Source organism: Anser cygnoides, unplaced genomic scaffold, assembly GCF_040182565.1.
Source record: "Anser cygnoides isolate HZ-2024a breed goose unplaced genomic scaffold, Taihu_goose_T2T_genome scaffold_51_1, whole genome shotgun sequence".
Lineage (NCBI taxonomy): Eukaryota > Metazoa > Chordata > Aves > Anseriformes > Anatidae > Anser > Anser cygnoides.
The window spans coordinates 585546-873903 of record NW_027103074.1 but is presented as its reverse complement, the minus strand read 5'-3'; the positions used below and the strand labels follow the sequence as shown (position 1 = coordinate 873903).

General features: G+C 43.7%; 1 protein-coding gene and 2 long non-coding RNA genes across 3 annotated transcripts; all 3 read right to left on the bottom strand.

Moving 5' to 3' along the window:
* Positions 1–50818: 50818 nt before the first annotated feature.
* LOC136789487 (uncharacterized) lies at positions 50819–181604 on the bottom strand. The gene is made up of 2 exons (XR_010828216.1): positions 179113–181604; positions 50819–52315 (listed from the first exon to the last, which is right to left on the bottom strand). It is a non-coding gene; the product is annotated as an uncharacterized lncRNA (long non-coding RNA).
* Positions 181605–194160: 12556 nt separating this feature from the next.
* On the bottom strand, positions 194161–217868 carry LOC136789494 (uncharacterized). The gene is made up of 3 exons (XR_010828222.1): positions 217551–217868; positions 208758–208899; positions 194161–208670 (listed from the first exon to the last, which is right to left on the bottom strand). It is a non-coding gene; the product is annotated as an uncharacterized lncRNA (long non-coding RNA).
* An 18123-nt stretch (positions 217869–235991) lies between these two features.
* On the bottom strand, positions 235992–266603 carry LOC136789496 (transportin-1-like). The gene is made up of 16 exons (XM_066989535.1): positions 266535–266603; positions 265653–265775; positions 257015–257133; positions 254521–254581; positions 253146–253311; positions 248390–248542; positions 245836–246061; positions 244119–244290; positions 242503–242589; positions 241686–241793; positions 241316–241474; positions 241134–241221; positions 240415–240513; positions 240126–240221; positions 236849–236924; positions 235992–236082 (listed from the first exon to the last, which is right to left on the bottom strand). Exons 1-13 carry the CDS (start codon positions 266559–266561, stop codon positions 240431–240433), a joined length of 1572 nt encoding a protein of 523 aa, XP_066845636.1. The 5' UTR covers positions 266562–266603; the 3' UTR covers positions 235992–236082; positions 236849–236924; positions 240126–240221; positions 240415–240430.
* Between the last annotated feature and the right edge of the window lie 21755 nt (positions 266604–288358).

Sequence of the window (288358 nt, the reverse complement as noted above, 5' to 3'; positions counted from 1 at the left end):
CTATGCCAAGGATGCACAGAGCCTCTGTGCCAGTCACAGTGGGGCGCTTTTACCGCTCATTCCCAGAGAGGCTCACTTCAGCCTCCAATACAGTTAACTGTTGGGATCCCCCGTCCATCCATAAATACAGATGGGTTCTGCCCCTCCGTAGCCTGATGGTATTAGGGTACACTGCATGCTGGTGTCCACTATAGCCTTGTACACCTGCAGGTCCAATGTGCCAGGCCATCGGATCCACACTGTCCAGTAAATCTGGTTGTCTCCTTAATCTGCCTGACCAGAGGCAGGGACCCTCCAGTCCTGCTTTCAGTAAACATCACTTAATAACTGAAAATGCGAAGAATAGGTCTCTTCATCAGGTTCAGGAGTACCCCGATGTTGTGGTTTAACCCGGCCGGCAGATAAGCACTACACAGCCATTCGCTCACCCTCCCCCCTCCCTCTCTGGGATGAGGGAGAGAATCAGGAAATTGAAGGCTGTGGGTTGAGATAGAGACAGTTTATTAGGACAGAAAAGAAAGCGAAATAATAATAATAATAGTACTACTACTAATAATATGTACAAAACAAGTGATGCACAATGCAATTGCTCACCACCCACTGACCGATGCCCAGGCTATCCCTGAGCAGCCTGTCCCCCGACCCTGGCCAGCCCCCCCATATTAATTGTTCAGCATGACGTCAGATGGTATGGAATACCCCTTTGGCCAGTTTGGGTCAGCTGTCCTGGGTCTGTCCCCTCCCAGCTCCTGCTGCACCCCTAGCCTGCTCGCTGGCAGGACAGAGCGAGAAGCCGAAAAGTCCTTGGCCTGGTGTAAACACTGCTCTGCAACAATTAAAACATCAGCATGTTATCAGCGCTCTTCTCATCCTAATCCAAAACATAGCACCCTACCAGCTACTAGGAGGAAAATTAACTCTGTCCTAGCTGAAACCAGGACATATATCCACCCCTTATTCCACACCATTTATGTCATGCTCAGGTTACACCTTTTCCAATACATTCCAATTAGTCACCACCTTCATTTATGGTATACAGAATGTCCACTGAGTTTGCATAGTCCGTGACTGACTTCGGGCTCCATCTGTCACAGCAGTCTTTCAGGGCAGAAGAGATGTTGTGTGATGTTGGATTGTCACACGTTGAAGCCCGTTCTCCTTCCATCACCTCTCTGTGCTTGCCCATTTCTATCAAAATTCATTCATTATTATCTGCGTGGCTGTTACTGTGATACCATTAATAGGACATTGACATATAGCAAACATGGTAGTGATGACATACAGTATTATATAATAATTAATATAATTCAACTCATGGGCTATTCTCATGCAATATTAAATCCCCTTGAGGTACACACCGGACCTCCCCATTCTTTTGCATTACCCACCAAGTGCATCCAATTCCCTGAGCAAAAGCAATTCCACGAATGGGTTTGCCTTTTCCTGAGGCAGGAGTAGCCCAGACTGTCTTACCCAGCATGTTTCTTACGTGCACTACAGGAACTTTATCCCCTTCTACAGTGCGTAACAGTTTTGATTGGGCAGGTCCAGCTCGGTTGGCAGATCCCCTGGTGTTGACTAACCAGGTGGCCTTTGCCAAATGTGCATCCCAGTTTTTGAATGTCCCAGCACCCATTGCTTTCAGTGTAGTCTTTAACAGTCCTTTGTATTGTTCAACTTTCCCGGAGGCTGGTGCATGATAGGGGATGTGATACACCCACTCAGTACCATGCTCTTTGGCCCAAGTGTCTATAAGGTTGTTTCGGAAATGAGTCCCATTGTCTGACTCAATTCTTTCTGGGGTGCCATGTCGTCACAGGACTTGCTTTTCAAGGCCCAGGAGAGTGTTCCGGGCGGTGGCATGGGGCACAGGATATGTTTCCAGCCATCCGGTGGTTGCTTCCACCATTGTAAGTACATGGCGCTTGCCGCTGCGGGTTTGAGGGAGTGTGATGTAATCAATCTGCCAGGCCTCTCCATATTTATATTTCAGCCATCGTCCTCCATACCAAAGAGGCTTTGACCATTTGGCTTGCTTGATTGCAGCACATGTTTCACAATCATGAATAACCTGTGCTATAGTGTCCATGGCCAGGTCCACCCCTCGATCACGAGCCCACCTGTATGTTGCATCTCTGCCTTGATCGCCTGAGGTGTCATGGACCCATCGGGCTATAAATAATTCACCTTTATGTTGCCAGTCCAGGTCCACCTGAGCCACTTCAATCTTAGCAGCCTGATCCACCTGCTGGTTGTTTTGATGTTCTTCAGTAGCCCGATTCTTGGGCACATGAGCATCTACATGGCGTACCTTTACAACCAGGTTCTCTACCCGGGCAGCAATATCTTGCCACAATGCAGCAGCCCAGATGGGTTTTCCTCTGCGCTGCCAGTTGTTCTGCTTCCATTGCTGCAACCACCCCCACAGGGCATTTGCTACCATCCATGAATCAGTATAGAGATAGAGAACTGGCCACTTTTCTCGTTCAGCAATATCTAAAGCCAGCTGAATGGCTTTCACTTCTGCAAACTGACTCGATTCACCTTCTCCCTCAGCAGCTTCTGCAACTCGTCGTGTAGGACTCCATACAGCTGCCTTCCACCTCCGATGCTTTCCCACAATTCGACAGGACCCGTCAGTGAACAAGGCATATTTCTTCTCATTTTCCGGTAGCTTGTTGTACAGTGGGGCTTCTTCAGCACGGACCACCTCCTCCTCTGATGATATCCCAAAGTATTTGCCTTCTGGCCAGTCCATAATCACTTCCAGGATTCCTGGGCGACTGGGGTTTCCTATCTGAGCCCGCTGAGTAATCAGTGCAACCCACTTGCTCCATGTAGCATCAGTTGCATGATGTGTAGAGGGGGCCCTTCCTTTGAACATCCAGCCTAGTACCGGCAGTCGGGGTGCCAGGAGGAGCTGTGCTTCAGTACCGACCACTTCCGAAGCAGATCGAACTCCCTCATATGCTGCCAATATCTCCTTTCGGTTGGAGTGTAGTGGGCCTCAGATCCTCTGTATCCCCGACTCCAAAACCCTAGGGGTTGACTTCGAGTTTCCCCAGGCTCTTTCTGCCAGAGGCTCCAGGTGGGGCCATTCTCCCCGGCTGCGGTGTAGAGCACATTCTTTACATCTGGTCCCGTTCAGACTGGCCCAAGGGCTACTGCATGAACTATTTCCTGCTTAATTTGTTCAAAGGCTTGTTGTTGCTCAGGGCCCCATTCAAAAGCATTCTTCTTACGGGTTACTTGGTAGAGCGGGCTTACAATCAGACTGTAATTTGGAATGTGTAATTCTCCAAAACCCCACGACACCTAGGAAAATTTGTGTTTCTTTTTTGCTAGTTGGTAGAGACATAACTGTTATTTTGTTGATCACATCCATTGGGATTTGATGACGTCCATCTTGCCATTTTATTCCTAAAAACTGGATCTCTTGTACAGGTCCTTTGATTTTATTTTGTTTTATGGCAAAACCAGCTGATCAGCCCTTCTACTCCCTCTGGGGGACTGCCCAACAGGAACCAGAGCAGTAATTTTCCTTGGAGACACCATTTTGGCTGCTGTATTTCCTTGCATTTCACGTACCCGAGCTACTAGTGTCAAGGTAGGTTCCTCATGTCTTCCCCGTGATCATGGAGATAAAACCATAGCGTGCCATGTGCTGTGTGTCCATGGTGCTCTCTCCCTCGAGCAGGAAAATGCCGACACTTAATGGCTGAGATACTGCTTCATCTGGGTGAGTAGGAAGATATATGTTCTTCAAGGTGGTGAACCTGTTGGGACAATTTCTCCACAGCCAAAATGCAGGCCCGTAGTGAGACAGAGAGTTTTTCTTCATATTGCTGAAGCTGGCTGGACATGACATCCACTGTTGGTCCCATCCTATCTCTCCAATTCATCTCTGCCAGCATGCTATCGTGTGATGATGGTGCACTCTGTATAAACTTCTGCCACATGGACAGTGTGCACTGGACTTCATCAGAATCTTTGGGTGTCTGGTCACTGTCCAAATCAGTATAAACCATCTCCAGCACGACTAATTCCCTAAGGTGCTGGAAACATTTCTCCGTGGTGGTCCACTTGCCTAGTTGATATACAATGTCTTCCTTGAAGGGATACCTTTCCTTCACACCTGACAGGAGTCGCCTCCAGAGGCTGAGAACCTGCGCCTCTGTCCCAATCTCTCTGTCAATGACCCTTTCCCTAGAGAGGGATTCCAGCTGCTTGGCTTCCTTGCCTTCTAATTCCTGGCTATTGGCCCCAGTGTCCCAGCATCGAAGCAGCCAGGTGAGGATGTGCTCGCCTGGGTGAAGAGTGAAGAGTGAAATCCCTTTGTATATCTCACAACTCACTCAGGGATAGGGATTGGGTGGTTTCTGACTCGTTTATGATTTCTGACTCTTCCTGCTGTTTTTGTGATGGCTCTGCTTTAGAGTTGCCTGCCTCTTCCACTTTTCCCTCCTTGCACTTTTTAGAAGGAGCTTCTTCCCTTACTGAACGAGCTCACTTCCCCTTCCATTGTTTTGTCTTGACTATGGGGGCGAATGTTACCATTGACAGTTGGCCCTCTGGGTTAGCCAAAGTGTGTGTTATCTGGTCATCGGATTCAGAGACCTCCTCCTCCATTTGAGGGTGCTGGGTAGTGTTAACTGCCGTTTGATAGGTGCAGGCCAGGTCCCAGCACAGTGCAGCAAGCTGGAATTCTCCAGCATTGTGAGGGTCAGGGCATACATCTTTCAATCATTCTATCATTTTTTTAGGATTTCGCACTTGTTCAGGGGTGAAGTTCAAAACCATCGGAGGAGACAACTGTGACAGGTACCTGCCCATATCCTCCCACCCACCTTGCCACCCACCACCATGCTGCCTCGGGGTAGAATCCTGGGTGGTATTCTTCACTAATTGTTCACTCCATCCACTACTGCTCTCTGGGGCCATCTGTCCATACAGTTTTTAACCCAGCAAAGGGTGTACCTGTCTCTTAATATGCTTTAAATTTTGGTTAGCCCTGAAGTGGTCAGGCAGTTGGACTAGATGATCTTTGGACGTCTCTTCCAACTGAACTATTCTATTCTATTGCATGAACCACATAAAACAGGATCACATAGTACAATCACAGAATCACAGAATGGCCGAGGTTGGAAGGGACCTCTAAAGATCATAGAATCATAGAATGGCCTGAGTTGGAAAGGACCACAAAGATCATCTAGTTCCAACCACCCTGCCATAGGCAGGGACACCATCCACTAGATCAGGTTGCTCAGGGCCTCATCTAACCTGGTCTTGAACACCTCGAGGGATGGGGCATCCACAACCTCTCTGTGCAACCTGTTCCAGTGCCTCACCACCCTCTGAGCGAAGAACTTCCTCCCAGCCTCTAATCTAAATCTCCCCTCTTTTAGTTTAAAACCATTCCCCCTTGTCCTGTCATTATCTGATTGAACAAAGAGTCACTCTCCATCTTTTTTATAAGTCCCCTTGAAGTACTGAAAGGTTGCAGTGAGGTCACCCCAGAGCCTTCTCTTTTGTAGGCTGAACAGCCCCAGCTCTCTCAGCCTTTCTTCATAGGAGAGGTGCTCCAGCCCCTTGATCATCTTTGTGGCCCTCCTCTGGATCTGCTCTAACAGCTCCACATCCTTCTTGTGCTGGGAGCTCCAGACTTGGACGCAGTACTCCAAGTGGGGCCTCACAAGGGCTGAGTAGAAGGGGACAATCACCTCCCTCGACCTGCTGGCCACTCCTCTTTTAATGCAGCCCAGGATGCAGTTGGCCTTCTGGGCTGCAAGCACGCACTGCCAACTCACATCGAGCTTTTCATCCGTCAGAAAAAATCACAGAATCACAGAACGGATGAGGTTGGAAGGGACCTCTGAAGACCATCTAGTCCAACCCCCCTGCCGAGCAGGATCACCTAGAGCACGTTGCACAGGATGGCATCCAGGTGGATTTTGAATATCTCCAAAGAAGGAGACTCCACAACCTCTCTGGGCAACCTGTTCCAGTGCTCTTTCACCCTCACAGTAAAGAAGTGCCCTCTCATATTCAGCCAGAACTTCCTGTGATTCAGTTTGTGCCTGTCACCTCTCGTCCTGTCGCTGGGCACAACTGAAAAGAGACTGCCTCCACCCTCTTGACACCCTCCTCTCAGATATTTATACACATTGATGAGGTCTCCCCTCAGTCTTCTCTTTTCCAGGATAAACAGGCCCAGCTCTCAGCCTGTCCTCGTACAACAGGTGCTCCAGTCCCCTAACCATCTTCGTAGCCCTCTTCTGGACTCGCTTCAGTAGTTCCACGTCCCTCTTGTACTGGGGAGCCCAGAACTGGACACAATACTCTAGGTGAGGCCTCACCAGGGCTGAGTAGAGGGACAGGATCACCTCCCTTGACCTACTGGCAACACTCTTCCTAATGCACCCCGGGATACCGTTGGCCTTCTGGGCCACAAGGGCGCATTGCTGACTCGTGGTCAGCCTGCTGTCCACCAGGACTCCCAGGCTCCTCTGCAGAGCTGCTCTCCAGCAGGTCAGCCCTCAGCCTGTACTAGTGCTTGGGGTTATTCCTCCCTAGGTGCAGGACCCTGCACTTGCCCTTGTTGAACTTCATGAGGTTCCTCTCGGCCCAACCCTCCAGCCTGTCAAGGTCCCTCTGAATGGCAGCACAGCCCTCTGGAGTATCAGCCACTCTTCCGACCTTTGTGTTGTCAGCAAACTTGCTGAGGGTGCACTCCCGTTCCATCATCCATGTCGTTGTTGAATAAGTTGAACAAGACTGGACCCAGTACTGACCCCTGGGGGACACCGCTAGCTACAGGCCTCCAACTAGACTCAGCACCACTGAGCACAACCCTCTGAGCTCTGCCATCCAGCCAATTATCCATCCACCTCACTGTCCACTCATCCATCCCACACTTCCTGAGCTTGTCTATGAGGATGTTATGGGAGACAGTGTCAAAAGCCTTGCTGAAGTCAAGGTAGACCACATCCACTTCTCTCCCCTCATCTACCCAGCTAGTCATCTCATCATAGAAAGCTATCAAATTGGTTAAGCATGATTTCCCCTTGGTGACTCCATGCTGACTACTCCTGATCACCTTATCCTCCACATGCTTGGAGATGATCTCCAGGATGAGCATCGCCTTTCCAGGGATGGACGTGAGGCTGACTGGCCTGTAGTTGCCTGGGTCCTCCTTCTTGCCCTTTTTGAAGACTGGCGTGATATTGACTCTCTTCCAGTCCTCAGGCACCTCCCCTGTTCTCCATGACCTTTCAAAGATGATGGAGAGTGGCCTAGCAATAACATTGGCCAGCTCCCTCAGCACCCATGGGTGCGTTCCATTGGGGCCTGTGGATTTGCGGATGTCAAGTTTGCTTAGATGATCCTCTTCGACCGAGGGAAATCCTCCTTTCTCTGGACTTCCTCTCTTGTCTCCAGAGTCTGAGATTCCTGAGGGCTTATCTTAGCAGTAAAGACTGACGCAAAAAAGCCATTCAGCAACTCTGCCTTCTCTATATCCTTTGTCACCAGGGCACCCGCCCCATTCAGCAGCAGGCCAACATTTTCCCCAGTCTTCCTTTTTCTACTGATGTATTTAAAGAAGCCCTTCTTGTTGTCCTTGACATCCCTTGCTAGATTTAATTCCAAATGGGCCTTAGCCTTCCTTGTCGCATCTCTGCATACGCTGACAGTGTCCCTATATTCCTCCCAAGTGGTCTGTCCCTTTTTCCACATGCTGTAAACTTCCTTCTTCTGTCTGAGCTTCACCAGGAGCTCCCTGTTCATCCATGCAGGTCTCCTGCAGTGCAGCAAGCTGGAATTCTCCAGCACTGTGAAGGTCAGGGCATACGTCTTCCAAACATTCTATCAGTTTTTTAGGATTTTGCACTTGTTCAGGGGTGAAGTTCAAAACCATCGGAGGAGACAACTGTGACAGGTACCTGCCCATATCCTCCCACATACCTTGCCACCCACAACCACACTGTCTTGGGGCAGATTCCTGGGTGGTATTCTTAACTAATTGCTTAACCTTAGGGAGAAAGAGAAACACATTGTGCAGACCTAGCAATAGGAGTATGTTGGTTACCCATGGGTATTCAAAGTACTCAAAAGCTGCTGCAAGTAGTCCATGGGGAAAGAAGGAGGAGGTACCATTCCTGATATTATTCATAAACTGACTTCCAGATCAGGAAAGGAAGACAGTGTAATTTTGAATATTCCCAAAAAGATAATTTCCAGGAGACCAAAATGATAACAATGCAGGGCCTGAATACCAGATTATACTCAAGGCCAGTGCTTTACAACACAGCAAATTAAAAAAGAAAACAAACAAAAACGAACACAGATTTTAGCACATTCTCCGAACGGATATAGAGGAGAAGGGAGAACATGGCACAGATTATATAAGACAGGATCACATTAAAATAATAACAGCAAGCTGAACATGGTGACTAGTAAGTAAGTGTGTTAGTCGTAAGCGTTTTAATCAGTTCTACTGTTATCTCAACTCTTTGCGCCCCACATTGGGTGCCAAAAATGACTGTGGTGGTTTTATTCAGATGGGCAGCAGAGCTCCACCACAACTGCTCTCTCACTCCCCCTCCTCAGAGGGAAAGGGGGAGAAAATACGATGAAGAGGGCTCAAGGGTTGAGATAAGGACAGGGAGATCACTTAACAATTATCGTCATGGGAAAAACAGACTCAGCATAGGGAGATTCATGTCATTTATTGCCTATTACTAACAAACTAGAGCAGTCAGAAAGAAAGAAAAACAAACTAAACACATCTTCCCCCCATCCGCCCTCTTCTACCTCCTCCCCCCAAGTGGCGCAGTGGAATTGGGGAATGGGGGTTGCAGTCAGCCTATAGCACGTTGTCTCTGCCGCTCCTTCACAGTCACTCTCTTCCCCCGCTCCAATGTGGGGTCCCTCCCATGGGATACAGTCCTTCCCAAACTGATCCTACATGGGCTTCCCACAGGCAGCAGCTCCTCAAGAACTGCTCCAAATATGGGTCCGTATCACGGGGTCCATCCATCAGGAGCAAACTGCTCCAATATGGGTCCCCCACGGGCAGCAGCTCCTTTCAGGTCACCTGCTCTTGCATGCGCTCCTCTCCACAGGCTACAGATCTGGCCCAGAGTCTGCTCCGGCAGGTGTTCTCCACAGGCCACAGCCTCCTTTAGGTCAGATCCACCTGCTCCACTGTGGGTTCCTCCACGGGTTGCAGCGTGGAAATCTGCTCTGCCATGGTACACCATGGGCTGCAGGGGGACAACCTGGTCCACCACGGTCCTTTCCACAGGCCGCAGGGGAACTTCAGGTCCAGCGCCTGGAGCACCTCCTCCCCCTCCTTCTTCACTGACCTTGGTGTCTGCTGGGCTGTTCCTCACACCTCACCCAGCTGCTGTTGCGCAGCAATGTTTTTCCCTTTCTTAAATATGCTCTCATAGAGGCACAAACATCGCTTATTGGCTCGGCTCTGGGCAGCGGCAGGTCCCTTTGGATTTGGCTGAAACTGGCCTTTATCTAACATGGGGCAGCTTCTGGAGTCTTCTCGCAGAGGCCACCCCCTGCAGTCCCCCACTACCAAAACCTTGCCACATAAATCCACTACAAGATGACACCAAGCTGAGTGATGCAGCTGATACTTCAGAGGGAAGAGATGACATCCAGAAGGACCTGGACAGTCTTGAGAAGTGGGCTCATGTGAACCTCGTGAAATTCAGCAAGGCCAAGGGCAAGGTCTTAAATCTGGGCTGGGGCAATCCCAAACATCAGTACAGACTGGGGGATGAATGGATTGAGAGCAGCCCTGAAGAGAAGGAAATTAGAAAAGTCATTAGCTCACTCTTTTTTTACAATGAACAAAATTTTCCGTGTCAGGCAATCCGCTTACAAATTAGCAATCAGCTCTGCTGTAGAGATATCAGAGCAAATCAAGTATACACACATATTCTCTCTCTCTCTCAGCACAGCCTTGACAAAGCCTTGGCTCTGGGAATTACTACATTAATCAATACAGAAGGATAAATTAAGTATGAGCATAGTCTTATAGATATAGGAACGAAAGGAATCGTTTATTGAGGATATTCCAGACAAAAAATGATTTAAAAGGCATTAACATACAGGTTGAGATGACAAGGTCAGTAATATTTCTAATGATGCCAGAAGGCCCATCAGATTCGGTTGTGGTGATGATGGGGGCAAGATTGCAGAGCAACACAGCTTCTCTCTCATGTCACATGGTGAGCATGTGCAGCACTGATGGGATCACCAGCCTGCCTCCTCCATAAATCTCCTGCACCCTTTTATGCAACACAGGCCCAAAGCCCACAAAGACTGCTCAGCTTTCTGCATGGTGATAATCGTCACTGGAGCCTGATATATGAGTTCCCGATAATTGTGAGATTAGACCCAACAGACTCCTCAGAGTGGGCAAAATGAAACACAGTAGTAAACCTCTGAAGAACTGAAATTTCAGACTATGAATGATGAGGAACACAGGCCAAGGAAATGGGTTTACAAATGTTCAAATGTAGCAGCAACTGCTTGAGTTAGAGCCTTGGAGGTGTGCACTTAATTCTCAGAACAGGATTCAGATAATACAGAAAAATATTCATATATATATTCAGATGGTATAGAAAAAGAGCATGTTCAGACCTCAGTGATGCAAAACATCACTACAGAAGAAAAGTTCTGAGAACCAAAGAGAGTGCAAACAGCGTGTTCAACAAGAAGAGAACAGTTGCATATGGGTGTGTTATAAATGACTGAGTCCCAAATAGGTTTACAATCAAAGTTTACAATTTATTAAACGAATAGAGGCAAGCAAACAGCGCTGGGTGCGCCAGGAGTCTCTGCTCCACCAGGACGCACACCTGTTACGTAAGGCGGCTGGTTTTTATGCTCCTAGGCTAATACATATTCATTACTACTTCTAGAAGAGGCAGGGTTATTATAATTGGTTTCCCGAATCCAAAGTCCTCCCAGGTGCGCCTGCTTATCAGTCTCTGTTAGTCTCTCGGGGGCCGCTCGGACAGGGAGGCTCATATTCTTCTTCCTTATCTAGTGGTCTCTTGGTCGGCTGTCAGAAGTTACTGCACGTCCGTGCAGAGTCAGCAGTTTTTCTCTGAAGAAATCCCTTTGTTCTCTTCTCACCTAAACCCAGGCCTCAATGTTAACCCTTCAAATCCCCTAGTGGCACGAATTGCTGGAGCATTCCTTACAGGTGATTGATAACATAAAAGAGGATGCAGAGTCAAAGCAAAAGAACTAGGATGGAAGAATTGTAAAAGGAAATGAATCACCATATAGGCTGTGGTTACACACAGCCTTGAAAAAAAGTCTACGTGGTTTGATTTTGGTGATGAAGGACTGGCTTTGTGCCTGGAAGGCCACATTGCAGCAGCTGTTTAGTGCAGCATTGCCCCAGATGGATCACTGAAAGAAAAAAAAAAGGGGGGGGAGGCAGGGTCGAAAGAAGAAAAAACATGGATACAGGAACATAAACATGACGAAAGTACTACATCTAAATGTGTTTTTTTTTGTTTGTTTTGTTTTTTTTTTTTCTTTTCGTTTTTTTGGAAGTGAAGGGGAAGGTCTCCTGCCCCTTTGCTTGCCTTCTTGCTCATAGGGATGCACCAATCTTGAGCTTGGAGGAAGGGCAACAACCAACACAACTCCAAACCTTGTGACGGACCCTGCAGCCACTCCAACCCCTGCGATGGGCCCTGTGGCCACTCCAACCCCTGTGACAGTCCCTGCAGCAACCCCAACCCCTGCGATGGGCCCCATGGCTCCGCCAGAGAACCAACCTGTGCCGGTATCAGTCGCCCCTATATGCAAGACAAAACAGTGCATGTGAAAGTCAGTTCAGGAGGCCTGTGCACCTGAAAGCTGAGATTGTCTTTGCAGGAGAGGGAAGGAACCTGAACTGAGAAGTGTTTGTTCCATCTTTCCTTCCATAGGAGTGCTGACAGAGTTGCTTATAAATAGCGGCAATCTAGGGTCAATCTAGAAAAAAGTTAATTAAAAGGTAACTGAATCAGATTTGAATGTGAACTCGATTTCAGAAGTTACTTGGGATATGAGGTATGAAAGTCACATGAAAAGAGGTACCGTGGTGTTAGGGGCAGAAAGATGCATTTGTCTGTTTTGCTTTCACTTCCTAGGAGGAGGGAACTGCAATAGCTTGTCTTTCCTAGCGTATCTGCTACACTTAAATTGGGTAAAGCCCCAGCCCATGAGAAAATAAAATACAAGCTTTACCTAGTCAGATCAAAGTCTATATAGTTTCATATCTTTTAACAGGTGTCAAGGATAGGAGAACAAGGCAATACTTCTGTGTGAAACACCTGCCATTGGATATTTGTGGAGGACCTAATGGGAGCCAAACTGCTCTGTGAGACACTCAGCTAGGTAGCTCACCTGCCAGACTACATTCAGGTATGACCACAGCTCACCCTATGTTCAAAGGAGCCTGTCTCTACGGTCTTTACAATTAGTCACAAGTTTTGTAGTTGCTTTAGACCTTTCCTTTCTCCACTGCTGTGGGTCCCTTGGTCACTGGGAGCCTCAGCCATGCTGTTCAGGAGCCTCTGCATGGTCCCTGAGCTGCCTGGCCTCTTCAGGTTGCCCATATTAATGTGAGCCCAAACTCCCAGTATTCTAAGGACCACCGGTTGGGTTTCACACACTACTATTTCCAGTTTCAATCATGTTTTAATTCGTTTAATGAATGCGGTTCAGTGAAAAAGTTAATAAGCAATCAGGCAGTTAAGGGCTTTATCATAATACATTCAAGGGGCAGTGTTAAGGTTGTGTGCACATTTTGCAATTGGGAGTCCTAGGGTTAGAAACATGACTACATTCTAGCATGACTACGCTATTCATTAACACTGGGTCCTTTCTCTTATTTACTGTATGAGACACCATGGAATCCATTGTCTGTAATACTAAGAAAGTTGGAAAAAGGAGGCTTCATCATAATATTTTCCCCTTCCTTTTTCTGAACTGCTTTCCCAAAACTATGATTTTAAGAGTGGAAGTTGTTTCTTGTGGGATTCTAATAGCAAGCATGTGCACAGTAAGAAAGGCATGGAAAAAAATAACCTGCCTCCAGCACAACCATCTTCAGCTGTTCAGTATTTTACTCAGTATGGTTTCCACAGCGTCAGAAGAGCTGACAGAAATGAGAAACCCCCTGCACAAGATCTAATAATTTTACATATGACTTTTGACTGAACTTGCCTGACTAATGTGCTTTAAAATAAAACCACATGCTTAACAAATCCAACTTGGAATATTTTCTTTGGCTTCCAGTTCCCTGGCATTCAAGCACTGCTGCTTAATCATCACACTAAAAAAAAATGATTAATTCTAACTTGCAGCAGTTCCAGGCTTCCAGTGACAACATTGTTTTGCATTGTTTATATTTCTGAAAGACTGTTTCTCTAGGACATATTGAGGCCAAACACTTCTATGGATTCAGTCAGTACAGCATCACTGAATCCAGTGAATGCAGAGCTAGTTTTCCTCAGATGTTAATCTGGCATATTTATATTCCTGTCTATTTGTTATGGGATTAAAGCAGCTCTAGCTGCGCAGGTTATTTTTGAATGCCTGTAGTTGCCAAGCCAATTGACCACAACACTCTAGGTCCTAAGGAACTAATTTGGGTATCTTCAGAGTTGCTGTGCAGAGATGAGGAGACAGGACCTGGGCACAGGTGTCAAGGCACATTTTGTTGAGTGGAGATAGCTCATTGAGATGAGGCCCTGTGCAAGACCAAGGGAGACACAGGTACTAGCACCAGAAATATGCAGTGGAGTGAAAACTGCCGAGGTCAAAGCTGAGCCCATGCAAAGGAAGTGGAAGTGGAGGCAAGAAGGAGACCAAGGAAAAAAAAAAAAAAGAAGGCCATGTACTGCTGAAGAGAAAGGGTAACTGCCAAATAGTCTGAATGTGGTCTGAAAAGCTAATAATTTTCTTCCTCTTCCATAAAATTGTTTTTGTGGGGAAAACAATTTTACTAAACATTACTAAACAAGGGAAATAAGAGTGATCATAGAATCATAGAATGGCCTGAGTTGGAAAGGACCTCAAAGATCATCTAGTTCCAACCCCCCCTGCCATAGGCAAGGGCACCACTCACTAGATCAGGTTGCTCAGGGCCTCATCTAACCTGGTCTTGAACACCTCGAGGGATGGGGCATCCACAACCTCTCTGGGCAACCTAACCTGTTCCAGTGCCTCACCACCCTCTGAGCGAAGAACTTCCTCCTAGCCTCTAATCTAAATCTCCCTAGTCACTACTGGGTGGCTGGAAACATACCCCGTAAACCATGCCACAGCCTGAAACACCATCTTGGGCCTGGAAAGGCAAGTGTTGTGGCATCATGGTACACCAGAAGCAATCGAGTCCGACAATGGGAGTCACTTCTGAAACAATCTTGGAGCTAAAGTGGGAGGAGCTAAAGTCCTTGTAGTGCATGTAGGGAAGTGGATGGTGAAGGTGGTGTGGGTTGCTCCTGCCTCGGGAAAAGGCAAACCCACTTGTGGGATTTTCGCCCAAGGACCGGGGTATACCTGATGGATCATGCAAAAGAATGGGGATATCAGGTGTGTGATAAAAGGAGATTTAACCTTGGGAGAAAACTAATCTGTAATCTAAGTTATGTGTTGTAGGAAGTCACTGCAGGATCAATGACAGGTCAACTTTGCAAGGAAGCGGGCAAGTGCATCAATGACTCAAGCTAAGCCGGTGCTGGCATCCAGAAATCCAACTCTGCTTGTCCTGAGTGACTACTTTGTCAGATGAAGACTAAATCATCAACAATTCTTATGAACATTTTGGGGATAGGTCTATAGAATGAAAAGAAGTACCTATCTATCAAGCTGTGAAAAGACAGGGAACAGTGGTGATGAGAATACCTATATACTAAAGTATGTGGGATCTGAGTGTGACACAAATGTTATGGAATAAGTGGTGGAGGTTGTACTGGGTCTGTCTGGGAGGGAGTTAATCTTCCCTGCAAGAGCCCAAACAGTGTTGTGCTTTTCACTTGTAGGTAGAACAGCATTGATATCACACCAGTGTTTTGTCTAGTGCTCACTGAGCACGCGCTCTGAATTTCTCGGAGCCTATACCTTTAAACGAAGGCAAGAAAACTTTTCACCAATCATAACTAAGATATGCTTGACTAGAGTCACTCAAGTTCCACCTAAAAGATAGAAAATAATATAAATTGGCTTAAGAGAGAGGGGATGTTAGGGAAGATACCATCGTCAGGGGAGATACCATCATGAGGGAATATACCATCACGAGGATCTCCTGACTTCTGGGATCAGTCGACAGGCTCAGCATCTCTTCCCCCCCACACTGGGCCTCCTTTGGGTCAGATTTGAACACTTGGTTATACTGGGTGCCTCCGCAGAAACTTAGAAATCTCTAGAGTCTTTGTGCCTTTTAACACGTTAATAGCCAGGCTGTGCACCTGTGTATTTCATGCATGCTAGCTTGCTTTTGCAGACAGTAAATTATCGCCGGCAATCCAAAGAACCTGTGTACCTGTTGCTGTAATAAATTGCACTTAATTGCATTGTTCCTAGCCATGATAGTTCTCATTGAACGCGACTAGAGTGAGGGCGTGTTACGTTGTTGATGAATCCGTGACTGTGATAGTTCAGTACCCTGAATCTGACCGGACCCATACTGGTTAATCGGCTACACTCCTTAGCGTGACACAATCCTTGTTGCCCTTCTCTGGACACTCTCCAATAGTTTCACATCCTTTTTGTACTGTGGTGCCCAGAACTGCACACAGTACTTGAGGTAAGGCCGCACCAGCGCAGAGTAGAGTGGGACGATCACTTCCCTCGACCGACTAGCAATGCTGTACTTGATGCACCCCAGGATACAGTTGGCCCTCTTGGCTGCCAGGGCACACTGATGGCTCATATTCAGCTTGCTATCAACCAAAACCCCTAGAACCGTCTCTGCAGGGCTGCTCTCCAGCGTCTCATCCCCCAGTCTGTACATATAGCCAGGGTTGCCCCGTCCCAGGTGCAGGACCTGGCACTTGCTCTTGTTAAACTTCATGCGGTTGGTGACTGCCCAGCTCTCCAATCTGTCCAGATCTCTCTGCAAGGCCTTTCCACCCTCATCAGAGTCCACAACTCCTCCAAGTTTAATATCATAAGCAACTTTGCTCAAAACACCTTCTAGTCCTACATCCAAATCTTTTATAAAAACATTGAAGAGAACTGGCCCTAAAATGGAGCCTTGGGGGACCCCACTATTGGTCAGCCACCAGCCTGATGCAGACCCATTTACCACAACCCTTGGAGCCCTGCCTGTCATCCAACTATTCACCCATTGCATGATGTTTTTATCTAGCTGTATGCTGGAAATTTTGTCCAGTAGGATCCTATGGGAAACTATGTCAAAAGCTTTACTGAAATCCCAAAAGATCACATCAGCTGGTTTCCCTTGATCGACCAGGTGGGTGATCTTATCATAAAAGGAAATCAAGTTAGTCAAACAGGACCTACCCCTCGTGAACCTATGTTGTCTGGGACCAATGACTGCATTGTCCACCAAGGTGCACTTCAATAACTTCAAGGAAAATCTTCTCCATAATTTTACCAGTCACTGACATGAGACTGACAGGCCTGTAGTTTCCAGGGTTCTCTTTCCTGCCCTTCTTGAAAATTGGTACAACATTTGCCAGCTTCCAGTCTACTGGGACCTCTCCAGATTCCCAAGACCATTGAAAAATAATTGAGAGAGGTCCCACAGTGACATTAGCCAGCTCTTTAAGCACCCTGGGATGAATCCCATCCAGACCCATGGACTTGTATGGATCGAGGTGAAGCAGCAAATCCTGCACACATTCAGAGTCGGTTGGAAGTTTATAATTCCCGCCGTCATGGTCCTCCAGCTCAGGGCACCCGGGCATGCACCAGTCTCTGGGAAAATAGAACGATACAAGGGATTGTTAAGGACTACACTGAAAGCAATGGGTGCTAGGACATTCAAACTTTGGGATACACATTTAGTAAAGGCCACCTGGTTAGTCAACACTAGGGGATCTGCCAACTGAGCTGGACCTGCCCAATCAAACCTGTTACGTACTGTAGAAGGGGATAGAGTCCCCATAGTGCACATAAAAAACGTGATGGGGAAGACATTTTGGTTTATTCCTGCCCAGGGAAAAGGCAAACCCATCCATGGGATTGCTTTTGCTCAGGGACATGGGTAGACTTGGTGAGTATTGCAGAAGAATGGGGAGGTCCGATGTGTACCTCAAGGGGGTTTAATATTCCGTGGGAATAGCCCATGAGTTGAATTGTATTATGCTAGTTGCTATATAATACTGTATGTCACCATTACTATGGTTCCTGTATGTCCTACAGTATCACAGTGATAGTCACCCAGATAATTATGAATTAATCTTGATAGAACTGGACAAGCACAGTGGTGTGATGGAACCAGAATGGGCTTCAGCATGTGACGATCCAACACCACACACCATTTCTTCTGCCCTGAAAGGCAGTTGTGACAGATGGAGACCAAAGTCAGTCACACTCTAAACAAAATCAGTGGACATTTTATATAGATGTATGAAAAGCAGTGATTAATTGGAATGTATTGGAAAAGGTGGGACCTGAGCATGACATAAATAGCATGGAATAAGGGACATAAATGGTATGGAATAAGGGGTGGATATTGTCCTGGTTTCAGTTAGGATAGAGATAATTTTCCTCCTAGTACCTGGTATGGTGCTCTGTTTTGGATATAGGATGAGAATAATGTTGATAATACGCTGATGTTTTAATTGTTAGAGAGCAGTGCTTACACCTGCCAGTGAGGAGGCTGAGGGTGCACGAAAAGCTGGGAGGGAATAGAACCAGGACAGCTGACCCAAACTGGCCAAAGGGATATTCCATACCATCTGACGTCATGCTGAACAATTAATATGGGTTGGCTGGCTGGGGTAGGGGGACTGCTGCTCAGGGATGGGTTGGGCATCGGTCAGTGGGTGGTGAGCAATTGTGTTATGCATCAGTTGTTTTGTACACATTATTATTATTACTATTATAATAATTATTATTTTTCTTTCTTTCTTTTCTGTCCTAATTAACTGTCTTTTCTCAACACAAGAGCTTTTACTTTTTTTTCTGATTTTCTCCCCCATCCCACTGTGGGGGCAGGGTGAGCTGCCGGCTGGGTTAAATCACAACAAATGAATACTAGAAGGACTGAGCAGAGTTGTACCCTTTTACATCCCTAACCAATAACTGAGGGTCCTGGGTGAGTAGAAAGAAAATGGCTTGTGAGCTCTCCTTCCACCATCTGTTCTTCTGACACTGCTGAAGCTGAAGTTCTGGGATATATGGTCCATTTGGTTTGGCCATAGGGTACTTAGAATCATAGAATCATTTAGGTTGGAAAAGACCCATATAATCATCAAGTCCAAGCAACATCCTAACACTACGAAGTCAGCCACTAAAGCATGTCCCTAAGCACCACATCTACACGTCTCTTAAATACCTCCAGGGATGGCAACTCCACCCCCACCCCCCACCCCCCGCCCCAAGCAGCCCATTCCAATGCTTAACCACTGTCTCCATGAAGAAATTCTTCCTAATATCCAATCTAAACATCACCTGGCACAACTTGAGGCTTTTTGCATCCTATCATTTGTCACCTGAGAAAAGAGACCAACACCCACCTCGCTACAGCCTCTTTTCAGGTAGTTGTAGAGAGTGATGAGGTCTCCCCTCAGCTTCCTTTTCTCCAGATTAAACAGCCCCAGTTCCCTCAGCCGCTCCTCATATGTTTTCTTTTCTAGTCCCTTCACCAGCTTTATTTCTCTTCTCTGAACATGTTCCAGCAACTCAGTATCTTTCTTGTAGTGAGGGGTCCAAAACCGAACACAGTACTTGAGGTGCGGGCTCACCAAAGCCAAGTACAGAGGGACAATCACTTCCCTAGTCCTGTTGGCCCCACTATTTCTGATACAAGCCAGGATGGTATTGGCTTTCTTGGCCACCTAGGCACACTGCGGGCTCATGTTCAGCCAGCTGTTGACCAGCACCCTCAGGTCCTTTTCTGCTGGGCAACTTTCCAGATACTCTTCCCCAAGTCTATACCACTGCATTGGGTTGTTATGACCAAAGTGCAGCAGCATGTGGCACTTAGCCTTCTTGAATGCCATACAATTGGACATGGCCCATCATTCTAGACTATCTAGATCCTTCTGCAGAGACTTTCTACCCTCAAGGAGATCAACACTCCTGCCCAACTTACTGCAAACTTACTGAGGGTGCATTTGATCCCCTCATCAAGATTGCTGATAAAATTTTAAACAAAACTGGCCCCAATACTACATTCTTCATTCTACTTGCATTCTTCATTTCTGCCTTATAGCATAAGATAAGAATCAAACACTTGGACTTCTACTTTCCATCATGACAAGAATGGTACTTATTGAAAAGCTATCCATCCAGATGAGAAAGTCAATAAGTCATTACTTATTAAATTATAGAGACTGGAATTAGTGGAAAAGAAACAAATTCAAATATATTTGTTCAGCTTCAACTTTTGTTTCTATGCTAGCAGCTTGAAAGGACTGTTCTCAGACTGGAGAAGTAGTATTTAAATCACCTATTGTTTTGGACTGGTGGAACATAAAAAAAATCAGAAATAATTACTTTAATCTTTCCACTGTTTTTTTTTTCTTCCTGTGCATTCAACAAAATATATGCTTATTAAGGAAGTTAGGGGATGTATAGCATTTGATAGCACTGTTTAGGGAAAGCAGCTAAAAGTTGGTTCATGTCTACAACGGCAAGATTTTTCTGATAAATGTCACAGAATCACAGAATCACAGAATTGTAGGGGTTGGAAGGGACCTCGAAAGATCATCGGGTCCAACCCCCCTGGCAAAGCAGGTTCCTTAGAGCAGGCTGCCCAGGTAGGCATCCAGACGGGCCTTGAATATCTCCAGAGGAGGAAAGATATCTGCAGTTTTGCCTAATCTGATATTAGTTAAGCATACCAATTTAGTAAAGGCACAAGTAATTGTAAACACCTTCCCAAGCATTCCAGTTTAGTAAAGGTGCAGCTCTTTGCAGAAGCCATCTTTCTACCCACCTACTCTGTGGTGTCTTTTAAATATAGAAAAAAGTTCATAAATATTTCTACCACTTATCACATACAAATCAATTAAGATTTTAAAATATTTGATACAAGCATGGTTTTGTTCTATTATCACAGCTTGGAAGTGCTGTGGGAATAATTGCAAAAGTATCATCAATATAAAGCAGTATTTAAATTACATATTACATGTTTATTATGGGTGTATTTTTTTAAATTTTCATATTATGAAAAATCAGATGTATTTAAAATTTTTGTAAGATAAATTGTGTGCTCTAATTTACAGTTTGATGTAGTAATAATCCATAAAAGTTCAGGTCCTTTAGAGTTGTGTTTGCAAATTAATTTTCTTAGGAAGCAGCTACAAAGGATATTGCTGTTTACACAAACAAGAACCAGCTTGCTACATTTTTTTTTCATCAGATAGCTAAATGCACTTTTTATGTTGTTTCAGAGTTTTGTTTTTTTTAAAAAGTTTATATAGAAATTTATATGTGTTGTGGTTTAATCCTGCCGGCAGCTAAGCACCACACAGCTGTTCGCTCACCGTCCCCCCTCCCTCTCTGGGATGGGGGAGAGAATCAGGAAAATGAAGCCTGTGGGTTGAGATAGAGACAGTTTATTAGGACAGAAAAGAAAAGGAAAATAATAATAATAATGATAATAGTACTACTAATAATAATGTGTACAAACAAGTGATGCACAATGCAATTGGTCACCACCTGATGACCGATGCCCAGCCTATCCCCGAGCAGCCGGCCCCCCACCCCGGCCAGCCACCCCTATATATTGTTTAGCATGACGTCAGATGGTATGGAATACCCCTTTGGCCAGTTTGGGTCAGCTGTCCTGGGTCTGTCCCCTCCCAGCTCCTGCTGCACCCCTAGCCTGCCCGCTGGCAGGACAGAGCGAGAAGCCGAAAAGTCCTTGGCCTGGTGTAAACACTGCTCTGCAACAATTAAAACATCAGCATGTTATCAGCGCTCTTCTCACCCTAAATCCAAAACATAGCACCCTACCAGCTACTAGGAGGAAAATTAACTCTGTACTAGCTGAAACCAGGATAATATGGCTTCAAAATTGTAACCTGCACCCAATGCAAATGTACATATAATCACCTGAATGAAGGCTAGTTTAAAAGTGCTGAAACATAGCTACTTCATTTAGCTTAGAAACGAAAGTAGTGGCCGATTAAAAAATGTAATACAGTTTGGGGTTTTCATTAATAAAATATTGTAATGTTAAATAGTTTGGTTGCAAAGCAGATTACAATTAAGATTCCAGTAAAAAAGACTGTACCATTTCTTGAGTTAGAAATTCACCATTCAGTAAGATTAGCAAATTAAGAGCCAAATATAATCTTCTAATCAAATCTACAGTACAGGATGTACTTAGTGCTAATTAGTATTTATACAGTATCTACAAAGCTTAATTTATTATAAAGCTTTAGCAGTCAAATTCATTACTGATTTTACACAAATTAGTTCAAGCATGTTTTATCGTTTTAACAGAGAATTTGAACTATATATTGTTATTCATAATGGTCATATAAAATTCCCACCTGCATGTTACTAAATAATTTTGCTCTAACACTTTTGGTTGCTGCGTTGAAAAAACACTTGATAATGCAAACACATAAAAGATTTTCTAAATTATTGACTTACTTTGACACATTGTTACTAACGTGTTACTTCCCTGTGCTTAGGCTGTGGCAAACAGACTAGATGATGACTATTAAAAGTGGTGGTTATGGATAAAATTTAAACTAATAAAAATGGCAGTAATTGTCATCCTGCTCTTATAAAATGCCCTTCTAAAATTCTATTCCTCCCAAAGTACTATGTTTACATCCATATCACATAATTCCAGAAGACTTGCAGTCAAAGTGAAAGGAAATGCTCCTTGATTTAGAAGTTTGCTTTTACTGTCTTCAGTGATTTTTTTTTAGGATTTGCATCTTTGGTGACATTAAAGTTACCATATCAAAGTTTCAAAGTCCTGCATGATGCATCTCCCTTTACCATGGTTGCATTTATTGTAATTACCCCATGAAGAATTAATACGTTATTTTAAACCTCTTTTAAAACAATCTCTAGTTTTTGCAAATCTCCCTTCTAAATCTCAGTTAAAGGAATTTTTATAAAGTTGTATGTATTATACCAATGCCATGCTTTCTTTATGAAGAACAAAACACTGAAAAAGGAAGTGAGGCACTTCACTAACAAATTGGATAAGCACAGCTCTTTTTAAAGGCACAAATGTTATGCAATTCATATAAAAATAAATTAAATCTACAGCATTAATTCAAACAATCACAATGCCCATAAAATTTACTAACTGCAGAAGTAAACTCTTCTGTCTTTTGCAATTTTGTAACACATTGCACTTAGGAAAATAAAAAACTATATATAACAACTTACATGTTAATAATATATGATAAATGGGCATCAAATTACATTTTTTATGCATCTCTAACTCAACTGTTTTTATGGCATGAGTGGATGGAAGAACTACATGAGACTTTGCCTCTGTTTTCTTTACAAACTAGCAATTAAAGAAGCTGAAAAATGAATATTAATTACAGAAAGCTCAAATATTTCTTACTTGCTTTTCTACTTGTTCAGGTTTAATATAATGGTATAACATATAATTTCATATTTTCATTACTGATTACTATTTTGACTTTATCTATATAAATTTACTAAAATTTTAATACATTTTCCCAAATATTGCAGTTGATCATTTACAGACAGTGTTGAAGTTAACTTCAGTGCTACTGTGAAATAATAAAAAGTTTGCAAAATTACTTTTAAAAGTGCATTTTCTGTTCTGTAGTTCAGCCTCAAAGTAGGTTAACATTTAAAAAAAAAAGAAAGCATGTTAAAATAGTGTTTGAAAAGTAGAGAAGGCTGAGTGAGCTTCTTGCACTTCTTTGATCCAATGACTTTTATGGGTTCATCAGCAGTCTGCCATATACAGTCCTGAAAAATAAAGGTAGTTTTTGCAGTCAGTAGACAAAACAGATTCTGTCACTGTTTTCCTGGGAACAGTTTGACTAACTATGGAAAAACAAAAAAATGTGAAATATTTTAGCCATATTTTAAATAAAGGTAACTATTTATGCATCATTAATCATTTCATAATTTTATAATTTAGCACTACAGAATATATATCATATTAATTTGAATATGTAAGGATATCAGTGTCTTACCAGTGGCAAATTTCTTCTTAAGAAGGGAAAGACAATAACCAGTGCCTACTAGCTCTACATCTACACTTGAAAGGGTGCTTCCTTCACCAATGAATTGCACTGCAAGTATTGATGGTTTACTGGGTCCTTCTGAAAGTTCAAATTTTGCCGTGAGAGCTCCAGAACCTAAAAATAACAGAACTGAAAGGCTGGTTGTTTTGCAAGAACAAGACAATCTCCCAAATGTTTTAGTAGTAAGAAGTAAAAATAACATGACGCTCTTTAAGATCTATTCCTAGAGGCTGTCCTATATAAATTTTTATAAGAGATGAGAGTACAAATCTGTTTTTGCAATAATCTGTTTAAGAAGATGACTAGTGAATGATTTAGAGATAAGTAACATGCATTTGTATGAGATTATATTCAGAAGAATTTGTATACCTGTGGGGGTTTTATCCAGCTGGGCAGCTGAGCTCTGCCACAACCACTCTCTCACTCCCCCTCTTCAAAGGGAAAGGGGGAGAAAATACGTTGGAAAGGGTTCAGGGGTTGAGATAAGGACAGGGAGATCACTCAACAGTTATTGTCATGGGCAACACAGAGTCGGCCTAGGGAAATCAATGTAATTTACTAGCTATTACTAACAGACTAGAACAGTGAGAAACTAAAATCAAACTAAAAACACCTTCTCTCCTTCTTCTACCTCCTCCCCCTTGAGCAGCACATGGGAACAGGGAATGGGGGCTGCAGTCAGTCCATAACACTTTGTCTCCACTGCTCCTTCACGGTCACTCTCTTCCCCTGCTCTGACATGGGGTCCCTCCCACAGGATGCTGTCCTTCCCAAACTGATTCTACATGGACTTCCCACAGACAGCTCTTCAAGAACTGCTCTAATATGGGTCTGTACCACGGGGTCCATCCATCAGGAGCAAAATGCTCCAACATGGATCCCCCATGGATGGAAGGTCCTGCCAGCCCACCTGCTCTGGGGTGGGCTCCTCTCCACTGGCTAGAGGTCTGGCCCAGAGTCTGCTCCTGCTGGAGCTCTCCATGGGCTGCAGCCTTCTTCAAGTCAGATCCACCTGCTCCACCGTGGGCTCCTCCACGGGCTGCAGCGTGGAAATCTGCTCTGCCGTGGTACACGTGGCTTCAGGGGGACAACCTGCTCCACCATGATCCATGAAATTTGTGCTTTCATAATGGCCTTTCCATTACACCACAATTCTATTTCTCTACGGTGGCTTTGTGGATGAGATGCTTCCCTTTGGCCCCTGCTTTTCTACTTCAGAAAAAACATTGCATCTGTAAAAGCTGCAAGGGCTGTGACAACAAAAGGACCTCAGGGAAAGGCAGCTGGGCTGAGAATAACTATTGGCACCCTACCATATGCTATATAAATTAACACTCTGAGCAGATATGCAGAGATTCATTTTTTTTCCTGGAGTCACATATGGTCAAAACAAAGACCTTCAAAATGTTGGTTAAGTTAAATGTTATCTATAGTTGAGCCTATCTCAGTACAGGATTTTTTTTCCAGTTCTTCCACTTACCTCTTCCTACTTTATCTCAATTTTCAGTGTGTGGAAAAACAGAACACATATTAAATGTATTTTTATTTGAATAACTGCTCATTTTCAAATAGCATTGATGTAATAATTTCCTTACCGAGTCTAAGCTCCATTTTAGCGCTACTAATTGCTTTCAAAGGTTTTCACTATTTTTCCTTTTATAATTCATTAATAAATTTATATTTTGACATCTCACTGTTAACAGAATCTCTCAAGAGGAATTTCACTGAGAAGGTGAACTGGTAAACGATACAGCATGAGAAGAAATGTAAACAGGCATGAGGATGTAGAGGTCGAAATGATCACATTTTACTCTTACCATATTTATGTCAAAGAAAACAAAACAAAACAGTTCAACTTGCCTCCATTATCAGAGTTCTCTGAAATGCTAGATATTTTCCAATAAGCATTCATCTGTTCTGCATTCCTGTAAAAGAAAGGTAGTTTATAGTTACAAGCACCAATTTTTAGAGTATTATTTCCCTAAATTTACACTGGTACCTTACAGACCATGTATGTATAACCTACATCTCTAAATGGAAGTTTATAGAAAATCTTGGTCATTAAAATTATCATTAAAACTTAATTGTGTGGAAAACTATACAAAGCAAACAGGTTCAGTGCATCTGATCCTTCATCAGAGCTCAGAGGTACACACCGCCTTTTTATATAATTAACACTGTCCTATGCCCAGGTTATGGCTCCACTTCGAAAACCTTTGTGGTCTCAAAGGCAGCACTGGACAGGCAGCACTGGAAACAGTTTGAAAGCTGGGTCTTTATGCTTCGTGATGATGGTGTGAGGGGAAGCAATGCTGATTGCTCTCACCTATGTGAGACTCCTGGCTGTATGAATTTTATTCCATTTCCATTCTAGTAGAGCTAGTTGACATAAGTGACACACAGTTTAACTTCTGACTCTGCAAAGGAGCAGAAAATAAAAAGGCACCAAGAACCAGAAGCTCTGTGATAGGGCATTTTAACTCTTCGAGCACTTTGCAGCTGTTCCGTCAAAGGAAAGTGAGCAACTTAAAGCTGTTAGTGGCATGAAGTGCTGATAGGCCTGAAACTGTCTTTGGCATTGGTGTAGCAGGAGCGAAATGGTCACACAAGCAACACAGATGATAGTGGTCACTTGCATAAGGTAGAATTATAAAAAAAACAAATTCTTAAAACAAAAACCCACCACGCAACCCACTAGACCAAACATGTAGCACAGCACAAATACTAGAGCTGCCTGGGACACGACTGTATTTTTTTGGTCACCTTTAAGGCTCAAAATTCTAGCCTTTGGTGGTTGTCTAGGTGAAAGGCAGAATACCCAGGCTTGAATCCCTTACTCCAATGACTCCACAATGAAACTGTCACTAAGTTTTGAGTTTTCCTAGCTAACACTAGGTGTTCTTGAGAGGATGTTCCTGCTTTCACTCAGGTTTCATTACTGAAAGGTTTGTAGAAGAGGGAGAGGGGAGACTGGTTTCACCAAAAGTTCTGGTCATGTTGTATAGGTGGGATGGTGAATCTGCCCTTTCTGCAGTGGAATAAGATTAAGATGATCTGGTTAAATGTATTTCTTCCTTGAAATACCAGGTCAAGAAAGATTCAGTCTCTTGTCCACTTAAAAAGATACTGTATTACCACCTTGTCCAATGAACAATGAACATTTAAGTGGATTGCCTCCAGAAACATCAGAACCTACCTAATAAATGCATCAGGTTTATTTTTCTTCTGAACCTTGCTTTATAAGGTAAACTGATGTATAAATGAGAAGGTTAACAAAATCTGACTTCCCTTGGCTTGGTATTCTTGGCTCTCTTAACCTTCATGTCCTCCTCAGCTAAAAAGACCCTCCTGATCCACTTAGGAAAAAAAAAAAAAAGGTCCAGAAATTAAGTTACAGCTGGGTAAGCACATACATACCTCCAAACTATAGGTGGTGGAATTCTGCTCACCTTTTTCTCCAGGGATCGTAGAATGGCTTGGGTTGGAAGGGACCTCAAAGATCATCTAGTTCCAACCCCCCCTGCCATGGGCAGGGATGCCACCTACTAGAACAGGTTGCTCAGGGCCTCATCTAACCTGGTCTTGAACACCTCCAGGGATGGGGCATCCACAACCTCTCTGGGCAACCTCTTCCAGTGCCTCACCACCTTCTGAGTGAAGAATTTCCTCCTAACCTCTAATCTAACTCTCTGTTCTTTTAGTTTAAAACCGTTCCTTCTTGTCCTGTCATTATCTGACTGAACAAAGAGTCACTCTCCATCTGTTTTATAAGTCCCCTTGAAGTACTGAAAGGTTGCAATGAGGTCACCCCGGAGTCTTCTCTTTTGTAGGCTGAACAGCCTCAGCTCTCTCAGCCTTTCTTTGTAGGAGAGGAGCTCGAGCCCCTTGATCATATTTGTGGCTTTCCTCTAACATCTGCTCTAACAGCTCCTTCTTGTGCCTGGGGCCCAGACCTGGACGCAGTACTCCAAGTGGGGCCTCACGAGGGCAGAGTAGAGGGGGACAATCACCTCCCTCGACCTGCTGGCCACTCTTCTTTTGATGCAGCCTGGGATGCAGTTGGCCTTCTGGCCTTCTGGGCTGCAAGCGCGCACTGCCGGCTCATGTCAAGGATCTTTTGTAGCTCAACTTCAGTGAAGCTTGTCACGTGGTATTACATGAGAAATTATCAGTTTATGTGGAGAAGATACAGAAACTAGCATAAGATCAACAAGACAGCCAAAGGAGTTATAGTGAAAGGGGAAATGTCTGGCTGGAAGGAGGTTACCGAGAGAGCTCTTCAAGGGCTGATCTTGCACTACACTTCTTTAAGCATTTCATTAATGACAATAATAATGACTTGGTATGAAGCATGGGAATGTGCTAATGACACTTGTTATCAACACGGAAGAAGGGGGTATTCTCAAAATGGTGGAGAGCCAGAATATATGACAAGAAAAAAAGAATTAGTTTAGGATTGAAGCAATAGAAATAGGATAAGAGTCATTAGTAGAAATTGCAAGACCATGGTAAATAACAGGGATTTCATAATAAACTTTAAGCTTGTCAATTGAAAATAACAGGAACAGAGAAAAGATATAGCCATAATATAGTAAAGAATAATTAAAGTGTGATTATAGTATATATCAGAAGAGGCATTTACAGTAGATAAAAAGGGACTGATGCCGATCTCTCAGGTGCCGGTGAAGCCCCTGAAAAAAATGTACAGTTCTGTGCACCTGTGTTTCAGGAAGAATTCGAATGGGAACAGAGACAAAGAAGGGCTGCTTGGGAATGTATTTAGAGGAACAGAGAACTGATCTCACAAGAGAAAACTAGAATTGCTCAGCATGCTTAGCCCAGCAAAACAAAGGTTGAGAGACAATCTGCTTGCTGCTTATAAATCTACCACAAGGACTGACGTATTGTCCTGGTTTCGGCTAGGATAGAGTTAATTTTCCTCCTAGTAGCTGGTATGGTGTTCCGTTTTGGATATAGGATGAGAATAATGCTGATAACACACTGAAGTTTTAGTTGTTACTGAGCAGCGCTTACACTAAGACAAGGACTTTACAGCTTCTCATACTGCCCTGCCAGCAAGGAGGCTGGGAGTGCACAAGAAGCTGGGAGGGAACAGAACGAGGACAGCTGACCCAAACTGGCCAAAGGGGTATTCCGTACCATACAACGTCAGGATGAACAATTAATACACAGTACTCCAAGTGGGGCTTCACAAGGGCAGAGGAGAGGGGGACAATCACCTCCCTCGACCTGCTGGCCTCTCCTCTGTTGATGCAGCCCAGGACGCAGTTGGCCTTCTGGGCTGCAAGCGTGCACTGCTGGCTCATGTTGAGCCTTTTGTCCACCAGAACCCCCAAGTCCTTCTCTGCAGGGCTGCTCTCAATGTGTTCTTCCCAGTCTGTACTCCTGTCTGGGATTGCCCTGACCCAGGTGCAGCACCTTGCACTTAGACTTGTTGAACCTCATTAGGATCACATTGGCCCACTTCTCAAGCTTGTTCAGGTCCCTTTGGATGGCATCCTTTCCTTCTGTTGTATCAACCGCACCACTCAGCTTGGTGTCATCTGCAAACTTGCTGAGGGTGCACTCAATCCCACTGTCTATGTCGCTGATAAAGATATTAAACGGTACTGCTCCCAGGACAAACCCCTGAGGGCCACCACTTGTCACTGGCCTCCACCTGGACCCTTGACCACAACTTCATCAGTATATTATTTCTAGTGAATGTTTTAGTGCTGAACATCTGTAATGTTAATGCTCAAATATTTGTTAAGCAGCTTTTCGGTTCTGAAAACTATGAGATATATGGAAAATATGGTGGCAAAGGTGAAGTAATGCATTATAAAAGGTAGATGGTGTTGACTGTCAGATGTGTGTAGTAAGACAATCTCTGCAATTTAAATAGAGAAGGTAGATGGTGAGTAAGATGGGACACCAGAGCACAGAGAGGTGAACAGATCTCCCTAAGATCATGCAGCAGCTCAGTGCTGCCTTCCATTATGGGTTTTCCTTTATTTTCCCTCACAGTAAAACCCTGTTTTTTCACGTGAAAGCCATAAAGAACTGTTTAAGTGGTGCAGCACAAGAGATAGCAATGCATGACTTTTACAGCTGTCTTAATGGATGCAGGAGCAAAGGTAGCTCATTAGACAGCTGCAAATACCATCTACTGTGAGGGCATGCCAGTGCCTTGAACACTGTGTTTCATATATGTGACACCAATCTGTAGTGTAACTACGTTTATACAAAATATCTATGCACATTGATACTGTGATTTCTTGTATAGTATTTTGTTAGATGAAGGCTTTATCTATTTGTGTAAACAAATGCACATTCATAAATACATAATGGATTGGCAACTACATGGAAAGTGTGCTGCTGTAGTTCCCCCAAACTTCTCTGAGTTGTAACACTCAGAGAGATGTTTTGGGGAGGTGGAATTAAAGGATAAACAGTTGTTTCTGGGTATTTTCCATTAACCAGGTAAGAAATGAGTGGATTGTGAGAAAGACAATGGCAGTACCATGTTTGGAGGTGTTAGTGTCATTGAGATATTATTTGATTTTCCTAGGATGTAGCCAGGTAAAATCCTTATTGTGTAAGAAATACTCCGAATGCATTTTTTGTTTCCTTTTTTTGTATGCACCACAGTGGTATATTAACTGTCTTACACATAATCTGCGCTCCTATAATGCAACATCGGTATTCTGATCACGTTTTAAAAAATCCCTGAACTTTCAGAAAAGCACTGTCAGTACAGATGTGGATCTAGGTGGTCCAGAAATCTGGTAAGTAATTTCAACTGCTGTTTACAAGTTTTGATTTGCTTTATACTAGCAATTTTACAAAAATGGTGCTGATTTGAACCAGCATTTTGTGGTATATCTCACTGGTGTTTTCCTATCGGTGCTAGAATGCTAAGTGCTTATCGGTGCTAAGAGTTCAGGCTCTGCACTGTTATCATTTGGCTCTCATGGAAACTATCTTTTAGAGAATATTCAGAATTACACTGCCTTCCTTTCCTCATCTGGAAGTCAGTTTGTGAATAATATCAGGAATGGTACCTCCTCCTTCTTTCACAGTGGGATAATTACAACAGTTTTTGAGTACTTTGAATATCCATGTGTAACCAATATACTCCTATTGCTAAGTCTGCATAATGTGTTTCCTCTTCTCTCTAAGGTTAATCAATCAGTTAGAAATCTCACCCAGGAATTTGCCCCGAGACAGTGTGGTGGCGGGTGCCAAGATGTGTGGGAGGATATGGATCTGTCACAGTTGACTCCTACGATAGTTTTGAACTTCACCCCTGAACAAGTGCAAAATCCGAAAAACCTGATAGAATATTTGAGAGTCGTATGCCCTGACCCTGACAATGCCAGAGAACGACAGCTTGCTGCACTGTGCTGGGTCCTGGCTTACGCATATCAAACAGTAATTAACACTACCCAGCACCCTCAAGGGAGGGAGGAAGTCTCTGAATCTGATGACCAGATAACACATGCTGTGGCTGACCCAGAGGACCAACTGACTATGGTATCAGTCACCCCCACAGTCAATGGGCAAAACAATGGAAACAGAAGTCAGCTCGCTTAGTAAGGGAAGAAGCCTCTCCTAAGAAGAAGGGAGAAGGAGAAAAGGCAGACAGCTCTAAAGCAGAGCCATCACAGAAACATCAGGAAGAAGATATGGAAATCATAAACGAATCAGAAACCACCCGATCCCTATCCTTGAGTGAGTTGCGAGAAATATGAAAGGATTTCAGTCAACACCCAGGTGAACACATCCTCACCTGGCTGCTTTGATGCTGGAACACTGGGGCCAATACCCAACAATTAGAATGCAAGGAATCCAAGCAGCTGGGATCCCTCTCTAGAGAAAGGGTCATTGACAGAGTAATTGGGAGAGACACACAGGCTCTCAGCCTCAGGAGGCAACTCCTGGCAGCTGTGAAAGAAAGGCATCCCCACAAGGAAGATATTGTATATTGTATACCAGCTAGGCAAGTGGACCACCATGGATAAAGGTCTCCAGCACCTAAGGGAATTAACTGTGCTTGAGATTTTTTATAGTGATTTGGACAGTGACCAGACACCTAATGATCCCAATGAAGTCCATATGGTGTAAGTTTGTGTGGGGTGCACCATCATCACATGCCAGTATGCTGGTAGCAATTAATTGGGATGAAGGGATGGGACCAACAGTGGATGCTCTGTCCAGCCAGCGTCAAAAATATGAAGAAATCTCTCTGTTCCACTATGGGCCTGCATCTCGTCTGTGGAGAAACTGTCCCAAACGCTCCACCACCTCATAGAACGAGCATATCCCTCCTCACCCAGATGGAGTGATATTTCAGTCATTATGAATCAGTATTTTCCTGCTCGAGGGAGACAGTACCCGGGACGCACACCACGTGGCACCTTGTGGTTTTATCTGCGTGACTACAGGGAAGATATGAGGAAGTGGGATGGTGAACCTACCTCGACCCTAGCTGCTCGAGTATGTGAACTGCAAGGAAATACAGCAGCAAGAAGAGAGTCTCCTGGAAAAAAATGTTTCTCCGGTTTCTGTTGGGCAGTTCCCCAGAGGCAGTAGAAGGGCTGATGTTATTCTTGACCCTGATGAAGGGACATCTGCTTCTCATTTGCAAGAATTAAGTGACAGATATTCCAACCAGGACTAGAGGGGCCCTGCCTCTGGCCAGGTAGAGGAGAGGGATAACCGGATTTATAGGACTGTGTGGATCCGATGGCCTGGCACATTGGAACCACAGGAATACAAAGCTCTAGAGGACACTGGTGCACAGTGTACCTTAATGCCATCAGGCTACCAAGGGACAGAACTCATCTGTATCTCTGGAGTGACAGGGGGATCCCAACAGCTAACTGCTGTTAGCTGTTCCACCCAGGGGTGGAAACACAGCCCTACCATTTGCCATGGACTGATCCAGACTGCACTGGAACAGGGGGGAGCTCCTGAACACTTGCAGTACATGGATGATATTGTGTGGGCAACACAAGAGAAGACAGAAAGCAGTATGTGTTGTTCACTGGTGGATTCTATTGCATGGTAGGGAGCTGTCAGAAATGGAAAGCTGCTGTGTGGAGTTCCACACAACGTGCTGTGGCTGCCATGAAAGGGGAGGGTGAGTTGAGTCAGTATGCAGAAGTGAAAGCCATCCAACTGGCCCTAGAGATTGCCGAAAGAGAAAAATGGCCAGTACTGTATCTCTACACTGATTCATGGATGGTGGCAAATCTTCTGTGGGGGTGGTTAGAGCAAGGGAAACAGAGCAACTGGTAGCGCAGATGTAAACCTGTCTGGGCTCCTATACGGTGGCAGGATATTGCTGCCTGGGTAGAAAACCTGGATGTAAAAGTACGTTACATAGATGCTCACATGACCAAGAGTCGCGCCACCGAAGAAAATCAGAATAACGCAGAGGTGGACCAAGATTTGAAAACTGAAGTGGATCAGGTGGACCTGGACTGGGGATGTATGGGTGACCTGTCTGTAGCTCAATGGGCCCATGAAACATCAGGACATCAGGGGAGGGATACCACATACAGATGGGCTCGTGATCGAGGGATGGACCTGACCATTGAGACCATCACACAGGTTACCCATGAGTGTGCGACCTGTGCTGCAATTAAGAGAGCCATGAAAGTAAAATCTCCCTGGAACAGGGGGAGGTGGCTAGGGTTTCAATATGGTGAGGCCTGGCAAATTGACTATATCGGACCACTCCCACAAACCCGCTAAGGCAAACGGTACATACTCACCATGGTAGAAGCAACTACTGGGTGGCTGGAAACATACCCCGTAAACCATGCCACGGCCCGAAACACTAGCTTCAGCCTGCAAAAGGCAAGTGCTATGGCATCATGGTATACCAGAAAGAATTGACTCCGACAATGGGTGTCATTTCTGAAAAAATCTTGTCACCTCCTGGGCCAAGAGGCATGGCATTGAGTGGCTGTATCACATCCCCTATCACCCACAATCCTCTGGAAAGGTTGAGAGGTAGAAAGGACTGTTAAAGACCATGTTATGTGCATTGGGTGCTGTGAAGTGGAAACACTGGGACATAAATCTACCAGAAGCCACTTGGCTAGTTAACAACAGGGAGTCCGACAACCATTCCTGTCGAAACAAAACCCCTACACACGGTGAAAGGAGCTAAAGTCCCCGTAGTGCATGTAGGGAAGTGGATGGTGAAGGCAGTGTGGGTTGCTCCTGCCTCGGGAAAAGGCAAACCCACTCCTGGGATTGTCTTCGCCCAAGGACCGGGGTATACCTGGTGGGTAATGCAAAAGAATGGGGATATCAAGTGCATGCCTCAAGGAGATTTAACCTTGAGCGAAAACTAATCTGTAATCTAAGTTATATGTTGTAGGAAGACGCTGCAGGATCAACGACAGGTCAGCTTTCCAAGGAACCGGGCAAGTGCAGCAACTACTCGAGCTAAGCTGGTGCTGATGCCCAGAAATCCAACTCCGCCTGTCCTGAGTGACCACGTTAGAAGATGAAGCTTAAATCATAACCACTTCTTATGAACATTTTTTGAGAAAGGCCTATAAAATGATTAGAAGTACCTACCTATCAATCTGTTAAAGGATAATGAACAATGGTGATGAGAATACTTATATACTGAAGACTATGGAACCTGAGTATGACACAAATGTTATGGAATAAGGGGTGGAGGTTGTAATGGGTCTGTCTGGGAGGGAGTTAACTTTGCCTGCAGCAGCCCATTCAGTGCCGTGCTCTGCACTTGTAGCTAGAACAGCACTCATATCACACCAGTGCTGTGTCTATTGCTGAGCAATACTGGCACAGCATCAGGACTCCCTCCAACCCCCGAAGAGCCAGCAGGATGGGGGTGGGCAAGAGGTGAGGAAGGAACATCACTAGGGCAGCTGACCTAAACCAACCAAAGGGATATTCCATAACACCTGATGTCACACTCAGCAATAAAAGCTGGAAAAAGGAAGGAGAGGGGAGAGGTAGGCTCTCGTTAAGGAAATGTCTGTCTTCACAGAATCACAGAATCACAGAATCGTCTAGGTTGGAAGAGACCTCCAAGATCATCTAGTCCAACCTCAGCCCTAACACTAACAAGTCCTACACTAAACCATATCACTAAGGGCTACATCTAAACGTCTTTTAAAGACCTCCAGGGATGGTGACTCAACCACTTCCCTGGGCAGCCCATTCCAATGCCTAACAACCCTTTTGGTAAAGAAGTTTTTCCTAATATCCAACCTAAACCTCCCCTGGCGCAACTTTAGCCCATTCCCCCTCATCCTGTCACCAGGCACGTGGGAGAATAGACCAATCCCCACCTCGCTACAGCCTCCTTTAAGGTAACTGTAGAGAGCGATAAGGTCGCCCCCGAGCCTCTCCTCTTCTCCAGGCTAAACAACCCCAGCTCCCTCAGCCGATCCTCGTAAGACTTATCCTCACCAGCTCCAACTTGTTCTCCCTCACCAGCCTCATTGCCCTTCTCTGGACTTGCTCGAGCACCTCGATGTCCTTCCTGTAGTGAGGGGCCCAAAAGTGAACACAGTACTCGAGGTGCGGCCTCACCAGAGCCAAGTATAGGGGGACAATCTCTTCCCTAGTCCTGCTGGCCACACTGTTTCTGATACAAGCCAGGATGCTATTGGCCTTCTTGGCCACCTGGGCACACTGCTGGCTCATATTCAGCCGACTATCAACCAATACTCCCAGGTCCTTCTCTGCCAGGCAGCTTTCCAGCCACTCATCTCCCAGCCTGTAGCTCTGCTTGGGGTTGTTGTGCCCCAGGTGCAGGACCCGGCACTTGGCCTTGTTGAACTTCATGCAGTTGACCTCAGCCCATCGGTCCAGCCTATCCAGATCCTCCTGCAGAGCCTTCCTACCCTCGAGCAGATCGACACACACACCTAACTTGGTGTCGTCTGCAAACTTACTGAGGGTGCACTCAGTCCCCTCATCCAGATCATCGATAAAGATATTAAAGAGAACTGGCCCTAGTACTGAGCCCTGGGGGACTCCACTAGTGACCGGCCTCCAACTGGACTTAACTCCATTCACCAGGACTCTTTGGGTTCGGCCATCCAGACAGTTTTTAACCCAACAAAGCGTACGCCAGTCCAAGCCATGAGCAGCCAGTTTCTTCAGGAGAATGCTGAGGGAAAAGGTGTCAAAAGCCGTACTGAAATCAAGGTAGACCACATCCACAGACTTTTCTTTGTCCACTAAGCGTGTCACTTTGTCATAGAAGGAGATCAGGTGAGTCAAGCAGGACCTGCCTTTCATAAACCCATGCTGACTGGACCTGATCGCCTGCTTGCCCTGCAAGTGCCGCATGATGACAGTCAAGATAATCTGCTCCATGAGCTTCCCTGGCACCTAGGTCAGACTGACAGGCCTATAGTTTCCTGGATCCTCCTTCCAGCCCTTCTTGTAGATGGGCGTCACGTTTGCTAGCCACCAGTTGACTGGGACCTCCCCTGATAGCCAGGACTGCTGATAAATGATGGAAAGCGGCTTGGTCGGCTCCTCCACCAGTTCTCTCAGTCCCTTTAGGTGGATCCCGTCCGGCCCCATCAACTTGCGTACATCCAAGCTCCGTAGCAGGTCGCCAACCACTTCCTCGTGGATTATGAGGGCCACATGCTGCTCCCCATCCCCTTCCACCAGCTCAAGGCACTGGGTATCCAGAGAACAACCGGTATTGCCGCTAAAGACTGAGGCAAAGGCGGCATTAAGCACCTCAGCCTTTTCCTCATCCTTAGTAACTAGGTTTCCCCTCGCATCCAGTAAAGGATGGAGATTCTCCTTAGTCTTCCTTTTCGTGTTTATGTATTTATAAAACCATTTTCTTTTATCTTTAACAGAAGTAGCCAGATTGAGCTCCAGATGAGCTTTGGCCTTTCTAATTTTGTCCCTGCAAACCCTTACAACATCTTTATAGTCCTCCTGAGTGGCCCACCCTCTTTTCCAAAGATCATAAACCCTCTTTTTTTTCCTATGCTCTAGCCACAGCTCTCTGTTGAGCCAGGTCGGTCTTCTTCTGCGTCAGCTCATCTTTGGGCACGTGGGGGGGGACAGACCGCTTCTGAGCCTTTAAGATTTCCTCCTTGAAGAGTGCCCAGCCTTCCTGGACTCCTCTGCCTTTCAGAACTACCTCCCAAGGGACTCTGCCAACCAGTGTCCTGAACAGCTCAAAGTCTGCCCTCTGCAAGTCCAAGACAGCAGTTTTAATGTTCCCCTTCTTGACTTCGCCAAGAATAGAGAACTTCCCGAACAACGGCTACGTGCGTTGAGGCCCTGCTTCAAGGACGTAGTCAAGCATCACTAGGTGAGAAGCAGAGAGTAATTTGTTTCCTCTGAGCTTCCACGTGGTCTTTGCTTTTTTGTTTGTTTGTATTTTCCCTTTTCCCCTTTCCCTTTTGCCTTTAGTTAAATTATTTAATTAATAATAATATTCCCTTAATAATTATTTTTCCTTTAATTAAATTATCCTTATCTCATCCCGTGAGTTTCTTCCCTTTTCTTCTTTCCCTCCTCTTCTGAGGAGGGGGAGTGAGAGAGAGAGCAGTTGTGGTGGAGTTCAGCTGCCTAGCATGGTAAAACCACCACAAACCTCATGAAGTTCAACAAGGCCAAGTGGAAGGTCCTGCACCTGGCTCGGGGCAATCCCAAGCACAAATACAGATTGGGTGGAGAATGAATTGAGAGCAGCCCCCAGAAGAAATAGACTTGGGGGTGTTGGTTGACGAGAAGCCTGTGTGCTTGCAGCCCAGAAAGCCAACCAACTGTATTCTGAGCTGCATCAAAAGAAGTGTGGGTGACCAGCAGGTCAAGGGAGGCAATTCTCCTTTTACTCTGCTCTTGTGAGACCCCACCCAGAGTACTACATTCAGCTCTGGGGCCCCCAGTACAAGAAGGACATGGAAGTATTAGAAGGGCCACGAGGACGATCGAAGGGCTGGAACAGCTCTCCTATTAGAACAGGCTGAGGGAGTTGGGGTTGTTCAGCCTGAAGAAGAGAAGCCTCCGGGGAGACCTTATAGTTGCCTTCCAGTACCTGAAGGGGGTTTATAAGAAAGTTGGAGAGGGACTCTTTATCAGGAACTTTAGAGATAGGATAAGGGTAATGTTTTTAAGCTGAAAGAGGGTATATTTAGATTAGATATTCAGAAGAAATTTTTTACTGTGAGGGTGGTAAGGCACTGGAGCAGGTTGCCTGGAGAACTTGTGGATACCCCATCCCTGGAAGTGTTTAAGGCCAGGTTGGTTGGGGCTTTGAGCAACCTGATCTAGTGGGAGGTGTCCCTGACCATGGCAGGGGGATTGCAACTTCATGATTCCATTGCAGCGCTCCAGTCATGCAAGCCATCCCACCGGTTTTTTGTGATGGCATCTATGTCAGTCTTCCTGCTGCACAGTGGCTTCCAGCTAACCTCTTTAGATTCACGTGGGCTTACTTTTCTAGGTTGTCCAAGTCCCTTTGGATGGCATCCCTTCCTTCTCTTGTATCAGCTGCACCACTCAGCTTGGTGTCATCTGCAAACTTGATGAGGGTGCACTTGATCCCATTGTCTATGTCACTGATAAAGATTAATAACAGTACCGGTCCCAGGACAGACCCCTGAGGTGCACCAATCGTCACCTGCCTCCGCCTGAACATAGAGCCCTTGACCACCACTCTCTGGATGCCAAGTCCTTATCCACTGAATGGTCCACCCTTCAAATTCCATCTCTCTCCAATTTGGAGATCGGGATGTCAGGTGGGACCATGTCAAAGGCCTTGCAGAAGTCCTGGTAGATGACATCGGTCAGTCTTTGTTGACTGATGCAGTCACTCCATCATAGAAGGCCACCAGATTGGTCAGGCACGATTTGCCCTTGGTGAAGTCATGTTGTCTGTCTTGGATCACCTCTTTGTCTTGCATGTGCCTCAGTATTGCTTCCAGGAGGATCTTTTCTATGACCTTGCCAGGCACAGATGTGAGGCTCACCGGTCTGTAGTTCTGTAGGTCCTCCTTTCTACCTTTTTTAAAATGGGAGTTATGTTTCCCTTTTTCCAGTCACCAGGCGCTTTGCCTGACTGCCAGGACTTTTCAAATATGATGGAGAGAGGCTTGGCCAGTTCATCAGCCAGTTCCCTCAGGACCCTGGGATGCATTTCATCAAGCCCCATAGACTTGTACCTGTTCACTTTAATCAGGTGGTCTCAAACCTGCTCTTTGCTTACACTGGGAGGGACTTTGCTCCCCCAGCCCTCATGTACAGGGTCAGGGAAATGAGAGATGTGGGAAACCTGACAGGCAGTGAAGACTGATGCAAAGAAGTTGTTGAGTACCTCAGCCTTTTCCATGTCTGCTGTTACCAGTTCTCCCTTCTCGTTTATCGGAGGGGGTACACTCTCCTTGGCCTTAGTCATATGGTCTGAATTTTTGGGTAGACTTGTGTGGTGCCAGGAGTTGGACTCGATGATCCTTATGGATCCCTTCCAACTCAGGATATTCTATGATTCTATGATTCTATGATTCTACTCTTCCCAGGCCACATGTCCCTGCTTCTACTGCCTGTGTATTTCCTTCTTGCACCTCAATTTGACCAACAGGTCCTTGCTAAGCCATGCCAGTTTTCTGCCCTCCCTGCCCTCTTTCTTACACAGGGGGATGGAGAGTTCTTGTGGTCTAAGGAAAACATCCTTAAAGAGTTGCCAGCTCTGTTCAGCTCCTTTGTTCCTGAGGACAGTGTTCCAGGTGATCCCATCCGCTAGGTCTTTAAAAAGCTGGAAGAATAGGCACTGCTCTGCCTATTCCCAGTACTTTCTGCTTGTTTTCACAAACTTGTACAAACATAGTTATCTGAGAATCACTTCCAAGTACTGCTGTAAATGGCCTGAAGGCCAAGGTAGTGGCAGGTAGTTGCAAGTCACATAATAACCAGCACAATGCTTGAATTGCAGGATAGTGCTACCCGGCTTATAAAGAGCTCCTCATCTACTGAGTTTTTTTTAAAAGAATTTCAATTAGAATCTAATTTTTAAGTTAGAATAATCATCTTTTTAAGAACTGCATTTATCCTGCTCTCTTCTCAAAGCTCATCTGGAGCTCAATCTGGCTACTGCCGTTAAAGATAACAAAAAACGTTTTTACAAATACATCAACACAAAAAGGAGGACTAAGGAGAATCTCCATCCTTTACTGGATGCGGGTGGAAACTTAGTTACAAAAGATGAGGAAAAGGCTGAGGTGCTCAATGCTTTCTTTGCCTCAGGCTTTAGCGGCAAGACCGGTTGTTCTCTGGATACCTGGTACCCTGAGCTGGTGGAAGGGGATGGGAAGCAGGATGTGGCCCTCGCTATCCATGAGGAAATGGTTGGCGACCTGCTACAACACTTGGATGTACGCAAGTCGATGGGGCCGGATGGGATCCACCCGAGGGTACTGAGAGAACTGGCGGAGGAGCCGGCCAAGCCGCTTTCCATTATTTATCGGCAGTCCTGGCTATCAGGGGAGGTCCCAGTCGACTGGCAGCTAGCAAACGTGACGCCCATCTACAAGAAGGGCTGGAAGGAGGATCCAGGAAACTATAGGCCTGTCAGTCTGACCTCAGTGCCAGGGAAGCTCATGGAGCAGATTATCTTGAGGGTCATCACGCGGCACTTGCAGGGCAAGCAGGCGATCAGGCCCAGTCAGCATGGGTTTATGAAAGGCAGGTCCTGCTTGACTCACCTGATCTCCTTCTATGACAAAGTGACACGCTTAGTGGACAAAGAAAAGTCTGTGGATGTGGTCTACCTTGACTTCAGTAAGGCTTTTGACACCATTCCCCACAACATTCTCCTCAAGAAACTGGCTGCTCATGGCTTGGACTGGCGTATGCTTTGTTGGGTTAAAAACTGTCTGGATGGCCGAACCCAAAGAGTCCTGGTGAATGGAGTTAAGTCCAGTTGGAGGCCGGTCACTAGTGGAGTCCCCCAGGGCTCAGTACTAGGGCCGGTCCTCTTTAATATCTTTATTGATGATCTGGATGAGGGGATCGAGTGCACCCTCAGTAAGTTTGCAGATGACACCAAGTTAGGTGCATGTGTCGATCTGCTCGAGGGAAGGAAGGCTCTGCAGGAGGATCTGGATAGGCTGGACCGATGGGCTGAGGTCAACTGCATCAAGTTCAACAAGGCCAAGTGCCGGGTCCTGCACCTGGGGCACAACAACCCCAAGCAGAGCTACAGGCTGGGAGATGAGTGGCTGGAAAGCTGCCTGGCAGAGAAGGACCTGGGAGGACTGGTTGATAGTTGGCTGAATATGAGCCAGCAGTGTGCTCAGGTGGCCAAGAAGGCCAACAGCATCCTGGCTTGTATCAGAAGCAGTGTGGCCAGCAGGTCTAAGGAGCTGATTGTCCCCCTGTACTCGGCTCTGGTGAGGCCGCACCTCGAGTACTGTGTTCAGTTTTGGGCCCCTCGCTACAGGAAGGACATGGACGTGCTCGAGCGAGTCCAGAGAAGGGCGACCAAGCTTGTGAGGGGTCTGGAGAACAAGTCTTACGAGGAGCGGCTGAGGGAGCTGGGCTTGTTTAGCCTCGAGAATAGGAGGCTCAGGGGAGACCTCATCGCTCTCTATAGGTACCTTAAAGGAGGCTGTAGAGAGGTGGGGGTTGGTCTATTCTCCCACGTGCCTGGTGACAGGACAAGGGGGAATGGGCTAAAGTTGCGACAGGGGAGGTTTAGGTTGGATGTTAGGAAGAAATTCTTTACTGAAAGGGTTGTTAGGCATTGGAATGGACTGCCCAGGGAGGTGGTTGAGTCACCATCCCTGGAGGTCGTTAAAAGATGTTTAGATGTAGCCCTTAGTGATATGGTTTAGCGTAGGACTTGTTAGTGTTAGGGCTGAGGTTGGACTAGATGATCTTGGAGGTCTCTTCCAACCTAGACGATTCTGTGATTCTGTGATTCTGTGATTCTCTTTATATAATCCATATGTATTTATACACACATACACGTTTTTTAACCGTTAAGAGATTTTGGTTTCAAATCACATTATTAAAAATTTATTAAAAATTATTTAAAATTTCTATACTGTCTATTGTCTAAAAGAAAGCAAAAGTAAATTTCATAAAGGCTTGTATTATTATACAGTTGGAATAGGTGAATGTAGTCTGTACTGGGTCGGACTGGGATGTTAACTTTCCCTGCAGCAGCCCATACAGTGCTGTGCTCTGCACTTGTAGCTAGAACAGCACTCATATCACACCAGTGTTGTGTCTGCTGCTGAGCAGTGCTGGCACAGCATCAGGACTCTCTCTAACCCTCCTAGGGGTAGGCAAAAATGTGAGAAAAGAAACATCACCAGGGCAGCTGACCTAAACCAACCAAAGGGATATTCCATACCATATGATGTCACACTCAGCAATAAAAGGTGGAAAAAGGAGGAAGAGAGGAGGGGTGGGCTCTCGTTGTGAAAACGTCTGTCCTCCTCCCGAACACCGGCTACGTGCGTTGAGGCCCTGCTTCAAGAACGTGGTCAAGCATCGCTCATTTGTGGGAAGTAGAGAGTAATTTCTTTCCTCTGCACTTCCACATAGCCTTTACTTGTTTTGTTTAGTTTTCCCTTTTCCCCCTCCCTTTTCCCCTTTCCTTTTTTTCCCCTTTAGTTAAATTGTTAATTGTTTAGTTAAATTGTTTAATTAATAATAATCTTTCCTTAATAATTCTTTTTTTTTCCTTTAATTAAATCATCCTTATCTCAACCTGTGAGTTGTTCTTTCCTTTACTTCTTCCCCTCCTCATCTAAGGAGGGGGAGTGAGAGAGAGGTTGTGCTGTTCAGCTGCCTAGCATGGTAAAAACCACCACAAAGGCCCACCAAAAGGGTGATCATGATATAATAATAGGGAACAGGAAAGCTGATTTAGCAGACAAAGAAGCAGCTAGAAGGGCACCAGAAGACCTACAAGGCATGTTAGTCCCCTGTGCAAAGACTTTACTTAATCCGCCACAACACTCTGCTAAATAGATGCAGTTAGCAGAAAAGCTACAATACATGAAGCGAAAGGATGGGTGGTGGGAGACCCCACCACCAAGTGATGTTAGTGAAACAAGATATAGATAATATACAGTATTTCTTCAGATAATATACAGTATTTCTTCAAATTCATAGAAATGGACAAGAACTATGCAGTGAGAACTATGAAGCCTAAAAGTGAGGTTCATAGTCTTAAAGGGGGGAAACTGTAGTCCCAAAGCTGGGAAAAAACAAGAAGACCTTGAAGAAAATAGGGAGGCCTGTAGCTTGTGTAGTCTTTCTATAGCTCGTGTAGCCTTTTAGCTGAGAAAATAAGGGAAGAAAGAGACAGGATCGACTGTGGAGCAGACGCCCCTAGGTGCACCCCGAGCATTTTCCTCGGAGGGGTCTCCACTCTCAGCCGCTCACCGCGGGAGTAGACAAGGACCTCCTGAAGCCGCGGACAAATTATTTTAAGTGATATTTTCTTGTGGTATGAATGAGAAGTGCAAGAGGCCTCTTTGCATGATTGTGTGATTGTGCTGTGCGAGTGAGAAGCAGCATCGCTGCGAAGCAACATCCCTAGCGCTTAGTGGCTTGTTGACTGATGTAGATTCTAGTAGGCATGCTACTTTACAATCGTAATTCTGCTTGTGATTTTCTCCCTGTTGCTTATTGTACCTTGCTTATTGCAATGTCTGCGGTGATTGATAGAAAAATCTATAGAAAGCGTTTGGTTGGTTGAAAATAAAAAAGGGGGAATTGTGGGAAAGGAATTTGCAGGTGGCTTCGCGCTGTTTCACACATCCCTGAATTAAAGATAATGAGGAAACAAGTGGTAGAACCAAAAACTTGAGCAAGGTCGAGATAAAGTAAATTGGCTACAGTGTTAAAGATGAGCTTTGGGTAGTGGCCAATTGCTGGCTGGCTTGAGGCGCATGTCTGAGGGTCTCTAACCAGTTGTATGACAGATTCGGGTGCATGGACAGTGTGTGGGGCTACAGGGAAAGTATATGTAGTAGTGAAAAATTTCAATAAAGGTCTCCTGTTCAAGAGCCATCAGGAGTCCGTGTCTTGCATCCCTTCAGGAAGGGACCTCTGAAGATCATCTAGTCCAACTCCCTTGCCGAGCAGGATCACCTAGAGCACATTGTGCAGGATGGCATCCAGGTGGGTTTTGAATATCTCCAGAGAAGGAGTTTCCACAACCTCTCTGGGCAACCTGTTCCAGTGCTCTGTTACTCGCACAGTAAAGAAGTGCCCTCTCATATTCAGCCAGAACTCACTGTGCTTCAGTTTGTGCCTGTTGCCTCTTGTCCTGTTGCCAAAAGAGTCTCGCCCCATCCTCTTGACACACCCTCCCTTCAGATATTTGTATATGTTGATAAGATCCCCTCTCAGTCTTCTCTTCTCTAAGCTAAACAGGCCCAGCTCTCTCAGCCTCTTCTCGTATGAGAGATGCTCCACTCCCCTTATCATTTTCGTAGCCCTCCGCTGCACTCACTCCAAGAGCTCCATGCCCCTCTTGTACTGGGGAACCCAGAACTGGACATAGTACTCCAGGTGAGGCCTCACCAGGGCTGAGTAGAGGGGAAGGATCACCTCCCTCAACCTGCTGGCAACACTCTTCCGAATGCACCCAGGATACCATTGGCATTCTTAGACACAAGGGCACATTGTTGGCTCATGGTTAACCTGCTGTCCACCAGGACTCCCAGGTCCTTCTCTGCAGAGCTGCTTTCCAGCAGATGAGCCCCCAGCCTGTACTGGTACATGGGGTTATTCCTCCCCAGGTGCAGGACCCTGCACTTGCCTTTGTTGAACTTCATGAGGTTCCTCACCACCCAGTGCTCCAGCACATCCAGGTGTCTCTGAATGGCAGCACAGCCCTCTGGTGTACATCCACCAATCAGTTCCTCTGTGTTTTGTTAACAGCACCAGGTATGGTCTTTTCCACTTTTCAGCTAGGGGTCTTCCCTCCAGGTTTGCCAGTAAACTTGATCTCCAGGAGGAATCACCCTTAATAGTACATATCTGTGGATAAGACTCAAAGTTTTTGCTAAAGAGAAAAAATAACATGTAAGGGCTTGATTCCCAGTTACATTCGTCTGACTGGATTTTCCAGTTAAATTTACTGCATATGATTTTCCATATAGTATTTCAAACGGGCTTACTTTTTCCCAAGCCCTTGGAGTTATCCAAATTCTTAGCAATGCTATTGGAAATACCTTGGTCCATATTAACTGCGTTTCTTGGCACAATTTTCTTGTAGTCCCAAAGCTGGGAAAAAACAAGAAAACCTTGAAGAAAATAGGGAGGCCTGTAGCTTGTGTAGTCTTTCTATAGCTCGTGTAGCCTTTTAGCTGAGAAAATAAGGGAAGAAAGAGACAGGTAGCCTTGAGCTAGCAGAAGCAAGGAAGATAAGGGATAAAAGGTAAAAAACAAGAAGGAGAAAAACAGCTCCAGGCTGACCTGTAGTAACCTTTTGCTCATTAATGGCCATTAACATATTAAAAATCACACCTATCAAAACGCTAATGTATGCAAATGTGGGATTTGGTCATGTGTCATCCATCCCCCCTGCACACACACTGTTCCTCTGTAATGCGCAAACTCGGTAGAGATAAGTTAGGTGAGCTGTAATAGCCAATCAAAAGTAGCCAAAGAGATAGTTTTCACAAGTTTGCTGTGTATAAGTTATGGTGATTCAAGTCAGAGGTGTGCTTGCTTTGCGAAAGATCGCCAAGCACCTGACTCTGCAGAGTTATATAACTAATTATTTAATTAAAAGACCTTCGTGTGGATTCCAACTCTGTGCGCTTATTGGCGCGGCGCACCGGGCACAAACCTACAGACAACATCCTTATTTGTCCCTTCAGCATTTGGTTCATTCTATCTACGTGGCCACTAGATTGTGGCCTCCATGGGGTGGTATTTAAGTGCCATTTTGTATTCAATATTCTAGCCATTTCTTTAATAACCATTGTCACAAAATGTGGTCCCCTATCAGAAGACATTCCCTCCGGCACTCCAAATCTCTGTGTTGTGGTTTAACCTGGCCGGCAGCCAAACACCACACAGCCGTTCGCTTACCCTCCCCCCTCCCTCTCTGGGATGGGGAAGAGAATCAAGAAAATGAAGCCTGTGGGTTGAGATAAAGACAGTTTATTAGGGCAGAAAAGAAAGGAAAACAATAATAATAATGATAATAGTACTACTAATAGTAATGTGTACAAAACAAGTGATGCACAATGCAATTGCTCACCACCCGCTGACCGATGCCCAGCCTATCCCCGAGCAGCCGGCCCCCCCACCCCGGCTAGCCCCCCCATATTAATTGTTCAGCATGACGTCAGATGGTATGGAATACCCCTTTGGCCACTTTGGGTCAGCTGTCCTGGGTCTGTCCCCTCCCAGCTCCTGCTGCACCCCTAGCCTGCCCGCTGGCAGGACAGAGCGAGAAGCTGAAAAGTCCTTGTCTTGGTGTAAGCACTGCTCTGCAACAATTAAAACATCAGTGTGTCATCAACATTATTCTCATCCTAAATCCCAAACACAGCACCCTACCAGCTACTAGCAGAAAAATTAACTCTATTCTAGCTGAAACTAGGATGCGACACTTGGGATTATTTCTTTCAACAGACATTTCTCTACTTCCCTAGCCTGATTGCTTCAACACAGGGAACCTTCTGACCAACCAGAAAAGGGATCCACAAACACAAGTAAATACTTATATTGATTACACCTAGGTAATTCAGAAAAATTGACTTGCCAGCACTTACGTGGATTGATTCCATTTTTTTTACCTCTCCAGGAGGAGGTTTTACCTTTATTTTAGGATTGTTTTTAAGGCACAGCTCACACTTTTGAGTTATACTTTTTACAGTCAATACCATCTTAGCTCCAATAGAATATCTTTTGACACTCTTTACCAGAGCCTCAGCTCCCATATGGGTTTCTCGATGGACCTGGGTCATCAGTTGTCTTATCATTAATGGTGTAACAATGCATTGTCCATGGGCAGTTATCCACCATCCATTTGAGTCTTTCACACATTTTAATAGCTCAGCCAGCTTTACTTCTTTTCTCTATAGTCAGGAATTGTTATCAGTATTTCTCTAGTTGGTAATAGGAGATTTATAGTTCGCCTGATGTCTGCTTGTTTGGCAACTTCATCTGCCTTTTGGTTTCCCTTAATAATAGCGGAGTTGCCACTTTGATAAGCTTTGTAGTGTATTACCGCCACCTCTTTAGTTTTCTGAACTGTCTCGAGTAGTTTCAGGATTTCACTTCCATGTTTAATTGGAGTACCTTTTGATGGCAGTAGTCCCCTTTCCTTCCATATAGCGCCATGAGCATGTATGTACATCCAAATGCATATTTTGAATGTGTATTCAAACATTATAAACATGTATACATATTAACTCACTTTCCTTCAGCTAGCTCCAGGGCTCTTGTTAGTGCTATTAATTCCGCTTTCTGTGCTGAGGCGTTAGATGGTAATACTCCTACCTGCTTTTCTTTGTTTAATGTCATCTGGGTTTTCAGGAAGCATGTCCTTTAGATCTGGTCGGCTGGCATACACTTGCTCAATAGCCTGTGTGCAGTTATGGTTAATTTCTTCTCCTTGATCAAGGCACTACTCATTTTTAACTGAACATCATCTTGTTCCATTAGCAAGGCATGGTATTGTACCAGGCGGCAGGGTGATAACCAGTGGTGTCCTTTTTGTTCTAATACTGCCGCTGCCACATGCGGTATATATACTGTTATTTTTGTCTCATTGTCAACTTCCAAGATTCCTGTATCAACAAAACCGTTGCAGCTACTGCTCTTAAACATCCAGGCCACCCCGAGCTCACTTTATCCAGCTGTTTTGAGAAATAAGCTACAAGTCTTCTCCAGTCTCCTAAATATTGTGTTAGTACTCCCAATGCTACATGCGCCTTTTCAAGGATAAACAGTTCAAATGGTTTGGTTAGGTTAGGAATTCCCAAGGCAGGGGCTTCCATTAAAGCTCTTTTGATGATATCAAATCCTTGTCTGCATTCCGAGGTCCATTCTAACAGTTCCTCTAGAGCTTTAACAGCTTCATATAGGGGTCTAGCCATCAACCCATAATTCGGAATCCACAACCCAGAATTCCCCCAAACCCCCTTAGTGTCTTGAAAATTGGGATATTATATTCAGACTGGCATTCTTTTAATAATCCATATTGTAAGAAGTTATCGATCACTGGCTCCAATCTTTTTTCCTTCTTACGGGTCTTGTTCCCATTTGGAGTTGTACCTTCACCGGTTCTGCTGATCTCACTTGCCCAGGTTTCTCCGTTGCCCACACAAACAGCACTACCACATACTTGATTTCAGATGGTACTTGACTCAATCCTTCTCCCGGAGCATGTTCGAAATTCCCCTATAACAAATATACTTGTGCCTGACAGGCATTATTTTCAGGAATATGTACTTGGATTTTTCCTTTATGAAGGTTATCTGAGCACAGTTTATTTAATAGGTCTCATTCTAACGGAGGCAAAGGACATTCCGGCAAGTATAAAAATTCATGAGTCGATACTCATTTCCCAATTTCACATTTAATTAGTTGCAAAAAGGGTTCAGTCTCTTGCTTTCCTGTGGCCCCAATCAATGGATAATACATAATGCTAATTCTACATTCTTACAATCCAGATTATGGAACAGTGACTAGACCTAATGATAGTTGCCCTAGTCCCATTTGTGGATTTGTTAGTGCAGCCGCTAGCATCTTAAACTTCTGAGATTACACGGGATGAAGGGCCCTAAAGAAATTTGAATTAAACAAAAAAAGTTAGGATTAAAAAAAAATGCTTTAGAATTTTAAATGTTTCACATAATTTGTTGTAAGATAATGCTGTTTTCATGACTGGTGTTTCCCTTTATTGCAGTAAAGCAAGGGGGGGAGACAGCATGTGGGGAGAAGGGACTTCTATATTAACTGCCCATTTTGGGAAAGCGTAAAATAATCTAGTAGGTGTGATTAAGAAGAAAATATATTTAAAATCTCCAAGTTAACTTCATAGATCTCAGTGAAAAGTGGGACCTGCTTGCTGAAATTTGCTGCACAACTTCCATCTCTTTATTGGCTTGAAGGTCACACTCAAAGAGTGGTGGTCAATGGCTCTATGTCCAGGTGGAGGCTAGTGATGAGTGGTGACCCTCAAGGGTCTGTCCTGGGACTGGTACTGTTTAATATCTTTATCAGCGATATAGACAGTGGGATCAACTGTACCCTCAGCATGTTGGCAGATGACACCAAGCTGAGTGGTTCAGTTAATAGAACAGAAGGATGGGATGCCATCCAAAAGGACCTGGACAAGCTTGAGAAGTGGGCCCACATGAACCTAATGAGGTTCAACAAGTCCAAGTGCAAGGTGCTGCACCTGGGCCGGGGCAACTCCGGACAAGAGTACAGACATGGAGAAGAACTCATTGAGAGCAGCCCTGCAGAGAAGGACTTGGGGGTTCTGGTGGACGAAAAGCTTGACATGAGCCAGCAGTGCATGCTTGCAGCCCAGAAGGCCAACTGCATCTTGGGCTGCATTAAAAGAGGAATGGCCAGCAGGTCGAGGGAGGTGATTGTCCCCCCTCTACTCTGCCCTCGTGAGGCCCCACTTGGGAGTACTGCATCCAGGTCTGGGGCCCCCAGTACAAGAAGGCTGTTGATCTGTTAGAGCGGGTCCAGAGGAGGGCCACAAAGTTGATCAGAGGGCTGGAGCACCTCTCCTATGAAGAAAGGCCGAGAGAGAGGGGGATGTTCAGCCTGAAGAAGGGAAGGCTCTGGGGTGACCTTACTGCAGCCTTTCAAAACTTAAAGGGGTCTTATAAAAAGGATGGATGTAAGAAATGGTCCAGCAATTCGTGCCACTAAGGGGTTTTGAAGGGTTAACATTGAGGCCTGGGTTTGGGCGAGAAAAGAACAAAGGGATTTCTTCGGAGAAAAACTGCTGACTTTGCACGGATGTGCAGTAACTTCTGATAGCCGGCCAAGAGACCACTAGATAAGGAGGAAGAATAAGAGCCTTCCTGTCTCCCTGTCTCCCTGGACCACTAGATAAGGAGGAAAATATGAGCCTCCCTGTCTCCCTGTTCGAGCGGCCCCTGAGAAAGTAACAGAGACTGATAAGCAGGCGACATCGGATTTGGGAAACCAATTATAATAACCCTGCCTCTTCTAGAAGTAGTAATGAATATGTATTAGCCTAGGAGTATAAAAACCAGCTGCCTTACGTAACAGGTGTGCGTCCCGGTGGAGCAGAGACTCCCGGCGCACCCAGCGCTGTTTGCTTGCCTCTATTCGTTTAATAAATTGTAAACTCTGATTGTAATCCTATTTGGGACTCAGTCATTTATAACAATTGGGGGCTCGTCCGGGATGGTCTTGGTTCCTGAATTCTGACTTGATCTAGGAGGGGCGCCCCCACCATTTGGTGGCTCCTGTTCGAGTCAGGTCGGGGCTAACACCATCCTGAACCTGAATAAGGGCAAGCAAAGATTTAGATTTTTTTATGAGCTCCCTTTGCCGGCTGCAGCACTATATTTTGCCCGTAATTCTGCGCGCGAAGATCCGAACGAAGACGACGGAGTCGTAAGTATTTAATGTGTATACCGTTCGGTTGGGTGGGATTCGGTTGCCTGTGTGTGTGAGAGTGTGATTGAGACGGAACGTAGTTCCGAAGCGATTGTGGAGGTCTTCTAACCGCGGTTCCAATCTCCCGCGAGGGACTTGGCCGGTGAAGGACCGAAGCGATTCCTATAGGATTCGTGGGTGGGTGATAGGTCCTAAACCCCCTGCAAGACACTCTCACTAAGGCAACCAAGGGCTGTAGGAATTGCCACAGTAAAATTCCTAGATGGGTCAGACAAAATTGAAGACCCGGGACCAGAGAAAAGGGAGCAAATTACCAGACATACCACCAGAAAGTCCATTAGGGATAATGATTAGAAATTGGAACGATAGGGGCCCCAGAAAAGGGAAAAAGTAAATTAAAAATGGTTCAGTATTGTATGACAGAATGGCCAAAGGAGCCTTTAAGACCACATGTCTTTTGGCCCGTTTTCGGATCCTTTGAAGACTGGGTTTGCCAGGCCTTAAATATACATGTTAATTCAAAGGAACCTTTTAGCCAGGAGGAAAGTGATTATGCAGGATTATGGATCAGGATCTCACGTCCTTTTCCAGCCTCAATATTTACACTAAAAGCAGACGAGAAGTTTGACGACGAAGAGAACAAAAAAATAAAAAAAGAAAAAAAAAAGGAAAAAGAAAAAGATGATGAATGGGAGTCATTGGATAACCTACCACCTCTATATCCTAACAATCCACCCCCGGTGGTGCATCTTGTAATCCTGTTTTGTTCTTAAATGTTTTGACTGTGTCAAGGAGGAAGGTGGGAGCATTATCTAAGTAACAGTTTAGAAGTTTGTGTATATTCGCGGTGGTGTTCGGTCAGTTTCCCAAGTATCGGGGGAGCGGGGCTGACTGATTATCAAAGTGGTAGAACGGAGAGTCACTTCTTTGGTGGTTCGGGCCTGAGCTCTGGGAATTTGGTAAGAAGGGGGAGAGCGAATTTATTTAGGCCTCAATACCTTTTTAAACCCCCATCTTGACGGATACACAGGAGTGATTCCTTGTTTTGTGTAGGCTTACTAACAAAGTGCATGAGAAAAATTAGCATTTGGCTTGAAATTCGGTCTTATTGAAATGTAAATTTTGTGGAAAAGGTGTTATTGTTTGTCTAGAAGACAGAAGGCTGAGTGCTTCAGGTGTTTTTCCGAAGTCCTGCGGATTTATGATTGGAATGGGGCTCATTAATAATCTGAAATAGTAAAGTTTGTATGTGGAAAGAAGAGTTTAATCCCAGAGAATTGGGACATTTGGGAAGAAGATTAGGAAAAGATAGTAAAAACCTGCAATAAAAAGGTTTGCGTGGAAATTGAAACAAGGGACAGTAACTAATATAAATAAATAAAAGGGAATGGGAAATCAAGGAAAAGGGGAAAATCCAAAAAAAAAGGCGTCCTAAAAAAAAAAAAAAAAAGAAAAGCCTCCTTGGGTGCATAGTGGCACATTGGAAGGATATTGTTAGAAATGGGGGCACAGAAAGCAAGAGGACTTTCACTAAGTATTGCAATCAATGGTGGCCACTATATAAACTAAATGGCCACTTTATGGGTCAATCGACTATAACAGTGTCTTGCAATTAATGTTTTTGAGGAGAGAAGGAAAATAGGATGAAATGTTGTATAGTGATATGTTGTTTCAGCATGTTGGAGGGAAAAGGTTTGGAATTAAGTTGGCCCCTGACTGAGCCTTTGGTGTTGGCATTAGAAAAGTACGGGCTGGAGAAAGATAAAGGAAGTGTTAAAAGGGTTGTTGAAGGTGTTAAAGGCTGTGTGGCATGTAGTATTTAACAGAGCTGTTTGATGCTGAATGAGCAGGGAAAGAGGATGTAGGAATGTTAATAGTTCCGCCTCAACCCGAGGCTGAGATCTCTAAATCGCGGGTGTGAACCCTCTGGGGCAGGGGGACCGTGATCGGTCCGAGAGAGTTGTCGTGGAAACAGAAAAGCAGCTAACTCTTGAAACAACCTGAGTTCATGTGTGAGCTCAGGTTGCCAATGGGACCGCTCAGGGAACTTTCAACGATTGCATTCCCCTGACCGACCCCCTCACTGAGACCCTAATCACCCCGGAAATTATGTAAATACTAAAATCTGGTTAAATTGGCTATTGGGAATTGAGAATCTGTTCCAACAAGGTCCAAAAGAAACCCCTATGGAATTTATGGAATTTTTGAATTTCTGGACCAACTTTGAAATGCAATGAAAAAAAAAAAAATGGACCTGGCTTAAAAAAAAAAAAAAAAAAAAAAAAAGAGAGAGAGAGAGGCAACTGGCTAGCCTCTTTCCAGGGCAATCAGCCCCTGATATCAGAAAGAAATTGTCTTAGGCTGCAGGACAAACTTACAACAGTCAGGAATGATGGGGACCTGGGGCATCTACCCTAGCAGGTCCACTAGTTGAAATAAAGCTAGGAAACGAAGACAGAGGCTTGAATTTTTTGTTGGTTATGGGAGCTTCTTTCTCTGTGTTAATTAGGCTGTAAATGTAATAGGAGCAACATATTCAGTGTTAAATAGTTTAAAAGGACGATTAGGAACTAAGACAACTACAATAATTGGAGCCACAGGGAAAGAGGAGGAATGGTCATTCTTACAACCCCTTGATTTGCGTTTTGGGGGTAAGGAACTAACCCATGAATTTTAGTATGTACCAGAATGCCCGATGCCACTCTTGGGACGGGATCTATTAGCCAAATTAGATGCAACAATAACCTTTGAGGATGGAGAATTAATAATGAAGGTACCTGAGTCCAAAGTAGGCCAAATCCTAATGATCAAAGATAAACCCTTTGTTAATATTCCAAGAGAAGTAGAAAATGCAGTTATAGCAACAGTACGGGAAACAGATGTACCAGGGAAGTCGAAACTGGCACAACTGGTAAAGGTGGAATTAAAGGAAGGAGCCAAACCTGTTTGAATCAAACAATATCCACTTAAGATAGAAGCTAGGCACAGGAATGGTGAAAATTATTGACAAATTTCTCAAATATCAGATTCTGGAAGAATGTAAATCGGAATACAATACTCCAATTTTTCCAGTAAAGAAGCCGAATGGCGAGTATAGATTTGTACAAGATCTTAGAGCAATAAATGAAATAACAAAGGATATTCACCCGGTAGTAGCTAATCCTTACACATTGTTAACATCTGTGAAAGGGAAATATAAATGGTTTACCGTGATAGATTTAAAGGATGCCTTCTTTTGCATACCTCTTGATAAAGATAGTAGAAAATTTTTTTGCCTTCAAATGGGAAAACATATTGAAGTTTTTGGACCACATATGGTAACAACCGTTTTGGAACAAAGGGGGGGGGGGCACTGGTTATCACCCAGCTGGATGATGAAATATCAGGCAATCCTAATTGAACAAGATGACACAACCTTGAAAACGACTAACCTGTTATATCCAGCAGTATTTCTAGGAACTGTTCCAGAAGAAGGACCGTTGGAACACAGTTGTGTGCAAATAATCGAACATACGCCAGCCACAAAGATTTGAAGGATGTACCCCTTGAAAGGTATTCAGTGGGAATACCACACTCCGTGGCACCCACAAAGCTCAGGGAAAGTAGAAAGGATGAATCAAACAATAAAACAACAATTGGCTAAGTTAATGATCGAGACACAGCTGCCCTGGACGAAAATGCTTACCATTGGCACTTTTAAACATAAGAACTAAACCACACAGTGAGACTGGATTATCATCATATGAAATGTTATATGGTATGCCTTATTCTCAAGGGATGCCCCTAGGGAACAATGTAGTTGAGGATCATAGTATCCAGAAATACATAATTACCATTGGAAGGAGATTACAGGAGATAAGAGAAATTGGGATGATGACTCAGACACCACCTTTAGGATTTGCTATTCATAAAATACAACCAGGAGACAAGGTCTTAATAAAAACCTGGAGAGAAGAATCATTGAACCCCCGATGGGAGGGACTGTACCTTGTTTTACTAACTACTGAAACAGCTGTGAGAACAGCAGAAAGGGGTTGGACCCACGCATCCAGAATAAAAGGACCAATAACTACCGAAGCCTGGAGGGTTGAGTCCACTCCTGGGGAACTGAAACTGAGACTAAAGAGGAACTGATATCCCAGCAATGAGGTTCTGCATGAATTAAGGGCACTGGATAAAGAGGACAAGGCTGAAGGGAGGAAAGGGAGAAGGCAAGACCGGGGTAGGACCCTCCACTGCGGCGTGTATGGTCTACCGAGGGAGGCAACCCCTATGGGTATTGACCGCCGAGTGAGAGTGCCTCGACCGGACTTCTCCCACACCAAGATCAGTTTGTCCTGAGAAAAATAACATGAGAACCTTTTAAACCCATAATAAAATTGTGATTAGTTTTTCCAGGAGCTGGATCACCCTGAAGGGCTGAATGGTAACACAAGCTCTGAAAGCGGGCCCAACCCCATGATTGAAGGCGCTTCCCACACTCTCAAGATTGGACGGCGAAAAAGGCTTATAATATGACAGGTCGCCAAAGAGAACTGAATTGTGACTGTAAGTGGAAACCCAACGTGGGAGCTTGGAAGCGTGCATATACGAGTACAAACGGGGCAGACATTGTAACAGGACCACTCGGTAACAAGGACACTCTGTATTATCACGCCCAAAAGGGTAAAGATGGATGGGATGGTCATTTTCCAAACGGGACGTGGGCCCTAAAGAGACATTATTGGGTGTGTGGCAAACATGCTTACAAGAGGCTACCTGGAAACTGGTCGGGAATATGCTATGGGGGGTACATAAGACCCTTGTTCTTTTTATTGTCACAAACACAAGGAAATCATTTAGGAATAAGATTATATGATGACCTGAACAGAGTAAAACGATCTATTGATACTTCCTTAGCCGGGGATAGTGCCCAAAAATGGGGAAAGGATGAATGGCCTCCTGAAAGAATCATACAGCATTATGGGCCAGCTACCTGGAACCCGAATGAGTTGGTATCAGGAGCCCGAGAACCTATTTATAATTTGAACCGAATAATTAGGTTGCAAGCTATCCTCGAAGTTGTAACAAATCAAACAGCGACAGCCTTGGATCTTTTGGCTGACCAATCCACTCAAATGAGAAATGCTATATTCCAACATAGAATGGTCTTAGACTATTTACTAGCAGAAGAAGGGGGAGTATGTGGAAAACTGAACGATTCTAATTGTTGTCTACAGATTGATGATAATGGAAAAGTGGTTAAGCAGATAACAAAAGAAATTAAAAAGCTAGCCCACGTCCCAGTACAAACTTGGAAGGGTATGGATTGGGATTTCTTTTCATGGTTGCCCGGTGGACCATGGGTTAAAAGGATGCTGTTTTTATTTTTATGTGGTGTAATGACATTATTGTTTATACCTTGTATGATACCTTGCTTTACGTTGTTGATACGGCGAGTAATAAATAGCACCCAATTTGTGATGACTTCAGTGGAGAGAAAAGGTGACGTGTCGATAATGATGCTTAAGAAGTGGACACCCCGAGAACTGACTGATGAAATCCAATTGTTACTGACAAAGGTTGAAGGAGAGACACGAATTGATGATTAAAAAAAAAAAAAAAAGGGAGGAATTGTAAGAAATGGTCCAGCAATTCGTGCCACTAAGGGGTTTTGAAGGGTTAACATTGAGGCCTGGGTTTGGGCGAGAAAAGAACAAAGGGATTTCTTCGGAGAAAAACTGCTGACTTTGCACGGATGTGCAGTAACTTCTGATAGCCGGCCAAGAGACCACTAGATAAGGAGGAAGAATAAGAGCCTTCCTGTCTCCCTGTCTCCCTGGACCACTAGATAAGGAGGAAAATATGAGCCTCCCTGTCTCCCTGTTCGAGCGGCCCCTGAGAAAGTAACAGAGACTGATAAGCAGGCGACATCGGATTTGGGAAACCAATTATAATAACCCTGCCTCTTCTAGAAGTAGTAATGAATATGTATTAGCCTAGGAGTATAAAAACCAGCTGCCTTACGTAACAGGTGTGCGTCCCGGTGGAGCAGAGACTCCCGGCGCACCCAGCGCTGTTTGCTTGCCTCTATTCGTTTAATAAATTGTAAACTCTGATTGTAATCCTATTTGGGACTCAGTCATTTATAACAATGGAGAAGGACTCTTTACTCAGGTAGAAAATGATAGGATAGGAGCGAATGGTTTTAAACTAAAAGAGGGGAGTTTTAGACTAGAGGTTAGGAGGAAATTCTTCACTCAGAGGGTGGTGAGGAACTGCAACAGGTTGCCCAGAGAAACTGGGGATGCCCCATCCCTGGAGGTGTTCAAGACCAGGTTGGACGAAGCCTTGGCCAACCTGGTATAGTGGGTGGCATCTCTGCCCATGGCAGGGGAGTTGGAACTGGATGATCTTTAAGGTCCCTTCCAACCCAAACTGTTCTATGATGATGATTCTCTCTGGCAATTCTTAAGTAACCTAGAGTTTATCAGACTGTGTTTTACAGTCTTCCCTATCAGAGAAGAACACATTGTTGAAACAGTGAGGTGAATTTTGGGGGCGGGGGGGTAGCTGGCCTCTGTTAAAATGAAAATGTTAATCTGATCTTCATATCGGTGTGCGTTTTGGTACTAAGCATGAGTGTCTCTTGAAATAAATTTCTTTTCCAAAAAAAAAACAAAAAAAAACTTCAAAGACAAATGTTAGGCAAGAGTAATGGACAAAATATAAATACTTTGATGTGTTGTTAAAGAAAAATCTTTGCTTTCTGCTTGTGTTAGAAGTGAAAGTTAAAGATATTGACCTGAAGTAAGTATGAGTTTTACCTGATCCTTGAATATTTATATATTTTAATCATTAATGTAAGTCTTAAAAATCTTTGGATCACTCTTAGTAGCTGGGAAGGATAAAGAAAAAAGATGGAATTCTGAAAAAGCTTTAGTATTGTTTTTCTCTAAAACTACGTTTGTCTGTTTTTTAAAAGTTTTCTTTCCTCTGTTTTTCTTTTGGCGATGAGTGTTTGTGGTTGGTTTGGCTTGTATTTTTTTCCTGGCCAAATGGCAATATGTATAGAAGGAAGAAACAGAAGTAGTTGCTTGAAACCTTAGCAAACTCATGAAAAATGTATTGTCATAAGTGTAGTGTTGAATAAGTAATAGATTTATTCTTCAGCTTCTATGTTTTATGGTATTTTTCTGAATTTCTTGCTCAATATATTTCAACAGTAGCATTTAAATACCTAAAATAAAATGTTAATGAAATCACTGTAGGGATGTGGACATTCTCTGACTCAGTTTTTCTGGGTTTTGGTGGTGGTGTTTTTTGTTCTGTGAGTGTGGTGGTTTAACAACTGATGGGTAGCTAAGCGCCACCATGCCACTCTCTCACTCCTCCCCCTCAGAAGGACGGGGGAGAAAATATGATTAAAAGAAGGAAAAGCTTGTGGGTTGAGATAAGGAGCAGTTTAATGAAAACAAACAAACAAAAAACGCAAAGGCCATGTAGAAGCAAAAGGAGGAAAATTATTCTCTATTTCCTATTAGCAAGTGGTGTTCATCCACTTCTTGCGAAACAGGACCTCAATATGCATAGCTGTTGCTTGGGAAGACAAACACTTTCATAGTGAGAGTCCCCCCCCCATTCTTCTATTGTTGAGCATGACGTCATATGGTATGGAATATCCCTTTGGTCAGTTTATGTCAGCTGATTTGTCCCCTCCCCACCTCTTGCCCACCCCCAACCTACTGGCCTTTGTGGGATGGGCAGGGGAGTTGGAGAGACAGCCTTGATGCTGTGCCAGCACTGCTCTGCAATACCCAAAACATCAGTGCCATATCAACTAGCTACAAGTGCAAAGCACAGCACTATATGGGCTGCTGTGGGGAAAGTTAACTCTATCCTAGTGTGGGAATAGAAATGTTGTTTTTGCAGTGTTACATTGTATAGAAGGAAGGAATGTGGTATTGAGATATGCTTACGGTGATAAGAAAGCTCAGCAGGTGACCTCCTAAAATGCAGACAACCAGACTCCTTAGAGCAATCAGGTGAAAATCACTATGTTAAGTCAAGCCAGATAAGGGGAGAAAACATTACCATCTCAAAAACAGGCCGGCAACTGAAGGCCAGGCATTGTCTGTGAAGCATCAGATAGATTGTGAACCTGGATTACCCACTCCAGTGGGGAAACAGGGGAGGGTCCTGTCATCAAAAAGTATATAAACTGTGTTTTGGAACTAGTAGGTGCGCTCTCCTGCTTGTGGGGCGCCCGCCATTGCAATCGCGAATAAATTACTACTTCACTGAGATCCTCGCCTGAGCCTAAGTTATTGGCTACGGAGTGTTTCTCACACTAGCCAGATCCAGTACAGTGAGATACCTGTATTTTCTGATTTGTGGAGCACACTGAAACAAAACCTGAAGCGCATTCAGGAGACATAACAACAAGAGCAGGCTGGTCTGAGTATCCCAAGGATATTCAACATCTCGGAGAACCACCGTAACTAGCTCGGGGGATAAGAGGGCGGTGAAGGAGAAAGGGAGAGTGAACAGGTAGGGAAACATGTCTTCCCCTGTCCCCTTCACAGATTGGCTCCCTAAAGAAAACAGGCAATAGGTGTAATTGCTAATAGTTTCCGAGATATGGTTTCCAAAGTACAGAGTCGACGTCAGTGCTGAGTACAAATACCAGGTTAGAGTCGTGACCAGATATTTCATCATTTCATAAGCCACTGTTACACCGCACAGTACCATAACAATCTTATACCAGGGCCCGGAAAGGATAAACAGTGCAACAGGGAGCACATACAGAAGGTAACGTGCTATAAAACTCGATTTGGAAAACAGGCACAGCAGACTGGAGATTAAGGCAATCAACATCGTGACTAGCAACTATTAAGCAGGTCCAATACTTATACCAATTTTAGTTGAACACACTCTGGTCAATTTTGTCGATATCTCAACCCTTCGAGCCCCACGTTGGGCGCCAAAAGGACCGTTGTGGTTTAACCCGGCTGGCAGCTAAACACCACACAGCCGTTCGCTCACCCTCCCCCCTCCCTCTCTGGGATGGGGGAGAGAAACGGGAAAGTGAAGCCGGTGAGTTGAGAGAAAGACAGTTTATTAAGACAGGAATATAATAATAACAATAATAATAATAATAGTGATAATGATAATAGTATTAATAATAATAATGTGTAAGAAAACAAGTGATGCACAATGCAATTGCTCACCACCCGCTGACCAATGCCCAGCCTATCCCCGAGCAGCCGGCCCCCCACCCCGGCCAGCCACCCCTATATATTGTTTAGCATGACGTCAGATGGTATGGAATACCCCTTTGGCCAGTTTGGGTCAGCTGTCCTGGGTCTGTCCCCTCCCAGCTCCTGCTGCACCCCCAGCCTGCTCACTGGCAGGACAGAGCGAGAAGCCGAAAAGTCCTTGGCCTGGTGTAAACACTGCTCTGCAACAATTAAAACATCAGCATGTTATCAGCGCTCTTCTCATCCTAATCCAAAACATAGCACCCTACCAGCTACTATGAGGAAAAATTAACTCTGTCCTAACTGGAACCAGGACACTTTGTTTTATTGCGAATTTAATGGAGAGCAAAGGAGAAGGGATTGAAGAGCAGCTTAAATTGTCCATGTATTTATAATATATTTCAGAATGAGAGTTGTTCAGAATTTGTATTTTGCCTTGTCATATTGAATAATTTGAAGTTATTTAATAATTTAAATTTAAAGGGCAGTTAAGACTGCCATTTGAAATTGGCCTTTTAATATTCTGTTCTGAAAAGCTTCACTTGGAAGCCAAATAATTACATTATGATAAATGGGATATTAATGGGTTCTAGACCTAGATTTTCATCCTGCTGTTGGTTTTACAAGCACCCGTTTTGTTTGTTTGTTTTATTTTACCAGAAGGGAAAATTTTGCAGATGTGGTCTTAATTACAATAAATACAAGTCATTATTTTGAGCAAATCTTTTTAAAAAAACAAAACATTAGAGGCCAGCAAGATTTAAAAAAAATATCTGGTAGATTTTATCTACTATGTCTAAAATAATTCAATTCGCTTGACATCAATTAGTATGGAGTTGCAACATCACTTTCTCAATTGCCTTATTGTTTGATGTAAGCATAACTTTTCATTTGCAGTTTTGAGAAATGCTATCAAAATGTAGTTTATACTGAGTTGAATGCCATTTTACACTGCAAGAGTTAAATATACATTGTAGAGGTTACATTGCACATATAACCATTTGAGGTACTTAACTGCATAAATCAATTACAAATTAATTCCATTTGGGTAATTCACAATGCTAATTCACAGCCGAATTATTTTTTACTTTCATTGTGGCATCTCTAATTGCAGCACAATGATTTGCTATGTTGTACTATATAAAAACAAACTGAAGCTTGTTGTCTCCATGTTTCTTGTATCTAAGTTCTGTTTGTATCAGATACTTACTTTAAGACTATGAGTATGACATTCATTTTGAAAAGAGTACAAGTGAAAACACTGGAAAATGCTTACTTGTACACTTTTTATTTGATGAAAAAACACCCTTGCACAGCTCTTGCTTTTATGGTGGATGTTCAAGAACAAACATAATTTCATAATAAAGATAAATCAGAGTATGTACTAGCACATGTTTTGGGGCAATAGTGGAAGTAGTTTCTGCATTTGAAGTTTCCACAGTCACTTTACTTCCAGTCGTTTAACTGAAATTTTCCAAGATTTCAATCTTTCACTTGAAGTAGTTGCATAACTCCAGTGAGAGGGGAGGGGTGAAAAAGTTTGGCTGTCTTACAGAATTGGGAACAGTTTTTTTTCCCCTCCCCCTATCTTATCTGTAATGTGTGCATGCATGAACTTGTGTGTATTCCCTCAAAATGATTACATAGAGATGAGTGACAGCGTGTGACAGCGTTAACATGCTAAACATGTTTACTTTTGTGGATACAGTTGCAAGCTACTGTTTTAAACATGGGTCAAGTGTTACCGTAAAAGCCGGTCGAAGAAACTCTCCAAGACTCAATTTGGAGTTTCATAAAGCAGGCAGTCTTTATTGCGGCACCGGGCACACAGGGGATCACTCCACCTAGTGTGTATGCCGAATTGGTCAAGCTACAAGGGTTATATGCAATCAAAATATACATATGAATCAGATTTTCAAGAAATAATTAACATATTCATACTATTTCCCGGAGCTCATTAAATATGTAAACGTCACTGACATTTAATGTGTAAATGTCCCTGACATTAAATATGCACATGTCCCTGCGCATTTGTTTCTACTGGTGGTCTTTCCGGGTCTTCTGGTGGTCGTAGATAGTCTTCCTCACTGTGCTTGCTGTTTGAACCCAGTTCTTCCACATGCTCAGACCATCTCATTCTTTCTTCTCTTATTATTTCAGTTTAGGCATGCATACTAAGCTTAGTCGTTTACACATCGAAAGACATGCATACCATGAGTTCCTCACCTAATATCCCCTCCCCCCTCAAACATCTTATCCTCGCTTTGAGATACAAGTCTGTATTTTCTTAAAAATAAGCTGGCTAATTATTAACCTAAGGTAACAAAGGGGCCAATTCTTAGTTGGGGCTGAAAGTAATGGCACCTTTCTGCGTGTTCTCTCTGCTTTCATGGAGTCATAGAATCAGAGAATGGCTTGGGTTGGAAGGGACATTAAAGATCATCTAACTCCAACCCCCCCCGCCATAGGCAGGGATGCCACCCACTAGATCAGGGTGCCCAGGGCCTCATCCAACCTGGTCTTTTACACCTCCAGGGATGGGGCATCCACAACTTCCCTGGGCAAAAGTCCTCACCTAATCTTTCTTTGCACTTGCACAAATGCTGGTGTGATTCTGCCATTTTTAACTCCCTGCACAAGATCTTATGGAAAACCACTGTTTTGGTTTTTTTGTGTTGTTTTTTTTTTTTCCCTGCAAGTTTAGCTCCCTAAAATGGATCATAGTGTGGGGTTAAACAAATTCTAGACCTAGCCAGATTGAAGGAATTAAAGTTAGGACTGCCCTTTGCAATGACAACTGACTGTTACCTTGTGTCAACTATAATAGGAAGCCATAATAATGAATTTATTTACATACTGCACTTAAACAATGCTGTTTGCTTTTTTTGTCTTGTTTAGTCTTAATGAGCTTTTTAAAGTTCTTTTATCTTCTTTGTTGTTCTATGTTCTGCATCTCACTTTTAACTGCCTAGGTTATTGGCTATGAAGAGAAAACAGAGGAACTAACAATACAGTTAGCGAAAGTGTGAAGCTATGCTTTTTTCATTTTAAATTTTTCTTTACATAGCTCTTTCAAGAAAATAAGATAAATCTAAATCTTTGCACTGATGTATGCAATTTTAAATGAGAAGAGGAAACAAAGTAGAAATGCTTCATGTAGTTGTAATGATTTGTGAAAATCAGACTCTATAACGTCGAGATAGTTATAAAGCAGGTATGTTTATTCGGCGCTGCGCACCCACGCCAGGCGCAAGGGGGATAGATCGACCTAACTTGCGCACCAAGGGTTACTGGCAGTGTGCTTATATTAGTGGGACAAATACATATTCATTTCATTTAATTTCCCGTAAGTCTCTTGTATATTCATCAGGTCTCCAAAGAATCATTAACGTAGGTTCCCGTCTCTATTCATATGCGTACTGGAGTCCTTGGGTGGTCACCCAGGGTGCTCTGTTGGTCTTTTGCTGAAGGCCAGAAGTCTTCCCTGCTGCTAATCTTCTGGCCTTTCCTGTCTTGGACAGACTTCAGCAGTCAAGCCAGTTCTTGCTGGTACCATTATCTATGCATAGTCTTTTATTCTCTTATCTTTGGGTCGTTAACAGACAACTGTGCTAGCTAAGACCTAGGAATCAACATCCTTTATCATGTTCCCTGTCTCAGTAATAACAGGCAATTAAATTGTATTTGGAGAGTGTGCACTAGTATTTTACGTTTTCAGTATGAAAGTGAAAATATTTAATGATTTGCTGTACACATGAGTTTGCAATCTGTTTGACCATTGACAGGGCAATCGTTTTCAGTTACCACCAACATTTTAAATTAGATTATCTAGTATTTTCAGGAAATATTAATAGTGGTTAAAATATCTTAGGGTTTGACCTTCATTTGAGATTAAATTTAACATAATATTTAACCTAATAACTTCACTGTCGTTTCTTTAAGGCTTTATTGAATTTGAAGAATGTAAAACATCCAGCGCACTTGAAGGTGAGTTGTTGTAGCATAGTTATTTACAGAACAGCATAGTGGATAGGACCTGAAACTGAGCAGTGAAGTGTATTCAGCATGTAAATTTGTAAAACTTGAAAGTATTCCAATAGACTAAAATGCAGTTGTTCTTTTGAGAAACAAACTTCTACAAAAATAAGACCTACAGTGATTTATAAGCCTAATGCACAACTGCCAGGGAATTTTAATGATTCTTATAATTATACTTTGGCTAAGCCTCTGAATTTGCGATGGTTTGGGTTTGGTTCACTAATGACTGTGTAACTTAAATGACAAATGTCAAAATATGGCTCAGGCTTTTCCCATTTTTGCCATACTACTTAAACCAATTCTAATGCAGTATTGCGGTCACAAAGGCTTCCTATGTTGTTGTAATTTATTTTGTTTAGGGGATTGTTTTAAGTGTTTTTTTTGTTGTTTGTTTGTTTTTGTGAGAAACACTCCGTAGCCAATAACTTAGGCTCAGGCGAGGATCTCAGTGAAGTAGTAATTTATTCGCGATTGCAATGGCGGGCGTCCCACAAGCAGGAGCGCACCTACTGGTTCCAAAACACAGTTTATATACTTTTTGATGACAGGACCCTCCCCTGTTTCCCCACTGAGTGGGTAATCCAGGTTCACAATCTATCTGATGCTTCACAGACAATGCATGGCCTTCAGTTGCCGGCCTGTTAAATTTCAGATTTCTTTTGACTTTTTTACTGTTTGAAGTGGTAATGTTTCTTCACTTATCTGACTTGACTTAACACCGTGATTTTCACCTAATTGTTCTAAGGAGTCTGGTTGTCTGCATTTTACAAGGTCACCTGCTAAGTTTTCTTATCGCTGCAAGCATATCTCAATACCCTATTCCTTACCTTTAAACAATGTAACTCTGCAAAAACATTTTTATTCCCACCATTCCCCCCTTTTCTTTTTTTTTGTTGTCCTGGTTCCAGTTAGGACAGAGTTAAGTAGCTCATAGTAGCTGGTAGGGTGCTATGTTTTGGATTAGGATGAGAAGAGCGCTGATAACATGCTGATGTTTTAATTGTTGCAGAGCAGTGTTTACACCAGGCCAAGGACTTTTCGGCTTCTTGCTCTGTCCTGCCAGCGAGCAGGCTGGGGGTGCAGCAGGAGCTGGGAGGGGACAGACCCAGGACAGCTGACCCAAACTGGCCAAAGGGGTATTCCATACCATCTGACGTCATGCTAAACAATATATAGGGGTGGCTGGCCGGGGTGGGGGGGCCGGCTGCTCGGGAATAGGCTGGGCATCGGTCAGCGGGTGGTGAGCAATTGCATTGTGCATCACTTGTTTTCTTACACATTATTATTGTTAATACTATTACCATTATCACTATTATTATTATTATTGTTATTATTATTTTCCTGTCTTAATAAACTGTCGTTATCTCAACTCACAGGCTTCACTTTCCCGTTTCTCTCCCCCATCCCAGAGAGGGAGGGGGGAGGGTGAGCGAACGGCTGTGTGGTGTTTAGCTGCCAGCCGGGTTAAACCACAACAGTCCTTTTGGCGCCCAACGTGGGGCCCGAAGGGTTGAGATATCGACAAATCTGACCAGAGTGTGTTAAACTAAAATTGGTATAAGTATTGGACCTGCTTAATAGTTGCTAGTCACGATGTTGATTGCCTTAATCTCCAGTCTGCTGTACCTGTATTCCAAATTGAGTTTTATGGTGCGTTACTTTCTGTATGTGCTCCCTGTTGGACTGTTTATCCTTTCCGGGCCCTGGTTTAAGATTGTTATGGTACTGTGCGGTGTAGCAATGGCTTATGAAATGATGAAATATCTGGTCACGACTTTAACCTGGTATTTGTACTCAGCACTGACGTCGACTCTATACTTTGGAACCCATATCTCGGAAACTATTAGCAATTACACCTATTGCCTGTTTTCGTTCGGGAGCCAATCTGTGAAGGGGACAGGGGAAGACATGTTTCCCTACCTGTTCACTCTCCCTTTCTCCTTCACCACCACCCTCTTATCCCCCGAGTTAGTTACGGTGGTTCTCCGAGATGTTGAATATCCTTGGGATACTCAGACCAGCCTGCTCTTGTTGTTATGTCTCCTGAATGCGCTTCAGATTTTGTGGAGGGTTAAACAACTACTTAGGAATCTCATCCGGAGATCTGTCTTGAGGCGGGATAGTTGCGAGTGGCAGGGAGTGTGGGAGGATATGGGCAGGTTTCTAGAGCAGTGGTCACCTCCAGTGTTTTGGACATTCACCCCTGAACAACTGCAAAATCCTAAAAAGCTGGCAGAATGCTTGAAAAAAAGGTGTCATGACTCTGGCAGTTCCAAAGTGACACAAATCACTGTAGCGTGCTGGGGTCTGGCTTGTGCCTATCGAGCTGCAATTGATGCTACTAGCAACCTAGCTCCAGCTCCTGCAGCCGTTCCAGCTCCAGCTCCTGCAGCCACTCCAGCTGCAGCTCCTGCAGCCGCTCCAGCTGCAGCTCCTGCAGCCGCTCCAGCTCCTGCAGCCGCTCCAGCTCCAGCTCCTGCAGCCGCTCCAGCTCCAGCTCCTGCAGCCGTTCCAGTTCCAGCTCCTGCAGCCGCTCCAGCTCCTGCAGCCGCTCCAGTTCCAGCTCCTGCAGCTACTCCAGCTCCAGCTCCTGCAGCCGCTCCAGCTCCTGCAGCCGTTCCGGCTCCTGCAGCCGCTCCAGCTCCAGCCCCTGCAGCCACTCCAGCTCCAGCTCCTGCAGCCGCTCCAGCTCCTGCAGCTACTCCAGCTCCAGCTCCTGCAGCCGTTCCGGCTCCTGCAGCCGTTCCGGCTCCAGCTCCTGCAGCCGCTCCAGCTCCAGCTCCTGCAGCCGTTCCGACTCCTGCAGCCGCTCCAGCTCCAGCTCCTGCAGCCGCTCCAGCTCCAGCCCCTGCAGCTGCTCCAGCTCCTGCAGCTGCCCCAGCTCGTGCAGCTGCTCCCACTCCTGTGGCTGGGTCAGAGAAACGAGCTGTAGCAGTGCAAGTTGACCCCGCAGAGGGTATTCCAACCCCTGTGGCAGACCCTGTGTCTGGGTTAGAGAAACGAGCTGTAGCAGTGCAAGTTGCCCCTGTAGACAAGGTGAAAAAATGGTATAGAGACTCAGGTCGTTTAGAACGCAGACAGTCTTCTGCTAGGTCTGGGTATAGAGAAGATGAGGCTGGGCCATCAAAGGTGCAGGAGGATGAAGATGAGGATGAGGATGTCGAAAAATCAACAGTAACTACCCGAACCCTATACCAGCGTGAGCTACGAGATTTGCGAAAAGATTTTGGTCGCTGCATAGGTGAGCAGCTTGTCACCTGGCTGCTTTGGTGCTGGGACACCGGAGCCAATTGTGTGGAATTAGAGGGCAGGGAAGCCAGGCAGCTGGGATCCCTTGCTAGGGACGCATGTATTGACAAAGCAATTGGAGATGGAGCACGATCTCGCAGCCTCTGGAGGTGTCTCCTATCAGCTGTGCAGGAAAGGTATCCCTTCAAGGAAGAACTTGTATGTCTACCAGGCAAATGGACCACCATGGAGAAGGGAATTCAGTACCTGAGGGAATTAGCAGTACGAGAAGTAATTGATAAGGACCTAGACGACGCACAAACATCCACTTGTTTCATACACATTATTATTATTAATACTATTATCATTATCACTATTATTATTATTGTTATTATTATATTCCTGTCTTAATAAACTGTCTTTATCTCAACTCACAGGCTTCACTTTCCTGTTTCTCTCCCCCATCCCAGAGAGGGAGGGGGGAGGGTGAGCGAACGGCTGTGTGGTGTTTAGTTGCCAGCCGGGTTAAACCACAACAAATTGTAAACTTTTATCCCGCTCAGCGTCCACTATGAGATTTTTCTCTTCGATTTCAGTTTCCAACAAGTCTTCTGTAGGAACAGCTTCCTAGGTACTAGGGTCGACGGATGCCTTCACTCGAGTATAGTGAGTCCAACCTTTTTCCGCAGTTCCTATGGCTTTTTCAGTGGTTAGTAGTACTTGGAAGTGTCCTTCCCATTCAGGCCGGAGTTGATCCTTTCCAGGTGTGAATCAGGACCCAATTTCCCACGGGTCCTGAGAGATGACAAAGAAGAGGACAACCCCAGAATACAGTTCTTAAGAATACTCTCATTTCGAATTGCGGTATCTCATCCCTTCTGCCCAGATAGGGTAATCCAAACAGCATCTCATACGGTGAAATTCCTATATCCTTTCTTGGTGCTGTTTGAACCTGGAGGAGTGCTAAAGGTAAGCATTTTACCCAAGGAAGTTCAGTTTCTAACACTAATTTAGTTAATTGCTTCTTTAATGTCTGGTTCATTCATTTTACCTTCCCAGAAGAGGAGGGGTGCCAGGGGGTGTAAAAATCCCACTCAATCTCTAAGGCCTGCATTAACCCTTGCAGTACTTGTGAAGTGAAATGTCTTCCTTGATCTGAATCAATGTTTTCAGCTATCCCATATCTAGGGACTATTTGCTCCGGTGATACCTTAGACACCGTGTTTGCAGTGGCAGATACAGAGGGGAAAGCTTACACCCATCCAATCACGTGGTCAATTAGGACAAACAAGTACTTAAGTCTCTCTGCTTTAGGTAACTCAGTAAAGTCTACCTGTATACTTTGTAAAGGTCGAATCCCTGGCTCCCGTCCCCCTCTAGGTGAGTTACAGATGACCTTTTTATTTGCCTTTTGACATATGGTACATCCTCTGCATATTTGCTTCACTGAAGTGTATATTCCTACACAGACATACTTTCTTAGCACAGCATCACACATTGCTTGCATCTCCCAATGACTCTCTTGATGTAAAACATCATATTTGCCTCATTGGTGCTTTATTCAGCATTTCTCTCCCATCAGGGAGTATCCATTTTCCCTCAGGCTTCGTGGCTCCTGATTCCTTAAAAAAATCTTTCTCTTAAAACTTTTTAGTTCTTTCTTAGTTTTCAACAATTCCCTGAATCCTCTCTGGATTTATTCTCCATTTTCCCTCAGACATTAGATGCCTTAAATACCTGACTTCTCTTTCTACGTATTGTAATTTATTTTTCAATACTCCCAAGCCCTGCTTTCCCAGAAAGTTGAATAGCTTGTTAGTAGCTTCCTTCACAACTGTTTTCTCCTGTCCTGACAATAAACGATCATACACATACTTGTAACAGTAACACCTCCTTGGGAGGTTGGAATTGCTCCAAAATCTGTTCTAGAACTTTGCCCAAATAAATTGGTGGCCCTGTAAACCCCTGAGGTAAAACTGTCCATATGTATTGTTGCTTCCGCCCCCACTTCTGAGTGTTTCCAGTCAGAGGTGAATATATCTTTGCTCTCAGGGCCTGAGAGCACTCCATTAATACCACTGTTATTCCAGTCTAACAATTTACTATTTGAATGCCCAATTTCATCATCAAATCCCTTCCCAACAAGTTAGTCCCTGCCTTGGGCACATACAATAATTGCCCAGAGATCATTTTATCCCCTAGTCTCAGCTTGGTATCCCCCAAAGGTGGCACTGTTATCCCAGCCCCTTCTACCCCCATCACTTGTTAGGGTTTCATTAGTTAATTTAATCCCTGATACTTTACAGGCCAGTAATGACCTAGCTGCCCCTGTGTATTGTGTTTGATGGCAAGGTTTGGGAGGGGGCTGCAGTGGCAGCCCCCACGAGGAGAATCCAGAAACCACCCCGTGGCAGATAAGGGACAATTTCATCCGGCCCCAGAGGGGCCCACCGCTGCCCAGAGCCAAGCCATGAGCAACACAGTCCGTGCCTCTGTGAGAGCACATCCACGAAAACAAACAAACGAACAAACAAAAACCTGCTGCTCAACAGCAGCTGGGAGAGCGAGGAGTGAGAAACCTCCCCGCAGACACCAAAGTCAGCACAGAAGGAGGGGGTGGAGGCGCTCCAGGCGCCGGAGCCAAAGCCCCCTGTGGCCTGTGGAGAGGCCCCTGGTGGAGCATGCTGCCCCCCCTGTCCCGCCCCTCCCTGATACTTGGGAAACTGACCAAACACCACAGCAAATATACCAAAACTTCTAGACTGTTACTTAGATAGTGCCTACATCCTCCTTCCCTGCTCATTCAACTTTCCCAACTCATTCAAAAAACAGCTCTGTCAAACATTACATACCACACCTTTAACACCTTCAATAACCCTTTTTAACACTTCTTCTTATCTTTCTCCAGCCTGTACTTTCACCAAAGTCTCAGTCATTAGCCAACTTAATTCCATACCTTTCTCCCTCATCCCATTTTCCTTCTCTCCTCCTTCTTCCACTCCGGATATTCCTACCTGAAGTGGCCAGCCTGCCCACACTTAAAACATCCCATCAAAGCCTGTCCCTGCTAAGATTCAGGCCACAACACGGGTAGCTTTCCTTGCCTGCCATTCCTTCATCTCTCTTCCTCTCTTTTCCATCCTGGCCCTGACTCCCCTGAAGATTTTCTTCCTCTTTCTCCAACCCTCTGCCTGACTACCTGCTACACTGTCAATACCATTAGTTTCACTCTCTGCTTTTCCTTCTCATCTCCCCTCTTGACACACACGTTCAGGGCCTCCCACAGGAGGGCCCCCCAGTGACTGTTCACTACATCCCCCCCACCTTCTGGAGCATTTTCTGTGCATCTTGCCAGGCTTCAATCACAAAATGAACTTTCAAGAGCCCTTGGGATACCGGGTCCTCAGGATTCATCCCCAAGTACTTTCTCATTCTGACCCCAAGTCTCTCATATGATTTCTGTGTTGCACACTATTATTCTTCCAGCCAGGATCGGCAAGTGGTTATTTCTGCCCTGCCGGTATTACCCCTGGTCCTGGAGGATGAGTTCTTTCCCATTTTTGTATAGCAGCTCTCCTCCTGATCATTCCCATTTCTTTCCCTGTAAACAACATATTTATATACATAATTCCCCCTCCCCAAGAGTATAAGTTAGGTCCTAGGAAACTCCTAACCTCTCTGCTGGTAAGGAGGGGGGGAAGTTCACTTAAGAGGATACACAGTTAGTGTTAGTGCTGTTAGTATCAGGGAAGGCAAAATTCTCAGTACCTCTTCTACCTTGTTCTAATTCTTGCCAGAGCCTAGAGTACGCTCTTCTCTAGGGACAGTGTTAATTGCAGTCCCTGTCTCCTTTCCTGGAGCGACTGCTGCTGCCTCCGGTGCAATATTAGGATTATAGGGAGCATAACTTGGCTCCTCCTCCAAAAAAAAAAAAGGAATCTTATTGTTTACACATAAATTTCAAGCCTGAATTTTCATCAGGCCCGTATTTTGGCCAAAATACTGCTGTTTCCTTAATTGGTTCTTTTGTCCAGACTAATACACAATATTTAACCATATTTATTTATTTATTTATTTTACCATCTCCTCCAATTTTGAGATTATTTTTCCAATTTCTTATAATTCTTCAGGAAGAACTTTTGGTAGGCACTCCCCCAGGGATATCTCCCTGTCCCCTGGAACTCATATTTCCCATTTTTCCTATTCTGGAAAATGGGGGTGTACTGCCAAGCACTTCCCCGTGCAAGGGCTACCGCACACCTATGAGTTTACCATATTCCCTGGTGTACTTCCGAGCACTACCCTGTGCAAGGATTACCGCACACCAAATTTCCCTGGTGTACTTCCGAGCACTTCCCCGTGCAAGGCTTACCGCACACCAAATTTCCCTGGTGTACTGCCAAGCACTTCCCCGTGCAAGGCTTACCGCACACCAAATTTCCCTGGTGTATTGCCAAGCACTTCCCAGTGCAAGGGCTTACCATACACCAAATTTCCCGAGACTCTTCCTTTCTCTCCCTTATCTCACGCTTCGTCCGTCTCCGTCCGCGCCCCTCACGGAGCTACGGAACCGCGGATCAGGACTCCACACTCGCTTCGTACAAAAGTACGTCTCAATCACACATCACACATCACACAGAGTCTCACCCGACCCCCAAAGCAATACTTAATATTTCTTACCTTGGTCTGTGCACAGAGTTACCGGATCAATTCTTAAAACCCTGAGTGCCTACCTTCTTCCTTTTCCCCACTACTTCATGGATCCTGCCTCTTTAATCAGTCTCGGGCCCTCTGTCAGCTCTCCGCAGAACCGCCACCGTCGATGCACAGGACCGCTGAAATCAGCGGGGCATGCCTTCCTGCTGCTGCGGCGGTGGGGCTCCCCGGTAGGTGACTGGATCCCGGACGAGCCCCCAGATTGTGAGAAACACTCCGTAGCCAATAACTTAGGCTCAGGCGAGGATCTCAGTGAAGTAGTAATTTATTCGCGATTGCAATGGCGGGCGCCCCACAAGCAGGAGAGCGCGCCCACTAGTTCCAAAAACACAGTTTATATACTTTTTGATGACAGGACCCTCCCCTGTTTCCCCACTGGAGTGGGTAATCCAGGTTCACAATCTATCTGATGCTTCACAGACAATGCCTGGCCTTCAGTTGCTGGCCTGTTAAATTTCAAGCTTCTTTTGACTTTTTTACTGTTTGAAGTGGTAATGTTTCATCACTTATCTGATTTGACTTGACACCGTGATTTTCACCTAATTGCTCTAAGGAGTCCGGCTGTCTGCATTTTACAAGGTTTTCTGTTAAGCTTTCTTATCACTGTAAGCATATTTCAATACCACATTCCTTCCTTCTATACAATGTAACACTGCAAAAACAACATTTCCATTCCCACATACTCATAATGTGTATGAAACAAGTGATGCACAATGCAATTGCTCACCACCCGCTGACTGATGCCCAGCCTATCCCCGAGCAGCCGTCCCCCCACCCCGGCCAGCCACCCCTATATATTGTTTAGCATGACGTCAGATGGTATGGAATACCCCTTTGGCCAGTTTGGGTCAGCTGTCCTGGGTCTGTCCCCTCCCAGCTCCTGCTGCACCCCTAGCCTGCCCGCTGGCAGGACAGAGCGAGAAGCTGAAAAGTCCTTGGCTTGGTGTAAGCACTGCTCTGCAACAATTAAAACATCAGCATGTTATCAGCGCTCTTCTCACCCTAAATCCAAAACATAGCACCCTACCACCTACTAGGAGGAAAATTAACTCTATCCTAGCTGAAACCAGGACATATATCCACCCCTTATTCCATACCATTCATGTCATGCTCAGGTCACACCCTTTCCAATACATTCCAATTAATCACCATTTTCATCTATGGTATATAGAATGTCCACTGAGTTTGCATAGTCCGTGACTGACTTCGGGCTCCATCTGTCACAGCAGTCTTTCAGGGCAGAAGAGATGTTGTGTGATGTTGGATTGTCACACGTTGAAGCCCGTTCTCCTTCCATCACCTCTCTGTGCTTGTCCATTTCTATCAGAATTCGTTCATTATTATCTGCGTGGCTGTTACTGTGATACCATTAATAGGACATTGACATATAGCAAACATGGTAGTGATGACATACAGCATTATATAATAATTAACATAATATAATTCAACTCATGGGCTATTCTCATGCAATATTAAATCCCCTTGAGGTACACATCGGACCTCCCCATTCTTTTGCATTCCCCACCAAGTGCATCCAGGTCCCTGAGCAAAAGCAGTTCCACGAATGGGTTTGCCTTTTCCTGAGGCAGGAGTAGCCCAGACTGTTTTACCCAGCATGTTTCTTACGTGCACTACAGGAACTTTATCCCCTTCTACAGTGCGTAACAGGTTTGATTGGGCAGGTCCAGCTCGGTTGGCAGATCCCCTGGTATTGACTAACCAGGTGGCCTTTGCCAAATGTGCATCCCAATTTTTGAATGTCCCAGCACCCATTGCTTTCAGTGTAGTCTTTAACAGTCCATTGTATCATTCAGCTTTCCCGGAGGCTGGAGCATGATAGGGGATGTGATACACCCACTCAATACCATGTTCTTTGGCCCAAGTGTCTATAAGGTTGTTTCGGAAATGAGTCCCGTTGTCTGACTCAATTCTCTCTGGGGTGCCATGTCGCCATAGGACTTGCTTTTCAAGGCCCAGGATAGTGTTCCGGGCGGTGGCATGGGGCACAGGATATGTTTCCAGCCATCCGGTGGTTGCTTCCACCATTGTAAGTACGTGGCGCTTGCCGTTGCGGGTTTGAGGGAGTGTGATGTAATCAATCTGGCAGGCCTCTCCATATTTATATTTCAGCCATCGTCCTCCATACCAAAGAGGCTTTGACCGTTTGGCTTGCTTGATTGCAGCACATGTTTCACAGTCATGAATAACCTGTGCTATAGTGTCCATGGTCAGGTCCACCCCTCGATCACGAGCCCATCTGTATGTTGCATCTCTACCTTGATGGCCTGAGGTGTCATGGGCCCATCGGGCTATAAATAACTCACCTTTATGTTGCCAGTCCAGGTCCACCTGAGCCACTTCAATCTTAGCAGCCTGATCCACCTGCTGGTTGTTTTGATGTTCTTCAGTAGCCCGATTCTTGGGCACATGAGCATCTACATGGCGTACCTTTGCAACCAGGTTCTCTACCCGGGCAGCAATATCATGCCACAATGCAGCAGCCCAGATGGGTTTGCCCCTGCGCTGCCAGTTGTTCTGCTTCCATTGCTGTAACCACCCCCACAGGGCATTTGCTACCATCCATGAATCAGTATAGAGATAGAGAACTGGCCACTTTTCTCGTTCAGCAATATCTAAAGCCAGCTGAATGGCTTTCACTTCTGCAAATTGGCTCGATTCACCTTCTCCCTCAGCAGCTTCTGCAACTCGTCGTGTAGGACTCCATACAGCTGCCTTCCACCTCCGATGCTTTCCCACAATACGACAGGACCCATCAGTGAACAGTGTATATTGCTTCTCATTTTCTGGTAGCTTGTTGTACAGTGGGGCTTCTTCAGCACGGGCCACCTCCTCCTCTGATGATATCCCAAAGTATTTGCCTTCTGGCCAGTCCATAATCACCTCCAAGATTCCTGGGCGACTGGGGTTTCCTATTCGAGCCCGCTGAGTAATCAGTGCAACCCACTTGCTCCATGTAGCATCAGTTGCATGATGTGTGGACGGGACCCTTCCTTTGAACATCCAGCCTAGTATCCCCCGGCAATCGGGGTGCTAGGAGGAGCTGTGCTTCAGTACCGACTACTTCCGAAGCAGATCGAACCCCTTCCTATGCTGCCAAGATCTCTTTTTCCGTTGGAGTGTAGTGGGCCTCAGATCCTCTGTATCCCCAACTCGAAAACCCTAGGGGTCGACCTCGAGTTTCCCCAGGTTCTTCCTGCCAGAGGCTCCAGGTGGGGCCATTCTCCCCAGCTGCAGTGCAGAGCACATTCTTTACATCTGGTCCTGTTCGGACTGGCCCGAGGGCTACTGCATGAACTATTTTCTGCTTAATTTGTTCAAAGGCTTGTTGTTGCTCAGAGCCCCATGTGAAATCTTTCTTCTTACGGGTTACTTGGTAGAGCGGGTTTACAATCATACTGTAATTTGGAATGTGTAATTCTCCAAAACCCCACGACACCTAGGAAAGTTTGTGTTTATTTTTTGCTAGTTGGTGGAGACATAGCTGTTATTTTGTTGATCACATCCATTGGGATTTGACGACGTCCATCTTGCCATTTTATTCCTAAAAATGGAATCACTTGTGAAGGTCCTTTGACTTTGTTTTATGGCAAAACGCTCAGTGGTGGCGTGACTTCGTTCAGGCCACGATAGTCCACTGTTAGTCTCCACTCACCATTAGACTTTCGCACTGGCCATATGGGGCTATTAAAAGGTGAATGAGTCTTGCTGATCACTCCTTGGCTCTCCAGTTGACGAATTAGCTTATGGATGGGAATCAGGGAGTCTCGGTTGGTGCGATATTGCCGCCGGTGCACAGTTGTGGTAGCGATCGGCACTTGCTGTTCTTCAACCCTCAGCAACCCCACAACAGAAGGGCCCTCCGAGAGACCGGGCAAGGTAGACAACTGTTTAATGTCCTCTGTCTCTAAGGCAGCTATGCCAAAAGCCCAGCGGAACCCTTTTGGGTCCTTGAAATATCCTCTTCTAAGATAGTCTATGCCAAGGATGCACGGAGCATCTGGGCCAGTCACAATACGGTGCTTTTGCCACTCATTCCCAGTTAGCCTTACTTCAGCCTCCAATACAGTTAACTGCTGGGATCCCCCCATCACACCATAAATACAGATGGGTTCTGGCCCTTTATAGCTTGATGGCATTAGAGTACACTGTGCACCGGTGTCTACTAAAGCCTTATACTTCTGTGCGTCTTTAAGTTGGTAGAACTCTTCAGAAAGTTTCTCCACAGCCGAGACGCACTCGTGTAGGGAAGAGGAGAGACTTTCTTTGTACTGCCAGAGCTGTTTAGCCAGTTCATCAGCTGTGGGTTCCTCCTGTTCTTTCCAGGTTATTATTGCCAATGAGCTGGCATATGATGATGGTGCATTCCGTACAAATTCCGCCACATTTGTCGTGTACACTTGACTTCATCTGGATCTGTGGATATTTGTTCGTTGTCTAGGTCCCTATAAATCACCTTCTGGATGGCTAATTCCCTCGGATACTGGATTCCCTTCTCCATGGTGGTCCATTTGCCTGGTAGACATACAAGTTCTTCCTTGAAGGGATACCTTTCCTTCACAGCTGACAGGAGATGCCTCCAGAGGCTATAAGGTGTTGCTCCATCTCCAATTGCTTTGTCAATGCCTGCGTCCCTAGCAAGGGATCCCAAGCCGCCTGGCTTCCCTGCCCTCTAATTCCAGACAATTGGCTCCGGTGTCCCAGCACCAGAGCAGCCAGGTGACAAGCTGCTCACCTATACAACGACCAAAATCTTTTCGCACATCTCGTAGCTCACGCTGGTATAGGTTTCGGGTAGTTACTGTTGTTTTTGAGACATCTTCCTCTTCATCCTCCTGGGTCTGTCCCCTCCCAGCTCCTGCTGCACCCCTAGCCTGCCCGCTGGCAGGACAGAGCGAGAAGCTGAAAAGTCCTTGGCTTGGTGTAAGCACTGCTCTGCAACAATTAAATCATCAGTGTGTCATCAACATTCTTCTCATCCTAAATCCAAAACACAGCACCCTACCAGCTACTAGGAGGAAAATTAACTCTATCCTAGCTGAAACCAGGAAAACTACTTAGAAGAGACAGGGGCTTGCAGCTACTGGGAGCACTCAGGGAAATAAGAACAGGGTGTTGAACTGCAGTAGCTGAGAGAGGCAGGGTTCAGTTTCTGATTCAAGTGCATTGGTTATTCAGGACTTCCATGAGCAATAGCTCTTCTATGAAATAAGTGGCAGTATAGCATATTCAACATGAAAAGTTGCATGTACAGTGCAAATCACTTTTATAAGGATTTATTTTATTATTGTGTTTCTTTAACCATATTTTATTTTTATTTTTTTGTTGGTATGCTACTTAACAACATACTGAAATAATATTACAGATATTTTGCGTTCCCTTAATTTGCCTTCATACGTGCCTCCACAGTTAAATTTTTGTGTGATTAATTATGGCAGCATTTAAAAGGTATCGATATTGGTATGCACCAGTGTTTGACATTGCTAAATATATACTCATCTCTGATCTTTAAATGAAAAATGTTTTTTTCCATAGGGATAAAACCTTGGAAGAGAAAGACTTTTGTTTTATCAGGAATAATGAAAAAAGAAAAAGATGTTGAATCTATGTAAGTATAGTTTCAGACTGAAGCTTTGCCTTGTATGAAAACTAGTAAAAGTATGGAGATAAACATGAGCTGATATTTAATAAAAAATGTTTTTTTAACAAGTTTAGAGGAATGCTAACAATATGAAAACATCAATGCTATTTAAGAGTTTTGTAACTTAGGATTTTAAGGTAATAATGTATTCATAGTAGTCTACTCATGTTTCATTATTTCCTTTGTGTAGGTAAGTAGTTCTCCTTTGTTTTACATTTGAACATTGTAGATAATGTGATTCTCAAATGTACTCTTAACAAAATAACAGCTGTAGATGTGGAAAAAATACTGTATGTCTGTGTTTGCAGAATTGAAGCTTATGTTATTCTTAGAAAACTTTTATGTACAGTACAGGACAGATTTTTGAATGCTTTCTCAGTAAATGATGTGCACACTCATTTCTGAAAGATCATCATTTTAACTCATAATTAATATCCCAGCTATACCCTTTGTCATATTCATTGCACGCTTTGTGTCTCTCAAGAGTTAAGACTCTCCAGAAAGTGAGCATGAATAAAAGTTCTTAGATGGATTGATAGCATTCTCTGTATTAGTAATTATAATATATAAAGTAAAATAAGTGACAGTTGCAAATGAAATTGATATGCTAATTTTTATTTCCTTAATTAAGCCTTTTCTTGTTGTTTACAAATGTGTGTTGTCTTCAATTATATGTAACAGAGATTGCAGCTCCCTATAGCTACATTAAAGAATAATTTACAGAATGGTTTAAGTGACATTGTGTAGACTGAGTTGTTTTTCAGTTCATTTATTTGGATGCCAATTATATTAAACAACTTAAGTTTCCAAATTCACCTGTTGTGAATTTTTCTTCTTTGCATTTAATATCTGTGAGTTTTAGTACCTAATATAAAAACTTTTTTTTTTGAGAAACTTGGATTAGAAAATCTAGTAGATCCATTCTTCTAAATAAGGAAAAGTAATTTTTGCCACATAATAGAACTATATGTGTATGAACAGCCTTGTAAGCATCATTCGAGGCGGTTATTTTATTCTGTACAAGGTCATCTTGATTTACAGCAGATTTCTTTTCCCAGGTACATTTAAAGTAAAGTAACTTTAGAATTAACCCTATAATTATTAGTCTTTTAATGGAAATAATGTCTTTTGACAGCTCAGATTGAGTCACTGAGTTTGATTTGCAGTGTTTATTTTCCTCCTTCCTTATTCTGGCCTCAACATTTTAAAAAAATAATGAATTAAGCAAATTCAACTGCAAATGTCTGACATTCTTTCTGGGTGCATGAAACACAGCACATGATCATCTAAGTTAATTGTTCTGTGTAGATACAATTTGTATACTTCTAAACAACAGCAACAAAAACACTCTAACTTTCATATTGCCTAACAACAAAACTGATACTTTCATTACATTCTCTTTTATGCTCAGTGTTTTATGCATTTTATGCATATATAAATGCATATATAAATGCATTTGTAATTTAAAATCTGGTCTATCATTTCTTCTTGCTTTTCACAAGCAACAGTATTATTCTGAATGCTAGAATGCTTTCATAGGAGAATTCTTTACTGTCATTCTTATGAAAAATGATGCAGTATACCATAGATGAGATTCATTTCACCCCTTACAATCAACTCGTCCCTAGAGTGGTTTTAAGTTCTAGGGCTGGCATCCTCCTCTGGAAGGTTCTATTTCAGATTTTTATTTTTATTGCCATCCATGTTGTTATCTCTGAGGATTGTTTTGTATACATCTTTGCAATGAATTGCACATTTCAAGAAATTGAACTTGGAAAAGTATTACTGCAAAAAGAAAAAGTAATTGTTATTTTTATCTGTTTGCTAAAAAGAATTCTGAGGACCAGTCCTCAGAAAATTCAACTTATTAAGGTTTCCCAATTATGATTTTGGTCAACTTTGGTCACACACTGAAAAATCTCAATGTCTGGCTTTTATGTTAATGTGATCTTTTTATAAATGGTGGCTTTTGTTTATTTGTCGAGAATTGGAATTGTTGTTCTCTGTGAGAATGGAATATAGGTAGGAGATAACCTCTCTACAATTATTTATTGCAATTTGTAATTATAAATATTGAGGTAAATATATTGAATTTTTAGAAATCAAGGATCCAGTAAGAACTGCCTTGAATACTTTATCTACCAGTTTTATGTAATATTGTGGATCTTTGAAAATATAGTATGTAGACAATTCCATTACAGTCATATCACTAGACCAAAATGTATAATCCAGTGTGTTCTAACTTGTATACTCTGTTTTCAGAAAACAAAACAATGAGATGGTCCTAAGAAATGTCTTTTGTACCAAAATGGAAGTTCTCAAATTTATCTGTGGCAAGCTATCTGATTACGCTTATCCTTTTTTTATAGCTTCCAGTTTATACACATATTGGAAAACATAATGCGTATGAATAAAGTGTTAATTCCTCTCAAGATCTTTTTGTAATTTCTATAAGGGGGTTTTATGTGATCACAAATAGGAAGAGAGCTGTGAACTGAGAACTGGTATTTGTTAAAAAGGTTGACTGCTTCAATAAGTAGTCTCTGTTTAAATGTAGATTCCAGTATGTCATGAGATTTAAAATTCCTGTGCTGTTATATATCAATCTACACATGTAACTTCCACTAAGTTAAGCCTTGATAATTAAGAAAAATAGAAAGTTAACTGTGGGTACTGTAGAAAGAGCTTTGGAACTGTATGCATTTATTACCTAGCAAGATGTTCTATGGGCAGAGCTAATTGTCTTGTTTCCCATGGATTTGCCATGTCTCTAGGGATGGTCTATAGGAAGATATAAGCACTAGCGTGGTGATTTTACTAAGCTGGGCAGCTGAGCTCCACCACAACCACTCTCTCACTCCCCCTCCTCAAAGGGAAAAGGGGAGTAAATACAAGGAAATGGGCTCAAGGGTTGAGATAAGGACAGGGAGATCACTCAACAGTTATCATGATGGGCAAAACAGACTCAGCATAGGGAGATTAATAAAATTTATTACATTTTACTAACAAGCTAGAGCAGTGAGAAACAAACAAACAAAAAAAACCTAAAAACATCTTCCCTCCTCATCCACCCTCTTAAACGTCCTACCCATGAGTGGCGCAGGGGAACGGGGGATGGGGGTTGCGGTCAGTCTGTAACACTGTCTCTGCCACTTCATGGTCACTCTCTTCCCCTGCTCCAACATGGGGTCCCTCCCACGGGATACAGTCCTTCCCGAACTGATCTTGTGTGGACTTCCCACAGGCAGCAGCTCTTCAAGAACTTCTCCAACATGGGTCTCCCATAGGCAGCAGCTCCTGCCAGATCACATGCTCCTGTGTGGGCTCCTCTCCACGGGCTAGAGTTCCGGCCCGGAGTCTGCTCTGGCGGGGGCTGTCCACAGACCGCAGCCTCCTTCAGGTCAGATCCACCTGCTCCACAGTGGGCTCCTCCATGGGCTGCAGCATGGAAATCTGTTTTATTCTGTGAAAGTATTTACAAGGCTCCACTTGTGTCCAGTAAGATCCGAGTTTGGACTGCAGTCCTTCCCTTGGTTGGGATATTTGCAGATCTCTCTCTTCTACTTGGCTGCCTATTTTCATGAAGATTCTAGTAAAGTAACTATTTTGAGTACTCTGTCCTCTCTATGAAATCCATTTGAAATTGCCCAGTAAGTACAGAAGTAATTACGAAGGGAACCACGGATGTACATAACATAATGATGTACCTTTTTTCATAGGAAACTGGAGTGCACACAAATGCACCAAAACTTTTCATTAACATCTTTAAATACTGTTGCGTTAAAGAGGTCTTATCAGAGTTCGATGTCTGCCTGTTTCAGATCCCTGTTAAGGACTTTGACTGAGACAGTTTAACAAAGTTGAACATATTTAATAAGGCGACAGATATAACAGATTTGGAATTGCCGTAGATAAATACTCTTACTGCAGTAGTGCTAATATATGATAATAGTGCTAGCAAAATGCTATTCTGGCTATTCCTCACCAAAGGGTGAAGGCACAGAGCTTATCAAGAAGATGTCCCTGTCTTGGTGGAGGAGAAATAGCACAACTCGTCAACTGCCTCTTCTAGGTTTCCAATTTCTTCTTCCCCCCCCCCCATCTCTTCTTTTTTCCTCACAAAAATTTTTTTCCCTAACACTAATTTCTTCTTTCTTCTTCTTTCTTCTTTCTTTTTTTTTTTTTTTTTTTTTTTTTTACTAACTCCTAGCACTCTTTTATATCCTAACATTATCTGTTCCCTCCCTGGGGCGACATTTAGCATGATTTGGGTGAAGAGTTGAATACTATAGTCATATATGTTTACCATGTACTTCATTAAACTCATTAACATATTTAGGGCTGTGAACTTTAATATTCATTTTAAAAATAATGAAGCAAAAGGTTTCACTGGGGCACCCTGGTCATCTTGCCATCCCTCAAGACTCTCTCCTTCAGCAACCTCTTATACCAAGTCTGTGGACCTCCATCCACAAAGTTTGTATAAGAGATAAGCAAGAACAAGCTGCTCAGTTCCCCTTTGCCCAAGGCTAGTACTTATCAATGACACTAACAAGTCTGAATATTTCTCCACACATATATAGCATCATTAAATTTTCATAGAATCATAGAATCATTAAGGTTGGAAAAGACCTCCAAGATCATCTGGTTCAACCACCCTGCTACCACCAGTATCACCCAATAAACCATGTCCCTGTGCACCACATCCAACCTTTCCTTAAATACACCCAGAGACAGTGACTCCACCACCTCCTGGGAAACCCCTTCCAATGCCTGACTACTCTTTCTGAGAAGAAATGTCTCCTAATTTCCAACCTAAACCTCCCCTGGCACAACTTGAGGCCATTCCCTCTTGTCCTATCGCTCATTATCTGCGAGAAGAGGCCGACCCCCAGCTCCCCACAACTTCCTTTCAGGTAGTTGTGTCATAGAATCATAGAATGGTTGTAGAGTTATAGAGAGCAATAAGGTCTCCCCTGAGCCTCCTCTTCTCCAGACAGCTCCCTCAGCCTCTCCTCATAGGACTTGTGTTCCAGACTCCTCGTCAGCTTCGTAGCCCTTCTCTGGACACGTTCCAGGGCCTCGATGTCCTTGTAGTGAGGGGCCCAAAAGTGAACACAGTACTTGACGTGAGGCCTCACCAGAGCAGAGTACAGGGGGACGATCACCTCCCTGGTCCTGCTGGCTACACTATTCCTGATACTAGCCAGGATGCCATTGGCCTTCTTGGCCACCCGAACACACTCATGTTCAGGTGAGCATCGACCAGCACCCCCAGATCCTTTTCCTCTGCACAGCTTTCCAGCCACTCTGCCCCAAGCCTGTAGTGTCATACGGGGTTGTTGTGACCAAAGTGCAGGACCTGGCACTAAGCCATGTTGAACCTCATCCCACTGGCTTCTGCCCTTTGATCCAACCTGTCCATTTTCCTCCACAGGGCCTTCCTACCCTCTGGCTGATCAACACTTCCCCCCAACTTGGTGTCATCTGCAAACTTCCTGAGGGTGCACTCAATTCCTTCGTCCAAATCATCAATAAAGATATTAAAGAGGAGGGGCCCCGAAACTGACCCCGGGGGAACACCACTCGTGACCGGTCTCCAGCTGGATTTCACTCCATTCACCACCACTCTCTGGGCCTGGCCTTCCAGCCAGTTTTTTACCCAGCAAAGAGTATACCTGTTCAAGCCATGGGCTGCCAGCTTCTCCAGGAGAATACTGTGGGAGACTGTGTCAAAGGCCTTGCTGAAGCCTAGGTAGGCTACGTCAACAGCCTTTCCCTTATCCACCAGGCGGGTCACCCGGTCACGAACCCATGCCTTTCATGAACCCATCCTGGCTGGGCCTAATCCCCTGGTTGTCTTGCACATGCTGCGTGATTGCATTCAAGATGACCTGTTCCATCACCTTTCCTGGCACTGAGGTCAGGCTGACAGGCCTGTAGTTCCCCGGGTCCTCCTTACGACCCTTCTTATAGATCGGCATCACATTAGCAGGTTATATAAAATTATACACCGTTTTTATTGCTAGGGAACAATTGAATTTGTAGCCATCGTACTCTTAAATTGTGTAACCGAAGTGTAACCTTAATTATATATAGGTAATTATATTATATTCAAATGTTTTAATTCACATTTTATAATGTTTAGTTTTGACATATTTTGAATACCTGCTGTTGATCCAGGGTAAGAGGCTTTGTAGTCACAGTACACAAAGGGAGCACTTTGAATACCTGTTTTTCTTCTGCATCTCTGGCAGTGGAAGAAAGTGGCTGGCTGCTCTTTTTTTCCATGTCTTTTTGGCAAAGGGCAGGAGAGGAAGCTGAGAATATGTAAAACTTCTGTTTTCACCCAAGGATATACTTGGGGCAAATTTACATCTCAAATATGTCAGAAATAGAGGCTGCTTTTTCTCTTTTCCAGTCAATGAGCTTCAACTGCTTGCTTTGATTTTGCTTTCGTCCTCATCTGGATGTACAGGAAGTCAGATCAGTTCGAAAAAATGGCAAAAAGTTCATCTGGAAAAAAAAAGAAGCAGTGAGCTGTTCAGCTCAGCAGTATCATGAAGAATACCCTGAGGAAGACTTGATAAGGTGCTCTCATAACCAGTCATAGAATCATAGAATCATTCAGGTTGGAAAAGTCCTCTAAGATCATCTAGTCCAACCTTTAACCTAGTACTGAAGTCCACCACTAAACTATGCTACCAAGTTCTAAATCTACATGCTTCTTGAAGACCTCCAGGGATGGTGACTCAACCACTTCCCTGGGCAGACAATTCAAATGCCGCACAACTCTTTCGCCAAAGAAATTTATCCTAATAGGCAACCTCAACCTCCTCTGGTGCAACTTGAGGCCATTTCCCCTCGTCCTATCACTTGGCACTCGGGAGAAGAGCCCAATCCACAACTCACTATAGTCTCCTTTAAGGGAATTGTACAGCGTGATAAGGTCTCCCCTGAGAATCCTGTTCTCTAGGCTAAACAACCCCAGCTCCCTCAGCCGATCCTCATAAGACTTGTTCTCTAGCCCCTTCACCAGCTTCATTGCCCTTATTTGGACACGCTCGAGCACCTCCATGTCCTTCCTGTAGTGAGGGGCCCAAAAGTGAACACAGTACTCGAGGTGCGACCTCACCAGAGCCGAGTACAGGGGGACAATCACTTCCCTAGTCCTTCTGGCCACACTGCTTCTGATACAAGCCAGGATGCTGTTGGCTTTCTTGGACACCTGAGTGCACTTCTGGCTCCTGTTCAGCCGACTATCAACCAATACCCCCAGGTCTCTTTCTGTCAGGCAACTTTCCAGCCGCTCATCTCCCAGCTTGTAGCGCTGCATAGGGTTGTTGTGCCCCAAGTGCAGGACCCAGCACTTAGCCATGTTGAACTTCATACAGTTGGCCTTGGTCCATTGGTCCAGCCTATCTAGATCCATCTGCAGAACCCTCCTACCCTCTGGCAGATCAACACTTGCGCCTAACTTGGTGTTGTCCGCAAACTTACTGAGGGTGAACTCGATCCCCTCATCTAGATCATTGATAAAAATATTGAAGAGAACTAGCTCCAATACTGAGCCCTGGAGGACACCGCTAGTGACTGGCTTCCAACTGGATTTAGCTCCATTCACCACGACTCCTTGGGCCCAGCCAGTTTTTAATCCAGTGAAGCATACACCAGTCCAGGCCTTGAGCAGCCAGCTTCTTCGGGGGAATGCTGTGGGAAACGGTGTCAAAAGCCTTACTGAAGTCTAGGTAGACAACATCCAAAGCCTTTCCTTTGTCCACTAAGCACGTCACCTTGTCATAGAAGGAGATCAGGTGAGTCAAGCAGGACCTGCCTTTCATAAACCCATGCTGACTGGGCCTGATTGCCTGGTTTTCCTGTAAGTGCCGCGTGATGACACTCAAGATAATCTGCTCCATGAACTTCCCTGGCACCGAGGTCAGACTGACAGGCCTGTAGTTTCCTGGATCCTCCTTCCAGCCCTTCTTGTAGATGGGCGTCACATTTGCTAGCCGCCAGTCGACTGGGACCTCCCCTGATAGCCAGAACTGCTTATAAATGATGGAAAGCATCTTGGTGAGCACTTCCGCCAGCTCCCTCAGTCCCCTTAGGTGGATCCCGTCTGGCCCCATAGACTTGTGCACATCTAAGTGGAGTAGCAGCTCACTAACCATTTCCCCTTGGATTTTGAGGGCTTCATTCTGCTTCCTGTCCCTATCTGCCAGCTCAGGGGCTGAGTACCCAGAGAACGACTGGTCTTGCTGCTAAAGACTGAGGCAAAGAAGGCAATAAGTACCTCAGCATCTTCCTCATCTCCTGTCATTTTGTCTCCCCCCACATCCAAAAAAGGATGGAGATTCTCCTTAGTCCTCCTTTTCTTGTTTATGTATTTATAAAAACATTTTTAATTGTCTAGCAATTGTCTAGCAATAGCCAGATTGAGCTCCAGTTGGGCTTCGGCCCTTCTAATCTTCTCCCTACACAGCCTCACAACATCTTTGTAGCCCTCCTGAGTGGCCCGTCCCTTCTTCCAAAGCTCATAAACCCTCTTTTTCTTCCTGAGCTCTAGCCACAGCTCTGTGTTCAGCCAGGCTGATCTTCTTATGTGCTGGCTCGTCTTTTGGCACGTGGGAACAGCCTGCTCCTGTGACTTTAGGCTTTCCTTCTTGAAGAGTACCCAGCCTTCCTGGACTCCTTTGCCCTTCAGGACTGCCTCCCAAGGGACTCTGCCAACCAGTCTCCTGAACAGGCCAAAGTCTGCCCTCCGGAAGTCCAGGATGGCAGTTCTGCTAACCCTCCCTCCTTACTTTTCCAGGAATCGAAAACTCTGTTATTTTGTGATCGCTGTTCCCAAGATGGCCTCCAACCTTCACATCACCCCCAAGTCCTTCTCTATTTGCAAGCAAAAGATATCCCAAGAGAAATGAAAATGGGCAAAAATCAAGCTGAAGTGCAGTTAAGGGTCTTTGCTTCTTGACCACGTGACCAATCTGTGAACGGTGTTAATATTGCTGAGGAAAGGAAAAATGAAATAGCTAGACTGAAATATACTCCAAATATTCCTCTCTTATCCTTTGTATGTACCTCAGAGGAATCAGTCTTGTGGTAATGTTTTGGGTTCTTCCAATGCTTTTAAATGCCAGTTATTCCCAGTTTTGGGAAGAGAATACTCAGTCTGCATGCTTTTTGTATAGGCAGTTTTACTTTGTTGGTTACTATGTCCTTATGGCATATTTCTTTAAAAATTTATTGCTGTGGTTTAACCCAGCAAATTCCCTCCAGTTTTATTGTTGAGCATGACATCATATGGTAAGGAATATCCCTTTGGTCCATTTGGGTCAGCTGTCCTGTCTGTGTCCCCTCCCGGCTTCTTGTGCACTCCCAGTCTCCTTGCTAGCAGGACAGCATGATAAGCAGAGGAGGCTGCTCTGCAACAACTAAAGCATTGGTGTATTATCAACATTATTTTCATCCTAAATCCAAAACATAGCACCATATGAGCTACCATGAAGAAAATTATAGAGTAGTTTGGGTTGGAAAGGACCTTTAAAGATCATATATTTCCAATCCCCCTGCCATGGTCAGGGACACCTCCCACTAGATCAGGTTGCTCAAAGTCCCATCCATCCTGGCCTTGAACACTTCCAGGGATGGGGCATCCATAACTTCTCTGGGCAACCTGTTCCAGTGCCTCACCACTCTCTGAGTAGAGAACTTCTTTCTAATGTCTAATCTAAATCTACCCTCTTTCAGTTTAAAACCATTACCCCTAGTTCTATCACTACACTGATCAAGAGGCTCTTCCCAGCTTTGCTGTAGGCCCCCTTTAGGTATTGGAAAGCCACTATAAGGCCTTCCTGGAGCCTTTTCTTCTCCAGGCTGAACAACCCCAACTCCTTCATCCTGTCTTCATAGGAGAGATACTCCAGCCCTTTGATCATCCTCGTGGCCCTCTTCTGGACTCATTCTAATAGGTCCGTGTCCTTCTTATACTGTGGGCCCCAGAGCTGAATGCAGTACTTGAGGTGTAGCCTCACCAGGACCGAGTACAGGGGGAAAATCACTTCCCTAGTCCTGCTCACCACACTATTCCTGATACAAGCCAGGATGCTGTTGGCCTTCTTGGCCACCTGAGTACACTGCTGATTCATATTCAGATAACTATCCACCAGTACCCCCAGGTCCCTTTCCAACTGGCAGCTTTCCAGCCACTCTTCCCCCAGAAGCTCTATCAGGAAGCAATTATTTACTGCATGGGTGATGGAGCACTGGAATGGGTTTCCCAGAGAGGTAGTGAAGTCTCCTTCCTTGGAGATCTTCAATAGCTGTCTGGACCTGCTCCTTGACAACCTGCTCTACACATCCCTGCTTGAGCATGGGGGATGAACTAGATGAACTCCAGCGGTCCCTTCCAACCTTAACCATTCTGTAATTCTGTGATCCCAGCCAAAACCAGGAAAATATCCACCCTTTATTCCATACCATTTACAGCATGCTCAGGTCCTACACTTTCCAATACAGCCACATTAATCACGACCATCCTTCCCATCCTTCTGATATACGCAAACAGATATCATTCCCTTAGTCTATGGGCCATCCCTCTAAAATATCCATTGATTTCATTTAGTCCATGACTTTGGGCTCCATCTGTCACAGTGGTCCTTCTGGACAGGAGAGATGGTGTGTGGTGTTGGACTGTTGCATGCTGAACCCAGCTCTGGTTCCATCACTGCTGTATTTGTCCAGTTCCTTACAAGATTCATTCTTAGTTTGCATGACTTTTACTGTAATACCATTGATATGACATATAGCAGCCATAGCAGTGGTGACCTACAGCATCATACGATAGTTGGCATCATACAATTCAAATCATGTGCTATTCTTACCCCAAATCAAATCCCCTTCAGGTACACTTCAGACTGTCCCATCCTTCCCCATTACCCATCAGTTGCACCCAGATTGTTGAACAAAAGCAATCCCATGAATGGGTTTGCCTTCTGCCTGAGGCAGGAATAACCCAGGCTGTCTTCCCCAGCATGTTTTTTATGTGTACTACAGGGACTTTAACCTCTTTTAAAGTGCGTTAAAGTTTTGATTGGGCAAGGCCAGCTCGACTGGTAGATCCCCCAGTGTTGACTAACCAGGTGGCTTTTACTAAATGTGTAGCCCAATGCTTGAATGTCCCAGCACCCATGGCTCTCAGTGTAGTCTTTAACAGTCCATTGTATTCTTTGATTTTCCTGGAGATTGGTGAATGATAGGGGATGTGATAAACCCATTCAATGCCATGCTCTTTGACCCCAGTGTCTGCGATGTTGTTTTGGAAATTAGTCCTGTTGTCTGACCTGTCTGAGGCAGGTTTTGAATATCTTCAGAGAAGACGACTCCACAGCCTCTCTGGGCAAGCTGTTCCAGTGCTCTCTCACCCTTCCAGTAAAGAAGGTTTTCCTCATATACAGATGGAAGGATCATCCTGTGTTTCAGTTTGTGCCTGTTGCTTTTCGTCCTATCGCTGAGCACTAGTAAAGAGTCCGGCCCCATTGTCTTGACACACTCCCTTAAGATATTTATATACGTTGATAAGATCCCCTCTTTGACTTCTCTTCTCCAGCTAAATAGGCCCAGCTCTCTCAGCCTTTCCTCATAAGAGAGATGCTCCAGACCCCAGTCATCTCTGCTGGACTCTCCAGGAGTAATAATAACGCTTTTTATCTTCTGATAACTCATTATATGGTGGTGCCTCTTGGGCCTGAGTCATCTCTTCAGGTGATACTCCAAAACCTCTACCTTCTGACCAGTCCATGATCTCTTCCAGAATTTCTGGGCCGTTGGGTTTCCCCGTTTGAGCCCGCTGCGTGATTAACGCTACCCACTTACTCCATGTAGCGTCAGTTGCATGATATGAAGAGGGGATCCTCCCTTTGAACATCCAATGTAGCAGAGGTAGTCGTGGTGCCAAGAGGAGCTGTGCTTCTGTACCAACAACTTCTGAAGTGGATCAAACCCCCTCATATGCTGCTAGTATCTCTTTTTCAGTCGGGGTGTAATGGGCTTCTGATCCTTGATACCCCTGGCTCCAGGACCCTAAAGGTTGACCTCAGATTTCTCCTTGTGTTTTCTGCCAGAGGCTCCAGGTGGGGCCACACTCCCCAGCTGTGGTGTAAAGCACATTTTGCACAGCTGGTCCTCTCTGGACAGGCCCAAGGTCAACCGCGTGAGCTGTTTCCTGCTTGATCTGTTCAAAGACTTATTGTTGCTCAAGACTCTGCTCGAAATAGTTCCTCTTCGAGTCACTCGATATAGAGTGCTCACAAGCTGACTATAGCCTAGAACAAGCATTCTCCAGAATCCCACAAGGCCTAGGAAAGCTTGTGTTTATTTCTTCTTACTTGGTAGGGACATAGTTGCTATCTTATTGATCACCTCCATAGGGATGTGGTGACGTCCATCCTGCCATTTTACTCCCAGGAACCGGATCTCTTGCGCAGGTCCTTTGACCTTGCTGTGTTTTATGGCAAACCGTTTTTCAAAAGAACTTAGATTATTCTCTTCCCTTTCTCAAAAACTTCTTCTGCTGTGTTGCCCCACACAATGATGTCATCAATGTATTGCAGGTGTTCGGGGGCTCCCCCCTGTTCCAGTGCAGTCTGGATCAGTCCATGGCAAATGGTAGGGCTGTGTTTCCACCCCTGGGACGGTCAATTCCAAGTGTACCGGATGCTGCCTGGCAGAGAAGGACCTGGGAGGACTGGTTGATAGTCGGCTGAATATGAGCCAGCAGTGTGCTCAGGTGGCCAAGAAGGCCAACAGCATCCTGGCTTGTATCAGAAGCAGTGTGGCCAGCAGGTCTAGGGAGGTGATTGTCTCCCTGTACTCGGCTCTGGTGAGGCCGCACCTCGAGTACTGTGTTCACTTTTGGGCCCCTCACTACAGGAAGGACATCGAGGTGCTCGAGCGAGTCCAGAGAAGGGCAACGAAGCTGGTGAGGGGCCTGGAGAACAAGTCTTACGAGGATCGGCTGAGGGAGCTGGGGTTGTTTAGCCTGGAGAAGAGGAGAGGCTCGGGGGCGACCTCATCGCTCTCTACAGGTACCTTAAAGGAGGCTGTAGCGAGGTGGGGATTGGTCTATTCTCCCATGTGCCTGGTGACAGGACAAGGGGGAATGGGCTAAAGTTGCGCCAGGGGAGTTTTAGGTTGGATATTAGGAAAAACTTCTTTACCAAAAGGGTTGTTAGGCATTGGAATGGGCTGCCCAGGGAAGTGGTTGAGTCACCATCCCTGGAGGTCTTTAAAAGACGTTTAGATGTTGAGCTTAGTGATACGGTTTAGTGGAGGACTTGTTAGTATTAGGTAAGAGGTTGGACTGGGTGATCTTGGATGTCTCTTCCAACCTAGATGATTCTGTGATTCTGTGATTCTATTATGAATAAAATTAACTCTATCCCAGCCAAAACAAGGACACTTATTCAGCCCAGAATGTTCATAGAACATGCTAATGACGGAGTTATAAACCCTAATTTTTTTATGTACATTTAAAACTATATTTTACGTTAATCAGTAATGTGTTGTATTACATCTGCAAACATAGGGAAAACTCTGCTTTTTATATCTGTATGTTTAATTGCTTAATAGAACCTGTGAAAATATGTAGCCTTATTCCAAGGAAGTCCAGATTTCCAGTGACTTCCCCAGAGTTCAAGTCATGATTGAACATTTTTTTCCTCCAAATACTGCAAATAAAGTGTTGGGTAGGGGGCTAGACCTTCATCCCCAATCATATTAATAACTAGTTCTTATGGAAAAACATCATTTGCAAAGATCTTCTTCCTCTGTGTTCCAGTATAAAGATGACGTGTATACATGGAGGTTGTGTTTTTTTCCTCAGTTCAGCACGGTAAGCAAATCAGGTCTTGACTTTATTTTGTGCCTGGTACTTAAAAGACGCATCATGATCCACCACATAACATCGAGTTCTGTCTTTGTAGGAGTGTGGAGAAGGGAGTAAGAGTTAGTCAAGTAAATGTAAATGCCTTCATTAACATCATTTGTGAATATGCCTCTCACCCGAAGGGCTATGTCTTCTACCACTGTTACAAAACATAGGTGAGTAAATAAAAGTCTGATGTTTCGGAAAGTAAGAAGCGTTCACCATGAAAACAATATTTTGAAATTACTACTTAATTCGTAAGTAAGATTTTGAGGTACCGTTTTCCTTGTATGTGACACATTTTGTCTTTTTCAATGCAAAGGTACATTAAGTATCTCTTCCACCCTTTTCTTCTAATAGTTTATACAAAAATGTAAATTCAGTATCTCATTAAGGAAAGCAGAAAGTGTTTTAAGAATGATCAGAAATTTGTACAAGATAAATCTGAATCATTGACAAAGCTGGAAATACAAAGCTGATGATTTCTGGCTCTAATACACTGTGTATGGTCTGAAGTTTTAAATTGCATTTATTTAAATTTTAAAAATGGAAAAAAAAAGAAGTACAAATCGAGTACTCTGCAAAGTGTTAGAAAAAAAGTAGTAATCTAGGTCTGCTGAAGTAGGAACAATGATTATTTCAGTTCATGTTTTCAGAACTTAATCTGTAAAGCTTCTATCTCTGTTATATATGTATTAAGTTTGACTTTTTGTCTGAAATTATGAATGTAGGCTATGTGCTAAAGTGACATTGCTGAGGAACAGATGTTTCAAATTTCTTTGCAAGATCAGAAATAGTTAAGATGAAAATATAATAAAGAAATTTAATACTTTAAGAACTTTAAGATTTTGGTGCTTTCTATAGATTTGATTTATCCTAGAGATTATTCAGTAAATTAAAAATAATGCAATGAAAATACCTTCTGCAAGCTAAGTTTTTTCATGATTTTATACCAAAATAGGCAGATTTGCCAACTATGTTGTTTGTGCTGTGTTTCCATAGTAATAATATCATTTACATATATGGCCTGGCTGGAAGAAAAACTAACTGTCGTATATTTAAAGATTTTTATTGTTTTTCAGTTCATCTTAACCATGAATGATCCCGATCTATTGAAAAGTGCCTATTATTACAACTAAAATCATTTCAGAATTCAAAAGTTTTATCACTGTAGGAACATGTACCTACCATCTAGCTATATGTTTTTACTGTTTATTTTGATGTCAAGTTTCACTAGCATTTTTTGACATATAAGCAAGGTCAGCCTGAGCTAAAAGCCCTGACTTGAGCAAGTAGAGCTTAGGTACTAGACTGTGTGATCCTACCTGTAATGGGTAAAGCCTTGCTTGTTCATTAAATGTTGCTGATAGGGGGGTTTCAACGGTTGACTGCTTATACCCCCCAATATCCTGTTGAAGGAAAAAAACAAGTATGGGAACTTCCTGTTAAGTTAACAATTGCAATAGAAACCAGCATGGGAACACAGATACCGCAGCAAAGTCACGACCCCAACGCAGAGGAAGACGACGATCTTCATCCCCACGACCACCAGAGGACTGACAAAGACCCCCTAGCAACAGGCCGCGCAGTCGTAGAAGACACCAGGAGGTACTACTAAACCCGGAACTACTAGGCTATAAACCAAGACTCTGGCGGTCTTAGGTGTGCGCCGTTGGCGGAGCAGGAGACTCCCCAGCCGCCCAGAGCTGTTTTACTTATCGCTGCTTGCTGAATTGCTCAAATAAATTGAAATTCAATCTACCTTACCCACGACATGTCGGGAATGATTTCTACCAAAACTAATTTATAACACTACCCTTATTACTTTTTTTTCTTTTCCTTTTTTGGTTATTTTTGGTTCTCTTGCCGAGGCGATCGGCTCCGGGGCAGACGCGTTCTGCAGCGGAGCGGGGGATCGAGACAGGCAGGGCTTTTTTTCCGGCATCGAGGCCACTCGAAGCAGCCGAGGGAGCCGCCAGGACCCGGCAGCCCTCGCGAGGGAGGCTGACGAGGCGCAGGCGGAGCCAGCAGCGCCCCCTCCCCGGCCGTTCAAAAGCAGCCCCAAGGGAGCCCGGCGAACAGGGCGGGCAAACAGGGCGTGGCGCGGCAGAAGGGAGTGGCGCGGCAGTTCGCGCGGCAGTTCGCGCAGGGAGGGCCCCTCGCCGCTGTCTTACAGCGGTCTTTCCCTTCGGTACTGGTAGCCTGCTTGCGAGAAACCTGGCCATGGTATCGACCAGGCAGAAAACCATGGCCTCCGCATCTCTTGCGGCTTCTCCAGCCGCGGTCACCGATGTGGCTACTCAGACAGAGGGCTTGGGGAAACACACCGCCGTCCAGGTCTTGGGCTGCAGGGTGTGCCCGAGTCTTCTGTTGGTATCCGACAGCAGCAGCGAGGGGTATGCCTGTGGCAGGTGTGCCCAGGTTGAAGAGCTGCTCAGCCAGGTAGTGGAGCTTCGGGAGGAGGTGAGCAGGCTCAGGAGCATCAGGGAGTCAGAGAGGGAAATTGACTGGTGGAGGTGTGCTCTGCCCTCTCTGAGGCAGACTCAGGAGCCTGCCGCAGCACAGGTGCCTCCTGCTACTCAGAAGACAAAAGTCCCCTCATCCCACCAGGCAGTAAGAGGGGACCTAGGCCACGGGGGGGAATGGAGGCAGGTTCCTGTTTGGGGGTGGTAGGCGAGCCCTGTCCCTGCCCACCTCACCTTCCCATCTACCCTTATGTAACAGGTATGAGGCTCTAGAACACCATAGTCAGAACAATGAAGTAGACGAAAGCCCGTCTCAGTTGGACAGGGTGCCTAAGGCAAGGCAACCTACCCCCTGCATTGCTACATTGTCTGTCAAGAAAGACAGAAGAGTTATTGCCATGGGGGACTCCCTTTTGAAAGGGACAGAGGGCCCAATATGCCGACTGGACCCAACCCACAGGGAAGTCTGTTGCCTCCCTGGGGCTCGGGTGAGAGACTTCGCTAAGAAAGTTAAGCGCCTGGTACGGCCCACCGACTACTACCCGCTACTGGTCTTTCAGGCTGGTAATGACAAGGTAGCAACGAGAAGTCTGAGAGCAATCAAAAGGGGCTTTAGGGCTTTGGGGCGACTACTTAAAGGATCAGGGGCACAGGTTGTGTTTGCCTCTGTCCTTCCGATAGGGGGGATCGCTGCTGACAAGCGGGCTCACCACATTAACACGTGGCTTTGGGACTGGTGCAACTGACAGAACTTCGGGTTTTTCGATCATGGGAAGGTCTACGTGACGCCAGGCCTGCTGGCACCAGATGGGATGCGCCCCTCTCAGAGAGGGGTAAGGATTTTGGCTCAGGAGTTGGCAGGGCTAATAGATAGGGCTTTAAACTAGAGTCGAAGGGGGAAGGGGATAAAACCAGGCACGCCGGTGATGAGCTAAGGGATGGTGCGCTAGAATCAGAGGGACTGTGTGCCAGTGAGGTCCTTTGGTTGGCTCCACAAGGTGCTGTGTGTAGGGAAGCGCATTTGAAGTGCTTCTACACAAACGCACGCAGTATGAGGAATAAAATGGATGAGCTAGAAGTCTTGGCCCAGTCCCACAGCTACGACATCATTGGCATAAGCGAAACCTGGTGGGATGAGTCCTGTGGCTGGTGTGTTGCAATAGATGGTTACAGGCTCTTCAGGAGGGACAGGCAGGGTAGGCGAGGTGGGGGGGGTGGCGATGTATGTGAAGCAGGGGCTGGACTGCATGGAACTTCAAGTTGGGGATGGCAAAGTTGAGAACCTCTGGGTAAGGATTAAGGGACGAACAAATAAAGGGGATGTCGTTGTGGGAGTCTATTACAGACCACCTGCCCAGGACGACAACGCCAATGAATTTTTCTTTGCAGAACTAAGAGATGCCTCGAGATCAACTCCCCTTGTCCTTATGGGGGATTTCAACTTGCCAGACGTCAACTGGGATCACCACACGGCTGACACGAGCAAGTCCAGGAGGTTCATAAAGCACCTAGATGATAACTTCTTAGTGCAGGTGCTAAGGGAGCCAACTAGGAAAGGTGCCCTCCTTGATCTGTTGCTGGAGAACAGAGAGGGTCTTGTGGGGGATGTGGCAATTGGCGGCCATCTCGGTCATAGTGACCATGAAGTGGTTGAGTTTAGAATTGATGGTGACAGAAGGAAAACTGCCACCAAAACTTCAGCCCTGGATATGGGGAAAGCAGACTTCAGGCTGCTCAGGGAACTAGTCAGCAAGGTCCCCTGGGAAGCTGCTTTTGAAGGCATAGGCATCCATCAGTGCTGGTCAGTCTTTAAGCACTGCCTCCTAAAAGCACAGGATCAGACAATTCCAAAATATCGGAAGGCAGGCAGGCAGGGCAGAAGGCCGGCCTGGCTGACCAGGGATCTTCTACTGGAGCTTAGGCGGAAAAAAAAGGGGAAGGCTACTGGAAGGAGGGTCAGGCGACGAGGAAGGAATACAGGGATGCTGTTCGTGTTTGTAGGGAGAAAATTCGTGGGGCCAAAGCCCAACTAGAGTTGAAGCTGGCCGTGTCTGTGAGAGACAATTAAAAATGTTTTTTTAGATATGTGAACAGAAAAAGGAGAACCAAAGAAAACATAGGTCCGCTACTGGACGGGGAAGGTCTCCTCACAGACAATGACATAGGCAAAGCAGAGACGTTTAATGCCTTCTTCACCTCTGTCTTCAATGCTGATGATGGGCTTCAGGACCCAGGGTGCCCTGAGCGGGAGGACCATGATGGTGGGAATGACAAACTCCCTACCGACCCTGAACGTGTGCGGGATTTGCTGCTCCACCTGGATCCATACAAGTCCATGGGTCTGGATGAGATCCATCCCAGGGTGCTTAAAGAGCTGGCTGATGTTATTGCGGGACCTCTCTCAATTATTTTTCAACAATCTTGGGAATCTGGAGAGGTCCCAGTAGATTGGAAGCTGGCAAATGCTGTCCCAATTTTCAAGAAGGGTAAGAAAGAAGACCCTAGCAATTACAGGCCTGTCAGTCTCACGTCAGTGCCTGGTAAAATTATGGAGAAGATGATTCTTGAAGTTATTGAGGCGCACCTGGGGGACAATGCAGTCATTGGTCCCAGCCAACATGGGTTCATGAGGGGTAGGTCCTGCCTAACAAATTAGATTTCCTTTTATGATAAGATCACCCATCTAGTAGATCAAGGGAAACCAGCTGATATGATCTTTTTGGACTTCAGCAAGGCTTTTGACATAGTTTCCCATAGGATCCTACCGGACAAAATGTCCAGCATACAACTTAACAAAACCATCATATGATGGGTGAGCAATTGGCTGACAGGCAGGGCTCAAAGGGTTGTGGTAAATGGGGCCACATCAGGCTGGCGGATGGTCACTAGTGGGGTCCCTCAAGGCTCCATTTTAGGGCCAGTCCTCTTCAATGTCTTTATAAATGATTTGGATGTAGGACTAGAAGGTGTTCTGAGCAAATTTGCCGACGACACCAAACTTGGAGGAGTTGTGGACTCGGATGAGGGTGGAAAGGCGTTGCAGAGAGATCTGGACAGATTGGAGAGCTGGGCGATCACCAACCACATGAAGTTTAACAAAGACAAGTGCGGGGTCCTGCACCTGGGACAGGGCAACCCTGGCTATACGTACAGACTGGGCAATGAGACGCTGGGGAGCAGCCCCGTAGAGAGCTGGAGAGCAGCAGGGAGGTGATTGTCCTGCTCTACTCTGCGCTGGTGTGGCCTCACCTCGAGTACTGTGTGCAGTTCTGGGCACCACAGTACAAAAAGGACGTGAAACTGTTGGAGAGTGTCCAGAGGAGGGCGACGAAGATGGTGAAGGGCCCAGAGGGGAAGACGTATGAGGAGCGGCTGAGGTCACTTGGCCTGTTCAGCCTGGAGAAGAGGAGGCTGAGGGGGGACCTCATCGCAGTCTACAACTTGCTCGCGAAGGGGAGTGGAGAGGCAGGTGACCTATTCACTGTAAATACCAGTGACAGGACCCGCGGGAATGGTGTTAAGCTGAGGCGGGGGAAGTTTAGGCTGGACATCAGGAAGAGGTTCTTCACCAAGAGGGTGGTCGCACACTGGAACAGGCTCCCCAGTGAAGTAGTCACTGCACCAAGCCTGTCTGAATTTAAAAAGTGGCTTGACTGTGCACTTAGTCATGTGGTCTAAACTTTGGGTAGACCTGTGCGGTGCCAAGAGTTGGACTTGATGATCCTTATGGGTCCCTTCCAACTTGGGATATTCTATGATTCTATGATTTTTTTTTTTTTTTAATTAAATAGTGGTGAAAGCCAGGCCTTATGAGTTTTTCAAGAAATTGCATCTATATGTTCCATATTTGGAGGTTTGAGTTTAAGGATATTTTTTTTGGCCTTAGTTTGATGTGCTGTTTAATTAGGTGCTGTATTACATCTATGCGGTATATTTCTTACTCCTTTTAGCAGAAAGTTTGATCTATATCTAAATTAATTCCATTGAATTGAGAAGTGCTAGATTTAGAGAGCTGTACAGAGAAATTTTTCTTATTAAAATATCAGACATCCCATTTGTGATACCTATAAAAGGAATAGAGGGACGACTATATTTTTATGGTTTTCTTCTGTAATTCAGAAGATATTTAAGGTGAGCATTTCTTTGAACTTGGGTTCAAATTCTAGGTGCTAGCCCACTTGAAGTCTCCAGTATAAGTTATTTCCTTATATCTCATGATTTGTATCAGCAAGATATGTTTGCCTATAAAGTATATTTCTCTTTGAGTCAAACTGCCTCCCAGTACCTGCTTTCTGATAGAGTAAGGATAAACTGATTGATACATTAGAATAAATAACTGTTTTTCTATGAATCTTGTCATTTTTTATAAGAAATTTATAACTGGTGAAATCGCTACATTTTGAAGATATCTGGGTTGTGTTTTTATTAATAACCTCACTGTGGCAGCTCAGTTCACATAGATTAACTATGCATACAAAGTCATTAGTGGGCTTTTCTTTTGTTGTTCTGCTTTGAATGGGGAAAGTATCTGTGTATCCAAGCGTACCCCTTTATATATAGCATGCACATGAGTATGGGGTATTTTTTTTTTTCTTCACATTTTAAAATTTAGATTATCATATTAGAGACTTGTTTCTCTCTGTCCCAAAGCACTTTTATAAAAACTAAGTGCTTAGCTAGGCATTCTAAATTATTTTTAACATAATTCTCTCCAATTTACATTTAATTGCCTGCGAGAACTAAAAAACCAAACTAGTTTGAAGTTCCTGGATGCTTATGAACTTTGAAAATTCAGGATAGTGCTGGGGATGTATTTTAAGTTTCATCCATGGTTTTTATTTAATGTCAATATTCTTTGCTAAAGCTACAGTACAGGCTTGTTGCCTTTTCAAGGGAGAGAGAGGAAGCTGTAACCTGTAAAACCTGGAATGCTTTTATTCTCATATTAAAGTATTGACTAGTACTTAATAAAGGTTATGCTCCTGCACCATCAGAGCCTCCAATGACTTAGCTGAAAGTATTAGATGTAGAAATTGGGAAAACATTTGGGGCCAAGTGAATTGTGGGCTCAATTAACACTCAGTAGTAAAGCTAAAATGCTTCTGACCCTTTTGATAGAATACCAGTAAAAGCAGATGCATTAAAACTTGTGAGTTGACCTTGGCTGGCTGCCAGGTGCCCACCAAGCTACTCTTTCACTCCCTCTCCTCAGCAGGACAAGGGGAGAAAAATACCATGGAAAAGACTTGTGTGTTGAGACAAAGACAGGGAGACCGCTCGCCAATTACTGTCACAGGCAAAACAGAATTGGCTGGGGAAGATTAATTTAACTTATTGCCAATAAATATGAGCAGCATAGTAAGAACTAAAAGCAAACTAAAACTATCTTCCCCCTCTCTCCCCACTTCTTCCCAGGCTCAACTTGAATCTCAAGTCTTCTACCTCCCCCCTACTCGCCAAGTGGTGCAGGAGGATAGGGAATGGGAGTTGCAGTCAGTTCGTAACACTTTCTCTTCTCTCTGCCACTCTTTCCTCCTCACACTCTTCCCCTGATCCAGCGTGGGGTCCCTCTCATTGCATACAGTCCTTTATGAACTGATCCAATGTGGGTCCTTCCCATGGGCTGCAGTTCCTTAAGAACTGCTCCAGTATGGGTCCATACCATGGGGGGCAGTCCTTCAGGAACCAAGTGCTCAAGTGTGGGTCACAGTTCCTGCCAGACAACCTGCTCCAATGTTGGCACCTCTCCACAGGCTGCAGTTCCTGCCAAGAGCCTCTTCCAGCATGGGATCTCCACGGGCTGCAGCCTCCTATAGGGCATATCCACCTGTTCCAGTGTGGGGTCATCTACGGGCTGCAGTGTGGATATCTTCTCTGACATGGTATACCGTGGGCTACAGGGGGGACAGCCTGCTCCACCATGGTTCTCTCGATGGGCTGCAGGAGAACTTCTGTTCCGTCGCCTTCCCCTCCTTCTTCACTGACCTTGGTGTCCACAGAGTAGTCGTTTCTCTCATATTCTCACTCCTTTCTCTCCCAGCTGCTGCACAGTGTTTTTTAGCCTTTCTTAAATATGTTATTGTAGAAGTGCCACCAGCGTCACTCTGGCTCAAACTTGGCTATCAGCAGGTCCCTTTTCAAGCCAGCTGGAGCTGGCTCTTATCTAACATGGGGCAGCTTCTGGGCTCTTCTCACAGAGGCCACTCCTGCAGCCCCTCCCGCTACCAAAATCTTGCCATGTAAACCCAATACAACTTGCCAGTTTTCATAGGAAATTTAGAGGTTGTTTTGTTGCATTCTGTTCTTGAGGTGTTTTATCTGTCACACTACTTCTGAACTATAGAGCATAACTTGAGATAACTGTAATAATTAGTAGTGAATAACAATTACTTTCATGAGCTGTCATAACCAAATTTCAATCTGTTGATGATATAAAATTCAATCTGATGTAAGAACAACATTTTTTTTGGTTCTTTGTCAGTCCCATAATTTTTGTTGTTGTTTTTTAGAACATTCCTGATGTAGATGATGAAGGATACAGCATTAAGTCAGAAGCAACACAGGATATCCTTTTCACTAATATTGTGTTACATTATTTGATGTCGTTACAATCCTTTGAAGAGGGGAAGTACCGATTAAAGTGTTAAATAAAGGAAGATGTCATTTATGCTTATGTTGCAACTTTGTATTTTTATGTTCATAGCTTCTGCAAAATGTACAAAATTTTGTCTAGCCTAGATTTTGTGTGTGTAAATCTTACAGGTTAGATCAGATGTCTTAGGAACTGTAAGAGGATGGTTTTTGTTTGACAGTATAAAACAAACAAACAAACAAAACAACCACACAACAAAAAGCCTGAACAAAAGCTTTAAGGTGACCATGCAGATCTTTCTCCATGAAAAGCTTTTATGTAGAATAGGTTTTTGTCATGAGTATTTTTGTATGGAGGCTCATGATTTTCTCTGCTCTTTCTTTGAAGGAAAAGATTCTTGTCTTCTTTTTTTTTTGCCTACCGGAAATGGAGGGAAGCTCTACTCAAGAGCTGGGAATAATTGATATAGATCTATGCAAGCCTACTATGTTAGCAAGATAACTAGTTTTGGAAAGGTATTCACTGATTTGTTGGTGTTTTTTTTTTTGGGGGGGGGGGAACTAAAGATAAAAGATAAACTTACACTTTGCAATTATCATAAATTGTGGAAACTTTTAACCAGTTGAGAGCAGCTTAAGGTGGGTCAGTCCATCACAGCTCCTCAGTTTTCATCAGCTTTGCAGAATACGTCTGTGATGCCCCTGTTGAAGAATTTTGTGTGATTTTGTGTGTTTGTGAAAATCTCGACCAGATTCAGGAAGTCATCAGGTCCATTCCTCTTTTCCTCCCTCTAGCCTCCAAAAGTGGATATTTGTTCTGCTTATGGGAACTCTTAACATGATTTTTTTGGAGGACATTATTTTACCATAATGGCAGTTGGTCTTAGTTAGGCTAGTCTTAAGTGCTGGAAAAACACTCATTCTAAAGATTGCTGCCTGACCTTTCAGTTCATGGCATTTAGATCTAAAGTGAACTTTGTAACCATTTAATAGACCTCAATGGTCAGGTTGTGCCACTTTACAAGAGCTGCCTGATTTGTAGGTGTTGAATCTTGAAGCTCTGTAATAGCTTTCAAGGCAAGAGATCTTTTTGCAAAATTAAAAATGACTTGTTTTTTAAATTTTCTTTTCCAGATGTGATCCATTTTCAGGGACAGATAGTCTGTAATATATAGATGTTTGAATTTTTCCTCACCAAAGCTCAAGGATTCTTTCAGTTCGGTTGGATTTGGAATGCCTTTAGGATTTAGGGTTTCTGTCATTGTCAGGAGATATTGTGAAGAGATTTCATTCAGATGGCTGGCATATTTCCAAGTGAAAATAACAGAGTCATAGAACCATAGAATCATTTAGGCTGGAAAAGACCTCTAAGATCATCTAGTCCAACTGTTAGTGTTGGGGAGAATCGAATGGATGTTTTACTAATGTCTCTTAGGTAATGGGACATACAGTATAATTAAGCATTGCCAAATGTACTTACATTATCAATTAATCTATGTACACTGGAAACTTAGGGAGTACACTGAACAATCAAAAGAATCGTTGAAGGGGAACCCTGGGAGGGAACAGGTACAACCTGACCTTGGATAAGGGCCTGGAAATGCTGAAATGAGTTGAAGCAGAACCAAGGAGCGGAGGGAGCATGCGTCGAGTGAGAAAGGTGAAAAGTTTAGCGGAGAGGAAGACTCCTTACTTCATCTGGACGACCACCTGGACGACCACCAGAGTGCGCCACGCATGTGCAAAGGGGAGGGGAGCTAATTAGAATGGAATGCGAGGCTGATGTTGCAACCTGTAATGAATATGTATACCTTACGTAATGTTGAATGTATAAATAATGGCTGGGAAGTAACGGGACTTGAAGCCAGATTTGGGCACCTGCCCCGGCTTCCAGCGCTGAATAAAGCACCTTCATATAATCACTTGGTGGTTATGTGGTTGCTACGCTAACACAACCGTTAACCTAGCGCTGCCAAGTCTAACACTAAACCATGTCCCTAAGCACCACATCTACACATCTTTTAAATACCTCCAGGTATGGTGACTCAACCACTTCCCTGAGCAGCATGTTCCAATGCTTCACAATCTCCTCAGTGAAGAATATTTTCCTAATCTTCTGTCACTATGTTTCCCCCCACATCCAAAAAAGGATGGAGATTCTCCTTAGTCCTCTTTTTGTTGCTAATGTATTTATAGAAGCATTTTTATTGTCTTTAACGGCAGTAGCCAGATTGAGCTCCAGTTGGGCTTTGGCCTTTCTAATCTTCTCCCTGCACAGCCTCACAGTATCTTTGTAGTCCTCCTGAGTGGCCCACCCATTCTTCTAAAGGTAATAAACTCTCTTTTTCTTCCTGAGTTCTAGCTAAAGTTCTCTGTTCAGCCAGGCCAGTCTTCTTCCCCACCATCTTGTCTTTCAGCACATGGGGACAGACTGCTCCTGCGCCTTTAAGATTTCCTTCTTGAAGAGTATCCAGCCTTCCTGGACTCCTTTGCCCTTCAGGACTGCCTCCTAAGGGACTCTGCCAACCAGTCTCCTAAACAGGCCAAAGTCTGCCCTCTGGAAGTCCAAGGTCACAGTTCTACTAAGGCCCCTCCTTACTTTTCCAAGAATCAAAAACTCTATTATTTTGTGATCGCTATGCCTAAAACAGCCTTGGTTGATGTCTAGAATATGTGTACTCCCCCTATGTGGAGATAAACTTTTATGTTTGATTAGAGGAAATTTTTGAAGTTGTTTCTTGTCAAAACAAAGTCATCTGTTAAGACTTAGTATACACCTTTCAGAGCTTTTGTTCAGTGCCATTCCTGTGCACATAAAGAACCAAGGCTAAATTCGCATCATAATTTAACGTACAGAAATGCATCATAAATTTAACGTACAGAAATGTTACTCCTGTAGAACATTTCATTTATCCTGATGCCTTCAAATACGCAGTTGTTCAGTTATATAACATAGTATGTTTCATAACAGGATGCCATTATGTACATGAATTGGATATAAAGCCTAAAATTTCTTTGAATTTTGGACAGCAGATATTTTTAAGTGTTTGCATAAACGCAGAAAAAGCTTAGTTACCATTGTTTATCTGTGGTGTTTATTTAATGAGCATTTTGTTGAGAGTAATTACAAAATGGAATAAGCAGATGAATTTTAAATACTTCTACCTTAACTGAGAAAAACATTTGAAAGAGAACCCAGTGATTCTGACTCTGAAGATGATGAACCCAGGAGGTTCCATGTAGAAATAAAACCTCTACAGACAAATAATATCTCTCAATATACCATGCCTTCCTTGGATGAATTAAAAGCATCTATAGGCAACATTGCTCTTTCTCCAGCAATATCTGTAAGTAATTTTGTACCTTGTATTTTTAATGAGTAGAGAAGAAAAGTGGTAAGGAATCTTTAGTGTAAACATGTATTTTACTGTTCAGAATTTATTCTAGGTTTAAGTGTGATGATTCTTTTTTTCTTGTGCACTAGGTCCTCATTGATACACTCGATTGCAGTGTAACATTAAGTAATTCTCCTCAAATTTTAACTTTGCTTTGAGTCTTAGGAGTGCTCAGTCTTTGTCTCTCTGCTGTTGCCACCACAATACATTTTGAATACACGTGGAATTAGCTGAGCATTCCTTTTAACGTAATTTACTAATTACTATTTGGTAATACACAGACCTATAAAACAGATCATATAATGTGAATGCATATAACTTTCACAGTGCAGCTTTATTGTATATGTTCTGCCAAACCACAGAATGATCCTTTATTACAAGGGATGATATTACAATTAAATAGTTTTAAAATATGCTTGTACAATATTCAAACCAAGATAAGGATGGCTCTGATTTTAAGGAAAATGTTATGCATAATATTTAAAAATATTAATGATGATTTATCTCTTTTTCCCCATGTTTTGAAAGCAGAGACACAATCCTGTAAGTACAGAATGGCTTTTTATTCATGTTTTTAAATTAAAACTAAGTGTTGCATGTGAGGGAGTTATTGAGAAAAACTTAGGAATATTTCTATTCTTACCTGTCAGACATACCATGCGATATAAAAGCTGTTAAAACTGGCCCAAACTGTAAAGGGATTTAGTAATACTGTTCCCTTTGTCAGCTCTGCCGTCATCTTTCCTGCCTTTTCTTATCCCATGTGGTGGGTGTGCACTGGTTGCTCTGTGCTGGCTCATGTCCTAGTCTTCTGCAAGCTCCAGAACATTCTACCTGGCATTGAAAGCAAAATATCTCATGGAAAGTTCAGTGGAAATATGAACCCTGGGACTATTAAGCGTTTTATTTGACAGTTGGTTAAAAAAGAACAAAATGTTCCTACTTTTTTTTTTTCCCCATTTCAGGCAGAAATGAATCCAAATTCATCCAGTAAGTGTGAATATTTAACTTTTAGTCTATGTTAATTTTTTAATTAGCATGAAAATAGATTTTTTTAATTGTTGAAGAAATAAACTTATTAATTATTAGTATTTTAAGTAGAAAACAATATTTCTATTGTCAGTTTTGGGTAACTATGATATTTGCTTTTGAACTACTCACAGTAAATTCAAAGGACAAAATTAAGTTATTTGGTCAAAATGTGAAAGCAGCTGGAAGCCACCCAAAGATCTCTTCATTTTCTATATACTCTGCTGTTCCCTTCTCTGGGAAACAGATAAGGCAGTATGTGACAGTGATGATGAACAAGTCCGAGCCAAAGGGGGGGGGGGGGGGGGGGGGGGCATGGAAATGACTCCTGTGTAAGTTCTTAAAACTCTTCCAACTTCTCAAGTTTAGTATGATCCACAAACCCGCAAAGCAATCACTCTCTGTTTTGTAGTCAAACACACAAAATGTGCCAATGAATAGAGAGGACAGAGCATTAGTCTCAGTCCCTTAGGGGTGGTTTTTTTTTGTTTGTTTGTTTGTTTTCCAGTGGGAACTAAGCCAAGTTTGTTAAAGAATAAAATTGATGTAAACAGTATAATTTAAGGAAGAATTTTCAATTGATCGACACTTACTCTATAGTCCTCACCTTTTAGAAGATATTTCAAGAACATCTGAATTGATATTATGAGAAATAATGCATTTTCTTCTTTCCATTTTAATAATTTATAATTATTTTTGAATTGCAACTGTTAACATTCACTATTTTTTTATAATGAAGCTGAGAGATTTTTTAGTGTCACAGCTTTGGTCATAATACTGTGTCTTTTGTTTAGATGAAGAGTTAACAAAATCAAAGCTTTCTGCTCCAACTAATGAGTAAGTTCAACCTTTAAAATTATATCAAATGCAGTTTGGGGGAAAATTGGTCTTATTTTGATCCAAGTCCCAGAAACTCACTGGAAATATCAGATGACTGCTATTTTAAGCATCTAATGCATCGTAAGAGTTAAGGAGTAATAATGTAACAATGGAGATTTCTAGTCACTTGTTTTCCCCTTCTAATGCACGTGCTTCATCGTGTCTTGATTGAAATTTTTAATTACATGATTACAAAATATTGTGTTTTTTTTTTTTTAATTGAAAACTCAGGTTTTAAATAAGACATTTAGTTTTCATCGTATAGCATTCCATTCTAAAGTGTTCAAGATCACAAGCCCAAAATTTGGACAGGTATATATACATTGCTCATATATATATATATATATATACACACTGAAACAAATCAATTTGTAGATGTATGTCTTATTGAAGATGAAAATAAGTTACTGACATGTATGGCCACATACAAACTTGCACCAAGGTAATAAAAGCTAAGATAGTTTACTTATGTTTAAATCAGTTCCTTGAACTTTAATCTGTAATTACTTTTTATTTTTAGATGCAAAGACTAATTAATACAGAAGATGAATTATCAAAGTTGCAATTTGATTTTTATGAGTATATATATACATCTTTCATTTATATTCCAATTGTATCTTTTACTATAGAAAAGGGAACAATGACCTTCTGTCATGGGATCCACTCTTTAGCAGATTCACAGATTCACAGATTTCTCTAGGTTGGAAGAGACCTCAAGATCATCGAGTCCAACCTCCGACCTAACACTAAGTACTCCACTAAACCATATCCCTAAGCTCTACATCTAAACGTCTTTTAAAGACCTCCAGGGATGGTGACTCCACCACCTCCCTGGGCAGCCCGTTCCAATGCTTAATAACCCTTTCGGTAAAGAAGTACTTCCTAACATCCAACCTAAAACCTGTCGCAACTTTAGCCCATTCCCCCTCGTCCTGTCACTAGGCACGTGGGAGAATAGACCAACCCCCACCTCTCTACAGCCTCCTTTCAGGTAACTGTAGAGAGTTAGGTAACTGTAGAGAGTCAGGTAACTGTAGAGCAGTTCTCTTGAATCTTCCTCTTCAGCCTTCTTGGCATCCTCATCCTCCTCAGGTAAAATATTTGATAGAAAAAAATGTTTTCTGCATATTCTTCAGGGTGTTGTGTTGTTTCTTTTTCAGTTTTTGCAAGGGGATGTGCTTTGATCATTGAAATGAAAGACTTTTGTAAAGCAGTATCCTATGTTATGAATAATACACAACTGAGGGTGCAATATGTCAGGCTTTCAAGCTAGGGAACGTGGAGGGAGAGGGAACACTAGAAACTTTAGGAAAATTCTCATTTTTGTCTTTTTTCCCTCTTTTTCTCTCCCTTTCAAAAAAATTATCATCATCTATGCTGGAGGAAGAATATAACCTACTTTTTTCAGCTGGTAGGGTTGGGAGATTAAATAGAGGTTGTTGCAGCAATTGTGAGACAAGCTGAGCTTGGACTCTGAATAGGGATCTATTTCTTCTTTCCAGGAAAGCCCGCTGAGCTACATAGTACAAAGCCACCGTGGATCTTTGTTGTGAGGAACTTGTTTCCTGTAGGAAACCATGATTCTGTTAGGAGATGTGTGGGCAGAATCCAGGGTGAGTGGGAGAAAAATGTCAGGATTGAGACTGGAATTAAGGGGAAGTTCCTGGCACCACCGCAGAGCAGGTGCACTGGGGGGAAGAGTGTAGAATGAGGAGTACAGGAGGTGGAGAGGGGAGCAGATGCTGTGTGGGAATTTTGGATGCAGGATTTTGGAGAATATTAGTATGGTTTTAACTGGAACTTATTCTTCCACTACAAATTCATATTCCTTATGTTTTTTTAACAAATGTAGCTTATGGAAATCATTAGATTGTTTCTTCTTCATTTAGGTAACCAGCCAATATTATTGTCTAGTGAATCCAAATTTGTAACATATTTAAGGATAATATATATATATATTAATGGAATATGTTCAAAAATGTTGTGCTTTCTCAAAATAATCTCTTTTGCTAGATGTATTATTGCTTTGCTCTGGTGTTGGAGTCTGTAGAGGGAGGCAGAGGACACTTAGCTTGTTGTGCTGGTAGTTGTTACTATCACAGAATCACAGAATGGTTAAGGTTGGAAGGGACCTCTGGAGGTCATCTGGTCCAACCCCCCTGCTCAAGCAGGGACACTTAGAACCGGTTTCCCAGGACAATGTTCAGACAGCTTTTGGAGATCTCCAAGGAGGGACATTGCACAACCTCTCTGGGCAACCTATGCTAGTGCTCAGTCACCTGCACAGTAGAGAAGGGCTTTCTGATGTTCAGATGGAACCTCTTGTGCCCATTGCCTCTTGTCCTTGCACTGGACACCAATGAAAAGAGCATGGCTCCACCCTCTTTGTATCCACTCTTCAGGTATTTATAGACACCGATGAGATCCCCTCGAGCCTTCTCTAGGCCGAATAGTCCCAGCTGTCTCAGCTTTTCCTCATAGGAAACATGCTCCAGCCCCTTAATCATCTTGGTGGCCCTTTGTTGGACTGTCTCCAGTAGCTCCATGTTTCTCTTGTACTAGGGGCCCAGAACTGGAAACAGGACTACAGGTGTGGCCTCACCAGTGCTGAGTAGAAGGGAAGGATCACCTCTCTTGACCTGCTGCCAATACTTTGCCTAACGCAGCCAAGAATACTGTTAAATTTCTTTGTGGCAAGGGCACATTGCTGGCTCATGTTCAACTTGGTGGCTACCAGGACTTCCATGTCCTTTTGTTGAAAGCTGCTTGCCAGCTGGTGGCTCCCAGCATGTACTGGTGCCTGGAGTTGTCCCTCCCCAGGTGCAGGACTTTGCACTTCCCCTTGTTGACCTTCATGAGGTTCCTGCAAGCCCATTTCTCCGGCCTGTCCAGGTCCCTCTAGAAAAAAAAAAATCAATTTATTAAATTAAAGGCATTGCTTTTTCTTAACTATATGGAGCTTTGCTTTTCTAGAAATATGAATGTACTTTTGTGGAATGTCAGCACAATGATATTAAATGACTGACTTTGCAAAAACAATTAAATTCTTAAACAGCTGCATTCTTAAATGCCTTTGTATAGATATTTTCAGATTAAATAAAGTTAAATAAATTGAGTTACAAACTGTTCCTTTTTAACACCCAGTATTTTGAAGAGTGGATGATATTATGATATAATCTGACATTTCTAATATTGATTTCCTTAAATTTGCTTTCTTTCAGCAAGGCCGACAACTCCTCTTTCTGGAGGCACCGTTGTACCCCCTCCAACGTCTGCTTCAAGACCAAAGCTGTCTACAAGGAAACTTAGTGGAATTAATGAAATAGTATGTCTTGAGTTTTTAAAATTCTTCCTTGTAACTCAATTTCAGATATACCATCTGTTACAGATATACCGCTGTTACTTTCCAGCCAATGTTCAAGGAATCACATACTCAGATTTTCACCATTGTCAAATAGGCATGGGAGTTGTTCATGACAAATATATTGCTATAACAAAAATAATTCTTAACTGAACTAAAAAGGTCCAAAACATTAAATTTTCCATCAGCTGAATGTTTTTAATTGAACAAATAAATAATTTGAAAGTGAAAGGATAGCATATATACGGGATTAAAGTTTTCAAAAAGTGAAGTTCTATCAAAGTTATTATCAAAGCTCTACTGATACAGGCTTATCACCAGAACTTTGGGGAACGAGTGGTAGATCATTGTCAGTCATGTGTTGACACAAGTAGCTATGCTGTGACTTCACCCTGCCCTTGATGCTGTTTGGTGGTGAAGGGAGGTGGTGGACTGCAGAACTACCTGCTCAAAGAAGGGCTGACTTCAAAATTGCATCAGATTGCTCAGGGATATACCGAGTTTTGAAAATTTCCAGAGAGGGAGATCTCCCAACCTCTTTGGGCAACCTGTCCCAGGTTACAAGAAGGACTTTTTTTCCCCATGTTCAACTGAAATTTCCTTTGCTATAGCTTTTGCACCTTTGAGAAGAACCTGAGTCCTCCTTCTTTCTAGCCCCCTTTAGCTGGTGAAAGACTCCTATTAGATCCCTCCTGAGGCTTCTTTTCTCCAGGTCCTTCAGCCTCTCCCTCTCTCTCATGTTCTGCAGTCACCAACTATTTTAGTGGCCCTCTGCTGGACTTGCTTCCAGTTTGTTAGTAGCTCTCCTTTAACTGTGAAAATCCGCATTTGCTGAACATGTGCAAAGGGCTGTAGGCTTAGGTTCTGCTGTGATATAGCTCAGTTATTGACAGGCTGTTACACAATCAAATATATTAACAACATTTTATGAAATCACAGAATCACAAAATGGTTGAGGTTGGAGGGGACCTCTGGAGATCATCTAGTCCAACCTCCCTGCTCAAGCAGGGTCCCCTGAGCACATTACCCAGGATTGTGCCCAGATGGAGACAATAATGGAGTTGATTTCCAGGGAAAATGTGGGTTCTCTGTTTTACACTAAAAACTAGGATAGAAAAAGCATTAGAGGAAATATGTTAAGAAACACTATGAAATTTATTGGGGAATGAAATGAAGAACTCTTCTACGGAGAGTCTTTTTCATCTTTTTCAAATCACTTTCTGTCTGTTTAATACTCGTGATTTCTCGTGTTCAGCCTAGGCCATTCAGCCCTCCGTTGACCTCTAACTTAAGTAAACCACCTGCCACACCCTTGGCACATGCAGAAAGCATCTCCTCAATATCCTCTTCTACTTCTCTCAGTGCAGCAAACACCCCTACAGTTGGTAAGTTAAATTAACCATTCAAACTTATTTTAGAAATGGCGCAATTCCACAACGAAGTTCCATAGCTTAGGAAAACCATTCCTTGGAGTTAGTTGTTCCACAAGTGAGTCCAGTCTAGGTACTTCAAGCATCCTTTGAAATACCTGCTTCTAAATGACACTGAGAGACATGGCACTGGATATGATTTGATTAGATCATTGATCCAATTATTGCATGTTCTTTAGTGAAATATTTTTCAAAATTAAAAAAACTCCATGAATTCATATTTGGTGCGCTTGTATATCTGTTCATCAAGAACAACACGCTATCATGTATTTGTTTGGAAGATATTATTGTATAGGTGCAGAAATATTTTGGGATATGATAAATTTGAATGAATATAAATGTTCACAAAACTGCGTTATTTTTATTTTGTTTGTTATCCTGTAATTACATTTTCAAAAAAAAATATGAAACTGATTGTTGTGGTTTAACCCAGTCGGCAGCTAAACACCACACAGCCGTTCGCTCACCCTCCCCCCTCCCTCTCTGGGATGGGGGATAGAAACGGGAAAGTGAAGCCTGTGAGTTAAGATAAAGACAGTTTATTAAGACAGGAAAATAATAATAATAATAATAATAATAGTAATAATAATAATAATGTGCACAAACAAGTGATGCACAATGCCATTGCTCACCACCCGCTGACCGATGCCCAGCCTATCCCCGAGCAGCCGGCCCCCCACCCTGGCTAGCCACCCCATATTAATTGTTCAGCATGACGTCAGATGGTATGGAATACCCCTTTGGCCACTTTGGGTCAGCTGTCCTGGGTCTGTCCCCTCCCAGCTCCTGCTGCACCCCTAGCCTGCCCGCTGGCAGGACAGAGCGAGAAGCTGAAAAGTCCTTGGCTTGGTGTAAGCACTGCTCTGCAACAATTGAAACATCAGCATGTTATCAGCACTCTTCTCATCCTAAATCCAAAACATAGCACCCTACCAGCTACTAGGAGGAAAATTAACTCTATCCTAACTGAAACCAGGACACTGATGCATCCTTTTCTTCAAGTTAGTGAAGTATATAAGCTAAATAGAGGTGGTTAGTAAAAGCAAAAAAACAACCGATCAAAAAAGTTGAAGATGAAAAGCAAATCGGTCTTCATGTGCTGCCACTGATTTCAGAAGGTTTTCTCATGTATTTAAAAGCTTAAAGTCCTTTAGTTTTGATATTTGTTTATAACAAATAGCAAGAAGACTTGTGGGTTTTTCTTTTTCTTTTTTTTTGTCATTTTATCTTGTTTCTTTAGCAGAACTGAGGTATAATATTTAATTTATGAACACTATTGCCAGTTTAATCCCAAATTAAATCAAACTCTGCGTTAACATCAGTTTATCTGTGAATGTTACTGATGCCGGGGATTTCTCACCCAGGCTCAGCACAGCTGAGCATCTGAACAGCTTCTAAGAGGGAGTTCTGCATTGAAAGCAGTGCGTCTGTTTCCACCCTGTGCAGGACCTAAGCTAGTAAGATCAGCCCAGCTTTAGCTGCTGCAGTGCTGGCACAATTCAGTGTCCACCAGTTTCCCAAATGCTGAGAAGCATCATAGAAAGATAATTGATATTTTGGTTGCCCAAGTCCATCCAGGCTCACTTCCTCAAGCCTCAGTAATGGTGCCAAGGAAACAGAAGTTGGCAGCAGCGGCATAAATAGCTGTATGTGCGTGTGTCATTGTGGGGGGGGTGGGTGGTGTAAGAGTAAGAAAGTGTGATCTCCCACCGAGCTTTGGCATGGTTTCTAACCTGGCCTAGCAAAAATAAATAGGGCCAGTTCTGTCTGTGCTGACTGTATGAATTAAATAGCCCTGGAGAGTTGGGAAAGGCAGTGCAAACAGCTGAATTACTTTGGGGCATGAGGATATACTCTGCAGTACTGTCTGCATTCTTTTGGCTTTTGCACAATCCAGTGTTTCCCTTACTCCATTTGTTCTGAATAATGGGGAGTTGTTCCAAGAAAACTTGTAGGCATGCATAGCTGTATGTTTCTTTTATGCTTTAGCCTTATTTTCATTTGCAAAGTATTTAGATATATATTTGATTAACATCTAATTTTGCTTGAAATATTTTGTTTTCTTGCAACGTTTTGTTTCATTTAAACATAATAGAGAATGATCTTTTGCTTGTAACACTTCCTACAATAGAAAAGCTTTGTGGTGCACCACCAGGTATTGTATTAGAAGCAGATTTACATGTTAACTAATCAAACTAATGTGCTAAACCTAATAAAATTGTATTTCTTTCAAAACAAGTTTCTCCAACTATTTCTGGTGTCTGGCAGATACAAGTAGCTTGAAAGCTCAAGTTATATGTTTCTGAAATCACCAAAACCTGATATAAACACTTCTATACAGCAATCTTCCATCTATCCCCCTCAACAAGGTGAAACTTGGTTTCGCTTCTTGAGTTTTTCATCGCTGCTTTCTTTCAAGAAAAAGGAATCTATTTTTACTGTGACAATCTTTATCCTCATAAGACAAGTAGGTAAAAATATTTTTATATTTTCATATAATGCAAAGCTTTGAAGATACAGATGTTAGGGGATCCCATTATTTCCTCTATTTCATACTGTGGCCTAAGGGACAGTATGAAGTATGAATTTCATACTGTGGCCTATCCCCTTCACTAAATTTACTCTACTAATGTGAAACAATAGCTACCCAAATTTCTTACATATCAGTGGCTTGTTTCCCTTTCAGATAATAAAAATAATTCTTCTTTAATAAATTTTATTTGCATCACAACAGTTTAGCCAATATTGAAATTACCCAAGTCTTTGTTCCTAAACTGAACTAAAAACATTTGGTGAAATGTATTTTCCCTTTTTATGACCAATGGTACAGTCTTTTATTCTGCAGTTTGGCAACTTCCTCAAGTGTGTCAATGCAACTATTTGCATGGTTGTGTCACTTGCTCTTGGATCAGCACAGCTGAGGGGCTGTTAACCATGTGAGGGCATCATCAGGGTTGTGGTGAGTGGAAGGGCATCAAAGACAACTTCGCTGGTGCTGCTGAAGGTCCTACAACGGGAACCTTGAACTGGGCTTCAGCTTGATATGTAGCAAGTCTGCCTTGCTACAGCTCTGTGATGTCCCATCCCTCTGAGAGCTTGCAGAAGACATAGAAGTGTTATCCGTAGGATCGTGCCCGGTACACCCCGCCAATAAGTACACAGAGTCAGAATCCACACAAAGGTCTTGTAATTAAATTATATAACTCTGCAGAGTCAGGTGCATGGCAATCTTTCGCAAAGCAAGCACACCTCTGGCTTGAATTACTGTTATTTATACACAGCAAAATTATGAAAACTATCTCTCTGGCTACTTTTAATTGGCTGTTTCAGCTCCCCTAACTTATCTCTACTGAGGACCAGCTGGGGGGGAGAACACCAAATCCCACATTAGCAGGCATTAGTATTTTGATGGGTGTGATTTTAAATATGTTAATGACCCTTAATGAGCAAAAGGTTACCATAGGTCAGTCTGGAATCTTCCTGCAGCTGTTTTTCTCCTTCTTGTTTTTTACCTATTATCCCTTATCTTCCTTTTTCTGCTAGCTCAGGGCTACCAGTGTCCCTGTTTTCTTTAAGGTTTCCTTATTTTCTCAGCTAAAGACTACACAAGCTACAAGCTTCCCTTTTTTCTTCAAGGTTTCCTTTTTTTTTTTTTTTCCAGCTTTGGGACTACAATTTTCCCGCTTTGAGACTATGAACCTCACTTTTAGTCTTCGTAGTTCTCACTACATAGTTCTTGTCCATTTCTGCTAATTTGAAAAAGTACTCTATGTTATCTATATCTCATTTTGCTAACATTACTTGATGAGGCTTGCTGAATAAAGCACTATATGAATTTAGACAACTAGGCATGCATCGCAGAACACAACTAGATATTACTACCATAGCTACAACTATTATGATAATTAAAAACAGTTGTTTTAACCATCCAAAATCTGGCAACCATGTTCACAGACAGGAAAAATCTGGTCCATTACTAATAGTTGCAACTTGAGATATCTGGTGAAACAAGTGAGATGCTTGCCAGATTTGGTTAATGTCTCTTTGAATTTGCTTCCTCTCATTTACATAGACACAGCAGCTGTGGTGTATCACAGCACAAACACCTTCCTGGGCTGAAAGTAGCCCATCTAAAGCAAGATGGTTTTCTAAGGCTATTTGGGATACTTGTTCTATTTCTGTTTGTATTCGACCAAGAGCATCGGTAGTGGCATTGCTTATGATTTCTAAAGTTGCAGAAATATTTACTATTGATCTCTCAAGTTCTATTACTCCCAGTGCAGGGATTAATGCCCTCCACAAAGTATGAAACCAGGTATTTCTGTTTGAAAGGGGACTATAAATTCCTCGTTTCTCCCGAGGTGTCATAAAGATGCCCTGTGATCTTAGCCAACCCCTTATGTCTGCATGTTTATAGAGTCTAACGTCTGGAACTACAGCTCCCAGGGCACAAGTCCCGTACCATCCAGGAGGAAGTGCTTTATGCGCTCGTGGACCACATAGCCAATATACTCCTCCCAGGGATATCCACCAATGGAGGCCGATAGGTCCACTTCTGTTTCCATATTTTTTTTGTGACAGTATAATTGGTAGTTTCAACTACAATCATTGTTTTACATTGTCTTACAATTGTTTTACAATTGTTTTACAATTGTAAAATCTGTACACTTGTACACTTGTACACTTGTACAATTGTACACTCTTTACAATTGTTTTACAATTAGATTCCAGGAACCTACATATGATCCCTGGGCCACATTCTCCTTACTTCTCTTAATTGAGTATATACTCAATTGATCCCTTCCACCTTGACTGCAGTGTAGGTGTGGAGCAAGACAGTAAAGGGTCCTTTCCACTTTTCTTTAGAGGCTCATCTTTCCACGTTCGAATCAGTACCTGATGTCCAGGTCGGAATGGGCGTACTGGAACATCCAATGGAATCGGCAGTCACTCCTGTACATATCTATGGAGAGAGGACAACACGGCAGACAAAGACAGCAAATATTGTCTGACCCAACCCTCCCCCCCCCCCGACATGCATTTGACTCCCTTCTATCACCAATTAATTTACTGGATATGGTTTGCCAAATAATAATTCAAATGGGCTAACTTTTTCTCTAGCTCTGGGGGCTATCCTAATTCTCATCAAAGCTGTTGGTAGGGCTTCCAGCCACTTTAGCTGAGCTTCCAAATTTTAGTCAACTGTCTTTTTAGTGTTTGATTCATTCTTTCTACCTGCCCACTCGATTGTGGTCTCCAAGCGGTTTGTAAATCCCACTTAATCTGTAATGCCCTCGATATTTCTTGAACTACTTGTGATATAAAATGAGGTCCATTGTCTGAGGAAAGTCCCTCTGGTATTCCAAAACGAGGAATTACTTCTTTCAGTAAAACCTTTACGACCTCCCCAGCTTTATTAGTTCGGAAAGGGAAGGCCTCTGGCCATTCGGTGAATGTGTATACCAGTACTAGAAGATATCGATATAGTCCTTGTCTAGGCAATTTGGAAAAGTCCACTTGCCAATACTCCCCAGGCTTCATTCCTTTTCTTGTCTCCGCTGGTGGTGGTTTTGGCTGAATCTTGGGGTTGTTAGCACAGCATACAGGACATTTTTGCGCTATTTGGTTTGTGATAGTTTGCATTTTTGGTCCAATTGAAAAGCGCTTCAGGCTATCTACCGTGACATCAGCACCGAAGTGTGTTCCTTCATGTAAGTCTTTCATTAACTGTTCAGTCATAGTTTCTGTTATTAGGATCTCTTCATTGGGGGTCTCCCCCCATCCATCCTTTCACTTTGTACATTTTAGTTTTTCTGCTAACTGGATCTATTTAGCAGAGTACTGTGGTGGTTTAAGTGAAGTCTTTGCATAGGGACTAACATGCCTTGTAAGTCTCCTGGTGCCCTTCTAGCTGCTTCCTTGGCTGCTAAGTAAGCTTTCCTGTTCCCTATTATTATATCATAATCACCCTTTTAGTGGGCCTTGCAGTGCATTACTGCTACAGCTTTGGGCCTTTGCACTGCCTCCAACAACTGTAAAATTTCTGGACCGTGCTTGATTGGTCCTCCAGATGTTGTCAATAGTCCTCGCTCTTTCCAGATGGCTCCATGGGTGTGCAAAACTCCAAAGGCATATTTAGAATCTGTATAGATGTTGAGGGTCTTCCCCTCTGCTAATTCCAAGGCCCTAGTCAAGACAATTAATTCATTTTTTTGTGCTGAGGTATTGTGGGGTAGTGGTTTTGCTTCTACAGTGTCCCAGAGGGTCACGACCGCATATCCCACTTTACGCTGTCCCTTTTCCATGAAGCTGCTGCCATCTGTAAAATACTCAAGATCTACATTAGTGATTGGTTCATCCCTAAGGTCAGCTCGACTGGCATATGTGTACTCACACAGTCACAATGGATTTCTCCTGCCTCCTTGGTTGGAAGGAGCATAGCAGGGTTCAAGGTGCTGACCACGGACAGCTTTATGTCTCCTTGGTGTACTAATACAGCTTGATATTTAGCCATTCGACTTGGGGATAGCCAGCAGTTTCCTTTGGCTTCCATTACAGCTAGAACTGCATGTGGCACAAATGCCATCAAAGGTTGTCCCAAAGTCAGTGTTCTTGCTTCCTGAATTAGGAGTGCAGTTGCTGCTACTGCCCTTAAGCAAGACGGCCATCCTTTACTTCTTTCATCTAGCTGTTTGGAAAAGTAGGCCACAGGCCTTCTCCAGCTCTCTAACATCTGGGTCATTACACCAGCTGCCACCCCCCTTCATTCATAACCAAACAATTGGAAAGGTTTTTTCCATGTTTGGCAGCCCCAGGGCTGGTGCTGACATTAGGGCCCTTTTTATATCATCAAATCCCTTTTGGCACTCAGCAGTCCACTCCAACACATTTTCTGGCCCCTTTGTTGCTTCGTACAAAGGCTTTGCTATTAGTCCAAAACCGGGGGTGCAGATTCGACACAAGCCTGCCATCCCTAGGAAGCCTCGCAATTGTTTTTTCGTTCTGGGAACAGCAATTCGGCATATAGCTTCTTTTTGCTCTGGACCTAATGCTCGCTGTCCCTGAGAAACATTGAATCTCAGGTACCGTACTTTCTGCTGGGCTATCTGTGTCTTTTTCTGGGATACTTGGTATCCGGCCGTTCCCAGGTGATTTAACAAGCTAATAGTCAACTGTAAACATTTTTCTTTGGTTGGGGCTCCTAGCAGCAAGTAATCAACGTACTGTAATAAGGTCCCTTTATTCTTGCTTTGCCAATTGTTTAAATCTGCCCCTAAGGCAGTCCTGAATAATGTGGGGCTATTCCTTAATCCCTGTGGCAGTACTGTCCATCACATTTGGGTCTTTTTCCCTGTCGTGGGATTTTCCCATTCAAAAGCAAATATAGTCTGGCTATCAGGCTCTAGAGGTATACAAAAGAAGGTGTCTTTAAGATCCAATACCGTGAAATAAGTATCTCTTTTGGATAGTGTTGTTAGAAGGGTATATGGGTTTGTCACTACAGGGTAGATGTCCTCAGTTATTTTATGTCCCACAAATCCTGCACAAATCTATATTCACTGCTTTTCTTTTTTTTTTTTTTCCGGCAGTATTGGGGTGTTGAAGCTAGACTGGCATTCATGGATTAGTCCATAAGATAGGAAACTCTTTATCAGAGGCTCCAGCCCCTTCCTTGCTGTAAGGCTAATTGGATATTGCGGTACCCGTACAGGTACAGCTCCTGGTTTTAGCTCAATCTGAACTGGAAGTGCATTTTTTGCTCTCCCAGGCTGTTTTCCTGCCCATACAAAAGGAGCCACTGCATTTAACACCTCTTCAGGGGTCTGTTGTCTTTCCTCTGCCTTTGGTTCTGTCAATAAACAAATTTGTGCCTTCCATGAATTCTCAGATGGAATTTTGTTATCCCATTTGTGGAGAAGGTTACCTGTGCATGTAGTTTGCACAGCAGATCTCTTCCCAACAAAGGGAGAGGACATTCAGGCATATATGTGGGAATAAAAATGTTGTTTTTCCAGAGTTACATTGTTTAAAGGTAAGGAATGGGGTATTGAGATATGCTTGCAGCGATAAGAAAACTTAGCAGGTGACCTTGTAAAATGCAGACAACCAGACTCCTTAGAACAATTAGGTGAAGATCACGGTGTCAAGTCAAGTCAGATAAGTGAAGAAACATTACCACTTCAAACAGTAAAAAAGTCAAAAGAAATTTGAAATTTAACAGGCCGGCAACTGAAGGCCATGCATTGTCTGTGAAGCATCAGATAGATTGTGAACCTGGATTACCCACTCAGTGGGGAAACAGGGGAGGGTCCTGTCATCAAAAAGTATATAAACTGTGTTTTGGAACCAGTAGGTGCGCTCCTGCTTGTGGGGCGCCCGCCATTGCAATCGCGAATAAATTACTACTTCACTGAGATCCTCGCCTGAGCCTAAGTTATTGGCTACGGAGTGTTTCTCACAATTTGGGGGCTCGTCCGGGATCCAGTCGCCTACCGGGGAGCCCCACCGCCGCAGCAGCAGGAAGGCATGCCCCGCTGATTTCAGCGGTCCTGTGCATCGACGGTGGCGGTTCTGCGGAGAGCTGACAGAGGGCCCGAGACTGATTAAAGAGGCAGGATCCATGAAGTAGTGGGGAAGGGAAGAAGGTAGGCACTCCGGGTTTAAGAATTGATCCGGTAACTCTGTGCACAGACCAAGGTAAGAAATATTAAGTATTGCCTTGGGGGTCGGGTGAGACTGTGTGATGTGTGATTGAGACATACATTTGTACGAAGCGAGTGTGGAGTCCTGATCCGCGGTTCCGTAGCTCCGCGAGGGGCGCGGCCGGAGACGGACGAAGCGTGAGATAAGGGAGAGAAAGGAAGAGTCTCGGGAAATTTGGTGCATGGTAAGCCCTTGCACTGGGAAGTGCTTGGCAGTACACCAGGGAAATTTGGTGTACACTAATCCTTGCACGGGGAAGTGCTTGGCAGTACACCAGGGAAATTTGGTGTACAGTAATCCTTGCACGGGGAAGTGCTTGGAAGTACACCAGGGAGTCTGGTAAACTCATAGGTCTGCGGTAGCCCTTGCATGGGGAAGTGCTTGGTAGTACACCCCCATTTTCCAGAATCGGAACATTAGTGTGTGGTACCCTGCAGGAGGGAAATTTCTGTAGCAGCACACTGACAAGGGCTAGGAAAAATGGGAACTATGAGTTCCAGGGGACAGGGAAATATCCCTGGGGGAGTGCCTACCGAAAGTTCTTCCTGAAGAATTATAAGAAATTGGAAAAATAATCTCAAAATTAGAGGAGATGATAAAAGAAAAAAAATGGTTAAATATTGTGTATCAGTCTGGATAAAAGAACCAATTAAGGAAACAGCAGTATTTTGGCCAAAATACGGGTCTGATGAAAATTCAGGCTTTAAATTTATGTGTAAACAGTAAGATTCCTTTTTTTTTCGGAGGAAGAGCCAAGTTATGCTCCCTATAATCCTAATATTGCACCGGTGGCAGCAGCAGTCGCTCCAGGAAGGGAGACAGGGACTGCAATTAACACTGTCCCTAGAGAAGAGCGTACTCTAGGCTCTGGCAAGAATTAGAACAAGGTAGAAGAGGTACTGAGAATTTTGCCTTCCCTGATACTAACAGTACTAACACTAACTGTGTATCCTCTTAAGTGAACTTCCCCCCCTCCTTACCAGCAGAGAGGTTAGGAGTTTTAAGGAGATGAAGTCTTTAATTGAGGACCCCAACAGGCTAGCTTAACTATTAGACCAGTTCCTAGGACTTAACTTATACTCTTGGGGGGGGGGAATTATGTATATAAATATGCTGTTTACAGGGAAAGAAATGGGAATGATCAGGAGGAGAGCTGCTATAGAAAAATGGGAAAGAGCTCATCCTCCAGGACCAGGGGTAATACCGGCAGGGCAGAAATAACCACTTGCCGATCCTGGCTGGAAGAATAATAGTGTGCAACACAGAAATCATATGAGAGACTTGGGGTCAGAATGAGAAAGTACTTGGGGATGAATCCTGAGGACCTGGTATCCCAAGGGCTCTTGAAAGTTCATTTTGTGATTAAAGCCTGGCAAAATACACAGAAAATGCTCCAGAAGGTGGGGGGATGTAGTGAACAGTCACTGGGGGGCCCTCCTGTGGGAGGCCCTGAAGGCGTGTGTCAGGAGGGGAGATGAGAAGGAAAAGCAGAGAGTGAAACTAATGGTATTGACAGTGTAGCAGGTAGTCAGGCAGAGGGTTGGAGAAAGAGGAAGAAAATCTTCAGGGGGAGTCAGGGCCAGGATGGAGAGGAAGAGAGATGAAGGAATGGCAGGCAAGGAAAGCTACCCGTGTTGTGGCCTGAATCTTAGCAGGGACAGGCTTTGATAGGATGTTTTAAGTGTGGCCAGGCTGGCCACTTCAGGTAGGAATATCCAGAGTGGAAGAAGGAGGAGAGAAGGAAAATGGAATGAAATATGTTATACTGATATGTTGTTTCAGCATCCAGGAGGGAGAAAGGTATGGAATTAAGTTGGCCAATGACTGAGCCTTTGGTGAAAGTACAGGCTGGAGAAAGATAAAAAGAAGTGTTAAAAAGGGTTATTGAAGGTGTTAAAGGTGTGGTATGTAATGTTTGACAGAGCTGTTTTTTTGAATGAGTTGGGAAAGTTGAATGAGCAGGGAAAGAGGATGTAGGCATTATCTAAGTAACAGTCTAGAAGTTTTGGTATATTTGCTGTGGTGTTTGGTCAGTTTCCCAAGTATGGAGAAGGGGGGGGGGCAGGGGGGGGCAGCCTGCTCCACCAGGGGCCTCTCCACAGGCCACAGGGGGCTTTGGCTCCGGCGCCTGGAGCGCCTCCACCCCCTCCTTCTGTGCTGACTTTGGTGTCTGCGGGGAGGTTTCTCACTCCTCGCTCTCCCAGCTGCTGTTGAGTAGCAGGTTTTTGTTTGTTCGTTTGTTTGTTTTCGTGGATGTGCTCTCACAGAGGCACGGACTGTGTTGCTCATGGCTTGGCTCTGGGCAGCGGTGGGCCCCTCTGGGGCCGGATGAAATTGTCCCTTATCTGCCACGGGGTGGTTTCTGGATTCTCCTCGTGGGGGCTGCCACTGCAGCCCCCTCCCGAACCTTGCCATCAAACACAATACACAGGGGCAGCTAGGTCATTACTGGCCTGTAAAGTATCAGGGATTAAATTAACTAATGAAACCCTAACAAGTGATGGGGGTAGAAGGGGCTGGGATAACAGTGCCACCTTTGGGGGATACCAAGCTGAGACTAGGGGATAAAATGATCTCTGGGCAATTATTGTATGTACCCAAGGCAGGGACTAACTTGTTGGGAAGGGATTTGATGATGAAATTGGGCATTCAAATAGTAAATTGTTAGACTGGAATAACAGTGGTATTAATGGAGTGCTCTCAGGCCCTGAGAGCAAAGATATATTCACCTCTGACTGGAAAGACTCTGAAGTGGGGGCGGAAGCAACAATACATATGGACAGTTTTACCTCAGGGGTTTACAGGGCCTCTGATTAATTTGGGCAAAGTTCTAGAACAGATTTTGGAGCAATTCCAACCTCCCAAGGAGGAATTTCTGTTACAAAATGTGTATGATCGTTTATTGTCAGGACAGGAGAAAACAGTTGTGAAGGAAGCTACTAACAAGCTATTCAACTTTCTGGGAAAGCAGGGCTTGGGAGTATTGAAAAATAAATTACAATACGTAGAAAGAGAAGTCAGGTATTTAAGGCATCTAATGTCTGAGGGAAAACTGAGAATAAATCCAGAGAGGATTCAGGGAATTGTTGAAAACTAAGAAAGAACTAAAAAGTTTTTAAGAGAGATTTCTTTAAGGAATCAGGAGCCACGAAGCCTGAGGGAAAATGGATACTCCCTGATGGGAGAGAAATGCTGAATAAAGCACCAATGAGGCAAATATGATGTTTTACATCAAGAGAGTCATTGGGAGATGCAAGCAATGTGTGATGTTGTGCTAAGAAAGTATGTCTGTGTAGGAATATACACTTCAGTGAAGCAAATATGCAGAGGATGTACCATATGTCAAAAGGCAAATAAAAAGGTCATTTGTAACTAACCTAGAGGGGGACGGGAGCCAGGGATTCGACCTTTACAAAGTATACAGGTAGACTTTACTGAGTTACGTAAAGGAGGGAGATTTAAGTACTTGTTTGTCCTAATTGACCACGTGACTGGATGGGTGTAAGCTTTCCCCTCTGTATCTGCCACTGCAAACATGGTGGCTAAGGTATCACCGGAGCAAATAGTCCCTAGATATGGGATAGCTGAAAACATTGATTCAGATCAAGGAAGACATTTCACTTCACAAGTACTGCAAGGGTTAATGCAGGCCTTAGAGATTGAGTGGGATTTTTACACCCCCTGGCACCCCTCCTCTTCTGGGAAGGTAAAATGAATGAACCAGACATTAAAGAAGCAATTAACTAAATTAGTGTTAAAAACCCAACTTCCTTGGGTAAAATGTTTACTTTTAGCACTCCTACAGGTTCAAACAGCACCAAGAAACTATATAGGAATTTCACCGTATGAGATGCTGTTTGGATTACCCTATCTGGGCAGAAGGGATGAGATACCGCAATTCGAAATGAGAGTATTCTTAAGAACTCTATTCTGGGGTTGTCCTCTTCTTTGTCATCTCTCAGGACCCGTGGGAAATTGGGTCCTGATTCAGACCTGGAAAGGATCAACTCCGGCCTGAATGGGAAGGACACTTCCAAGTACTACTAACCACTGAAACAGCCATAGGAACTGCGGAAAAAGGTTGGACTCGCTATACTCGAGTGAAGGCATCTGTCGACCCTAGTACCTGGGAAGCTGTTCCTACAGAAGACTTGCTGGAAACTGAAATCGAAGAGAAAAATCTCATAGTGGCCGCTGAGCGGGATAAAAGCTTACAATTTGTTGTGGTTTAACCCGGCTGGCAACTAAACACCACACAGCCGTTCGCTCACCCTCCCCCCTCCCTCTCTGGGATCGGGGAGAGAAAGTGAAGCCTGTGAGTTGAGATAAAGACAGTTTATTAAGACAGGAAAATAATAATAACAATAATAATAATAGTGATAATGATAATAGTATTAATAATAATAATGTGTATGAAACAAGTGATGCACAATGCAATTGCTCACCACCCGCTGACCGATGCCCAGCCTATCCCCGAGCAGCCGGCGCCCCCACCCCGGCCAGCCACCCCTATATATTGTTTAGCATGACGTCAGATGGTATGGAATACCCCTTTGGCCAGTTTGGGTCAGCTGTCCTGGGTCTGTCCCCTCCCAGCTCCTGCTGCACCCCCAGCCTGCTCGCTGGCAGGACAGAGCGAGAAGCCGAAAAGTCCTTGGCCTGGTGTAAACACTGCTCTGCAACAATTAAAACATCAGCATGTTATCAGCCCTTTTCTCATCCTAATCCAAAACATAGCACCCTACCAGCTACTAGGAGGAAAATTAACTCTGTCCTAACTGGAACCAGGACAGATATCCACCCCTTATTCCATACCATTTATGTCATGCTCAGGTTACACTCTTTCCAATACCTTGTAATTAATCACTATTTTCATCTATGATACATACCAATCATGGTAGTGGTGACATGCAGTATTATATAATAATTAACATACTACAATTCAACTCATGGGCTATTCTCACCCAGTATCAAATCCCCTTGAGGTACACACCGGACCTCCCCATTCTTTTGCATTACCCACCAAGTGCATCCAGGTCCCTGAGCAAAAGCAGTTCCACGAATGGGTTTGCCTTTTCCTGAGGCAGGAGTAGCCCAGACTGTTTTACCCAGCATGTTTCTTACGTGCACTACAGGAACTTTATCCCCTTCTACAGTGCGTAACAGGTTTGATTGGGCAGGTCCAGCTCGGTTGGCAGATCCCCTAGTGCTGACTAACCAGGTGGCCTTTGCCAAATGTGTATCCCAATTTTTGAATGTCCCAGCACCCATTGCTTTCAGTGTAGTCTTTAACAGTCCATTGTATTGTTTTTTTCCAGAGGCTGGTGCATGATAGGGGATGTGATACACCCACTCAATACCATGTTCTTTGGCCCAAGTGTCTATAAGGTTGTTTCGGAAATGAGTCCCATTGTCTGACTCAATTCTCTCTGGGGTGTCATGTCGTCACAAGACTTGCTTTTCAAGGCCCAGGATAGTGTTCCGGGCAGTGGCATGGGGCACAGGATATGTTTCCAGCCATCCGGTGGTTGCTTCCACCATTGTAAGTACGTGGTGCTTGCCGTTGCGGGTTTGAGGGAGTGTGATGTAATCAATCTGGCAGGCCTCCCCATATTTATATTTCAGCCATCGTCCTCCATACCAAAGAGGTTTTGACCGTTTGGCTTGCTTGATTGCAGCACATGTTTCACAATCATGAATAACCTGTGCTATAGTGTCCATGGTCAGGTCCACCCCTCGATCACGAGCCCACCTGTATGTTGCATCTCTACCTTGATGGCCTGAGGTGTCATGGGCCCATCGGGCTATAAATAATTCACCTTTATGTTGCCAGTCCAGGTCCACCTGAGCCACTTCAATCTTAGCAGCCTGATCCACCTGCTGGTTGTTTTGGTGTTCTTCAGTAGCCCGATTCTTGGGCACATGAGCATCTACATGGCGTACCTTTACAACCAGGTTCTCTACCCGGGCAGCAATATCTTGCCACAGTGCCGCAGCCCAGATGGGCTTGCCCCTGCGCTGCCAGTTGTTCTGCTTCCATTGCTGTAACCACCCCCACAGGGCATTTGCTACCATCCATGAATCAGTATAGAGATAGAGAACTGGCCACTTTTCTCGTTCAGCAATATCTAGAGCAAGCTGAATGGCTTTCACTTCTGCAAACTGACTCGATTCACCTTCTCCCTCAGCAGCTTCTGCAACTCGTCGTGTAGGACTCCATACAACAGCTTTCCATCTCCGATGCTTTCCCACAATACGACAGGACCCATCAGTGAACAAGGCATATTTCTTCTCATTTTCTGGTAGCTTGTTGTACAGTGGGGCTTCTTCAGCACGGACCACCTCCTCCTCTGATGATATCCCAAAGTATTTGCCTTCTGGCCAGTCCATAATCACTTCCAAGATTCCTGGGCGATTCGGGTTTCCTATTCGAGCCCGCTGAGTAATCAGTGCAACCCACTTGCTCCATGTAGCATCAGTTGCATGATGTGTAGAGGGGACCCTTCCTTTGAACATCCAGCCTAGTACCGGCAGTCGGGGTGCCAGGAGGAGCTGTGCTTCAGTACCGACTACTTCCGAAGCAGATCGAACTCCCTCATATGCTGCCAATATCTCCTTTTCAGTTGGAGTATAGCGGGCCTCAGATCCTCTGTATCCCCGACTCCAAAACCCCAGGGGTCGACCTCGAGTTTCCCCAGGCTCTTTCTGCCAGAGGCTTCAGGTGGGGCCTTTCTCCCCGGCTGCGGTGTAGAGCACATTCTTTACATCTGGTCCTGTTCGGACTGGCCCGAGGGCTACTGCATGAACTATTTCCTGCTTAATTTGTTCAAAGGCTTGTCGTTGCTCAGGGCCCCATTCAAAAGCATTCTTCTTACGATTTACTTGGTAGAGCGGGTTTACAATCAGATTGTAATTTGGAATATGCATTCTCCAAAACCCCACGACACCTAGGAAAGTTTGTGTTTCTTTTTTGCTAGTTGATGGAGACATAGCTGTTATTTTGTTGATCACATCCATTGGGATTTGACGACGTCCATCTTGCCATTTTATTCCTAAAAACTGGATCTCTCGTGCAGGTCCTTTAACTTTATTCTGTTTTATGGCAAAACCAGCCTTCAGAAGGATTTGGACTATTTTCTTCCCTTTCTCGAAAACGTCCTCTGCTGTGTCACCCCACACAATGATGTCATCGATGTACTGCAGGTGTTCAGGAGCTTCCCCCTGCTCCAGCGCAGACTGGATCAGTCCATGGCAAATGGTAGGGCTCTGTTTCCACCCCTGGGGCAGCCGATTCCAAGTATATTGGACTCCCCTCCAAGTGAAAGCAAACTGTGGCCTGTACTGTGCTGCTAGAGGGATGGAGAAAAATGCGTTAGCGATATCAATTGTGGCATACCACTTGGCTGCCTTTGATTCCAGTTCATACTGGAGTTCTAGCATGTCCGGCACTGCAGCACTCAGTGGTGGCGTGACTTCGTTCAGGCCACGATAGTCCACTGTTAGTCTCCACTCACCATTAGACTTTCGCACTGGCCATATGGGACTATTAAAAGGTGAATGAGTCTTGCTGATCACTCCTTGGCTCTCCAGTTGACGAATTAGCTTATGGATGGGAATCAGGGAGTCTCGGTTGGTGCGATATTGCCGCCGGTGCACAGTTGTGGTAGCGATCGGCACTTGCTGTTCTTCAACCCTCAGCAACCCCACAACAGAAGGGCCCTCCGAGAGACCGGGCAAGGTAGACAACTGTTTAATGTCCTCTGTCTCTAAGGCAGCTATACCAAAAGCCCAGCGGAACCCTTTTGGGTCCTTGAAATATCCTCTCCTGAGGTAGTCTATGCCAAGGATGCACGGAGCATCCGGGCCAGTCACAATACGGTGCTTTTGCCACTCATTACCGGTTAGACTCACTTCAGCCTCCAATACAGTTAACTGCTGGGATCCCCCCGTCACACCATAAATACAGATGGGCTCTGGCCCTTTATAGCTTGATGGCATTAGAGTACATTGTGCACCGGTGTCTACCAAAGCCTTATACTTCTGTGCATCTGACGTGCCAGGCCATCGAATCCACACAGTCCAATAAACTCGATTGTCCCTTTCCTCCCCCTGGCTGGAGGCAGGGCCCCTCTAGTCCTGGTCAGAATCTTCGTTTCTGTGTTTAAAGGACTGCCTGCTGGAAGTTGGAGCAGCAAACTTTTCAGAGAACCCCTTTTTCCCAATTGTTTTCTTTTGCAACTCATGTACCCGTGCCTCTAGGGTCGAGGTAGATTTTCCATCCCATTTTCTCATGTCCTCTCCATGGTCACGTAGGTAAAACCACAGGTTGGCGCGGTGTGTGTGCCCACCATATTGTCTTCCTTGCACAGATGAACGTTTACCCCTAATAGCTGAGACACTGGTTTGTACAGGTGGGGAGGAAAATAAACTCTCTTTAAGTTGGTGGACCTCTCCAAAAAGTTTCTCCAAAGTATTCTCTTTTATCTGGTGGACACTGGTTCCTTCAGGTGGAGGGGAAGATAAATTCTCTTTAAGTTGGTGGACCTCTTCAGAGAGTTTCTCCACAGCTGAGACACAGGCCTGTAGGGAAGAGGAGAGATTTCCTTCGTACTGCCGGAGTATTTTAGTCACTTCATTCACAGTGGGATTCTCCTCCTCTTTCCAGGTTAGTATTTCCAATGAGCTGGCATATGATGATGGTGCACTCCGTACAAACTTCCACCACATGGGTCGTGTACACCGGACTGCATCTGGATCTGCGGATGTTTGTGCGTCGTCTAGGTCCTTATCAATTACTTCCCGTACGGCCAATTCCCTCAGGTACTGAATTCCCTTCTCCATGGTGGTCCACTTGCCTGGTAGACATACAAGTTCTTCCTTGAAGGGATACCTTTCCTGCACAGCTGATAGGAGACACCTCCAGAGGCTGCGAGATCGTGCTCCATCTCCAATTGCTTTGTCAATACATGCGTCCCTAGCAAGGGATCCCAGCCGCCTGGCTTCCCTGCCCTCTAATTCCACACAATTGGCTCTGGTGTCCCAGCACTGGAGCAGCCAGGTGACAAGCTGCTCACCTATGCAGCGACCAAAATCTTTTCGCACATCTCGTAGCTCACGCTGGTATAGGGTTCGGGTAGTTACTGTTGATTTTTCGACATCCTCATCCTCATCTTCATCCTCCTGCACCTTTGATGGCCCAGCCTCGTCTTCTCTATTCCCAGACCTAGCAGAAGACTGTCTGCGTTCTAAATGACCTGAGTCTCTATACCATTTTTTCACCTTGTCTACAGGGGCAACTTGCACTGCTACAGCTCGTTTCTCTAACCCAGCCACAGGGTCTGCCACAGGGGTTGGAATACCCTCTGCGGGGTCAACTTGCACTGCTACAGCTCGTTTCTCTGACCCAGCCACAGGGTCTGCCACAGGGGTTGGAATACCCTCTGCAGGGGCAACTTGCACTGCTACAGCTCGTTTCTCTGACCCAGCCACAGGAGTGGGAGCAGCTGCAGGAGCTGGAGCGGCTGCAGGGGCTGGAGCGGCTGCAGGAGCTGGAACTGGAACGGCTGCAGGAGCTGGAGTGGCTGCAGGAGCTGGAACTGGAACAGCTGCAGGAGCTGGAACTGGAGCGGCTGCAAGGTTTGTCACTAGGTTGATAGTAGCATCAATTGCAGCTCGATAGGCACAAGCCAGACCCCAGCACGCTACAGTGATTCATGTCACTTTGGAACTGCCAGAGTCACGACACCTTTTTTTCAAGCATTCTGCCAGCTTTTTAGGATTTTGCAGTTGTTCAGGGGTGAATGTCCAAAACACTGGAGGTGCCCATTGCTCTAGATGCCTGCCCATATCCTCCCACACTCCCTGCCACTCGCAACTATCCCGCCTCAAGACAGATCTCCGGATGAGATTCCTAAGTAGTTGTTTAACCTTAAAACCTGAAGCGCATTCAGGAGACATAACAACAAGAGCAGGCTGGTCTGAGTATCCCAAGGATATTCAACATCTCGGAGAACCACCGTAACTAGCTCGGGGGATAAGAGGGTGGTGAAGGAGAAAGGGAGAGTGAACAGGTAGGGAAAAATATCTTCCCCTGTCCCCTCCACAGATTGGCTCCCTGATGGAAAAAGGCAATAGGTGTAATTGCTAATAGTTTCCGAGATATGGTTTCCAAAGTACAGAGTCGACGTCAGTGCTGAGTACAAATACCAGGTTAAAGTCGTGACCAGAAATCTCATCATTTCATAAGCCACTGTTACACCGCACAGTACCATAACAATCTTAAACCAGGGCCCGGAAAGGATTAACAGTGCGACAGGGAGCACATACAGAAAGTAACGCGCTATAAAACTCAATTTGGAAAACAGGCACAGCAGACTGGAGATTAAGGCAATCAACATCGTGACTAGCAACTATTAAGCAGGTCCAATACTTATACCAATTTTAGTTGAACACACTCTGGTCAATTTTGTCGATATCTCAACCCTTCGAGCCCCACGTTGGGCGCCAAAAGGACCGTTGTGGTTTAACCTGTCCGGCAGCTAAACACCACACAGCCGTTCGCTCACCCTCCCCCCTCCCTCTCTGGGATGGGGGAGAGAAACGGGAAAGTGAAGCCGGCGAGTTGAGATAAAGACAGTTTATTAAGACAGGAAAATAATAATAATAATAATAATAATAGTGATAATGATAATAGTATTAATAATAATAATGTGTATGAAACAAGTGATGCACAATGCAATTGCTCACCACCCGCTGACCGATGCCCAGCCTATCCCCGAGCAGCCGGCCCCCCACCCCGGCCAATCACCCCTATATATTGTTTAGCATGACGTCAGATGGTATGGAATACCCCTTTGGCCAGTTTGGGTCAGCTGTCCTGGGTCTGTCCCCTCCCAGCTCCTGCTGCACCCCCAGCCTGCTCGCTGGCAGGACAGAGCGAGAAGCCGAAAAGTCCTTGGCCTGGTGTAAACACTGCTCTGCAACAATTAAAACATCAGCATGTTATCAGCGCTCTTCTCACCCTAATCCAAAACATAGCACCCTACCAGCTACTAGGAGGAAAATTAACTCTGTCCTAACTGGAACCAGGACACAATTGTAAACTAACCTTTTATTTTCACAGGTAATGAGTATGACTTGTGATTGAGAGAAAGGACAGACCTATAGTGAATTGAAGTGCTCCCAAGGGGGGTTTCTTATAGTAGTAGTGTACATCTTATTCTTTGTATTGATAATTATTTGGAAACCTAAGGTTTAAAAATAATGACAGGGAAAAATCAATTATTAATTTTGTTTTTAGTGATTGTAGGCCTCAGAGAAAGCCTTGGTCAATTGGCAACTTGGAAAAGGCATGACCAGATAATAGTAAGATGGGATGCCCCGTCAAAATATGGGTGAATGTGACAGAGGGTTATTTACCACAATCTGTCATGTTTGATGCTTGTGAGGTGTTAGCTTGTGGAGATTTAAATGCCCAAGGACACTTGAGCAGAGAGAACAAATAACTGGGAGAGACCCAACATCCAGATTAAGAATAGCTAAATGGAAACGATCCTCTATTGCCATCAGAGAAAGGGAGAAACTCAAGGAGAAAACAGGAGAGAAAACAGGAGGCCCTCTTTGAAATGCGGCAGTTCAAACATTGGAGATTGAAACAGGGTATGGGGATGAGAATGCCAGGATAGAATGGGTCAAATATACTGTCCAGAGTCAACCATAGCAATTGCTATGCTTGTGCCTCGGGACGACCGATTGCCCAGATAGTGCCCTGCCCATTGGGGTGGACCAAGGATTCCCAGGGGATGCGATGTATGATTGCATTGTACCAAGAAAAGACTGCCCAGGGAAATGAGGCCTATAAGTCTCTCTCTTTGCTGTTCCCTTCCTTGCATGATAGCAATACCAGGGTTCCCCCTGCATTCTCTACAGCTATAGGTAACCATACAGCTTGCCTCTCACGGCAGGGTGTGAGTGCTACCCGGCATCTGGGAGAATTTGCCTTGCACACGAGGACCTTGAATGCTACCAGGCACTTGATGGGAAACTGCTCAAGAGTTGAGATCCCCAGGGCAGATCTCTGGTGGTACTGTGGAGGGAGGATCTTACGGTCCACCCTACCATCTAACTGGGGAGGCACTTGTGCACTTGTTCAATTAGCTATACCCTTCACCCTGGCATTTGAAAGAGAAACATCACAAATACCCAGAAGAAGTAAAAGAAGCTTAGGAGGATCATTTGATGATAGAGCGTACATAGATTCTATAGGGGTGCCTAGAGGAGTTCCCGATGAACAGGAAGCCAGGAATCAAATTGCTGCAGGGTTTGAGTCACTGTTCTGGTGGGTAACAATCAATAAGAATGTGGATTGGATTAATTATATTTATTAGAATCAGCAGAGATTCATAAATTATACAAGGGATGCGATAAGAGGAATCGCTGAACAACTAGATGCCACCAGCAAAATGGCTAAGGAAAACAGAATAGCATTAGATATGATGTTTGCGGAGAAAGGAGGTGTGTGTGTGTGATACTGAGCAACCATTGTTGCACTTTTATACCCAACAATACTGCCCCGGATGGCATAGTAACTAGAGCATTGCAAGGGTTTACCACCCTTGCCAGTGAATTGGCAGAAAAATCAGGCATATTTACATTCTTGATCGTAGTAGCAGGAGTTTTGACAGCCGTTGGTTGTTGCATTATCCCCTGTGTAAGAGGACTAGTACAGTGGTTAATTGAAACTGAACTATTGAAACAAATGACCATGGAGCCACCACCTTACTCAGATAAGATGATGATATTAGAGGAGATGGAAAGCAAAGAAGGTGAAGAAGAGGAAGATATCTACCAAATTATACCTTAGAGAAAAGTTTTGCAAAAATCAACAATTTACAAATGTTGTGGTTTAACCCGGCTGGCAGCTAAACACCACACAGCCGTTCGCTCACCCTCCCCCCTCCCTCTCTGGGATGGGGGAGAGAAACGGGAAAGTGAAGCCTGTGAGTTGAGATAACGACAGTTTATTAAGACAGGAAAATAATAATAACAATAATAATAATAATAGTGATAATGGTAATAGTATTAACAATAATAATGTGTAAGAAAACAAGTGATGCACAATGCAATTGCTCACCACCCGCTGACCGATGCCCAGCCTATTCCCGAGCAGCCGGCCCCCCCACCCCGGCCAGCCACCCCTATATATTGTTTAGCATGACGTCAGATGGTATGGAATACCCCTTTGGCCAGTTTGGGTCAGCTGTCCTGGGTCTGTCCCCTCCCAGCTCCTGCTGCACCCCCAGCCTGCTCGCTGGCAGGACAGAGCGAGAAGCCGAAAAGTCCTTGGCCTGGTGTAAACACTGCTCTGCAACAATTAAAACATCAGCATGTTATCAGCGCTCTTCTCATCCTAATCCAAAACATAGCACCCTACCAGCTACTAGGAGCTACTTAACTCTGTCCTAACTGGAACCAGGACAGATATCCACCCCTTATTCCATACCATTTATGTCATGCTCAGGTTACACTCTGTCCAATACATTCTAATTAATCACCATTTTCATCTATGATATATAGCAATCATGGTAGTGATGACATACATTATTATATAATAATTAACATACTACAATTCAACTCATGGGCTATTCTCACCCAGTATCAAATCCCCTTGAGGTACACACCGGACCTCCCCATTCTTTTGCATTACCCACCAAGTGCATCCAGGTCCCTGAGCAAAAGCAATTCCACGAATGGGTTTGCCTTTTCCTGAGGCAGGAGTAGCCCAGACTGTTTTACCCAGCATGTTTCTTACGTGCACTACAGGAACTTTATCCCCTTCTACAGTGCGTAACAGGTTTGATTGGGCAGGTCCAGCTCGGTTGGCAGATCCCCTGGTATTGACTAACCAGGTGGCCTTTGCCAAATGTGTATCCCAATTTTTGAATGTCCCAGCACCCATTGCTTTCAGTGTAGTCTTCAACAGTCCATTGTATCGTTCAACTTTTCCAGAGGCTGGTGCATGATAGGGGATGTGATACACCCACTCAATACCATGTTCTTTGGCCCAAGTGTCTATAAGGTTGTTTCGGAAATGAGTCCCGTTGTCTGACTCAATTCTCTCTGGGGTGCCATGTCGCCATAAGACTTGCTTTTCAAGGCCCAGGATAGTGTTCCGGGCGGTGGCATGGGGCACAGGATATGTTTCCAGCCATCCGGTGGTTGCTTCCACCATTGTAAGTACGTGGCGCTTGCCGTTGCGGGTTTGAGGGAGTGTGATGTAATCAATCTGGCAGGCCTCTCCATATTTATATTTCAGCCATCGTCCTCCATACCAAAGAGGTTTTGACCGTTTGGCTTGCTTGATTGCAGCACATGTTTCACAGTCATGAATAACCTGTGCTATAGTGTCCATGGTCAGGTCCACCCCTCGATCACGAGCCCATCTGTATGTTGCATCTCTACCTTGATGGCCTGAGGTGTCATGGGCCCATCGGGCTATAAATAATTCACCTTTATGTTGCCAGTCCAGGTCCACCTGAGCCACTTCAATCTTAGCAGCCTGATCCACCTGCTGGTTGTTTTGGTGTTCTTCAGTAGCCCGATTCTTGGGCACATGAGCATCTACATGGCGTACCTTTACAACCAGGTTCTCTACCCGGGCAGCAATATCTTGCCACAGTGCCGCAGCCCAGATGGGCTTGCCCCTGCGCTGCCAGTTGTTCTGCTTCCATTGCTGTAACCACCCCCACAGGGCATTTGCTACCATCCATGAATCAGTATAGAGATAGAGAACTGGCCACTTTTCTCGTTCAGCAATATCTAGAGCAAGCTGAATGGCTTTCACTTCTGCAAACTGACTCGATTCACCTTCTCCCTCAGCAGCTTCTGCAACTCGTCGTGTAGGACTCCATACAACAGCTTTCCATCTCCGATGCTTTCCCACAATACGACAGGACCCATCAGTGAACAAGGCATATTTCTTCTCATTTTCTGGTAGCTTGTTGTACAGTGGGGCTTCTTCAGCACGGACCACCTCCTCCTCTGATGATATCCCAAAGTATTTGCCTTCTGGCCAGTCCATAATCACTTCCAAGATTCCTGGGCGATTCGGGTTTCCTATTCGAGCCCGCTCAGTAATCAGTGCAACCCACTTGCTCCATGTAGCATCAGTTGCATGATGCGTAGAGGGGACCCTTCCTTTGAACATCCAGCCTAGTACCGGCAGTCGGGGTGCCAGGAGGAGCTGCGCTTCAGTACCGACCACTTCCGAAGCAGATCGAACTCCTTCATATGCTGCCAATATCTCCTTTTCAGTTGGAGTATAGCGGGCTTCAGATCCTCTGTATCCCCGACTCCAAAACCCCAGGGGTCGACCTCGAGTTTCCCCAGGTTCTTTCTGCCAGAGGCTCCAGGTGGGACCATTCTCCCCGGCTGCGGTGTAGAGCACATTCTTTACATCTGGTCCTGTTCGGACTGGCCCGAGGGCTACTGCATGAACTATTTCCTGCTTAATTTGTTCAAAGGCTTGTCGTTGCTCAGGGCCCCATTCAAAAGCATTCTTCTTACGATTTACTTGGTAGAGCGGGTTTACAATCAGACTGTAATTTGGAATATGCATTCTCCAAAACCCCACGACACCTAGGAAAGTTTGTGTTTCTTTTTTGCTAGTTGGTGGAGACATAGCTGTTATCTTGTTGATCACATCCATTGGGATTTGACGACGTCCATCTTGCCATTTAATTCCTAAAAACTGGATCTCTCGTGCAGGTCCTTTAACTTTATTCTGTTTTATGGCAAAACCGGCCTTCAGAAGGATTTGGACTATTTTCTTCCCTTTCTCGAAAACTTCTTCTGCAGTGTCACCCCACACAATGATGTCATCGATGTACTGCAGGTGTTCAGGAGCTTCCCCCTGCTCCAGCGCAGACTGGATCAGTCCATGGCAAATGGTAGGGCTGTGTTTCCACCCCTGGGGCAGCCGATTCCAAGTATATTGGACTCCCCTCCAAGTGAAAGCAAACTGTGGCCTGCACTGTGCTGCTAGAGGGATGGAGAAAAATGCATTAGCGATATCAATTGTGGCATACCACTTGGCTGCCTTTGATTCCAGTTCATACTGGAGTTCTAGCATGTCCGGCACTGCAGCACTCAGTGGTGGCGTGGCTTCGTTCAGGCCACGATAGTCCACTGTTAGTCTCCACTCACCATTAGACTTTCGCACTGGCCATATGGGACTATTAAAAGGTGAATGAGTCTTGCTGATCACTCCTTGGCTCTCCAGTTGACGAATTAGCTTATGGATGGGAATCAGGGAGTCTCGGTTGGTGCGATATTGCCGCCGGTGCACAGTTGTGGTAGCGATCGGCACTTGCTGTTCTTCAACCCTCAGCAACCCCACAACAGAAGGGTCCTCTGAGAGACCAGGCAAGGTAGACAACTGTTTAATGTCCTCTGTCTCCAAAGCAGCTATGCCGAAAGCCCAGCGGAACCCTTTTGGGTCCTTGAAATATCCTCTTCTAAGATAGTCTATGCCAAGGATGCACGGAGCATCTGGGCCAGTCACAATACGGTGCTTTTGCCACTCATTACCGGTTAGACTCACTTCAGCCTCCAATACAGTTAACTGCTGGGATCCCCCCGTCACACCATAAATACAGATGGGCTCTGGCCCTTTATAGCTTGATGGCATTAGAGTACATTGTGCACCGGTGTCTACCAAAGCCTTATACTTCTGTGCGTCTGACGTGCCAGGCCATCGAATCCACACAGTCCAATAAACTCGATTGTCCCTTTCCTCCCCCTGGCTGGAGGCAGGGCCCCTCTAGTCCTGGTCAGAATCCGGGAGTCCGGGTAATTACTGTTGATTTTTCGACATCCTCATCCTCATCTTCAGTCTTCTGCACCTTTGATGGCCGGTGTAGAGTCCGGGTAGTTACTGTTGATTTTCCGACATCCTCATCCTCATCTTCAGTCTCCTGCACCTTTGATGGCTGGTATGGAGTCCGGGTAGTTACTGTTGATTTTTCGCCATCCTCATCCTCATCTTCAGTCTCCTGCACCTTTGATGGCCCAGCCTCGTCTTCACTACGCCCAGACTTAGCAGAAGACTGTCTGCGTTTTAAACGACCTGAGCCTCTATACCATTTTTTCACCTTGTCTACAGGGTCAACTTGCACTGGTACAGCTCGTTTCTCTGACCCAGACACAGGGTCTGCCACAGGGGTTGGAATACCCTCTGCGGGGTCAACTTGCACTGCTACAGCTCGTTTCTCTGACCCAGCCACAGGAGTGGGAGCAGCTGCACGAGCTGGGGCAGCTGCAGGAGCTGGAGCAGCTGCAGGGGCTGGAGCTGGAGCGGCTGCAGGAGCTGGAGCTGGAGCGGCTGCAGGAGTCGGAACGGCTGCAGGAGCTGGAGCTGGAGCGGCTGCAGGAGCTGGAGCCGGAACGGCTGCAGGAGCCGGAACGGCTGCAGGAGCTGGAGCTGGAGTAGCTGCAGGAGCTGGAGCGGCTGCAGGAGCTGGAGCTGGAGTGGCTGCAGGGGCTGGAGCTGGAGCGGCTGCAGGAGCCGGAACGGCTGCAGGAGCTGGAGCGGCTGCAGGAGCTGGAGCTGGAGTAGCTGCAGGAGCTGGAACTGGAGCGGCTGCAGGAGCTGGAGCGGCTGCAGGAGCTGGAGCTGGAGCGGCTGCAGGAGCTGCAGCTGGAGTGGCTGCAGGAGCTGGAGCTGGAACGGCTGCAGGAGCTGGAGCTAGGTTGCTAGTAGCATCAATTGCAGCTCGATAGGCACAAGCCAGACCCCAGCACGCTACAGTGATTTGTGTCACTTTGGAACTGCCAGAGTCATGACACCTTTTTTTCAAGCATTCTGCCAGCTTTTTAGGATTTTGCAGTTGTTCAGGGGTGAATGTCCAAAACACTGGAGGTGACCACTGCTCTAGAAACCTGCCCATATCCTCCCACACTCCCTGCCACTCGCAACTATCCCGCCTCAAGACAGATCTCCGGATGAGATTCCTAAGTAGTTGTTTAACCCTCCACAAAATCTGAAGCGCATTCAGGAGACATAACAACAAGAGCAGGCTGGTCTGAGTATCCCAAGGATATTCAACATCTCGGAGAACCACCGTAACTAACTCGGGGGATAAGAGGGTGGTGGTGAAGGAGAAAGGGAGAGTGAACAGGTAGGGAAACATGTCTTCCCCTGTCCCCTTCACAGATTGGCTCCCGAACGAAAACAGGCAATAGGTGTAATTGCTAATAGTTTCCGAGATATGGGTTCCAAAGTATAGAGTCGACGTCAGTGCTGAGTACAAATACCAGGTTAAAGTCGTGACCAGATATTTCATCATTTCATAAGCCATTGCTACACCGCACAGTACCATAACAATCTTAAACCAGGGCCCGGAAAGGATAAACAGTCCAACAGGGAGCACATACAGAAAGTAACGCACCATAAAACTCAATTTGGAATACAGGTACAGCAGACTGGAGATTAAGGCAATCAACATCGTGACTAGCAACTATTAAGCAGGTCCAATACTTATACCAATTTTAGTTTAACACACTCTGGTCAGATTTGTCGATATCTCAACCCTTCGGGCCCCACGTTGGGCGCCAAGAGGACTGTTGTGGTTTAACCCGGCTGGCAGCTAAACACCACACAGCCGTTCGCTCACCCTCCCCCCTCCCTCTCTGGGATGGGGGAGAGAAACGGGAAAGTGAAGCCTGTGAGTTGAGATAACGACAGTTTATTAAGACAGGAAAATAATAATAACAATAATAATAATAATAGTGATAATGGTAATAGTATTAACAATAATAATGTGTAAGAAAACAAGTGATGCACAATGCAATTGCTCACCACCCGCTGACCGATGCCCAGCCTATTCCCGAGCAGCCGGCCCCCCCACCCCGGCCAGCCACCCCTATATATTGTTTAGCATGACGTCAGATGGTATGGAATACCCCTTTGGCCAGTTTGGGTCAGCTGTCCTGGGTCTGTCCCCTCCCAGCTCCTGCTGCACCCCCAGCCTGCTCGCTGGCAGGACAGAGCGAGAAGCCGAAAAGTCCTTGGCCTGGTGTAAACACTGCTCTGCAACAATTAAAACATCAGCATGTTATCAGCGCTCTTCTCATCCTAATCCAAAACATAGCACCCTACCAGCTACTATGAGCTACTTAACTCTGTCCTAACTGGAACCAGGACAACAAAAAAAAAGAAAAGGGGGGAATGGTGGGAATAAAAATGTTTTTGCAGAGTTACATTGTTTAAAGGTAAGGAATGGGGTATTGAGATATGCTTGCAGCGATAAGAAAACTTAGCAGGTGACCTTGTAAAATGCAGACAACCAGACTCCTTAGAACAATTAGGTGAAAATCACGGTGTTAAGTCAAGTCAGATAAGTGAAGAAACATTACCACTTCAAACAGTAAAAAAGTCAAAAGAAATCTGAAATTTAACAGGCCGGCAACTGAAGGCCATGCATTGTCTGTGAAGCATCAGATAGATTGTGAACCTGGATTACCCACTCAGTGGGGAAACAGGGGAGGGTCCTGTCATCAAAAAGTATATAAACTGTGTTTTGGAACCAGTAGGTGCGCTCCTGCTTGTGGGACGCCCGCCATTGCAATCGCGAATAAATTACTACTTCACTGAGATCCTCGCCTGAGCCTAAGTTATTGGCTACGGAGTGTTTCTCACAAAAACAAACAAACAACAAAAAAAACACTTAAAACAATCCCCTAAACAAAATAAATTACAACAACATAGGAAGCCTTTGTGACCGCAATACTGCATTAGAATTGGTTTAAGTAGTATGGCAAAAATGGGAAAAGCCTGAGCCATATTTTGACATTTGTCATTTAAGTTACACAGTCATTAGTGAACCAAACCCAAACCATCGCAAATTCAGAGGCTTAGCCAAAGTATAATTATAAGAATCATTAAAATTCCCTGGCAGTTGTGCATTAGGCTTATAAATCACTGTAGGTCTTATTTTTGTAGAAGTTTGTTTCTCAAAAGAACAACTGCATTTTAGTCTATTGGAATACTTTCAAGTTTTACAAATTTACATGCTGAATACACTTCACTGCTCAGTTTCAGGTCCTATCCACTATGCTGTTCTGTAAATAACTATGCTACAACAACTCACCTTCAAGTGCGCTGGATGTTTTACATTCTTCAAATTCAATAAAGCCTTAAAGAAACGACAGTGAAGTTATTAGGTTAAATATTATGTTAAATTTAATCTCAAATGAAGGTCAAACCCTAAGATATTTTAACCACTATTAATATTTCCTGAAAATACTAGATAATCTAATTTAAAATGTTGGTGGTAACTGAAAACGATTGCCCTGTCAATGGTCAAACAGATTGCAAACTCATGTGTACAGCAAATCATTAAATATTTTCACTTTCATACTGAAAACGTAAAATACTAGTGCACACTCTCCAAATACAATTTAATTGCCTGTTATTACTGAGACAGGGAACATGATAAAGGATGTTGATTCCTAGGTCTTAGCTAGCACAGTTGTCTGTTAACGACCCAAAGATAAGAGAATAAAAGACTATGCATAGATAATGGTACCAGCAAGAACTGGCTTGACTGCTGAAGTCTGTCCAAGACAGGAAAGGCCAGAAGATTAGCAGCAGGGAAGACTTCTGGCCTTCAGCAAAAGACCAACAGAGCACCCTGGGTGACCACCCAAGGACTCCAGTACGCATATGAATAGAGACGGGAACCTACGTTAATGATTCTTTGGAGACCTGATGAATATACAAGAGACTTACGGGAAATTAAATGAAATGAATATGTATTTGTCCCACTAATATAAGCACACTGCCAGTAACCCTTGGTGCGCAAGTTAGGTCGATCTATCCCCCTTGCGCCTGGCGTGGGTGCGCAGCGCCGAATAAACATACCTGCTTTATAACTATCTCGACGTTATAGAGTCTGATTTTCACAAATCATTACAACTACATGAAGCATTTCTACTTTGTTTCCTCTTCTCATTTAAAATTGCATACATCAGTGCAAAGATTTAGATTTATCTTATTTTCTTGAAAGAGCTATGTAAAGAAAAATTTAAAATGAAAAAAGCATAGCTTCACACTTTCGCTAACTGTATTGTTAGTTCCTCTGTTTTCTCTTCATAGCCAATAACCTAGGCAGTTAAAAGTGAGATGCAGAACATAGAACAACAAAGAAGATAAAAGAACTTTAAAAAGCTCATTAAGACTAAACAAGACAAAAAAAGCAAACAGCATTGTTTAAGTGCAGTATGTAAATAAATTCATTATTATGGCTTCCTATTATAGTTGACACAAGGTAACAGTCAGTTGTCATTGCAAAGGGCAGTCCTAACTTTAATTCCTTCAATCTGGCTAGGTCTAGAATTTGTTTAACCCCACACTATGATCCATTTTAGGGAGCTAAACTTGCAGGGAAAAAAAAAAAACAACACAAAAAAACCAAAACAGTGGTTTTCCATAAGATCTTGTGCAGGGAGTTAAAAATGGCAGAATCACACCAGCATTTGTGCAAGTGCAAAGAAAGATTAGGTGAGGACTTTTGCCCAGGGAAGTTGTGGATGCCCCATCCCTGGAGGTGTAAAAGACCAGGTTGGATGAGGCCCTGGGCACCCTGATCTAGTGGGTGGCATCCCTGCCTATGGCGGGGGGGGTTGGAGTTAGATGATCTTTAATGTCCCTTCCAACCCAAGCCATTCTCTGATTCTATGACTCCATGAAAGCAGAGAGAACACGCAGAAAGGTGCCATTACTTTCAGCCCCAACTAAGAATTGGCCCCTTTGTTACCTTAGGTTAATAATTAGCCAGCTTATTTTTAAGAAAATACAGACTTGTATCTCAAAGCGAGGATAAGATGTTTGAGGGGGGAGGGGATATTAGGTGAGGAACTCATGGTATGCATGTCTTTCGATGTGTAAACGACTAAGCTTAGTATGCATGCCTAAACTGAAATAATAAGAGAAGAAAGAATGAGATGGTCTGAGCATGTGGAAGAACTGGGTTCAAACAGCAAGCACAGTGAGGAAGACTATCTACGACCACCAGAAGACCCGGAAAGACCACCAGTAGAAACAAATGCGCAGGGACATGTGCATATTTAATGTCAGGGACATTTACACATTAAATGTCAGTGACGTTTACATATTTAATGAGCTCCGGGAAATAGTATGAATATGTTAATTATTTCTTGAAAATCTGATTCATATGTATATTTTGATTGCATATAACCCTTGTAGCTTGACCAATTCGGCATACACACTAGGTGGAGTGATCCCCTGTGTGCCCGGTGCCGCAATAAAGACTGCCTGCTTTATGAAACTCCAAATTGAGTCTTGGAGAGTTTCTTCGACCGGCTTTTACGGTAACACTTGACCCATGTTTAAAACAGTAGCTTGCAACTGTATCCACAAAAGTAAACATGTTTAGCATGTTAACGCTGTCACACGCTGTCACTCATCTCTATGTAATCATTTTGAGGGAATACACACAAGTTCATGCATGCACACATTACAGATAAGATAGGGGGAGGGGAAAAAAAACTGTTCCCAATTCTGTAAGACAGCCAAACTTTTTCACCCCTCCCCTCTCACTGGAGTTATGCAACTACTTCAAGTGAAAGATTGAAATCTTGGAAAATTTCAGTTAAACGACTGGAAGTAAAGTGACTGTGGAAACTTCAAATGCAGAAACTACTTCCACTATTGCCCCAAAACATGTGCTAGTACATACTCTGATTTATCTTTATTATGAAATTATGTTTGTTCTTGAACATCCACCATAAAAGCAAGAGCTGTGCAAGGGTGTTTTTTCATCAAATAAAAAGTGTACAAGTAAGCATTTTCCAGTGTTTTCACTTGTACTCTTTTCAAAATGAATGTCATACTCATAGTCTTAAAGTAAGTATCTGATACAAACAGAACTTAGATACAAGAAACATGGAGACAACAAGCTTCAGTTTGTTTTTATATAGTACAACATAGCAAATCATTGTGCTGCAATTAGAGATGCCACAATGAAAGTAAAAAATAATTCGGCTGTGAATTAGCATTGTGAATTACCCAAATGGAATTAATTTGTAATTGATTTATGCAGTTAAGTACCTCAAATGGTTATATGTGCAATGTAACCTCTACAATGTATATTTAACTCTTGCAGTGTAAAATGGCATTCAACTCAGTATAAACTACATTTTGATAGCATTTCTCAAAACTGCAAATGAAAAGTTATGCTTACATCAAACAATAAGGCAATTGAGAAAGTGATGTTGCAACTCCATACTAATTGATGTCAAGCGAATTGAATTATTTTAGACATAGTAGATAAAATCTACCAGATATTTTTTTTAAATCTTGCTGGCCTCTAATGTTTTGTTTTTTTAAAAAGATTTGCTCAAAATAATGACTTGTATTTATTGTAATTAAGACCACATCTGCAAAATTTTCCCTTCTGGTAAAATAAAACAAACAAACAAACAAAACGGGTGCTTGTAAAACCAACAGCAGGATGAAAATCTAGGTCTAGAACCCATTAATATCCCATTTATCATAATGTAATTATTTGGCTTCCAAGTGTTATAAATGACTGAGTCCCAAATAGGATTACAATCAGAGTTTACAATTTATTAAACGAATAGAGGCAAGCAAACAGCGCTGGGTGCGCCGGGAGTCTCTGCTCCACCGGGACGCACACCTGTTACGTAAGGCAGCTGGTTTTTATACTCCTAGGCTAATACATATTCATTACTACTTCTAGAAGAGGCAGGGTTATTATAATTGGTTTCCCAAATCCGATGTCGCCTGCTTATCAGTCTCTGTTACTTTCTCAGGGGCCGCTCGAACAGGGAGACAGGGAGGCTCATATTTTCCTCCTTATCTAGTGGTCCAGGGAGACAGGGAGACAGGAAGGCTCTTATTCTTCCTCCTTATCTAGTGGTCTCTTGGCCGGCTATCAGAAGTTACTGCACATCCGTGCAAAGTCAGCAGTTTTTCTCCGAAGAAATCCCTTTGTTCTTTTCTCGCCTAAACCCAGGCCTCAATGTTAACCCTTCAAAACCCCTTAGTGGCACGAATTGCTGGACCATTTCTTACAATTCCTCCCTTTTTTTTTTTTTTAATCATCAATTCGTGTCTCTCCTTCAACCTTTGTCAGTAACAATTGGATTTCATCAGTCAGTTCTCGGGGTGTCCACTTCTTAAGCATCATTATCGACACGTCACCTTTTCTCTCCACTGAAGTCATCACAAATTGGGTGCTATTTATTACTCGCCGTATCAACAACGTAAAGCAAGGTATCATACAAGGTATAAACAATAATGTCATTACACCACATAAAAATAAAAACAGCATCCTTTTAACCCATGGTTCACCAGGCAACCATGAAAAGAAATCCCAATCCATACCCTTCCAAGTTTGTACTGGGACGTGGGCTAACTTTCTAATTTCCTTTGTTATCTGCTTGACCACTTTTCCATTATCATCAATCTGTAGACAACAATTAGAATCGTTCAGTTTTCCACATACTCCCCCTTCTTCTGCTAGTAAATAGTCTAAGACCATTCTATGTTGGAATATAGCATTTCTCATTTGAGTGGATTGGTCAGCCAAAAGATCCAAGGCTGTCGCTGTTTGATTTGTTACAACCTCGAGGATAGCTTGCAACCTAATTATTCGGTTCAAATTATAAATAGGTTCTCGGGCTCCTGATATCAACTCATTTGGGTTCCAGGTGGCTGGCCCATAATGCTGTATGATTCTTTCAGGAGGCCATTCATCCTTTCCCCATTTTTGGGCACTACCCCCGGTTAAGGAAGTATCTATAGATCGTTTCACTCTGTTCAGGTCATCATATAATCTTATTCCTAAATGATCTCCTTGTGTTTGTGACAATAAAAAGAACAAGGGTCTTATGTACCCCACATAGCATATTCCCGACCAATTTTCAGGTAGCCTCTTGTAAGCATGTTTGCCACACACCCAATAATGTCCCTTTAGGGCCCACGTCCCGTTTGGAAAATGACCATCCCATCCATCTTTACCCTTTGGGGCGTGATAATACAGAGTGTCCTTGTTACCGAGTGGTCCTGTTACAATGTCTGCCCCGTTTGTACTCGTATATGCACGCTTCCAAGCTCCCACGTTGGGTTTCCACTTACAGTCACAATTCAGTTCTCTTTGGCGACCTGTCATATTATAAGCCTTTTTCGCCGTCCAATCTTGAGAGTGTGGGAAGCGCCTTCAATCATGGGGTTGGGCCCGCTTTCAGAGCTTGTGTTACCATTCAGCCCTTCAGGGTGATCCAGCTCCTGGAAAAACTAATCACAATTTTATTATGGGTTTAAAAGGTTCTCATGTTATTTTTCTCAGGACAAACTGATCTTGGTGTAGGAGAAGTCCGGTCGAGGCACTCTCACTCGGCGGTCAATACCCATAGGGGTTGCCTCCCTCGGTAGACCATACACGCCGCAGTGGAGGGTCCTACCCCGGTCTTGCCTTCTCCCTTTCCTTCCTTCAGCCTTGTCCTCTTTATCCAGTGCCCTTAATTCATGCAGAACCTCATTGCTGGGATATCAGTTCCTCTTTAGTCTCAGTTTCAGTTCCCCAGGAGTGGACTCAACCCTCCAGGCTTCGGTAGTTATTGGTCCTTTTATTCTGGATGCGTGGGTCCAACCCCTTCTTGCTGTTCTCACAGCTGTTTCAGTAGTAAGTAAAACAAGGTACAGTCCCTCCCATCGGGGGTTCAATGATTCTTCTCTCCAGGTTTTTATTAAGACCTTGTCTCCTGGTTGTATTTTATGAATAGCAAATCCTAAAGGTGGTGTCTGAGTCATCATCCCAATTTATCTTATCTCCTGTAATCTCCTTCCAATGGTAATTATGTATTTCTGGATACTATGATCCTCAACTACATTGTTCCCTAGGGGCATCCCTTGAGAATAAGGCATACCATATAACATTTCATATGATGATAATCCAGTCTCACTGTGTGGTTTAGTTCTTATGTTTAAAAGTGCCAATGGTAAGCATTTCGTCCAGGGCAGCTGTGTCTCGATCATTAACTTAGCCAATTGTTGTTTTATTGTTTGATTCATCCTTTCTACTTTCCCTGAGCTTTGTGGGTGCCACGGAGTGTGGTATTCCCACTGAATACCTTTCAAGGGGTACATCCTTCAAATCTTTGTGGCTGGCTTATGTTCGATTATTTCCACACAATTGTGTTCCAACGGTCCTTCTTCTGGAACGGTTCCTAGAAATACTGCTGGATATAACAGGTTAGTCGTTTTCAAGGTTATGTCATCTTGTTCAGTTAGGATTGCCTGATATTTCATCATCCGGCTGGGTGATAACCAGTGCCCCCCCCCTTTGTTCCAAAACGGTTGTTACCATATGTGGTCCAAAAACTTCAATACGTTTTCCCATTTGAAGGCAAATAATTTTCTACTATCTTTATCAAGAGGTATGCAAAAGAAGGCATCCTTTAAATCTATCACGGTAAACCATTTATATTTCTCTTTCACAGATGTTAACAATGTGTAAGGATTAGCTACTACCGGGTGAATATCCTTTGTTATTTCATTTACTGCTCTAAGATCTTGTACAGATCTATACTCGCCATTCGGCTTCTTTACTGGAAAAATTGGAGTATTGTATTCCGATTTACATTCTTCCAGAATCTGATATTTGAGAAATTTGTCAATAATTTTCACTATTCCCGTGCCTAGCTTCTATCTTAAGTGGATATTGTTTGATTCAAACAGGTTTGGCTCCTTCCTTTAATTCCACCTTTACCAGTTGTGCCAGTTTCGACTTCCCTGGTACATCTGTTTCCCGTACTGTTGCTATAACTGCATTTTCTACTTCTCTTGGAATATTAACAAAGGGTTTATCTTTGATCATTAGGATTTGGCCTACTTTGGACTCAGGTACCTTCATTATTAATTCTCCATCCTCAAAGGTTATTGTTGCATCTAATTTGGCTAATAGATCCCGTCCCAAGAGTGGCATCGGGCATTCTGGTACATACTAAAATTTATGGGTTAGTTCCTCACCCCCAAAACGCAAATCAAGGGGTCGTAAGAATGACCATTCTTCCTCTTTCCCTGTGGCTCCAATTATTGTAGTTGTCTTAGTTCCTAATCGTCCTTTTAAACTATTTAACACTGAATATGTTGCTCCTATTACATTTACAGCCTAATTAACACAGAGAAAGAAGCTCCCATAACCAACAAAAAATTCAAGCCTGTCTTCGTTTCCTAGCTTTATTTCAACTAGCGGACCTGCTAGGGTAGATGCCCCAGGTCCCCATCATTCCTGACTGTTGTTTGTCCTGCAGCCTAAGACAATTTCTTTCTGATATCAGGGGCTGATTGCCCTGGAAAGAGGTTAGCCAGTTGCCTCTCTCTCTCTCTCTTTTTCTTTTTTTTTTTTTTTTTTTTTTTTTTTTTTTAAGCCAGGTCCATTTTTTTTTTTTTTCATTGCATTTCAAAGTTGGTCCAGAAATTCAAAAATTCCATAAATTCCATAGGGGTTTCTTTTGGACCTTGTTGGAACAGATTCTCAATTCCCAATAGCCAATTTAACCAGATTTTGGTATTTACATAATTTCCGGGGTGATTAGGGTCTCAGTGAGGGGGTCGGTCAGGGGAATGCAATCGTTGACAGTTCCCTGAGCGGTCCCATTGGCAATCTGAGCTCACACATGAACTCAGGTTGTTTTAAGAGTTAGCTGCTTTTCTGTTTCCACGACAACTCTCTCGGACCCATCACGGTCCCCCTGCCCCAGAGGGCTCACACCGCGATTTAGAGACCTCAGCCTCGGGTTGAGACGGAACTATTAACATTCCTACATCCTCTTTCCCTGCTCATTCAACTTCAAACAGCTCTGTTAAATACTACATGCCACACAACCTTTAACACCTTCAACAATCCTTTCAACACTTCCTTTATCTTTCTCCAGCCTGTACTTTTCTAATGCCAACACCAAAGGCTCAGTCAGGGGCCAACTTAATTCCAAACCTTTTCCCTCCAAGATGCTGAAACAACATATCACTATACAACATTTCATCCTATTTTCCTTCTCTTCTCAAAAACATTAATTGCAAGACACTGTTATAGTCGATTGATCCATAAAGTGGCCATTTAGTTTATATAGTGGCCACCATTGATTGCAATACTTAGTGGAAGTCCTCTTGCTTTCTGTGCCCCCATTTCTAACAATATCCTTCCAATGTGCCAATATGCACCCAAGGAGGCTTTTTTTTTTTTTTTTTTAGGACTTCTTTTTTTTTTTTTTTGGATTTTCCCCTTTTCCTTGATTTCCCATTCCCTTTTATTTATTTATATTAGTTACTGTCCCTTGTTTCAATTTCCACGCAAACCTTTTTATTGCAGGTTTTTACTATCTTTTCCTAATCTTCTTCCCAAATGTCCCAGTCCTCTGGGATTAAACTCTTCTTTCCACATACAAACTTTACTATTTCAGATTATTAATGAGCCCCGTTCCAATCATAAATCCGCAGGACTTCGGAAAAACACCAGAAGCACTCAGCCTTCTGTCTTCTGGACAAACAATAACACCTTTTCCACAAAATTTACATTTCAATAAGACCGAATTTCAAGCCAAATGGTAATTTTTCTCATGCACTTTGTTAGTAAGCCTACACAAAACAAGGAATCACTCCTGTGTATCCGTCAAGATGGGGGTTTAAAAAGGTATTGAGGCCTAAATAAATTCGCTCTCCCCCTTTTTACCAAATTCCCAGGGCTCAGGCCCGAACCACCAAAGAAGTGACTCTCCGTTCTACCACTTTGATAATCAGTCAGCCCCCCTCCCCCGATACTTGGGAAACTGACCGAACACCACCGCGAATATACCCAAACTTCTAAACTGTTACTTAGATAATGCTCCCACCTTCCTCCTTGACACAGTCAAAACATTTAAGAACAAAACAGGATTACAAGATGCACCACCGGGGGTGGATTGTTAGGATATAGAGGTGGTAGGTTATCCAATGACTCCCATTCATCATCTTTTTCTTTTTCCTTTTTTTTTTTTTATTTTTTATTTTTTTGTTCTCTTCTTCGTCAAACTTCTCGTCTGCTTTTAGTGTAAATATTGAGGCTGGAAAAGGACGTGAGATCCTGATCCATAATCCTGCATAATCACTTTCCTCCTGGCTAAAAGGTTCCTTTGAGTTAACATGTAGATTTAAAGCCTGGCAAACCCAGTCTTCAAAAGATCCGAAAATAGGCCAAAAGACATGTGGTCTTAAAGGCTCCTTTGGCCATTCTATCATACAATACTGAATCATTTTTACTTTGCTTTTTCCTTTTCTGGGGCCCCTATCGTTCCAATTTCTAATCATTATCCCTAATGGACTTTCTGGTGGTATGTCTGGTAATTTGCTCCCTTTTCTCTGGTCCCGGGTCTTCGATTTAATCTGACCCATCTAGGAATTTTACTGTGGCAATTCCTACAGCCCTTGGTTGCCTTAGTGAGAGTGTCTTGCAGGGGGTTTAGGACCTATCACCCACCCACGAATCCTATAGGAATCGCTTCGGTCCTTCACCGGCCAAGTCCCTCGCGGGAGATTGGAACCGCGGTTAGAAGACCTCCACAATCGCTTCGGAACTACGTTCCGTCTCAATCACACTCTCACACACACAGGCAACCGAATCCCACCCAACCGAACGGTATACACATTAAATACTTACGACTCCGTCGTCTTCGTTCGGATCTTTCGCGCAGAATTACGGGCAAAATATAGTGCTGCAGCCGGCAAAGGGAGCTCATAAAAAAATCTAAATCTTTGCTTGCCCTTATTCAGGTTCAAGATGGCATTAGCCCCGACCTGACTCGAACAGGAGCCACCAAATGGTGGGGGCGCCCCTCCTAGATCAAGTCAGAATTCAGGAACCAAGACCCTCCCGGACGAGCCCCCAATTGTTATAAATGACTGAGTCCCAAATAGGATTACAATCAGAGTTTACAATTTATTAAACGAATAGAGGCAAGCAAACAGCGCTGGGTGCGCCGGGAGTCTCTGCTCCACCGGGACGCACACCTGTTACGTAAGGCAGCTGGTTTTTATACTCCTAGGCTAATACATATTCATTACTACTTCTAGAAGAGGCAGGGTTATTATAATTGGTTTCCCAAATCCGATGTCGCCTGCTTATCAGTCTCTGTTACTTTCTCAGGGGCCGCTCGAACAGGGAGACAGGGAGGCTCTTATTCTTCCTCCTTATCTAGTGGTCTCTTGGCCGGCTATCAGAAGTTACTGCACATCCGTGCAAAGTCAGCAGTTTTTCTCCGAAGAAATCCCTTTGTTCTTTTCTCGCCTAAACCCAGGCCTCAATGTTAACCCTTCAAAACCCCTTAGTGGCACGAATTGCTGGACCATTTCTTACACAAGTGAAGCTTTTCAGAACAGAATATTAAAAGGCCAATTTCAAATGGCAGTCTTAACTGCCCTTTAAATTTAAATTATTAAATAACTTCAAATTATTCAATATGACAAGGCAAAATACAAATTCTGAACAACTCTCATTCTGAAATATATTATAAATACATGGACAATTTAAGCTGCTCTTCAATCCCTTCTCCTTTGCTCTCCATTAAATTCGCAATAAAACAAAGTGTCCTGGTTCCAGTTAGGACAGAGTTAATTTTTCCTCATAGTAGCTGGTAGGGTGCTATGTTTTGGATTAGGATGAGAAGAGCGCTGATAACATGCTGATGTTTTAATTGTTGCAGAGCAGTGTTTACACCAGGCCAAGGACTTTTCAGCTTCTCGCTCTGTCCTGCCAGCGGGCAGGCTGGGGGTGCAGCAGGAGCTGGGAGGGGACAGACCCAGGACAGCTGACCCAAACTGGCCAAAGGGGTATTCCATACCATCTGACGTCATGCTAAACAATATATAGGGGTGGCTGGCCGGGGTGGGGGGCCGGCTGCTCGGGGATAGGCTGGGCATTGGTCAGCGGGTGGTGAGCAATTGCATTGTGCATCACTTGTTTTCTTACACATTATTATTATTAATACTATTATCATTATCACTATTATTATTATTATTGTTATTATTATATTCCTGTCTTAATAAACTGTCTTTCTCTCAACTCACCGGCTTCACTTTCCCGTTTCTCTCCCCCATCCCAGAGAGGGAGGGGGGAGGGTGAGCGAACGGCTGTGTGGTGTTTAGCTGCCAGCCGGGTTAAACCACAACGGTCCTTTTGGCGCCCAACGTGGGGCTCGAAGGGTTGAGATATCGACAAAATTGACCAGAGTGTGTTCAACTAAAATTGGTATAAGTATTGGACCTGCTTAATAGTTGCTAGTCACGATGTTGATTGCCTTAATCTCCAGTCTGCTGTGCCTGTTTTCCAAATCGAGTTTTATAGCACGTTACCTTCTGTATGTGCTCCCTGTTGCACTGTTTATCCTTTCCGGGCCCTGGTATAAGATTGTTATGGTACTGTGCGGTGTAACAGTGGCTTATGAAATGATGAAATATCTGGTCACGACTCTAACCTGGTATTTGTACTCAGCACTGACGTCGACTCTGTACTTTGGAAACCATATCTCGGAAACTATTAGCAATTACACCTATTGCCTGTTTTCTTTAGGGAGCCAATCTGTGAAGGGGACAGGGGAAGACATGTTTCCCTACCTGTTCACTCTCCCTTTCTCCTTCACCGCCCTCTTATCCCCCGAGCTAGTTACGGTGGTTCTCCGAGATGTTGAATATCCTTGGGATACTCAGACCAGCCTGCTCTTGTTGTTATGTCTCCTGAATGCGCTTCAGGTTTTGTTTCAGTGTGCTCCACAAATCAGAAAATACAGGTATCTCACTGTACTGGATCTGGCTAGTGTGAGAAACACTCCGTAGCCAATAACTTAGGCTCAGGCGAGGATCTCAGTGAAGTAGTAATTTATTCGCGATTGCAATGGCGGGCGCCCCACAAGCAGGAGAGCGCACCTACTAGTTCCAAAACACAGTTTATATACTTTTTGATGACAGGACCCTCCCCTGTTTCCCCACTGGAGTGGGTAATCCAGGTTCACAATCTATCTGATGCTTCACAGACAATGCCTGGCCTTCAGTTGCCGGCCTGTTTTTGAGATGGTAATGTTTTCTCCCCTTATCTGGCTTGACTTAACATAGTGATTTTCACCTGATTGCTCTAAGGAGTCTGGTTGTCTGCATTTTAGGAGGTCACCTGCTGAGCTTTCTTATCACCGTAAGCATATCTCAATACCACATTCCTTCCTTCTATACAATGTAACACTGCAAAAACAACATTTCTATTCCCACACTAGGATAGAGTTAACTTTCCCCACAGCAGCCCATATAGTGCTGTGCTTTGCACTTGTAGCTAGTTGATATGGCACTGATGTTTTGGGTATTGCAGAGCAGTGCTGGCACAGCATCAAGGCTGTCTCTCCAACTCCCCTGCCCATCCCACAAAGGCCAGTAGGTTGGGGGTGGGCAAGAGGTGGGGAGGGGACAAATCAGCTGACATAAACTGACCAAAGGGATATTCCATACCATATGACGTCATGCTCAACAATAGAAGAATGGGGGGGGGACTCTCACTATGAAAGTGTTTGTCTTCCCAAGCAACAGCTATGCATATTGAGGTCCTGTTTCGCAAGAAGTGGATGAACACCACTTGCTAATAGGAAATAGAGAATAATTTTCCTCCTTTTGCTTCTACATGGCCTTTGCGTTTTTTGTTTGTTTGTTTTCATTAAACTGCTCCTTATCTCAACCCACAAGCTTTTCCTTCTTTTAATCATATTTTCTCCCCCGTCCTTCTGAGGGGGAGGAGTGAGAGAGTGGCATGGTGGCGCTTAGCTACCCATCAGTTGTTAAACCACCACACTCACAGAACAAAAAACACCACCACCAAAACCCAGAAAAACTGAGTCAGAGAATGTCCACATCCCTACAGTGATTTCATTAACATTTTATTTTAGGTATTTAAATGCTACTGTTGAAATATATTGAGCAAGAAATTCAGAAAAATACCATAAAACATAGAAGCTGAAGAATAAATCTATTACTTATTCAACACTACACTTATGACAATACATTTTTCATGAGTTTGCTAAGGTTTCAAGCAACTACTTCTGTTTCTTCCTTCTATACATATTGCCATTTGGCCAGGAAAAAAATACAAGCCAAACCAACCACAAACACTCATCGCCAAAAGAAAAACAGAGGAAAGAAAACTTTTAAAAAACAGACAAACGTAGTTTTAGAGAAAAACAATACTAAAGCTTTTTCAGAATTCCATCTTTTTTCTTTATCCTTCCCAGCTACTAAGAGTGATCCAAAGATTTTTAAGACTTACATTAATGATTAAAATATATAAATATTCAAGGATCAGGTAAAACTCATACTTACTTCAGGTCAATATCTTTAACTTTCACTTCTAACACAAGCAGAAAGCAAAGATTTTTCTTTAACAACACATCAAAGTATTTATATTTTGTCCATTACTCTTGCCTAACATTTGTCTTTGAAGTTTTTTTTTGGTTTTTTTTTGGAAAAGAAATTTATTTCAAGAGACACTCATGCTTAGTACCAAAACGCACACCGATATGAAGATCAGATTAACATTTTCATTTTAACAGAGGCCAGCTACCCCCCCGCCCCCAAAATTCACCTCACTGTTTCAACAATGTGTTCTTCTCTGATAGGGAAGACTGTAAAACACAGTCTGATAAACTCTAGGTTACTTAAGAATTGCCAGAGAGAATCATCATCATAGAACAGTTTGGGTTGGAAGGGACCTTAAAGATCATCCAGTTCCAACTCCCCTGCCATGGGCAGAGATGCCACCCACTATACCAGGTTGGCCAAGGCTTCGTCCAACCTGGTCTCGAACACCTCCAGGGATGGGGCATCCCCAGTTTCTCTGGGCAACCTGTTGCAGTTCCTCACCACCCTCTGAGTGAAGAATTTCCTCCTAACCTCTAGTCTAAAACTCCCCTCTTTTAGTTTAAAACCATTCGCTCCTATCCTATCATTTTCTACCTGAGTAAAGAGTCCTTCTCCATCCTTTTTATAAGACCCCTTTAAGTTTTGAAAGGCTGCAGTAAGGTCACCCCAGAGCCTTCCCTTCTTCAGGCTGAACATCCCCCTCTCTCTCGGCCTTTCTTCATAGGAGAGGTGCTCCAGCCCTCTGATCAACTTTGTGGCCCTCCTCTGGACCCGCTCTAACAGATCAACAGCCTTCTTGTACTGGGGGCCCCAGACCTGGATGCAGTACTCCCAAGTGGGGCCTCACGAGGGCAGAGTAGAGGGGGGACAATCACCTCCCTCGACCTGCTGGCCATTCCTCTTTTAATGCAGCCCAAGATGCAGTTGGCCTTCTGGGCTGCAAGCATGCACTGCTGGCTCATGTCAAGCTTTTCGTCCACCAGAACCCCCAAGTCCTTCTCTGCAGGGCTGCTCTCAATGAGTTCTTCTCCATGTCTGTACTCTTGTCCGGAGTTGCCCCGGCCCAGGTGCAGCACCTTGCACTTGGACTTGTTGAACCTCATTAGGTTCATGTGGGCCCACTTCTCAAGCTTGTCCAGGTCCTTTTGGATGGCATCCCATCCTTCTGTTCTATTAACTGAACCACTCAGCTTGGTGTCATCTGCCAACATGCTGAGGGTACAGTTGATCCCACTGTCTATATCGCTGATAAAGATATTAAACAGTACCAGTCCCAGGACAGACCCTTGAGGGTCACCACTCATCACTAGCCTCCACCTGGACATAGAGCCATTGACCACCACTCTTTGAGTGTGACCTTCAAGCCAATAAAGAGATGGAAGTTGTGCAGCAAATTTCAGCAAGCAGGTCCCACTTTTCACTGAGATCTATGAAGTTAACTTGGAGATTTTAAATATATTTTCTTCTTAATCACACCTACTAGATTATTTTACGCTTTCCCAAAATGGGCAGTTAATATAGAAGTCCCTTCTCCCCACATGCTGTCTCCCCCCCTTGCTTTACTGCAATAAAGGGAAACACCAGTCATGAAAACAGCATTATCTTACAACAAATTATGTGAAACATTTAAAATTCTAAAGCATTTTTTTTTAATCCTAACTTTTTTTGTTTAATTCAAATTTCTTTAGGGCCCTTCATCCCGTGTAATCTCAGAAGTTTAAGATGCTAGCGGCTGCACTAACAAATCCACAAATGGGACTAGGGCAACTATCATTAGGTCTAGTCACTGTTCCATAATCTGGATTGTAAGAATGTAGAATTAGCATTATGTATTATCCATTGATTGGGGCCACAGGAAAGCAAGAGACTGAACCCTTTTTGCAACTAATTAAATGTGAAATTGGGAAATGAGTATCGACTCATGAATTTTTATACTTGCCGGAATGTCCTTTGCCTCCGTTAGAATGAGACCTATTAAATAAACTGTGCTCAGATAACCTTCATAAAGGAAAAATCCAAGTACATATTCCTGAAAATAATGCCTGTCAGGCACAAGTATATTTGTTATAGGGGAATTTCGAACATGCTCCGGGAGAAGGATTGAGTCAAGTACCATCTGAAATCAAGTATGTGGTAGTGCTGTTTGTGTGGGCAACGGAGAAACCTGGGCAAGTGAGATCAGCAGAACCGGTGAAGGTACAACTCCAAATGGGAACAAGACCCGTAAGAAGGAAAAAAGATTGGAGCCAGTGATCGATAACTTCTTACAATATGGATTATTAAAAGAATGCCAGTCTGAATATAATATCCCAATTTTCAAGACACTAAGGGGGTTTGGGGGAATTCTGGGTTGTGGATTCCGAATTATGGGTTGATGGCTAGACCCCTATATGAAGCTGTTAAAGCTCTAGAGGAACTGTTAGAATGGACCTCGGAATGCAGACAAGGATTTGATATCATCAAAAGAGCTTTAATGGAAGCCCCTGCCTTGGGAATTCCTAACCTAACCAAACCATTTGAACTGTTTATCCTTGAAAAGGCGCATGTAGCATTGGGAGTACTAACACAATATTTAGGAGACTGGAGAAGACTTGTAGCTTATTTCTCAAAACAGCTGGATAAAGTGAGCTCGGGGTGGCCTGGATGTTTAAGAGCAGTAGCTGCAACGGTTTTGTTGATACAGGAATCTTGGAAGTTGACAATGAGACAAAAATAACAGTATATATACCGCATGTGGCAGCGGCAGTATTAGAACAAAAAGGACACCACTGGTTATCACCCTGCCGCCTGGTACAATACCATGCCTTGCTAATGGAACAAGATGATGTTCAGTTAAAAATGAGTAGTGCCTTGATCAAGGAGAAGAAATTAACCATAACTGCACACAGGCTATTGAGCAAGTGTATGCCAGCCGACCAGATCTAAAGGACATGCTTCCTGAAAACCCAGATGACATTAAACAAAGAAAAGCAGGTAGGAGTATTACCATCTAACGCCTCAGCACAGAAAGCGGAATTAATAGCACTAACAAGAGCCCTGGAGCTAGCTGAAGGAAAGTGAGTTAATATGTATACATGTTTATAATGTTTGAATACACATTCAAAATATGCATTTGGATGTACATACATGCTCATGGCGCTATATGGAAGGAAAGGGGACTACTGCCATCAAAAGGTACTCCAATTAAACATGGAAGTGAAATCCTGAAACTACTCGAGACAGTTCAGAAAACTAAAGAGGTGGCGGTAATACACTACAAAGCTTATCAAAGTGGCAACTCCGCTATTATTAAGGGAAACCAAAAGGCAGATGAAGTTGCCAAACAAGCAGACATCAGGCGAACTATAAATCTCCTATTACCAACTAGAGAAATACTGATAACAATTCCTGACTATAGAGAAAAGAAGTAAAGCTGGCTGAGCTATTAAAATGTGTGAAAGACTCAAATGGATGGTGGATAACTGCCCATGGACAATGCATTGTTACACCATTAATGATAAGACAACTGATGACCCAGGTCCATCGAGAAACCCATATGGGAGCTGAGGCTCTGGTAAAGAGTGTCAAAAGATATTCTATTGGAGCTAAGATGGTATTGACTGTAAAAAGTATAACTCAAAAGTGTGAGCTGTGCCTTAAAAACAATCCTAAAATAAAGGTAAAACCTCCTCCTGGAGAGGTAAAAAAAATGGAATCAATCCACGTAAGTGCTGGCAAGTCAATTTTTCTGAATTACCTAGGTGTAATCAATATAAGTATTTACTTGTGTTTGTGGATCCCTTTTCTGGTTGGTCAGAAGGTTCCCTGTGTTGAAGCAATCAGGCTAGGGAAGTAGAGAAATGTCTGTTGAAAGAAATAATCCCAAGTGTCGCATCCTAGTTTCAGCTAGAATAGAGTTAATTTTTCTGCTAGTAGCTGGTAGGGTGCTGTGTTTGGGATTTAGGATGAGAATAATGTTGATGACACACTGATGTTTTAATTGTTGCAGAGCAGTGCTTACACCAAGACAAGGACTTTTCAGCTTCTCGCTCTGTCCTGCCAGCGGGCAGGCTAGGGGTGCAGCAGGAGCTGGGAGGGGACAGACCCAGGACAGCTGACCCAAAGTGGCCAAAGGGGTATTCCATACCATCTGACGTCATGCTGAACAATTAATATGGGGGGGCTAGCCGGGGTGGGGGGGCCGGCTGCTCGGGGATAGGCTGGGCATCGGTCAGCGGGTGGTGAGCAATTGCATTGTGCATCACTTGTTTTGTACACATTACTATTAGTAGTACTATTATCATTATTATTATTGTTTTCCTTTCTTTTCTGCCCTAATAAACTGTCTTTATCTCAACCCACAGGCTTCATTTTCTTGATTCTCTTCCCCATCCCAGAGAGGGAGGGGGGAGGGTAAGCGAACGGCTGTGTGGTGTTTGGCTGCCGGCCAGGTTAAACCACAACACAGAGATTTGGAGTGCCGGAGGGAATGTCTTCTGATAGGGGACCACATTTTGTGACAATGGTTATTAAAGAAATGGCTAGAATATTGAATACAAAATGGCACTTAAATACCACCCCATGGAGGCCACAATCTAGTGGCCACGTAGATAGAATGAACCAAATGCTGAAGGGACAAATAAGGATGTTGTCTGTAGGTTTGTGCCCGGTGCGCCGCGCCAATAAGCGCACAGAGTTGGAATCCACACGAAGGTCTTTTAATTAAATAATTAGTTATATAACTCTGCAGAGTCAGGTGCTTGGCGATCTTTCGCAAAGCAAGCACACCTCTGACTTGAATCACCATAACTTATACACAGCAAACTTGTGAAAACTATCTCTTTGGCTACTTTTGATTGGCTATTACAGCTCACCTAACTTATCTCTACCGAGTTTGCGCATTACAGAGGAACAGTGTGTGTGCAGGGGGGATGGATGACACATGACCAAATCCCACATTTGCATACATTAGCGTTTTGATAGGTGTGATTTTTAATATGTTAATGGCCATTAATGAGCAAAAGGTTACTACAGGTCAGCCTGGAGCTGTTTTTCTCCTTCTTGTTTTTTACCTTTTATCCCTTATCTTCCTTGCTTCTGCTAGCTCAAGGCTACCTGTCTCTTTCTTCCCTTATTTTCTCAGCTAAAAGGCTACACGAGCTATAGAAAGACTACACAAGCTACAGGCCTCCCTATTTTCTTCAAGGTTTTCTTGTTTTTTCCCAGCTTTGGGACTACAAGAAAATTGTGCCAAGAAACGCAGTTAATATGGACCAAGGTATTTCCAATAGCATTGCTAAGAATTTGGATAACTCCAAGGGCTTGGGAAAAAGTAAGCCCGTTTGAAATACTATATGGAAAATCATATGCAGTAAATTTAACTGGAAAATCCAGTCAGACGAATGTAACTGGGAATCAAGCCCTTACATGTTATTTTTTCTCTTTAGCAAAAACTTTGAGTCTTATCCACAGATATGTACTATTAAGGGTGATTCCTCCTGGAGATCAAGTTTACTGGCAAACCTGGAGGGAAGACCCCTAGCTGAAAAGTGGAAAAGACCATACCTGGTGCTGTTAACAAAACACAGAGGAACTGATTGGTGGATGTACACCAGAGGGCTGTGCTGCCATTCAGAGACACCTGGATGTGCTGGAGCACTGGGTGGTGAGGAACCTCATGAAGTTCAACAAAGGCAAGTGCAGGGTCCTGCACCTGGGGAGGAATAACCCCATGTACCAGTACAGGCTGGGGGCTCATCTGCTGGAAAGCAGCTCTGCAGAGAAGGACCTGGGAGTCCTGGTGGACAGCAGGTTAACCATGAGCCAACAATGTGCCCTTGTGTCTAAGAATGCCAATGGTATCCTGGGTGCATTCGGAAGAGTGTTGCCAGCAGGTTGAGGGAGGTGATCCTTCCCCTCTACTCAGCCCTGGTGAGGCCTCACCTGGAGTACTATGTCCAGTTCTGGGTTCCCCAGTACAAGAGGGGCATGGAGCTCTTGGAGTGAGTGCAGCGGAGGGCTACGAAAATGATAAGGGGAGTGGAGCATCTCTCATACGAGAAGAGGCTGAGAGAGCTGGGCCTGTTTAGCTTAGAGAAGAGAAGACTGAGAGGGGATCTTATCAACATATACAAATATCTGAAGGGAGGGTGTGTCAAGAGGATGGGGCGAGACTCTTTTGGCAACAGGACAAGAGGCAACAGGCACAAACTGAAGCACAGTGAGTTCTGGCTGAATATGAGAGGGCACTTCTTTACTGTGCGAGTAACAGAGCACTGGAACAGGTTGCCCAGAGAGGTTGTGGAAACTCCTTCTCTGGAGATATTCAAAACCCACCTGGATGCCATCCTGCACAATGTGCTCTAGGTGATCCTGCTCGGCAAGGGAGTTGGACTAGATGATCTTCAGAGGTCCCTTCCTGAAGGGATGCAAGACACGGACTCCTGATGGCTCTTGAACAGGAGACCTTTATTGAAATTTTTCACTACTACATATACTTTCCCTGTAGCCCCACACACTGTCCATGCACCCGAATCTGTCATACAACTGGTTAGAGACCCTCAGACATGCGCCTCAAGCCAGCCAGCAATTGGCCACTACCCAAAGCTCATCTTTAACACTGTAGCCAATTTACTTTATCTCGACCTTGCTCAAGTTTTTGGTTCTACCACTTGTTTCCTCATTATCTTTAATTCAGGGATGTGTGAAACAGCGCGAAGCCACCTGCAAATTCCTTTCCCACAATTCCCCCTTTTTTATTTTCAACCAACCAAACGCTTTCTATAGATTTTTCTATCAATCACCGCAGACATTGCAATAAGCAAGGTACAATAAGCAACAGGGAGAAAATCACAAGCAGAATTACGATTGTAAAGTAGCATGCCTACTAGAATCTACATCAGTCAACAAGCCACTAAGCGCTAGGGATGTTGCTTCGCAGCGATGCTGCTTCTCACTCGCACAGCACAATCACACAATCATGCAAAGAGGCCTCTTGCACTTCTCATTCATACCACAAGAAAATATCACTTAAAATAATTTGTCCGCGGCTTCAGGAGGTCCTTGTCTACTCCCGCGGTGAGCGGCTGAGAGTGGAGACCCCTCCGAGGAAAATGCTCGGGGTGCACCTAGGGGCATCTGCTCCACAGTCGATCCTGCAGCCGAGCAGAGTGGCTCCTGGCGCAAGGAATGATGCTATTATAGTTTTGTATAACTACACCAAAGAGATGCATTGCAATAAAGAGCAAGAGTGGTGTTGACGATTTGTTTCATGATTGGATTTTTTGCCCGAGCATTGAACCTTACACATGCTGTTGCTGTTACAATCTAATTCCTGTGGCTCTAGGGGTGCTTGCAGCGAGTAGACAGTCCAGTCTTTGTTATCTGCCGGGATCCCCACCAGACATGTCGTAAATGGGTCATTAGCACTAGCCAGGGACAGGCACAGTGCTTCTTGTCCTGTCATGTTGGCGAGGGTGACCCAGATGTTGCGGCGTGGTTGGATGGAGACCCAGGGCTGGCAATAACCAATGACAGTGGCGATTGTGAGGAGGAGGCCAACCATGGCCTTACCCCCCTTGCTGGTACCCATCTTGGTCCGTGACCTCTGGAGACACAAGCATACCCTCGACCCCAAGTTATTAGAGGGTGGGGTCCCTCCCAAAGACCTGTATTTATTTTTTTTTTGCCATTACTAAGGCCTGCTCTGATTGTGGCACCTGTGACAGCGCGGAATTCATACTTTTGTAATGTTTTACTATGGGCGGTACCTCTTCGTGAGGAAAGGGTAATGATAGGTGATTCATTACGTGAAGTGCCTTTCCCAACCTGTTCTGTGGTGTTTCCTGGGTGTCTCCCCCTTTTTGTTTATTTGGCAGTGTTTTCAAGGTGCGATGTGTGCGCTCAACAATGGCTTGGCCCATGGGGGAATGAGGAATGCCTGTGATGTGTCGGATATCCCAAGTTTGAAAAAAGGTTTGAAGGGAGTGACTAGTATAGGCGGGGCCACTGTCGGTTTTTATTTCCTTTGGGATGCCTAGCGCTGCGAAAGCGACACGGAAGTGAGCCTGGACGTGGCGGCTAGTTTCACCCACCGCAGCTGTCACCCAAATAGCATGAGAGAAAGTATCTACCGATAAGTGAACATTTTTCAAGCGACCAAATTCTGGAATATGCGTTACGTCGGTCTGCCATAACTGTAGGGACCGTAGACCTCTATGGTTTACCATTAAAGACGGGGTCGAAATGTTGTTGACAGTCAAGACACATTTGGATAATCAATTTGGCATCAGTGATCGATATAGCAAATTGTTTCGCCAAGACTTTGGCGGATTGATGGAAAAAGGCATGGGATAACTGTGCTTGCTCCAGCACCTTAGGCACCAGGGCAGTCAGGGTCATATTAGTTAGCTGGTCAGCGTGTGTGTTACCCTCTGCAAAAATACCGGGTAACATGGCGTGGCTCTGCATATGAATAATACAATATGGGTGCACTCGCTGCTCTACCAAAAATAACAGCTCTTTAAATTTTAGAAACAAGTTTTCCTTTGGGATATGTCTCAAAAGTGCCCTCTCAATGCACTGAGCGACACTTACAGCGTATTGCGAGTGCAATACAATATTCAAAGGTACTAGGTTTTTCTTTTTATTCCCTTTTTTCTTTTTTTTCCTTCTTTTTTCTTTTTTTCTTTCTTTTTTTTCCCTTTTTTTATTTAACACATTTTTATTGAGAGTACAGCACAGATACTTTCCCTTAAACAATTACTTCAAAACATTTATGAACAGAAATTTTCAAAAATATGCTAACAAATTTACTTAAATACATACATTTAAAAAAAATCTGAACAACAAATATTTAACAGCCTAAGACACATTTACAATGTAATTTCTCCATCATGTATGGTTTTTATCTCTAACACAAGAGGACATAAGTCTGGAAATCTGCATATATTAAGGTATGACAGAGCATAGAAAATATATGAAAATATCTACTAGCATTTGGCACAATGCAAATATTCTATCCCAAGAGAGAGAAACAGTGTAATCTTTTGAGCCACACAGATTGTTATTCACGCAAATTGTGATGTTACAACAGCAACTCTTGTTTTAGTTGGAAAAACCCAAAGGTGGTGAGCAGGGGACATGGTGGTTTGTGAGGATGCATGTTTAGGTACTTAGCCGTCTAATTTAGCTGGATAAGGAACAATGCAATGTTTTCCTGTTGTTAAACATTGCCATCCGTATCACTGGCACACAAATTATTCGTATTGGAGCAAACAATTTGTGAATAGCATATGCCAACAGAAATGTGCCTGTACCAGCAGCCCTTTTAGATTCCAGCGATGATTCACGGAAATCAAGTTTGAAGAGAACTGCAGTCATATCCACACCACTTGATACAGCCAGGTAGAAGATTCCTAGAGATACTAATGAAATTCCAGCGTAGAATGAAACCCCTACAGCACCATATTCTTTGAAAACTTTTTTCAGCTGCTGGGATTTATTGAGTTTGCGTTCACTGCTGAGATCTGTGGCTGCCTTTTCAGGGGATCCACCCACATCCTTGGCCGAGCTGCCGGCGGCTCGCAGCGCCAGCAGAGGGGCCGGCGGGCTGAGGGGGTGCCGACCCGGGGCGGTCGGCGGGGGAGGCAGCGGCGGCGGCGGCGGGCGGCGGCGAGCGGGGGCCCGCGGGGCAGTGGGCCCGGGCGCAGCAGCAGGCGGAACATGGCAGCGCCCGGTCCGTGCGGGCGGGCGCTCAAACCTGAGAAACGCAGCAGCCGGCGGCGGGGCGGGCGGGTGGGTGCCTGGAGGTGACAGCGGGGGTGCAGTTGGCGCTGGACCCTGCGTTAGCATAATCACAGTCTTTCTTAATTCCTTAATTAGGTCCCATTGGAAGGCATTATATTCATTTGGACCGTTGGGTCGCACCTGCACCGGGAAAGCCATTCCTACCGGGTCCCCGTCCTTTAGCGCTTCCCGGTGCACCAGCTCCCATCGTTCCCGCGGGTCGAAAGCTCGGGCCCCCAGGGAGGCATTATCGGGGGTAGGCAAGGCGGGAGCCGAGGGGGTCAGCGGAGAGGGGTTCTGCGGCGGCAGCGGGGAGGGGCTCTGCGGCGGCGGTCCGCGGCCCTCTTCCTTGTCATCCCCCAGGTCTATCAAATTGCAGTGCTCTGGTGACCTTGCAGGCTCTGATCTCGGTTCAGCTGCTGTTATTGCCTGGGCAGCGGCATTCTGTACTTCCTTTTCTGCCTGCCACGATCTTAAAGTCTCTGTCACCAGCCACCACGTAGTCATCACCTCAGCAGCATTAGTATCCCCACTGGACGCTGCTTCCCATATTTTTTCCCCTGCTTGGTCCCAAGTTTTTACATCAAATACTGTGGAAGCCATTGAGGGGAACCCTTGTTTTTGCAAAAATTTCAATAATAGCTTTATCTTAAACGGATCATTTTTTACTCCCCTTTCTATTAGGAGCTGCATTAGTAGTTTCACTATAGCCTCTTCCTCTGCCGAAAGGCTAGCTCCTATGATTAATGCCCAGCCGTTCACCTGTCCTTCAGGTGATGTCCTGGGGTTGAAGCTGCAGTCCAGCTGCGAGCTTGACTTGTTCAGCTGGGTTCCCTTCGGACACTCATGCAGCGCTGCTCCTATTACGTCGGGGTCATCATTTGAAGGAATGCAAGACACAGACTCCTGATGGCTCTTGAACAGGAGACCTTTATTGCCTTTTTTCACCACTACATATACTTTCCCCGTAGCCCCACGTGCTGTCCACGCGCCCGAATCTGTCATACAATTGGTTAGAGACCCTCAGACACGCCTCGAGCCAGCCAGCAATTGGCCAGTGCCCAAAGCTCATCTTTAACACTGTAGACAATTTACTTTATCTCAACCTTGCTCAAGTTTTTGGTTCTACCACTTGTTTCCTCATTATCTCTAATTCAGGGACGTGTGAAACAGCGCGAAGCCACCTGCAAATTCCTTTCCCACAGCTTCCAACCTTGTCCATTCTGTGATTCTGTGATTGATAATATCCAGAAACCAGGGCAGGTTCGAGTCCCACCTCATACCAGGGCAGGTTCAAGTCTCCCCTCATGTCAAGGTAGTTTCAAGTCCCTCCCTTGCTGCAGCAGCAAGAAATGTAGAGTGAAAGGAACTGTGTCTGTGTGCATGTGTGCATATTGGAGTCTAAACGGGGCACCTGTCGGCTTTCTGGAATTGCCCTCCACAAAGGGGCTGCAAAGTCCTAGTAGATAAAGTCTCGGGTAGTGTGAGTGAGACTCTGTGACTGGTGAGGCAAATGCGGTTCCTTTAGCAAAGGGGTTAGAGAAAAGAAAGAGAGAAAGCAAGATCTGCAGGGAGACTTGCACAACCTGATCAGGGTACCATGCAAACAGAGCTTCAGGTACTCAGAAAATATCGGGAATGTCCCAGGATTAGAGAAAGGGACCCCTTTAGCAAAAGTGTTAGAAAATTGGGGAAAAAAATAAATAGATAGGACCATTGGACTATCAAAGAAGCAGGCTATGACCCTATGTAAAGAAGAGTGGCCTTTCTACACTTGGGATGGTGACTCACAACTGCAGTGGCCACCGAATGGGACCTTCAGTCATCAGAAATTAACCTTCCTTTGGTATCACCTGGAAGATCAACATCCTTATCGAATGGACTACTGGTATGTATGAGAGGAGTTGGGTGAGAAAACACCCTACCCAGAGGGAGGTTGGAGACACAGTGATAAGGTAAAAGAGGAAAGGACAGTAGGATTAGGATCTGCTTTAACCCCTTCAATGGCTCCACCCTACTGGCTCTCTCCCCAGAGCCAGTAGGAATGTGTCCTATGGTACCCCATGCTATCCCAAACCCTGCAGCAATGGGAGGTGGACAAGGGAGAAGGGCAACAGATTCCTCCTGGGATACAGGTATGGGCTAGTAGACCATGGAATCCTGGGGACTGAGCACTCTGGGGAAGTAAGATACCTAGATTATGAGAGGACGCTGAAAGACGTGCCCAGCTATTCTCTAATATTTGCACTGGTTATAATCCAAATTGGCAGGACACAAATTCTCTTGAGAGTGCTGTTTAGAGTCTGATGAGAAAGATAAAATTTTGGCTAAAGATGTGGAACTAGAGCAACAAGTAGGAGGAAAATAGGAATCCTTGGCCCCTGAATGACCACAATTAGGACTATAATCATCTGGGGGATGGGGCAGCATGTCAAACAACTCTGAAAAATGTGGTTGAGGCCGTTCAAGAGCATGGAGAAATAAGGGTGAATTGGGCCAAGGTACAAGAGCGCAGATAAAGAATAAATGAACTTCCAAGTGATTTCCGGAGGTGATTACAACAAGCATTGCTCAAACATGGGGGGATGACTCCCCAGAATTTTAATGATGCCCTAGCCATAACTGCTTTTGTAGATCAGGCTGCCCCAGACATTTGTAAATATTTTAAGAAACACGTGCCGGGCTGGCAAGGGGAAATGTTGATGAAGAATTTGAGCATAGTGATATTTAGTTATAACAGGCGAGAGGAAAAACAAAACATGGAAATGATGAAAGAACAAAAGAGAACCAAGGAACGGGAGAGTGATTTATTGGCAGCAGTGCTCGCGAGGAATTTGCAGTCCAAGGAAGGGGAAAGTTAGGCCCTGGATTGGGTCAAGGAAGGGAGACTGGATATAGGGAGAGTAATAATAGGGGATGTTGTGGTTTAACCCAGCCAGCAGCTAAGCACTACACAGCCATTTGCTCACCCTTCCCCCTCCCTCGCTGGGATGGGGGAGAGAATCAGGAAAATGAAGCCTGTGGGTTGAGATAGAGACAGTTTATTAGGACAGAAAAGAAAGGAAAACAATAATAATAATGATAATAGTACTACTACTCATAATGTGTACAAAACAAGTGATGCACAATGCAATTGCTCACCACCCGCTGACCGATGCCCAGCCTGTCCCTGAGCAGCCGGTCCCCCGATCCCGGCCAGCCTCCCATATTAACTGTTCAGCATGACGTCAGATGGTATGGAATACCCCTTTGGCCACTTTGGGTCAGCTGTCCTGGGTCTGTCCCCTCCCAGCTCCTGCTTCACCCCCAGCCTGCCCACTGGCAGGACAGAGCGAGAAGCTGAAAAGTCCTTGGCTTGGTGTAAGCACTGCTCTGCAACAATTAAAACATCAGTGTGTTATCAGCATTATCCTCATCCTAAATCCAAAACACAGCACCCTACCAGCTACTAGCAGAAAAATTAACTCTATCCTAGCTGAAACCAGGACAGGGGAGAAAGTAGAAAATGCTACGACTACGGGAATATGGGACATTTGCAGCAGGAGTGCCCAAGCCCCCACCCACCCAGCAATTGAACAGACCACCAGGAAAGCAACTGAGTGGAGAAAATCTACCAGGTTTTGAGCAGGGTTCTTCCTTAGAGTCGACTGAGTGAATTCTGGATGCCTGGGGAGACCCATTCTGCTAGGGGAAACAACAGGATCCCCTAACACTGGAACTCCAGAGTGAACTCAAGTCAGAGGGACTGTGACTTGTGGATGATTCCATGTGGTAGCACATACAACCCAAAGTGTCTGTAGCCATGGAGAAGTCCGTGCCATAGCAGGTACACATTGCAGTGGCTGTGGATAAGGCCATGCTAGAATACCTAGAAGCATCTGTGGCTGTGGATGAGACCAAGACACAGCAGGTGTCTGAAGAGACGTATGAATAGACTGTGGCCAATAGATAAGGCCACACCAGAACAGGTACACCTTGAAGTGACTGTGGCTGTAGATAAGTCCATGCCACAACATGTACACCTCTGAAGAGACTGCAGTCCATTAAAAATGCCACACCACATAAAGTACACCTCAAAGCATCTGTGGCTGTGGATAAGTCCACAACACAGTAGGTAGACAGGGACTGTGGCCAAAGGACAAGCCCAGGCTGGAGCAGGAGTGAGGGGAGGAGTTCACTGCAATGTTAAATGCTGTGGCCTGGCCCAAAAGAACAAGGGGTGGAAATTGTAATTGATATGCCCTTGAACCGCTGCAACCCATGATCTGAGTAACATGTTATAGGAAGTCCTCTAGCAGGAACCACTCAAAGTGACAGAGGATGAGCCTCACAAGAAGCAGTGCAAGCGCAGCAGTGACCCAAACATAAGCTGACTTTGGAGTCCAATAACTCCACACAACACATCACCTCTCCTGTCCTTAGCAACCACCATAACAAATGGAACCTAACTCATGGACTAAAAGAGTTCAGTGGACATTTCACAAGCATGGCCCATAGACTACGGGAATGCTATTCGTGTATGAAACGACAGGTGGCGGTTCATGGGGTATTGGTCAATTAAAGGAGGCTATAGCGAGTCGGGGAATCAGTCTTTTCTCCCAAACGCCAAGTGATAAGACAAGAGGAAATGGCCTTAAGTTGCGCCAGAGGAGGTTTAGGTTGGATGCATATGGTATGGAAAAGGGGATGGAGATTGTCCTGGTTTTGGCTGAGATAGAGTTAATTTTCTTCCTAGTAGCTGGTATGGTGTTGTTTTGGATTTAGGATGAGAATAATGTTGATAACACACCGATGCTTTAGTTGTTGCTGAGCAGTCACAAGCCACTCTCTTTAATATTTGCTCGATCATGGTGACTGAAAGAAGTGCCCAAAGATTGTAGGAAAGCAAATGTCACTACTATCTTCAAGAAGGGCAAGGAGGACCCACGCCACTTGCCGAGGCGACCGGCTCCGGGGCAGACGCGTGAGGGAGGCTGACGAGGCGTAGGCGGAGCCAGCAGCGTCAGCGACAGCGTCAGCGGCGGGCCTTTTAAATCGGGCACCACCGCCATTTCAGAGCCACTTGCCGAGGCGACCGGCTCCGGGGCAGACGCGTGCTGCAACGGAGCGCGGGATCGGGACAGGCAGGGCTATTTTTCGGGCATCGAGCCTACGTGAGGGAGCCGCCAGCACCGGCAGCCCTAGTGAGGGAGGCTGACGAGGCGTAGGCGGAGCCAGCAGCGTCAGCAGCGTCAGCGACAGCTCCTCCCCCCGGCCGTTCAAAGGCAGCCCTTAGGGAGCGCAAGCGACCAGGGCCGGCAAACAGGGAGTGACACGGGGGGAGTGACGCGGCAGTTAGCGAGGCAGTGAGCGCAGGCAGGAAGGGCGGAGCGCTCACACCCGCCCATAGGGACAACTCCTCCAACGGCACTCTCCCGTCAGCTGGGCTGCGATGGTCTCCACCAGGCACGGTGCTTTCTCTAGGAAGTCAGTACACACCCAGACCGACTGCCCGTCCAAACATGCGGCAGTTCAGGTCTCCGGATGCGGGGAGTGTCTGAGCCTCTTGCTGCCATCGGCGGGAGGCAGAGAGACTGCTTGCGTGAGGTGCGAGCAGGTGGACGACCTGGTCCGCATGGTGGCGGAGCTCAAGGAGGAGGTGCAGAGGCTGAGGGATATCAGGGAGTGCGAGCGGGAGATAGACTGGTGGAGCGACTCCCTGCAGGACCGGAGGGAGAGGGACCAGGGTGAGACGCTCCAAAGGGGGGTGGACCCCCTGCCCTGTCGCCATCGGGCAGAGGGAGGGGACCTGTGAGTTGAGGAGGAATGGAGACAGGTCCCTGCTCGACCTCGCAGGAGATGCCCTCCCCTTCTGGTGCCGCCTTCCCAGGTGCCCTTGAACAATAGGTTTGAGGCCCTGGAGCTGGAGGGACCGGCGGGTGAGGATGAGGTAGGAAGCCTACCCAGGAGGATGTCTGAAGTGAGGAAGTTGACTCCACGGCTCAGGACTGCCTCCACCAAGAAAGAAAGAAGGGTGATTGTTGTGGGCGACTCCCTCCTCAGGGGAACGGAGGGCCCTATTTGTCGGCCTGACCCCACACGTAGGGAAGTCTGCTGCCTCCCTGGGGCCAGGGTCAGAGACGTTACCAGGAAGCTTCCAAACCTGGTTCGCCCCTCTGACTATTACCCGCTTTTGATAGTCCATGCTGGCAGCGATGATGTTGAAAAGAGAAGCCTCAAGGCTATCAAACAGGACTATAGGGGGCTGGGACGATTGGTGGAGGGAGCGGGAGTGCAGGTGGTGTTTTCGTCCATCCCTATGGGGGAAGGGAGAGGCACGGAGAGGACATGGAAAGCTCATGTGGTTAATAGGTGGCTCAGAGGCTGGTGCCAGCACAGAAATTTTGGGTTTTTTCACCATGAGGAGCTTTACTCGGCACCCGGCCTGATGGCCCCAGACGGGTCCCTATCTCCAAGGGGAAAACGGATCCTAGGCCAGGAGCTGGCGGGACTCATAGAGAGCGCTTTAAACTAGGTAAGAAGGGGGACAGGGCTCAAACAAGGCTTGTTGGAGCTGTGCCGGGGGAAACAATGGCTAGGCCGGGGAAGAAGGCGATGGCCCAGCTGAAGTGCATCTACACTAATGCACGCAGCATGGGTAACAAACAGGAGGAGCTGGAAGCCATTGTGCAGCAGGCAGGCTACGACTTGGTTGCCATCACGGAGACGTGGTGGGACTGCTCCCACGACTGGAGTGCTGCAATGCCTGGCTATCGGCTCTTCAGGAGGGACAGGCAGCACAGAGGGGGTGGTGGCGTGGCTCTCTACATTAGAGAATCTTTTGATGTTGATGTTGTGGAACTCCAGGCTGGGAATGATAAGGTTGAATCCCTGTGGGTTAGGATCCGCGGGAAGGCCGGCAAGGCTAACTTCCTGGTCGGGGTCTGTTATAGGCCGCCGAACCAGGATGAGGAGACGGATGAGGAGTTTTATAGGCAACTGACAGAAGTTGCAAAATCGTCGGCGCTTGTCCTCGTGGGGGACTTCAACTTCCCGGACATATCCTGGAAACACAACACGGCACAGAGAAAGCAGTCTAGGAGGTTTCTGGAGAGCGTGGGAGATAGCTTCCTGGCGCAGCTGGTCAGCGAACCTACCAGGGGTGGTGCCCCGCTAGACCTTCTCTTCACAAACAGAGAAGGACTGGTGGGAGATGTGGTGGTCGGAAACTGTCTTGGGCAGAGTGACCACGAAATGGTAGAGTTCTCTATTCTTGGCGAGGCCAGGAAGGGGACCAGTAAAACTGCTGTATTGGACTTCCGGAGGGCTGACTTTGAGCTGCTCAGGACGCTGGTTGGCCGAGTCCCTTGGGAGGTGGTTCTGAAGGGCAGAGGAGTCCAGGAAGGCTGGGCGCTCCTCAAGAAGGAAATCGTGATGGCACAGGAGCGGTCCGTCCCCACGTGTCCAAAGACGAGCCGGCGTGGAAGAAGACCGGCCTGGCTCAACAGAGAGTTGCGGCTTGTGCTTAGCAGAAAAAAGAGGGTTTATAATCTTTGGAAAAAAGGGCGGGCCACTGAGGAGGACTACAAGGATGTAGCGAGGCTGTGCAGGGAGAAAATTAGAAAGGCCAAAGCTCATCTGGAGCTCAACCTGGCTACTGCCGTTAAAGACAACAAAAAATCCTTTTACAAATATATCAACGCGAAACGGAGGACTAAGGAGAATCTCCATCCTTTACTGGATGCGAGGGGAAACCTAGTTACTAAGGATGAGGAAAAGGCTGAGGTGCTTAATGCCGCCTTTGCCTCAGTCTTTAGCGGCAATACCGGTTGTTCTCTGGATACCCAGTGCCTTGAGCTGGTGGAAGGGGATGGGGAGCAGGATGTGGCCTTCGCTATCCATGAGGAAATGGTTGGCGACCTGCTACGGAGCTTGGATGTGCGCAAGTCGATGGGGCCGGATGGGATGCACCCGAGGGTACTGAAAGAACTGGCGGAGGAGCTGGCCGAGCCGCTTTCCATCATTTATCGGCAGTCCTGGCTATCGGGGGAGGTCCCAGTTGACTGGCGGCTAGCCAATGTGACGCCCATCTATAAGAAGGGCCGGAGGGCAGACCCGGGGAACTATAGGCCTGTCAGTTTGACCTCAGTGCCAGGAAAGCTCATGGAGCAGATTATCTTGAGGGTCATCACGCGGCACTTGCAGGGCAAGCAGGCGATCAGGCCCAGTCAGCATGGGTTTATGAAAGGCAGGTCCTGCTTGACGAACCTGATCTCCTTCTATGACCAAGTGACGCGCTTGGTGGATGAGGGAAAGGCTGTGGATGTGGTTTACCTTGACCTCAGTAAGGCTTTTGACACAGTTCCCCACAACATTCTCCTCAAGAAACTGGCTGCTCGGGGCTTGGACTGGCGTACGCTTCGCTGGGTTAGAAACTGGCTGGATAGCCGGGCCCAGAGAGTTGTGGTGAATGGAGTCAAATCTGGTTGGAGGCCGGTCACTAGTGGTGTCCCCCAGGGCTCGGTACTGGGGCCAGTTCTCTTTAATATCTTTATCGATGATCTGGATGAGGGGATCGAGTGCACCGTCAGCAAGTTTGCAGATGACACCAAGTTAGGTGCATGTGTCGATCTGCTCGAGGGAAGGAAGGCTCTGCAGGAGGATCTGGATAGGCTGGAGCGATGGGCTGAGGTCAACTGCATGAAGTTCAACAAGGCCAAGTGCCGGGTCCTGCATCTGGGGCGCAACAACCCCAAGCAGAGCTACAGGCTGGGAGATGAGTGGCTGGAAAGCTGCCTGGCCGAGAGGGACCTGGGAGTATTGGTTGATAGTCGGCTGAATATGAGCCAGCAGTGTGCCCAGGTGGCCAAGAAGGCCAACAGCATCCTGGCCTGCATAAGAAGCAGTGTGGCCAGCAGGTCTAGGGAAGTGATTGTGCCCCTGTACTCGGCTCTGGTGAGGCCGCACCTCGAGTACTGTGTTCAGTTCTGGGCCCCTCGCTACAGGAAGGACATGGACGTGCTCGAGCGAGTCCAGAGAAGGGCGACCAAGCTGGTGAGGGGTCTGGAGAACAAGTCTTATGAGGAGCGGCTGAGGGAGCTGGGCTTGTTCAGCCTGGAGAAGAGGAGGCTCAGGGGCGACCTTATCGCTCTCTACAGTTACCTTAAAGGAGGCTGTAAAGAGGTGGGGGTTGGTCTGTTCTCCTACGTGCCTGGTGACAGGACGAGGGGGAATGGGCGAAAGTTGCGACAGGGGAGTTTTAGGTTGGATGTTAGGAAGTACTTCTTTACCGAAAGGGTTATTAAGCATTGGAACGGGCTGCCCAGGGAGGTGGTGGAGTCACCATCCCTGGAGGTCTTTAAAAGACGTTTAGATGTAGAGCTTAGGGATATGGTTTAGTGGAGTACTTAGTGTTAGGTCGGAGGTTGGACTCGATGATCTTGAGGTCTCTTCCAACCTAGAAATCTGTGATACTGTGACCCAGGGAACTACAGGCTGGTCAGCCTCAGATGGATCCCTGGGAAGGTGATAGAACAGTGAATCCTGGGAACCATTTCCAGGCACATGAAGGAGAAGAAAATCATCATGCAGAGTCAGCATGGGTTCACCAAAGGGAAGTCATACCTGGCCAACCTGATAAGCTTCTATGATGAAACAGCCTGATAGATGAAGGGGGAGCAGTGGATATTGTCTTCCTGGACTTCAGGAAGGCTTTTGACACTGTCCCCAATAAGATCCTCATAGAGAAGCTGTTCAAGTATGAGCTGGACAAGCAGACAGTGAGGTAGATGGAAAACTGGCTGAATTGCTGGACCCAGAAGGTAGCAGTCAGTGGTGCAAAATCTAGTTGGAGGCCAGTAACTAGCAGAATACTCTAGGGGTCAATACTGGGACCAGTCTTGTTCAATATCTTCATTAAGGATCTGGACAATGGGGTAGAGTGCACCCTCAGTAAATTCGCAGATAACATGAAACCAGGGGGAGTGGCTGACTCACCAAAGGGCTGTGCAGACATCCAGAGGGACCTTAACAGGCTGGAGAAATGGGCTTGCAGGAACCTCATGAAATTCAACATGAAGTGCAAAATCCTGCACCTAGGGAAGGATGACCCCATATTCACAAGCTAGGGGCTATCTAGCTGGAAAGCAACTCTGCAGAAAAGGACCTGACGGTCATGGAGGACACCAAGTTGAACACAAGCCAGCAATGTGCCCTTGCCGCTAAGAAGGTTAACAGTATTCTTGGCTGCTTTAGGCAAAGTATCACCAGCAGGTTGAGGCAGGTGATCCTTCCCCTCTACTCAGAGCTGGTGAGGCTGCACCTGGAGTCCTAATGTCCAGTTCTACACTCCACCCCACCACCACCCCCCCAGTACAAGAGAGACATGGAAATACCAGAAAGAGTCCAATGGAGGGCCACCAAGATGGTTAAGGGACTGAAGCATCTCTCCTATGAGGAAAGGCTGAGAGAGTTGGGAATCTTCAGCCTGGAGAAGGCTCAGGGGGGATCTTACCAATGTCTATAAATACCTGAAGGGAAAGTGCAGTGAAGATGGAGACAGACTCTTTTCATTGGTGGCCGGTACCAGGGCAAGAGGCAATAGGCACAAACTGGAACACAAGAGGTTCCATCTGAACATCAGAAAGCCCTTCTCTACTGTGCAGGTGACTGAGCACTGGTATAGGTTGCTCAGAGAGGTTGTGCACTGTCCCTCCTTGGAGGTCTCCAAAAGCCACCTGGATGTGGTCCTGGGCAACCTGCTCCAGGTGTCCCTGCTTGAGCAGGAGAGTTGGACCAGATGACCTCCAGAGGTTGCTTCCAACCTTAATCAGTCTCTGATTCTGTGAAGGACTTTTTGGCTTCTCATGCTGCCCTGCTAATGAGGAGGCTAAGGGGGTGCACAAGGACTTGGGAATGGACACAACCAGGACAGCTGACCCAAACTGACCAAAGAGATATTCCATACCATATGACATCATGCTCAGCAATAAAAGCTGGGGGGAAAAGAGGAAGAGGGGCATATGTTCAGAGTGATGGCATTTGTCTTCCCAAAAAAACATTATGCATGATGAGCTCTGCTTTACTGAAGTGGACGAACATTCACTACTTCCCATCAGCAGGCAGATGAAATACTTGTTTTGCACGCAGCTTTTGCTTTACCTAGTAAACTTGTCTTTATCTTAAACCCATGAGTTCTTGCACTTTTACCTCTCCGACTCTCTCACTCTCTCCCCCCTCCCACTGATGGGGAGTGAGCAAGCAGCTGTGTGGTGCTTGGCTGTCTACTGAGTTAAACAATGATATGCTTAAAACAGTCATGCTAAAAAGGAAAACTTTAATTGGCTTCCTCAGAGTATCACGTTTGCAGTCCAGCCTGCCAAATAATGTTAAATTCCCAGTTGTTTGGCATACTCAGTGCAATGCTACCAGTCTTCCACATGCATTAAGAGACTTTTGGAACAAAACCCATACAGTTATAATTCTCCAGACCATTAAAAATAAAGAAACCTTTTATTCTCTTTCAACTAAAACAAGATTGCAACTTAGGTATATGTAATTATTAAAAATCTTTTCTGGCAAACAAGGCTTCCTAAAGTCCACATCAGCTTTGGCAGGTTTTTTTTCTATGAATGGACCCAATATTTGCAGGTAAAATCAAATAGAGAGCTAGGTCAGGAACTAAGGTACATTTGTACAGCTCTTGAGCTTGCACCTCCTCTCTGAAAACAGAGCTCTACAACACAGGACCCTTAAATACTGAAATAAATAAATGTCTGCTTCAAGTCATAGAATCATAGAATCATAGAATCATAGAATGGCCTGGGTTGAAAGGGACCTTAAAGATCATCTAGTTTCAACCCCCCTGCTCTGGGCAGGGTTGCCAACCGCTAGAGCAGCCTGCCCAGAGCCACATCCAGCCTGGCCTTGAATGCCTCCAGGGATGGGGCATCCACAACCTCCCTGGGCAACCTGTTCCAGTGCCTCACCACCCTCTGAGTGAAAACCTTTCTCCTAATCTCTAACCTAAATCTCCCGTCTTAGTTTAAAACCATTCCCCCTTGTCCTATCACTATCAACACATGTAAACAGGAGTTCCCCCTCCTGTTTATACGCTCCCTTCAAGTACTGGACGGCCGCAATGAGGTCTCCCCGGAGCCTTCTATTCTCCAAGCTAAACAAGCCCAGTTCCCTCAACCTTTCTGCATAGGAGAGGTGCTCCAGCCCTCTGATCATCTTAGTGGTCCTCCTCTGGACCCGTTCCAAGAGCTCCACATCCTTCTTGTGCTGGGGGCCCCAGGCCTGCACGCAGTATTCCAGGTGGGGTCTCACAAGAGCAGAGTAGAGGGGGACAATCACCTCCCTCTCCCTGCTGGCCACCCCTTTTTTAATGCAGCCCAGGACATAGTTGGCCTTCCGGGCTGCAAGCGCACACTGCTGGCTCATGTCCAGCTTCTCGTCCATCAGGACCCCCAAGTCCTCCGCAGACTGCTCTCAAGTTCTTCTTCTCCCAGTCTATATAAATACCTGGGATTGCCCCAGCCCAAGTGCAATGCCTTTCACTTGGCCTTGTTGAACCTCATTAGGTTCTCATGGGCCCAACTAAAACATGAGTGTGTTAGCAACATTCTTCTCATCCTAAATCCAAAACACAGCACCCTACCTGCTACTAGGCGGAAAATTAACTCTATCCTAGCTGAAACCAGGACACCTGTTGTCCTGGTTTCAGTTACGACAGAGTTAATTTTCCTCCTAGTAGCTGGTAGGGTGCTATGTTTTGGATTAGGATGAGAAGAGCGCTGATAACATGCTGATGTTTTAATTGTTGCAGAGCAGTGCTTACACCAAGCCAGGGACTTTTCAGCTTCTCACTCTGTCCTGCCAGCGAGCAGGCTAGGGGTGCAGCAGGAGCTGGGAGGGGACAGACCCAGGACAGCTGACCCAAACTGGCCAAAGGGTATTCCATACCATCTGACGTCATGCTAAACAATATATAGGGGTGGCTGGTCGGGGGGGGGCACCGGCTGCTCAGGGATAGGCTGTGCATCGGTCAGCGGGTGGTGAGCAATTGCATTGTGCATCACTTGTTTCTTACACATTATTATTATTAATACTATTATCATTATCACTATTATTATTATTGTTATTATTATATTCCTGTCTTAATAAACTGTCTTTATCTCAACTCACCGGCTTCACTTTCCCGTTTCTCTCCCCCATCCCAGAGAGGGAGGGGGGAGGGTGAGCGAACGGCTGTGTGGTGTTTAGCTGCCAGCCGGGTTAAACCACAACACCTGTCTATCCCTTCTGAAGAGATTGTAGCCCTCTATTCCAATATTCCAGTTATGTGATCCATCCCACCACGTTTCCGTGATAGCAATCAGGTCATATTTGTCTAATTGCACCATGGTTTCCAATTCCTCTTGCTTGTTTCCCATGCTGCGTGCGTGGGTATAGAGGCATTTCAGCTGGGCTATCAGTCGTATTGCGTTTCTAGAGCCCTTCCTGATTGCATTGGGACAGTTCACAAGTATTTCCCTGCCGTTACATAGAGTAATAGTGTTCTCGGGTATACTTACTTCACTCAGAGGTGCATCCCCTTTTCCCACCACACCTACTTTAAAGCTCTCCTCATAAACCCAGCCAGCTTACTGCCCAGAACACTCTTGCCCCACCTGGACAGCTGCGCCCCATCCGGTGTCAGCATGCCCGGTCCCTCAAAAGCACGTCCAGGGTCATAGAACCCAAAACCTTGGGCACGGCACTAACCTCTCAGCCAATCATTCACTTGGCTCGTTCGTCTCCTTCTTCCTGGGTCCCAGCCACCAACTGGGAGGACAGAGGAGAACACTACTTGCGCTCCTAATCCCTTCAACATCTTTCCAAGGGACATAAAATCCTTTTTGATATTTTGGAATTTCCTTGTTACAGCTTCATTTGGTCCTACTTGAAAAAGTAGGAAGGGGTGGTAGTCATTGGGACCCACCAGACTTGGTAGCCTCTTCATGATATCACAGAATCACAGAATTGTCTAGGTTGGAAGAGACCTCCAAGATCATCTAGTCCAACCTCAGCCCTAACACTAACAAGACCTCCACTAAACCATATCACTAAAGGCTACATCTAAATGTCTCTTAAAGACCTCCAGGGATGGCGACTCAACCACTTCCCTGGGCAGCCCATTCCAATGCCTAACAACCCCTTCCGTAAAGAAGTTCTTCCTAATATCCAACCTAAACCTCCCCTGGCGCAACTTTAGCCCATTCCCCCTCGTCCTGTCACCAGGCACATGGGAGAATAGACCAACCCCCACCTCTCTACAGCCTCCTTTAAGGTACCTATAGAGAGTGATGAGGTCTCCCCTGAGCCTCCTCTTCTCCAGGCTAAACAACCCCAGCTCCCTCAGCCACTCCTCGTAAGACTTGTTCTCCAGACCCCTCACCAGCTTCGTTGCCCTTCTCTGGACTCTCTCGAGCACCTCAATGTCCTTCCTGTAGTGAGGGGCCCAAAACTGAACACAGTACTCGAGGTGCGGCCTCACCAGAGCCAAGTACAGTTTGTTGTTGGTTTTTTTTTTTGTAATTGTTCACAGAGAAGGCAGGGTTGAGCCTCCGTGCTTTATTCTCCTGCACTAAATACATTTTGCTGCTTCCTTCCTCTGCTATACTCGCGCTGAGAATTGAAAGCTTTACTTTCCGTGCATGTTTTTCCTCGTAGACTCTCACACACATGCACATCTAAGCAGCAAGGGCCCAATTAACACTTAGCTCTGGGTACTTGTTGATAAGGCCGAGAAGTCTCCGCTTGCGAGGCGGCCGTGCTCAGCAGCTGGCCAGCACGCTCGTAGGACAGCCCACTTGTGCACGCTCATGGTAGATATCGCTTAGCTTTTGGCAATCTGATGTCAGGAAGGCTGATGATTTAACACCACTTCTCTGACTTTCCAAGAGACAGAAAACACTAGGATACACTGCGTAAGAACACAGCTACCATCGGGATCATGTTCTTTAAGACTGTTTAATTAGGCCATGAGTCTCACATGATACAACAGTGCGCAATGCAGTTTGGGGAGAAGCAGGCTTTAGCCGCGACTGTGAGATAGTGGGGTTTGGTCCCTTGGCCTAGAGGAATCTCTTTTTCCCACTGATCAAAAGAAGTCAAAATTAGAGGAGCAAAATCAATCAATTGTGGCTGTCTGAGTGGTGCTTGGAAAGCTATTGCTGGCACTGTAACATAGCACTCCCTGCGTACACCCTCTGCCATGCGAAACCAGTAGAGTCACTACCCGAAACTAGAATCACCAGTTTGTTTTAAGTTTGTGTGTCTAGTTATTGTTAATTCTCTCTTTAGGTGTCTGTGCTCCTGCTTAATTACCCCAAGTCTCTGCCTCTGGGCAGTGGCAACTCATACAGTCACACACCTGTATCTCCAGCTATGTGAAGGAAAGCACCTTCTGTCCCCTTCACACAGAGTCCAAACCCTTTAAAAAAGGGTCTGCAGGTGACACCGACCCCATTACAGCCAGCCACAGCTGACTTTCCAGGGCCTGAGCTTCACGCCAACTGTTCAGTTCACTTCCCAAAACACCATCATCTCACCGGGGTAATAAGCATGTTTTAATGGCCAGCAGCTTCAAGAGCAGTGCTCACTTTAAGAGCATTGAAAATACGACTTTTTTATTATTATTATCACAGAATCAAATATATATAAAATATATCACAAATACGGGCCCCAGGCAGGCAGCAAACCTCTCTGGAGAGGTTGTCCGGACGGCAAATGGGAGCCTCGGTGCCTCTCAGAGAGGAATCTCCAATGACTAACACCCTTCGTGCCTTCTTTGTGGCACTGGTTTTGATGCAGTTGGGAGACTGAGCCAACTTTGTGTGCTTGGCCTTTCTGAGTTCCCTGTGGTTGGTCTTTCTGAGGTCTTTACCAGTTCTCCCGGAGTCTCCTCTCTCCTGCCTTAGAACCTTGTATCTATTGTGCAGGGGCACTTCAGGGGCAGGGGAGAGACTCCTCCTCCAGCTCTGATCAGAGACAAGGGTCCACTCTCCCTTGTCCTGTGAGTTTTTCAAATGTGCTTGTTTTGGGCTGCACGCTTGTTTCCTTACCCCTTGCCTGGACTTAAGGCAGGGCTGCTGCTCGGCCCATGTCAGCATATAATACCATTTGTCAATCTCCTCCTCAGATTCCTGAATGCTATGCTGCCTGGTGAGCTCCTCTCGCAACTGAGCCACCTGTTTGAAGAGCTCATCCAGCTGGGCACATTTGCACCCATGACACTGCCTTCAGACCCTAGGGGAACCTCCAGAGACTGGAGCTCCCCAGAACTGGGGGTCTGGGCCTCTCTTTTGATCCCCGGGAGGTCTATTTGAGTAGAGGCATCTGCCCAGGGAGGCTGCGTCCCCCCCATCTGGGTTTCAGCCTCAGACTGGCAGGCTCAGTGAGTGGACACCATTTCTTCAGTAGAAGGTCCTTCCCAGAACACAGATATGACTGACCCTGCTCACCCTCCTTGCTCGAACTGCCATGTAAACTGCCATACTGCACCTGACTGATGCACCTTGCCCTGTTTGCCCAACCTGTTCTCCGAGCTCCTGGTCACTTGAGCTCACTAAGGGCTGCCTTTGTATGGCAGGGAGGGGGGCGCTTCTGGCTCCACCCACGCCTCATCAGCCACTCTCATGAGGGCTGCCGGGTCCTGGAGGGCTTCCTTTGCTGCCTCAAGTGGCCTTGACACAGTAAACCCTCTGACTGCTTCAATCCCCAGCTCTGCTGCAGAACGCGTCTGCCACTGAGTCGATCACCTCGGCGAGTCGAGAACTAACCCGGTAACTCTGTGCATGGGCCAAGGTAAGAAATATTAAGTATTGCCTTGGAGGTCAGGTAACACTCTTGTGTGAAGTGTAATTGAGACGTACTTTTGTACGAAGCGAGTGTGGAGTCCCAATCTGCGGTTCCGTAGCTCTGCGAGGGGCACGACCAGAAACGGACAAAGTGAAAGTAGAAGGGAGAAAGGAAGAGTCTTGGGGAAATCTGGTGTACGGTACTCCCTTGCACGGTACAGTGCATGGCAGTACGCCAGGGAATCTGTTTAACCCATAGGTGTACAGTACCCCATGCACGGTAAAGTGCTTGGAAATACACCCCCATTTACTAGAACTTTAACGTTAGTGTGTGGTACTGTGGGAATGGAAATGTTGTTTTTGCAGTGTTACATTGTATAGAAGGAAGGAATGTGGTATTGAGATATGCTTACAGTGATAAGAAAGCTTAACAGAAAACCTTGTAAAATGCAGACAGCCGGACTCCTTAGAGCAATTAGGTGAAAATCACGGTGTCAAGTCAAATCAGATAAGTGAGGAAACATTACCACTTCAAACAGTAAAAAAAGTCAAAAGAAATTTGAAATTTAACAGGCCAGCAACTGAAGGCCATGTATTGTCTGTGAAGTATCGGATAGGTTGTGAACCTGGATTACCCAGTCAATGGGGAAACAGGGGAGGGTCCCGGTCGTCGAGAAAGAAAGTATATAACCTGTACTATGTGACTAGAAGGTGCGCTCCTGCTTGTGGGACGCCCGCCATTGCAATCGCGAATAAATTACTACTTCACTGAGATCCTCGCCTGAGCCTAAGTTATTGGCTACAGAGTGTTTCTCACAATCTGGGGGCTCGTCCGGGATCCAGTCACCTACTGGGGAGCCCCACCGCCGCAGCAGCAGGAAGGCATGCCCCGCTGATTTCAGCGGTCCTGTGCATCGACGGTGGCGGTTCTGCGGAGAGCTGACAGAGGGCCCGAGACTGATTAAAGAGGCAGGATCCGTGAAGTAGTGGGGAAAGGAAGAAGGTAGGCACTCCGGGTTTTAAGAATTGATCCGGTAACTCTGTGCACAGACCAAGGTAAGAAATATTAAGTATTGCCTTGGGGGTCGGGTGAGGCTCTGTGTGATGTGTGATGTGTGATTGAGACGTACTTTTGTACGAAGCGAGTGTGGAGTCCTGATCCACGGTTCCGTAACTCCGCGAGGGGCGCGGCCGGAGATGGACGAAGCGTGAGATAAGGGAGAGAAAGGAAGAGTCTCGGGAAATTTGGTGTATGGTAAGCCCTTGCACAGGGAAGTGCTTGGCAATACACCAGGGAAATTTGGTGTACGGTAATCCTTGCACGGGGTAGTGCTCGGAAGTACACCAGGGAAATTTGGTGTGCGGTAAGCCTTGCACGGGGAAGTGCTTGGCAGTACACCAGGGAAATTTGGTGTGCGGTAATCCTTGCACGGGGTAGTGCTCGGAAGTACACCAGGGAATCTGGTAAACTCATAGGTGTGCGGTAGCCCTTGCACGGGGAAGTGCTTGGCAGTACACCCCCATTTTCCAGGATAGGAAAAATGGGAAATATGAGTTCCAGGGGACAGGGAGATATCCCTGGGGGAGTGCCTACCGAAAGTTCTTCCTGAAGAATTATAAGAAATTGGAAAAATAATCTCAAAATTGGAGGAGATGGTAAAATAAATAAATAAATAAATATGGTTAAATATTGTGTATTAGTCTGGACAAAAGAACCAATTAAGGAAACAGCAGTATTTTAGCCAAAATACGGGCCTGATGAAAATTCAGGCTTGAAATTTATGTGTAAACAATAAGATTCCTTTTTTTTTGGAGGAGGAGCCAAGTTATGCTCCCTATAATCCTAATATTGCACCGGTGGCAGCAGCAGTCGCTCCAGGAAAGGAGACAGGGACTGCAATTAACACTGTCCCTAGAGAAGAGCGTACTCTAGGCTCTGGCAAGAATTAGAACAAGGTAGAAGAGGTACTGAGAATTTTGCCTTCCCTGATACTAACAGTACTAGCACTAACTGTGTATCCTCTTAAGTGAACTTCCCCCCCTCCTTACCAGCAGAGAGGTTAGGAGTTTCCTAGGACCTAACTTATACTCTTGGGGAGGGGGAATTATGTATATAAATATGTCGTTTACAGGGAAAGAAATGGGAATGATCAGGAGGAGAGCTGCTATACAAAAATGGGAAAGAACTCATCCTCCAGGACCAGGGGTAATACCGGCAGGGCAGAAATAACCGCTTGCCGATCCTGGCTGGAAGAATAATAGTGTGCAACACAGAAATCATATGAGAGACTTGGGGTCAGAATGAGAAAGTACTTGGGGATGAATCCTGAGGACCCGGTATCCCAAGGGCTCTTGAAAGTTCATTTTGTGATTGAAGCCTGGCAAGATGCACAGAAGATGCTCCAGAAAGTGGGGGGGATGTAGTGAACAGTCACTGGGGGGCCCTCCTGTGGGAGGCCCTGAACGTGTGTGTCAAGAGGGGAGATGAGAAGGAAAAGCAGAGAGTGAAACTAATGGTATTGACAGTGTAGCAGGTAGTGAGGCAGAGGGTTGGAGAAAGAGGAAGAAAATCTTCAGGGGGAGTCAGGGCCAGGATGGAAAAGAGAGGAAGAGAGATGAAGGAATGGCAGGCAAGGAAAGCTACCCGTGTTGCGGCCTGAATCTTAGCAGGGACAGGCTTTGATGGGATGTTTTAAGTGTGGGCAGGCTGGCCACTTCAGGTAGGAATATCCGGAGTGGAAGAAGGAGGAGAGAAGGAAAATGGGATGAGGGAGAAAGGTATGGAATTAAGTTGGCTAATGACTGAGACTTTGGTGAAAGTACAGGCTGGAGAAAGATAAGAAGAAATGTTAAAAAGGGTTATTGATGGTGTTAAAGGTGTGGTATGTAATGTTTGACAGAGCTGTTTTTTTGAATGAGTTGGGAAAGTTGAATGAGCAGGGAAGGAGGATGTAGGCATTATCTAAGTAACAGTCTAGAAGTTTTGGTATATTTGCTGTGGTGTTTGGTCAGTTTCCCAAGTATTGAGAAGGGGGGGGCAGGGGGGGGCAGCCTGCTCCACCAGGGGCCTCTCCACAGGCCACAGGGGGCTTCGGCTCCGGCGCCTGGAGCGCCTCCACCCCCTCCTTCTGTGCTGACTCTGGTGTCTGCAGGGAGGTTTCTCACTCCTCGCTCTCCCAGCTGCTGTTGAGCAGCAGGTTTTTGTTTGTTCGTTTTCGTGGATGTGCTCTCACAGAGGCACGGACTGTGTTGCTCATGGCTTGGCTCTGGGCAGCGGTGGGCCCCTCTGGGGCCGGATGAAATTGTCCCTTATCTGCCACGGGGTGGTTTCTGGATTCTCCTCGTGGGGGCTGCCACTGCAGCCCCCTCCCGAACCTTGCCATCAAACACAATACACAGGGGCAGCTAGGTCATTACTGGCCTGTAAAGTATCAGGGATTAAATTAACTAATGAAACCCTAACAAGTGATGGGGGTAGAAGGGGCTGGGATAACAGTGCCACCTTTGGGGGATACCAAGCTGAGACTAGGGGATAAAATGATCTCTGGGCAATTATTGTATGTACCCAAGGCAGGGACTAACTTGTTGGGAAGGGATTTGATGATGAAATTGGGCATTCAAATAGTAAATTGTTAGACTGGAATAACAGTGGTATTAATGGAGTGCTCTCAGGCCCTGAGAGCAAAGATATATTCACCTCTGACTGGAAAGACTCTGAAGTGGGGGCGGAAGCAACAATACATATGGACAGTTTTACCTCAGGGGTTTACAGGGCCTCCGATTAATTTGGGCAAAGTTCTAGAACAGATTTTGGAGCAATTCCAACCTCCCAAGGAGGTGTTACTGTTACAAGTATGTGTATGATCGTTTATTGTCAGGACAGGAGAAAACAGTTGTGAAGGAAGCTACTAACAAGCTATTCAACTTTCTGGGAAAGCAGGGCTTGGGAGTATTGAAAAATAAATTACAATACGTAGAAAGAGAAGTCAGGTATTTAAGGCATCTAATGTCTGAGGGAAAACTGAGAATAAATCCAGAGAGGATTCAGGGAATTGTTGAAAACTAAGAAAGAACTAAAATGTTTTTAAGAGAGATTTCTTTTAGGAATCAGGAGCCACGAAGCCTGAGGGAAAATGGATACTCCCTGATGGGAGAGAAATGCTGAATAAAGCACCAATGAGGCAAATATGATGTTTTACATCAAGAGAGTCATTGGGAGATGCAAGCAATGTGTGATGTTGTGCTAAGAAAGTATGTCTGTGTAGGAATATACACTTCAGTGAAGCAAATATGCAGAGGATGTACCATATGTCAAAAGGCAAATAAAAAGGTCATTTGTAACTAACCTAGAGGGGGACGGGAGCCAGGGATTCGACCTTTACAAAGTATACAGGTAGACTTTACTGAGTTACGTAAAGGAGGGAGATTTAAGTACTTGTTTGTCCTAATTGACCACGTGACTGGATGGGTGTAAGCTTTCCCCTCTGTATCTGCCACTGCAAACATGGTGGCTAAGGTATCACCGGAGCAAATAGTCCCTAGATATGGGATAGCTGAAAACATTGATTCAGATCAAGGAAGACATTTCACTTCACAAGTACTGCAAGGGTTAATGCAGGCCTTAGAGATTGAGTGGGCTTTTCACACCCCCTGGCACCCCTCCTCTTCTGGGAAGGTAAAATGAATGAACCAGACATTAAAGAAGCAATTAACTAAATTAGTGTTAAAAACCCAACTTCCTTGGGTAAAATGTTTACTTTTAGCACTCCTCCAGGTTCAAACAGCACCGAGAAACGATATAGGAATTTCACCATATGAGATGCTGTTCGGATTACCCTATCTGGGCAGAAGGGATGAGATACCGCAATTAGAAACAAGAGAGTTTTCTTAAGAACTGTATTCTGGGGTTGTCCTCTTCTTTGTCATTTCTCAGGACCCGTGGGAAATTGGGTCCTGATTCAGACCTGGAAAGGATCAACTCCGGCCCGAATGGGAAGGACACTTCCAAGTACTACTAACCACTGAAACAGCCATAGGAACTGAGGAAAAAGGTTGGACTCACTATACTCGAGTGAAGGCATCCATCGACCCTAGTACCTGGGAAGCTGTTCCTACAGAAGACTTGTTGGAAGCTGAAATCGAAGAGAAAAATCTCATAGTGGACTCTGAGCGGGATAAGAGCTTGCAATTGTAAACTAACCTTTTATTTTCACAGGTAACTAATGAGTATGACTTGTGATTGAGAGAAAGGACTGGCCTATAGTGAATTGAAGTGTTCCCAAGGGGGGTTTGTTATGGTAGTAGTGTATATCTTATTCTTTGTATTGATAATTATTTGGAAACCTAAGGTTTAAAAATAATGACAGGGAAAAATCAATTATTAATTTTGTTTTTAGTGATTGTAGGCCTCAGAGAAAGTCTTGGTCAATTGGCAACTTGGAAAAGGCATGACCAGATAATAGTAAGATGGGATACCCCATAAAAATATGGGTGAATGTGACAGAGGGTTATGTACCACAATCTGTCATGTTTGATGCTTGTGAGGTGTTAGCTTGTGGAGATTTAAATGCCCAACGACAATTGAGCAGAGAGAACAAATAACTGGTAGAGACCCAACAGCCAGATTGAGAATAGCTGTATGGAAACGATCCTCTATTGCCATCAGAGAAAGGGAGAAACTCAAGGAGAAGACAGGGGAGAAAACAGGAGGCCCTCTTTGAAATGCGGCAGTTCAACCATTGGAGATTGAAACAGGGTATGGGGATGTGAATGCCTGGATAGAATGGGTCAAATATACTGTCCAGAGTCTCAACCATAGCAATTGCTATGCTTGTGCCTCGGGATGACTGATTGCCCAGATAGTGCCCTGCCCATTGGGGTGGACCAAGGATTCCCAGGGAATGCGATGTATGATTGCATTGTACCAAGAAAAGACTGCCCAGGGAAATGAGGCCTGTAAGTCTCTCTCTTTGCTATTCCCTTCCTCGCATGATAGCAATATCAGGGTTCCCCCTGCATTCTCTACAGCTATAGGTAACCATACAGCTTGCCTCTCATGGCAGGGTGTGAGTGCTACCCGGCATCTGGGAGGATTTGCCTTGTGCACGAGGACCTTGAATGCTACCGAGGACTTGATGGGAAACTATTCAAGACTTGAGATCCCCAGGGCAGATCTCTGGTGGTACTGTGGAGGGAAGATCTTACGGTCCACCCTACCATCTAACTGGGGAGGCACTTGTGCACTTGTTCAATTAGCTATACCCTTCACCCTGGCATTTGAAAGAGAAACAGCACAAATACCCAGAAGAAGTAAAAAGAGGCTTAGGAATATCATTTGATGATAGAGCGTACATAGATTCTATAGGGGTGCCTAGAGGAGTTCCTGATGAACATAAAGCCAGGAATCAAATTGCTGCAGGGTTTGAGTCACTGTTCTGGTGGGTAACAATTAATAAAAATGTGGATTGGATTAATTATATCTATTATAATCAGCAGAGATTCATAAATTATACAAGAGATGCGATAAGAGGAATTGCTGAACAACTAGATGCCACCAGCAAAATGGCTTGGGAAAACAGAATAGCATTAGATATGATTCTTGCGGAGAAAGGAGTTGAGTGCGTGATGCTGGGCAACCGTTGTTGTACTTTTATCCCTAACAATACTGCCCCGGATGGCACAGTAACTAGAGCATTGCAAGGGCTTACCACCCTTGCCAATGAATTGGCAGAAAACTCAGGAACAGACACTTCCATCACAGGATGGTTGGAATCTTGGTTTGGTAAATGGAAAGGAATGGTAGTGTCCATATTTACATCCTTGATTGTAGTAGCAGGAGTTTTGACAGCCATTGGTTGTTGCATTATCCCCTGTGTAAGAGGACTAGTACAGTGGTTAATTGAAACTGCACTTTCGAAACAAATGACCATGGATCCACCACCCTACTCAGATAAGATGATGATATTAGAGGAAATGGAAAGCAAAGAAAGTGAAGAAGAGGAAGACATCTACCAAATTACACCTTAGAGAAAAATTTTGCAAAAATCAACAAATTATAAAAAGAGAAAAGGGGGGAATTGTGGGAATGGAAATGTTGTTTTTGCAGTGTTACATTGTATAGAAGGAAGGAATGTGGTATTGAGATATGCTTACAGTGATAAGAAAGCTTAACAGAAAACCTTGTAAAATGCAGACAGCCGGACTCCTTAGAGCAATTAGGTGAAAATCACGGTGTCAAGTCAAATCAGATAAGTGAGGAAACATTACCACTTCAAACAGTAAAAAAGTCAAAAGAAATCTGAAATTTAACAGGCCGGCAACTGAAGGCCATGTATTGTCTGTGAAGTATCGGATAGGTTGTGAACCTGGATTACCCAGTCAATGGGGAAACAGGGGAGGGTCCCGGTCGTCGAGAAAGAAAGTATATAACCTGTACTATGTGACTAGAAGGTGCGGTCCTACTTGTGGGACACCCGCCATTGCAATCACGAATAAATTACTACTTCACTGAGATCCTCGCCTGAGCCTAAGTTATTGGCTACAGAGTATTTCTCACAATACCCTGCAGGAGGAAAAATTTCTGTAGCAGTACACTGACAAGGGCTAGGAAAAATGGGAAATAAAGGTTCCAGGGGACAGGGAGATATCCCTGGGGCAGTGCCTACCGATAGTCCTTCAGGAAGAATGATAAGAAATTGGAAAAATAATCCCCAAATTAGAGGAAATGATAAAAAGAAAATGATTAAATACTGCGTATTAATCTGGACAAAGGAGCCAATTGAGGGAACAGCAGCATTTTGGCCAAAACACGTGTCTGATGAAAATTCAGACTTTAAATTTATATGCAGACAATATGCATATAGTTTGTGTACTATGCATATAATATGAATATATACTCTTCCGCCTCCTTTTTCAGAGGAGGAGTCAAGTTATGCTGCTTGCTGGGTGCAGGGGTAAGTCATTTTTTTTCTGAAAAAGGGTCAGGACCAGGAGAAAGAGGAGTCAGAGAGAAGGACGGGTCGATGGGAACCCTTGGATAATTTACCCCCCTCCCTATAATCCTAATATTGCACTGGTGGCAGCAGCAGCCGCTCCAGGAAGACAGCCAGGGACTGCAATTGATGCTGTACCAAGAGGAGTGCACTCTAGGCTCTGGCAAGAATTAGAACAATGTAGAAGAGATACTGAGAATTTCCCCTTCCCTGATACTAGCAGTACTAACACTCCTATGTATCCTCTTAGGGAGGTCCCAGTGAGGCAAGGACAAATAGGTTATGTGAACTCCCTCCCCTTACCAGCAGAGAGGTTAGGAGTTCTAAGAAGGAAATGAAGTCTTTAACTGAGGAACCTATAGAACTAGTGGAACAGTTAGATCAGTTTCTAAGTTAGATCAGTTTCTAGGTCCTAATTTGCACTCTGGGGGAAGGGGGGGATGATGTCAGTCTTGAGTATGTTATTCCCTGGAGAAGAATGTTCATGAGGGGAATGATTAAGTGGCAGCTATACAAGAATGGGAAAGAACCAACCCCCCTGGACCGGGAGCAATTCTGATTCTGAGCAGAAATATCCACTTATCCAACAAGGATAATAACAACCCACAACACAGAAATCATATGAAAGACTTAGGGTCAGAATGAGAAAGTAGTCGGGGATGAATCCTGAGGACTCAGTAGCCCAAAGGCTCTTGAAAGTTCATTTTGTGATTAAAGCCTGGCCAGATATACAAAAAAAGCTCCAGAAGGTGGGAGGATGGAGTGAACGGTCACTGGAGACTCTCCTGCGGGAGGCCTAGAAGGTGTATGTCAGGAGGGGAGATGAGAAGGAAAAGCAGAGAGCGAAACTAATGGTCTCCACAGTGGACCAGGTAGTGAGGCAGAGTGTTGGAGATAGAGGAAGAAAACTTTCAGAGGGAGTCGGGCCCAGGATGGAAGGGAGAGGAAGAGAAATGAAGGAATGGCAGGCAAGGAAAGCTACCTGTGCTGCAACCTAAAGCCTAGCAGGGACAGGCTTTGAGAAGATGTTTAAGTGTGGCCGGGTCGGCCACTTCAAATAGGAGTATACAGAGTGGAAGAAGGAGGAGAGATGGTTTGCTGTTATAAATTCAGAATAGGGGAGTCAGGGCTTCTCAGAAAGCTAGTCCCACTGAGAGCCCCTGATAAATGAAAAGGGCTCAAGGGTTGAAATAAGGACAGAGAGATCACTCTACAATTATTGTCGCGGGCAAAACAGACGTAGCATAGGAAGATTAATAAAATTTATTACCTATCACTGATGGGCTGGAGCAGTGAGAAACAAAGAAACAAGCTGGGGGCACCTTCCCCCATCCACTCTCTTCCACCTCTTCCCTGCCCTGAGTGGCGCGGGGAGGCCAGGAGTGGGGGCTGCGGTCGGTCTGTGGTTCTTCGTTTCCACCGCTCCTTCATGGTCACTCTCCCCTTCTCTGGCATGAGGTCCCTCCCGCGGGGTGCCATCCTTCCTGGGCTGGTCCTGTGTGGGTTTCTGTGTGGGCAGAGGCTCTTTGGGAGCTGCTCCAGGTGTGGGTCTGTGACACGGAGTCCATCCATTGGGAGCGGGCTGCTCCGGCTTGGGACCCCCAGGGGCGGCAGCTTCCCCCAGATCACCTGCTCCACCGTGGGCTCCTCTCCATGGGTTGCAGCGTGGAGATCTGCTCCGCCGTGGAACACCATAGGCTGCATGGCGGGGGGGGGGGGGGATAGTGTGCTCCACCATGGGCCTCTTTCCACAGGCTGCAGGGGAACTGCAGCTCCAGCGCTTGGAGCACCTCCTCCCCCTCCTTCTGCACTGACCTTGGTGTCTGCAGGGCTGTTTCTCACTCCTCACTCTCCCAGATACTGTTGTGCAGCAGTTTTTTTTCTTTTTAATTATTATTATTATTCTCCCTTTTCTTGGGTGTGCTCTCACAGAGGCACAAACAACATTTATTGGCTCGGCTCTGGGCAGTGGCAGGTCCCTTTGAAGCCAGCTGAAACTGGCCCTTATCTAACATGGGGCAGCTTCTGGATTCTTCTCAGAGAGGCCAACCTTGCAGCCCCCCCATTACCAGAACCTTAAAGACGTAAACCCAATACACTGGGTAAGCTAGGTCATTGCTAGCCTGTGAAGTATCAGGGCTTAAATTAACTAATGAAACCCTAAAGGTGACGGGGGTAGAAGGGACTGGGATAACGGTGCTACTTTTTGGGAACACCAAGCTGAGACTAGGGGATAAAATGATCACTGGGCAATTACTGTATATACTCGATGCAGGGACTAACTTGTTGGGAAGGGATTTGATGATGAAATTGATCATTCAAATAGTAAATTGTTAGACTGGAATAACGGTGTTATTAATGGGGTGCTCTCAGACCCTGGGGGCAATAATTCCAAATGTAACTATTATTGAAGACCCACAAAGCCAAAGCCCCCTTGAGACCACATGCAGAATTAAGTGGACTCCAGATAATCCTCTAGTAAAAAGAAACAGGGCATTTCACAGTTTGGCAAGGTGGTTTTTACCTTGGTTAGGGGTGAGTGAATTAGAAAAGGCTATTTTAAATATCTCAGCTATAATTGAAGAACTAGAAAATAACACTCTGGATGCAAGAAAAAGGAGATACATTTGCAAAAATAGTACTCCAGAATCGAATGGTATTAGATTTATTACTGAGCTCACAAGGAGGAGCATGCACTGTAATTAATGCTAGTTGCTGTATATATGTAGATCAAATGGGACGAATTTGGCTGATCTCAAAAATATTTGGGAAAAACAAAAACAAAAAAAAACCAAAACCAAAACAAAACAAAACAAAAACAAGATCCTACATAGAGTGGCTCAAGATGACACTTCCTGGGGATTTAAAAACATTTGGGAGAAACTAACTTCGTGGTTACCTGAATGGAATTGGATCAAACAACTGTTTGTTGGTATTATAATAATAATGGCATTTTATATCTGTCATCCCCCGTGACATCCGAAGAAGAATATTGCGCCTTAAAAACTCAAGGGTGGGGTATGTGAAGAGGTGCAAAAACAACAATAGGAGTAAGAAAAGAAGAGGGGGGAATTGTGAGAAACAAAGTTGTGTTTTTGCAATAGAAGGTGTTTTTGCAGTGGAAAATTCCACTGACCTTGCATATTCAAAAGTGATTGTGCAGCATAGCAGTGGGGAGTATGTTAAGCAGATAAAGGGAAGGTCCCAGTGTCCCAAAATAAGGAGGATAGCTAAGAAAAACAGGATGAGCACTACGAAATCAGTAAAAACAAAAATCACAGGTCCTCTAGTCACGAGAGAAGAAAAAAAAAAAAAGGAAAAGGAGAAATTAATGGTTGGTCAAATTAAATTGTACATATATGGTATAGAAGTGCGTCGAGTAGGTTATGAACCTGTAGTACTCAGCTAATGAGGAAACGGGAGGAATCAAGCGTCGGGTAATAGGGAATATAAGGTTATGATAAACTTTTATTGTGTTCTCCTGCTTGCAGGATGCCCGCCAGTGCAATCGCAAATAAAATAGCTTCACAGAAGGCCCTGTCTGAAGAAAATTATTGAGATTTTTCTCACAAAAGGTAATTCTAGAACAGACAATTCCCAGGTATGGAATTGTTGAAAATATTGACTCTGATCAAGGAAGGCACTTTACGTCACAAATATTGCAAGGGCTAATGTGAATGAAGTGCTTACCTTTGGCACTTCTCCAAATTTAAACGACGCTAAGAAAAGTTGTGGGAGTTTCACCATATGAAATATTATTTGGATTGCTGTACCTGGGCAAAGGGGATGAATTACATCAATTCGAGACAAAAGATACTTTCCTTAAAAACTATATACTCGGGCTGTCGTCCTCTTTGTCATCTCTCAGGACCCATGGACTGTTAGCTCAGACCCCACCCTTGGAAGCCCCAATCCATCCATTCCGAGCAGGAGATTGGGTTCTGATACGAACATGGAGGGAATCAAAGCTGCAACCTGAGCGGGATGGGCCGTTCCAGGTACTCCTGACTACTGAGACAGCAGTAAGAACGGCTGAGAAAGGGTGGACTCACTACACCTGGGTGAAGGCATCAGTTGACCCTGAGACCTGGGAGACTGTTCCTATAGGAGAATCTTTAAAATTAAAAATTAGGAGGAGGTGTGAATCGTAGTTGTAAACTAACCTTTAACTTCTCCTCAGGAAAAAATAATGAATACCATGTGTAACTGGGGAAAAAGAATTGGATTATGGGAGTGCTAATATATATAATGCACACCAAACACAGCGCAAGAATCGTTCGGTAACCGGATGGCCCATCCCGAATGGCAAAGGGTGATATTGGCTATGTGATAATAGGGCCAGGAAAGTGTTGCCCCTAGGATGGAAGGGAGCTTGCACCCTGCAGGCAATAATTCTGAACATAACCGTTACTGAGGATATGCAAAATCAAAGCATAGGCCTCCTTGGTACCCACCTACGCAGAATTAAGAGGACTTCAATTAATCCTCTAGTGGAGAGAGGAACGGCATTTCACAGTTTGGCAAGGTGGTTTATCCCTTGGTTAGGGGTGAGTGAATTAGAAAAAGCTATTGTGAATATCTCAGCCATGGCTGAAGAATTAGAAAATAACACTCTAAATGTGATCCGGGCACTGCAAGAGGAGGTAACAAGTCTGTCAAAGATAGTATTCCAGAATCTAATGGTACTGAATTTATTACTGGCCTTGCAAGGAGGGTTTCACACTATAATTAATGACAGTTGCTGTATGTATGTAGACCAAACGGGGCGAATTGAGACTGATCTCAAAAGTATTTGGGAGAAAACCGAGATCTTACATGAGGTTGCCCAAGATGACACTTCCTGGGGATTTAGAGACATTTGGGAAAAATTGACCTTGTGGTTGCCTGGATGGGATTGGCTCAAGCAACTGTTTGTTAGTATTCTAGTAATAATGGCATTCGTATCTGTCATCCCCCGTGACATCCGAAGAAAAATATTGCACCCTAATGTTGGAAAAACTCAAGACTGGGGGATGTGAAGAGGTGCAAAAACAACAATAGGACTGAGAAAAGAAGAGGGGGGAATTGTGAGAATTAAAGTTGTGTTTTTGCAGTGGAAAATTCCACTAAGCTTGCATATTCAAAAGTGGTTGTGAAGGCATAACAGTTGCATAACATTGGGGAATGTGTTAGGCAGATAAGGGGAAGGTCCCACTGTCCCAAAATAAGGAGGATAGCTAAGAAAAACAGGATGAGCACTACGAAATCAGTAAAAACAAACAAAAAAAAATCACGGGCCCTCTAGTCATGAGAGAAGGAAAAAAAAGGAAAAGGAGATATTAAAGGTTGGTCAAATTAAATTGTACATATATGGTATTGTAATAAGTGTCGAGTAGGTTGTGAACCTGTAGTACTCAGCCAATGAGGAAACGGGAGGAATCAAGCGTCGGGTAATAGGGAATATAAGGTTATGATATATTTTTGCTGTGCGCTGCTGCTTGCTGGACACCCACCATTGCAATTGTGAATAAAAATGCTACTTCACCGAGATCATCGCCTTAGCTTGTGTTATTTGCTACAGATTGTTTCTCACATTTTCTGCCATGCCATAAATGAATTTTACAAGGAACATGGAGCAGCAGCCTATCACAAACAGAAAACTGATTCATCTGAAGTGCCCAACAACATTTTTCATCAACACTGCAGGATCATAAGGTAACAGAGGCATCTTCCAACTGATGGTATTAAACCTGCTGTTAGACCTAAGAGCAGGAACATATAAACCTGAGAAAACTATTCAGATAACATATTAAAATTTGACCTGAAACTTGATTGGTTATTGCAGGTCCTGCCACCTCTGTTTTTCAATGCTTTAACATTTAAGTGATTTTTTTCAGTTAAAATTAAAAGATTTGCAACTAGATGTATGTGGCCTTTTTTAATGCTGAATGGAAGTAAGAAAACAAATAATGAATACAACTTCTTCAAATACTGTATACTAAATACTAAAATTTAAAAACTATCTAAAAATATTTAAAGCTAATTCAGTAAGAATTAGGTGATAAAGATGACTAGATAAGTTATTTAGGTAGCAGTTAAAAAAGAGCCCTTGTAAGGAAGTCCATAAATGAAGTTAAAGAACTCACAAAGCATTACTGCTTGAAAGAAATCTTATTTGTACTAGAAAAACTGTGTTAAACTCTAAAAGCCCCTGTATATTAAGACTTCAGGTGACAGAAATTAGCCACTAGAGGGAGACCATATGATCTGGTGTATGGGACATCATTGTACAAAGAAATTAGATATGCAGATGAGAGATTAATAAAATAGTTGCCTATATCGAGAAACCTTTATTGTAAATTGTTTATATTCTACACAATAAAACATCCCTCCTATAGTACTTTCTTTTAGATTCCTATTTTTATTCTATTCCTATTTTTATTACTGTAAAAATGGGAATGTGAACTGCGCTGTAAAGTACTATAGCTAAAATATACTGAAATAAATTAAAATACTTTGTTATGCATTATCCTTTTAGTTCATTTTGTTCTCAAAATTCAGTATGCAGTAATTCAGAATGCAACCCACCAACCGATTCAGTATATTAGCCCACAAATAATATGGGAGGGAAAAGGCTTACACAGTCCAAAGGATTTTTAAAGAATTACTTTCAAATAGATTCAAGACTAGATTCTTAAGTAACAGTGACAGCCATAAAACATATTTCCTACTTTTTTAATATTGCAAGTCGGTATAATTTTTATACATTGAATACTTAGATTTATCGCAGAAGTCATCTCCTTATCCAGTGTAATTACTAAGTTCACTTCACAGAAAGACTTCTAGCTTTTGCTCCATGAGTTTAAATATTTTTCTATTAAGAACAGTTCTGAATTTTGGAAAAGTTGTGGGTTTGTTTGTTTGTTTGTTTGTTTGTTTGGTTTTGAATCAAGAAAAAGCAGTCCCTCCCAGACTGGATGTTTCCATTTCATTCTTAGAGGACTGATACCTCAATTTGCCTTCCAAATCTTTGTAATTGTCAAAGCTATATGATTTTATATAATAGAAGCAGAAAGTGTAATTAACATCACAAGTGGTCTGTTTCCAGTCTCCTATATTTGACATTTCATAATTTCTTGCAAAATTGTATTCTTTTGCTGCTGAATTTGCCTACGCTTTCCCTCTGCACCATGACCACTTTACAAAGTTGATATAAATACAATAATTTCACTCTGTATAGAAATTCAAGGTGAATGCATTTCCACATTAAAAACATAATCTTTCCTTAAAATATTTTGCTGTTAAAATAGTTGTAGGATTGAAGAAATGAAATTTGCCATGGCAAAAGCTTTTATTTGGCCTCAAAGAAATACAAATGGGATTTGATAAACTCTATAAAGCAGCAAATAAGTATATGGTGTGTGCAACTTCTTCCACTAAATTCAAAAGTGAAGTGTTACTTTTCTTATCGTTACTATGTAGCAAAAAAACCACAATAATACAGTAGATGACCTGAAGTGCATAGTGCTCTAGGATACATTAGCAATGGTCTTTGTATTCCAGGGAGTCAGCATCCAATGCAAGACAGATCCCTAACCATGATACCTCAGCAATAGCTAGCCAAAGAGGTCTGAATACTGAATTTTCACCTGTAAAGACAGGTAAAAATTTTCACCCGTAAAGACAGTCCTGACTTCAGTCCAACTGAACATAAATCTACTGAATTTCATACTTTTTCTTTCTTACTCTTTATTGAAAAAATTGCAAAATATACAGGAAACATTCAACAGTTCTTCCATATACAGTCTTACCTCAGCCCAATCAGGTGTCAGCATTAGCAGATCACAGAGTGAATATGAAACAATGTTATATTAAAAACACCTAACAGAGGCATCGTAAGATATTTAGTAAACAGATTTAACAATTCAATATAAATGCTCAAATCTACTCTGTCATGTACATCCTTGTTCTGAAACAAAACTTTGTGCTTTTGTACTAGAAGGCAGAGATGCTAGCCAGGACTCCCAACACTCAAAGAAAAATGATACTACCAAATACCTGTACTCACACAACTAGTAACCACGTACTCACACCCAAATATTGAAGCAAACTCCATATTTTTCCCATAACGTTAGATTCACAGTACTGTGAGATTGTCTTTTTATGCCTGTCCAGGAAAGTCTTATACACTACACCCAAAAAGCAGTACTTTCAGGAAGTACTGTTCAATTTGCTACTTAGTAAAGAAACAATCTACATATGATCTATTAAAATGCATAATTTTGTAAGATGACCAAATAAATCAATGGAACTGTTTCAACAGCTCTATAAGCAGCTTTACAGACATCTGTTCCGAATATATCCATCAATTTATATTAATTAAAGTATGGAAATATTTATGCAGAAGCATATAGCACAGGTAAGTTTGTGCAGGGAATTTAGGTTTCTTGACAAATTTCACTGACGTACCAAGGAACAGTATAGTTTAAGAGCTTCCTTAAAGGTCTACACAGAGGGACTCAGAGTTATAAATTGCTATGCTTTATGAACACAAGTCCTACACATATATAATACATTGTGTTGTTGAATTTCTATGAATAATTTAATATCAAAGCTAATGAATTCCAAAAATTTTGAAATTGTAAGTACATTACAACTATAACACATTAACAAATAGGGCTTGACCTTTTATAGGAGTGGAAATCTACAGTTTTTAAAATTAACATTTCCTACTCTGTTATTCTTAATCTCTTACTGGGTCTTTCCTTGCCAGTTCCTTTTGACTCGGCAAATTTCTGTATTAAACTTTCAACTGTAGTATTTGTCATGTTATTAATAAACTCTTCGTGTACCTTCAAAAAAAATTACCACACACAAAGGGAATTTAAAAAACAGTAATTAACAGAATATAATTGACTTTAAGAAGTGTTTACTTTTAACTCTAGAGCTACTGTTCAAAAATACTTCCTTCAAAAATATATTTAAAGGGTTTCCAGAAATCAGTAGACATTTTATCAAGGAAATCCCTTCATTGCTTTAGTATTAGCCAGTGTGTGTATAATACAGATAGAAATGAGTGATGAAAGAATACAGCTTGATGAGTGGTCTGGGATTTACTTCAATTTCTTCCATCTAAACCACTTTCGTATACATCATTTTCTGAAATTGTCAACATGTCCCACTACAATGTCAGGAAGACACTCTGCCTCTTAAGCCAACACCAGTTAAGGGTGTGAATAGTTCCCACTGTATTATCACAGTTCCCACCTGTTTGAATAAAAGCACTACTGTTGTAATGTTTTTGGTCTCACAAAGGAACAACCACATGTTTTTCCAACAAGGAAGTATGTATATGCTTTAGAAATAAATAGCACGACCCTTGTGACCATCATTCATTAGCAGAAAACCTCAAAACTAAGGAAAAGTGACTCAAATTAAGCGCACGCAAATAAAACTACATTTCAACACATCAAAAATTAAGGAATACTTATAAGAGTTGCATCTAAAAAACAACTTGAATCTAAATAAAAGATACTATAAAAGCTTCTTTTAACACTGTTACTAAAGGCCTTTTGCTCATAAAAACTGAAGTGTATCAAAAATTTGGAAGCTTTTCAGACTGATAATTTCAAGTTTTAGTTAAAATAAAATTACAAGTATCCCATTATGTGTAAAATTAGTGCTAATTTAATATCTAAAGAACAGAACTTTGAAATACACTAATAATTCTTCAAATTGTCAAAATATTTTCTGTTAACACAAAATGTAATCATTATTCAGCCTTATTCTGTAAAATTTGTGATATTGAATGTATAAATGCACCAAGAAGCAGTAAAATTTCTGGTTTATATTGAATTTAGATATTAAAAAGATTTGTAATACAATGAACAAAATTAGAGGATGATCTACTCAATAAAAATTTTTAGAGAGGCTTGAATAAGGGAACATATATATACAAACATCACAAAAAGTCAAAATGACAATTTAATAAGCATTCAAATCTCCTTCAAACATCTGATAAAAAAGTTCAGTACCTGTATAACGTTTGATATTTGTGGTAAAAAGAACCAAATCTGCTTGAAAATCTTTTGAATCTTATGGATCATTTCTATTTATCTCCTCTTTCTCATTCCAGTTTTAAAAGTTACTGTCATTTGAAAGATGTGATCTTGTAATTACCACAAACACAGTAAGAAATGCTTCATTTAGTATGGACCATAATCCAAATTAAAAAAAAAAATTAAAAAATGATAATATAAAAATTATTTCTCCTATTTGTGAATGAATTTCTTTTATGATGTTTGAGAATGATTCTATAATCTCTTTCATATGAAGATGCGTTTCTTCAATATCTTGAAATTTCTGTAAACCAATATAAGCAATTATAATGAAAATAATTCTTAAACTACTAAATCTTAATTTTTAATACTTAAATATGCTAAACAGAAAAAAAAATATTTTTCAGACATTTATCAGCGATTACACTGTTTAAGAAAGGAAGTTGCATAATTCACAGTTACAAAATAATGTACTTTAAAATGACATCCTGATCTCCAAATTGGAGAGAGATGGATTTGAAGGATGGACCATTCGGTGGATAAAGAATTGGCTTGAAGGCCTCACCCAGAAAGTGGTGGTCAATGGCTCTATGTCCGGGTGGAGGCCGGTGACGGGTGGTGTCCCTTGGGGGTCTGTCCTGGGTCTGGTACTGTTTAATATCTTTATCGCCAACATAGACAATGGGATCGAGTGCACCCTCAGCAAATTTGCAGATGACACCAAGCTGAGAGGTGCAGTTCATACAACAGAAGGATGGGATGCCATCCAAAGGGACCTGGACAAGCTTGAGGTTCAAGTGTGCCCATGTGAACTTAATGAGGTTCAACAAGTCCAAGTGCAAGGTGCTGCACCTGGGTCAGGGCAATCCCGGACATGAGTACAGGCATGGAGAAGAACTCATTGAGACCAGCCCTGCAGAGAAGGACTTGGGGGTTCTGGTGGACGAAAAGCTTGACATGAGCCAGCAGTGCATGCTTGCAGCCCAGAAGGCCAACTGCATCTTGGGCTGCATTAAAAGAGGAATGGCCAGCAGGTCGAGGGAGGTGATTGTCCCCCCTCTACTCTGCTCTTGTGAGGCCCCACTTGGGAGTACTGCATCCAGGTCTGGGGCCCCCAGTACAAGAAGGCTGTTGATCTGTTAGAGCGGGTCCAGAGGAGGGCCACAAAGTTGATCAGAGGGCTGGAGCACCTCTCCAATGAAGAGGGGCTGAGAGAGCTGGGGATGTTCAGCCTACAGAAGGGTAGGCTCTAGGGTGACCTCATTGCGGCTTTTCAATACTTAAAGGGGGCTTATAAGAAAGATGGAGAGCAACTTTTTGCTCGGGCAGATAATTACAGGACAAGAAGGAATGGTTTAAAAGAGGGGAGATTTAGACTAGAGGTTAGGAGGAAATTCTTCACTCAGAGGGTGGTCAAGCACTGGAACAGGTTGGCCAGAGAGGTTGTGGATGCCCCTTCCCTGGAGGTGTTCAAGACCAGATTGGACGAGGCCCTGGGCACCCTGTTCTAGTGGGTGGCATCCCTGCCCATGGCAGGGGGATTGGAACTAGATGATCTTTAAGGTCCCTCCCAACCCAAGCTGTTCTATGAATCTATGAAAATTTAATAGATCCTTCTAGAACCGTTATTCAACTTCTGAGTTTTTTAAACTTTCACCTATAATTGTTTTTCAAAACATTTGACCTATTTCTACCAAGTGAAAATAAGGTTAGAGAGTATTTAAAAAGTCTCCTTTCTGCATTAGTGAATAGTCTCATCTCCTTTTTCATCTAATCCCAGAAACCCTATTTCTGTATCTGTTTTGCATCGGCACCCTCTCTTCCTGCTTACAATATACACATGCTTTCTCTTTCTCAAGTTAAATCTATTTCCTTTGCTTCTTTACGTATCACATGCCCCCGTACTCTGATTCACAAACACAAGTACAACTCCATACAGACAAATCAAATCTCTCTGTCTTCTAAACTCTCAGTCTTTACTTTGCCATACTTATATGCCTCTCTAGCCACGAATCAAGCAGATTAAAATAGGATTTTTCCTCCAGCAGCCTTCCTTCTTGATTAAAGAGGATACAGTCATCCTCTGCAGCTTATTTATAATATTACTACTTTTAGTGATTGCTTGATTTTATATATACAGTTTATATACTGTATTATTTTGCTTTGAAAGCTATCTATGGTCCATGTCTATAATATCTGCTCTTAATCACTATCGTGGCCACATATTATTCTCCTTTAAACTCTTCTCTATAATGCGTATCAAAACAGATGGCCAAATCTTTTTATTATATCAGTGGATAGTGCACCCACCCCCCACCCATTCCACTTCAATATTTCTTGCTTATTGTTTTATACTTAGTATTTAAAATGTTTGAAGTAGTAAATTTTTTATAGTACATAAAACAAAGGTTCTGATCAAAGACTAAAGCAATCTAGGCACTATAATACACACCACAGATATAATCATTAACCAAATAGTTTATTTGCACTTTTAAAAGATCAGTCTATTTTGAAAAGATGTACTGAAACAATTCTGTAATGTTAATGACCCAAGTACAAGCCATTTTTTTTTATTCTTATTGTAGCATAGAACACGAAGATCTTTGTCAGTATCTTTAGCTGTTCAATTCATACACAGCATACACAGTTTAAGCATCATTCCTTTTTATAAACGTTTTCCTTTCAATTTAAAAATGTAAAGAATTATTCCTCATTCTTGAACTTTATATGCAGATTGCTCAACACCAAAGTCATCCAAACAGTCAACTGTACTCAATTCTAGTTAAGACAGGTTTTCCAAGAACTGACTGGGAGTGTCACAAGCAGTGTTTGCAAGCAGGGACAGAGAGGGCGTGACAGTTTGTGCAGAAGGGCAGCACATTCTGACAGTAGGAGGGCTGCTGCCTGCTCTGCTCACCAGCAGGCTTGGGCTGCAGCCCTGATGGCCTCCTCAACCAACAGCAACGTATTAAACAACATTCTGTCAGGTGTGTGGCAGCAAGGAGGCACAGACATGGTGACCACTTGACAGAAAGCCACACCCTCTGCTTCTGTTCCTCTGCCACCTGGTAGAACTAACGCAACCACCCTGACAGAGCTCCAGGCAGTTCATGCAACCACCCACCTCTCAGGCTGTAGGGTGTGCCTGAGGCTACTCCCTGAGGTGGAGGACAACAGCAAGCACACCTGTGGGAGTTGTAAGTCATAAGAGGATCCCCTGTCCATCCACTCAGCTTCCATTACTGAATAGATATGAGGCTCTGGTATGGTAGATGAGGGATGTGAGAAGACGGAAGAAGAGGCATCAAAACCAGTGCCGTGAAGAAACAGTGGCAAGTTGTAGTCATAGGTGACTCCCCTTCTGAAGGGAACAAAGGCTCCCATCTGCAGACCAAACCCTCTTCCCAGAGAAATTTGCTGCGTCCCCAGGGCTCAGATCAGGGATGTTACCAGGAAGCTTTCAAGCATAATACAGCCTCCAGACTATTACCCACTTGTACTGGGTCTGGCTGGGATGGAGTTAACTTTCCCTGCAGCAGCCCATACAGTGCTGTGCTCTGCACTTGTAGCTAAAACAGCAGTGGTATCACACCAGTGTTGTGTCTGCTGCTGAGCAGTGCTGGCACAGCATCAGGACTCCCTCTAACCCCCCAAGAGCCAGCAGGCTGGGGGTGGGCAAGAGGTGGGGAGGGAACATCACCAGGGTAGCTGACCTAAACAAACCAAAGGGATATTCCACACCATATGACATCACACTCAGCAACAAAAGGTGGAAAGAGGAAGGAGAGGGGAGGGGTGGGCTCTCATTGTGAAAATGTCTGTCTTCCCGAACAACATCTACGCGCGTTGAGGCCCTGCTTCAAGGACGTGGTCAAGCATCGCTCGTTGGTGGGAAGTAGAGAGTAATTTCTTTCCTCTGCACTTCCACATGGCCTTTGCTTGTGTTTTTTTTTCTTTTTTTTTTCCCTTTCCCCCTTTTCCTTTTAGTTACATTTTTTCATTAATAATAATTTTCCCTTAATAATTATTTTTCCTTTAATTAAATTATCCTTAGCTCAACCTGTGAGTTGTTTTTTTCCTTTTCTTCTTCCCCTCCTCTTCTGAGGAGGGGAGTGAGAGAGCGGCTGTGATGGAGTTCAGCTGCCTAGCAAGGTAAAACCACCATACCACCCCTCCTCTATCAAGTGGGTACCAATGATGTAGTTACAGGAAGCCCAAAGTCAATGAAAACACATTTCAGGGCCCTGGGAAGATGGTTGAAGGACTCAGGAGCACAGTGTTTTCCTCAATCCTCCCAGTAATGGGGAGAGAAAAGGAAAGAAACAAGCAAGCTCAGGTCATCAATGCCTGTCTCCAAGACTGGTGCCTCTGACAGAATTCTGGGTTTTATAATCATGGAAGAATCTTCAAGATGTCTCAATGGGGGAAATGTTTCATAGCCTGTAACCTGTCAAGACTGACTGAGAGGGCTTTAAACTAGGATCGATGGGAGAAGGGGGAATACCATTAGGAACACTGAGGTTAAGCCAAGGGATGGTACAGCACCTTCTGAGGGTGGCAAGGCTAATGGGAGCATCTAAGCTGCTCCAGGGAGCACTGCAAGTTCAGGAGCACAACTGAAATACTTGTATACCAATGCACACAGCATGAGGAACAAACAGGATGAACTCGAAGCTTTGGTCCTTTCCCAGAGTTACGATATCATTGGTATTAGTGAGACTCAGTAGAATGAGTGGCACAAGTGGAGTGCTGGGATGGAGGGATGGAGGGGTATTGGCTGTTCAGGAAGGATAGGCAGAGCAGGCGAGGTAGAGGTGTTGTACTGTATGTAGGGGAAAGATTAGACTGTACAGCCCTTGCCATTAGGGATGATGTGGTAGAGAGCCTCTGGGTGAGGATTTAAGGGAATGGATAGCAAAGCAAATGTTGCCATGGGTGTCTACTATCAAACGCCCACGCAGGACGATAGCATGGATGAGCTATTCTATAGGCAATTACAGGAAATCTCAGGATTGGTTGCCCTTGTCCTTATGGGAGACCAACTTCAACCTTAACTGGGAATACCATACTGCTGTGAAAAGCAAGTCTGGGAAATTCCTAGAGCATGTTGAAGATTATTTGAGACTGGAAGTTCTGAGAGAAAAATAGGAAAGAAGCCCTCCTAGACCTGTTTGAGAATAGGGAAGGCCTTGTGGGAGAGGTGATGGGAGGTGGCTGTCTTGGCCACAGTGATCATGAAATAGTTGAGTTCAAAATTTTTGGTGTAAGGAGAAAAAAGGTCAGCAGAGTTGCCACCCTGGACTTTAAGAGAGCAGACTTTAAGCTTCTCAGGGAGCTAGTTAGAAGTCTCCCCTGAGAATCAGCTCTAGAGGGTTTTGGGGTCCATGAGCTGGTCGCTTTTCAAGAACCGCCTCTTAAAAGCTCAGGAGCAGGCAATCCCACTGTGCTGTAAGTCAAGCGAATGGGGCAGAAGACCAGCCTGGCTGAACAGGGCAGAAAAAGAAGATATGTGACCTCTGGAAGCAAGGTCTGGCTTCACAAGGAGAGTACAGATCTGCAATTCGCATCTGCAGGGAGAAAAAAAGAAAAGCTAAACCTCAACTTGAGTTGACGCTCGCCACTGTGGCGTCAGACAACAAAAAAGACTTTTTCAAGTATGTTAACAGCAAGAGGAGGTCAAAGGAAAACACTGGACTCATACAGAAAAAAAAAAGGCAGCAAACTTTAACAAGGTGGAATAACTGGCAAATAATGTTTTCTTAGCAACTGCATATAATACAACTATAGTTTTACTCAATCTTTCAACATGAGCAATTTCTGTCAAATCCAATTTCTAAACAGCAAAGTAAACTATATTTTCATACTTTAATCACAATAAAATCTTCCATGTTTATTGCAGCAAAAACTAACTTGTAATTCAAGATTATGAAAATCATGTTTCAAAATTCAGTCTATCAAAATCATGCATCACAAGTCACTTTGATAATGCAGGTAAGATAGTAAATGACAAATACATAAAAAAAAATACATAAAACCTGTACCACATCAGTTCAAGATGCTAGTGTTCTTTATTTGAACAGTCCAAGAAAGATTTAAGTTAAGCCAACTGATTTTGCACTGAAACAGCTGAGAATGTTCACACATTTAATTTCTTTTCAGAACTAGTATATTTAATGTGAAATATACTACAAATTAAGATCATCTAGGGTATATGTGATTTAGTAAGGGACTTTCACATATTTATACATTTTGTTATTTTTCCTATCCCATCATATGTAAAGGAGCTGTCCTGCAACCAAACTGTAGATGCAGCAACACCATTCTATTTAAATAAAATTGAACAGATCGGACTTATACTGGCAGAATTCCAATTTTCACTTCCAATATATAGCTGTGGAAGGTAGTAAGAATTTTACGTTGACCATTATCATAAGTGAAAATTTAAATTTAGAGTAAAAGGGTTGTTACAGTTGAAGAACTAAGGACATTTAGACAAGTATGGTTTGTAATGAGATATAAATTTGTACTATTTGTGCACTGGAGAAGAAAAAAAAGAAAAAAGCCCAGAAGTATGGTCAGGCTTTCCCAGATGTAATATCTGGTATAGTAAAAATATTTTTTCCTCTCTCCAGATACCTCAATCAGGTTGAAATACCCAATATCTACCAATACCTACCTATTAACACAAATAAGGAGGAAAAAAAAAAGCATCTTCATATTCTGTTACTAGATAAGAATTGATCCTTTTCTTCTTTTGTTGTAGTGGATTGTTTAAATGGCTTTTTTTTTTTTTAAGCACATTATGAAAAGCCCAGATAGTTTGCTTGCTGAAAGCCCTACGTTTTCCTTCACCTACTCTTATTTGTGGAACATTTCCAGGAGTAATGTTACACTTCAGTGGCAAAGATTCTTTTATTACTATTATACTTGTTTCCAAGAACTGATTTTAAAATACAAGTTTAAAGAAGTTGTCCAGTCCCGAAATTCACAAGTGATTGTAATCACACATGCAAATGTCAATCCCAATCAAACTGCCTAGGGATGAACCACAAATATTCTAGTTACAGAGAGACACAATCCTAAAGCAACAGATGCAAATCTATAAGGTGGACACACATTCAGTTAAATCCAGATCAGCATCTCACACACTTTAAGCTGGCTTAAAGACCCAAGTCTCTACCCTTTGTACCACATTGCCTCTTCCTTTGTGCCAACACAAATGCTCGCGTGATCTCATAACAAAGATGACCCCAGACCTCTTCTGGGTTAAAGCCAACCTTCATCAATACATTAGCTTTTGTCTGGATTAGTTCCACAAGAAAGATCCTCACACAAACGCACAACAAAGGAAGAAGCATGGAAAGAGGACAACTGCTGCTTTTGACAGCAATGCTAACTTAAAATATATATTGAAAACAGCTTCACACATCAGAGATGAGAGAGAAGGACAACAGGCCTTATAACCTAGACCATGAATTTTCTTGGTGAATTTTTTATTTTTTAACGCAAGTGGTTTTTATACCACTGAATAACTGCAGTCATCACCCAGTCTTACACTAAAAAACAACAACAAAAAAATGCACTTAAGAGTCACATTTTTAAAGAGAGAAAAATAACATACTTGAGCAAATTTAACTCCAACTGGTAAGACAAGCATAGGGGGTTATAGTTCCTCCAACCAGAACCTAGTCAAGATACTGGGAAAAAAAAAAAAAAAAAGACAACACCACACTACAACACTATGATAGATCCCAGTATTATAACTCCTATGAATGAATTCTGGCTCACCAACAATTCACAGGATTTTCCGCACAATCACAAGGCTTCCAGAATATATAATACTTAATAATTATAATTTATATAATATATATAATATATAATACTTCCAGAAGTTCATTTTTTGTTTTCTTCCTAAAAATTTCTTCAGAAAGTCTTTCTAGAGTGCTAGTATTCCAACGTGTCATTCAAGAACACTTTCATCACAGGTCGAGAGCCTGCCTTTCAAACCTATTATTTTTGACAGTATATTTTTATATAAATTCGAAAGGAGATCATTCTATCTCGGAGCAATTTTTCAAAAGCTTCAGATATCTTCAGAAAGATAAAATAGAACATATTAACCTATACTGAGTTACCTTTTAAAATAACACTCCCCTGTGCAGTTTCTGTCATTTTCTGTTCAAAATCAGATTTAACCACAGCATATTTCTCCACATATAGTTTATAGGTATTTGTAGCTTTTTTCAATTTAACTGCTGCCTACAGATCAGTACAAAAAAAGCGTCAAATGGTCAAGCATCCAATCTGATCCAAGGATTTTAAAGTCACTATTAAGAGAAAGCCTAGGATGACCTATAAAAATATTCAGAGGCATATCAAAACAGTAAAGTGTCATAACAAAATTTTACCACCAAATAACTTTAACAAGCCAACAGAGATTTCTGTTTAAAGCTAAACATAAACCACATAAAAAGGTAACAAAGTAATTATGTCATTTAAATCCCTTCCCCTTATCAAGGATGACTAACTTGTAATATATGTTCTGAAATCAATATTTGAAAGCACGCATTGCTGAAGTTAACTAATTAGCTGATATGTAAAATATTCAGATCAGCAACAGAAAAGCATGAAGACAGCAGGGTTGGAATTCAGAACAAACAGCTATTAGTGCAATTCTAAAAGAGTCAAGGGTGAAAAACAAAAACAAAAACAAAAACAGAAACAAAAACAAGAAGGCACAGCTCTATTTGAAGTGAAATAAGAAAAATAAGGAAAAACACATTCAAAAGTACAGGTGCTACATCAACATAAATGTTAAGATTAAGAGAAGATATTTGAAAGTGAAGTTAATGCAGAACATACTGAGGGCCAGATTCATGCAGATTAGACTTGTTTATAATAGTCCTTTTTGGCTTTATAACAAAAAAAATTATTTGTTGTTAATAAACCAAAATTTTCTTTTTGTGGGCTTGATATTCCTGGAAGACAAAGAAATGCAGGAGAATCCCAATACTGACTGAACTTTCTTTTTGTTTCCAACTGGACAAGAGATTGCAATGTTATATCTTAAAAGCAAGCCTTGCATCAAGTCTTCTCCTACTGAAAAGTTTAAATCTATTTACAAGAGATCACAAAAAATATTTTGAACGGGCTGACATCTGCCATCCCACACATTTCTGATTCATGTCTAGAAACCAGTAGTGATTGTCATCTGAGACAGAAACCAGGAAAAAAAAAAAAAAGGATTTGTATTAAAGATAAAACAATCAGAACATGGTCAACAGGATCACTTTTGTCATCAGTGACAAGACAATAACCAACTATCTTCTCCACTAAGACAGAATGGTCTTATTGCTTTTCTTCTAACAAGAACAGTCCTACACAGATCAGATAAATGAAATGGAAATATGCAGAGGTATCAACATTTAAAAAAGATAATACAGGGAAACATAACCACTTTCCTCTACTATTACTTTGTTTCCTGAAAACCAGAAAAAGTTTCAGTGTTGCTAGCAGGTTGACAGGTGATCCTTCCCCTCTACTCAGCACTGGTGAAGCCACATCTGGAACAGTGTCCAGTTCTGGGCCCCCCAGTACGAGACACATATGGAATTCCTGGAAAGAGTCCAACAAAGGGCCACAAAGATGATTAAGGAACTGAAGCATCTCTCCTATGAGGAAAGACTGAGAGAGCTGGGACTCTTCAGCCTAGAGAAGAAAAGACTTGGGGGGAATCTCATCAATATATATAAATACCTGAAAGGAGGGCATGAAGAGGACAAAACCAGAGCCAGGCTCTTTTCAGTGGTGCCCAGCAAAAGGACAAGAGACAATGTGCACAAATGGAAACATAGGAGGTTCTGTCTGAACCCTTAAAAAAAAAAGTCCTATTAAAGCCCTACGAGAATTAAATTAAAGCCCTACGAGAATTAAATTTGGCCAAGGACATCAAGGGCAACAAGAAAGGCTTGCATAGGCATGCCAGTAAAAAAAAAAAAAAAAAGAAGACTAGGGAAATTGTGGGCCCTCTCCAGAAGGAAACAGGAGACCTGGTTACCCAGGATACAGAAGAGAAGGCTGAGGTAGTTAATGACTTCTTTGCCTCACTCTCCACCATCAAGAGCTCTAGCCACATAGCCCAAGTCCCAGAAGGCAAAGGCAGGGACGAGGGGCCCCTCCCCTGGAAGAGGAGAAACATAACCCCCATTTTTAAAAAGGGAAAAAAGGATGACCCGAGGAACTACAGGCCAGTCAGTCTCACCTCTGTGCCCAGCAAAATCGTGGAGCAGATCCTCCTGGAAACTATGCTAAGGCACATGGAAAATTAGGAGGTAATTGTTAACAGTCAGGATGGCTTCACTAAGGGCAGATGGTTCCCAACAAATGTGTTGGCCTTCTATGACGGGGTTACAGCATTGGTGGATAGGGAAAGAGCAAGTGACATCATCTACTTGGACTTGTGCAAAGCATTTGACACTGTCCCCCATGATAATCCTTGTCTCAAAGTTGGAGGGACATGGATTTGATGGGTGGACCATTCGGTGGATAAGGAATTGGCTGGATGGTCACATTCAACCAGTTGCAATCAACAGCTCAAGGTCATGCATCTGGGCTGGGGCAATCCCAAGCATAAATACAGATTGGGTGGAGAATGGATTGAGAACAGCTCTGAGGAGAAGGACCTGGGGGCGTTGGTTGACGAGAAGCTCGACATGAGCCAGCAATGTGTGCTTGCAGCCCAGAAAGCAAACTGTATCCTGGGCTGCATCAAAAGAAGCATGTCCAGCAGGTCGAGGGAGGTGATTCTCCTCTCATGAGACCCCACTTGGAGTATTGCATCCAGCTCTGGGGCCCCCAGCACAAGAAGGATGTGGATCTGCTAGAACGTGTCCAGAAGAGGGCCAGGTTGGATGGGGCTTTGAGCCCTGATCTAGTGTAAGGTGTCTCTGCCCATGGCAGGGGGGCTGGAATTAGATGATCTTTAAGGTCCCTTCCAGTCCAAACCATTCTATGATTCTATGAACATCAGGAAACTTAAAACAAAAAACAACAGGTTGCCCAGAGAGGTTGTGGAGTCTCCCTCCAGGTTCTGGGCAGCCCTGCTTGAGCAGGGGGTTGGACAAGATGACCTCCAGAGGTCCCTTCCAACCTCAACCGTTCTGTAAATGAATCAAACTCTCCCATGACCCAAGGATAGTACTAAATACATCATCAATACTCATCCCTTGAGTTTTTGGTCCAAGTAATTGTGATGTCTTAAATTAGTATCGAAAGTAGCATTAACTTGTTTTTCTTCTCAATGGAACAGATTTCTAATAGTCCTATAATTAGCTATTTTGTCTCAGTTGAAGTGACAGCACAAGACTTCCTACTCCTTAATTTAAAAAAACAAGGGCACTGAGTGTTTATTTACCTAAGAAAATTTATCCAAAATCATAATAGATGCTGAATCAATTATACATAATTTCTGTAAAAGCCACTAAACAAAATTATCATATGATGTAGGTAATTACAAAATAAATAATTAGAACTGCAGTGCAGTTAGAGAGTACAGATGAAGCGTAAACAAAATATAACTAGGTATTCAAAGTACGTACGTTATAAAATAACCACTATTTACCTACTTTTAGTCCTTTTAGAGCATTTCAATTACTAATACAAGGTGAACGCATTACAGATTGACAACACAATGAATTTAACGTGTCACAGAACTACCTTATTGACTTCCCTCTGTGTTGCTCCTTCTTTTTTCAAACGTACTTGTTCAATACACTTTGCATTGTAGTTTTCCTTTGACTTCTGTAAGGCCTGAGTGATACTTTGAATGTTTTGCACTGCTTCTAATGTTCCAGAATCATCTTCTTTATTCTGCCAAATATAACATCGTTGTCAAAACCAAATCATTTTAATTTTCATGTTAAGAAGTCATTGGACACGCATACAATAAAAAATAACCTTTTTATAAGCTTTCATTTGTTCATCTCCATACTTGTGAACTTCTTTTATTAGTTCTTGTAATCTCCGCACAAGATCCAAGTGGCAGCTTGCTAGTTTTTCTGTTGAGGTTTTGAAAACATCCCACACTGGTGCAAATGTCCTGGATTGAGAGGAAAAAAAATATTTAATGCTCATCTGGATTTTTTCCTTTCAGTCAACTATGTTTTTTTTTTTTTTTTTTTTTTTACATAGTGCTAAATCATAACTGATATGCTTACAGAAGTTCCACTGTGTTCCTAATACTGAAACAAACAAGAAACCCACCAACTGCTATAAATGATGTTCTTATTAAATACATTTCAAATGTGCTTGGAATCCTAACTTTTCAGTGTGTGCATTTTTCTTCTCATTTCTCTATCAGCAACACATAAGAATGATAAGTGATATTCCTAAAGATGATGCAAGAGCAACTCAAGAAATTTAACATGTATAAATATTTTATGTGCATACTTGAATAGCACAAAGAAAAGACTTAGCTAATCAAGTTTCCAGTTGTCTTACATCATTATAGCTGCAAGATGCGGGGAAAAATATTGGCAAAGATGGTCTGCCACTAGAAGAGATTTACTGATTAACAGAGATTAACCATATGGTAAAGGAAAGCAGGTGATGGGTCATTCCTCAAACTTAGATTTCTATACTGAATGGATTTATTCAGCTGTTCTAAAGGTACACTCTTACCTCAGTTTCCTAATCAATGGTGCTGAAAAAAATTAATACCACGTCTAAGCTTTAAAGCACTGATGTTCGCACTAACATGCAGATACAGAACCTTTCAAGAGCAGCAACAACTGGTTATCGAAATATCCACTTATGAAAGCTCTCCACATTTATAGCTGCAATTACTATAAATAAACCTTTAGCCTCATCTAGCAAGTCTGAGCTGCTGGCATAATCTTTCTAATGAAAAAGCATCCATTAATCACTCAATTTTTAAAAACTTAGATCATGTATAAAATTTTAATGAAAGTATAGACTAAATCTATTGAAAAGTATCATTCTTAACATCTCTGAGGACAGAGATAACACCTGAGAAAATAGAAATAACAGAAATAAATTTACTGCCATGTTTGTAGACCACACGTTCCTTCCTCAGAATAAATACTATAGGCTTGAAAGCACAATAAAGAATGTAACTTTCTATTATGTATACCTGTGGTGGTCTTACCCAGCTGAGCAGCTGAGCTCCACCACAACTACTCTCTCACTCCCCCTCTGTAGTGGGTTTACGTGGCAAGGTTTTGGTAGCAGGGGGCCATAGGGCTGGCTTCTGTGAGAAGAATCTAGAAGCTGCCCCATGTTTGGTAAGGGCCCCACTGCTGACCAGAGCCGAGCCAATAAGTGATGTTCTTCGCGCCTCTGTGAGAGCATATTTAAGACAGAGGGAAAAAAAAAATGCTGCTACACAGCAGCTGGGAGAGTGAGAGGAGTGAGGAACAGCCTTGCAGGAGCCAAGGTCAGTGAAGAAGGAGGGGGAGAGGTGCTCCAGGCGCCAGAGCAGAAGTTCCCCTGCGGCCTGTGGTGAGGACGATATTGAAGCAGGCTATCCCCCTGCAGCCCATGGAGTACCACGGTGGAGCAGGGTTCCACCCTGCAGTCCGTGGAGGAGACCATGGTGGAACAGGTGGACCTGCACCGACAGAGGCTGCGGCCTGTGGAGGACCCCTGGCGGAGCAGATCCTGGGCCAGACCTGTAGCCCGTGGAGGGGAGACCACGCAGGAGCAGGTGATCTGGCAGGAGCTGCTGCCCGTGGGGGATCCAGGTTGGAGCAGTTCGCTCCTGAGGGATGGACCCCGTGGTACGGACCCATATGTGGAGCAGTTCTCGAAGAGCTGCTGCCTGTGGGAAGCCCATGCATGATCAGTTCAGCAAGGACTGCATCCCGTGGGAGGGACCCCACAGCACAGGGGACGAGAGTGACCGAGAAGGAGCGGTGGAGACAGATTCACACAGATTCACAGATTTCTCTAGGTTGGAAGAGACCTCAAGATCATCGAGTCCAACCTCCGACCTAACACTAAGTACTCCACTAAACCATATCCCTAAGCTCTACATCTAAACGTCTTTTAAAGACCTCCAGGGATGGTGACTCCACCACCTCCCTGGGCAGCCCGTTCCAATGCTTAATAACCCTTTCGGTAAAGAAGTACTTCCTAACATCCAACCTAAAACTCCCCTGTCGCAACTTTAGCCCATTCCCCCTCGTCCTGTCACCAGGCACGTGGGAGAATAGACCAACCCCCACCTCTCTACAGCCTCCTTTCAGGTAACTGTAGAGAGCGATGAGGTCGCCCCTGAGCCTCCTCTTCTCCAGGCTGAACAAGCCCAGCTCCCTCAGCCGCTCCTCGTAAGACTTGTTCTCCAGACCCCTCACAAGCTTGGTCGCCCTTCTCTGGACTCGCTCGAGCACGTCCATGTCCTTCCTGTAGCGAGGGGCCCAGAACTGAACACAGTACTCGAGGTGCGGCCTCACCAGAGCCGAGTACAGGGGCACAATCACTTCCCTCGACCTGCTGGCCACACTGCTTCTTATACAGGCCAGGATGCCGTTGGCCTTCTTGGCCACCTGAGCACACTGCTGGCTCATATTCAGCCGACTATCCACCAATACTCCCAGGTCCTTCTCGGCCAGGCAGCTTTCCAGCCACTCATCTCCCAGCCTGTAGCTCTGCTTGGGGTTGTTGCAGCCCAGGTGCAGGACCCGGCACTTGGCCTTGTTGAACTTCATGCAGTTGACCTCAGCCCATCGCTCCAGCCTATCCAGATCCTCCTGCAGAGCCTTCCTGCCCTCGAGCAGATCGACACACGCACTTAGCTTGGTGTCGTCTGCAAACTTACTGAGGGTGCACTGGACGCCCTCATCCAGATCATCAATAAAGATATTAAAGAGGACCGGCCCCAGTACCGAGCCCTGGGGGACTCCACTAGTGACCGGCCTCCAACCAGATTTGACTCCATTCACCACAACTCTCTGGGCCCGGCCATCCAGCCAGTTTCTAACCCAGCGAAGCGTACGCCAGTCCAAGCCCCGAGCAGCCAGTTTCTCGAGGAGAATGTTGTGGGGAACGGTGTCAAAAGCCTTAAAACGAAGCACTATAGACTTAAAGACGAAGCACTATAGACTGACCACAACCCCCATTCCCCCGTTCCCCTGTGCCGCTCGGGGGGAGGAGGTGGAAGAGGGTGGATGGGGGGAAGGCATTTTTGGTTTCTTTCCTTTGTTTCTCACTTGCTTGTTAGTAATAGGCAATAAATCTTACTATCTCCCTATGCTGAGTCTGTTTTGCCCGTCACTATAATTGTTAAGTGATCTCCCTGTCCTTATCTCAACCCTTGAGCCCTTTTCATCGTATTTTCTCCCCCTTCCTCTTTGAGGAGGGGGAGTGAGAGAGCGGCTGTGGTGTAACTCGGCTGCCCACCCGAGTAAAACCACCACTCTCCTCAAAGGGAAAAGGGAAGAAAATACAAGGAAAAGGGCTCAAGGGTTGAGATCAGGACAGGGAGATCACTCAGCAATTATCATCACGGGAAAAACGGACTCGGCATAGGGAGATTAATAAAATTTATTACATTTTACTAACAAGCTAGAGCAGTGAGAAACAAACAAAAAAACTAAAAACACCTTTCCCCCCCATCCATCCTCTTCCAACTCCTCCCCCTGAGCAGCGCAGGGGAATGGGGGAATGGGGGCTGTGGTCAGTCCGTAACACTTGGTCTTCGCTGCTCCTTCACGGTCATTCTCTTCCCCTGCTCCAACGTGGGGGTCCCTCCCGTGGGATACAGTCCTTTCAGAACTGATCCTGCGTCAAACTGGCCAAAGGGGTATTCCATACCATCTGACGTCATGCTGCACAATTATATGGCGGGGCTGGCTGTGGTGGGGGGACCGGCTGCTCGGGGATAGGCTGGGCATCGGTCAGTGGGTGGTGAGCAATTACATCACAATTACATCACAAGTGCATCACTTGTTTTGTACACATTATTATTAGTAGCACTATTATTTTTTTTCTTGTCTTTTCTGTCCTAATAAACTGTCTTTATCTCAACCAACAGGCTTCATTTTCCTGATTCTCTCCCCCGTCCCAGAGAGGGAGGGCGTGGGTGAGCGAATGGTGTGTGCAGCTTAGCTGCCAGCTGGGTTAAACCACAACAGTCCTTTTTGGCGCCCAACGTGGGGCATGAAGTGTTGAGATAATGACAGATCTGACTAGAGCGTGTTAAAACAAAATCCTTATAAGCATTATATCAGTTTAATAGTTTCTAATCACAATGCCGATTTTTGTGATCTCAAGTCTGCTGTGCCTGCTTTCCGAGCTGAGTTATATAACGCATTACTATATTTGTACTCAGCATTGCCATCAACTCCGTACTTTGGAAATCCTACCTCAGAAACTAATAATAATTACACATTTCATGCTTTTTCTTCAGGGAGCCAGTCTATGGAGGTGTCAGGGGAAGTTGTTTTTTCCCAATTGTTCCCTCCCCCTTTCTTCTCCTCCAGGCAAGTTATGGTAGCTTGACAAAACTTTGAATATCCTTGGGATGTTCAGACCAGCCTGCTCTTGTTGTTAGGTCTCCTGAATGCACTTCAGGTTTTGTCTAAGGTTAAACAAATACTTAAGAATGTCATCCAGAGATCTGTCCTGAGGCAGGATAGTTATGAGTGGCAGGGAGAGTGGGAGGATATGGGAAGGCATCTAGAGCAGTGGGCACCTCCAGTGCTTTGGAAATTCACCCCTGAACAAATGCAAAATCCTAAAAAATTGGTAGAGTGCTTGAAAAAGGTGTGTCATCACTCTGGCAACACCAGACATACACAAATCACTGCAACGTGCTGGGGCTTGGCCTATCCTTACCGAGCTGCATTCAATGCCAGTATAACCCCAGTGACAGACCCTGCGGCCACTTCAACCCCTGAGACAGGCCCAGTGGCCACTCTAAGCCCTACAACGGGCCCCAAGGCTGAGCCAGGGAAACAAACTGTACCAGTGTCAGTTGCACCCGTAACCAAGATGAAAACATGGTTTAGAGACTCAGATCGTTTAGAACGCAGAGAAACTCCTGCTAAGACTAGGTATGGAGAAGACAAGGCCGGGCCATCAGAGGAACAGGAGGATGAAGATGAAGATGTCGCAAAACAACAATAACTACCCGGAACCTATACGTAGCGTGAGCTACGAGAAGTGCAAAAAGATTTCAGTCGTTATCTAGGTGAGCACCTTGTCACCTGGCCGCTCCAGTGCTGGGACACTGGAGCCAATTGTCTGGAATTAGAGGGCAGGGAAGCCAGGTGGCTGGGATCCCTTGCTAGAGATGCAGGCATTGACAAAGCAATTGGGAAAGGAGCACCAGGCTTCAGCCTCTGGAGGTGTCTCCTGTCAGCTGTGAAGGAAAGGTATCCCTTCAAGGAAGAACTTGTATGTCTACCAGGCAAGTGGACCACTATGGAGAAGGGAATCCAGTACCTGAGGGAATTAGCCGTACGGGAGGTGATTTATGATGACCTAGACAACGAACAAATATCCACAGATCCAGATGAAGTCAAGTGTACAAGACCCATGTGGCAGAAGTTTGTATGGAGTGCACCATCATTATATGCCAGCTCATTGGCAGGAATGACCTGGAAGGACCATGAGGAACCCCCAGTGGATGAATTGGCTAAACAACTCTGGCAGTATGAAGAAAGTCTCTCCTCTTCCCTAATGGCCTGTGTCTCGGCTGTGGAGAAACTTTCTAAAGAGGTCCACCAACTTAAAGAGAATTTATCTTCCTCCCCACCTATAAAAAACAGTGTCTCAGCTAACAGGGGCAATCGTCCTTCTGTCCAAGGAAGAAGATATAGGGGGTACACACCCCATGACACCCTGTGGTTTTACCTACATGACCATGGCGAGGACATGAGAAAATGGGATGGGAAATCTACCTCGACCCTAGAGGCACGGGTACGTGAGTTGCAAGGAAAAACAATCGGAAAAAAGGGGTTCTCTGAGAAACTTGCTGCTCCAGCTTCCAGCGAGCAGTCCTCCAGACACAGTAATGAAGATTCTGACCAGGCTTAGAGGGGCCCTGCCTCCAGCCAAGGGGAGGAAAGGGACAATCGAGTTTATTGGACTGTGTAGATTCGATGGTCTGGCATTTCAGACGCACAGAAGTATAAGGCTTTAGTAGACACCGGTGCACAGTGTACTCTAATGCCATCAAGCTATAAAGGGCCAGAACCCATCTGTATTTATGGTGTGATGGGGGGATCCCAGCAGTTAACTGTATTGGAGGCTGAAGTGAGTCTAACTGGGAATGAGTGGCAAAAGCACCCTATTGTGACTGGCCCAGAAGCTCCATGCATCCTTGGCATAGACTACCTCAGGAGAGGATATTTCAAGGACCCAAAAGGGTTCCGCTGGGCTTTTGGCATAGCTGCCTTAGAGACAGAGGCCATTAAACAGTTGTCTACCTTGCCCGGTCTCTCAGAGGACCCTTCTGTTATGGGGTTGCTGAGTGTCGAAGAACAGCAGGTGCCAATCGCTACCACAACTGTGCACCGGCGGCAATATCGCACCAACCGAGACTCCCTGATTCCCATCCATAAGCTAATTCGTCAACTGGAGAGCCAAGGAGTGATCAGCAAGACTCACTCACCCTTTAATAGTCCCATATGGCCAGTGCGAAAGTCTAATGGTGAGTGGAGACTAACAGTGGACTATCGTGGCCTGAACAAAGTCACGCCACCGCTGAGTGCTGCAGTGCTGGACATGCTAGAACTCCAGTATGAACTGGAATCAAAGGGAGCCAAGTGGTATGCCACAACTGACATTGCTACTGCATTTTTCTCCATCCGTTTAAAAGCAGAGTGTAGGCCACAGTTTGCTTTTACTTGGAGGGGTATCCAATACACCTGGAATTGACTTCCCCAAGGGTGGGAACACAGCCTTACCATTTGCCATGGACCGATCCAGTCTACACTGGAACAGGGGGAATCTACTGAACACCTGCAGTACATCGATGACATCATTGTGTGGGGTGACACAGCAGATGTTTATAAGAAAGGGAAGATGTGGGGAAGGAATTCGCAGGTGGCTTTGCGCTGTTTCACACGTCCCTGAACTAGAGATAATGAGGAAATAAGCGGTAGAAACAAAAACTTGAGCAAGGTAGAGATAAATAACTTGGCTGCAGTGATAAAGATAGACTTTGGGCAGTGGCCAATTGCTGGTTGGCTTGGGGTGCGTTCTGAGGGTTTCTAACCAACTGTATGACTGATTCGGGTACGTGGACAGCGCATGGGGTTACGGGGAAAGTATATGTAGTGGAGAAAAACGGCAATAAAGGTCTCCTGTTCAAGAGCCATCAGGAGTCCATGTCTTTCATCCCTTCAAATGGTGACCCCGATGTGATCAGGAAGAGAGCAACGCTGAGAGAAGCGTCTGAAGGGACCCCAGCCAAACGACTCAAGCTGGCGGCAGGACCGCGGCTTTAATCCTGGGACATCACCTCAAGAAGCAGGTGAGCGGCTGGGGCATTAACTATGGGAGCTAATTTATCGGCCGAAGAGGAGGTGATAGCTAAGCTACTGAATCAACTCCTGGTAAAAAGGGGAGTGAAATATGACCCGCATAAAGTGAAACGATTGCTAAAGTTCTTACGAAAGAACGGGGCCCCGATAACAGCTCCGGCAGCGTTTGATGTAAAAACTTGGGAGAACGCGGGGACAACTATATAGGACGCTGTCTCGCGGGGAGATACAACAGCTGCTGAGGTGATAACGACCTGGCACTTAGTAACTGAGACACTGAGATCATGGCAAGCGGAAAAAAGGGAGCGGACAGCGGCCGCTCAGGCTACGCAGGTGGGTGAAAAAAAAAAAGCGGTGACTGCGTACCGCCAGAGGAAGTAAACCTGACAGACTTGGGAACAGAGTCGGAGACAATGTCTCAGCGGCCGTCAGCACCGCCGCTGCCACCGCCCACAAGGCCAGCGGATCCGCCCGCGGGGAATCCTTTTGACCCCCCAGATCGTTGTAAACAACTTCAGAGAGAAGCAATGGGGGGGGGGGGGGGGGGGGGGGGTAGGGCTCGTTTTTCTAGCCCAAGTTCAGGATCGTGGGCAAAATGACTGGAACCCCTTCCAGTGGGACCTTATTAAAGAACTGCGTAAGACGGTGACCACTTATGGGTTATCGGCCCCGTTTACGCAGTTCCTGCTGGAGAACGTCATGACGGGTCAGCTTTTAACCCCCTTCGACATACGACAAATGGCAGCGATTATATTAACTCCGACACAAAAATTATTATGGGAACAGAAATGGAAAGAGTTGTGCGAACATGCAGCACTCCAAAATTTAGAAAGGCAGCCGGGGGATCCGCTTTTCGGAGCCGGTATACCTCAACTGATGGGTACGGACCCGATAGCAGATCCGCGCCTTCAGGCGCGTCTAGATCCAGGCATCCTCCGGCTGACTGCGACCCTAGCCCTCCAGGCAATGTTAAGAATTCCAGAGACCGGGAAGCCCGCGCAGCCCTTTACAAAGGTCCAGCAAGGGGTGTCTGAACCATACATGCAGTTTATTGATCGGCTTCGCGATGCATTAGATAAGCAGATCGACAATCAGGAAGCAAAAGACGCCTTGCTACAAAGGCTAGCGGTAGAAAACGCAAATACCAACTGTAAAAAGGTGCTACAGGCTCTGCCCGTGAATGCAACAATAGTTCAGATGACAGAGGCGTGTAACCGAGGGGTTCTATCGAACATCATACCGAATCGCTGGCGTCCGCTTTTGCAACAGCACTAACCATCAGCCAGGACCCCAAGGGTCAGAAAAAATGCTATCGGTGTGGAGACCCGAGCCACCTAGTCTTCGCATGCCCCCGGCGTAGGCGGGGGGGCGGCCCGCGGGCAGTTCCGCCCACTTTGTGTCCCAGATGTGGAAGGGGACGCCACTGGGCGAGCCAATGACGCTCTAAATACAACGCGGAAGGGCAGCCTTTGCCACCGCGGCAGGGAAAGGGGAGGAGGAGCGCGGGGCGGGGCCGCCCGACGACACAAGCACCCCCGCCTCCCGGTCAAAGGAGGAACCTCCCACAAGGGAGGGCTCTAAATGTAAGGCTAACGCAGGGTCCAGCGCCACCTGCAGCCCCGCTGTCACCTCCGGGCACCCCCCCGGCCGCCCCGCCCCGCCGCCGGCTGCTGCGTTTCTCAGGTTTAAGCGCCCGCCTGCACGCACCGGGCGCTGCCACGTTCCGCCTGCTGCTGCGTCCGGGCCCGCCGCCCCGCGGGCCCCCGCTCGCCGCCGCCCGCCGCCGCCGCTGCTGCCCCCCGCCACCCCCCACCCCCGGGCCGGCCTCCCCTCAGCCCGCCGGCCCCTCTGCTGGCGCTGCGGGCCGCCGCCGGCAGTTCGGCCAAGGATGTGGGTGGATCCCCTGAACAGGCAGCCACAGATCTCAGCAGGGAAAACAAGAAACTCAATAAATCCCAGCAGCTGAAAAAAGTTTTCAAAGAATATGGTGCTGTAGGGGTTTCATTCCACGCTGGAATTTCATTAGTATCTCTAGGAATCTTCTACCTGGCTGTATCAAGTGGTGTGGATATGACTGCAGTTCTCTTCAAACTTGGTTTCAGTGAATCATCGCTGCAATCTAAAAGGGCTGCTGGTACAGGCACATTTGTGTTGGCATATGCTATTCACAAATTGTTTGCTCCAGTACAAATCAGCATTACTATAGTTTCTGTGCCATTTATTGTCCGATACTGCCGGAAGATTGGTTTCTTCAAACCTCCTACCCCAAATCCGTGATAACTTCTTATTGTTTTTTACTCACCCAACATGGGGCTCAAGGAATTTGAGATAAGGATGATAGTTGAGAGAAGTAACGGGCAAAACATGGACTGGATGTTTTTTTTTATGAATGTAATAGTTGTGAAGAATTTAAGAAAGCAGCAATTGTGAGGAATATGTTTCATATTAGTGTGGTAAGGGACGAGGGGTGGTGTGTGTGTAAATTGTCCACCTCGTCGGTGTTGTGATGCTGTTATGTTTATTTTGGTGTGGGGAATTCTTTTTCTTTTTGATGTAAGTGAAGTTTGTGAAGCTTGTGATGACTGTAAAGTAAGAGTATATTGTGATTATTCTTAAATATGCTTTTCACAGAGGCGAGGGGTGGAATGTAGTGGGTTTACGTGGCAAGGTTTTGGTAGCAGGGGGCCATAGGGGTGGCTTCTGTGAGAAGAATCTAGAAGCTGCCCCATGTTAGGTAAGGGCCCCACTGCTGACCAGAGCCGAGCCAATAAGTGATGTTGGTTGCGCCTCTGTGAGAGCATATTTAAGACAGGGGGGAAAACAAAACAAAACAAAACAAAACAAAAAAAACCACAAACCACACTGCGCTTCACAGCAGCTGGGAGAGTGGGAGGAGTGAGGAACAGCCTTGCAGGTGCCAAGGTCAGTGAAGGAGGGGGAGAGGTGCTCCAGGCGCCGGAGCAGAAGTCCCCTGCATCCCGTGGTGAGGACCATGGTGAAGCAGGCTGTCCCCCTGCAGCCCATGGAGTACCACAGTGGAGCAGGGTTCCGCGCTACAGCCCAGCTGCCATGGTTACCACTGTGGACACCTTCTCAGGAAGAACCAGAGGGAGTGCCGGAGTGGATGTCTCCACAGTAACAGACGCCACCTTGTGGGGTACTCACGTTCATAAAATTCCATTGAACGTCAAAGGACCAATTGGGAATGACTGTAGTGCATTGCTGCTAGGACGATCAAGTGCAACTTTGACCGGATTGTTTGTTTTGCTGGGAATAATTGATGCCAACTATAATGGAGAAATCCAAGCTATGGCTTGGATACCGTCTCCACCACTGTCAATAACAAAGGGAATGAGAATTGCTCAATTGATTCTTTTCGGAGCAGTAGTCTGCAGGAGTTGGTTCAAGAACAAATCCAACAAGGACATATTGTTCCGACAAACAGCCCATAGAATTCACCAGTGTTTGTCATCAAGAAGAAGTGTGGGAAATGGAGATTATTGCATGATTTGCGCCAAATCAGTGCAGTGATCGAGGGCATGGGCTCCTTGCAGACAGAAAACAAAACGAAACAAAAAAAAAAGAGAAAAAAAGGAAAAAAAAAAAGAAAAAAAACAGTACCTTTGAATATTGTATTGGACTTGCAGTATGCTGTAGGCATTGCTCAGCGCATTGAGAGGGCACTTTTGAGACATATCCCAAAGGAAAACTTGTTTCTAAAATTTAAAGAGCTGTTATTTTTGGTAGAGCAGTGAGTGCACCTGTATTGTGTTATTCACATGCGGAGCCACACCATGTTACCCGGTATTTTTGCAGAGGGTAACACACACGCTGACCAGCTAACTAATATGACCCTGACTGCCCTGGTGCCTAAGGTGCTGGAACAAGCACAGTTATCCCATGCCTTTTTCCATCAATCCGCCAAAGTCTTGGCGAAACAATTTGCTATATCGATCACTGATGCCAAATTGATTATCCAAATGTGTCTTAGTTGTCAACAACGTTTCGACCGCGTCTTTAATGGTAAACCATAGAGGTCTACGGTCCCTACAGTTATGGCAGACCGGCGTAACGCATATTCCAGAATTTGGTCGCTTGAAAAATGTTCACTTATCGGTAGATACTTTCTCTCATGCTATTTGGGTGACAGCTGCGGTGGGTGAAACTAGCCGCCACGTCCAGGCTCACTTCCGTGTCGCTTTCGCAGCGCTAGGCATCCCAAAGGAAATAAAAACCGACAGTGGCCCCGCCTATACTAGTCACTCCCTTCAAACCTTTTTTCAAACTTGGGATATCCGACACATCACAGGCATTCCTCATTCCCCCATGGGCCAAGCCATTGTTGAGCGCACACATCGCACCTTGAAAACACTGCCAAATAAACAAAAAGGGGGAGACACCCAGGAAACACCACAGAACAGGTTGGGAAAGGCACTTCACGTAATGAATCACCTATCATTACCCTTTCCTTACAAAGAGGTACCGCCCATAGTAAAACATTACAAAAGTATGAATTCCGCGCTGTCACAGGTGCCACAATCAGAGCAGGCCTTAGTAATGGTAAAAAAATTTAAATACAGGTCTTTGGGAGGGACCCCACCCTCTAATAACTTGGGGTCGAGGGTATGCTTGTGTCTCCAGAGGTCACGGACCAAGATGGGTACCAGCAAGGGGGGTAAGGCCATGGTTGGCCTCCTCCTCACAATCGCCGCTGTCATTGGTTATTGCCAGCCCTGGGTCTCCATCCAACCACGCCGCAACATCTGGGTCACCCTCGCCAACATGACAGGACAAGAAGCACTGTGCCTGTCCCTGGCTAGTGCTAATGACCCATTTACGATATGTCTGGTGGGGATCCCGGCAGATAACAAAGACTGGACTGTCTACTTATGGCAAGCGCCCCTAGAGCCACAGGAATTAGATATCCTGGGAAGTGTAACAGCAACAGCATGTGTAAGGTTCAATTACACGGGCAAAAAACAAACCATGAAACAAATCGTCAACACCACTCTTGCTCTTTATTGCAATGCATCTCTTTGGTGTAGTTATACAAAACTATAATAGTATCATTCCTTGCGCCAGGAGCCACTCTGCTCGGCTGCAGGATCGACTGTGGAGCAGATGCCCCTAGGTGCACCCCGAGCATTTTCCTCGGAGGGGTCTCCACTCTCAGCCGCTCACCGCGGGAGTAGACAAGGACCTCTTGAAGCCGCGGACAAATTATTTTAAGTGATGTTTTCTTGTGGTATGAATGAGAAGTGCAAGAGGCCTCTTTGCGTGATTGTGTGATTGTGCTGTGCGAGTGAGAAGCAGCATCGCTGCGAAGCAACATCCCTAGCGCTTAGTGGCTTGTTGACTGATGTAGATTCTAGTAGGCATGCTACTTTACAATCGTAATTCTGCTTGTGATTTTCACCCTGTTGCTTATTGTACCTTGCTTATTGCAATGTCTGCGGTGATTGATAGAAAAATCTATAGAAAGCGTTTGGTTGGTTGAAAATAAAAAAGGGGGAATTATGGGAAAGGAATTTGCAGGTGGCTTCGCGCTGTTTCACACATCCCTGAATTAGAGATAATGAGGAAACAAGAGGAAACAAAAACTTGAGCAAGGTTGAGATAAAGTAAATTGGCTACAGTGTTAAAGATGAGCTTTATGCAGTGGCCAGTTGCTGGCTGGCTTGAGGTGCATGTCTGAGGGTCTCTAACCAGTTGTATGACAAATTCGGGCGCGTGGACAGCATATGGTATAGTATAAGTAGTGGAGAAAAAAGGGCAATTAAGGTCTCCCGTTCAAGAGCCGTCAGGAGTCCATGTTTTTCATCCCTTCAGGGATCTTATCTATGTTTACAAATATCTTAAGTGTGGGAGACAGTGGGATTTGGCCAACCTCTTTTCAGTGGTTTGTTGGGATAGGACAAGGGGCAATGGCCAAAAAATGGAGCACAGGAAGTTCCGCACCAACATGCAAAAGAACTTCTTCACAGTGAGGGTGACGGAGCACTGGAACAGGCTGCCCAGGGAGGTTGTGGAGTCTCCTTCTCTGGAGATATTCAAGGCCCGTCTGGACGCCTACCTGGGCAACCTGCTTTAGGGAACCTGCTTTGGCAGGGTGGTTGGACCCGATGATCTCGTGAATTCCCTTCCAACCCCTACAATTCTCATAGTCTGTGATCATTTTTTAAAAGAAATGATTCTTAATTAGACAAACAAAGTTCTGAGTTGTTCCTGTGGGCAATCAGTTGCTTCTATCTTCTTCATATATCCACAGCTCCCTTTTAAACACTGACATTTTATGGACTGATAAAGCAGTCATTCAGCTGAGTGAATGCTTGCAACAAGTGAGAGGTAGCTTCCATCTATTTTTGGCCCAAGTAAGACAATTTTTGGTGTAAAGCCTTCGGAATTAAGAAAGATGGGGATAAAGAAAACTAAAGTTAGCTACATCTTGCTATGGAAGAGTACTGGAGAAAGTGATGCAACTATCTTACTCTCCTATGCTAAGGTATATAAATAAGAAAACGGCCACTTGAATTCTTATTTTGTCATGCCATTCATCTGTTCTTTCTAGTATTTCCAACACTAGAAGGAAAAGATGCATGTAGTTACAGGCCTGGGATTATTTTGGACATGGCTCCAAAATGTTTATTTGAGCAACCACATTTCAGAATGAAAAACTATATATGCAAACCAATGACTACACATATGTAAAATGACTGAAATTTCTTTTCAAATATTATAAAGTTAAAGAAAGGCAATGAAACATGCCCTGTGTCAAGATGCAGTTCTGGGAATAAAAGCACCTCCTTTTTATTTATTTAAATCAAAGTCTTTTTTTTTTTTTTCATCTTTTTTTTCTTTTTATGCTCTCATTCATTATGTTTGAGTATTCAGACTATGGAACCTTTTCAATTCACACACCTCTACGTGTGACATTCCTTGACAATCATTTCAAAGTAAAAGGACCAACAAATTACATTGCTTCTCATTCTGTACAATACTTTATAAGAGAAATGTAAATGCCACATATAATTTTGTTAAGCATTGGGGGAGCAAAGAAAAATAATGAACAAATTAAAATATTGATATTAGTGATAGTAACTTTGTAAAAAGTTATGCATCCAAATTAAACTGTATGCTGTAAACACAGGGGAAGACTAAGTATGCTTAACAGAGAAAATTCATGACTATCCATTTTGCCAAGGGGTAAAAGGAAAAATAGGTAAGAAAATTATCAGTGTAATATCTTGACATGTTTTATTTCGATATTTTAAATGCAAAATTAGATTTCACAAAAATTTGGACAGGTATACTCTTTGCTGGATTAAAAACTGGCTGGATGTCTGGGCCCAGAGAGTGGTGTTGAACAGAGTGAAATCCAGCTGGCGACCAGTCATGAGTGGTGTTCCCCAGGGGTCGGTGTTGGGGCCCATCCTCTTTAATATCTTTATTGATGATTTGGACTAGGGAATTGAGTGCACCCTCAGGAAGTTTGCAGATGACACCATGCTGGGGAGGGGGGGGAAGTGTCAGTCTGCTGGAGGGTAGGAAGGCCCTGCAGAGGGACATGGGCAAGTTGGATCAAAGGGCAGAGGCCAGTGGGATGAGGTTCAACATGGCTAAGTGCCGGGTCCTGAACTTAGGTCACAACAACCCCATGCAACGCTACAGGCTCGGGGCAGAGTGGCTGGAAAGCTGTGCAGAGGAAAAGGATCTGGGGGTGTTGGTCAGTGCTTGCCTGAACATGAGCCAGCAGTGTGCCCAGGTGGCCAAGAAGGCCAACGACATCCTAGCTTGTATCAGGAATAGTGTAACCAGCAGGACCAGGGAGGCGATCTCCCTGTACTCTGCTCTGGTGAGGCCGCCCCTCGAGTACTGTGTTCACTTTTGGGCCCCTCACTTCAAGAAAGACATTGAGGCCCTGGACCATGTCCAGAGAAGGGCTATGAAGTTGGTGAAGGGTCTGGAACACACGTCTTATGTGGAGTGGCTGAGGGAGCTGGGGTTGTTTAGTCTGGAGAAGAGGAGGCTCACGGAAGACCTTATTTGCTCTCTACAACTACCTGAAAGGAAGGAAGCTGGGAGTCAGCCTCTTCTCGCAGATAAACAGTGACAGGACTAGAGGGAATGGCCTCAGGTTGCACCAGGGGAGGTTGAGGTTGGAAATTAGGAGACATTTCTTCTCAGAAAGAGTAGTTAGGCAGTGGAAGGGGTTCCCCAGGGAGGTGGTAGAGTCACTGTCCCCAGGTGTGTTTAAGGAAAGGTTGGACGTGGTACTTAGGGACATAGTTTAGTGGGTGACAGTGGTGGTAGGGGGATGATTGAACCAGATGATCTTGGAGGTCTTTTCCAACCTTAATGATTCTATGAAAAAACTTCATATCTGAAATTGGAAAATAGAGTACCTCAACTTTCACTTTTATAGTTTAAATTGGCAAAACAAACAAAAAAAAAAAACCAACTGAGGTAAAAAAAATTGAAAACCTGAATGATTCAAAAGTAATTCCTTATTAAAGCATGTGTGTGTAAGTGATGGCATAAAGATGTGCATCATAATTCCACCTCTTTTCCTTAAAGTGGACAGATCATTGGAGAAAAAAATATTTCAAGTCTGCCATTATTCAGATTAGTACTTGGGTATCTTTTTAGAGGTTTCAATGGTATATATTGTTCATTTTATGCAAAACAATGGTAAACGCCTCTGAAAGAAATGCACTTTCCCTTAATACTTTTGCTGTGTTTTAAGGCGGTAGGCAGCTAAGCACCAAACAGCCATTTGCTCACCATTATCACCCTCCTACAGTGGGATGTAGTAAAAGCTTGGGGGCTGAGATAGAGTTTAATGGGACAGAAAAAATATGATAAAATAATAATAACAGAACGTACACAAAGCAAGCGATACAGAATGCAATTGCTCACCACCCCACCACCCACTTGACCCCCCCCCCCCCCCCCCCCGCCCACATCAGCCCACCACTCCATATTAGCTGTTCAGCATGACGTCAGATGGTATGGAATATCCCTTTGGCTAGTTCGAGTCAGCTGTCCTGGCTCTGTCCCCTCCCAGCTTCTTGTACACCCCCAGCCTCCTCGCTGGCAGGGTGGTATGAGAAGCTGAAAAATCCTCGACTTAGTGTAAGCAGTGCTCTGCAACAACTAAAACATCAGCGTGTTATCAGCATTAATCTCATCCTAAATCCAAAACACAGCACCATACCAGATACTAAGAGGAAAATTAACTCTATCCTAGCCAAACCCAGGACAACTTTATATAAGCAGTATGTTTCATTGAGTCATTCTGAGATAACAAAAGCTACTAACATTTATTTTTTTGAACGTTTAACATGTAAGAAATTATTTTATGTACAAAATATTCCTATTGAAATGCTTTATTTTTATTCAAGTCCATGTTTATATTAAAAGCAAAAGTAATACATATATATTTTAAAAGGAATAGCATGACATATGTTGTAAAGACAATCCTTTGCCCCATTGCAATCTGACTATGAACTTATTTATAACACTCATTTCACTTATTCAAGATGTTAATACTTACTCTACTCATCTCATTTGTGTAAACAAATAGTAATTAACCTCAGACTCAAAATTAGATGCCACAGCTAAAGAGCAAAGCACTTACCAGTCATTACCCAACAGACATTAATTTCAGTTCAGGTAAACCTCCCACGTCTACACTGATCTGCCCCCAAGCAGCATGAAGCATCTAAACTGAACTGACCGTAACATATCCAAAGATCATTTTCTTTCAGATAAAATGAAATTCTTCCTTATTCAAGGATGGACTCCAGAACTTCCATGTGTGAAACAGAAGAGTGCACTACTGAGTCAGACAAAACAAACTGAACATGAAATTTTCATCTTTCATTAAAAACTGGAATGCAACATCTATATTTAAACAACTTTATTAACATATTCAAGCAGTGATTAACATTCATATTGTGTCACATCATACAAATGTAAACACAAAATTACTACAGTACAATATATATATATAGTCTGCATGATCCAAAATTTGGTGGCCCCAAAAACTCTTTAAAATTCAGCACCTTATCAAAAATTAAAACCATATTCTATTTAAAATGAAGTTCTGTTAGCACATAGGCAGACTTCAAGACATATCACTCAATTTAGTGGTTTGAGATGTTGCAGGAGGATATGTTTGAAGTAAATATTCCAACAGTGTGGCAGATACAGAAACACCAGATTTAAAGCTTTCAAGCAAAACTTATATAACCTAAGTTGCCAGCAGAAAGATCCAGTCATTTTTCATTTAGAACTATTTTATATACTGCATCTGATTTAAAATTTTTAGAAGCGTTTAGTATAAGTCAGACAATGTACAATATATCTACCTATCTCTTCCCATTTAAAAAACAAACAAAAAAATACAAACCTTACTATTATACTGGAGATTTCAACAGCCAAATAAATCTGCTTATACCAATCTATTTTTTCTAATCACTGTCCCCACAAAAGTCACCCAGACCTTCTCAATTTTGTTGCTTATCCGAAGTAAATAGATACCTATGGCTGGAGTAGCACAATAGAACCAGCTTATAAAAAGTGACAGTATACTGTAACACCACACAGGGATACATTTTTATAGAGCCATTTTAACTTCCCTTACAAATATATTCAAGTGAGTAAATATCCTTATTATTTTAGCAGAATATAATCTATAAGGCAAGCAACAAGAGTACTCACCTCAGATTTTCCCATTTAAATTAATCTAAAACTGGCTTAGTCCAACCATTAAGTTAAAAGAGCATCAGTGGCAGACAAAAAGCATCAGTGGCAGACAAAAAATTTCTATTGGAGAATACTTCTGATAGACCGATGGATGCAAGTAATTCTGGAGAACACATAGGTGAGTGAAATACACAGCTACTGATTGAGCTTTATTTACTCAAGACAAAGTTACTCGATATACTTATGTAATATATAACATACATATACAAACATCAATGTTTGAGATAACTGCAGGATGTTTTATAATGTACAGGAGTCACTTCATTGTAGAGCTTAACCTTTAAGATAAAAGGTTATTCTTTAGACCCTATATAGAAGCTTTATGCATCTATCATCCACATGAAAGAGCATCGAGGAAATTAGCATTGTTGCAACTTCTTTCCTTGACAAAATCTGAAATAAAAGATTTCCAATACAGTGTTGCATTTAAAGCATTTTTTCCAGAAATATTTCAGTTGTTTGAATACGGATGCATTCTCTTCAAGGGAAGAATGTTTTTGCACCTTTATCTGTTAATACATTCAATATGAATAAAATGGGTGAAGCACAAGTCATTATTGTCCCACATTAGAAGGTTAATTTAGAGTAAGATTATGTATTTCATATTAGGCACTGTCTTAAACTGATAATAATTAAGACATTTTTATAAGTATTTATTCTGAACAAAAAAGGTACAAGAGTATTCACCTGAGATAAAGTTAGTATTTGAATATTTCTAAGTAGCAATGAGTTTCACTGGAGGAAATCCACTTCAAGTTTTAGAATATACATTTTACTATTATACAATATATGCAGTTTAAGTAATACCGATTGATGCTAACATAAAAACCCTAATAAAAATAAAATAAAAGTGTATCAGTATTGTTAGTTACAAAATTAATGCTACTTGATAACATTTAAAAATTAAAATGATTAAATTTTAAACCCATCCTTCTAAAGTGATATTTTAAGTACAAGCTTTGAGGAGCAATAAACTAAAGCATAAGAATTACCTTATATTTCAAAAATATACATATTCACTGATTTAGAAAATAAGCTTTGGAAAAAAATACAAAACTGATTTTTTTGCTTGCAGTGGTTAAAATAGCGAACTATTCTAATTTTGTTTTCCTAAATGAAAAGAGCTGTTTCCTGAACGTGTAATGAAAACAAAGAAATAGGATTGTACTTCACCTAACACTAATTGAACAGCAATTTAAAACCGCCAAAGAGATACATTTATACTGATTTTAAATACATTTTCTGTTACCAACTTAGGTTCAGCAGCTGATCAGCAGCTTTTGTGTGCTCTCAGAATCCTTCAGAAAGGGAAACTCAAAACGGGAAAAAGGCATATATAAAAAAACTGTAACACTAGTAAACACCGACCTCCTGAGGTTCCTACAACAAAAATATTTAAGTAGCAAATCTACATCATTTACTTAGCAGTAGCTATTTCTGTAGTTTAGCACACTAACAGAACTTTATTCAGTGCCTAAGTAGCAAATGAAGTAAGCAGTGCTTTTAGCATGCTGAGAGGCAGAAACACTAGAATGTAACAAAACCTCACAGTTCTACCAATATAAATATTCAATCAACATTCAAGAATTGTCAAGACTATACCACAAGAATTAAGATGCTCTTTAATATATCCCATGAGGCAATATTTTAATTATAATTGTTAATGCTGATTCAGAACTTCTCTTACCTCACATTATACCCTAAATGCTTCTGCGAATTTCTGCACTATATTATGCACTAGGAATATGGTTTATTTGCTTTAAGATATACCATGAGAGGACTTACTGATACAAAAGACTACTTTTTGTCAGTACTGTTTATTTTTGCCTTATTTTAATTACTTTCCTTGTTGTTATACCAAATCAGTTCACATCTCTACAAATACCAATTAAAATATATATGTACAAAAGTTACATCCTAAACTAATTTGACATGAGGTGGAGTGGTCTTATTTGATTAACAGGGCTTTCTGAAATTTAAAAAGTTTAGTTAAACTCAGATTCTAGCTGTAATGCTAGTGTTAATTAGGCAGGTTTTCTAATCTACGATTATTGCATTTTAAATGTCATTTCTCTGAAACTCTTTTCTAATACTTAAACATACTCAAAATTAAAGCAAGTTGGGGGCTAAAATAATATCACACTTTGCTAAATCTTAAAACTTTTTTTTTCCTTCTTTCAGAATTTGATTTAGAGGTGACTAAAACCATTACCAATTTACTTCAGAGTTATTAGCAAATACAAAATTCCTTCTGAACTAGCAATGTAATTTGAAAGCAAGTTATCACATGCCATTGCTATTGTCAATGTTATGCACATTGACCAAATTGAGTAAAAACTATGTACAAGTATTAGGGAATATACTTCATTCAGTACGTCTGAACTACTCTCTATTCAATCTTGCAAAGTCAACAAAAAGGGGGAGGGAAGCATGTAAAACACATGCTATCATGCATTTAAAAAATTAAAAAAACCTCTTTAAACAGCATATGTTCACACTCACAGCTCAAACTTCAGTGCAATGACTAAGTCATTTAACACTCAAAGAACAGAACCATGCAAAGAAGAGCAAGTTCTTAAAAACAAACAAACAAACAAAAAATCACACACAAAAAAACTTATTCAGTATCCATTCTGCAATGTAAAGGTAAGAAACTAAATCTATAAAAAGGCTGTTATGGATTAATTTTGTTTTGCAGATTAATTATGCAGCACTTGAAAAATGGAAAGGTGCGGCTTCACCTCTGACCAGCAGAGGCTAGAGAGTTAAAAAATCTCTCCATTTTCCTTTATCATCATGGGATATTCTTTATGCTCTAAGTTAATAAAGACTTGAGATGGACACAAGATCAAGTGTACCAGTTAGGATTTCACATTCACAGTACATAAGAAAATACACATTGAAGGAAAAGTAAAGGGTTAACTTAACAAGGATTTATTTACAGGAATACATGTAAGTAGAGAAAAAAAAAACAAAAAAAGAAAAACCTACAAAAAAAGCTAAACAAATGAAATGAAGAGGATCCAAACCAATTTCACTCTGTAGTTTTAAACTTGCACACTTGTGCATTTAACTATATCACAAAAGGCCACCAACATGCATCAGTCAATACAGTGTAGATACCCTGCATTACATACATAAACATCTCTAAAATCATGCTTTGAACAAAAGGAAAGCATAGAAGGTAATATGTTAAGAGGAAATAAACACAAATAGAGCAGTCGTCATCAACTTCACAATTTTCTTCATGTGCCAACCAACATTTATGCAGCCTTTAACGGTTCTTACCATGTAACTTATTTTTAGAGATTCTGATAAAAATCACTATATAACCATGAAGAAAGCACATCACATTGACAGCAGAGGCAAGTATTTTGCACAGCTATTTCAGCTTTCCATATTGTGCAGGTTACACACAATACAATCTTATTGTTAACAGCTCCTAAAGATATTTCAAGGCCTAATTGTTAGCTACAGTACTTTATGTTCTCAATAAAAATAAAATCCACAGAATTTTAGAAAAGGAATTTTAAATGCAGGGCTATATTGAATTGGTAAACCACAACACAGAACTGGTGCAAAAATAGGTAAATGTATAACAATTTTACTTCATGCAATGCAAAAGCATGCTACTTCCCCCACTAATTTAAATTACTTCTGATCACTATGAGCCAGAATGCATGCCTGAACCTTAAACTGCATGCTAAGAATAATGCCTTACTTTAGAAATTAAACCTAAATAAGTACAATAATCAAATCTACTCATATCATAATCATATCTACTACTTTAAATTTAAAAAAGAACGTAGAAACGAAAGGGGTGACTCATTTGGCAGCTTGCAGGGTGCTTCATTTTGTCCAAATTAACCTTTATTAGTTTACAATGGAGTTTCTATATTGTACACTGCAAGTGCCTGTTCCTAATACAGACACAAGCTGTATTTTAACTGTACTAGGTTCATTTGTGTAGTTCTTCATTAACATGCAGATACCTAGGAATCCCATCAAGCAGGATGAAATAATGTAGGAAAACCTTACTTTAAAAAAAAATTAAAAGAAAAAAAGAAAGCCTTGTACTGTTTGTGATCCCCCATTCTTAGGTTTCCTTTATTGTGTGCAAAATAGTTTTCCTCTTTACATATCCCTATAGTTCAATTATGTGTTTCTTGTTTTGGTACAATTCCCCACAATATTCCAGGAAGTGCTGTTTTGTGAATATTTTTTTCCTTCTTCTTCATGTCCATTGCAGAGTTGTAATAGGAGATAGATTTCAACTTACAAAGGCTCCAGATGTTTAAATATTTCCCAACATTGACTTAATACAGTGACAGCAACTTCCCTCCCGCCCCTCCCAGTACGGTTGGGATTGTACTGTATTCCCTACTGGTTTACCCTTCCCCCCCGGTAAAGGGTAATATTTCCCTGGGTGCAGAGACTCCCTCATAGACTCCCAGACTGAAGGACCTGTAAAAAGAAGAGATAGAGGTATAGTTAAATCTTACTTCGCATCTTAACTGACAGACCTGTGCATAAACAAAGAGTTTTTTTGCCTTTTTTTAAAGCAGTAGGTACCAACCTTCAAAGGGAAAATCTAGGCAAAAATTTGTTTTTAAGTTTGTATTTATACCAGGTAAGATTATTATCCATGAAATAACAATGCATGCTTTAAAGCTATACCTTCAGTCCCACTGCTGTGGCTAAGCTTAAGATTTAAGCAGTCCTATATATTTTAACAAGCTTTTGCCCATTTAGTACAAAATTATGTGGTAGTTATGACATTGAAAAAGAATATTAAACATACCTTCTATTAACCTAATGATTTGATCTTTAGGTGGATTAAAAACAAACAAACAAACAAACAAACAAACAACACCACAAGGCATCTCCCTCAATACAAACTGAGAATTTTATCATTTTGCATTCTTCCTCATTAGGAGGAAAAACAAACAAACAAACCTTATGTCAAAACTACAATGCCCTCATAGATAAACACATAAATGTTTGAAGTTGTTTTATTTTTAATGTGTTGTTCAGATCAAAGATGTAATTAAAACAGTATTTCTTATATTGCTAACTCCAAAAAATTTTAGGCTGACTTTAAAACAGTTGTCCATTCAATAATAAAGCAGAATTGCATGATTCACTCCAATAATTTCAGTACAAAAATTCTACATCAAATATTAAAATTATATAACAATTAAATGAATAAACTTAATTTTCCCTCTTTTTTGGGTAGTATAATAACCTCCTCACAGTATCAGACTACTTTCAACATGAGAACTTTGCTTTATACAGTGTGCACAGAGAACATACAAAGCACGGTGGCATAATAATAACTATTCTAGAATGGACAATCACTGTTCTTTGTTGAAGTATTCCCTGTGACAGAACTGTATGCACCAATTCAGAATTGCTGAAGTGGAACACTGCAATAACGAACACATCAACCTAACCAAAACATAAAGCTCTACAGTCAGAAGAGTTACAGATTAGCATAACATCCTTTATTCAGTGCAAAGATCATCTAATGTGCGATAAGGAATGTATTGGATTTCTCATGGCTAACATGTCTTAACGAAGTTGCTTTCCTATCCTAGAAAAAATATTCCTGCTTAGACCACATCTGCCATCTACTTATTCATAACACACACAGGGAGTCTGTGTCTTTAGTATGATGACTTGAGGATCATATTAATTACTTTGCTTACTAAACCTGATCAAGCACTTTTTTACAGAAGGAAAGATGGAAAGAGTGAGTGTATAATATGCATGGTAGCGTAGCAAGATAAGATTGGTAATGTAGATGTAACAGAGTCAGACAACTGCTTTTGCTACAGCTATGCTACCAACATTTAGGCACACTATCTTCCCCCTGCCCCTTCTTATAGGAAGGGAAGATATTTGCCCCAGTGCATCTGAAAAATTGTAATCTAGCCAATTATGTTTCATATAATGCCAATATAGGGAGGAAGTCTGTTATACAGCTCTGTTTAGCAAGGAAGATTTGTGTGCCTACCTTTAATTATGGGACTGCAGCTACAGTGCACGGAGGTTAAACTCCATAGTAAGCTGCAAGGCGCTCTTTTAAGGGAAGAGGAAATTGGTCAGAGAAATGCCTCCAATTCTCATCCCCAACTTGATTTTTAAATCCATGAAGAATCTACAAATGGGGGGAAGGTAAAGAATTACTAAACAGTAGATACATGATCATTATTTTCTAGCAATGTATGCAGTAGGCCACAGATCCTGGATTGTGCATCTGTCAAATATTTAATTGGAGAATTCAAATGAAGTGTTAAACAAAGGAAATTTAGTAATGCCTTTCTTAAAAGAAAAAAATATTTCAGTTAAGCATGGCATGTAGAATAATATAGCTATCCACACAGATTAATAGTAATATATATATATATTGCATGGAGAAAAGCACAAGATTATACACTGTAAAAAGCAAGTATGTCCTTATGCCAAGTGACCATAAAACATTGCATCTAGCTTGAATGCATTAGATCTCATATGAATATGTTGGAAAGAATATGAAAAGAAAAAAAAGCTGAATTATTGAAGCAAGCATTCAGTGCTGAAGAACTAGTACAAAAACATGCACTGAAACTGCTTTGGATAATCACCACAGAGAGCATCATGGACTTTCTTTTAATCTTGTAAGTATTTGTTGTTTCCTTCTGCCGACACTAGAATACTTAACTGTGCATTTCCTGAACCTAATGTTCTTTTCAAAGCCTCTTAGCCTGTCTCCTAACTAGTACAGTGAGATTTCTTTCCTCCTCAAGATGGGATTCAAAATTTCTAGCTTCTGTCCTGATGTTCACACTTGGCATTACTTAAAGTGCCAATGCTGACCCATAATCCATGTAAGAAATATACCGTATTTTAGCTTTAAAAGAAGTATCATTAACTTTTCACATACACCCTTCCTAAAAAGAGATATCTCACTTTACAACATATGAAGAAAGCCATACTACTGAACAGTAACAGCATTTGTTCATGAAACTAAAATAAGGATGTTTTAGGTTAAAAAGACACTAATGCCAAGACATAGTCTATCACTTCCTAGTTTTTTTTTTTTGGTTGTTTGTTTTTTTCCTGCTTATTTTACACAAGGTAAATAACTCTTTGGCTTAAACTTGATTGACACTTTGTCTATGGATGTATTCTTGGGTATCAATGTACATTAGTTTCTTGAAGATTTGTTCATCTAAGAAGGCTTCAGCAAAAGCAAGATTAACAGATCACGATAACATTGAAATATTTTTATTTGCAATTTTCTAGATATTTCTCAAAAATAACATAGACATCTTCGTGGCCAAAAAAAAAAAAAAAAAGTCTTGAACCATATAGATCTCATTTTCTAAAAAAAAAACCAAAGTCTTTATGTGGTATGAAAAAAAAAAAAATAAATCTTCCAAATACAGTCAAAACATAGCAGGCTGGCATTGTGAAAAGCTCTTTGAAGATGATTATACTTTCAAATAAAATCCCAAATGAACTTTTCAACACTATTAAAAAAGAAGAAAATAAGTTTGGAATAATTGGGTTGCATCATAAGAAGCATGGCCAGTAGGTTGAGGGAGGTGATTCTCCCCCTCTACTCTGCTCTCCTAAGACCCCACCTGGATTGCTGTGTTCAGCTCTGGGGCCCCCAATACAAGAAGGATACGAAAGTATTAGAACAAGTCCAGACGAGGGCCATGAAGATGATCGAGGGGCTGGAAGCACCTCTCCTATGAAGACTGGCTGAGGGAGTTGAGGTTGTTCAGCCTGAAGAAGAGAAAGCTCTGGGGGGAGACCTTATTGTACCCTTCCAGTACCTAAAGGGGGCCTACAAGAAAGCTAAAGAAGAACTTTTGTCAGAGAGTGTAGTGATAAGACAAGGAGTAATGGCTTTAGACTAAAAGAAGGTAGATTTAAATTACATATAAGGAAGAAATTCTTTACTATGAGGGTGGTGAGGCACTGGAAGAGGTTGCCCAGAGATGTTGTGGATGCCCCATCCCTGGAAGTGTTCAAGGCCAGGTGGGATGAGGCTTTGAACAACCTGGTCTAGTGGAAGATGTCTCTGCTCATGGCAGGGTGGTTGGAACTAGATGATCCTTAAGGGTCCCTTTCAACCCAAACCATTCTATGATTCTATAAATACAGAATAATGCATAAGTGAAATGTACAGAAAAATTCAAAAAAAGATAGAGGCTCAATTCTTGTGTTTCAGGGAGAAGGATTCCAGGCAAAGGAGAGAGAAATTCACCTTAATTTTCCTCTCACAAAATATTACATTGGTGTAGCTTTATTTCAGAGCCGTGGAGACTGAAGAGCAAAGTCATATTCTATTCTAGACATTTAACATTTTAAAAATGTCTTCCTTGTCATGCTGACTATTTAAGTAATGTATCCAAAGCTGAAACAGAATCTTCCCTAGCCAAGTTTTAAAAATGAAGGGGTGGTTATTATTATTATTGTTTGTTTTTGTTTTGTTTGTTTTTGAAAAGCCTGGAATGCCTCTGAAAAACAGATCCTCAACACAAAAAAACAACCCTGACAAATGCCAAAATTATTTTATTTTAAATAAAGTTATTTTAAAGAGTTATTTTAAATAAAGTTTATTATTTACATATTCATATTTTACATTATTTACATATTCACTGCAAGTGAAAGACAAAAGTTGACTGTAACACTACTACTCATCTCCTCCTTCCCATATGTGATAATTACTGAAGAAGGATTCCTGAACTATCATGATACGTATCATCGCAATATAAACATTTTGGTCTCCTTGACCTCAAAATAAAGCTACATCAGGTACTACAGGGAATCAACATTGAGCTAAAAATTTTAATATTTCATATATAGCTTTTACTACAGAAGAGAGAAAAGATCTATTCATGCATCTTACTTGGACTACTCCACTGGGGTTGACTGAAATCACTGTACATATCCCACGGAATGCTGAATCCTTTTCCTCGTTGTCCCTTATGTTTCGCAGAGATGTACACCTAATAAATTGGAAAGCAAATCTTAGCTAATTCTACTACTAATTCTACTACTTTTTCATTCAGTCAGGACAGAATTAGATTACAGTATTTGATGGAGTAAGTCACACTAAGATGACATTATTTTGAACACTTAGAAAAACACTTGTTGCACAGTGTTTACTACTATATTCCCATTATGCATCACCTCTAGAATCTGGTTCTCCTGTTGCACTACATATAATTAGGAAGTGTGACCTGTATTCCATTAAATACAAAAGAAACATGCATCCAAAATATTACAGGAACTATCATCATTAGAAGTGGAACATATATTATCACAGTATGAATTATGTTAGATACGACTTACAGAACATTTGTTTAACTTTTACAGCAGCAAGCAAGCTATTTTATACATAAAAAGTCTATAACATTCCTTACAGCAATTCAAGTCTCAGACTGAATTTTAAGTAATGCACGGTTTAAATTTTACAGTATTTACATGCATTCTGGTGGATTTTAAAATGCTCTTTCATAGTCAAGCTTTAACACAACAAGCATGTGACAATCTTATCCCATGCATAAATTGGTTGTTAGCCACAACATAAAGAATACATGGTGGTGCTACTGAAAACTCACAAACCTGATAGGACAAGATTAGTCACATGGTTGGCAATGATTAAGGATTGAGATTTTGAAACCAACTGAAAATATATCTAAAAGTGAGATAGAGAGAAGGAAAGAGTGAAGAAACATGAATTTTAAGAAAAGAAGATTGAATAATACACACCAGGGTCTTATAAACTGCTGTAGCACGGGGGCCACCTCTTGAGGACAAACGTAACCAAGATGACCAATTGTTATTGCTAAGGTAACGCAGTCACGGTTATACACCACCAAACGCCAACCAAGACATGAGCAAATGAAGGGGAGGAGGAAAAAAATAAAGAAAAAACAACAAATAACTAAGAAACAGAAATCAACAGAATCTGTGCATGATAAACATAAGATTTCACCAGTGCATTATCACCACCCCCTAAATAAGGGGCAGCAACATATATGGTATACTCTCCAGGGTAAAAGAAAAATTAAATTATTAAATGAGAGAACACCAAAATCACAATTTAAAATCCAAAGTTTTTCTTTCTGATTTAAGCAGTCATTTTGCCCTCCTCAGACTTCTCTACTACATAAAAGTGTATGTAGGTAAATTTAAAAAGTTTTTATTCAGATGTACTATTACGGATACTCTTGATAAAAAGGAATTATCCATTTTAAGTTTTAGCATTAAGTACTCTAATTTTTTTCCTATATTTAGAATTCAAGATTTTAATAGGTCTACTATTTATCAGTAAAAATACATTTAGAAATAAGTTTACATTGAATATATCACTGCAACTAACTGCAGAAAATTAATTCTTTAATCCCAATTTCTCCTGTTCACAACAGGCTTCCTCATAAAAGTCATGTGAGAATATAACTTCTGATACAGAGGCATAAGAATACATGAAAAGCAAAATCACATCTTGAGATGATTCGGCAATTTGGTTATTTGTTCTGAGGGCCCAACTGAAGAAGATATCATCATGTAAGTGTGTTTTAACGGTGTTTGCTCAACTCACAATGATTAATCTTTAGAGAAAGGTGGGGAATTAAGTATCAGGATTACTTGAAGCAAAATACATTAATACTAAAATCCAGCAGAATTATATGAAGCAGAAAAAAAAAACAACTATGTTTAAGGGACATACTATGCAACAGTAATTAACAGGCATTTGTGAACAGTTTTTATGAAACATGCAATAAAGCAGATGATGCATTCTCCAATAAAAGTTTGGTGTAGGACATACTAGCAGTTTGAAACATACTCATTCAACGAAAGCTGCAGCTCAATGGTAATGTACTGTTTTACCTGACATTAACTCAATTTCAATATGCAGCATCTAAAATTTTCAGCAGATCTAACTTATAAAATTATATAGTGCTGAAGTACTACTTTCAAATGAAAATGTACTCTTAAGTTTTATCTGCAATTTCTTACAGCTACAGTCTCTACAAGGGATAGTAATAGAAGTTTTTGACGTACTCATTTGCTATGCAACTACTTTTACTTAACGTGGTCTCATATGTTTCCATAGAAGTGTTTACATAGCTCATTACATAGCAAGCTAAATCGACAACAAAATAATATTCTTGCACATACCAGTGACACACAGAACAATATCCCACAAAAAAACCTTTATAATAAGAACATCACACAACATTTATTTGCAGTTATGCATCCACATTTAAAGTAACTATTAAGCGAATAAAGAAAATGTCAGTATTTGGATGCTTCCAGAAATTCTCTAACAGTAAAGGAAGCAAAATTTTAAGTACTAGATGCTTCAAAATTATCTTTTCAAAAAGCAGTACCTATAATATGCTAGACAACTAAGGTAATTTTTCCTTCAAGTTCACCTTCCATACTAAATTGGGGGTGGGTAAAAGAGGGTAGAGAAAGTGCAGCTTTTATGTTTAGAGAATACTGGAAGAAAAATATGCACTGAAAAAAAATCTCTCTCCAATTTACCTCATGCTTAGCATCAACTGTAGCACTGAACTTGTATCATTTTCAATCATGTCAGGTAATAATGACTAAACTATCATTTTCTTACAGGATTAGTTTTCAAGGAAAAAAAAAAGATTCTCAATGAGTAAAACAGTAAAACAGAAACCTGACAAATTATTAATAAAGCTTTGCTAAAGTATAGAAGGTGCTCTTCATAGCAGAACATGCCTTCTATAAATGCAAAATAAACAAGCCTCAGAAATTCAGATTCAATAAGGCATTTGGGGACTGTTCCTAATTTGGAAGGCAAAGCTGTTGGCCAGAACATAAAATATGCATTGCGCTGCTATGACTTTATAACAAATTTCCAAAAACAAGTTTCAGGTAATAGAAGTTATACATAATTTTTGTTATGCTGTGGTAAAACTGCTATCACAGATCTAGGTTTTTGTGCATGATACCACAAATTAATATTAAAGTGTATTTTCTTTGTAAATTTAAAGAGTTATTTGTTTTATATATGCCAATTGATTTTGTTTCAAACACTATATATCCACACACACGTAAGGACATGCACATAATAAAATCAGCATAAATTAAAGCCACCAAGTGTTTAAGTGTTATTGCATATATTTATCATATCGAATTGTCCTGGTTCCAGTTAGGACAGAGTTAATTTTCCCTCCTAGTAGCTGGTAGGGTGCTATGTTTTGGATTAGGATGAGAAGAGCGCTGATAACATGCTGATGTTTTAATTGTTGCAGAGCAGTGTTTACACCAGGCCAAGGACTTTTCAGCTTCTCGCTCTGTCCTGCCAGCGAGCAGGCTGGGGGTGCAGCAGGAGCTGGGAGGGGACAGACCCAGGACAGCTGACCCAAACTGGCCAAAGGGGTATTCCATACCATCTGACGTCATGCTAAACAATATATAGGGGTGGCTGGCCGGGGTGGGGGGGCCGGCTGCTCGGGGATAGGCTGGGCATCGGTCAGCGGGTGGTGAGCAATTGCATTGTGCATCACTTGTTTTCTTACACATTATTATTATTAATACTATTATCATTATCACTATTATTATTATTATTGTTATTATTATATTCCTGTCTTAATAAACTGTCTTTATCTCAACTCACCGGCTTCACTTTCCCGTTTCTCTCCCCCATCCCAGAGAGGGAGGGGGGAGGGTGAGCGAACGGCTGTGTGGTGTTTAGCTGCCAGCCGGGTTAAACCACAACACGAATACATAAATAAAATTGGAAGAATGCTTAAAAATTAAATAGATGACAAATATAATAAGTCTTATAAAGGTGAGAAAGCAACAACTTTAAGAATCTAGATATATGATAGATGGTTTGCTGCAAGACAGATTTTAGGAGCTACTGCAAAACAGAGTTGGTTTTCTTATAAAAGCCAAATACATAGCAATAAAATCAGTTCTGGTGTGGTAACCCAATGCAATAAAAAAAATATATTTACATATCTATAATTCCCTTCAAATGAATGGTTCAGTTTTTAGGTACCTGTGTTCTCTAACAATGTCTTTGGTGTGCTGGGTCTGTTAATTATTTCTACAAGCTGGTGCAACACCATTGGAATATAAGGCTGCATCTCTATACCTGAAACAGCCAAAAATGAAGATGCAGAAGAAAATCACAATTAATATATATAATCTAAGTAGATTTGGCACATTGAACATATCAAGGACAAGAATCTCAATTTAAATCTCAACATGAAAGTATCATGCACACACACACACAAAAATACAAACCATGCTAAATGTGCAAAGATTCAAAGAAAAAAAAATCTTACCCATCTGGATGGAGATTTATCCAATTGCCCAGGTGGCATTGTTACCCACAGAAATGAATTCAGGATTTAGGTTGGTTCCCAAAATGGGCATGAAGTCAGCTAGAAAGAACAACATTTCAAAAAAATCTCATTACACAATAAAATCACTTTGCCCAGTACTCTAACATCACATACAAATAAGTGTTTTGTTTTTTTAAGTCATGTAAACCTATTAAATGCTCAGAATGTGTTATACCCGAGTTAACAAGAGCTATATTTCTGCTATATATCAAATTAACTTGGATTTTAGAACCTAAGCAGATCAGTGCAAATATTTTCAAACTATCATTTTAAAAATGTTTCTAATAGGTTTTGTGTAACTCTAAAAACCTTTATTTCTCCCCTTCTGGGGGGCACTATGTATTCAAGAACTTATCAAAGAAAGCAATTGTTTTAATTAAAGTTTAAGTACATCTGTTTTTCTGTATTACAGCACAACAGGCAACTTGTTACATTATAAAAATCAGGCAGCAAAATGAGCTTTTGCACTGTCTACAAAAGAATGTGTCTTTTAAACACAGTTTGAAGAAGGAAAGACTACAGGCCCTTGCTGATAAAGGAAAACAAAAACTTACATCATGACAACGCAAGCCACAGAGAAGGGAGATTAACAATGGCTAAAACAGCCTCTTATCAGTTTGTAAAAAAAGTTAATTGCTTAACACATGAAAGAAACATACCAATGCAAGGCTTAACATGCTGAAAACATGCCTTTGTCAGATCACCTAACAATGCAAAAGAACTCTGCCGTACCTCAGGCATTTTATCCTAAAGAAAAGGAGAAAGAAGACGACAATTCTAGAAGTGTTTTCGATTCTCTTAAGAAAGAAAATCCTTGGATCAAACAGGTTACTCATCTCACCTGCATGCATTGGTACATTAGTGTCAGGATATTGCTGCAAGCCACTAACTGTTCAATGTTGCCTCTAAGTCCTTCAGCTAAACCACTGAGTAAATCAAGAGCCACAATCATGAAGTCTTTATCTGGAGCCTCATATTGGTCTGGCTGAGCATTGTGCAACTGCAACAAATAAATATGCATTTTCTGAATAAGTATTAGATACTCTCAGGGGTATGCATAAAAGTTAGAACAATTAGTTTCAGAACTGCAGCTTCATTTAGACGCTTAATAGTTATAGTGCAAATCTCCCTGCAAACACGTAATTTTACATAGTTAATACATTGGTTTAAGGAGATATTCTGAAAACCTTGGAATAGCAATAGAAAAATACCACAGCTTGTGCAAGGGTCTTCTGCACCAGATTTACACAACGCTGGTACACAGGTTCACAATATGGAAGAAAGCCAGATTGCAAGGCAGTAGCAACTGATGACAGGCACTGGAAAAGAGAGAGAGATGACCAACTTTCCTCACCTCCCCCAAGTGCTTTTTACTTGGGAGAGGTAAATTAAAAGACTGGCATTTTCAGTATAGCAACATGTAACTGATTAAGTAAACGTAACCTAGAAAAGCAGTACCAATTAGCTGATCCAAGGCAACTGTCAACTATTTGTTCCTCTCTCTTAAATATGCCAGTTGAGAAAATTTCTCAGAAGCAGTATCTTATTTCTTGGCCACCTCTAAGTGCATGCAAAGACAGCTACTGTAATTCAGTCAACACTTGATCATGTACAAGCCCTAACATTACCTAAAAGTTATGAAACTATTTTTCTAGAAGTGTTTTCCTGCTTCACATTCAGAAAGTATAGAGAATAGACTAAACAGTCTGGTTCATACCTTCAATTTGTCCAACAGTTCTTTTAATGGAAGGATAAGAGGAGAGCGAGAAGAGAACGGAACTTTGGGATATTTTTTTTTTTTGAAATTAAAAGAAAAAAAAGATGACATTCAAGAATGGCAGAAATGTCATTAGATTTAGCAGAAATCTTTTAGGTTTTTCAGTCATAAGTTTTTCTCACTACAATCAGAACATTTTCTCCATAATAGGAAATACCTAAACACTGTTAACTTTCATAGTTACACTTCCTAGTAGGAAAGTATAATTCCTAAAATAAGTTGATAAATGATATCCAAATTTTAATATTTACCTCTAGCAAAGCGAAGAGATCTTTATTTTCATCCTTCAACATATTCCACTTCTGGATTAACGGAGGCATTAGCATCTGAATATATTCCTGTTTAGGATGAAAATGCATCAGCTGCTGAAACTTCATTGCATACTAGTTTACTTTAAAGCTACAAAATTGATTTATTAAGAACTGCTTCTATTTTTTCAGCAAAAGAAAACTGGTGCATTGTAATCCAATCGTTGCAATAGGCAGAAGTAGTTTAATATTACAGTTTGTAACTTACGTTTTAAGATTTTTTTGCTGAGGCACATAAGTACCAGGTTTGATTTCAGTCTAGCAACTTTTAATAGCTGCTTGAGTTGTTACAAAGTTATGGGATTGCCTCAGGGCCTATGGAAAATGTTTTTACCAGCAACACAGTCTGCCTCCTGCTTTTCTCAACCACTTCCCATTATTCTGAAGCTACAACCCCCCCCCATGTTCCTGAAGCTTCTTCCTCAAACAACTAACCATTCATGAAGAAAGTAATTTTTCTGTCCCTCCAGAAGGATGCACTTACTCATTCTGTATCAAGTTGTTGAATCTTACCTGCCACTGCTCTGTCATAAGGATGTTGAGCAAGGCATCCCTATAGTACTGTTGCTCTCAGAAGGTATCAAAAGAGCCAACAGATGTTGTCAGCTAATGCTATGTTCAAAGACACACTATTCTAAGTGACTGAAGAAAGTCCCACCATCACCAGGATCTTGCATGTAGCTTCCTTCCTTCAGGTGCTGTCAAATGTTAAGCTGGCCAGGGCCAGAGAGAGATTGAGAAAAAGGTCCTTTGATAGTATGGGATCTTGGACAGCAAGTAAAATACCATGGCAACAACCCAAATTGTTTTATTCTAGCGCACCTGTGCCATGTGATGCACTACATAGAAATAAAACAAATTTCAATAGCTGTCATAAGAAGATGCACACAACACATATGCATATGCTATTAACAAACAAATGTATGCTACAAAACAAAAAAAGACAAAAAATATGTTTTTTGCCTATGTTGTGTGTTATCTGTGCTTTGTCCAAAGGATTCTGTGTTTATACATAAATTTGCATGTCTATTGTACTCTCTGATAAAGCAATTTCTACCGATGATGTGCTCCACTACACTGGAAAAGGGACACACAGAACAGCTTAGCTATACTGAAAGTGGTTACCCCCCCCCCCCCCCCAAAAAAAAAAACAACCACCACTCCTTAGAAATTAGCACACATTGCACCAATTTCTATGAAGTCCTATTTAACATTTATATTGATATACGTATCTCCTCTGAGCTGAAAAATTCTGAGAACAGGAAAAAAAATCATGATGAAAAGCACATTTCACAAGCCACCACATACACAGACATTTATTAAAAATGGAGAGTATTTGTATAATAGTAGAATAATTTTGTATAATTTGTATAATAGTAGAATAATTGTGTAATAGGCAAGGCAGTCTATGTATTTTACATGTATATATTTAGTATTTAGAAATCTACACAGAAAGATCAGCATTTCTCTTTTGTAATGTGTAAAGCACATTGCAATAACCACTGAGCCAGTTTTTCAGTATATGACAAGTGCTTTTACAGAACATAAGGTATACTCACTGGTTTATTTAGATGATGTCCTACAGAATCTGCTAGAGTTCCTATAGCATCATAAAGAATCAGCAGATTTTTATGCTGGTATTTACTAAATGCGAAGACCAAAGTATCAAGTATATATGCAAGATAAGGAACAAGCTCTGTACAAGCCTCTTCTTCTAGAGTAGCAAAGGCACTTAGGGACCAAAACAAACAAACAAACAAAACAAACAAACAAAACCCACAAAAACACAAGTCAGTCAGTACCTTGAAAAACAACACCACCCCACACTACCCATTTCTGTTTAAACATAAAATTGTATTTAGTCCTCAAATTCATCCAAGGTATGTTTTTAAAATGGTATTACTGAGGTAATCTCAATCTATTTTGAACAAACACATAAGGATTCGGCTCTTAAACTGTGATCAAGAAAATTCAAAAATATTCCTGTTATGTGTACACAGGAAGCCTCCCCCAATGCCCCCCCCCCCCCCCCCCCGCATTACTATACACAAGTTACAATGTATTAATTGAAATAGTAGGAACCATAACAATAAATGTTTATTTCAGCTAAAAACAGCTCACTATATTTAATGTCTGCTGCTGTAGCTGCATCTAGAAGCCCCAGTGCTGTTGTGCCAGTACTGCACCAATATCAGACTGTATTCTCAGTAGTTAACTACATAGAAAAACAGACACAAAGACATGGAAAACTAGAAGCAAAGACAGGTGATAAACAATTTTAGCCAGCCTTGGTTAATGCACATATCATGACATCATGGAAACTTTACAGCTCCTCTGTCAAGTGTTAAACAAGCATTAAACAAAACAAAACAAAAAACAAAGCAAACAAAAATCCCCAATACATGCCACTTCAGAGAAACAATAAAAGGAAAAAATATGAGCTGTTGAAGATATACTGGCCTAGCTTGTGTAAACAAGATTATTATTAGTGTCCCAATACAAAAAAACTGCATGCATCACCATATGAGATGAACAAGCTCCTACTTAGCCCTCTACCAGGTACACAAATGCCTTTTTCTTAACAATGCAACTGTGAATGCTTTGAGTGACTAGCATTATTTTATTTATTCTTTTATTATATTATTTTGAAGTATTCTTTCAGAAAGGCATAGAACATGAGCAGGAAAACATGTTTCAATATCTTTTTGGGTATCCCCAACTAAAGGAGCAGTTTCTCAGTAGCACAGAAATGAAAGTTAGGCATCTGAGATGATACAGAAGATAGTGATGAAAACATATAGTATCCTACAACCAATTTTCAATATAGTAGACTAATGCTTCGTGCAGCTATTCACTGTAAGGATGCAGGTTGTTTTTGCTCCTTTCCAAGAAGTATTGATAAATTGTATTGCTATTTATAAAGCTAGTGTGTTTTGACTTGACATTTTGCAGCCACTCACCGAGGTGATCGGCTCCGGGGCAGATGCATTCTGCAGTGGAGCAGGGGATCAAGGTGGGCAGGGCTGTTTTTCCTGCATCAAGGCCACTCGAGGCAGCTGAGGGAGCCGCCAGGACCCTTGACGTATTACAACTCAAGAGTAATTTGTGACTACTCAAGAAACAGCTGAACCTACTCAAGTTTAAAAAAAAAAAAAAAAAAAAAAACCTAAACACTAGAAATGAAGTCATGCATTCATTGATAAAGGCATTAAAATAGCTTTCCATAAAAAAGCAGTGTCATGAACAGTACTTTTTGGTTTTGAAGCTTCGGCTTACCTGCAGGCAGCTTCTTGTACTCTCTTGTTGCTATCCAGGATACGCTTTAGCAACTCAGTCATTAATGGCTTCAAGTATGTGTCTGGGGGTTGACTAACTACCCAGTGTGCATAGCGACTAAGAGTCCAGCATGTAATGGAGTGCACGAGAGCCTTTTTGTTGGAAAGGCACTGAATAAGGTGAGGGATCAGCTCAGGAAGATATGTAATCATACCCTGCATGCAGCCTATAAGGAAAAAAATATAGTTATTGCAGTACCAGAACCAACAGCATTTTTTTTTAATTTCCTAGAAGGGACATATTTTCATTCTTTATCATGTAGCAATACATTTTAACAATATACAAAGCAAGCCTAAGTCCTAAAAAGAAACCTTACCATAAACAATAAATAAAATCTACAATCAAATTTATATTAACTTCAACCATATTTCTAATTCAGTGTTTTGCCAATCTCTAGAAATTCTGTTTTATTAAATGGAGTACAACACGTACATCTAAGTAAAATGAGTTTATAAAACTTGCATGTCCTACATCAGTCAACTCAGTGACTAAAACAAGTAGAGAAAAATTTGACCTTTATAACAAATAATCACATCATTTAAAAGGATTCATTGAGAAATCTAATTTTCTTGTCTTCTCCTAGCATCACACAAATACTGAGCAGCAATAAAAGCTACACCTTTCAAGTCAACAAGGGCAGTAATACACTTGCTAGAAGAACTTTTACCTTGCTTGTCTTGAAATCAAAATCAACAAAAGTTTTCTAGCAACAAAGAAAAAGGCACTGTGAAAAAGAAAGATAATCCAGGAATGAACCCAAATGTATTCCTTCATTTTGCAAAATGGACATAGATGCTGGAAATACAGACAAAAGGCCAAGCTTGTGAGTAAGAACAAAGAAATAGAAGTTATCATAGAATGGCTCGGGTTGGAAGGGACCTCATAGATCATCTAGTTCCAACTCCCCTGCCATAGGCAGGGATGCCACCCACTAGATCAGGGTGCCCAGGGCCTCATCCAACCTGGTCTTGGACACCTCCAGGGATGGGGCATCCACACCCTCTCTGGGCAACCTGTTCCAGTGCTTTACCACCCTCTGAGCGAAGAATTTCCTCCTAACCTCTAATCTAAATCTCCCCTCTTTTAGTTTAAAACCATTCCCCCTTGTCCTGTCATTTTCTGCCCGAGCAAAGAGTGGCTCTCCATTTTTTTTATAAGCCCCCTTTATGTACTGAAAGGTTGCAATGAGGTCTCCCCGGAGCCTTCTCTTCTTTAGGTTGAACAGCCCCAGCTCTGTCAGTTTTTCTTCATAGGAGAGGTGCTCCAGCCCCTTGATCATCTTTGTGGCCCTACTCTGGACCCGCTCTAACAGATCAACAGCCTTCTTGTGCTGGGGGCTCCAGACCTGGATGCAGCACTCCAGGTGAGGCCTCACAAGGGCAGAGTAGAGAGGGACAATCACCTCCTTTGACCTGCTGGCCACTCCTCTGTTGATGCAGCCCAGGATGCAGTTGGCCTTCTGGGCTGCAGGCGCACACTGCTGGCTCATGTCAAGCTTTTCGTCCACCAGAACCCCCAAGTCCTTCTCTACAGGGCTGCTCTCACCACTCGTAACTGGCCTCCACTTGGACATAGAGCCCTTGACTACCACTCTCTGGGTGTGACCTTCAAGCCAAGTCCTTATCCACTGAATGGTCCACCCATCAAATCCATATCTCTCCAATTTGGAGATCAGGATGTCATGTGGAACCGTGTCAAAGGACTTGCAGAAGTCCTGGTAGATGACATTGATCGGTCTTCCTTTGTCAACTGATACAGTCACTCCATCATAGAAGGCCACCAGATTGGTCAGGCACGATTTGCCCTTGGTGAAGCCATGCTGGCTGTCTTGGTTCACCTCTTTGTCTTGCATGTACCTCAACATTGCTTCCAGGAGGATCTTTTCCATGACCTTGCCAGGCACAGAGGTGAGGCTCACCTATCTGTAGTTCCCCAGATCCTCCTTTCTACCCTTTTAAAAATGGGAGTGGTGCTTCCCTTTTTCCAGTCACCAGGGACTTTGCCTGACTGCCAGGACTTTTCAAATATGATGGAGAGAGGCTTGGCAATTACATCAGCCAATTTTTGACACTTATATTATGACACTTAAATCAGAGAATTGCCCACAAGAAGCAGCTCAGGGCACTGAAGTTCAAAGACTGGTCTTTTCTATTTCTAAAAACAGTGAATGAAATGTAAATCTCAAATTTATTAAATATTCTTCTTGTATCAAGTCAATGTAGTACTCCATGAGTGACCAATAAATACATACTGCAGAGTTAAGAAAGGGAGGAATAAAAGAAAATATTTAAGTTTTTTAGCCCCTCAAACATGCATAGCTTTGAAAATGAAAAATTAAATAACTGTAATCACCAACTAATAGAGATTAATCACCAAAACCAAATCAGCTAAGGACATATACTTCTTTACACAAGTAAATGCACCTAGAATGAATCACAGAGCTACTTTAGAGCCAATTAAAAATTCAGCAATCTGATACGCACTGTTGCCTTACCTTCAGCAATTGCTCCAAGGACAAGAATACCAGATTCTTTAACTACCCATTCGGGATGGAAGAGCAGTTCCTTCAAAAGAGGCAAGATGTATGGCAGAAGTTCATCATGAAATACATTGGCCAGGACATCTAAAGCAGCAGCAGAACATTTCCCTGAGGGGAATCAACAGCATCAATCTCTGCTTATTATACAACCAGTTGTAGTTAGTATAATTCTTATTTTAACTTTGAGCCGCCAGTGAAGTCTCAGGGCATTAGAAAGAAGGATACTTCAATTTCATTACAATACACAGTGATCTACTGTGTGCTGATGCAAAGCTACAGCTACCAGTTTTGCAGCATTTAGAATAACCACTAAAAAGACGTATACACTGGGGAAGTTGAAACACTCACTTACAGGAACCACACAATCATATTGCAACATTATATACACTACATAATTTCAGGATGGTGTAACACTAAGGAAGAGGTAAGGTCTGTGACATGAATGTAACATACTGGAGAAACTAAGGAGCAATGACCTAAAAAAAATTAGCATTTGATTCAAACAAAAACGTTCAAACACGATCCATGTCTCAAAATAAAGTAAAAATAAATTAATATAAATAATAATAATAAAAATCAATCTCTACAGACTGAAAGGAATCCATCAACCTCTGTTCTGAGCTCTTATACATTATTGCTTTTTTCTGATGCACCAGTACAAAGAACACCTCAAAATTAATTTGAAAACTTTTAATCTTGTGTTTTTACCAAATAAAAACACATAAAAGAAAAATCAGTAACAACTTCAAAATATGATTAAGAAATCCTTACTATTTTTCTGCTGTGATGTTGTCATGTCTAGAAAAACAAAACTAAGATTGTTTTGTAAAGAAACTTTGTATTACAGAATTTATACTGCATTTTTTGGTTATTAAGATCTCAGCTCCTTATTAATCTCTTAGAAAGAATCCAACTGGAACAAAATTACATACAAGACAGGTATCAGGCAAAACATACGCAGCATATGTAACATGCAGAAATCCTAAACTGGACCCGAACAGCTAGTAGACCCAAATATGACACAGGTAAGTTTCAGCCAGGAGGTAGGAATTATTAGAATAGATAATAAATATAAACCTTTCTGCTCTGCTCCTAGATGCAGTCCAACAGGTTTGCATGAAACAAAACATAAGCCCTCAACTCAGAGCACATCTCAACTACAAAATAATAAACATCACCAACTCTCAACAAAGACCAATAGGTGCTGTTATCAGCTAAGGCTGTTTCAGCTTTCTACTAGAGGCAAAAAATGGAGGGCTCCCGTAATTAATTACCAGGTGTCATTAGTAAACAATGCTGTTAACTGTTAGGCTGCACTGATGTTTCCTCTGTTCAAATTGGAAAGCAAATATACAACAGAGGATAAGAAATAAGGCACAAAATTCTGAATTTCAGATAATCCAAAATCTCTCAAGTCCAGATGACATATTTCAATACTGATTTCCCCAACTGTTCTGCTCTTTCTCTTTCAGGCTACCACTCACGGTCAGCTTTAGCTTCCTCACCATCTTAATCAAAACTCTGGACCACAGGGCATTCTCTGTCAATTTCAACTATGATTTTCAGGAAATATGTATTTACTTCTGCAATCTCTACACACAACAGTGACAAAAACAGTGTTATGAATCTAAAAACTAACTAATAAGAGACTTCATAAAAATAAGCATATTTATGCCCATATTTTCTTCAAAAATAATAATGTATTGTTCTTGCATGGCAAGGGTTTGGTAGCAGGGGGCTGTAGAGATGGCCTCTGTGAGAAACAGCCCTGCAGACACCAAGGTCATAGAAGAAGGAGGGGGAGGAGGTGCTCCAGGTGCCAGAGCAGAAGTTCCACTGCGGCCTGTGGAGAGGACCATGGTGGAGCAGGCTGTCCTCCTGCAGCCCATGGTGTACCACGGTGGAGCAGATTTCCACACTGCAGCCCATGGAGGAGCCCATGGTGGAGCAGGTGGATCTGACCTGAAGGACGCAGCAGCCCATGGTGAGCCCCTGATGGAGCAGACTCCGGGCCAGACCTCTAGCCCATGGAGGGGAGCCCACACATGAGCAGGTGACCTGGCAGGAGCTGCTGCCTGTGGGGGACCCAGGTTGGAGCAGCGTGCTCCTGATGGATGGACCCCATGGTACGGATCCATATTTGGAGCAGTTCTTGAAGAGCTGCTGCCTGTGGGAAGCCCAGGCAGGATCAGTTTGGGAAGGACTGCATCCCGTGGGATTAACCCCACGTTGGAGCAAGGGAAGAGAGTGACCGTGAAGGAGTGGCAGAGACGAAGTGCTATAGACTGACCGCAACCCCCATTCCCCTGTGCTGCTCAGGGGGAGGAGGTCAAAGAGGGTGGAGGGGGGAGGGAAGGTGTTTTTAGTTTCTCACTGTTCTAGTCTGCTAGTGACAGGTAATAAATTATATTAATCTTCCTACGCTGAGTCTGTTTTGCCTGTGACAATAATTGGTGAGTGATCTCCCTGTCCCTATCTCAACCTTTGAGCCCTTTCCATCATATTTTCTCCCCTGTTTTCTTTTAGGAGGGGGAGCAAGAGAGCAGTTGTGGTGGAGCTCAACTGCCCAGCAGGGTAAAACCACCACAAATAATTTAAAAATTCAGATATGTGTCAAAATTGTTTGAACCATAAACTTCAAGGTACATTCATCTGTTGTGAAAACTCAAGGCTCTGTAAGAAAAAATAAAAATTATGTGGATGAATAATCTAAATTTCAAAACTGAAAAAAGGGTTCTTCAGGGAAGAAACTTTTCTGTAATATGTATTTCATTATACAGTGAGAAGAAAAAAACAATAGTGCAAGGACAAGTTGAAGTACAAGGGTTGAGAACCTTCTGAACCAGAACTGAGGCAGCCACCAAGATCAGGCATTTCATTTCTATGGCTTCTCAGGGGCTGAATGAAGTAGTTCAAAATCACATTATTAAGTTGTCAAAAACCCCCTACAGTATGATTTCCTATTTATATAAGTAAATCTAATTATAGACTTTATAGATTCAAAAAGAATACATATTTTCTCAAGTTAATCCACATCAAACACAAATTTCTAATGGTCCCAAGCAGTCATACTTCCTCACTTTATCTAAAGGATCATAACTGAGAAGTCAGCTCTTGGACTGGAAATAACCCTTCAGAAACAATATGAAGTTTAACAAGAGCAAGTGCCATATTCTGCACCTGGGAAGGCACAACCCTGGTTATACATACAGACTGGGGGACGAGATGCTGGAGAGCAGCCCTGCAGAAAGGGATCTGGGGGTTCTGGTTGACAGCAAGCTGAACATGAGCCAGCAGTGTGCCTTGGCGGCCAAGAGGGCCAACCCTATCCTGGGGTGCATCAAGAACGACATTGCTAGCCGGTCAAGGGAAGTGATTGTCCTGCTCTACTCTGCACTGGCGCAGACTCACCTTGAGGACTGTGTGCAGTTTTGGGCACCACAGTATAAGAAAGACATGAAGTTGTTAGAGAGTGTCCAGAGGAGGGCTACAAAGATGGTGAAAGGTCTAGAGGGGAAGACGTACGAGGAGCAGCTGAGGTCACTTGGTTTGTTCAGCCTAGATAAATAAGAGAAGACTGAGGGGAGACCTCATTATAGTCTACAGCTTCCTCATGAGGGGGAGCAGAGGGGCAGATGCTGATCTCTTCTCTGGTGACCAGTGACAGGACCTGAGGGAATGGCTTGAAGCTGTGACAGGAGCGGTTCAGGCTGGATATCGGGAAAAAGTTCTTCACTGAGAGGGTGGTCAGGCATTAGAACAGGCTCCCCAGGGAAGTGGTCACGGCACCAAGCATGCCGGAATTTAAGAAGCATTTGGACAGTGCTCTCAGACACATGGTCTGATATTTTGGGTGGTCCTTTGGGGACCCAGGAGTTGGACTCGATGATCCTTGTGGGTCCCTTCCAACTTGGGATATTCTATGATAACCCACTTGAGAACCTGTTCTACCTTTTGAGGTGGTCAGCACCAGAACCAACAAAAAAGACAGTGTGACAGCTACAGATGTATCTCATGTGGAAGCAGATAGTCAGAAGACAAATCCTTGCCTGTTCCAGAATGAGGCTGCTTGCAAAGTATATTTAAATCAGATTTGCCAAAATTCTGCTTGCTGTCTTCTATCACTGAACTTAAAATAATAATAATAATAAAAAAAAAAATCCTGAAGATCCTATGACACATACACAGACCATCAAAACTGTGGTTTCCTCACAGCTATCTCCAACTCTTCATAACTGAGGTACTATTTTCTGGTTAGAAGCAAATTTCTCATCAGTAGCCAGTTTCAGAGTGTAGACTGAAGTAAAAGAAAGCATTATTTAAGCTTCCCCCAGCTATGAACAATGTGTAAGAACTTTTTTTTTAAAGGTAAAGCTAAACAGGTGATCTATGATTTGTATTATCTTGTAGAATTAAAATTCTAAGTCCAAAGCATCTGTTAAATTACATCCAGTATGTTTGCAGCTCCATCTGCCATATTCACAATAAGAAATAAGCTTACAGATAGCAAGCTTTTCTCAATGCAGTTATATAGTTCAAATATCATCTGAAAGAACACCCCCCCCAAACCACCAATTATATCAGGAGATGATTCTTTTTCTGTTTTTCTGTTCAAAAGCAAAGTTTCTGTATTCCTATACAAAGTCCCATTTTTACTGTGGGATTTTTTTTAGTTCTATTTTAAAACATTTTACATATTACTTTGACATACTTAAATTCCAGTCAGAAATAGTATCATCATCATCAAGTTCATCATCATCGTCATCATCTTCAATACCATCTTCTTCATTTTGCTGAGCCATTGTCCGTGAACGATGAAAACGAGGTCTTATGTCCTGTTCACTATCTGGAATAGCTTCATCTTCTTCAATATCCCCCTGTCATCAAAATATTTCATCAGTGTAACTATATTGCTTAAGGAAGTTAAGAATGCAGTATAAATTTCAGTTCAAAATTTCATAACCACATGAAAAATTCACCTCCCACTTGTGCTGCCCAGCTAACTAAAAATGTTATTATTCCTGCATTCTGCTACAGTATTTACCAGAAAATAACAGGAAAAAAAAAAAGCAAGAGAGGTAAGCTCACATAAAAGCACAAAGTATCTGTCTTGTTAAGAAATCACTCTTGATGTGAATGAATTGGAAAGAAGTGATAGAGAAATTCTGGTACAGAGGCATATCCTAAAACACTGTGATGGAAAAAGTGTAGTTCAGTCTAGAAGGGCATTAGAACTAATTCTGAACATTTTTTTTAGGCTGCATTGTTACAATAGTTCTTGGGTAAAAGTATCCCAGCTCTGCCTAAGTTGGGTGAGAGAGGGTCGGGGCAAAGCAGGAAAGGCCATAGATTATTTTCCAACAAGCATGGTAGCAGTTAGCATTCAGTAGTTGGAACAGCACACCTTGCCCCACAAAGATAATTCTCCATGGAACAGATCGAAGACCAGGTCTGGCCTACCAGCTGAATCATTCTGATTTACAGGTGTGTTCATTTGACTGGGATCAAGTTATTTTTCTTCATAGAGGCTTGTATGGTGTTAAGTTTTGGATTTGTGATGAAAATAGTGCTGATACACACCAATGTTTTAGTTGTTTCTGAGCAGTGCTTACATAGAGTCAAGGACTCTTCTGCTTATGCTACCCTGCCAGCAAGGAGGCTGGAGGTACACAAGAAGCTGGGAGGAGACACAACCAGGACAGCTGATCTAAACTGTCTAAAGGGCTATTCCTTACCATACGATATCATGCTCAACAATAAAACTGGAGGGAATTAGCCGGGGTGTTACCATTGTTTGGGGCCTGGCTGGTCATTGGTGAGCTGGTGGTGAGCAAATGCATTGTGCATTACTTGTTTTGTTTTTCCCTTTGGTTGGGGGGGTTATTGTTTTTTTGCCCTCCCCCCCCAACTGTCTTTATCTCAACCCCACAAGTTTTCTCACTTTTGCCTTTCTGATTCTCTTCCCCGCGTCCAGCTAGCATGAGCAAGAGGCTGTGTGGTGCTTAGCTGCCTGCTGGGTTTAAACCACAACAACAGGTCAGAAGCTAAGCAGATATTCCCACAGAGTAAAAGAAATCAATGCTCACCTTCAGCAAAATAATATCTATCTCTGAATATCTCATACCATTTACCAGCACAGGTATCAGCCTGCAAAGAAATATTGATACATGTCAAAATAATACATAAATAAGGCAAGCTAATTTTCAGTTATCTGGGCCATAATTTTGATTGTAATCATCTCCCTCCCCCCAATTAAAAAAACAAAACACACAAACCACAAACTAAAAAACACAACAAAAGAAAAGAAAAACCCACAACTTCACCCTGATAACAAAAGCTAGTACCTAAACTAAGTTTCACTTCATGAAGTTCATCAATACTTTGTAATCTGCAGAAGTGTTAATTTCAAGTTACAAGCTTTCTAACTAGAGGCAGACAGGTGGCACAACTGAGTTTTACACTTTAAAAACAGGATATTTTTCCATAAGATGAAACTTATTCTGAAACACCTTTCAGATATTGTCTAAAGCTTTTCAGTAAGAATTCAAACTCTCATAATATTCTTGATAAATAAGTTGGTTCTCTCCAATAGTACTTGTCACTTTATTTTTGGCTGAGGACCCTATCTCACTACTGAAAGATGGAAGTTTTCACCTTCTGTGATTACTTTGAAGTATCACTCCTTAAGGCAAGTCCCCAACATAGAGATCTTGACTAATCTATATGAGAACTTCACTTAGTTATTGAACTGTTAATAGCTATGAGACTCCAACTGTAAAAAACTGAAAAAGTACTAGGGGGAAAAAAGTCAAATAGTTTACATGAAAAATACATTCACCACAACAAAATCTATAAAAATAAAAATTATGTATTACAAATCAAATCAATCTAATAAAATCACCATGGACTGACCCAGCACCTGTGACAGACTCAATCCCTGTACATTCTGAAACTAAGGAGTAATCAGGCCAGCAATAACATTCACACATTTCAATGGTATGTTACTTTCTGAACTTTTAATGAAAGAATAGTAAGTATTCAGATTAATACCAATTCGCTGGCATTTCTGCAACATACTTCATGAAGTACGCAGAAGCTATGTATTTTGTAAGAAAGCCTACAGGAGCAAAATGGAACAAGAGATTAGATACCACATAAACAGGTTTTTAGAAGATCTTGTCCCACCCTTAATTTAATATAAAATTTTTTGAGGTTGTCATCAAGTATTGACAGACTTGCAGAGCGCCCTATTCAAACTGGACTCATCAACAAACAAGTTGCTTGCAACAAACATAACATCGAAAGATCATGAGAGAAATGTAACATTACTAATCTGTTTTCCTAGAAATTTAAAAGCTTCTTTAAAAAAAAAATCAACCATAAAGCTCTTGCAATGTCAATGCTTATACAGGTCAGAAGAGGTTAAAATTTCATACTATTCACCTTCTCAGTGTAAATATGATGTGTAGTGGGAAGGGGGGTGAGTAGAATCAAGAATTATACTATCATTCTTTTGTCTTTTGAGCTACAGGAGTAGGAATTAAGTAAAATCATTTTAAAACTTTAAAATCATTTCTCATAACATTATTTTCCATTTTCAACCCCTACTTTCAGTGCTAAAAATATGTTTTAATCTCAATTCTCTACTTTCTGATTGCTTATAAAAACTGAAATTTTGTCGATTTTTAAAATTGATTCTCATCTAAAATTCTCATTTCTGTCAAAAAGAAAGTATCTTTACTCTCAACATCTTGAGAGTAAGAACAGAATCATAGACAGAACTGCCCTAGTATTTTCAAAAAACTTCCATGCATACATAAAAAAACAGTCTCCATTTACTGGGAACATTGAAGAATCCATTAATTATTACAAAAGACTTTAGTCTGAAACAAGCTACAAACACTGCTGCAGACATGCAGATGTTTAAATCTCAAACATGGATATTCATTCCCATTCAATCTAGGATCTACATTTTGAGGCTTATAATAACTTTTTAGAACTTACAAAACACTATAGGCAATCTGGTCTGAAGAAGTATAAAGGAACACATTATACATGCTTTGTTCAAGTCTAAATTGCAGTGACAATTAATACAAAATTGATTCCTAGATCAAAGTGATCTTATATCATTTTGTTATGTTCTTTATAAAGATGGGCATGACTATGCACCCAGAAGCATTGCACAGGGATCCCCAAAATGGCAGTCATCAAGATGACATGTTCATGTGTACTGTGTTATGCCAGATATTATAGGCAACGTCACGTGGAGATGTTTGAGCTTAAACACACATTATATCTTTGTATCCATTTGATGCTTAACAGGCTGTTAAGCCTGAGGTAAAGCACCACAGTGACAGTTAGGTTGCTTCTGGAGCTAGCTGGGTAGGAAATTCTCAAAAGTCTTTTCAATGAACTGTGCTACAACCATTTTTACTATGTAGAACTAGCTACAGGAAATTTCTTCTAAACATGCTGCAAGCTAGATACAATCTTTATAAGAGTAACTAGGAACAAGTCAATTGAAGTTTAAAGATGACTATTTCAAAAAAATAACTAAGAGTTGTAATTACTAATACTTACTTAGTAAGATGCCGACATAATACATCTTTACAAATGGGCTGTTCAGCCAAAGTAAGCCAAAACTCACAAGCCTCCAAAGTAACATTTTCATCTTGGTCCTGGGTCCTTTGAAGCATGTACTACACAATATAGAAAGAAATTACTTGTATAAGATAGAAGTTTTAAGTACCCAGAAGCTACCAACATTGCAAACTGTGTTTGCAAAAACAGAGTATGCCACCATAATAATTTTTTTTCTTTGGGGAAAGGGGAAGAAAGAGACTTAAGAGACTACTTAAGGCTATGGTGAGAATAAGCTAAGAGACTTCTTTCTTAATCCTAGATGATTCAGATTCTAAAGTCCTTCACTGTTTAAGTGAGAACATTATTACCAAGAAACTATGGACAGAGACCCAAGATAAACAAACAGCAGTTTCCTGTGCATAAGTTTTTGTTTTGTTTTTAAAACCACTCGCCTACCTTTTCACTTTGGAATAAAAGGTGCAACTATACAATTAAGATGGAAATACTTTATATTTCCAGTACCATAAAAAAGCTTCCAAATCAATTAAGTAGAACCTATAACGTGTGGGAGGAAGCAGTCTCACATTTTTCTAGCATGAATGGTAATTCAGAGATTCAGTATAAAATCTTTAAGCTTGCTATTAAAATTGAATCCCCCTTAAACCAAAAATAATCAAATACCTGCATAAACAGAAAGTCTAAGTATACCATTGCAACATCACTTTCTTACACACAACTACCAGAACAATTTAGGGAAGATGCTTGCAACAACCAAAATAGTAATTTCTACATTCTTCCATGCTGGCCCTTATTTCTGAAAGAGTTGGTGGTTCTACTCAGTATAGAAGCCTTATGGAAGTCCATGCAGCTACCTTTCCTCATATATGGATTTAAAACAACAAAAGAAAACCTTCTTCAGTTGCTTCAGAATACTATTTTTCTCTTAAAACTAAATAGAATGGGGTGACCTTTTTTATCCTTATGTATTTCAGGGATGCAGGATTTTCCATGAACACACCCCTTCCTACAGAATTACACTAAATTGCAAGCTTTTCCTAAAGGTTTGCTATTGTGATTAAGAACACACAGTAACAGAAATACTGTTCTAGTCTGAGTTGTTAGCAGATTACAGCTTGGAAAATTGAAAAATGCTCTAATGACCTTCCAATTGCAAACGAGACTTCATTAATGCAACTGAAATTAAGAGATTTGGCATTTTCCCTGAGAGGGCTTAAAAAATCACTATTTTCTTGTATCCAGTTATTTGTCAGGAAGACAAAAACAGAGTAACAAAAAGTAATTTCTGAAGGCACTCCTCACTGTTGTTATTTCCTCTTTAATTATGCATTATATGTATTAATAGCATATGCTCCATGAAGTTAGATATTAATAGATTAAAAAGGTTACTTAAACCCAGTGGTATAAGATAACCATATGCACAGCCTGGAAATCATAGAAAGAACAGTGTACATAGTAACAAAGCAAAATGTGGGAAGGGTATTTAAAGGTTTTTTTTTAATATTATCATGCCAAATTTTAATAAGTACTTCCAATGGTAAGCTATAAAGTTCTACTGACTTCAGGCAATGGAAATAGTTGCTTTGTAACCATAAATTACAAAATAGTATAGGAAGATTATTCAGTACAGTTTTGTATACTCTATAACAAACAGTGTTGCGTTAGTCTTATTAAGTCAAAAAATCAGGAAAAGAATGGCAAGATACACAAAGCATTAAATCAAATACTTTATGGAATAACAGACATCTTTATCTGAAGAAAGCAACAGGATGCACACAATCTTATGACTTCAGCAACAAGCTGAGTTTCTGTTATAACTTCATATCATCAATACACCATTCATTACAAGAAATCTCATTATGCATCGTATAATAAAAAGACAGGATTTCTACTGATAAAGACCTTAGGAGCCATGCATTTAGATAAATGTTGTCTGTGAACATACAAGTACAATCTAATAATTGAAATCTGTTAGATCTACTCCTGACATATCCTATTATCATGTTTTCAGACAAAAAACAAACAACAACAAAAACAACTAAACACCCATCTGCTTCTGCCCACCTGGAAGTGATGAACAAGGAGCTCTTGACCAAATTTAAACAGAAAAAGACAGCCTACAGAGAGTGGAAGCAAGGACAGATAGCCTGGGAGGGATACAGAGACATTGTCCGAGCAGCCTGACATCAGGTTAAGAAAGCCAAAGCCGTTTCTTTTAGAATTAAATTTGGCCAGGGACATCAACGGCAATAAGAAAGGCTTCTATAGGTACATTGGTGATAAAAGGAATACCAGGGAAATTGTGGGCCCTCTCCGGAAGGAAACAGGAGACCTGGTCATGCAGGATATGGAGAAGGCTGAGGTACTTAATGACTATTTTGCCTTGGTCTTCACTGACAAGGGCTCCAGCCACATAGCCCAGACCCCAGAACACAAAGGCAGGGACTGGGAGAACTGCCCAGTGTAGGAGAAGATCAAGTTCAAGACCATCTAAGGAACCTGAAGGTGTGCAAGGCCATGGTTCCTAAGGAAACTGGTGGATGAAGTTGCTAAGCCACTATCCATCATATCTAAGAAGTTGTGTCTGGTGAAGTTCGCACTGACTAAAAGAGGGGAAACATAACCCCCATTTTTAAAACGGGAAAAAAGGAAGACCCGGGGAACTACAGGCCAGTCAGTCTCACCTCCGTGCCTGGCAAGATCATGGAGCAGATCCTCCTGGAAGCTGTGTTAAGTCACATGAAAAAAAAAAGTGATTGGTGACAGCCAACATGGCTTCACTCAGGGCAGATTGTGTCTGACAAATCTGGTGGCCTTCTACAACAGGGTTATAGTATTGGTGGATAGGGATAGTATTGGTGGATAGTGGAAGAGCAACTGACAATCATCTACCTGGAATTATGCAAAGCATGTGACACTGTCTCCCATGATATCCTCATCTATAAATTGGAGAGACATGGATTTGATGGATGGACCACTTGGTGGGTAAGGAATTGGCTGGATGATTGCACTCAAAGAGTTGCAATCAACAGCTCAGTGTTCTGGTGGAGATCAGTGACAAGTGGTGTTCTTCATGGGTTGGTATTGGGACCAGTGCTGTTTAACTTCTTTGTTGGTGACATGGACAGAGAAATTGAGTGCGCCCTCAGTAAGCTTTCTAACGACACCAAGCTGTGTGGTACAGTCGACACGCTGGAGGGAAGGCATGCCATCCAGAGGGGCCTTGACAGGCCTGAGAGGTGGGCCTGTGCGAACCTCATGAGGTTCAACAAGTCCAAGTGAAAGGTGCTGCACCTGGGTTAGGGCAATCCCAAGCTCAAATACAGGCTGGGCAGAGAATGGATTGAGAGCAGCCCTAATAAGAAGGACCTAGGGGTGTTGGCTGACGAGAAGCTCAACATGAGCTGGCGATGTGTGCTTGCAGCCCAGAAAGCCAACTGTATCCTGGGCTGCATCAAAAAACGTGGCCAGCAGGTCGAGGGAGGTGATTGTCCCCCTTTACTCTGCACTCGTGAGACCCCAACGAACTACTGTGCTCAGCTCTGGGACCCCCAGCACAAGAAGGACATGGAAGTATTAGAACAAGTCCAGACGAGGGCCATGAAGATGATCACAGGGCTTGAGCACCTCTCCTACGAAGACAGATTGAAGGAGTTGAGGTTGTTCAGCCTGGAGAAGAGAAGGCTCCAGGAAGACCTTATAGTGGCCTTCCAGTACCTAAAGGGGGCCTACAGGAAAGCTCGAGAGGGACTCTTTATCAGGGAGTGTAGTGATAGGATGAGGGATAATGGCTTTAGACTAAAAGAGAGTAGATTTAGATTATAGATTATATATAGGTCCAGGTCTGGAGCCCCCAGCACAAGAAGGATGTGGATCTGTTAGAGCGGGTCCAGAGAAGGACCACAAAGATGATCAAGGGGCTGGAGCACCTCTCCTATGAAGAAAGAATATGAGGGCTGGGGCTGTTCAGCCTAAAGAAGAAAAGGCTCCAGGGAGACCTCGTTGCAGCTTTTCAGTACTTAAAGGGGACTTTTAAAAAAGATGGAGAGCCACTCTTTGCTCAATCAGATAATGACAGGACAAGAGGGAATGGTTTTAAACTAAAGAGGGGAGATTTAGATTAGAGGTTAGGAGGAAATTCTTCACTTGGAGGGTGGTGAGGCACTGGAACAGGTTGCCCAGAGAGGGTGTGGATGCCCCATCCCTGGAGGTGTCCAAGACCAGGTTAGATGAGGCCCCAGGCAACCTGATCTAGCGGGTGGTGTCTCTGCCTATGGCAGGGGGGTTGGAGTTAGATGATCTTTAAGGTCCCTTCCAACCCAAACCATTCTATGATTCTAAGTGCATGCTCAAAAAGCCCACTGAAAACTTAGCCATTCCTGTCTGCTCCAGGAACTTGGCATGAAAGTTAATGCTAAATCTTTTTGCTTCAAAAGCATTATACTCTAAGACCTTCTGTCTTAGAATCTCTACTGGATCATTTATACTCTTAATTCCTTTTAAAAGTGATTCTCTATAAGCATAGGGAACATCATGTGAATACAAGTTTCTCTCTTGTTAAGACTTCCTTCACTTATTCAGAGCAGCCAACATCTGCAGCCATTCAAGCTTCCAAGTGGCAAAAAACTGACTCATTTAAATGCTGAACAATAGTCCCAGTTCTGAGGTATTACATTTGCACATGCAAGTGCAGCACCCAGCACTTAGCCTTGTTGAACTTCATACAATTGGCCTTGGCCCATCAGTCCAACCTATCTAGATCCCTCTGCAGAGCCTTCCTAGCCTTGAGCAAATCAACACTTGCACCTAACTTGGTGTCATCTGCGAACTTACTGAGTGTGCACTCAATCCCCTTGTCCCGATCATTGATAAAGATACTGAAGAGAAGTGTTGCCAATACTGAGCCTTGGGGGACACCACTAGTGACTGGCCTCCAACTGGATTTAACTCCATTCACCAGGACTCTTTGGGCCCGGCCACCCAGCCAGTTCTTAATCCAATGAAGCGTACACCCGTCCAGGCCTTGAGCAGCCAGTTTCTTCAGGAGAATGCTGTGGGAAACAGTGTCAGAAGCCTTACTGAAGTCTAGGTAGACCACATCTACAGCCTTTCCCTCGCCAATGAGCGTGTCACCTTGTTGTGGAAGATCAGGTTCGTCAAGCAGGACCTGCCTTTCATAAACCCATACTAACTGGTCCTGATCACCTGGTTGTCCTGTAAGTGCCACGTAATGGTGCTCAAGATAATCGGCTCCATGAATTTCCCCAGCACCGAGGTCAGACTGACAGACCTGTAGTTTCCTGGATCCTCCTTCCAGCCCTTCTTGTAGATGGGCATCACATCTATTAGCCACCAGTCGACTGGGACCTCCCCTGATAGCCAGGACTGCTGATAAATGATGGAAAGCATCTTGGTGAGTACTCCTGCCAGCTTCCTCAGTACCCTCAGGTGGATCCCTTCTGGCCCCATAGACTTGTGCACATCTAAGTGGTTTAGCAGCTCGCTAACCATTTCCCCTTGGATTATAAGGGCTTCATTCAGCTCCCCATCCCTATCTACCAGCTCAACAGGCTGGCTACCCAGAGAACATCTGGTATTTCTAGTAAAGACTAAGGCAAAGAAGGCCTTAAGTACCTCAGCCTTTTCCTCATCTCTTGCCACTATGTTTCCCCCCACATCCAATAAAGGATAGAGATTCTACTTAGCCACCCCTTTTCTTGTTTATGTATTTATAAAAAAAACCTAAAAATTAATTGTCTTCAACAGCAATAGCCAGATTGAGCTCCAGTTGGGCTTTGGCCCTTCTAATTTTGTCCCTGCACAGCCTCACAACACAGCCTCTTTGTATAGTCTTCTTGAGTGGCCCGTCCCTTCTTTCAAAGCTCATAAACCCTCTTTTTCTTACTGAGCTCTAGCCACAGCTCTCTGTTCAGCCAGGCCATTCTTCTTCCATGCTGTCTCGTCTTCTGGCACATGGGGATGGCCTGCTCCTGCACCTTTAGGATTTCCTTCTTAAAGAGTGTCCAGCCTTCTTGGACACCTCTGCCCTTCAGGACTGCCTTCTAAGGGACTCTGCCAACCAGTCTCTTTAACAGGCCAAAGTTTGCCCCCTGGAAGCCCAGGGTGGCAGTTCTGCTAACCCCCCTCCTTACTTTTCCAAGAATCAAAAACTCTATTAATTCATGATCATTATTCCCAGACAGCCTCCAACCTTCACATCACCAAGTCCTTCTCTAAGCTTTTGCTTCTCCGAGGAAAAGGTCCAGAAGGGCACCGTCCCTAATTGGCTCACTCACCATCTGTGTCAGGAAGTTATCTTGCACACACTCTAGAAACCTCCTAGACTGTTTCCTCTCTGCTGTGTTGCATCTCCAGCAGACATCTAGTAATTTGAAGTCCCCCACAAGAACAAAGGCTAGTGATTCCAAGACTTGTCCCAGTTGCTTGTAGAATATTTTGTCTGCCTCTTCAGCCTGGTTAGGTGGTCTATAACAGATGCCCACCATGACATCTGCCTCACTGGCCTTCCCCCTGATTCTTACCCATAAACATTCTACCCTGTCATTGCCATTATTAATCTAAAGACAATCCAAACACTCCCTAACATACAGGGCTACTCCATGGCCTCTCCTTCCTAGCCTATCCCTTATGAAGAGTTTGTAGCCATCCACTGCAGCACTCCAAACATGCGAGCTGTCTCACCATCTTTCAGTGGGAGCAACTGTCATAGTTTTCCTGCTGCACAATGGCTTCCAGCTCCTCCTGTTTATTGCCCATACTGCGTGCATTGGTGTAGATGCATTTAGGTTGAGCTAGTGATCCTGTCACCTTTTTGGGGGGAGAAGCCTTAAAACCTGCATGACCATTTCTGGGCACTTTTGTGATTTCTAACCCATCAACGTCCCATGTGCCTTTGCTACCACATGACTCTCCATCCCCTACCTCAACAGGGGCGGCAGACCAATGGACCTTGCTACCACACTGTCCCTTAACCATTGCTATATCACCCCAAGGCTTGTCTCTGTCAAGCCTGGTTTTATCCCTTTCCCCCTTCAAATCTAGTTTAAAGCCCTTTCTATGAGCCCTGCTAAGTCCTGAGCAAAGATCCCTTTCCCCCTTAGACACAGGTGAACCCCATCCATTGTCAGCAGGCCTGGTGTCTTGTAAAATGACCCATGATCAAAAAACCCAAAGTTCTGCCAGTGACACCAGGCTCAGAGCCAGATATTGATTTGCTGCCTCTTCCTGTTCTTTGCCTCATCATTCCCTGCAACTGGAAGGATAAAGGAAAACACCACCTGTGCTCCTGATCCCTTAACTAGTTGTCCCAAGGCCATGAAGTCTCTCTTAATTGTCAACTTGCAAAGCTTCATACCTATTGTGCACAAGCACCTGGGAAGGTGGGGAACTCCCTTAGGGGATGCACCTGCCACACTGGGCAGGGACTTGTTGCCATTGCCCCTTATCCCCTAGGTCAGTGCTTTCAGCTGGGTGGAGAAAAGATAGGGAAACCCCTCTATCAAGCATCCCTTCTGCCTGCTGGGCTTGTCTCAGGGAAGGTAGGGAGCAACTCCAGTAGTCTACCTCCCTCTCAGACACCCTGATACTCCTCAGCCTATTCACCTCTTCCTGGAGTTCTGTCACTAGGTGGAGAATTACCTCAACCTGGGCATACTTCCTACAGATGTGCTCACTCCTGCCATCTTGAACAGGCATAAGAGTAGGGCACATTCTGCAGCCTGACACCTGAGTAGCAGCATGTTCCCCCTGGAGCTCTGTCTGTGAGGCTGCATCACTTGTGGGGGGTGCTAAGCTCCTAGAGGCCTTGTGCCAGGTGGATCCTATTTGCTCCCTGATAAAGCTGGCCAAGCTTCTGGGTTCTCTCACACAAACTGCCGTACCATCCCCTGACTGCCTGTCCTGGTCATTGTGCTTCCTAGGGGCTGCCTTTGTACGGGGCAGGTGGGGGGGGGGGGGGGGGGGGGGGGGGAGGGTGTGCTCCTGACTCCGCCCAAGCCTCATCAGCTGCTCTCTAGAGGGTTGGCAGCTCCCTCAAAATGCCTCGATGCAGGAAACCCCTTGCACTCCATGATCCCCCACTCAGCTGCAGAATGTGTCTGCCCTGGAAAGTGACTGTTAAAGAGTTACGAGGGGTTTAAATGTCCTGCCGTTGTTCCTGGCTCTGCCCAAGCCTCATCAGCTGCTCTCGTGAGGACTGACAGTCCTGGTGGCTCCCTCTGCTGCCTCGGTGCAGGAAACCCCTTGCATGCTACGATCCCCCCCTCCGCTGCAGAACACATCTGCCCCGGAGCCCATCACCTCAAGAATGTGATCTTCTCATTTGTAGTCAGACAATACCTGTCTGCTCCATGGTATAGCTGATCGTGGCCATTTCAAGATCAATTAAATTAATTAAGAATAAACAACTGTCATATGTGTTGGTCTGTCAAACACAATGTCAAGTTGACAATTAGCTATAAAGTTTCACAATCTCAATCTTGAAAGAAAATGAAGAGTAGGCAAATGCAAGAGTAAACATACTTGTTCTGATGAATGCTTTTTATGTTATTATTTCTGCAACCACAAACAGGTTTCAATAATGGGAAAGGAGACTCACCTCAACTATACTAATCATATGAGGAAGAAGGCGATCCATTCGAACTTCCAGCAACATTACAAGAGCACGGCAAACATTTTTGCGTACTTCAGGCTCCTCATCACCAGCCAGTGCAAAAAGATTCTGTTGGAAAGTAATACCAGTTAAAAAGCCTCAATTCATCTAGTTCAATTTGTATTTAAATTGACATTACTGGCAAACTACAGTATGCAAAAATGTACTTCTGTTACCTTCCAACCCCCATACCTCAGAATACCATATTATTTCCTACAAGCATCTGGTTTAGCAAATAACACTTTCAGATTCTCAATTTGTATGGCACATGTGACCAAAAAATACTGGTTGACATTAGACACTGGCACAAGAACATTATTTCCTGGACTTCTTTTTTTCCCTAAACATAAAGGAAGTTCTGAAGCCAGAAAACTGCTTCAATACATAACAGCAACAAATCAAATACTCTAGATAATTCCAAATAACAATTTTCTAGTCCACGTTCAGTGGTAATATTCAAGACACCCATCATCCAGACAGGCTCAATAATGTAATGATCTCCATACAGAATTCTCCATCACAAAGATGGGATAGACTACTATCATTACTTGTACACCTTTATGCAACACAAGTTTCCTCTACTTATGAAAAGGAAACATCTTTTAAAATGCTATTTATTTATGCTGGGAGAGTGCATAGACTAATCAACTTGGAGTACAAGCATACACAATGAACTTCAATCCATAGGGTAGATATAAACCTAAGAACGGGAAGACAGAAATAGGGAGTCTGGGGGCAGTGGTGACTGTAAAACATTATTCAGAGCTCTTGATAAATCAAATATGCAATTTGACTTAACCCACCCCCCAACCAAGAATGCACACCCACCTCAATAAAAGAATCTATGTGCAACATAAGAGCTTGAGTTCTGCTGATGATAAATTGATTGATGCATGCAACAGCATGAGACCTAGAAATGGAAGAGTTAAAATATGCATTTTTCATGACTTAAAAATCTTTTCTGAACTATATGTGGACATCAAAAAATTAGGAAGCAAATCACATTGACAAAAAATCACCAAGAGCCAGGAGGGAACAAATCTACCCATCTAGAGTATTAACAAGGAAAACATTTTAAAGTACAGACTTATACTTTCATACATCATAATACATACATAATTATTATTATGTAAAAATAAAGTAATAGGTAAATAAAAAACAGAGCAGGATGTCAATACCTGGCACATTTGTTCTAAACAATATGTAGATATGTTCTTTCTAAGTACATTATGATTATTGATCTTCTTCAATAGTCAAAATTCCATAAAAGTCAACATGGTGAAATTTCAGTATGTCCTTCACCAGGAGCATGGTGAACAGGGTGGGCAAACAGGGCTTGGTGTGTCAGTCACCCAGGCGTGGTGTGGCAGTTTGCGCAGCAGTTCACAGAGGCAGGGCGAGCAGGGAGGTCGAGCAGGGTCAGTCATATCTGTGTTGTGGGAAGGGCCAGAAGAAATGGTGTCCACCCGCCAAATCTGCTGGTCTGCAGCTGAAACCCAGATGGGGGGGCCGCAACCTCCCTGGGCAGATGCCTCCACCCAAACAGACCTCCCGGGGATCGAAAGAGAGGCCCAGACCCCCAGTTCCAGGGAGCTCCAGTCTCTGGAAATCCCCCTAGGGCCTGAAGGCAGAGGTGGGTGTCATGGGTGCAAGTGTGCCCAGCTGGATGAGCTCTTCAAACAGGTGGCTCAGTTGCGAGAGGAGCTCACCAGGCAGCATAGCATTCAGGAATCTGAGGAGGAGATTGACAAATGGTATTATATGCTGACATGGGCCGAGCAGCAGCCCTGCCTTAAGTCCAGGCAAGGGGTAAGGAAACAAGCGTGCAGCCCAAAACAAGCACATTTGAAAAACTCACAGGACAAGGGAGAGTGGACCCTTGTCTCTGATCAGAGCTGGAGGAGGAGTCTCTCCCCTGCCCCTGAAGTGCCCCTGCACAATAGATACAAGGTTCTAAGGCAGGAGAGAGGAGACTCCGGGAGAACTGGTAAAGACCTCAGAAAGACCAACCACAGGGAACTCAGAAAGGCCGACCACACAAAGTTGGCTCAGTCTCCCAACTGCATCAAAACCAGTGCCACAAAGAAGGCACGAAGGGTGTTAGTCATTGGAGATTCCTCTCTGAGAGGCACCGAGGCTCCCATTTGCCGTCCGGACAACCTCTCCAGAGAGGTTTGCTGCCTGCCTGAGGCCCGTATTTGTGATACCATGAAGAGGCTACCAAGTCTGGTGGGTTCCAAAGACTACCACTCCTTCCTACTTTTTCAAGTAGGTTCAAATGAAGCTGTAACAAGAAAACTCTGAAATATCAAGAAGGATTTTATGTCCCTTGGAAAGATGTTGAAGGGATTGGGAGCGCAAGTAGTGTTCTCCTCTGTCCTCCCAGTTGGTGGCTGGGACCCAGGAAGAAGGAGACGAACGAGCCAAGTGAATGATTGGCTGAGAGGTTAGTGCCGTGCCCAAGGTTTTGGGTTCTATGACCCTGGACGTGCTTTTGAGGGACCGGGCATGCTGACACCGGATGGGGCGCAGCTGTCCAGGTGGGGCAAGAGTGTTCTGGGCAGTAAGCTGGCTGGGCTTATGAGGAGAGCTTTAAAGTAGGTGTGGTGGGAAAAGGGCATGCACCTCTGAGTGAAGTAACTATACCTGAGAACACTATCACTCTATGTAACAGCAGGGAAATACTTGTGAACTGTCCCAATGCAATCAGGAAGAGTTCTGGAAACGTGATACGACCGATAGCCCAGCTGAAATACCTCTATACCCATGCACGCAGCATGGGAAACAAGCAAGAGGAATTGGAAACCATGGATGGGGGACAGAATCAAAAAAAAGGGTAAAAACTCATAGATTGAGAAAAGGATGAATTAATAGGATAGAAAAGAAAGGCAGAAAATTAGAAGAATTAGAAGAGTTAGAAGAAGAATTAGAAATGTTAGAAGAGTTAGAATAATTAGAAAAAGAAGAAGAAGAGGAAGAAGAGAAGGCAGAATTAGAAGATGAATTTGAAGAACAAGAAGTATTAGAAGAAAAAAATAATTAGGAGAAAAAATAGATGTAGAAGAATTAGAAGAAGAAAAAGAATAAGAATAACAAGAATAAGAATTTGAAGAAGAATAAGAATTTGAAGAAGAATAAGAACTAGAAAAAGAATAATTAAAACAAGCAGTTTTGGGTACGACAGTATAAGAAAGACATAAAACTGTTAGAGAGTGTCCAAAGGAGGGCTACAAAGATGGTGAAAGGTCGAAGGGAAGACGTATGAGGAGTGGCTGAAGTCACTGTTTTATTCATCCCAGAGAAGAGGAGACTGAGGGGAGACCTTATCATGGTCTGTAGCTTCCTCACAAGGAGGAGCAGAGGGGCAGGTGATGATCTCTTCCCTCTGGTGACCATGGTGAGCATGAAGCTGTGCCAGGGGAGATTCAGATTGGATGTTAGGAAAAGGTTCTTCACCAAGAGGGTGGTCGAGCACTGGAACAGGCTCCCTAGGTAAGTGGTCACGGCCCAAAGCCTGACAAGAGTTCAAGAAGCATTTGAATAACACTCTCAGAGATATGGTTTGATTTTTCGGTGGTCCTGTGTGGAGCCAGGAGTTGGACTTGATGATCCTTGTGAGTCTGTTCCAACTCAGGATATTCTATCATTACATAATTCTATGATTCAAACAAACATAAGAATTAAATTCCTGGAACTCCTCTGAATCAACATGTGAAAGAACTCATGAGTTTTAAAGGTCTTGGTAGTTTTTAAGAGTTGGCTGAAGATCTTTCAGAGGTCCTAGAAGTGTTTTCAGAGACTGAAAAATAGTCCGTCTATACACACAATAATACATGCTCCTTCCAGCCGAGGAAACGGGAAATCCAACATGACTACATATCACTGAGCATTCTTATGCCAGCTGGGCTGACCTTAAGGATGAGCCAATCGCTAATGCAGACCTTGAGTATTTTACAGATGGTAGTAGTTTTCTGGAAAACAAACAGCATAAAGCAGGATATGCAGTAGTGACCCTGTGGGACAGTGTAGAAACAAAGTCACTCCCCCATAATACCTCAGCACAAAAGCTGAATTAATTGCCTTGACTAGGGCCCTGGAATTAGCAGAAGGGAAAACCCTCAATGTCTATAAGATTCTAAATAGGCCTTCAGAGTTTTGCACGTTCTGGAGCCATCTGGAGGGAAAAAGGGCTATGGACAACAGCTAGAGGACCAATTATGGTCCAGAAATTTTACAGTTGTTAGAGGCAGTGCAAAGGCCCAATGCTATAGCAATAACGCATTCTAAGGCCCACCAAAAGAGTGATCATGACATAATGAAAGCTCACTTAGCAGCCAAGGATGCAGCTAGAACAGCACCAGGAGAAAAACTAAAATGTACAAAGCAGAAAGATGGATGGTGGGAGAACCCCAAGCACTTTGCTATAGGACCAAAAATGCAAACTACAGCAAACCAAGTATTGCAAAAGTGTTCTGTGATCTGTGCAAGCAACCTCAAGATCCAACCAAAGCCACCGCCAGGTGAGACGAGGAAAGGGATTAAAGCTTGTGAGTACTGATAAGTAGACTGTTCCAAATTGACAAGACAAGGATCACATCAATATCTCCTAGTGCTGGTGGGCATGCTCACTGGATGGCCAGAGGCCTTCCCATGTCAAACTAATAAAACTAGGAGGTAGTAAACGCATTACTGAAAGAAGTAATTCATTGTTTTGGAATACCAGAGGGACTCTCCTCCGACAACAGGCCTCACTTCATATTAAAATTTGTTCAAGAAATATCAATAACCTTACCACTTACGTGGGGCTTACATACTGCATGAAGACCAAAGTTGAGAGGATAAGAAGACAGACCGAATCAAACACGGAAAAAGCAGTTAAAGTTTGCCATGAAGCACAATTAAAAAGGCCAAAGGCCTTGCCAATACCTTTGCTGAGAGTTAGGCTAGACCAGACAGCAAGGGACAAAGCCCATTTGAATTGTTATATGACTGCCGTGGTTTACCCAGCATGCAGCTAAGAACCAAACAGCCATTCACTCATGAACCCACCAACCAACACACCGGGATGGGGGACGGAATCAAAAAAAAGGGTAAAAACTCATAGATTGAGAAAAGGATGAATTAATAGGATAGAAAAGAAAGGCAGAAAATTAGAAGAATTAGAAGAGTTAGAAGAAGAATTAGAAATGTTAGAAGAGTTAGAATAATTAGAAAAAGAAGAAGAAGAGGAAGAAGAGAAGGCAGAATTAGAAGATGAATTTGAAGAACAAGAAGTATTAGAAGAAAAAAAATAATTAGGAGAAAAAATAGATGTAGAAGAATTAGAAGAAGAAAAAGAATAAGAATAACAAGAATAAGAATTTGAAGAAGAATAAGAATTTGAAGAAGAATAAGAACTAGAAAAAGAATAATTAAAACAATAATTAGAAGAAAAATAGAAGAATGAGAAGAAAAGGAAAAATTTGAAGATTAAAACAGAAAATGAATTATAATTATACTTATAATTAATTAGAGGAAGAGGAAGAGGAAGAGGAAGAGGAAGAGGAAGAGGAAGAGGAAGGAGGAGGAGGAGGAGGAGGAGGAGGAGGAGGAGGAGGAGGAGGAGGAGGAGGAGGAGGAGGAGGAGGAGGAGGAGGAAAAGGTCAAGAAAAGAGAATTCTAAGAGGCAAAAGAATTAGAACAGGAAAAAAAAGAAGAAGAATTCGAAGAATGAGAATTAGAACTAGAACTGAAACTGGAATTAGAATTAGAAGAATTAGAGGAAGAAGAAGAAGAAATAGAGGAGAAAAAGGAGAAGGAGGAAGAAGAGAAGGAAAAGGAAGAGAATCACAGAATCACAGAATCACAGAATTGTAGGGGTTGGAAGGGACCTCGAAAGATCATCAGGTCCAAGCCCCCTGCCAAAGCAGGGTCCTTAGAGCAGGCTGCCCAGGTAGGCGTCCCGACGGGCCTTGAATATCTCCAGAGAAGGAGACTCCACAACCTCCCTGGGCAGCCTGTTCCAGTGCTCCGTCACCCTCACAATGAAGAAGCTCTTTTGCATGTTGGTGCGGAACTTCCTGGGCTCCATTTTGTGGCCATTACCCCTTGTCCTGTCCCCACAAACCACTGAAAAGAGGTTGGCCAAATCCCTCTGTCTCCCACACTTCAGGTATATATACACATTGATAAGATCCCCTCTCAGTCTTCTTTTCTCCAGGCTGAACAGACCCAGGTCTCTCAGCCTTTCTTCACAGGGAAGATGCTCCAGGCCCTGTATCATCTTTGTGGCCCTCCACTGGACTCTTTCCAGGAGATCCCTGTCTTTTTTGTACCGGGGAGCCCAGAACTGGACACAGTACTCCAGGTGAGGCCTGACCAGGGCAGAGTAGAGGGGGAGGATCACCTCCCTTGACCTGCTGGCCACACTCCTTTTAATGCATGCCAGGATCCCATTGGCCCTCTTGGCCACCAGGGCACACTGCTGGCTCATGGTCAACCTGTCATCCACCAGGACCCCCAGGTCCTTCTCAGAGCTCCTCTCCAGCAGGTCGCCCCCCAGCCTGTACTGATACATGCAGTTGTTCCTTCCCAGGTGCAGGACTCTACACTTGCTCTTATTAAACCTCATTTGGTTTCTTCCTGCCCATCTCTCCAGCCGGTCCAGGTCTCGCTGAATGGCAGTACAGCCTTCTGGCGTGTCAGCCGCTCCTCCCAGCTTTGTGTCATCGGCGTACTTGCTGAGGGTGGACACTATTCCCTCATCAAGGTCGTCGATGAAGATGTTGAACAAGACCGGACCCAGCACCGACCCCTGGGGAACACCGCTAGTCACAGGTCTCCAGCCAGACTCTGCGCCGCCGATCACCACCCTCTGAGCTCGGCCAGTCAGCCAGTTCTCAACCCACCTTACTGTCCACTCATCTATCCCACACTTTCTCAGCTTTGCTAGCAGGATGTCGTGGGAGACAGTATCAAAGGCCTTGCTAAAGTCAAGGTAGATGACATCCACTGCTCTCGCCCCATCTACCCAGCTGGTGATGCCATCATAGAAGGCAACGAGGATGGTCGAGCACGACTTCCCCTTGGTGAATCCATGCTGACTACTCCTCATAACCTTCTTCTCTTCCAATTGCTTGGAGATGGCATCCAGAACGAGCTGTTCCAACACCTTGCCAGGGACAGAGGTGAGACTGACTGGCCTGTAGTTTCCCGGATCCTCCTTCTTGCCCTTCTTGAAGACCGGAGTGACACTGGCTATCCTCCAGTCTTCAGGCACCTCTCCTGTTCTCCAGGACCTTTCAAAGATGATAGAGAGTGGTTCGGCGATCACCTCTGCCAACTCCCTTAGCACACATGGATGCATCCCATCGGGACTCATGGATTTGTGTGCGCTGAGCCCACTCCTCCCAAGAGGAGAAGGAAAAGGAAGAAGAAAGGGAAGGGGAAGAGGAAGAGGAAGAGAGGAAGATGGAGAAGATGAAGACAGAGATGGAGAGTAAGACGAAGACAAAGATGATGACGATGATGATAGAGAAGGAGAACAAGAAAAAGAAGAACAACAGTGGTGCCATTAGACAAATATGACCTGATTGCTATCACAGAAACGTGATGGGATGGATCACATAACTGGAATATTGGAATAGAGGGCTACAAACTCTTCAGAAGAGATAGACAGGAAAGGAAGGGAGGGGGTGTTGCCCTCTACATTAGTGAAGGGACTGATTGCGAAGAGTTGCCTCTGAGAAACAGCCACGGACAGGTGGCTTGTGGGTGAGAGTTAAAGACCACACCAATAAAGGACAGTTTGTGGTTGGGGTCTACTACAGGACGCCTGATCAAGGGGAGCCTGTGGATGAGGCATTCCTGCTTCAACTACAAGAAGCGTCGCGCTTGCATGCTCTCAACCTGATGGGGGACTTCAACCACCCGAATGTCTGCTGGGAAAACTACACAGCAGGCTGTAAGCAATCCAGAAGATTCCTAGAGTGCGCTGAGGATAACTTCCTGGTCCAGGTATCAGACAAACCAACCAGAGGAGAAGTGTTACTTGACCTGACGCTCACCAATGCAGAAGAGCTCATTAAAGAGGTCAAGATTGGAAGCAGTCTGGGCTACAGTGACTACACCCCGTTTGAGTTTGTGATCTTGAGGAATACGGGCCTGGCAAAGAGGACCCTTTTGCCAGGCCCCTGGCCCCCTGACCCCAAAGTCAGGACCCTGAAATTCTGAAAAGCAAACTTCAAGCTATTTAAAGACATAGTAGCTGAGATCCCCTGGAACACAGTCCTTAGGGACAAAGGAGCTAAGCAGACCTGGCAACTCTTTAAGGATGATTTCCTTAGAGCTCAAGAACTTTCCATCCCCCTGTGTAAAAAAGCGGGCAGGGAGGGCAGACAACTGGGATGGCTGAGCAAGAACCTGCTGGTCAAACTGAGGCACAAGAAGGAAATACACAGGCAGTGGAAGCAGGGACACGTGGCCTGGGAAGAGTACAGGGGATGCAGACCGGACTTGTAGGGATGGGATCAGGAAAGCCAAGGCATGGATGGAACTGAGCTTGGCAAGGGATGAAAAGAATAACAGGAAGGGATTCTAGAGGTACATTGCTCAGAAAAGAAAGGCCAAGGAGAGTGTACTTGCTCTGATGAATGAGAAGGCTGAACTGGTAACGACAGACATGGAGAAGGCTGAGGTACTCAACAACTTCTTTGCCTCAGTCTTCACTGATAGCCAGGCTTCCCAAGTCTTTCATTTCCCTCAACCCGTAGATGGAGGCTGAGGGAGCAAAGTCCCACCCATCGTAAGCAAAGACCAGGTTTGATACCACCTGATGAAACTAAACAAGTACAAATCTATGGGCCCTGATGACATGCATCCCAGGGTCCTGAGGGAATTGGCTGATATAGTCGCCCAGCCACTCTCCATCATATTTGAAGAGTCCTGGCAGTCAGGCAAAGTCCCTGGTGACTGGAAAAAGGGAAACATCACTCTCAGTTTTAAAAAGGGCAGAAAGGAGGACCCGGGGAACTACAGATAGGTGAGCCTCACCTCTGTGCCTGGCAAGATCATGGAACAAATCCCCCTGGAAGCAATGTTGAGGCATATGTAAGACAAAGAGGTGAACCAAGACAGCCAGCATGGCTTCACCAAGGGCAATAGTGCCTGACCAATCTGGTGGCCTTCAATGATGGAGTGACTGTATCAGTTGACAAAGGAAGACCGATCAATGTCATCTACCAGGACTTCTGCAAGTCCTTTGACACAGTTCCACATGACATCCTGATCTCTAAATTGGAGAGATATGGATTTGATGGGTGGACCATTCAGTGGATAAGGACTTGGCTTGAAGGTCACACCCAGAGAGTGGTGGTCAAGGGCTCTATCTATGTCAAAGTGGAGGCCGGTGACGAGTGGTGTACCTCAGGGGTCTGTCTTTGGAGTGGTACTGTTTAATATCTTCACCAGCGACACAGACGGTGGGACCGAGTGTACCCTCAGCAAATTTGCAGATGACACCAAGCTGAGTGGTACGGTTGATACAATAGAAGGAAGGGTTCTCATCCAAAGGGACCTGGACAAGCTGGAGAAGTGGGCCCACATGAACCTAATGAGGTTCAACAAGTCCAAGTGCAAGGTGCTGCACCTGGGCCAGGGCAATCCTGGACATGAGTACAGGCATGGAGAAGAACTCATTGAGACCAGTCCTGTGCAGAGAAGGACTTGGGGGTTCTGGTGGATGAAAAGCTTGACATGAGCCAGCAGTGCACCCACTCCTATGAAGAAAGAATATGAGGGCTGGGGCTGTTCAGCCTAAAGAAGAAAAGGCTCCAGGGTGACCGCATGGCAACCTTTCAGTACTTCAAGGGGACTTATAAAAAAGATGGAGAGCGACTCCATCTGTGATTCTATGAAAATTTTCACAGCTAAAGGAAAGACTATTTGAAAACAACTTTAAGCATTCTTAAGGAAGGCTTCCCCCAGACAACAACATGATAACATATCAGGAAATACTTCTAGATGCATAGGCAAGAATCAACTTGAGGCCACCATCCCTTTCCAACTGAGACATACAAAGTTCAGAACTGCCATGTATGGCATTACAAGCTTTTTATACAAGTCTTAGTCTTTGCTGCTCTTTCATCATCACTCTTCCCCTGCTCCACTGTGGGGTCCATCCCATGAAATGTAGCCCTTCCCAAACTGATCCTACATGGGCTTCCCACATACTGCAACTCTTCAAGAACTGCTCCGTTATGGGTCTGTACCACGGGGTCCACCTGTCAGGAGCAAACTGCTCCAACATCGGTCCCCCACGGGTGGAAGCTCCTGCCAGATCACCTGCTCCTGTGTGGGATCCTCTCCACGACCTACAGGTCTGGCCTGGAGTCTGCTCTGGCGGGGGTGCTCCATGGGCCGCAGCCTCCTTCAGGCCAGTTCCACCTTCTTCACCATGGGCTACTTCACAGGCTACAGCGTGGAAATCTGCTCTGCTGTGGTACCCCATGGGCTGCAGGGGGACAGCCTGCTCCACCATGGTCCTGTCCACGGGCTGCAGGGAAACTTCTGCTCTGGTGCCGGGAGTATCTCCTTCCCCTTCTTCTCTGACCTTCGTATCTGCAGGGTTGTTTCTCTCAGCATTTTCTCACTCCTCTCTCCCAGCTGCTTCTTTGCAGCATTTTTACCCTTTCTTAAGTATGCTTTCACAGAAGCACGACCAGCATTACTCATTGGCTCAACTTTGGCCACCAGTAGGTCTCTACGGAGCTGGCTGGAACTGGCTCTTATATAACGTGGGGCAGCTTCTGGCCTCTTCTCACAGAGGCCACACCTGAAGCCTCCCTCCTCCTTCATAGGCTGCCAATATCCCTTTTTCAGTTGGCTTCAGATCCTCTGTATCCCTGACTCCGAAACCAGAGGGGTCAATCTCAACTCTCTCCAGGTGCTTTCTGCCAGAGGCTCCAGGTGGGGCCATTCTCCCCAGCTGTGGGGTAGAGCACTTTTTTAACCTCTTATCCTTCTTGGACTGGCCCAAGGGCTACTGCATTAACTATCTCCTGTTTAATTTGTTCAAAGGCTTGTCGTTGCTCAGGCTCCCACTTGAAATCATTCTTCTGGGTAACTTGATCGACAGGGCTTACAATCAGACTGTAATTTGGAATGTACATTCTCCAAAAACCCAGAACGTCTAAGAAAGCTTGTGTTTCCTTTTTGATAGTTGGTGGAGACATAGATGTTATTTCATTGATCACATCCATTGGGATCCGATGAAATCCATCTTGCTGTTTTATTCCTAAAAACTGGTTCTCCTGTGTGGGTCCTTTGACCTCATTTTGTTTTATGGCAAAACCAGAATTTGGACTATTTTCTTCCCTTTCTCAAATACTTCTTCTCTGTTTCACCCCATGTCATCAATGTATTGCAGGTGTTCAGGAGCTTCCCCCTGTTCCAGTGCAAACAGGATCAGTCTATGGCAAATGGTAAGGCTGTGCTTCCACCCCTGGGGAAGTCGATTCCAGGTGTATTGGACACACTGTGGCCTTGTGACGGTGTACTTCCCCATTTCCCCTGTAACCCTGCTCAAGTGAGTGCACTGGTGGTCATGATGGGTGCATCTGGCTTAGGTTAGACTCTGGGGAGACAGATAACAACACAACACCAAAGGACTACTTGAGCTTGCACCAACCAAATACAGCCTGTATGCACATATGAATAGTAGTCAGTCATCTTACCCCATACATAGGGGACAGCCCAGAGCCCATTGAGCTCTCTTGAACGGCAGTGGGCTGCACGCCAGGATCTTCCCCTGAGTAGGGACACATCTCAAGGTTAGTCCTCGAGGCTGAGAGATTCCTTACCCATGACAGATACTCATAAGTGACTAATAGTATACTTTGTAACCTTAGCTAAGTGATATAAGGGATGAACCGTGCATATAATCCTTTAGACATAAACTGCTGACCATGTCTGTAACTAAGATTGGATCCTGCTGCACTCAGTCTCCTCTGAGAAGTTTGGAAAGTAAGAGGGTCCGCTCTGGACCTTGTGACTCACTCAACGGGAAGGTCTCCCTAACAGTTTTGTCTGACCCTATCCCCTATGTAGTAAATAATCAAGTATACCTTGCCATCAAAACTTTCTAAATCGCAGTCTTGTAACAACAGAACATACTGCTGCTACTCTTTAATGAGTGTAATTCATCACCCACTTGTCCATGACAAGCCTTCGCTCTGCTGGCAAATGGATTGAGAAAAACACATTAGTAATATCATTTATGGCATACCACTTGGCTGCCTTTGACTCCAGTTTGTATTGAAGTTCCAGCATGTCCAGCACGACAGCACTCAGCGGTGGTATGACTTCATTCAGGCCATGATAGTCCACTGTTAGCCTCCTCTCCATTAGACTTTTGCACCGGCCGTATGGGACTGTTAAAGGATGAGCGAGTCTTGCTGATCACTCCTTGGTTCTCTAGGAGACCAATCAGCTTACGGATGGGAATCAGGCAGTCTCGGTTCGTGCGATATTTCCACTGGTGCACTGTCATGGCAGCGATTGGTACCTGCTGTTCTTTGACCCTCAGCAACCCCACAACAGAAAGGTCCTCCAATAGATTGGGCAAGGTAGAAAACTGTTTGATCTTCTCCATCTCCAAGGCAGCTATGCCAAAAGCCCACCGGTACCCCCTTGGGTCCTTGAAATATCCTCTCCTAAGGCAGCCTATGCCAAGGATGCACAGAGCCTCTGGGCCAGTCACAAACAATGGGGTGCTTTTGCCACTCATTCCCAGTTAGACTCACTTTAGCCTCCAGTACAGTTAACTGCTGGGATCCCCGTCACCCCAGAAATACAGATGGGTTCTGCCCCTTTATAGCTTGATGGCATTAGGGTACACTGTGCGCCGGTGTCCAATAGACTTATACTCCTGTGTGTCTGTTATGCTAGGCCATTTGAATATACGCAGTCCAATAAACTCGATTGTCCCTTTCCTCCCCCTGGCAGGAGGCAGGGCCCCTCTAGTCCTGGTCATAGTATTCATTACTCGCTTCTTGTAAATGCAAATCAGAAGTCCCTTCGTTAAGATCAGAAGTAAGATCAGCCCTTCTACTCCGTCTGGTGAACTGCCAACTGGAACCTGGAGCAGCAATTTTCCTGCAAGAACCCCCTTTTGTGAATGTTTTTCCTTGGAACTTACGTACCTGTGCCTCTAGGGTCGAGGTAGGTTTTTCCATCCCACTTGTCCTCCTGATGGTCATGCAGGTAAAACCACAGGGTGACGCTGTGTACCCACTATATCCTCGCTCTTGAGAGCAGAGAAATGCTTACTCCTAATAACTAAGATACTGGTCTGTACAGGCAAGCGAAAAGACCTTCTTTCTCTCTTCAAACTGCTGAATCAGTTTCTCCACAGCTGAGATACAGGCCCCTAAGGAGGAAGAGAGACTTTCTTCGTATTGCCGGAGTTGGCTAGCCAATGCATCCACTGTTGGTTCCTCTCCATCTTTCCAGCTTTTGAATTAGTGTATGACGATGGTGCGCTTTGCACAAACTTGCACCATGTGAACTGCGTGCACTGGATATCATCTGGATCTTTAGGTACCTGGTCATTGTCCAGGTCACCATAAATTGCCTCCAGCATGGCTAATTCCCTCACGTACTGGATACCCCTCTCCATGGTGGTCCACTTACTTGGGTGACATACAACATCTTCCTAGAAGGGATACCTTTCCTTCATTTCTGACAGGAGACACTTCCAGAGGGTGAAGATTTGTGCTCCTTTTCCAATTGTTTTGTCAATGCCCCCTTCCCTAGAAAGGGATCCTAGCTGCTTGGCTTCATTTCCTTCTAATTCCAGGCTATTGTCGCTGTTATCCCAGCATTGGAGCAGCCCGGTAACAATGTGCTTGCCTGGACAGCACCTGATTTTTTTTTGCATATCTCAGAGCTACTCGGCTTCATTTCCCTCTAATTCCAGGCTACTGTCGCTGTTATCCCAGCATTGGAGCAGCCCGGTAACAATGTGCTCGCCTGGACAGCACCTGATTTTTTTTTGCATATCTCACAGCTACTCAGTGATAGGGATCGGGTGGTTTCTGAGTCGTTTATGGGTTCTGTCTCTGCCTCCTTTTTGTTTGAAAACAAACAAAAAATCCCCCCCCCCAAAAAAAACAACACACAACCACCAAATAACCCTAAAACAGCAATCCAAATGGAGCTAGAATATATCCTTTAGTGAGCTCCATTGTACTCCACTTACAACTCCTATGAAGGGACAAGCAAGCATGACTTCTACAACCTGAAAGTACAAAAGTACTTGCCACTCAGAACTTGTATATACTGTCATTAAGGAAATGGAGCATTAATAAAATTCACAGTAAAGCAATTACATAAGTGATGAGACAGCAGGAAAAAGCTAAGAGATTTTTGCTAAGAAAAATGCTAAGGCATTTTTCTCTAGTTCAAAGTAAATAACAGATGTCTGGAGAAGGAAGGCTATAGAAAAAAAAACCACAAAGGATTCTACGGGGGCAGTAACTGGTAGATTATTTTATATGCTTGCTGAGCTGACAGGAGTCAGCTGATACAAGCTGAATTTCTTTCTGAACTGCCACCTGCCCCTGTTTTTCATTTTGTACTCAAATATATCATTTATGTTTATTTTACTTTTTTTCTATTTTCTGTAGTGGACAAGGAAAATTACTACAATTAGGGGAAATCATATTCTCCAAGAGCAGACAGAAAAGCAACTCTACTAGGAATGGTGGGGGAAAGGGATACCACCAGGAATGCTGAAGGTAAACCAAGGGATGGCACACTTAATAGGAGCATTTACACTGGGAGCACTGAGGGTTTGGGAGCCCATCTGAAATGCCTGTACACCAATACATATAGCATAAGAAACAAACAGGAAGAATGGGAAACTTTGGTCCATTCCCAAAGCTACAACACCACTGGTATTAGTAAGACTTGGTGGAACGAGTCCCATGACTGGAGTGCTGGGATAGAGGACTATAGGCTGTTCAGGAGAGAGGCAGGGCAGGTGAGGTGGAGATGTTACAGCTTATGTAAGGGAGAGGTTTGATTGTACAGCCCTTTTGCTTAAGGACGATGTGGTTGAGAGCCTCTGGGTAAAGATTAGGGGGATGGACAATAAAACAGATGTTGTTGTGGGTGTCTATTATTGATAACCCAGCCAGCATGATTGTACTGATTTTATAGGCAATTGGGAGAAATCTCTGGATCAATAGCATTTGTCCTTATGGGAGATTTCAACTTTCTTGACATAAACTGGGAATATCATACTGCTGCAACAAGCAAGTCTGGGAAATTCCTGAAGTATGTTGAAAATAACTTCCTGTCACAAGTACTTAGTGAACCAACCAGGAAAGGTGTCCTCTTAGACTTGTTTGTGAATAGAGAAGGCCTCATGGGAGATGTAACAGTAGGAGGCTGCCTTGGCCACAGTGATCACAAAATGGTTGAGTTTAAAATTTTTGGTATAAGGAGAAAAAAAGGTCAGAGTTACCCCAGATTTTAAGAGAGCAAACTTCAAACTACTCTGTGAGTTTGTTAGCAGGGTCCCCTGGGAATGTGTTTTTGAGGGCTTAAGGATACATGAGAGATGGTTGCTTTTCAAGAACCACCTTTTAATAGCACAGGAGCAGGCAATCCCATTGTGTCGCAAGTCAAGTAAGCGGGGCAGAAGACCAGCTTGGCTGAACTGGGAAATTCTTCTTGGAACTCGAGCAGAAAAAAAAGTGTATAATCTCTCAAAGAGAGGTCAGGCCACACAGGGAGATTACAGAGCTGCAGTTTGCATTTGCAGAAAGAAAACACAAAAGCCAAAGCTCAACTAGAGTTGACACTGACCAGTGATGTCTCAGGTAACAAAAAAGTGATGTCTCAGGTAACAAAAAAGGCTTTCTAAAGTATGTTAGAGGAGGCTTTCTAAAGTATGCAAGAGGAGGTCTAAGGAAAATATTGGACTGTTACTGGATTAAACTGTTCACTTGACAAATAGGGATGATGAAAAGGCAGAGGCATTTAATGCTTTTTTTGCCTGTCTTTAATATTAATTATAGGACTTGGGTTGCCTGGTCTTGCAAGTTGGAGGACCTTGACTGGGGGAGCAGCAACTTTCCATTTGTTGACATCAAAACTGTAAGGAATCAATTGAACATTTATAAATCCATGGGGTCTGATGGGATTCAGCCCAGAGTACTGAGGGAGTTAGCGGATGTGACAGCTGGACCCTCTCAATTATCTACCAAAGGTCTTGGGAATCTGGGGAGGTCCCCACTGACTGGAAAGTAGCCAATGTTATCCCAATTTACAAGAAGGGCATGAGAGAAGACCCTGAAAATTACATATCTGCTAGTCTAACCTTAGTACTGGGAAAAATTATGGAGAAGATTATTCTGAGCACCACTGAAAGGCACTTAAAGGATAATGGAATCATCAGGCACAGACAACATGGGTTCAAAAAAGCAAAATCCTGTCTCATTAATTTGCTATCCTTCTATGATAAGATCTCCTACTTAGTGGATGAAGGGAAGGCGGATATAGTTTTTCTGGATTTTAGGAAGGCTTTTGATACTGTCCCTCACACTATCGTTCCGGACAAATTGTCCAACTGTGAGATGAACAGGTACATGCTACACTGGGTGAAGATTTCGCTGAACAGTAGGGCTCAAAAGGTTGTAGTGAATGGGACATCTGGCCACATCTTGGGGTCAGTTATTTTCAACGTTTTTATCAATGGTCTGGATGCAGGAGCTGAATGCATCCTTAGCAAGTTTGCTACAATACTAAACTGCAAGGTGCTATGGACTCTCTGGAGGAACAAGAGGCTTTGCAGAAAGATCTAGATACAAAGGAGCATTGAGCAATTATCAATGGCATGAGATTTAACAAGAACAAATGCCAGATTCTGCACTTGGACAGAATAATGTTGGACACAGGTACAGATGGAGATGAGTGGCTACAGAGCAGCTCAGCAGAAAGGGATCTGGGGGTGCTGGTCAACAGTAGGCTCAGCAGTGTGCCCTGGCAGCCAAGAAGGTGTGGTGGTTTTACCTTGCTAGGCAGATGAACTCCACCACAACCACTCTCTCACTCCTCCTCCTCAGAAGACGAGGGGAAGAAGAAAAGGAAAGAAATGGAAAAAAACAACTCACCGGTTGAGATAAGCATAATTTAATTAAAGGGAAAAATAATTATTAAGGAAAAAATATTATTAATTAAACAATTTAACTAAAGGGAAAAAAAGGAGAGGGGAAAAGGGGAAAAAAAACAACAAGCAAAGTGCAGCGGAAAGGAATTACTCTCTACTTCCCACAAATGAGTGATGCTTGACCATGACCTTGAAGCAGGGCCTCAACGCACATAGCCGTTGTTCGGGAGGAGGACAGACGTTTTCACAACAATAGCACACCCCTCCCCTCTTCTTCCTTTTTCCACCTTTTATTGCTGAGTGTGACATCATATGGTATGGAATATCCCTTTGGTTGGTTTAGGTCAGCTGCCCTGGTGATGTTCTTTTTTCACTTTTTGCCCACCCCCAGCCTGCTGGCTCTTGGGGGGGGGGGGGGGGTAGAGGGAGTCCTGATGCTGTGCCAGGATTGCTCAGCATTAGACACAACACTGGTGTGATACCAATGCTGTTCTAGCTACAAGTGCAGAGCACAGCACTGTATGGGCTGCTGCAGGGAAAGTTAACTTCCCAGCCAGACCCAATACATAGGGCAAACCACATTTTGGGATGCATTACACACAGCATAGCCAGCCAGTCAAAAGAGGTGATTATCCTGCTATATTTAGTGTTGGTGCAGTCTCACCTTGAATACTGTGTGCAGTTCTGGTCTCCACAACACAAAAAGGCTGTTAAGGTCCTTGAAAGCATCCAGAGGAGGGCAACAAAGCTGGTTAACGGGCTGGAAGGCATGTCCTATGAGGAGTGGCTGAGGACACTTGGGTTTATCATGCTTGGAGAAAAAGAGGTGGAGGGGTGACCTCATTGCTCTCTATAACTTTCTGAGGAGGGGAATTGGAGAGGGAGGGGCGGCCCTGAAGTAGTCTGTCAGTTGGACTTGATGATTAGAATAAAAATTTAGAATAAAAATTCTGCTATACAACCAAAGCAGGTGTTAGAAGTTACCCAGAAATAAGTAAAAAATGCAAATATGCTTATATTATGGAAGAGGCACACTATAAGACAGTAGTTAGGAAATCAAAAATCCATGTACCAACAAAAAAAAATCTAGCTGATGTTCTCTTCACCATACTTTATCTACTGTTTTCTGACAGAAGAGAATAGGAAGCAAAATCATAGAATCATTAAGGTTGGAAAAGACCTCCAAGATTATCTGGTCCAACCATCCCCCTACCACCAAGATCACCCACTAAACCATGTCCATGTGTTATGTATGACTTTCATATATTCCCACTGAAGATGAATATCAGCAACAAAACATGGTGAAGTTACAGAATCACAGAATCACAGAATCGTCTAGGTTGGAAGAGACCTCCAAGATCATCTAGTCCAACCTCAACCCTAACACTAACAAGTCCTACACTAAACCATATCACTAAGGGCTACATCTAAACGTCTTTTAAAGACCTCCAGGGATGGTGACTCAACCACCTCCCTGGGCAGTCCATTCCAATGCCTAACAACCCTTTCAGTAAAGAAGTTCTTCCTAACATCCAACCTAAACCTCCCCTGGCGCAACTTTAGCCCATTCCCCCTCGTCCTGTCACCAGGCACGTGGGAGAATAGACCAACCCCCACCTCTCTACAGCCTCCTTTAAGGTACCTATAGAGAGCGATGAGGTCTCCCCTGAGCCTCCTCTTCTCCAGGCTAAACAATCCCAGCTCCCTCAGCCGATCCTCATAAGACTTGTACTCCAGACCCCTCACCAGCTTCGTCGCCCTTCTCTGGACTCTCTCAAGCACCTCCATGTCCTTCTTGTAGTGAGGGGCCCAAAAGTGAACACAGTACTCGAGGTGCGGCCTCACCAGAGCCGAGTACAGGGGGACAATCACCTCCTTAGACCTGCTGGCCACACTGCTTCTGATACAAGCCAGGATGCTGTTGGCCTTCTTGGCCACCTGAGCACACTGCTGGCTCATATTCAGCTGCCTATCAACCAGTCCTCCCAGGTCCTTCTCTGCCAGGCAGCTTTCCAGCCACTCATCTCCCAGCCTGTAGCGCTGCTTGGGGTTGTTACGCCCCAGATGCAGGACCCGGCACTTGGCCTTGTTGAACTTCATGCAGTTGACCTCAGCCCATCGCTCCAGCCTATCCAGATCCTCCTGCAGAGCCTTCCTTCCCTCGAGCAGATCGACACATGCACCTAACTTGGTGTCATCTGCAAACTTGCTGACAGTGCACTCGATCCCCTCATCCAGGTCATCGATAAAGATATTAAAGAGGACCGGCCCCAGCACTGAGCCCTGGGGGACTCCACTAGTAACCGGCCTCCAACTGGATTTGGCTCCATTCACCAGGACTCTTTGGGTTCGGCCATCCAGACAGTTTTTAACCCAACAAAGCGTATGCCAGTCCAAGCCATGAGCAGCCAGTTTCTTGAGGAGAATGCTGTGGGCAACAGTGTCAAAAGCCTTACTGAAATCAACGTAGACCACATCCACAGCCTTTCCCTCATCCACCAAGCGCGTCACTTGGTCATAGAAGGAGATCAGGTGAGTCAAGCAGGACCTGCCCTTCATAAACCCATGCTGACTGGGCCTGATCGCCTGGTTGCCCTGCAAGTGCCGCGTGATGACACTCAAGATAATCTGCTCCATGAGCTTCCCTGGCACTGAAGTCAAACTAACAGGCCTATAGTTCCCCGGGTCTACCCTCCGGCCCTTCTTGTAGATGGGCCTCACGTTTGCTAGCCGCCAGTTGACTGGGACCTCCCCTGATAGCCAGGACTGCCGATAAATGATGGAAAGCGGCTTGGCCAGCTCCTCCGCCAGTTCACTCAGTACCCTCGGGTGGATCCCATCCGGCCCCATCGACTTGCGTACATCCAAGTGTTGTAGCAGGTCGCCAACCATTTCCTCGTGGATAGCGAGGGCCACATCCTGCTCCCCATCCCCTTCCACCAGCTCAGGGTACTGGGTATCCAGAGAACAACCGGTCTTGCCGCTAAAGACTGAGGCAAAGAAGGCATTGAGCACCTCAGCCTTTTCCTCATCTTTTGTAACTAAGTTTCCCCCCGCATCCAGTAAAGGATGGAGATTCTCCTTAGTCCTCCTTTTGGTGTCGATGTATTTGTAAAAACGTTTTTTGTTATCTTTAACGGCAGTAGCCAGGTTGAGCTCCAGATGAGCTTTGGCCTTTCTAATTTTGTCCCTGCACAGCCTCGCAACATCCTTATAGTCCTCCTGAGTAGCCCGCCCTCTTTTCCAAAGATTATAAATCCTCCTTTTTCTCCTAAGCTCGAGCCACAACTCTCTGCTCAGCCAGGCAGGTCTAGTTCCGCGCCGGCTCGTCTTTGGGCACGTGGGGACGGACCGCTCCTGAGCCATTAAGATTTCCTTCTTGAGGAGTGCCCAGCCTTCCTGGACTCCTTTGCCCTTCAGAACCTCCTCCCAAGGGACTCTGCCAACCAGTGTCCTGAACAGCTCAAAGTCAGCCCTCCGGAAGTCCAAGACAGCGGTTTTACTGGTCCCCTTCCTGACTTCGCCAAGAATAGAGAACTGAACCATTTCGTGGTCACTCTGCCCAAGACAGCTCTCGACCACCACATCTCCCACCAGTCCGTCACTGTTTGTGAACAGAAGGTCTAGCGGGACACCTCCCCTGATAGGCTCTCTAACCAGCTGCGTCAGGAAGCTATCTTCCACGCTCTCCAGAAACCTCCTAGACTGCTTTCTCTGGGCTGTGTTGTGCTTCCAGGATACGTCTGGGAAGTTGAAGTCCCCCACGAGAACAAGCGCTGACGATTTCGCGGCTTCTGCCAGCTGCCTGTAGAACTCCTCATCAGTCTCCTCATCCCGGTTCGGTGGTCTATAACAGACCCCCACCAGGATGCTTGCCTTGTTGGCCTTCCCTCTGATCCTAACCCATAGGGACTCAACCTTATCATTCCCAGCCTCAAGTTCCTCAACATCAAAACACTCCCTAATATAGAGAGCCACACCACCACCCCTTCTGTGCTGCCTGTCCCTTCTGAAGAGCCTATAGCCAGACATTGCAGCACTCCAGTCATGAGAGTGGTCCCGCCACGTTTCCGTGATGGCAACCAAGTCATAGCCTGCCTGCTGCACGATGGCTTCCAGCTCCTCCTGTTTGTTGCCCATGCTGCGTGCATTAGTGTAGATGCACTTCAGTCGGGCCATTGCCTTCTTCCCCGGCTTTGCCATTGTTCCCCCCGGCACATCTCCAACAAGCCTTCTTTCAGCCCCATCCCCCTTCTTTCCTAGTTTAAAGCCCTCTCAACGAGCCCTGCCAGCTCCTGGGCTAGGATCCATTTTCCCCTTAGAGATAGGGACCCGTCTGCGGCCATCAGGCCGGGTGCCGAGTAAAGCGCCCCATGGTCAAAAAAAACAAAATTTCTGTGTTGGCACCAGCCTCTGAGCCACGTGTTAATCAGGTGGGCTTTCCGTGTCCTCTCGGTACCCCTCCCTGCTACTGCAGGGATAGATGAAAACACCACCTGTACTCCCGCTCCATCCACTAACCGTCCCAGTCCCCTAAAGTCCCGTTTGATAGCCTTCAGGCTTCTCTCATCAATATCATCACTGCCAGCCTGGACTATCAAAAGAGGGTAGTAGTCAGAGGGGCAAACCAGGTTGGGAAGCTTCCTGGCAATATCCCTGACCCTGGCCCCAATTGCAACAATTGTTGGAAGCAAACAGTTTTCAGAGTTTAAAAACTCTTCATCCCAACTAGTGCAGCTACAATCTATATCAATAACTTTTTCAGTATGCAGAATATAGCAATAAGAGCAAACTCACCTACAGTGGCTCTAATTAAGGGGGAGGAATCACCAATATTGTTCATACATTCACTTTTAATGAAGTCAGTTACCCCATTTGGAAAGCTGTGGAAATGTGTTTTTACATTATTCTTCAAGATGAGACCGCTCAAGAAACGTGTTGATTCATCTGCAACAGAAAATAAGTTACATTCAACCTTCGTTTGGCCCATAGGAGAAGGCAGATTTCCAGAACAACGCTACAAAAGCAAAGCTTATAATGAAAGATATTAATCTTTATTTCCTTATCTCTTCTTCCAGCTACACACATCAATTTATGTAGTAAAGCTTTTAATGTTCGGAATTCATTTTATTTATTTATTTATTAAAAATAAGAATATCAGTATTGTCAATTCTACACATTTTAAGAGAAAGTTTTCTAAAGATAAAAGCAATAAATAGATCTGAAGTCACAGGATATAGGAGACTCATGGAAGACACTGGTCAGCCAAAGACATTCAGACATTCTGACTATACAAGACAAGTTTGCTATAGCACTGTTACTATAAGAAATTGATAACAACCCAGCTTTCACCACAATAAGACCTAAAAATGAGGTAGGGACTATGCAGCAAGTCCTTTCCCCCCAACTCTCACAGAAATACATTGTTCAATTTTTCTACAAAATATTATACTCCCTTCAGATACCAGCTGTTCTATTAATCTATTAAATTAATAATCAG

Bases quoted from the DNA above. Each gene is read 5' to 3' on its own strand.
- LOC136789496 (XM_066989535.1), bottom strand. From the start codon at position 266,561: ATGTTGCACATAGATTCTTTTATTGAG. The intron at 254,582-257,014 runs GTAAGTATTAGT...ATTTCTTTGCAG, and splicing joins TTATGTCGGCATCTTACTAA to GCTGATACCTGTGCTGGTAA. The intron at 244,291-245,835 runs GTAAGCCGAAGC...TTGGTCCCTAAG, and splicing joins GTACAAGAAGCTGCCTGCAG to TGCCTTTGCTACTCTAGAAG.